This window comes from Trachinotus anak, unplaced genomic scaffold (genome assembly GCF_046630095.1).
Source record: "Trachinotus anak isolate AG129_WGS33_773 ecotype Australia unplaced genomic scaffold, CSIRO_AGI_Tana_v1 ptg000005l, whole genome shotgun sequence".
In the NCBI taxonomy this organism is placed as follows: domain Eukaryota; kingdom Metazoa; phylum Chordata; class Actinopteri; order Carangiformes; family Carangidae; genus Trachinotus; species Trachinotus anak.
In genome coordinates this window covers 20,289,938-20,546,876 of record NW_027273856.1, presented here as the reverse complement: position 1 = coordinate 20,546,876, position 256,939 = coordinate 20,289,938, and the positions used below count along the sequence as shown (strand labels likewise).

The following is a 256,939-nucleotide window of genomic DNA, read 5'->3' as shown; positions in this document are numbered from 1 at the left end:
ATCTTTATCAATGATCAGTTCAGTTCGTCGAGGATAAGAGTCACCATTGTGTTGTTTGTCTGTCTTTGTGGCATCTTTTTCAAAACCAGTGTGTTTTTGAATGAATGATTAGCTGCAGTTGTCTTTACAGGCATTTCCTGTCAACAATATCCACTATTGAGACACACAAAGGGACTTCAGGACTGGGTGGAGGGGGCCGGAGCTACAGCTCAGTAGCTGAGTCTCAGTGTCTCGGTTGTCATGGGGCCCGTTTAAACAGTGTTGTAAAAGCAGCATGTGGAGTGACATTCAGCTTCCAGCCAGTTGTAAGCTCCTCAGATTCTGTCGCACATCGCATTTCCCTCCGCCTCGGACAATGTGCTAATAATTACGGGGAGCCCGAGGCCTGTGTTTGCATTTGGAGGAGAAGTGGTGCAGTGGGAGGGATGTGTGTAGCAGCAATAATTCAGCCTCACACATGTAATTAATGGAGGCTGTACATTGAAAGTAGTGGTTTTTCACATCCTTGAGAAAAAAAACACGGTCTCAACAAAATCTTTGCTCCGTTAAATATGTAAATGAAGGCAGGTGGAGAGACCTTATGTGAGAAGCTGAATGTAGCCTACTGTAAACCTAAGGGATAATACACAGATTTCCATTTTACTTGTGTGTGAGGTCTTGCTTGTATTTAATGTTAATTTAATTTCATTGATGTGCTTGCGTTCAGTATCTTGTTGTATCATCAGGTGTGAGCTAAACTGTCTGTAAACTGTCTGTGAACTGACTTTGATACAGGAAACTAAATAAATTAACAGGGAGTTAGCACAAAGAACAATCATGAGTACGATGATTTAGTCTTTTAGCCTTGCTGCATCAGCAGATATAAACTATCTGAAATAAGTAACAGGAACCTAAATGATTTTTTATACAGAAACACCTTTCTTTTACTGATAAAGACCTAAACTGCTGGGTGAATTTTGAGTTGTGCTTTCGTTTGTGACAGGAAGTGACATATGCTGCAACCTTCCTGTGTGACACATGGCACTGCACAGCAACAGATGGGCACAAAGAGATAAAAAAACAGATTAACAGGATACTGTACTAGAGATAAGTACAATAGACTGTTTGCCAGGGCCCAAAATAAAACAGTAACGACAGGGTTAAAGTATTGTTATTCTGAAGCAAATAGGTCTGTTAAACAGTCTGAAATTACCTGGACCGATTTTCTGCTGTGAAACTGAGAAATAGTACAGAAAGGATCCTGAAACCACAACTGCTTTGAATATGAGGCCAAAAAGAGTGAAATCAACATTTACAGTAGATCTCAGTTTATTTCTCAGTTGTTTGTCCTAGTGCTCACTCCTTTAGTTCACTCCTTTAGAGCAGTGATAAAACAGTCAACGAGTCTCACTATGCCTCAACTCATTCTTTGAAAGCTGTTGTAATCAACCTTGTTGAACCTAGGTTAAAGGTCACCATTCACACATTGTGTAATTATTAATAGATCTGCTGTGGAATTCTGTCAGACTGAACAGGGAGCCAATTATTCTAAATGTCTCTCTCTCCCTCTCCCTCCTTCTCCCTCTCTCTCTCTGTCTCTCTCCCTCTCTCCCTCGGCAGCCTCCCACACAGACAAACGCAGAAATAGAATCACCACTACAACTTTCATCCCTAAATAACACACCACAACTAAATCCAAAAATAACCCACCACACACAGCCTCCCCACTAGCTCTCATTAATGACCTGTCTGACCATCTGCTTTTGTGTAAAGCACTCAGCACATGCTCACACCCGCAGCTGTGTGTGTGTGTGTGGCATATGTGCTCTGGTCATGTACATGTATGGCAGGTAGTTGGCAGGTGCTGCGTGGAGCTCAATGATTTGTTAAAGGACTCAGTGTGTCAACAGCAGTCGTCTCAGCTCACTAGTCTGTGTCTAAACCAAGCCGCAGTAGTTCCACTAAACATATAAAGATATCACTCACTGAGACAATGTTTCCTGTTTCTCTGATGATTTCTTTATTTAAGCTATAATGATTTTTCTCCATGTGAATATTGCATTTATTCAGTTCTTTTTGAAGATTGTGATGGAACATAATCAAAAATGAATTCAAACAGAAATACTAAAGTGCATTGCCCAGCCAACAGACTACAAAGGTTAATCCTGTCACAAGTTTGTTTGGTCCATTACTGACAGTGATTTGGCTGAAAAGTTCTTTCTATGAGGTCATCAGATGACTTCCTTATCTTCTGCCTGTCACATGATGTCACATCATCTTTTTCTTCTCTTGCAGAGTGATGATGTTGTAAATCAAATTGCTCATGTTTCAAAACTAGCTGCATGTGCGTGGGACTGTGTAGAGCAGCCTGTTAAAGCTATTATGTACGTTGCAAATCAAATGGGACCGTTTGTAATGCCAGTCATTTTCAATGTTTTGCAACAAACCTGCTTGTGTATGCAATTAGTCTTCCCTGTGGGGAGCCAAAATCGCTAGTAGACCCTGTTGTGTGTGAGTGCCCGTAGAGAATGGGAATATGCTGAGCCATCTGCAGCGTCATGACTGTTCCATGCAGGAGACAGCCTCCTCATCAAGTAGATGGGGTGTGATGTCTCATACGCACACAGACCCGCAGGCATGTGTGCACTCGTGCATCACATGTAGGGCAGGTGGGCCTTTTTGTCACAAGCATGGCCACATGCTCTTGCACAAGCACACAGTAATGCCTACATTCAGCGTATGAGATCATATCACAACTCCATTCATAGAGGTTTAATAACTGTTGCTACTCTGTTTGGTTTGCACTGTATGCAAAAGTCTTTTGCTTCAGCAGTCCATCTGAGCTATAACCACAAACAGGGGAGATGGGGTAGCTAAATGACAGAAATACCTTGTCTTTGTTTGCTCTTGTCTCTATGGCAACATTGACAAAGACTCTGCAGCAGATGGCTGTAGCACATCTAAGTGGTCTGAATTGACTGTCTTGACTCCCGTCTCTTCCTTACCATTCTTCTGCCAAATATCTGGTTTCATCTTTTCAGTCATCACCAGATAAATCCAGATTCTGGAGATGGATCCAGAGGCATCTTTACACCGCTGATACACCGACATTCTGGTTATAAATCATAAAAACAATCCAGACGTCACATTCACCATGAACTCTGTCCAGTGGCATGCAGTATGTGCAACAGGCTCCAAAGCAAAAAAATACCAAAGCATTAGCAGTATCATATGTGTATTATATGTGTACATGGCATATGTGTTTAAAAGGAGAGTTTTCTTATCTATTTATTTTGTCTGTTTTTAATAATGTGGAATATTCTTGTGGCTCTAAACATTTATTTTTGGTTGTTATGACATGTATATATATGTGTATATATATATTTATCATTTGAGAAGATGTAGACCATACTATCTTTGTTTATTTCAGGAAATCCACTGATATTTCAAACATGCAAGAGTAGAGTTGCTCCAAAAAGATCCTTATTTGTGTATATTCTGCACAAATATCCAACACTAAATTATCAGTGGCCGCCCCTTCTCCTATGTTTTGCTTGACTTGAAATGCAGCCTGCCAAAAGCTGCATAATGATAGCAGGGCTAATGCATTCCGCATGTGCACAATTAGGCATACAGTCTGATCTGTGATTTGCTCACCAAATATGGTTTCTAGATAACTCGTGTGATGCAACAGGGTCGTCCACCACTACACACTGTGGTTATAACAAACAGACAGGCTACAAATTCCTTTGCAATGTGGCTGCTTAGATTCCTTTTATTCATGTTGGTGACATAAATGTCAAACTAAGCTGCCATAAATGGCGATTTCATATACTGCTGACTCACTGAGCTGAACCACTGTGAAGAGTTTGCCATTATATATCATGTGAACTGTGAACACAAACACGACTGAGCAGCAACCACATGCAAAAATGTACAGTAGCAACAGCTAGCTGTGCAAGCCAACAGAGATCTTATGCTGTGATTAAGTCGTGAGAATTTGTCTGGCTGATGAGGCCGCTGTAGAACAGGGTGTCTGTCAATCAAAACTGCCATGTCCAATTTTTATTTATTTTTTTAATTACATCAGTTTCCTTCCATAATGTGACAGAGCAGATGACATCATAGATAGACAGTCTCTATATAAACAGCTTCCTTGCCTATTTGTGGCTGTGGGGTGATGTTGTGAGCAGGAAGACAGTTCATCAACAGAAGAGCCCTGTTTCAACTCTCTATAACAACAAGCATCTGTTCTGCTGTGTATCCACATGCAGGTTCATGAAACCCTCCTTTTATCCAATGGATGAAACTGTGCTATGACTTCAGAGAAAAAGCTAGAAGAGAAGTTCTCTTTTGAGGATTAATGAAGAACTATATAATCATAAATTGTTTTATATAAGATAGAGTTGCTTACCTGACATAGAACAGTATATAATAGCATATAATAATTTCTATTCTTTAAATATCTGGGTAAGTAAATAATCCCCACATCCAGTCTGGATCCTTGCCCTGCAGATTGATTTTTATGGCCATAAACTATGTAAATTAAGAGAAGCAGTGAGGATTCATTCTGTGTGATCGAGGCCAAACATATTTTCTAGTTTAATGCTGAAATTCAGCCAGACAAGTACAGGGGCAGCCAGAGAGAGAAAATAGAGAGTACAAGAGGCAGAGAAAATGGGAGGGATGGAGAGAGAGGGAGAGACAGAGAGTGAGGAGGGTGTGACCTTAATCCCAGAGTGGGAAAGAAAGAAAGTTACACTCATTCAACCATGCACGCACACACACACACACACACACACACACACAAACACGCACGCATACTGGTCCATCCAGTTTCTTCTTTGTATCGCAGAAGAAATGTATGTTGGAGGTTAAACTTGTGATACATTCAGTGAGACTTGTGCACTGCTGTATAGCCGTATGAGGTGAGTCAGCAGTCCAGCTGGTTGATTAGTTACTGTGTGACTGCAGTTGGCTGCCATTCACACAATAAGGGTGTAGTTGTCTGGTTTGGTTTATAGTCTTGCACAGTCTTGTAGTTGCAGTACTTTAGCTAATATGTGAGTGAGGGCATGGCCATTTCCATTTTGCAGTTGCAATTATATCTGTAAATTTGCACAAGCAAATGTTTGATATGACACTGACAAATCCAACATCACCGCACACTGCGGAGTCATGCAAAATTCTGCATGGTGCCCCTGCGCCTTGCCCTGCACGCAAGCCACTACACGTTACACCACCCCACCAGAACAAAAAGCAGGCTACTGTTGCAGATAAAGGCAGCCACGCCACTGAACAGATTCTGTTACTGACACCCCAGATCTGGGCTCTGTCCAGAAAGCCTGCAGCAAAGGTTTTGCTTTCTGTCTCATCAAATAGCAATGAACTGCACCTAGGATGTTGGAGGAAAATGTGACAAGTATGTGACATAGCTGTGTGTGATCCAAACTGCAGACCACAGTCCACCATGTGAGTGTTAATGGACCAATGCACAGGCAGATCTGGTGTTTACGCACACAAATTAGTATAAATATTTACACTTGACGAATTTCATATGACTGGAAAGTTGTGCCTTGCAACTGAAGTGCACTGCCCTCATGTGGTCAGCATGATGAGCTGGTGCACGCTACTCTTGTCTGCGTGCCTGAGTGTGTGTGTGTGTGTGTGTGAGAGAGAGAGAGAGAGAGAGAGAGAGAGTTGAGATGAAGTGAGGGCTTCAGCCGGCCTATATCTGTCTCCCAACTCCCACATGAAGCGCAGACAACAAGAAAAGAGGGTGTCTTGTCTGGGGCGCAATGGTGACCCACATCCTAGCTACACCACACCCCCGCAGCATCTCATTACGTCAGACTCCATAATGACCCACGAAATCAGAGCTGTATGATTTCCACACATATCATCAAACGGCCTGTTATGTGACTTTAAATGTACCAGGACGCCTCTACATGCCTGGGGACGTGGGCACTTCCTCTGAATTTCGAAATGCCTCTTTTTATTCTATCAGTGGGAGCCAGCGTCTCATCGAGGCGCTGCCCATTTCTCGTTCCACGGGAGTGTTCATGTTTAAACGCATTTGCGTATTGAATCGTGAATACGCGTTTTTCCTCATAATCGCTTGTTCAGTTTTTAATCACCCTTAAAAACCTGATAAGCACGCATGAATTCTTGTAGTGGTAATTCTGTCAACTATTTTTAGATGTGTTTGGAGCGACCACCCCTATAAAATATGGTATGCCCCACTCCCTGCCGTTAGCCGTTGTTGTATCCTTATGCTACTGAACAGATTTGTCGCGATACTAACTGGATACACACTGGCACGAAAGCCATGAAAAGATGCTCCTTCACAGGATTAAAACAATAAAACAGGCAACAAGAAGTCTGGAAAAACTTTGCCGAACTGTGCCCAAACTTTGATAGACTACAACCCAAATCACTTCCCCACAGTTTCGAGTGTGTTAGCATTGTTTTATCTCACCACTGTTGCCACTGGACGCGGTTCTTTTTTCTCCTGGAGCAGTCCAGTCTGATGAATTCACCGAAAAAAGACGGAGATGATGATGTGCCCGTTAAAGACCCGGTAAAATACGGCGAATTGGTCATTTTGGGGTAAGTCTGTTAAAACCTAAAAGCTGTGGTAAGGATGTGTAGGATGGAGAAACGCTCCAGCTGCAAATTAACGTTGAATAGCGGCACCATCAGCACAATAAACCCACAGATGACGTGTGAGTTGAGGTTTAATCCACTGCTCTGCCAAAATAAATCGCTCTCCCGTCGTTTTCCGGACAGAAAATTCAGGATAGTAACACATTCGAGCTCGTTTCCCATTTATTGTACTCTGCCGTCGTTTACCACCAGTCTGTGACTCTGTATCAGTGTTACAAACTAACTTTATGATCCAAAGGAAAGCATAATCTCTCAAAGTGTGCCACCGTATTGCTTCGGCATCACGTATGGTGCGTTTGAGGGTAAAATGTGCAAAATCTGCTATAGTCATAGTACATGAGGCTGTTGCCGATGTAGCCGCTTTTTCATCAATGGTTGTAGTGGGGGGGGGGGGGGTGCTCTGGCTGAAAATCCCAATGATGTCATACTATGCTGGATCAGTGATTGCTAAAAGTAGGGCTGAGGATGATATCATTGTCTGAAAAATGCATGCATCTTGCTCATGTTATTAAGTCAGAAAGCCTCACACGTCTGTTATTATTAATTATTAAACCGTCGCATCCAGATGACCATCCATGCCAAGGAGGGAGGAGAAGGAGGAGAAGGAGGAGGTGGAGGAGGAGGAGGAGGAGAGCCCCAGCAGCACACACGCGCACACAGTAGGCAGGATGTGCTGATGACAGCCACCAGCTTCCACAGCATTTCCTCCCCTACAGCTCCACACACTGTGCAGGGTCTGCAGAGACCAGAAATGCCACAACATACACACACATGCACACAGTCATATCCAGGCTTACACAGGCCTCCCTCTTGCCCCGCAGAGCATCCTGTGTACGCCAAAGATAACTGACCTAATGGCCTATCGCTTCCCCTCCGGCTGAACGTGGAGTGAGGAGGCTGTAGCCCGCCTGTATCAGAATACTGATTAGTTGTCCTCCTCCTCATCTGACTCTTTGAACAGAGCAGTCCTTTACAACCTCAGAGGAGAATAAGGAAATGACAATTTAATGCCAATTTTAGGTTTAAGGCCATGCAACTTACTCACCAGTGTGGTCTGCAGTTTGAGCAGTAACACTTAGTGTGTCTCTTTGAGGGTAGAAAGTGCATTTGCATTAGCTCACTTTTAAACTGTAATGATTGAGGTTTGGTTTGATCCTGCCCTGTAAAAGTGGTGGCCACAGGCTAGGGGGCTATTATAGGTATCATCTGTGTGGTTTGAACCAGCTGAGTGATATTGAAAAAAATAGATGTTGCTATAACTGAAAGACTGTCCTCTGTCATTGCTGTTATTCTATTACGTAACACGCTGTATGTTAAAATGTCACAATCTGACACAGTGATCTACTTTAATATTGATATTATCAGGCCCCTGACCCAAACATACAGCAGGTAACTTTGACAGCAGAGCCAGCATCAGAACAAGCTGTTCTTTCTACTACTTCCTGGCAGATATCATGTTTTCCTGGTCTGTTTGGTGCGAGCGTGGTTTGACTTTGCATCTGTCAGCCTTGATGATCACATGTCCCGTGTGGTCGATGTCTGCTTCACTGCGGGTCATGTGATCTTTGCAGAGGCTGCCTGCCATCGCTCATTACCTTAGTTAGCCTGGACACCATGTACAGCACTGCCCTGTCCAGGAGCCCAGCATCACTCTACCCCATAACCCACTATGTGTTCCCATCACTATGCAAACACCCTCTTGTCCTCACTGTTTATCTTTCCCACACCTTTTTATCTCACCCACAACCCCTCTTAACTCTGTCGCATTCCTCCCTCTTACACCCAGTCCCTTCCCTGCCAGCCTCCCAGTGTTTTGCTGAGTGCTCGCTTTGACAGATGCAGCCCTCCTTGGTGACTTGCCCTCAACGAAAATAAACCCTGTGTCGAGGGGCAGAAGGAGTGAATATTTCATACTGTGCTTTACGATGCGCACACATGCGTGATGTAGGCCAGAACTGCCCAGAAAATCATACCTCATGGCGCTGCTCTTCCACCAGCCTTTCCCCTCGACCCTCTGCTTTGCTTTGCATCTCTGCAAAGCATCTTTCTCCATCCCCTCTCCCTGCGCTTTGCTTCATTTTATTCATTTAGCATTAGTTTTCTGTCTCTAATAATCATGATGGCTTCTGACTGCTTTTCTGTGTCTGTTTCTGTCAAGGCGCTCGCCACCTTTTCTCTCCCTCTCTAAGCTGATTTTGTCTCCTGTGCCCACTTATCCTTGGTCCCATTTCATCTTCTACTTTTTAACCAGACCCCTCAGCGCTCTGTCCTCATGTCTTCTTTTCCTGACACAGTCCTCTTCTTGTGTGACTGGGTTCAGTTTAAAGTAACGGGCCGGGCCATGGAGGCAGCGGGTAGCACTGAGTCATCTTTTTTGGTTGGACTCCACATTTAAAAAATATCACAAGTATGTGGCCTGTTTGAAGGTTTTTCCAGGTAACATACCCAATCCTCTCACCAACACCCTGCTGACTGCCTGCCCTGCTCCAGGCTTAGGGTTGTTGCCCACATTAGATTCATTTTAGCCTTGAGATTCATTAAAAATACATAGTGTCAAGAAGCTTCCCTTGGCCACTGGCAAATATAACCACTAAAAAAAGTTTCCAGATCTTTACTAACAAAATGAACTGCTGGCACTGAAATTAATAAAATATGTGCCATGTTCATATAAGAAAGGTAAAAAACATTGTTTTTGCTGCAACAGGTCAGAAATATTGAAAACTGACTGGATTTCTATCTTGATTCTTGGCGACTTGTTTAATTGGTGTCTTATTTGTTTAGATTTTTAATTAAGAGAATTTTTAGGGCTGCAACTATTGATTATTTTCATGGTTGATTAATCTGCTTATTATTTTTCTGATTCCAAACTAACAATAGACAGCAGGTGTTATGTTGGGCTTCAGTCTAGATTTATAATAAATATTAAACAGAACAGATAAAAGAAAAAAATAGTGAACAAATGTTAACTGTTGTTTGTGAAGTTACAATATGTTGTCAATGGCCACATATTGTACTTATCCATACACGTGTTTCTTACCTCCTGTGATTGATTGTTTGGGTGAAAGGTGTCTCCTTTGTGTGCGTGTGTGTAATAGATAAACTAATTTACACTCTGTCAGACCTACAGTTGTTAAACAGTTGGCAATAGCATCACTTATGTATACAGATCAGAAACAGATTGTTATTTTCATTATCAAATAATCTGCTGGTTATTTTCATCGACTGAATGATCGATAACCATTTACTTTATAAAATGTCATTGACACTGAGTTCACATATTCAGACTGCTTGCTTTGTCTAACACAACAAACAAACATACTTTACTACCATAGAAGACGAAGCCAATTCAAACATATTTACCTTTAAAAATAAGAGGGATCCAATAAATCTTTGGTGTTTTTGCTGAAATATTCAAAATGATTATCAGAATTGTTTCTGATTAATCTTCTGTCCGTCATTGATTAATGGACTCATCATCTCAGCTGTAGTTCAGGTTAACGATTCTGCCAGTGCACTGTTCTCTATTTAGGCTGCTACTGAAGATGATTTTTATTAATCTGCAGAATCAGCATTAATCTGTTGCTTCTGTTATCAGATGATCGGACACATGTCCATACAAGTGCCCAGAGACAAGAGTAATGTCTTAAAACTGTTGATGCAGCCTGACCAGCTGGAAAAAACTGAAAGTATCTGATCTGTAATGATACACAATGAAGAAAAGATTGGACAGTTTTGCATTTGAAGAGCTATGACCAGCAGATTATTGGCATTTTCATTCTATGAATAAATTAATCAAATATAAAAGAGTTCGAGATTGATTTTCTGTTGGAAATACTCCTTGATGAACCAATCACAGTTTCAGAACTACATCATACAAACAGAGTCAAACAGGCAGCGGTTTCTTCAGCCCACACTGCGACACTGTGACACAGATCACAACAGAGCCAAACCAGATGCCCTCTGATCTGATCCAGTTTGAAGGCCAGTAAAAGCAGAGTTATTGTCCCCCCAGAGTCTCCTTGCCTGCTGGGTATCCTCTGAATGGTTTTAATAAGGACCATGCCCTTCTGATTAGTCAAAAGCCTAAAACCAGAATACTGCCTTCTCTGTGAACCCAGAGTGTGAAAATGATGTTCGACACGGCTTCAAAAAAAATTGAGGACAACGTCCGGATTCTAGTCAGCACCAACACCAGAGAGGAGTTAACATCATGTCACACAAAGTTTCATTAAAACATGAAGACATAATCTCTTCAAAAATAAAAGTGTGATAATGAATTATAAACAACTCTGGGTCAATATAAACTGCTTTCATAGGACAAAACTAGATTTTCATGACTGCTTCTCTTTAAGGAACACAAACCTTCAAACTATACTCAGAATCCTAACGAGAGCACTTAGTCAAAGTTGTACAGTTACAGGTGTTGTGTGTTGGTGTTGGGAAAATAGTCGTTTTCACTGTGAAGATCGGTTAAACAACGAGCATGCTCCTCTACTGTAGGCTTGAGCCTCAAGTACAGGCTGAGTGGAGGAGATCAAGTGGTATTTGTTTCAGTAGTTTAATGTGAATCACGAGTGGCCTGAGTGCACTGCTTTAATTCATTTCTGAAGAATCTGTGATATGCGCTGAGCGGATGAACAAAATCTATTCAGCTTGCACTTAAATTGCAGTTATGTCTACATCAGTGTCATTTTATTTTATAACTTTACTGTTCCGACAAGCAACAGATCATAAATACAGTATTCCAACAGGATTAGTGTTATTTCCCACCATTAGGCATCCTCAACAAAGCTAGATGACCAGTGTGCATACTGTCTCCAACTCTGACTTGTATTCTGTGGTGTATGACCGTGTTTCCGTGTTCTTATTTTCTCTGTGCTTGTTTTTGTTTGTCTTTCTCCAGGTACAATGGCTCTCTTCCAAGCGGAGACCGGGGGCGCAGAAAGAGCCGCTTCGCTCTGTACCGAAGGGCCAAGGCCAATGGTGTCAAGCCCAGCGCTGTGCACATCCTCAACACACCCCAGGACAGCAAGGTACGTGTGTTTGTGCATGTTTGCCTTCAGTGTGTTGTATCAGTGTGTAACATTAGTTTCCTTCCTGTGAACTCCCTGTTGTCTTCCATAAATGGGACAGAGGAAGGATGACTAAGCACCAAGACGGACGTGTGTGGTCTGTCTTTTTGTGTGTGTGTGTGTGTGTGTGTGTGTGTGTGTGTGTGTGTGTGTGTGTGTGTGTGTGCGCCTGCCTGCCTGCCTGCCCACACAGATGGTGATTGACACATGATGATGACGAAACAGAAAAATAATTGAAGATTTGTATCACCATGCGGCAAATGGTCACATGCTGCTATCACACACAATACGATGTGATTTTATTTGACAGTTATGAATGTAGATGCATTTTATTGCCTTTTAGCAACAACACGTTTTCAGTCGAGTCTCGGGATCATCAAGAAAATGAAAGGCGGCACCAGAAGATGAGCGCGTCAACTCATCTTGCTTGTTCCTGTTGTTGTTGCAGGCTGTACACAGCAGGGGGCAGCACAGCATTTCTTTCACTCTGTCCCGCAACCAGACGGTGGTGGTGGAGTACTGCCATGACAACAACACAGACATGTTCCAGGTAACACACTAATGAAATCAAGAACACAGGGTCAAGGTCTTCGAACGTCCTCCAGGTTTTATCCAGATTTGTGATCACGAGCAAATGACTCCCAAAATATGCTGTTATGTAATGTCACCAAAGGAATTTCTGCTGTCACTGGATTATTTTGGTGCAGAACCATTAAGTATTAAAAATAAAGGCTTGTGCGGAAAATCTCCAAGACCGTCTATTTTTATACCCAGAGTTTTGCTCTTATAATAGTATCGCAGATTTATTTTATTTACAAAATCACCCACAGTATTAAAAGCCACTGTCACGTCTAAAATTATAAAAGTGTGACTATGCAGTGTACACCAATATCAGCTTTGAAAATCACTTCATTAAGCATTTGTTTTGGTAATTGGTATCCAGAAAGTGTTTCACTGTGTTGTCCCCTGCAGATCGGACGCTCCACAGAAAGTCCCATTGACTTTGTGGTGACAGACACCTCCGGAGGGGGAAAGGAGGGGGAGGACCCCTCCATCGCTCCCAGCACGATCTCACGCTTTGCCTGCAGAGTGGTGTGTGAACGCAACCCACCCTACACAGCACGCATTTATGCCGCAGGCTTTGACTCCTCCAAAAATATCTTCCTAGGGGTGAGTAACCTGATAATCCAACCAACAGAGGTGTCTGATAAGAGGTTTATTTTGGAATCACTGTTGTAAGTAATTTAAAACGCTGCTTAAAGCCAATGTTTGAAACCTAATCACTTTTTTTAATGTATTGGTATTCAGCTAAAACAATGGTTTGATGTGACCATGGATGATTTATGTCCTCCTGCCTGTGTTACCTCAGGAAAAAGCAACCAAATGGAAAAACCCTGATGGTCACATGGACGGCCTGACCACCAACGGGGTGCTAGTGATGCACCCAGAGGGGTTCCCAGAGGACCCCAAGCAGGGGCTGTGGAGGGAGATCTCTGTCTGTGGTGATGTCTACGCCCTGCGTGAGACACGCTCCGGACCCAGTCGGGGCAAACTGGTGAGTCACCACTGGATTGCCCTTTGACCCCATCAAGGCTGTGAGGTTTATTTTTGGTTTGATGGTAAGTGTGTGTCTGTCTGTGCGTGAACTTTTCCAGGCAGAGGGAGAGAGCAGTGCACTGCGAGACGGTTCCCTGGTTGACCTGTGTGGTGCCACCCTGCTGTGGCGCACAGGGGAGGGGCTCATGCGTGCTCCCACCCTGCGTCACCTGGAGGCGCTTCGCCAGGAGCTTAATGCATCCCGGCCCCAGTGTCCTGTAGGCCTCAGCACGTTGGCCTTCCCCAGCCTGCCACGCAGCCACAGGTGGGGGCAACAGTCTATAGTATTTGACAGACTGGTTAGTCATTCAGCAAACAGTGTTAATATCCATCCATGTTTTATACTTAGTGACAAAACTACTGATTAAAAATAGCATCAGTACTTAAATATATGTCAGTATATGTCGATGATAAGTTGATGTGTTACTCCAGCCTTGAAGAACGTCAGCCCTGGGTCTACCTCGCTTGCGGCCATGTCCACGGACGCCACGACTGGGGCCAGAGATCTGAGGGAGAGGAGGAACCAGGAGAGGGCGAGGGCTCCACAACCCGCCGTGAATGTCCCCTGTGTAGGAGCGTGGGTCCCTACGTGCCTCTGTGGCTGGGCTGTGAACCTGCTGTGTACGTGGACGCCGGCGCTCCTACGCACGCTTTTGTGCCGTGTGGTCACGTCTGCTCAGAGAAAACAGCCAGGTACTGGGCTGAGACCCCACTGCCCCATGGGACCCACGCCTTCAGACCTGTCTGCCCCTTCTGCTCCACTGCCCTCAGCTCCCCTGGCTGGACGCGGCTCATCTTTCAGGGCCCCATCGACTAGTCGCAAACAGCACAGCAACCACTATCACAGTAACAGAAAAGATGCCCGAGCTTCATTCATGTTGCACATGGTGATCAGTATGGAAAGGTATTGATTAGGAGTGTTTGACGTCATTTTCACGTTATTAAAACAGGTGTAATCTACAGTCAGGAGAAGTCAGTATTCTATGGTTTCACTGAATGCAGCTCGGAGCTGAAGAATCCTTCCCCTTGTTTATCCTTCAATGCTTATTCATCGGTATAAGACGAGCAGAATAGGTGATTAAATCATGAGAGAATGATCAAAACTGTCATGCGAACAGTATTCACTCTATACTCCATACGGTGTCCACTTCTCTGTCATTCAAGAGTCTTCTGTTTTTCATTCCAAACCAAAGCTGATTTACCCAGCCCCCAACAACAAGGATATACACAGACGCTAAAATGATGTTCCTTGTTCCAAGTCAGTTCATTCACTCCATTGTCAAGTGGCACAGCCTTCCAGTTATTATACATCTCATATGAACTATTCACTAACACTTGTACTTGTCAGTTTCAGAAACCATGTAGGAAATGGCAGGTAGCTTTTTGCACTAGGTAGTCTCCAGGTATAGATGTGTAGTATTGCACTTTTTGGCCCGCACTTTGATATCCAACCACTTTTGCATTCATTTGCATCCTGACTTCTGTGTTTTCCTCCTGATTTTTACATTGTGTAATATCTACCCATGTTGAATGTGGGAGATTACAAGGACGCATCAAAGGCTTGTGCTTCCCTGCAACATTTAAAATTTCTAGTGTTCCTTGAAGAGGAAATGATTAACCATTGTTAAAACCAGGATATTTTTGAGTACATGCAGTTTTCATCTTTTGTATGCACATATCTTTTTAGTGTGAAATCTATGCACAGACCCCCACCCCTACAAATGAGACCCCCTGTGTACCGTTAGATTGGAATGAAAACCCGCAGACTCTTTGATTAGCACTGAAGCAACAGAGGGAACACGACATCCAGCATAAGGCCAGGTCTTATCTGGATTATCAAACAGACGGAGGATAAACAAGGGCTGGGAATATAACCGGGTAAATTCCACTTCATAACTCTCTAAAGCAATAATAGCACTCCCATAGATAAGCTATATGTTGTGCTACGTTTAGCCAAGTGTTAGATCAGTGGTCACGTGAAACAAAGGCTAAAATGGTTTCCAGGTCAAGGGCTCAACCAGAGGCGTGTTCAATTCCATGATTTGTTTTGTTTCCAGATGGGGTCTTAGACCAGGTGTGCAAGCATGTGTGATGTAACCAAAGCCCTAGAATTTAAAGATGAGCAACTGAATCTGTGACTAAATACCTGACGTTTATTGAAATACTCATTTCAAATGCATTAAGTAGCCTCTTCATGCTGGCACAAATCACCGTGTTTAGATCAGCACTGCAGCCATCACAAACACACACACAGTACTGTTACATTCATTTGAACACACTTCTGGTTACTGAATTATGCTAAACAGGGTCTACATTAGTGTGATAGAGTGTCAGAAAGGTTTGACCTTGCATAACCTCAAAAGAAAACTGTTTGTTTGTTTTAAAGAAAACTATTTTGTTAGGAAATGGGGAGGGATTTATTTGGGGCTGTGGGAGGAATTCTTTTAGATGTTCAGTGTTAAAAAAAAAAACAAAAAACTATTTTTATAACTGATAATTGGTTTTAGTTAGCTGTTGTTACTCAGTGTAAGCAAGTTCTGTATGTTTCTGAATATTCTAGTGTGGTAGATGTAGGAGAGCTTGTGAGTGAGAAAACATTGCCAACACTGTGTCCAACAAACACACTTAACACACTGCTACCATAAAACATTGCCCAGACAATGAATGTAGCCAAATACTCAGGCTATATTTAGCCTTCCCTGGTGCTCATATTGAATGGTCTATATTGTGATACTATTTTTGTAACTAAATATTATGGTGTAGCTTGGTGAATTAGCTCGAATGAGTCCGATAACTTCAATAATAGCCTCAAGTATGGAAGACGTATAATTGATAATACACACTCACATGGAAATTGTGTTTAGCTTGCATGTGCTGAACGTACACACACACACTATGTACACTACATATACAACTTTGCACGGTGCATTGCCAACCTGTTACTCATGCTGAGAGCGTTTGTCGCAGACCAAGATGTCTTCCGAGTCCTCAGCTGTTACAACTGCAGCATTTTGGGTTGTTTTTTTTTTTTGGATGAGCGCTCCAAAAAAAAAAAAAATTATAAAAATAGAAAGACAGAAAGAAAACAGAGAGCCTAAAAAAATCCTCATACTTGATAGATGCGTGATGTTTGTGAATGAGACCTATCAAATCCCACTTTGTACTACTATGCTAATGTTTTCCACCAAACCGATTCACTGCAGAAAGATGTCCACGTCAACACTTGTTTGCATTTTGTATTTAGACGAATCGTGGTACATTTCAAGCTAACGAAAGGCAGCCTGCTGTTTTCCAGAGCGCTATATTTTCCATTTCAAGTCTAAATACAAAATTTAAACTCCCATGAGTGTGGTGGATAATTGATGTAGTGTTGATAATTACTGTAGCTCAGGATTAGTGATTTCAGATTCACAGCTGGCAAGGCCTGAAGGAAGCATGATAGAAGACACTTTGAGTCAAAGGGTTTCAGAGCTGCATAACACATAAAAAGGAGAACAGGTGTGAGAATAATTATCTGATGTAATAGGGATGATACAGTAGGGCAGATCACCACAGGTCTAGGATCAGTCACATACGGGTCTTACTGTAAGGGGAACAGGCGATGAAAACATCTCGATCAGCTGCCCCTTACTAAGCACGCCAAATCTAGTGAATCCTGCTTTTGAAGTTAATATATACAATTAATGTAACACCATTGGCATGTGGATGGAAGAACCGCTGCAGCACCTTTTTTCACTTTTAGTTTATAACCTGATGTTTTGTTTTGTTTTTTTTTAAAACTTTTTTACTGTCTTTTGCTTTATTCTTTATTTAAACTCTCCTTGGGTTACAAGTGTCCATATGCAATTCCCTTTTATTTGTTTTTAGATTTAAGTATTGGTGAAAGATTCAGACACATTATCTATTTTAGTGTGGCATCAGGTTTTTTTAATACCACTATTAACATAATTAACTACTCCCTTGTTTTTTTTTTAAATGTTGCATCACTTTGCTCTATCAATTGACCGTCATTCCAGGTGGCAAAACCTCAACCGCCTCATGAACTCACCTTACTACGGGGGAGTGAGTAGCTGACACTTAACCTCACAGTTAATACTGCATTCTTTTAAATGCATCTGTATTATGTACAGCTATTTTGTATTATTTTATATCATACTCTTCTGTAATCGTCCGGTGCACAGACAATCGCTATACACATGTCAATAAACCTGTTAAAAAGTTGAATTTGCTGTGTTCTCGCTCCATCATTTATTCCTGCTTCGTTATGAAACAGATCCCGCATGAAGTCACGAATGTGCTTGTTACACAGGGTCCAGTTCAGTGTGTTTAAATGTAACACATGAGCAGGCTCCAGCAGAGGGCGCTCTCTGCCAGCTCTGAGGCTGACAGCAGGCCAAAATGCACCCAGATGGAGTTGCTTTGAGTTGCATCACCTCTTTAAAATAATCAAGCGTTTTAATGAGCAGTTTTGGCAGTAGTGCTCATCACCACACACATGTGATAAGAAGCTGCAAATGTCTGCAAAGAATCACAGAACGCCTGATTTAAAACAGCTATTTAAGAAGACGTTCGTGTCTGCGAAAGAATTCAGGATGTCTGCTGAAGGACCTGCAGAGAGTGGTGGTATTCAGAAGTTTGTTCAGAAATGATTTCACTGGGGAGGAGGCTTTTTGTCTGTCGGAGATTATGAAGCCTATTTCATGCGTATCTCAGTGACACAGTACATTTAGTCTCTTTCAAAGCATGCGAGGGAGAAAACCAAAAGCGAACTGAAAGAAGAGAAGAGGCTGTAAAAACAAAGTGAATTCTGGTACATGTTAAGATATACTATAATGTGCTGAGGAAGGTCGGTTTCTCCTGAATGTTGACAACTGGTGAAATGTTTATGATATATACTTTCTTTAAAGCCATCTGTTTTGTAGAATATTCTTCAACACACTTTACATGAGAGTAAAATGCTCTGACTGTTACAGCCTGTTTTTCACTCCATAATGTTATAATGGGAAAGGAACTCTTGACATTGTCACTGAAAAACTGTCCTAATTGCAGATATTATAGTGGCTCAAAGTTTAGATGAGAGAACAGGGTGAAAGCAGATGCAAGTCTGACTGTATGGTTAAACCCAGAAATACTGAAGTGAATGTACAATGTACACTTAATGAACACCCAGACCCCAGACTCCCACCAGGCCCCCAAAGCCCTGGGTTCAGTTAGTTTATGGTAATATAATGAGGGGGTTTTTTTGGTAAAAAACGCAGGAGGCACTACTAAAGTAATACATCACCAACTGACACGATAAGGACTTTGAGTGCAACACATAACGGCCCCATCACAGAGTGATCATATCATTCATATCATATGAAGCAATTCAGCTGCGACCCAAAGCACACACCAGATGTGTCACACAGATGTGAGAAGTAGTCAAGGTAACTGTAACTGATCCACTGGAGGGAGTAAAGGTGCTTTCTGGAGGGCTGACACCTCTGGACATTGAAATAGGACAGTGATGTGTCCTGATGAGTTGACACCTGAAGATAGAGCTGGTGACTGAGCTTCCAGGTACACTGCCTAATCTTGAGGCCTTGTCGTGAAGAGGGACCCCCGGTCAAAATCCAGTTGTAAGACTTTATAATTTCAGGTGGTATTGTGTTTAAAAGGTGCATTCTTAAATTCATTTGTGTTTAATCAAATTACCACAGAGTAAACTCGGCCCCATGCATATTCCAATCTGAGGAAGTACAAACTGCACAGAGAGGGAAGGAACAGGGCTTAATGGGGGCCCAGCAGGTCTTTCTTGCCCTAAGGCTCCCTTGCAGGTTTATCCGGCCATGCTCATGTGCACGTGTGTGCGTGTGTGTGTGTGTCTGGGGACAAAGCATAGATGCTGGAGGCAGGGTTTAGAAATACAGTTGTATTCTCACTGGAGGGATTTGTAGGTTTTGATCCCAGCTAATTAATGTGAAACCCTCAATGGGAGTAATGGGTATCTGTGACCGGGAAGTTTGAAGGGGACTCTCCTGTCCGTGTGTGAGTGGGTGTGTGTGTGTGTGTGTGTGTGTGTGTGTGTGTTTTCATGCATATGTCTCTCTCTCTCTCTCTCTCTCTCTCTGTCTCTCTCTCTGTCGCTCTCTCTTTGTGTGTGTGTGTGTGTGTGTGTGTGTGTGTGTGTTAATCAATGGCTCTGAAATCTTCGCTCTCTGTGGACCCACTCTGAAGGTAGCAGGGGGCGTTCATACCATTGTTCATCAATCCACCCATTAACTACAGACACTGGGAAACTTTAATTAATCTGGGGCCACAGACGATTAATTAACTTTAAGACTTTCACTCCTTTTTTCTTTCCTTACACACGTTTCACTAAGTCACCAAGCCAGAGAAAGTGTTAATTTAGCCACATAATTTACAAATCCAATTAAAGCCAATATTAAGGCACCACAAGCTGCTGTCCTGTGTTCTCCAGTCTTATAACATTATTCTCTTTTGTGGCTCGACTAGCAAAGGATGCCAGCACACGTAAGCCGAGCCGAATGTATTAAACAGGGGTTAAGAGTTGTAATAAGTTTGATTATTTTATGGAGTTTATTATGCTGTGTTATCCTGTTAGGGAAGTGATGTCGTGGCAGTAGGTTGGTAATCCGGACTGTCTTCTGTCTCACAAAGTATTCTCCCACTCTGCTGTCGTCACACACTTCAGGAAGGGAGGGCCCAACCTGAATGTGACTGGGTGAGAATACGACAGAATAGGAAATCTGTTTGAACAACTGCCACATACAGCTACCTCAAGTCTACAGGAATATATTTCTCACTATGGAAATCATGTGAAACCTGCTGATGATGTTACTTCAGTTTACACACCTACTCTGTCTTCTATCCAACCACTAATCCCACTCACTTTTATATATACAGTTCATTATTACAGAAATTTACATTTCATTTCATATAAAGCAGTAGTAATGCTGAGTGACGTTAAGGTCCTGTCCACCTTTTATAGACTGATTCCAGTATTTCTAGGCTCAGTATGTTTAAATGTGACTGCTTATAACCAAATATTTAAAGGATTCAGTATTTACCATAAGAATTTTATTTGGACCTTTGTGTAACAGGTAATGATTAGAAATGAAAAATCAAAATGATATAGAAACATTGAAGACATTTTTTTGGTCTGGTGCTCAAAACCTGGAAGGAGTTAAGTGTGCGTTCGGTGAACTTGACCTCATGACCTTAGTATTTCTAAATTGTTGTTTACCACTTGGATGCCTGCACCACAGATTCAATTCCATTCTTCTGCATGCAAAGTTTACTTCTCTTATAGATAAAATTATCTGCAAAGATTCTTTTTTTTTTTCAAGTGAGCTGATACATTAATTTAACATTTTTTTATGTCATGGTGTAGCAAATATATACAAAAACTATGATGCACGTGATGTGTTTTATTGAAATCTGCTTGGAATCATTCATTTGGACAGCAGGATTTAGAAAACAATCTCACCATATCATGATAGGCCACCACTGAAGGCTGATTACTAATAATGAATTCTTTGTCAGACCTAAAAGATGACAAAACAGCATTGATGTCTTGCTTTCTTGCACAGCTGTAAACAAACTGTTGTAGCTACAATAGCATCGGTTCTGCCTTATCGGTTTGGCTCCGAGCTGTAACAAGGAAATGATCCACCTTCACAAGCTGGACCTGAGCAGGAAAACAAACATACCCACTGCCAGGCAGTCGGAAGGAGGGAAACGGCAGAAATGTGGACAGAATTGATGTTGGTAAAATTGCTCAACAATCTGCAATGGACTACTACTTCTATGAAAAACCCTTTTGATTTTTTTGATCTATGGACACTTACGAACTAAAGGGATCTAAATAATCGAGGAATGGATAGACAATTGGACTTCATCACCGCTTCAAAGGTAAAGTCACCACCTTTGCCATCTTGTTGGTTTACAATGCTGGTAAATTGATTGTACTTTTGTGCTCAGTTACTGAAAATGGTTAAATTGTGGATTATGCTAACAAGCTAACACGATATAGCATGTCAATATTGACAAAGGTTTAAGCATTTATATTTTTGTGTGTGTTGCTGTACTGCTTCGCTCTAACACGGTCAGGTCACTGGCGACCCAGTTAAACATCATAAATCCTCAAATAATAATGCATACTCACAGTTTATGAGCCTGAGTCATTGTTGGGTGACATAAAATGGAAACTGCCCCATTCCTCAGAAATAATCACTGCAAAAATCCAGCGTCAGGTCTGGTTTTTGAAACAGTCCTCCTTGAAGTGTCGGGCACATAGTGTAATATTTGAAACTGAGGAGGGAACCGTGGTAGAAATGAATTCCTGTCTGTGAGTCCTCCGTAGCTCTGCCATTGGCAGAGCATACAAAGTAGCTAGCTCTCTCCAGGCAATTGAGAATTCAGTGTCTTTTCCTGGCCTTCATTTTGAGTAGTAGTGTGCTGTGCTGTGTGCCAAGCTTGTAGGGAGTGTCCAGCTTGCAGGTGATTGGCACTGAGGGAAGTTCTGACATCAATAGGTCTAGGAAGTAAGGCCTGGGCCCCCAAAGTGGATTTTGTGCATGGATGTATCATAAGATTTTGCCCTGACAGAGGTCCTCCTTTTGGCATGTACTTTTAGCCTTGGGACTTTGTATACCATTTACATGCACAAAAGCTATATAACACACCATAGGAAAGGGAAAACCACAATAGGTCCTCTTTAAACTAAAAAGTTTGACCTTGGAACAGAGGCAATATTTTAAGATAACTCCATACTCTTCCATTAGTTGTGTTTCTTAAAACAGCAAATTCTGAATGGCTAATGTGACCGACTTAATGGCTAGATTAAATGTGTTAGCTAATTCAATGAATTCGCTAGCTAATGTTGCCAAGAGGTGATACCGTTATAATGCTTGTCTTCCTACAGAGAGGATGGCTTAGCATCATGTTGCTGTTTTCCAGGCATTATTTATACCTGAAGAAATGCATTTATTTTGCATTTAGCGGTGTGTGTGTGTGTGTGTGTATAGTGGCCCTGAGAGCTCAACACACCGCTACTTGTGAAAACATGTTTGACAACACATGTGCTGCAAGTACCCACAACACAACCAAATGCAAAAATGTGCCGCCAATACTCTCAACACAAAATGGAAGTGCCTCTGGCTCACCTGCAGTGCTTACCATGAAGGTGTCCTAATCACAGTGGCCCAGGTCAATGTCATCCAATCTCTCTCCCTGACTTTCCCGCCTCTCTCTCCCTGTCACTATTGGAATAAAGGCAAAAATGCCCTAAGAATGTGTAGCTGTTGTTCTTGAAAAACAACTAATGAAGATGGTATTTCCCCTTATTACTTTGTGTCTTTTAGGGGGCAGGGCTGTCAGTGGCACCTGGTTGATGCAAACACGTGTCACTTTTATTTTACTCTCAGCTGTGTATTCACGGTTGGAAAACTCAAGTGTTCCTCATCTTCTTCCCCTCTCCTCAGCTTCTTCGGCGGTCAGGGATGAGCACTCTCCTCTTATTGCTGTATCAAGCACATGCTCAATTAGCATCTCATGGTAGGTGAGAACCGTTTTGAAAACATTTCTCATTACACCTTATCGCTGGGGCACAGAGGGGGGCAACACGAAGCAAATTAGACGGGTGAATGGGAGACGGAGAGCGAACCACAGAGGGAGGACTGGAAACATCAAAGTGTTCCTGCTCTGTTTAAATTGAGTGATCTTGTATGAAAGATCCCCACTACATAAAGATTAACCCCACCCCACCCCACACCCCCACAAATCACACACACAGCTAATATCACACACCCGCATACCCTTAAATTCATGTGTCAAGGGTTAATAACTATGAGGATGAGGACACTGGGGGTGTGTGTGTGTGTGTGTGGGGGGGGGGGGGGGGGGTTGTGTGGTGTTTCTGCAAATGAATGTGTACGTGCATATAAATGTAGGCTTGTATGCATGCAAGCAAGGATGCTTGTGTGTATAAGGGGGGGTGTGGGGTGCAGGGAGGAAGAGATCACACAGCAAGTGCAAGAGAGGCTCAGTTTCATCTCAGACCGACGGACTGACATGTTACAAATCCCACCAGCAGCAGCACTGAAGAGACCTGCCAGCACTCAGGAAAACACTGACGCGCACACACACACACACACACACACACACACACACACACACACACACACACACGTAGGGAGTCTGTGTGAGAGTTGACATGTTGCCTGTTTTCCTCCAGTTTCATCATATCCTTTAGCTAAATGCAAATTTTGGTCCTTTTCATTACGTTGTTCAATAGAAGAGCTGAGGTTGTGGTATCTATATATTTGTGTTTGAGTCTTTCATTTCCTGTTCGTCTTTCTGTCTGTTTGTGCCTGTTGTCTTTGGTATGTGTGTGCCTCCTGTGTCTTCCCCAAGTTGTCTTTCACTCTGCTTGTGTGTGTGTGTGTGTGTGTGTCTGCTCAATCCCGCCCGGTGGATTAGTGACGTTGGTGGAGCTCACCCTCTTCCTCTGATAAGGGCACGCGCTGCTGCCTCCCGCTCTCTGCTCCCCGCGCTCAATTTCAGATAGTGCTAATGGAATCTGTCCCGCGCGATTGTAATGCAAGTGAGACTCATTTTCCATGGAGCTTGGAGCTGTCAGCTTGGCAGGACTGTGGGGGGGGGGTGGCAACTAAGAGAGGGTTGATGGGAGGACGAGGAAGGAGAGGATGATGAGGAGGGTGTGTGAGTTTGTGTGTGTGAAGTCGTGTGTGTGTATGGGTGTCTGACGTGTGTTATGGTGGTCCTCCTCCCTCTTGTCAGGGAGCTGTAGTGTGGCTTCCCACATATTGCCCATCATGCTCATACACACACACACACACACACAAACACACACACACTGCATATTTCCAGGTCAGCATATAGTAACTTTATTCTTGACATTGGAAATATGACTTTGATCAGAAATTCTTATCAAAAGATCAACTTATCAACTCCTTTTTGTTTTAGCTTTTACCCACATTTGTGGCCTTCATTAGTAGAGAGAGTTTGCTCAGTTGTCATGGTTGTGGTTATATATCAATATCATTATTTGGGCGGTAAGATCCCTAATACAACAGGCCCTATTTCACATCTGAAATTTTGAACTGCCTTGGCAGAAGAAACACAGCAGCAACTAATTGTGGCTCTAATTAACGGTGTCCCAGTAAGTCATAACAACCTGCGTAATGCGCAATTTCGAAATTGTGAACTTGATAACGAGTAATGGAAATGTGAATTTTAAAAAAAAACTCTCAAAACTCTATTTGACAAAAGAATATTTCACAAAAGTGAAACACCGTTTTCACATTCAAGTTGTGGCACCTGCATATCATACCCCAGGGAGCCAGGTCCAACCTGGAGGAAGACTGCGGGAATGCTTATCACATCAGGATTTCCATGACTATTTTACACAACAATGGGGAAACCTGACAATAATTTAATGCACTGTAATAAGTGTTTCTTGAGAACAATCAAAAATTAATCTTGTTAACATGTCCCTATGATTTTTTTATGTAATACAAGACATTTCATGAGTGAAATAAACAAACACCATGACTGCACATTTCCACCTTGGAACTGCAGTGAACAAATGGCACTCTCATAAGAACAGATTCAGACAGTCAGGGATTCACATGAATCTGAACCAACCAATCCCGTCGACTTGCAGGGACGGGGGGCGGGCAAAATAAATCCGAAATCTTGTCAGTACAGAGAGTGAGCACTGCTAGTCGCAGATTTTGGTTAACAACAGACTCCTCATCTGAGTCTCTGTGATGGTTCCTCTAACACTTACCATCTTGATATGTGCTGCTGTTTCACCCGTTACCTTGTCAGTACAGAGAGCAACAGTTTGCAGTAGCACAGCCACTAACACTGTGTCAGCCACTGCCAGTTACAAGCTAACAAACAACCTAACAAATTAACTATGTTTACTGTTCTTGCGAGTCTTCTAGTTGCTAATTTTGTTGCACAGTAAATGTCTCAAAAATGTCTAGGTGTTACTGAGGCTCAAAAACATGTGGCTGAGTCTCTCCAATGTTTCCCCCACTAAACAGTTTGATACGCACTGCTGTTTTCACAGCGTTGGTGTGCAGGACATAAGGCCTGATCCAAATCTTTCAATCAGGAAGGAGGCGTAGATGTGCTTCCAGCCCCAGTTTTTGATTTAATTTTTCATGTGGGAAACTCATGTGAAATAAAATATAAATTTTTACATAGTTTTAAATGTGTCTGAAGAGGAACTGGAGAAGAACTTCAAAACTGTCACAACTAGCTTTGTTGGTCAGTGGGAAACCAGTGAGGGATTATGTCCTGCTTTTTACAATAGGAACTTCACACCCATCTTAAGTTCCTACTGTGAAAAGCAGCACATAATCTGAGGTCTTGGTACTAAAATTATAACCATTACAAAATCTAATAACTTTACATTTATATTATTTACTTTATTTTCAAAAAGTCTGTCATACTGAATATTTTTTTATCGCGTTATTGAAAAGTCAGGTTACATGACAGCAGTTATTACATCAGTGTCTACAGTGCATTGTTAGATTCATTTTGGAGGCAAAATGTATTTTGGATAAACCTCTGAAGTTTGATTCTCCTACAAACTGAATTTTCTACCCTTACTTTTTCTAATCATGTTCAATTCAGTTGAACATGATCCGTGTTTGAACCTGTGTGATTTTTGGGCATGTGAACGTTATGAACCAGTTGTGATATAAGCTGCTGTCTGCAGGTGGCAGTGTTTGCATGATAAACATTGTAAGAGCATAGCTGCTGACCACTGACCAGTTCTCCTCCCCGAACTCTCCACCTTCTCTCACTCTTGCTTCTGATCATTTCCTATCTTTTCTCCTCTTATTCATCTTTGCTATTTATGTTCATTACCTGCTTAAAATTATTTGTTCTCAGAAATCCATCCACAGCTCTTTCCACACAGCTCTGCTCTGAAGGGGCTGTGTTAAACATTATATATTTTTCTTTTTGTGAGCACCAACTCTCCAGATCCCTGAATCTAATTTCTAGGAACAATTCTTGGCATAAACCATGTTTTTGAAGACAAGTTAAATGAGAAATTCAGTCCCGTCAACCACACACAGGGCCAGGGAGTTTAGTAAGGTCAGGCTGTACATGTCACTATGTGATGCTCCGTCTCTTCCTGCTCATTCAGTGCTGTTCAGTTCAGCAAGGGGAAGGGAAGGAAATACCAATTTGGCAGCGTTACAGGGATTACAGTGGTGGTGGGCATCTTTAATCTGGAACAGACTGTGGCATTTGTCTGCACTTAAAACTGTCATCAGTCCTGCCCTGTCACCCTGTTAAAAAAAAAAAAAAAAAAACACGAAACACTGCTGGAGCTGATTAGACTCTTTAAAATAAATAAATAAAATAAATAAACAGCAACCTAAATCTCACAGCCTGGGCTTTACACAGCCTGAGCCCCCATTACTGGTACTCTACCCCCTGGGTGGAGTTTAGCGTCAAAAGACCCTCTTCCTGCAGGGGTGGAGGAGGGTCTCCATCACTGACAGTGGATGAATGTCTATACCACATCAGGGAGTGGTTTAGTATTCTGATACAAACAAATAAAGTGCACGGAAGTTCATCAAGGGTCAGACCTGCAAGTGAAGAGCAAACAACCTTTAATGGACTCAAATCCAACATTATTCGTCGTGCGTGAGCAGACATATATGCCTCTGCACACACACAAACAGCGTCACACACATGCAAAAGAGCATATGCTTAATCACCACTGGAGTTTCCCAGGAAATAAAAAAAGCCGCAGTGGATTAAATCCTTCGAGCTGAACATTAGAGAAGTGCAGAGTTCAGCTCTTGCAGAAAAAAAGGCAAATCATTATCTTCCAGAGAGAGAGAGAGACAGAGAGAGAGAGAAAGAGGAGGAATCAGAGGTTGACGGTGGCAGACTGTGATACTGAGGAAGAAAGGTGTCACGTTGCGAGGAAGACAGACTGATAAAAGACCGAAGCCATCAGCGGAGGAAGAGAGAAAGGGCCCCACAAATTGGCAAAGGGAAATCAGGGTCTCTCTGCTTAGCATTTCATTTACATGGCTGGCCATATCGACCAATCGGATTGGGAGCGGAGCCCGTGGCTTAGGAAGGCGAATAAAGACTCCAAATGCCTTCACTGCTCTCATCCCTCTCTCTCATAATACCCTGTCTGCCCTTCTTTTCTCTCGCTCCCTCTCTTTTCTCCCCTCGCTGTCATAATACCCTTTCTCTCCCCATTCTCTCCTCTCTGGCGTGGTACTATAAGTAGACCCTGTCCGATGTGATAGTGGGATGAGGAAAGGGAGAGGAGGGGGAGGAAGAGAGGTGAGGAGGAGGAGGGGTGCCACCCACTCAAACTTGGAAGAGAGTGTGTGTGTGTGTGTGTGTGTGTGTGTGTGTGTGTGTGTGTGTGTGTGTGTGTGTGTGTGTGTGTGTGTTTGTGGGTGTTTATGGGTGCATGTGCACATGTTTAGTGTTTGGTTTTTCAAATATAAACCCGACACAAACAGAAGCGCTGTCATCCGATGTTTGGTGGGATGTATGACACACACAATGTAACACCAGCAGAGGATTTTGTTAACCTGGCAAATCCACTAACACAGAGTACATACAAACATACACACCAACAGAACACATAACATATGCTAATTAATTTAGAAATGCCCTATAATTAATGGGAATAACATGAAGTGTAATTACATATTACACATAGTAGATGATAATTAACACTGATTGCTATCATGTGACATTTTTGACATAGAATTGATGGTGCATTTCATCAGTGGAATGTATTAACACACACACACACACACACACACACACACACACACACACACACACACACAATGATACACTTCCCCTTGGTTCCCTGTGAATTCATTTGAATAATAGCATGTAGACACACACATCAGAAAAACCCATGAATGACCCCAGGCATTTCTCACAGTAGACATGCAACCACTTAATGCTTAAGCACACACACACACACACACACACACACACACACACACACACACACACACACAAACAGAGCTTGAGGCTATAATTTTGTGCCATATTACCAGTCTAATAGTTTACCTTCCATCCATGCAAGAGAGGCCTCCATCTGCGAGTCAAATGAAAATTTTGGAAAAAGAGGTGGAGGATGAGGCAGGAACTTATTCCCTTCTGTCATAAATAATAACTATGTCCACCACATTAGTGCAGCATATTTAGATGTTACCTTCGTGCAGTGGTGGAACAAGTTTTGTGATCTTTTACTTTAGATGAAGCAGCAGTACCTCGATGTAAAAATACTCCGTGACAAGTAAAAATCCTGTATTCCTAATTTTACTTTAAGTATTATCAGCAACATGCATGAAGAATAAACCATGTGAGAGTGTTATATTACAGCCTGTAAGGACGAGGACGTTGTTCAAAACAACATGGAGAGACAGAGTCGTTGCAGGAACTGCAGTTTATGAAGAGTGGAGTTTATGAAGAGCCCACCCATCTGCAACCACCCACAGCACCGTGCATTCATATCCACACTGTAACGCAGTTTGTGGGTCTAGGTTGACGTCTTCATCCATGTCAAGAACCACAAACCAGACCAGGGAGATTAAGCTAATACTGCTTAATACTGTAGTTTGATCTATAATGGTGCATCATATTTTATAAACTATAAACTATATGTGTCAAATGAATGGAAGACAATGTACAAGAATTCTTTCTGGAAGCAGTTTCACATTTAAAGTCAGTGTTTCACCAATGTCCTACAGTGGACATGAGACGTCAGGGAAGGATTGGGAGCTGAGACTGCTGCTTACCTTTGTTTAGGTTGTTACTCTGAGATCTTATGAACCAGATGTTCAGGAGGTTTTTATCTGGAGCTGAATTATCCACATCTCCATAACAATAAAAGCAGCTTCACTTTAAAAATCACTTATTCACCAATGCAGTTCAGCAGACACAAGAGTTCTTGGAGCTGCTGGGACCTGAGCTGCCAAACTTTTGCTTGGCTTTTTTCTCTGATAACTTAAGATCCAGATGTCAGATGACTAAAATCCTTTATCCAGTTAAAATATATTGTTGAAAACACCCAAGGTGTAAAAATTATTTGAAAAAATCTTTAAAATGTGGCTTAAAACTTGATAAAAGCCAGCTTTGAGCTTCTGGCCGGCAAACCACAACGCCAACACATGCCCATACAGGACACTGACAGGTGACCGAGGGAAAAGGACAGTTACCAACTTTCACTAGGTTTGAAAATTCCTGGAAAGTACACAACTCAAAAAATATTTAACATAGGTCTAGTCATTTTTAGACATTTCAATGTGGAAAAGTTACATAAAACCAGTGACTTTCTAATAATAACAAGAATCTTTTTTCTATATCAATCCAGGAGGGAGAAGGAGGGAAGAATATCATCATCATCATCATCATCATCATCATCATCATCATGAACAGAGCATGACAAAGAAAATGAGTTATCTATAAGTCAGCGTCATCACTGTCCATGCTGAGGTTAATCTGTGGTAACACCTCACTTGTCATCATCTTTCATCATCGACATCATCCTCATTATCTTTTTCCCTGCTCACACACACACACACACGCAGAGAGAGAGAGAGAGGACCCCTCATTGTCGTTAATCATCTATAACAATACCTTATTTGTCAGGGAGGAATGTTTACAATAGGATGGCCCCCCCTTGGCGTGTGAGCCCCTCCCCCGACACCACAGTGTGTCAGTGTGCCACCAATTACTGAGCGCAAACTGAATGAGGTCATAACGGGATGGGGTCATTAGCAAAACAAACCCACCGACCCCGTGGGGCAAAAGGAGGCGAGGAAGAGTGGGATCTCCTCCAGGAGATCTCCACCAAACACACACACACACACTGGCACTTTCTCCACACCTTCCTCCTCGTACTCTTCATCACCATCAACAAGTGTGAGACGGTCAAACCTGGAAAATGTCCTCGAGCGCTCAGAGCTCTGTCGCTCATGTTTTGGCTGCACATCAGGATCTTGGCATCCGTTTACATCACCTTACTGTAATTTCTGTGATAGCTTTAGTTCAGTCATGTCATTCAATGTCATTTTTTTGACACTGAAGCAGTGAATTACATCATGCATACAAAAACAAATGTTACACCGATGACTACTTAATTTACATGCAAGCAACTGATGGCTACTCTCAAGCCTGTGGATGATGTTTGTGATGTTGTTTGTATCACCAGTGACTTTTTTTTCATTCATGTCCCTGCTTATATGTGAAAAATTACTCGCCAAATTTAAAAAGCTGAAGTTACACTAATACCCAACATCCTCCGTCAGCCATAAAACTACGACTTGCTTGTGCTTGAAGCAAATTTGGAAAGTAACGAATCAAGAGTTGCTTCCACTTTATGGATCAGATCAACTTTGAGTGACTTCTTGCGAGCTTTTTTCTGTTTTTGCTGCTCAGACTACAGGTAGTTTACCTTTATCATTATGTTTATTTGTTTTTCAGTGTCCTTCATTGCCTTTCTTGATTGCATTTAAAAGGGCACTTCATTTCTTTATTTTATTTAGTTGCAAGACAAATTTGAAAAAGAGACTGAGATCTCCAATACCACAGAAGATAAAGAAGTGTTTACAGGATGTGTGTTACTCCCCGTTACTGGTAAACTGACTCAACATGAGGTGAATGATATGGTCAGCTGGCAAATGTGATATTATCAATCTCTTGTGGAGAGAAAGAGAGAAAGCTTTTCAGTTACCTTTTAGTGGACCCTCTCTGTAGTTATAAAGCATGCAACCTCTAATAACACATAAGAACTGACAATAGTTGTTTGTGTTTATGTTGTCCGTGCTGTTATTGTTAGTGGTGATGTTTTGTTTTGTGGTCAGGGTCACCTTCTGGTTTCTCCGTGCTGACGTCACTGTGTTTTTATGATTTAAAAAGTAGGACAGCAGATCTGTTGTGGGTCACGGTGGAGCAGGCGTGGCAAAACACCTCCTTGGTGGCACACACACACACACACACACACACACTAGACCCACTGAAACAACAAGTGCAGTCTGTGGTGTGGTTTTTCAATAAACAGATATAAAGATTAATAAAGGTCCCTCAAAGTGCCCCACAGTCAGTCAGACCTGCAACTGCACCACCTGCAAACTAAAAGCATCCATCAACACAAACATACGCGTCATCTGCCACACCACACACTGCGTCTGAAGCCATTATTTCCCAAACTATGAAAATATTGAAGATGCTAAAAGCGATTAGCGATGAGGCTGTCCAGTGTGTGTGTCCTTTGTTGGCCAAGGGCATATTTGTGTTTGTGTATCTCCATTGTGACGCGTGTAATCCGCATGCTCTCTAATCCCAGAGCAGGTGGCCAGGCGTGTGGCGGCTGTGGGGGTGCAGAGAGGGCACACTCCTCCTGCTCACACGCACAACACACACATATGATTGATCCACAGACCCATAAACACATCCATGCTCGCTCCACACTTTGTGCTTAATGTTACCACAGGGGGAGAGGAAACACAGAGAGATGCACACCTGCACTCACTTACCCGCAAACACACACACACACACACACACACACACTGGTGGCCTGGTGCAGGACTTGTAAATGGGGGAAAATTTCCGCAGAGAAGCACGTGCCAGCATTTCCAGCCCAGCCCACCAGTCCCCGGCCACCACCTCCCTCTGCGCGTCCACAACAGACACGCTCGCCTCCAGGAGCTCACTGCTCCCCTTAACAGGTGGGCCGAGGCGAGGCGGGGCAGGGAGAGAGGCATCTGTCAACAAAACTCTGCATCCACCCTCCTCTCCTGCACTACCTCTCCATCTGCCCAGAGAGAGGCCGAGTGAGGAGGAAGGTCAGTAATGCAGTGGACATGAGGAGGCTGTCGTCACAAGGCCTCTCCTGTCTCCCAGCGGTTGTATTCTTCTCTCTGACTTGTGACCCACTTTTCTCTAATTGTACCAGAGGTGAACCCGTAAGTGCTTTCGTAAGATTTTCTACACTGTACCGTTGACTGACAAGCAATGGGAGGCCCCCTTGACCTTTGACCTTTGCATTGTAACAGCGGTACAGGAGAGGTTTGGCAGTTGAGTTCTCTGCGTGTCCACATAGCGAGCTGTCAGGACTGATGTGACCTTATTTAGAGGTGTTCTCGTAATAATCGTTTTTATAAAAGAAAAGTACCAAATTGAACTCTTTTTTGTATATTTGCTCTTTGATTTGTCAGGGGTTGTTTTTTTTGGGTTCAAGCTAGCAGAAATTGATTAACAATTAAAACAATAAATTGCTCAAAAAATGATTATAAGCACGAGCTCCATGATAACTGAGTCACATTTATTTGCTGACAAAAACTGTGAGATGCTGCTGACAGCTTCATAAAAAAGCTAGTAAGTTGACCTTGAGTTAAGATTTTCTCAGTCCGTTGAATTTGTTAATTGCCATGGATTTCAGTGATGAGACGTTTTTACAGCATATATATTCACATGTCTGTAGAAACAACTGAATTAAATCCTGCTGTGATGCATTTATTTAACGTCCATTCTTATGCTGATATTTTTGCCAAAATACGAATTAATACACGTCATCTGTTGGTGCTAATCTAGCTGTTTACATGACAAACGAAACACAACAAGGTTAAAGTGAGGTTTCGGTCACTATTTTGTTCTGATAGTTTACTAAAACTGGTTTGTTCATATCATGTAAATGATAGACATTTCTATTTGGATTGATAAGTATAAATGTCCCATGTGAACAGACTCACACCTCTGCTGTGTTACATCACATGCAGGCAGGAGTTTTCGAATTAAAGTGCAGCAGCAACATTTCAGCTTTGTTGTATTTCAGCAACAAGCAGCAGCCACACTGGAGTCAGTGTGTGAGTAGACAAATAGGCAGGAAAAAGTGCACAACCCGAATCTCCCTGAGTGCTTGTGTTAGGAGAAATATATTCAGCCTCCGATCGATCAATTTAGATCAAACTTTGCTGAATAAACTGACAACCATCCACTGTGGAGGTGTGGATTTGATGCCTGCCTCCACACCGACACTTATGTGCTCCATATAGGAGCTTCCTCGACAAAGCTCCCTTCAATCATCTGTTTGTGTCAAATGCTTTTAACTTCAGCTTATGGATGTAAATTTGGCCATTAAATGCATGTAATCTGTTCCTCTTATAAGGAGATTTATGTTTATTTTTCCTGCTAATGGTCTGTTCTCATAAGGGCAGGAGTGCTTTGTTGGCTGAATGTCCACTGTTGACATAATCCAGGGTTGTAAGGTCCTAAATGGATGTTTAAAAAAAAGAAGAAGAAAGAAACATTAACTAGGCATTAACTTTATGGAAAGCACTAATTCTCTAATGGCATTTCCTTTTTTTTTTACATATGCTGGATTTTCTTTAAACCTGTAATCAGCTTTCTGCTTTGTGTGTGTGTGTGTGTGTGTGTGTGTGTGTGTGTTTACATCATATGTGTGTTTTTACACTGCTGAATTTCATCGAATAACAATATCTCAGCATTATTAATGATTTGGCTCATGTTATATGGTGGAAACACCCAGCTCAAATCCTAGAACTGCTCAAATGTCATTTAGTCAAATATTAGTGTTTTCTCTATGAGGTTTGCATACATTCGTAACAGGCTCAGGTCTGGAAATCAGTTAATTCTACATAAACTGAGTGATCAGTGAGAGATTAATGTACAGATTATGATACAAATCAGATATATTTCTGTGATTTTAAAGGAGGCCTGTGCTCATCGTGGATTTTTTTGGAGGGTTATCTTTGCCTGCAGGATTCAATAAGATGACTAAGAGAAATCAAGCAGCATCAGGTCCATCACAAGACTCTAGGAAATTAAAAACATGCAGTGTGCCATGTTTTCAACACAAAAATAGCATCGACAGAAGGTGAAAGCGGCCATTATTATTGAAGCAGCACTCAGGAGGTCCAGCTAGCAAGCATTTTCTGCTACAATTTCCCTCCGAATTGGAAGAAAGCCAAATAAACCTTGTAATAAACATACTTCACAGCCCCACGATCCCAGTTTCTTTCACACTGGCGCCAAACTCTCTCTGAGCGCCTGACAAAATGTAGTAAAGTGAATGGCAGAATAACTCCATCAAACAATCTATTACACTATATATATCCATGATTAACAGCATTTTGACTTGCTGCACATATTATCACTCATGTTGCGTTTACTGACCGCAAAGAAATTACCTCTGTATTTAAAAATATATAATACTAATAAATAAAATGGGAATGAATAACATTTTAGGCCCAGCCAGTATTTCCATTTTCTTCCACTCGATACTTCTATACCACATTTAAAAGGGAAATATTATTTTTATTCCACCACATTTATCTGACAGCTATAGGTACTGTTTACTTTTACATTATTTATCTATTTATATTACTCATTCACATAGTTGTAAAATAGATATATGTATGAAATATCATGCTCTGTTTGAGACCCCTTTCAATGCAGCAGCATCCATCCGGAGCCCCTCGTCTTATTTCAGGTGTCTATGAGAGTTAGCCCTGCTCTTCCCATGTCGTTTTATTTAAATGATTGTCAGCGGCTCAAAGATGTAAAATTATCCAATATTTCACACAAAAGCAAATATTCAGTTTAAAGTCCCAAAAACATCTCTGTGAAGCTGAACTCTATGTAAAGACGTCAAAGTTAACAATCATCTCGACCAGTTATCACAGTCAAATGCTGCTGAAGCACTGGTGTAATATTGTTAACAATCTAATAATGTAACACATGAAGTCACAGGGGACATTTTCTGCAGAACAAGTAGTTTTACCTTTAATACTAAAAGTGCATTTTACTGATAATACTTACTGGTGTATTATTGTTCTATTGGTATGTTTATTTAGGGCCTAAGTACTTTTGCCACCACTGCTGAGCTTCTTCAACAAAAATGACAGAAACATTTAAGAAACATTTACTTTCCCACAGAGCTCTGCTTCCAGGCCTCTTCAAGAAACTATCTCAATGTCTAACAGCATTGTTTTGGTTTGGTTTTTTTTACTTTAGAGCTGAATGAGTTTTATTTGATCATTGAGCATTTACACCAGAATAAGAACATTTTAAACAAAATGAGTTCAGCCATCTACTTAAAAGTTAACCTCTTGTTGAGTGTTTGGAGCAATTAAAAGAACATTTTGCGTTGCTTTAAGTCCCAATAAAACACCACATTGCTACATTTAGTTTGTGCATCTGATAGAATTGAGTTTAATCTCATCAAATTGTGTAATCCAGGAGATGAAATCACTCTAAACACTACATGGCTTAACGCGGACAGAGAGGGTCATGAAACGTTGTTCCTCAACCGCCAGTCTGACAGGAGTACAGAAACACTATTGTTTCATTCATTTAAATGAGATTCCATGACTTGTTGTTGCAGATGAATTATGTATGTGTTGCTGTGTTGATATGTGATAGACAAGGTCTCTCTGGGAATGTAGGACACATACTTATGCATAACAATAGTCTTCAGTTATATTCTCACCAACAAATTGGCCGTTTATCTCCAATGCTCCTCTCTTCATAAAAGAAAGTCTCTTCAGTTTATCTTGTGCTTATCTTTCATGCAGCTGCTGTAGAGAAACCAGGTCCGTATCCCACTTTAGCAAATGGCAGTTATACTGTATTCAAATGTGGAGGAGTGTTGCCCTGTTGCCCCGCTACTTTCACTAATTCTTTATTCTTGAAAAAATAAAGTCGTATGCCTGTCAGTGACACAGTGCGGCTGATAATAGCATAACCTAGTTAAATTAACCCTGATAGGCTTGTTTAAATCATGAATTCTTAAATAAACATCTGCTGATGTTTTGTGTCATGCCTTTCATTTTTCCAGACATTAATTGACATATTGGTCTGTTCCCAGTGGGCCTGTTGTATTGGGCTGACTAGAAAAAACAAGCACTATTCATTAATGTTCTGGCTGCAGGATATATATATATATATTTTTTTTTTATTCTTTTTTAAAGCTCTGAAATATTTTCAGGTGGATTTTGGTGGATTCAGATGCAGAAATTGAAATTCTATTTGACAGAAATATTCAAAGGTGTAATAGTGAGTAAATAATTATAATAAATAATACTTCATAAAGCTCAGATAGATAGATAGATAGATAGATAGATAGATAGATAGATTCTATAGCATAGCCTCATTTCTTTAAATAAGTAAATTTATGTCTTTTGACTTAATCCCAGTGTGAAATTGCAGTGTTACAGCAGGCACTTGTGAAGCAAATAGATAGGAGGAATAGATTTGAAGCAAAATACAATAAATGCACAATAAACAATATCTATAATAAAAAAAACTGTAAATAATATACACTGTTGCCTACAATGATAGTGCCTTGTATAGTGCAGTATAGGCCACAGAAGGGGAATGAAGATTATAATATAGGCTATAAGAGGTCTTTGAAAAATTCTTAAGGGCGTTGAGGACTCGTTGTTGTTTGAGAGGCTGTCTGGGCCTGTTTGACCCAGAGAAAAGCTGGTTAAACACACACCAGGCCTCTTATGTAACTGGTCGTGGCTCAGCGTTATGACTTCAAAATATTGAGAGAGACACATGTTGAGGGCAGTAGGCTACGGACTATCTCTCGTTTCGTGGCTGTAACTGGACAGACAGGAGTAAGTGTTGCTGTCTCTGAGTCTCGGGTCTGTGACTGTGGAGCAGGATCGAGCCCCCCCCCCACCTCCCACCCCCCACCCCTCCCCGGATCCCCTCTCCGCCGGCGGGGAAACCTGGAAATCCCTGTCCGCGGTGAAGTGGTGCCGCTGGGGGAGAGCCCAGCCTCAAGACGACGCTCCCCGACAAAATGTGCGGTGGCCTCGGCCAAGAGGAGGCTTCCCAGGCCCTTTTTTTTTTTTATTATTATTATTGTTTAACCTCCTCAAATGCGATGAGAGGATTAATGAAGCGCGTCTGCCGGATCCATATGTCCCCTTTAGTGCCGCTTGTGCTTAATTAAAACCGAGCAGATACTCGGGGGCCCCGGGTCCTCCTGCTGCAGGACCACTGACTTACTGCTCTCTGCCGACATTTATCATTGTACCTCTATTGAAGGCTTTGGAAACGACTCTGGGATCAGGAAGATGAAAATATTTACACTGTACTGTGACAAAAAAAAAAAAAAAAAAAAAAAGCAGTTTATTTCAGTTTATTGTGGAGCTCGTTTTATTTGGCTTTGACTGTGATTTTTCATCCCAGAACTTGCCACGAATAAAATGTAAGAGCTTTAATCTTTATGGAAACGTGGTTCTGACTCAGTTGTATTAATCTACGATCACTGGATAGGACTGGAGGATTTCCCCCCATAAATTATAGCCCATCCATCGTTGCTCATATATGTAGTTTTTTGTTTTTTTTTTAAATATATTAATCATTGCGTTTGTCATCAACTGCACATCCGCTCTCCAGCAGCTTCATTGTGCTCATTTGCTTCTATTTATTCATGTGTCCTCTCATTCTTTTCTTTGTTTGAGTGGAGATTTCAGGCTGATTTAACACATTAACACCTAACACCACATCTCCTGTGGTGATTTCAGTGTCTTAGGCCTATTCAGTGTTATCCCAAAAAATAAAAGTACAGCAGGCTCAGTTTGCGCCGATGATTAATAGACTGCAGCCTTCAGACAGTAGTCAGCTGTTGGTTGCTCTGTAATTGTGTGTGTGTGTGTGTGTGTGTGATTGGTGCTAATTGGGGGTCAAGGCGCTTCCACGGCAGCACAAAGTCACGGCGGAGAGGCCTCGTGACAACTCCTGTCTCACCCTAATGAGGCCGGCAGCACGAGCCGTGGGCCTCGGGTGTGATATCAAATATCATGTGTCCCACTCAGGACTGATCGCAGGCGCCTGGGTCTGATGTACGGTCATTCAATCATGATACCTGCACTTTAATCTCTGCCAGTTTATGTTGTCTTTACCGATGTGTTTTCTGAAAATATACTGGGGTGTTTTTTTTTTTTGTTTGTTCCCCCCCCACACACACTACCGGCTGCTTCTCGAAGTGGTCACCCAGCACATGTTCCTCAGCAGATACCGTTTTTGCCTTGAAAGCCGTGTTTGCCTGCGGACTGCTGAGCAGCTGAGCAGCTGAGCTCATTTCACATTTCTCCGTGTGAACTGGCCTCCGTGTGCGCCCTGAACCGCGGAGCAGCCGTCAATAAAAATGTTGGATTATCCTCTTTATGGGCCGGGATTAACATAGCTCTCCCGTAATTCGCATTCCTGCCGGCCTGGGTAGTTGTGTCAGAAATCGTGGACTGGTGTCGTAGTGAAGAGGGGGGAATATCATGACATTTGAGTGATCATCACAAGTCAAATGATTGACCTTCTCCTGCAAAGCACCTAACTTGGCACAACAGACATTTTTAATGTAGGTCAAGAAGATTTGCTGAAGCAAAACCTGTGAAATCTAAGATGAGGCAGGCTTGTAGACATGCTGTGGTGTGTGGTGTAGGAATAAACACAGAAGATTTCCAGATGCAGCCACAGAGTTGGGTCAGGTCAAGTGGTCTTTATTGTCATTTAGTGTGTTTGTGGCCTTCTCACCGCACTTTACAGCTCAAACGGACCGCGCTTGCTGCTGGCTTGATTTACCCTGCACTCTCTATCCCATCCAACTAATATGTCCTCATAATAATTCATCATGTAACACTGGAGACATGGAAATAAAATGATCAAATTCACAGCTGGGTTCGTGGCGCATGTATATGCGCAAAGCAAAATTGCATACAGGTAGGCTAGTACAAAGAATCACAATGAGAAAAAAAAAAACTAACAGGGGAAAATTAATAATTCAAAAACACATATGGGACATTTATGAGCACACGCAAACGGACTGATTGTCTCTTATAACTAGTCTTAAACATATTTCTCATAAATTAAATAGTGCATCCAGGTTCATGTCAGAGCTGCCCTCTCTCACACACACTCTCTCTCCAACACACACACTCTCTCTACAACACACACACTCTCTCTACAACACACACTCTCTCTCCAACACACACACTCATGCACCACGCTTTGATCAAAGGGCTCCTTCAGCGTGCCAACAAAATAAAAAAAAGAAAAAGAAAAGAGAGGGGAGCCTTTAAGGAGCTTAGAAGAAAACCTGACCTATTCCTCAAACTCAACCAAGTTAGGCTTGGATCTTTTTCTCTCTTGATCCTTTTTCCTTTTGGTCAACAAATTTGTTCCGTGTCCTTGATCAAAGTTGGGGAGAAGTCAGTCTGAATGTTCAATAAGTTAACCCAACCAGTGAGACAACCGGCTGGCAGCCCTGCTCGGCTCTGCCCGAGGTACAGGTCAGGGCCTAGTCGTGGAAAAGCGCCGCACTTGCTGCTCCCAACCTCGGGCTTTTTACTCGCCTGTAAAGTCTGCAGTTTATGTAAATTGTCCCTTTAATTCTTTCCCCTCACAACACTTGAAACTTCCACGCTGCCTGGTCCTTGTAATCCAAACAGTCCGTGTTGAAACTGAGCTTCCACGATGAGGCTGTTTGGTCCTTATAGTCCAGGCAGTCTGCAGCGCCGCTGAAGCCGAGACCCGCCGCTCCGTACGCCGACGAGGAGAGGGAGGACGCGGGGCTGAGGTGGCTGGATACCCCATTGCTGCCCATGGGGCTCATGGCGGTGCCCGCGGCGGATAGCTGGTGGTGCATAGGCGAAAGGTAGGAGCCGCAGTCCATCCCGGTGAAGTAGGACGAGGAGCCCGTGTAGCCCTGGTTGTAGCCCGACGCCTGGGTGTAGGTCATCGGGTATGAGCGCTGCATGCAGGAGGAGGAGGAGGTAGACAGCGGGTCCGAGAGCGGGGAGATGGAGGCCGGGCTCCAGATAGACACCGGCGCCGCGCTGCTGCTCACAGCCGGGAGTGAGGTGCTTGAGGGCGGCGTGAACTGCCCGCTGGCTCCGCTCTCCGAGCTGGCCTCTCTGACCGGAGAGCTCTTCTTTTTCACCGGCCTGCTGACAGTTTTGTTCTGCACTCCACTTTGGGTTTGCTGGGCCTGCTGGCGGTGTTTGGCTCGTCGGTTTTTGAACCATACCTGGAACGAAAAAAATGCATTTAAACTAATGTAGCTGAGCTATAAGAGAACTAAATGTTCATTCTGCTGTTTCCATAATGAAATACAGGGGCCTACTCCACAAACCCTACAGTGTAGTCTAATGGGAAACTGAAAAAATAAACAAGTTAGGTTAGGAAATCAAAACATGAATTATAGACCTCAGAAAATTATATGCTATTTTTCCAACTATCAATTATATTCGTTGTGTTACAATTAGGCCTGTACTTACAGGCGTTTAGTCTGTAACTCTATAAATTGTAGCCTATTCTGAAAATAGAAAATTGGGTCACTTATAAAGTGAGTTCAGCCTCATAAAAAGACAACACGTCGTTTCAAGAAGTGACTGTTATTAAACACTTCCCCAACAATGAAGAGGACACTTTGCCCTGAAGTGGACCCCCTCATGGACCGTGTGGCGGAGGCTCACCTGCACTCTGGACTCCGGCAGGTTGATCTTTAAGGCCACCTCCTCTCTCATGAAGATGTCCGGGTACCGAGTCTTGGCGAACAGATTCTCCAGCACGTCGAGCTGGGCCCGAGTGAAGGTCGTCCTCTCTCTCCTCTGTTTGCGAGGGGTCCCTGATAAGAAGAAGAAGAACAAGGGGGAAATTTAAAAACTGTGATCGTGGAAATAGGAGGCGAAATAATAATTTCAAATATACTAACTTGAATCGACTTGTTCAAGTCAATTGTCAGAAATAATCTTAAATATCTGATCCTGTTTTTATAAAGGACACACTTTTTGGTAGCCCACAAATAGTCTTATAATTCGGCTGTTGATGTAATAAACCTACCTGTGTTGATCATTACAACTGGCTGAATCATTCTGGACTCCTTATTTAATACTCATAAACCACGCAGACAACCTGATTTCTGTCTTTATTCTACTGTTCCACCGGTTGCAGCCCGCGGTGAATATTACCTTGGTATCCGACTGAAGGATGCAGCAGGTCCACTCCTGAGGTAGATAAGCTCAGTCCGTTCACCGTGTACGGCGGCTGCTTCAAATAGGACATCATGCTGGCGGCCGGACGAGGGGGCAACGATGAGGAGAAGGAAGAAAAACAGGGCAGAAAATAGTGTTTTAATCCTCTTGCGTCTCCGACGGATGAATCACCTCGCCCGGAACAAGCTGGCACAAAACAGGGGGGGGAAAAAAAAGAAAGAGAAGTTTTGGATTTTCTTTTAAAGACGTGTAGCTTTATCTGTGTCCGCTGATTTTTGCGCGCAGCCTTTACGCACCGCGGCGGGTTCACAGAAGTGGGCGTCCTCGGTCTCGCAGGGCTCTTAAAGCCGAGTGGAGACCCCCAGCTGTCCCTCTGCTGGACTCAGGATGCTCTGTCTGGCTGACAGGCGTTTACGCCATCACCCCCCCTCCCACACACACACACACACACACACACTAACTGCTACTATAACCCCGCCCCTTCTTACCCCCCAACACACTCCTCTTCTCGGACCACCAAAACAAAACATTGTCGTTAAAATGCGCACACTCGCTGGGCCCCAACCGGGCTCTCAATTAGCATATCCTAGCCACAGGTTAGGCGAAGCTAAATAGACAGCTGATTGGGGGGCCATTTGCAGAGACAAAGCCCACTGTTGATGGATAAGTAATGCTGATAACAAAAGACTTTAGGGAACAAACAAAGAAGCCAATACTGCAAACTGAGCGCTCATTCAAACACAACTCAGCATCTTCATTTCTATATCTCGGGCCTATTGTTTGTTTCCACTAAAACCCTTGTACATTCAAATGTAACGACATTAAAATACGAAGGACAACTTCAGCAAATAATTAGAAACACGGAGGCATTCCCCCGAAGTGAAGGCTAATGCTGACATATTATTGACACTCCTTGGGGCCATTCCCCCTCCTTCACTAATGAATCGCTCCCGGTAATTAGATTTGGAAGGTGAGACTGTCGAGAAGTGTTGATTAGAGAGGAACACTTCATCTTAATCTAAACAAACAAGGAGATGGCCACTGAATCTGTCTCCAGGTACTGCAACAAAACAAAAAAAAAAAAAGTTTTACAGGGAAAACGTGGGTTTCAATCTCATACTTACCTGAGAATACATCCTGCTCTGTTAGTGAGACGCTTTATCTGAACCAGATGCAAGAACGTCTCATTTTTATTATTATTAGAAAAACAGCAACGATCCAAATTTTTAGACAGAAGAAGACGAAAACAGAAAAAAAAAAGGTGAAGCCTAAACAGCATTTTCAAGGATATTTAGCAATATTTTCTTTTTATAGAAATATTATAGAAATTACATCCGTAAATCTGGGGTCACTACGGTAGCTCGTGTATCCTAAATTAATAAATAGGCCTAATTTGAGACAAATGTGTAGGTTTCTATAGAAACATTATATAAATTTATAGATCATATAATATGATATTAATAAATGTGTTACAAGTACAAGTGTAGGCCTACTAGAATCATATACGCTAATATAAATACACTGAATTATTTTTCTTAAGAGGAGCCACTGTTAGAACAATAATAGGAGAAAAAAAACACACAAAAAAATATGTTTTGTTTTTTTTTTTTAAATCTTGTTTACCACTAACTCTTTTTTAAATAATAGCTAATTAGGCTTACTACCATATGCTTCTGTCTGAGGCCTCTGTAACGTTTTCCAGTGACACCTACCTGTAGAATAAAGTTCCCAGGACCCCAGGGCGCGCCCCTCTTCAGCCTGACCCCTCGTGTTTATAGAGCCAATAACGGACACTCCTATACTCAATCTGTCACTTTTTTCACCCCCGGCTACCGGTCGCTCCACGTCCGTTCAATAATAAATACCCTGCCCAGCCATTAATTATTATTGGCTACCCGAGATTTTTTTTTTCTTCTTCTTCTTTCTGTCAGAAATTAACGAGATAATCCGGACGGCACGCGTTGGCCTGATTACAGGACGCCAGCCACGACTCCGCATTCAGGCCTCCTGCATTTTCTGCGTCACGAAAATAAAACAAAGACTGGCATTGTATTTATCAGACCAGCTGACTGCCAGACAACCCCCCCCCCCCCCCCCCCCCAACCCCCTCCAACCCCAACACAACCAACCCCACAACTCACTTTCCCAAACTGACACATGTACGTTCATATGGACCCTCAAAATTATTATTATTATTATTATTATTATTATTGTTGTTGTTGTTGTTGTTGTTTGATGGCCTACTGTATGTTTGTATTGCATGTGTGGATCAAATTCATTTTTTAAAGATTTTATTCTTGAAATTTTAATCCTCAAAATTCAGCAATAAATACAAACAGACAAGCTACAAAACAAAATTTCCACTTTGAAATACTTTTCTAAAATAAAATTTATGAATAACAACATTTTCTGAGCCTTTATACTACTTTAAGATTTTATATTAAACCAATCGGTGGACCTACGACGCCCCCCCCCCCCCCCCCCCCCCCCACATGCTGAGTCTGTAGTCAAACATGCAGCAGTTAGAGTTGTATCTGAAGTTGTGCACTGCTCCTCTGTCCTGCTATTAATCGGCTGAATGCGCCTCGGCTCCGCTGTGCAGCCCACAGAGGCGAGAGGGAGAAAAGTTGGCTTTTAAACACGCCTCCCCAATTACCTCCCGGTGGGCAATCTGCATTTCCATCAACACAGCTCCCGTTGGCTTTCAGAAACAAATCTCCTCAATACAATTTACACGAAAACTGTCAGACTAATTAAACAGCGAAAGTGAAATAAGTGACTTACTTGCGTTTTAAAAAAGCTTTTTTTTTTTTTTTTCTGCCCCCCACACAATCGCCTCTGTTCGGCGGAGCGGAGAGGGTATATGAAGCGGCTTTGATTAGTTTCCTCCGGGTAAGCTTGTTGGATGCGGATAATACTAAGAGATGCTCGGTATTTATGGAGAGAGAGAGAGACCGCGATGAATTTTAACAGCCAATGGAAATGAGAGGAAATATGATGGGCAGAGGTGTGAGAGGAGGCAGCAGCTGGAGGACACATCAGCCCCAAAGCTCCAGTGGCCCCTCTGATGGCAGAGAGCTACCACATCTCTGTTTTTTAAGATAAATATCCAAGACTTTATCTTCAGCAGTAATTATCTACATTTTATTTCCATCGGCAGACCACGTCTTTTTACAGGCAGGTAGTCTGCAAGACCAAACTATTATTATTTTTATTTTTCATTATTTATTTATTTTTTTTCCACAATCAATCCAGTAGTTAGGCTTAATAATGGGCCCTGGTTTATGATAGGAAAACAGTATGAGTCAGAGGATGTTGAGCCGCAGCTACAAGGATTGTTTTTGTCAGAGAAAGCTGAGCAAGCAAATCTAAAGCAAGAGGTGAAAATAACTTGGTGGAGATCTGTCACGGTTTGATTCTGTGTAACCCTGTGAAGGAGATTTAAGAGGGGGAAAAAAGTGGCCCATGAAGCTGCACACCCCCACCCGCACCCCCACCACCACCACCACCACCACCACCACAAGAATGTGTAGTTTATCAAAATGTCTGGGTTACACCATGAACCACTTGAAAAAAAAAAAAAAAGTATTATATTATATTACTTTCATGTGGATTTATCGACCACTCACCCTTACGCCGCCTCGATTTGTGTCCAAATGGGACTCTCTCCATTTTGGGATTAAATAAAACGTCTGTGCTGGATTAGCAATAGAGCTAGTTCTGCTCTGCTCTTTCCACTGAGCCGATCCCAGTTCAGTGTGAATGTCATTTTCTAACCGGCCTCATACCGTTTTGATAAAACTCTGGCCTCCGTAGCCCTGACTGCAGGTTTTGATTGATGCTCCCAAACAAGCAGCAGGTTAGAGACCTAATTAGGAGTCTACATGCCAGATGAACAGACTGTGAGGCTGCTGGGTCGTTAGACAAGCCTGAAATCAATACCAACCATGGGCTCTATACTATGGTATTTATGTGGAGGCTGCATGTCATTTATGATTACGTGCAATTAGGCCTACATGATTTGCTTGCATGAGATGTCATTTTTTTTTGTTAATAATGGTCAGTGTGGTGGTGTAAAAGGCCAAAAAAAAAAAAAAAAACCCCAAAAAACACCCTCTCCCTCTGCAATTTCACTGTAAGTGGAGTTTTCCCATTTTCCCTGAGCGATCATACTAAAACAAACAGCCTGACAGGGCTTAAGTATCTGGTCTCCCCTTGTTGTCCCACAGCTATGTTCTTGGCTCACGCAGAGTCCTTTCATCTTCAGCTCTGATATATAATTCATCGGAAGATATCTAATAGCCCTGGGGAACATTTCAGCTAAACGGGGCCGCGGTTGTAAAAAGGTGAAGTGGCTTGTTAATGTCTGTGGCAATATGCCCTCCCCATGTCTCCGGGCCAATTGACGAAGTCACAGTTTCTCCTGCTGTTACGGAGACGAATTGAAGGCTAAGAATCGTGGGACTGATGCATTTCTCTCCCACAGGACTGGTTAGTACATTTATAGACCGAGAGTGATAACCAAGATCACAAGAATCATTTGTGGCTATGGGATTTTTTCCTCTAAATCTTTTCTTTAAAATTCACATTTGTTCGGGACATCTATCTAAACATGTTGTTGCTCAGTTTTCCTTGATCCTCATTTCTGTTCACTTCATCTGTCCACCTCAAGGTCAAATCAATGACTTGGCCCACTCAACCAACCCCATCTGTTACACACCAATACACTCACACAAACACACACAGAACTATGCTGGCCATTACGACTGCTTTTTGCCATCTGCACTGTAAACCTCACATTGATGGATTTATTGATAGGCATGGCAGAAGAAGCAATACATGTATTGATGATGCTACAAGAAACCAAAGCGAGCGTCCATGAGTATTGAATTATTGTATAAACAGAAGAGTCTATGAGCTTTGGACAGCAGGTGTTTCTGAGGAAAACAACAGACACAAAGCTTGTGGTTATTTTTTCAAGGCACCATGAAGACTCTGTCTTGAGATGAGAAAACAGCACTATAGAAATAGCTTGTGGTACAATAAGTTACAGATACACCGTTCATTAAGGAGCTATTTTTTTTTAGCTATGGCTGCATAGCCAGTGTTAGCTTCAACAGCTGTTCACTTACCAGTCTAGAGGAAATGTTGTGAGTTTACCATCAAACTTTATTCTTTTACTTGCCAAGAGCTGTCTCCAGCAATGGAAAGCAACACCAGTGTTAACTCCTACTGCTAACTGCTCACTAAACAGCTAGCCATGGCCCGTCACGTCACTTTCTGATAGCAACTCACTATTGCTTCCAGTCTGCCCTGAAGACGTACCACTGCTTAGAGGGCATATTATATGTACATATTATCTTATCATATGATCTTCTGGTTTCTTTTCCAGAAGTAGAAACCTTGTGCAAAATCCCACTGACATTTGTAACTATGCTAATAACAAGAAATCCAGCCTTTCTCAACAGTATGTTGTGGCACATGATTCATATGTCTTGATAAGGCAGAGAATGGTAGTTTTTCAAAAAAATGATCTAATATTATTTATTTGATATTTGTGTTTTTTAGCAGCCTTTAACGCACACTATTTCCTATAAGCCCTAGACCTTCATGGGTTTAACATCACAGCTCGACTAAAGAGGTGATCCCACAAGTGAGTGGAGGTTTCATGATTATTTCAGATGTTTCTATAACAACAGCTAGATGGAGAGGAGAGAGTATCGTAAAGGATTTTCAGATTACAGCTAAAGAACTGGAAGAATAGCTTTCTATGTTTTAAACAAAATCAAGTTATGATGTCATAAGGCCCCACAGTGCTGAGTGCAGTGCTTCAAGGTAGTTTTTTTTCTGTGCTCACAAAGTAATTGTTACTTAACAAACTTAAAATCACAGAAGTTTCAATAATTAGTGGCAACTCCTATGATGTTTTCAGATTTGTCTGTATGGATATGGAAAGTAAACCCCAGCATGCTTCATTTTTTCATAAAGATGAAAGAAATGCTGAGATTACATTACTGTTTTAAATGCTGGTTTGACACTGTGCTATTAAAGTAACTTCTTTGAGAATCTGTCTTTGATATCTGAGTGTCAGTGTAACGTGTTTTATAATGCACCTGCAGTATTATTACATTTTAACCGCGTGGCTTACATCATATCATATTCATGCCCTTCATTGAGATACATCCACCGCTTGTGGTTTGCCCAAGGGAGGGTTGAATGTCTTGTCCCTGCTGGTACCTCGTTAACCTCCCATGGCCTGCGGCTAGTGTTAGCCAAACTGAGAGCCCTCATACCTGGGTATTGGTCAGCAGGGACTGGCCCCAGGAGCCCTGGACCCCCCACCGGGCGAGGGGAGGGAGGCAGGCGGGACAGAGGAGGGCCAAACAAAAACACAACCTGGCATCCCCACAGCAAACAGCCCACCTACTGTCATCCAGCATCTGGGCCACAGCACACAGCCCCTCTATTCACATTCTGATGACCGCAAATAGTAAAAGCAGCACACACACAAACACAGGCACACACACACTGGTGCAACTGGCTGGGTTCATTCAGAAAGGTGAAACCTTACACACAAATTCAATAGCTGAGAACAGCTAAAAAGTATTAGAAAATTGTTACGTGGTCATTCACTGCAACACATCAATGTTTTGTGGAGAAATTACCAAAAAGTGTGATGTTACTTTATGAGGTCCATGTAAATGCTTTGACTACATTGTTTAACTATAATAAAGTGGATGTAGAGAACACAATTAGGAAATTGCAAGATAGAAAGAATGGCAGAAAGAGACTGTAGGAGAGATTGACAGAGAGAGAAAAAGAGAGAAATGGGGAGGAGGAGGAGTGTAAAGTTAATCCAGTCTGAATCGATGGGCCCGGCTGCAGGATTGACACTGAAAACAGTTTTTCTTTTCTTTCTTTTCTCTGCAAATTTGCTCTCCCCTCTCCCTCTCTCTTTGCTTCCTCCCGTGCCTCTCGCTATTTTTCTGCCTTCTTATCCTTTTTAATTAGAGGGGCTATTCTGCTGCACAGAGGACCTTAATCCCCAACTGACCAACAATGCAAAAAGCCGGCCTTTGAACAGCCGACCTGCACCCTTCTTGGCCCTCAAACCCACCACCACCACTACCAATCACTGCACTGCCCAAACCCTCCACTGCTCCCACCGCTGGGAACACCAGGCCACCTCCCGTCTCCATTTTTTCCACATCTTGGACAAAGCACTTGAGGAACCACTGCAAAGAAAAAGTGTCTGAAAGAGTATTTCAATATCCGCCATGGTTCTCAAAAAGCTTTGGTTTGTACTGGGACAAAGTCGAGGTCAAATGGCAGGTGACTCTGACTGAATCAAACTTATTAAAATGACTCTACTAAGGCAAGGAGGAATAAAAGAAAAAGTAGAGGAGTAAATGTTCCCGGGTTTGGTTTCATTGGTAATGGAAACGTAATTTGAATTGTAACAAAACTTACTTCCTTTTCCAATTAAAAAGAGACTGAATTTCTCCATCGGATTGGAGAAAATATCCTTTGTAAAAGAAGCGGTTCTTCAGCAGAAGAGCAGGTTAGAGGGCAGGTTTAAAAAGAGCAGAAGCTGCTAAGTGGATGCTACAAATTCCCCCACTGAGCCTCATTTCCATTTGTAACTCCAACATGACTATTAAAGCAAACCATTGTTCTCTTGTTAAATGATTATGTGCAGCCATTATTAGTAAGTTACCTGCAGATTGAGGTAATAAGTCGGGGTCAGTGAGGAGAACATAATGAGGGTTTGGGTAAATTACTCATCACAGGTAAAACCACAATACCTGGGTGATTATTATTCACCAATCATATGAGCCAGCGTGCAAGCCTATGGCTACCATTGACAGCATTTAATCATACTGAATTTTATTTTCCTGTGTTAATCCAGGCTGACAGTTGGTAGTCTAGACTGTTTGTCCAGGTATTTAAACCACAACGGGGCAAATGATTTGTCTCATAATGATGTCAGCGTTAATATTAACAATACACCAACTCTGCCTGAAAGCAGCTGAACTAATTTTCCTGTAATTTTGTTCAAGCGGATTTTCTGTCAACATTTCGCCAACATAGCAGTCTGACAAATTGTCACTGGAGCACAATAAAAGTCCTCACACTTTCAACCCTGCCTCGCATGTGAATGACAGAAAAATGAGTTTCCTTTCACCGCCGACGACCACAGTTTCCTATTTTTACGCCCGGCGTGCTGGCTCGACACTCCATCGTACAGAAAGGGAAAAACACAGACCAGCCAAGCCTTCTGCCTGGCTAATCACAGGCCCAATATTTCCATAGCAGGCAATTAGCATCTCGCTTTTATGTGTGAAAATGGGTGAGGCGAGAGAAGGAGCGAGTCGGGTAGAGAGGCACAGTAAAAACAGAGAGAGAATAAAAGAGCAATTAAGATGTTGGGTGAGCGGAGGACAGAGACAGGCAGTCTGCTGCCGTGTGATTTGAGGCTTGCAGGCCCAGTAATTAGCCCTTCATTGTGAGATAATGGACTTGGCTGGTCTTCCTGGTTCCCTGAGCTGCCCAGCCCGACTCGACCCATGGAAGGTCAAAGGGCACAATGTGCAGTTTGGCTCCTCTATGCTTGTGTGTCCATGTGTGTGTGTGACTGTAAATGTTGTTGACTAAACCATTTTTCAAGACTTGCATCATCTAATATTAATGTTCAAGTCAGAAAAGCAAAGAAGCACAATAAAAGAAAAGAAGTCTGTGCATTCAGGTAAATGGATAATCTGCAAAGGTTTTGGAGAAACCCTCGGTCTGCTTTAGCCCTTTTGGAGAAGAGTGTGCCAGTGAAAACAGCTTTGAGGCGTTGGAGTCATCACTCTCCTGGCCTATCACTCCTTTCTCCCACCATCTTTAGAAGAGCAGTAATCTGTGAACCCTGAATCATAAGCTTTGGGTAAATCTATGTAATACGGGTAATTCGATGAAGCAGTATTTTCCTGGTGAGAGGCAAAATCCTGTTGACTATTCAAGGATTGAATCATCCAACAGTAATGCCATTAGACCAGTGCCACGGATTCCTCGGAAAATGCTGTTTAATTGCCAGTAACCAGCCATTGTTTGGTGACGGGTAAACACTAGCCGAGAGGGAGTGGGGGGGGTGGCAAGTGAGGAAGCGTGTGAAAAAGATGGCCCCTTCGGCTTCAGCCAATCGCCATTGAGAGACGGATTTACTCAGGCTCGATGAAGCCCGCGCTGCAAAGTGGCAGAGGCACTGGCTTAACTAAAGTCTTCAAGAGTATAAATGCAGAGTAACTCTCTCCTTTTAATACAGGATTTGCTCAACAATGCGATTTAGGGGGGTGTCTTTTCAAGATAGACATTTTTTTTTTGAGTGGCGAGGTTTTTAAGGATCAAGCCTTGTTGCTCACGTTTATTAGCACGGGGACACCGCAGCTCAGGGATTGTTGGTTGTTGTAATCGTTGAGCAGTTTATCCATGTTTGTGTTTGGCTTTATGTATATACACCCTGACACTAAGTCCCATTCTTTCCACATGTATTGAAAATCTCTAAGAACAATAACCCTACCTACACACAGCCATTTATCATAAGTCAAGTGCCAGCTCTTCAACAATAAAAACTGATATTAACAATCTAAATCGACACGAACTGATATAAAACCACTTGAAGAGTGTTTTTTACTTTTACTAGCTAATCCAATTCTCGCTGCACAAGGCTTTTTCGATGAGAATTTGACCATTTGAGGTGCATTGTTGTCCCTCCCCGCGGCCTCTTGCTCTCAGGCCTGTCCTGGAGGATGCAGATTGGAAGTGAGAGGTGTGGCGGCCGAGGCTCGCCTTCATTGTGAGCCGGTGCCTGGGAGACGAGCAGCACTGGCAGACCAGACACTGATTGGGTTTGACACTGCATCCAGGAGGCGAGAAGAAGCTTTTCTTTTGCTCTTTTTTTCCCTTCCATAAGTAAAAGAGAGCCTTTTTTGTATGAAAGGCCCCTCCTCTCCTCTCTCCTCTAACTCCCCCTGGTTCTGTTGTGCTGCTCGCCCTCCTCCTTGGTTCTCTGTTTTTCACTCCTCTCTTTACGTTCCTATGTTGACTCCCTCATTTTTTCTTCTCAGATTAAAACCAGTGGACTTCTGTTTCTTTTGTCTTCCTCTTTTATTGTCCTTCTCACTTGGACATTGACCAGTAAATTTGCTCCTCTGCATTACACCATCAAAAAATTACTTTTGTCCTCTATTCCTATAAGCAACAGTAGTTGTTACAGTAATTGTAATTGCAAACACCGAGGGCAACTAAATCCATCTCCTTCAATAAGCCTGCCACATACTGAGCCTAGGACTACGTCCCTGGGTGGACACTTTGCCCCATACACACTTAATCACCATGCCTCAGGCTATGATCACACAGTGTTGAACACTTGGCTTTTACACAGGATTTATTTTTCAATTCACTTCAGCTTGTGATTCTTATTCATAGAGTGCCCAAGTACATACAAGATAAATACATTGCAGCTGGTATTTGTGCCATACAATGTAATTTTAAATGTTACAGTTAGCTTAGCTTAGCATAAAGACTGGAAGCAAGGGAAACAGATAGGCCTGCTCTATCTAAATGTAGCACTACCTCTAAAGCTCACTAATTAAATGAGTAGTTTGAGAGTCAGATGGTATTTATCGTGTGTACAGTAAATATGACGATATAGTCAGTTTAATTTAGTGTGAAGACTGGAAACAGTGCTAACCTGGCTCTGTCTGAAGGCGACAATATTCACCCACTGGCACGTGTAAAGCTTACTTATTTGTACACTAACCACGGTGTAAAATAACACGTTTGGCAGTCATGACCTTTTTGTAACCACAACACAAAATTTTTACACTTAAACAGGCAAGAGATAACGTGTTAGATAAGTAATCTTTAGGTGCAGAGTCAGGATAGCCGTTTCCATGTTTATGCTAAGCTAAGCTAACATCTCCTGGCTGTGGCTTCATATTAAGCATACAGATATGTGTGGGATCAATCTTCTCATCTAACTAGAGAAAGTGAAGAAGCATATTTCACAAATGCCTAAGTTATTCTTCTAATGAAAAACTACACATAAAAACCGAGTCTCGCAGTAGTTTAAACCCTGAGGATTATGGGTAAGTGTGCTCAAATATTGCCACACAACTTCTGTACGAGCGGTGAAATAGAAGAATGTGGGAAGTGAGTTTTGTAGGAATTGATTAATCTTCCGTGCCGATCACCAAAGGAGAGCACAACCCTCTCGATCCGCTTAATAGAGGCACTAATGACGAGCTCCATTAGTTTAATAAATGCTTTTATCGCTGTGCCCTTAGATGACTGTAGCGTTTCATTAGACATGTCTGCCTCATATCTCACTTTGCACCCAGAGGAAACTGTGAAGGGATTAATTTTATGATGGACCCCCTGCCTCCTCCTGCCTCCCTCCTCCTCATCCTCCTCCCCCTTTCTCCTTCCCTCCCTTCCCTCAACTCAGCTCCCAGCCACAGCCAGGGGACCCAGGAGGAATAGTGTCTTTGTCGTCCTGCCGTTTTTCGGAGTTGAGGAACAAGAGGAGTTTAATCCTCATTGTCCAGGAGACTGCAGAGGGTGAGGGGGGGTCCTTCGGCTGTAAAATGATCCAACTGGCCTCGGCTAATCCCCTCCTAACCCCCACTCTTGGGCCTGACCCCCCTCCCGGCCTTAATTCATGCCCCCATACTACCACAGTATCACACTATAAACACAGATCCGTGCATGCAGAGCTGGGATTGAGTGCGCACCTTAAAAACACAAAAATGGGTGAACGATGGCACAAATTATCCAGTAAATGATTTTCAGGCTTTTTCTCCATCTCACTCACAAACAGGAGAAATTCACAGGACAAATTCATTCATAGTTATGCAGTAAGTGGTTTAGGGGGGTATGTTTAAGTGGGATTTAACTTAATCACCTGCACATGAGATTAATCAACTAGTAACCCATCTTTAACTCTGGGGATCCTCCCCACCAGAAGAGGTGTCTAATCGACTGAGACACCCCCCCCCCCTTTAACACACACTGTTTTTGCTGTGTGTTGTGAATTGTGTAGAAAATGAAAACAGTAAACAGCCTAATTTTTGTACCGATCACTGACTATGGTTGACATGTGTGAATATGTGTTTGTTAGTGACAGAAAACAAACAACAAACAGCCTCATATCATCATTAGCATGATTAGCCGTGATGATGTGAGTGGATGTGTGTGTCTGTGCAAGTCTGTGTGTGTATATGTGTGTGTGAGAGAGACGTGGGATGACAAAAATAAAAACCAATAAATAGTCTGGTTCTATTGTTCTTCTCATTAGCTGAGGGATTATTTCTCGATGAGGCAGGACAGGGCTGGACATCTATTTGACGCTAAGTCTTTCTCTAACAAGACGGATGCTCTACAGTCGGCGCAAATCTTCTCCTTTGAATTTTCCTACCTTGCACATACCCCCTCCCTCCCTCTCAATCTCTCTCCCTCTCCTGTTCTGTCTTTATTTCTCTTCTGTTTCTCTCTCCCCTCCTCTCTTTCTTTTTCTGCGCACCTCCCTGAGTGACAGCTCAATACCCAGCTCTCCCAGGCTTATCTAGCCTCAGCAGATGGTTGACTTGGATCACTGTTCATACGCCACGATCTGGGCTGGTGATAAAGACTGTTACTGAGGGAATATAAACTATCTCTCTCCAGTTTGCTCTTTCTTCCTTTTACTTCTTCGCCCCTCACCTCCCATTGATCTACACTGTCGTTTTCTCCCTCTCCACCTCAACTCTTTTATTCAGCGGCTCTTTTCCGTCTCTACCTGGACCTTTCTACTCTTCTCCTTGTTGCGTCCTCCACCTTTCTCAGCAGTGCTCTTTGTCCCACCACCCACTCCCCCCACCCACCCCCCGAATCTTCCCCTCTGTTTCTCCTCATCTCCCTCCATCCCTCCATCTCTGTGCATTGAATCTGGTGCTGCGTGATTGTCTCTGCTTCCCTGCTGGGCTGGCGCCTGTCTAAAGGGCCCCAGGACCCTCACACACTGAGGGGGCTCCAGCCATGCCAGCGATGCCCTCTCTTCCTCTCTGGCTCCTATCACTTTATCTGGTCTCTCTTCATCTCCAAAGGGTGGAAGAAAAGGTCAGAAAAAGGGGTCTTTTTCTGTTCTTTTCTGCTCATAGTTACACATGTTGTCTGCATCTATACACATAGTTGACATATAAATATAAAAAGAGACTATTTTAATATGTTTTAAAACTGTAAACATGTGCCAAAAGAACAGTAAAATAAGAAGGTAACCTTCAAAGTGCTGCTGCCTCAAGCTTTTCTAGACCCACATCCACTGTTTTCATGTGTTTCATTTACGTGATCACTGCATTTAAACAACTGATGTACACTTCACAGGCGTGAATTACCCATTTTATGTATACTTCACTTGTCTGGAGCGGTCATTTGATGTGCTCCTCACACGTGGTTTTTACTTCACTCTACACAGCCAAACAACAAAGCAAAGCGAAAGGGTATAGCTGCCACTCGTAGATGAAAAAAGGGACTGAGTGCTGGGAGCGATATGAATGAGAACATACAACGCATTACCTTGTATAGCAGCGGGGAAACAGACTGGCAAAGACATCACATGCACACACCATACGTTAGATCAGCTCTGTGTGTGATGTGTGTCAGTGTAATATGGGAGGGAATGGACATGAGAGGAGGCTGTGAGTCGATTTCTTGTGGAAAAAGTAAAGGCAAAATGTTGAAATCTACTAAATAATAACAACAATGATGCCAGCATGGGCGTTCAAGGAGCTGCCATCCCATATGTGGTGGAAAACCTCCTCCCCTGTGATTCACTGGTGGCTCTCTCTCTCTCTCTCTCTCTCTCTCCAATACTCCAGACAGTTTGCAGCCATCTTAATCTGAACGGTGGAATCTGGCAACCACTCCGGAGCACCTGCATCCGTCCAGCCTGACCCGCTTTTGTTCTGGTCCGACCCCCTAACTTTAGCCCCTAATTAACCCAACAGAAACTAATTAAATACAGCTCTAGTGGACCAGACGCCAGACAAAAAAGAAAAAAAAGCGAAGACGGAGGACACAGAGAAGTGAGCAGAGTGAGGGGAGCGAGCCAACATGATAGACAGGAGAAGGAGAGAGAGAGAGGAGGGGGGGGGGTGGAGATCCAAAGCTTGGCCTCCAGCCCCTGAGACCAGTTCAGACAGACAAAAAGACAGAGAGAGAGAGAGATTCAAAGGAGGAGGGTATTCGGGTGTCAGTGTCAGCCTGGGTTGTCCTGAGCATGTTGTCACTCTCTGCTAAGCTCCATACTGACCTTAAACTTCTTTACATGCCGTCTTTTTCAAGGTATTTTGGGTTCTTCCTCATATATGGGTATGGGTGCCAACTGCTGTAATCACAAGCAAACCAGTCACATGACGCAACTGATGCCCTGGAGATATTTGGAAAAGGGTAGACGCAGGATGGGGAGAGCCACGGAGAGACAAGAGCAGTGTAGAATGAAAGGAAAGAGGGAAAAAAAAGGAGGAGGAGAAGGAGGGGAGGGGGAGAAAAGGTATGGGACAGGATTGTGCAAAAGAAGATATATAAATATGGTTTCAAACCAGCCAAGTGTCTCTGGCAAGACGCTGCTGCTCCTAGTCCCAGGCACAGCTCGCTAAGTGATAGAGAAAGTAATTAAGAGAAGGCTGTTCAAGTAGATAGGCCTGTAAAGGAGATTTGAAGAGGGGAACTGATTGTGCATGTCTGATTCCAGCTCTTCAGAGAGTTCTCAGCCCCAAGGCTTAGCTTTCAAAGGGCCGTCTCTCTCCCTGTCTATCTCTCCGTCTCTTTCTCTCTGACATATATTTACAAACAAAATATGATGCTCCTTCTGTCTATAGAAAAGTCCTCATGGTAGTTGAATGTAGGACAGAAAAGAGAAAGCAGGAGGTGTCCGCATCTCACTTACCATAGAGTTTTACAGAGCTTCTATCTATCTATCTATCTATCTATCGATGCACCTTCTTTTCCCTCAGATATTGTATGTCATGTAGAGGAAACAAGTCACTTCCTTGGACTTGAAAGTTCACACAGTGTCTTTTTTAGACAGTGGTCCGCCTCTGAGTACATGGGTCTGTTTGAGGACGTGATAGAGCAACACTGCCACCCAGGATGAACTACACCGTCTTGCAGATGGAAAGTCTGATGAGGGTTAAGTCCAGTCAAGTCTGACTTGATTTGCATGATTTACATGTCATATCCAACTGGCAAGCTCCTTTCACACTGTGGCAAATAGGCTGTTGAACAGCCACAGTTCAAATAAAAATAAGAAAATTCACCATTAATGTATTTTTTCCATTTAGAGGAAAGGTACCAACATACAACATGTAAGGACACAGACAGGCGCATCCTTGATAAATATGTTAGGTATTATTTATTTACTTTATTTTACTGTACATGACCAATACAAAAAATATCTGTGGCTGAAAACCATCTGTAGGAGCTGTGTAGAGAAGGTTTTGTTAGATTTGTAGCTACTACACAAACACAAACATTTTCTATTATTCTAATGGATGATGTAATAATAATAGCTGTATGTTATGATGAAAATATTCCCTACGTCTTACTTTGTGATTGTTGTGATTTTTATGGCAGCTGGAGACTTGAGATTGATGATGTCTTCCCACCTCAGAGCAGCTACAGCCTAAACCAGGGAGTCTCCCTCCCAGAATGCACCGCTCTCTGTTGTCCATTAACTCCATCATCCAAGGCCAAAACCACACCACACATACTGACCATGTATGTGTCTTTGGGCTGTCGAAAACTTGGATTATTGCAGTGATTTTTTCAGAAACCTTGTTAAGACTTGAGGGCAGTTGCTGTCTGCTGTCTGGAGCTCTGAAATAATGTAAACCCACTCAACGCAGAGCAGGGTTTAAATGAATTGACTGTTGTGGCCTGTGTTATACCTCAGTCAGCAAATGACCCACAGATACAGCTGTCACTAAGTATGGAGAAGGACATTGTCCCTCTGCAAAGTAGTGGATTGTTGAGTCTCACTTTCTGGATATTACTCAAGATAAACTAACCTGAAACAAACTCATACTTACTGCTAAGGAGGTAGTAGTAAACTGACAAGGAAGGAAACTAATCTACTGGCGACATCTACTGGAGAAACTGCAGTGGTGTTGTTAAAAGAGAGAAAAGAGATCTTCATATTGGCGTCCTCTGCTGGTAAGAGAGTAGATCCACAGATCTTGCGCTGCCCAGAATCACCTCTGATGTTTTCATGCACTCAAATTTCACAATTTAAAATAGTCCAACGTATAATAGGTTGTAACCCAAATTCAATATGTAGGTCCCATATTTAAGTGGTATAAAATTAAATAAAATTCTGTGAACAATGGTTGTATATGTTTCAAATACAGTAATAAGCTGACAGAAAATAAAAATTAAAGGCTTAAGACCAATGTAAAAAAATATGATCTTTATGTAATGTGTCGCGTTTCCCTCACTTTTGTTTTTCTTTCTTACTTTTTGTAATCTGTTGCATTAGTTTGAGAGATTTTACCTCCATTCTTGATGTAAGTTGAGAATGGAAGTTACTATAGAAGGAAAATGAAAATAAAAGTAGATAAAACTAAAACGACTGAGTACGGAAATAAAATAAATCCATCCAGATGTAAAGTACATGTCAGTAACTAATCGGTTCGAGCGCCTGAAAAAACGTGCATCTGTCATGCGTTACACCGCTGTCGTAAAACGTCTCTGTCTGCTGTTGCAATGGCGTTTGCTGCGACAGCACTTTGCGGCAGCAGGGAAACCGAGGAGAAAGCAGCGACAAACGTCGCCAGCGGATACGTTATCGCCTCAAAAGTCCTCGGATTTACGCAATATTCGGTGAACTAACTTGTATATTGTTTGTATATCCATTCGCCTTGTGGATGAAATTGTGTTCGACGTTTTCCAAGCGTGAATCTCCACCTTAATGCGGTGGGATGGCCACAGTGCCGCCTGGGCCTAGTAGCGCACTGCCTGCATCCCCGGCTGAAATTCCTCCTTTCCCCGGGGCTGGGAGCGCGGAGCCGGCGGGGGGAGACGAAGAGCCGGCCTGCCACAGGGAGGACTGTGTCCCCGCCGGTACAGGGAAGAAGTCTCAGCCGGTAAGCGAAGTGAAAAGGTCCGTAAAGAAGAAGCAGAAAAACATGCTAGCCCGAGCTAGCCCGGCGGCGCTGCACCTTAAAATGCAAGCGAGGGAGCAGCAGCAGCTAAACGGCTTGGTCAGCCCCTCAGAGGACGCTAACAGCCACCAACACACAGGAAACCGACCTGACAATCCCAGACCGTCCGTGGACAACTGTGACAGCAGCAGCAGCGGCAGCAGTGAAGGGGCTCCGGCCGCTAGAAACAATAGTGAGCATTGCCAACACGAAGGCCACAGCCCCTTCTCCAAAAACGGCAGTCACTCTCCCCTGGTTAACAATAGCGTGAACGGGATGCCGGGTTACACAAGAACTGAGGCGGCCCACAGCCACCCCGAGGACGAAGGGAAAGAGGAGTTTGACCACACGGAGCCGCCGAGACCGCCGAGCGACGAGCCGCCGGACGCTGCCGGGCCCGGCGGAGAGGACAGCCCCGCTGACCTGGAGCAGCAGCAGCCGCCAACCGCAGAGCTGGCCCGGCTCGACCTGAACAGCTCCCCGGGCCGAGCGGAAGAGGAAAGTCACGGCATCCGATATGTCCGCTACGAGTCGGAGCTTCAGATGCCGTGGATTATGAGATTGATCACCAAGGACTTGTCTGAGCCTTATTCAATTTATACGTACAGGTACTTCATCCACAACTGGCCGCAGCTCTGCTTTCTGGTGAGTATGACACTGAAACCCTGTCAATGTGAAGGAAATGCCCGTATTTACTGTAACTTTGTTCATCAGGTCAAAATATAGTGTGAACTACCCCCCTGTTCCGCGGACTTGTTACCTGAATCTGCATAGCATTACTGGACCTGGGTGTGACCACATGCTCATAGCTTCCCATCACCTGTCAGTGTGTCTCAAAGGCAGCCAAACATAGTGCAGCTATGTACTGAAGACAAACACACTCAGTTTAAACACACATACACACACATGTATGTAAATGTCTCACTGATAGTATGTTGGTTTGGAATTTGTCTAGTCCTAATCTATTGTGTTGACAAGGTACAACAACCGTTCTTCTGTCACGGAGCCTTGTTAGTTTTGTGGATTTTAGCCTGATGATATAGTTGTCAAATGAAGAAAAGCTCCCTTGCCCTGACAGTGTTTATCACTGATGTCAGGGTCTTTTGTCCAGACATCTGTGTACAGGAATTCAAGCAGAATCAGTGTTTTATAACCCTCACTTTTCAGTTTCAGTAGAGAGCAATGTGCTTTAGGTGGGTGTTTCCTCTTGCATCTACAGTGTCCAGTCAGGGTTTTTTACTTTGAAAAACGCTGTCCTTTCTTTGTTTATCCCCTGAGCCTCAAGGTCGTAAACTTCCCAGTTCCAGTTTGTCTGGCACGCTGCATGTGACATAAGAGGAAGTGTCATGAAATAAAGGTCAGAGGTCAGCTCAGAGAGCCGGCAGAACTGGCAGGTTGACAGGAGCTGTACAAGAATTGTTGCTAGGCTTTCAGCAGCTACCCTAGTAGACACCCAGAGGACCTAACTGATGTATGTGTTTATTTTGCTTCTGTGTGTGTGTGTGTGTGTGTGTGTGTGTGTGTGTCACAGGCAATGGTGGAACAGGAGTGTGTTGGAGCCATTGTATGTAAGCTTGACATGCATAAGAAAATGTTCCGTCGTGGCTACATCGCCATGCTGGCCGTGGACTCAAAACACAGAAGGAAAAGCATCGGTGAGTCTGTGCCCTCATCATGCAGACCGGAGACCAAGTTGCGTGGAAGCATTTTTCGTGCTTTCTTTGACAACCAAATCTCTTATGCAAATGTGACATTTAGATAAGACATACACTGTGCACTGACGTGTAACTTTATACTTTAAGCTTAAGTGACATTGTTTACCCTTTGCCTTACTTAGACCATCAGTTTTCAGGCTAGAAAAAGAAAAACCAAGTGTTATCCATCTAAGTCTTTGTGTTTAGTTTAATGGCATGCCGTCACTGACTTCAGCTCCTCTATTTCAGGTACTAATCTGGTGAAGAAGGCCATCTATGCCATGGTGGAGGGTGACTGTGACGAGGTAAGACCAATTCCCCCCTGGAGAATGGCTCAATCAATTCACTTTTTGATTAAGTCTAAAATCCTAAAACACACTTACAGTATGTGCTCATGCAGCTGTGCACGGACTTTATGACTGACATTGGCACACATTTGCAAACTGTGGGCCAGCCTCTTCAATCACAATGTTAACATATACAATAAAGGACATTCACGCATGTACTAGACCAGATTGTACAGAAAAATAAACCAAAAGTTCCTAGAAAATACAGGTAATTCATTAAATGGACACAAATTGGAAATTGATTGAAATAAACCATATCTTTACTGTTGGCATTTGGGTCTTTATTTTCCTTTTTTAGGTTTGTGTTTGCCTAACCCCAGTATATCTTTTCTTCACAGTTAGTCTCAATGCCTCAAGATCTAATGATTGATTTTCCAGGCCACCACTGGTTTATAGCTTTTTTGGTCCTCTCAAGCACCTGTAGTTATTCTGGACTACCAAATACAGAGTTTGATTTGCCAACTGCTTTGCCTGTTAAATGCATTTCAACATCTGACTCTTACAGCTCAGTCACTGGACCTGCTTTGAATGCACCAACAAAAAAGTTGCTAAACGATCCCATCTTGCAACCATTACTACATAATGACACCATATCTTTGACTGTTGTAGACTGTATTTGATGACCTTACTCCAACCATCCATTAGCTATGTCGCTTAGCCTTTGGGGTTGGCCTGGAAAAGGTCGGGTACACCCTGGACAGGTCACTCAAGGGTTTTTTTCCCGACATTGATTTAAGACTTTGTGTCCAAAAAAAAAACAACTCTATTATATTCACCATGTTTCTGTGGGTTTTTTTTTTTTGTTTTTAACAAAATCTTTTTTTTTTTTTACAGGCAGTGCATGATTTGTATGTACAAACATACTCCAAAAGTTTGGGAGGTTTTCTTATCTGCTATCTTCCTGAGTTTTATTAGGAAGATACATTTCTGTTTTGTATGTGAAATACAGCTGTTGGCCTTTGTAGTTAGCCTACTTTAGCATAAAGACTGGAAGCAGGTGGAAACAGCCAGCCCTAGCTACCTCAAAGATTACATTACAGTAACTTGAAAACTATTCTGTTTACACTTTCTGTGTGTGTGTATTTAACCCACAGGGAAAAGGAAAATTAGAAATCGTGATGTAATGAGCAGCTAGCTTATTCAATGAAGCTAGTTACTGACCAGTAACAGCTGAGTCCCCAAATTACACACAGCATCTAAGAAGTCAGGTGTCTTAAAGCTAATTTGCAGCCTCACAAACAGACCAGAATAAGCATAATTATGCAATTTGTGACAGTCCTGGAAAAAGCAGTGAATGTTACACCAGTCTGTCTTCTCACTTACGAGACAAAGCTCTGACGTGTCCATCTGTGTGTCCCCAGGTTGTACTGGAGACTGAGATCACCAACAAATCAGCCCTGAAGCTGTACGAGAACTTGGGTTTTGTCAGAGACAAGCGGCTGTTCAGATACTACCTGAACGGAGTGGACGCGCTGCGGCTTAAACTTTGGCTCCGCTAAAGAAACGAAGAGGGGACGGGGGAGGACGGGACAGCGGGTGCTGTTCACCTCCTACACTATCAGCTTGACAGCCTCAGCTCTGCCCTGGTCATTTCACTCTTATATACACAAACACACACATTCACACACATTACACACACACACACACACTCACACCTGTGTACAACCATAAGGAGTATGCACATAGGTATGCATAGACATGCAGCCACACTCTCTTTTTGTCCTTGACTTCTGAACAACTGTTGTTTAGGCAGAAACAGACTGAAATCCCACCTGATGTTTTCATGAAGGGGCCCCTGATACTTTCTGTGACGAGGAAGGGGTGAGTGAGGGTGGTCTCTGGGATGACCTTGACTGGGAACTAGATGACCTTTTGACCTTCAAGCATGGATGCCGCGAGAGGACCCAGCACCACACCAGATCCTTCTCCAGAACACAGGACAAAACAGGACTTAAAGAAAACCACGTGAAACAAGGAAGCAGGCCGGTATAAACAGACTGGGAAGAAAATATTTGTGGAGTTTATTTTTGTGTTTCTTTTTTAACCATGTAAGTTGGACGGGGGATGGAACAAGCTATAGTATGACTGCGTGTTTGTACCGCCTCATGTTTTTTTTTTTTTTTTTTTTTTTTGGTAAAGCGAGTGTTTGGCTTGTTTTTGTGTGCATGTGTATGTGGTGTGGTTGACTTCGCTGTGAGCAAGTGAACGTGTTTGCGTGACTGTGTGAGCGCATGCTTGGTTGGAATTGTGCGTAGCGTTGTGTGTTTTTTGTTTCCCATCCTGTCCAGTGGGCGCAGCAGCAGCTCCCTGCTGCTGTCTCCATCACCTGCCTCAGCCTCCAGGACTGAAGCCTGTAAAGATATGCATGCATTTATTTTAATGTGAGTGCGGGAATAAGCGTGAAGAGTGTGTGTTGATTAACCCAGTCTGAGGCTCACCCTCCAACCCCCTTCCTCTGTTTGGTGTAAGCATGTCGGTGCAGAGCAGTTGATCGAAAACAAATCACTCCATTAGCACATCAAACTTTGCCCAGCCGGTGGATCCGCCACCTTTTTCGCTTCATTGTCCTTCACTAAATCTCTCATCATCAAACCCTGACGGAGTATGGGTTTATTTTTATCTTCCTATTTTTGCAGATCAGAGCTTGTTTTCCCCAAATGCACTGCCAGCCACTGCAAAATTCCCAAAAAGGAGAAAATGGAGTCTTTGAAAGACATTTCTTGCCAACGATGGTGCAGTCAAACTTTCCTAGCCGTCTGAGTTTACTCCTTTATATTACCTGTCTGATTCTCCTCATTGCAAGTGCCACTCAATCCATCAGAGCTCTCGGCCACGACTGCAGTGATCTGCCTGCTAACAGGCGACGCACCGCAGCCTCGGCCCACTTCTGGTCTGCTCTCAGCACCAGACCGGAGGCAAAGTGTTACATATGCTGGATTCCTGTTTGAGTATGCTGTGTGTGCGTGTGTGTGTGTGTTTATCTCTTGATAAAAAGGAAAATAGTTAAGTATTCTTAGCAGATTATATTTTATTCTTTTGTTCGCCTTCAGTTTATTTAGATATACTTCTATACACCTGTATAACCTCACGCTGCCGTAAGCGGCTGAGTCCACAATGCACTTCCCAGGTGCCCTGACTCAATGCACAACCAACCTCGCTAACATTTTAAGATCTGCAGCCCAGAACACGTCACAGAGGCACCTGGACCTTTCAATCCACACTAATCATGGCAAAGAAAGTTTGCTTCAGTCGCTTTTTTTTGTCTCCTAAAAAGTAAAATGAACAAAGATCAGATGCACTTCTTTGGAAATTGCTGCAGTGTGCATGTGAACGTATGAATGTGTCCGTGCGTGTCCTGTTATTTTGACAACGGTGTGGATCTGTTCTGATAGACTTTTATTTCTCTACTTTCAGAGGCCCCTGCACAGGAAAATCAGAGCCTTTTATGGTGCTGTGTTTTGTTCCAGCCTAATGAGGACAACAGGACTTGTTAGTAATAGGAAGGAACAAAAGCGCACTTTTTTTGTTTTTGTTTTTGTTTTTGTTTTTTTGTTTTTTTTTTAGCTTTCCAGGCTTCAAGTTAGTGCTCAGTGTTATACAGAAGGCAGGAGACAGAGTAGTTCATAGTTAAGGGGAGAATAAACCCTAAATCAGCTTGGATTGTTTTCAAAGTCAAATTGGGAAACAAAATGCAGTTTCTGTTTTCCTTGTAGTGTTTCAAATTATGCAATTGGACATCTGTGTGCTTTTATCCAGCCTACAACATTCAGAGTGGAAAGCACCACCAAGACACTGCCGTGTGGCTGAAAACGACTGAAAATCTGAGTACAATCTGCTACAAATACTGACAGCACAACAAACAAGTCTCCAGCCTTGTATGATTTAATGATTTAAGGACAGATGAGCTTGTCTCTGAATGACACTACAGGATCTTGTTCATGTTTTGGGTTTATTTCCCCTTTCAGCTGAGATATTTCATCCCAGGAGCCCGGGACTGGAAGGGAGAGTAGATGTTTACAGAGTTGCCACCCACATAACAGCCTGTGTATGTAAGTTTGTGTCTGTGTGCATTTGGAACAATGGATCAGATGACCTATTTTCTTTTCTTTTTTTTTCAGATTTGTATACGAGTGTTGTTCTATTCATGGGATATATTGAGAGCATGTTTTCTTTGGTGAATCATCACTTGGGAAAGGGGGCGATTTGGGTTGATTTATCGGATTTGTGTTTTATTTTTAATTTCTGTGCTACTTTAGCCCAACCAGAGATGTGATGAGCATACGCAAACAACCTAGACCCTGAACGACAATTTTTTTTTTTTTTTTTTTTTTGCTGCTCATCTTACACCATTTAGATTTCAATAATCACCCTGTTTAAACTTCTCCTGATTTATTCTGGAGGTTTAAATCCTCTGTCTCTGTTGACACGTGTTTGCCCATTCTTCTGTGTCCTTTCACTGTACGGGCCTTTTCTTCTTTTACACTGACTACTGATGGATGAATAGACTGGATTTGTTACACCATAACAAATTATCCCATTTTGTTCTTTCAGCATGAAGAGGTGTTTTAGATTTTGAAGGAAAAGGGTCTGTAATCTTTTTGTTTTAATCCTGTGAAACTCTGGCAGTTCCAGTAGATATATGGGCATTACAGCCTGCCACAGTGAGCCAAAGGGCTCTGTTTAGATCATCACAGACTGAAGGGCTTTGTCATCAATATCAGTTTGTAGCCATGGCTTGTGGTGTTGCATAGTTTTACCCAGCTCTCTCTGACAATGACTCCTCTCCATTTGGATTAAGTTTTGATTTGACATGCCAGTTCAGTGTTCACAGATGTCAGAGGCAGTTATTTCTTTTTCCCCGTCATCCTGGACGTCAACTGTGCTATCCAGGTTGCAGTCCCAACCCCACTTCTCTATCCTCACCCAAAGCTACATCCGTCAGTTTACATTTACAATTATAAATTCCCCCAGAAACCAGTTTGTTGGTCAGATAATTAACGTTTGTATTGGTTATCATACTGCACCACAACATGCTATGGTCCCCACAACCAACCAACCAACCAACCACAGGGGCTACCTGCAGTCTTTTCAGGGCGGCCAGCACCACCTCCACCGCCATCCACAAAGTGTGCAAAGGGGAGAGTAAAAGGTTTTTTTGCATGTCGGATTTCTGTTTCCCCTGTTCCTCTTCCCTGTCCCCTCTCTTGATTTTGATCTGGAAATGTCCGATAGCTTTTATTTAATGTGGAAAAAGAACACAGAAATAAATTATTTGATTTTTTTAATGCTGTAAACTGGGTTATCTTGTCTGCTGTCTGTCTTTTTTTTTTATCAGTTCAAATCTTTTACACTTTGAGGTTATGAGAGGTATTATAAGACATAGTCAGAATCAGACATCTAAAAGATTTGTTTATTTGATCACATCATATTTTATATCTACATAAAGAGACAAAAAGTGTCACTATTTTACATCACACTTATCCTAAAACAGTATTATTGCTTATAAACAGGCAGTTATACATTAAGCATATGACATATACAGAAATATATTTTCTGGAAACAAAACACAAGACCAAGTGTTTAAATCATTGGTGTTACAAACATGGCTCAAATGACCTGTGTTCTAATATTTCTTGTATCTTTTCTGGACTACAGCAGATGAATTTTCTATTACACGATACCTTTTATTGTCCTCCAAAAAGTAAGGATTTAAAACTTAATCTGATTACATCTGATTGCATCTCAGCGACAGTGACACTGGGCTGAATGTGATGGGCAAAACGTCTCCTTTATCTGCCCTTGACTGGACCAGATAAACACACATAAAACCACTTTGGTGCAAAATGAGCTGGTTTAAAAAAAAAAAATCTTGGACTTGTCAAAATATTAACTTCTGCCTCAGTGTCTCCAGTGTTTGTGCTTTTCCAGCCAACAGAAACACTTCATTAGAAAAGTCTGTGAGGGGTCTGGTGTATGAATAGACATGCACTTAGAAATAATAAGCATTTTGCAAGTGAAAGAAGAATGAGTTCATATCAGAGTTATATTGTACATCAAAATCTGTTTTATGCTACATACTTGTAGGATGATGGCATTTTGTATGTGCTTCTCACAGGAACTTTTATGAACAAATGACTGAATAAAACATTTACATCTCCACAACATTCACATTTAAACTACGTGTTAATGCAAATGATTTGTATGTGAAGGTTTCTAAAATGTATGGAAATCTAACTCTTAGGTGTAGTTCAGCATTTTTGGGAAACACACTTATTCGCTTTCTTGCCCAGTTAGATGAGACACCACTGTCATGTCTGTTGGAAAGATATATGAAGCTAGCCAGGAGACACTTAGTTTATCTAAGCGCATCTTTAACATAGTTTAGCTCAATTTAACATTAAATCTGCAAATAGGGAACAGATGGAAGTTGCATGTTTCTTTTTAGCACTTAGCTCCTAGCCAAGACATAGCTCAGTACAAAATCCCCATAAAATGGCGAAATGTCATTTTCACACACTCTTTTTGCAGCTTAAACAATTGAGACGTAACATGTTCATTAATGATCTTAAAGGTGGTGGTAGTGAAGGTTTCTGCCAAGCTAGCAAGGCTTATGCTAAGTTGAGATAGCTAATCAGCTGTTAGCTCTAGCTGAAGGACAATAATGACAGTAGTGTCCATCTTCTAATCCAACTCTGCCAAAACAGTACATAAGTATTTGTTTTTCACAAAATGCTAAACACTTTTAGCAAGAATTAAAACTTTATTTACACTAACACGACTGACCCTAAGTCAGCTACATTTACAGTACATATATTTACATTGTTTATGTAATGTCACTCTTCTGCAGCCCTTTTATTACTTGACAGAAAACCCACCGGTCTGCACCACTTTCCCCCTCCACTCCACAAAGCCAAAATCTCTATTTCCCAGCAACACTTTCACCCAGCCAATATCTTCCCAATGTATTTTGTTTTTACGAGCAGCAGTTTTTTTTAAATGCCAGAGTGTATCACACCAGCTCTGCCAGGCCATTGAAGTCAACATCACCTAACAACATTCAGAAAAGTGCCCACACTGGTACTTTTAGAAAGGGTGGGGGGGATACAAAGCTGACCTTTGTGGAGCCTGTGCAAATTGTGCCCTATACTCAGTCACACTCTGTGGATCAGATGAGTCACAGCAAAACAGCCCAGGGTGATTGGAGATGCTTTAGTCATAGCGATAGGGATGTTCGCCAAGCCTCCGTTACAGGAGCATCGGCCATTGGTCAGCAACAAAAGGAGCCCAAAACAGTCTCATCAGAATTCATCCTCGGAGCTGTCGGCCAGCAGCATGGCCTGGTCCTGACGGCTGGTGCCGGGCTCTCGAGGTTGCTGGGGAGAAAAAAATAAACTTAATGCATTTGAGACCCACAGCAAGTGACAAAAGAACCTGTTGGATGCATTGTGACGGCAAGACTCAGTGACAAGTGAAACACAAAATAAGTGATTAATACAAGTAGGGTATTGACCTCTGGCTGTCTGACCTTCCTCCTCTGGTGTTTGAAGCTGTTCCTCCTCTTGCGGTGAATCATCCTGATGCTGTAGAGGGCGCCGACAATTAGCAGGGCCCCTGTGATGCCGATGCCCACAGGGGCCAACATCCCAGACACATAACCCGCCTGCCGACAGTAGAGACACAGAGGTGAAAGTGAAGCAGAATAATAAACATCTAATCCAGGTAAATCTATTTAATCGCTTTTACAGCTCAAATTGCAAAAACATATTGGTGATTAATTTCCATGAGGAAAATGACTTTGGCTAATTCTATATTTTTGTCATTGTCAGTACATCTCATGCAAAGAATTAGTTGGTTCGTCTCTGAATACCTTCCAATTTCCGGATCTTTTCTGTGGTATTTTTAACTATGAAGACGTAAATCTTTAAAAGATGTTACATGTACATAGTTCAATTTTTAAAAAGGCTCCCTAATTTCTTAAAATAGCTGGGCACTGTAGTTTTCAGCTATTATTATCCAAACATGAATAAATGGTTCATTCGTTATGTACTATTTTCAGGATTAATACACATTTGGTCCCCCAGTGAGTATTTATGGCAGCAGGATGGGACTGACTAAAATAAACTACAGCTCCCATGTTTATCGTACTGAAGGAACACGTCATCCATTGTAACAGTGTAGCTCACTGATGTGTCATTTGTGAGCAACAATGATGACAAATTAGTTAGATAGTAAAATCAATTAAATGTTGGTTTTGGCCTTTTCATGAGATGCGTTGAAAGTAAGAAAAACAGCTGCAGTCTAGATGCCACTTAATGACGGAATGAAGGAAACTGCAATTTTTGACGGACAGCTAGTGCTCTTCAAGGACAGCAGGTGGCAGTCTTACCTTTTCTCTTATCAGCTCTACCCAGCTCCGCACTGAAAGGAAAAAAGCCGCAGATAAAGCAAAGCAACATACGTCAAGACTCTTGTCTGTTTGACAGGTAGTAGCTTAAATATTTCTAATATTTCTGTTTTTGTGTTGTCTGGTAGTTTTTAAGATGACAACAGGTAGTTGTATAAGCATTAAAAAAATGCTTTTCTGTTCCAAAGCTGATTAAAAAGATGGTTTAGAAGCCTGTTTTCGTACTCAGGCCCTGGTTGCGTTGAACCCAGACAGGAGGAGGAGGAATGAGGCTGTATGGAGGCTGCGTTGAGGAAGTTTTAGGCGTTTCTGTCAGGTCCTCCTCGCTCTCATCTTCCACCGATTCCTCAGAGTTTTCATCATCCTCATCCTCATCAGGCTCCTCTGTGGGGAACAAAATTATCTATTCAGCAGCCGTCACATTTATGACTGAAAAAAAAAAAATCAAATGGCAATTTAAATCAAATTGTTTTGCCCTGGGTAATAAAACTCATCTTACCCTCAGACTCCATCTCCTCTAACCCTGATCTAGATTTGTGCACAGGCTGACGGGCTGCCATGGTAACCGTTGTCATAGTGTGCTGGAAGGATGAGAGGGAGGGGCCGGTGGTGGGCAAGTTTCCTTCAAGGTTTGGTGTCCTCACAGCACCTACATGTCCCAAATCAAATACCACGGGGAGAAAGCAGAGCGGTGGAGGCTTGTTGACATGTTAACATTTTCATTATGTGTAAAAGGTTGAATCCATGTACAAGGTACCTTATTAGACTCTTGGTGAACTTAGAAATACATTTGTTGTATTTCAGCGACTCAGACACAACTTAAGAAATGCCTCTAGAGGTATGCCTCTACATCAATCATGCTTACTATACCTTTAGTATACAAACCACTTTAAGGTGTTGCAATATTTTAGATTAAAACATGTGTTGTTTTTTTTCCTATGGTCTGTGCAGCCACTGGTGCCAGTTCATGTCAAAGCCCTGTGAAAATAAACTTTAATGTGATAGGTTACAATAGGTAAGCCATTACAATTTGAGAGGTGTTGTGAGCTAATGTACAATATCCTGGTGAGGTAATGATGATGAAAGCACTGGGATCATTTTAGATCTTTAAAATTCAAAAGCCAAGCAGCGCGTTATGTTGGATAAATCAAAGCAATAAGCAAACACTGACATTATGTAAAAGAGAATGTGGAAGCTGCATTAATGAGGTTACTATGCCAGAAATATCTTCCCACCACAAACTAAGAAACTTTTAAGCAAACTAAATGTTCACTGTATTAAGTTTCAAAGTCTCTACAAGTCCAGTTCAGTGCCGAAGCTGACTGGAAGGGAAATGCGTGCATCAATATGAAATTAAAAAGTGTAGTGCATGCAGTGCTGTACTTATTGGAAAAATTACTCTGTGCCAACATGATCTGTTTTGGCCACCAAAAATGGATTTTAAATGTGTATTCTCGTGCAGCCTCAGTAAACAGTGCTATTTGAAACTATGACCCCTACTGTGATATGCTATGGAAAATGTTTGGAGAACATGTGACATGTAAGAAAGGGGCAAAACTGTGCAAAGCAGCAGTATGATACATTGAGGCATGACTCCATAGAGCATCATGTTGGCTTTGAGATTCATTTGTTTATTCTGGTCCAGCTACATCACCCCTCTCACCTTTCTCAGAGCGATCTACCGGCTCAGTTCCGGCTTGCTGCTGTGAAACAGACGGAACTGAGGAGCCAATTGGTTCCAAGAGCTCGGCGCCGGATGTCTGCCAAGGTGACGTCCAGTCTGGCATCAACAGGGATGGGGCATGTGAGGGACTGTCGCTGTCTGTCTCCACGGTGACCAGCTGGTCCAGGTCCACCTCTGACAGAGGCAGTCCTCCGGTCGCCATGGCAGCAGGAGGCTGGGCGCTGCCGGGCACCAGCGTGACCACTGCTGCCGCTGCAGGTGCTGGTGCTGCTGCTGCTGCTGCTGCTGCCCCCTCTGGTGTGACGTCTTCAAACGGCTCAAAGATGAGAGGGAGGGACTCCGATGACATGGTGCCCTCTGTGGCCTCATCCTGAGACAGTGGGACCACAGTGTCCACTGCAATTTGTGTTAACACACACATAGAGGCAGAATAAAAGTCAGGATATACAGCATGGCAATTTAATTTCCAGAGGGCAGCAGTGCTTGGATCTTAAAAGTCAGTGAAATACTGCAGCCAGTTTGATGGAATCCGGTGAGTAAACTAGGGCAAATGAATGATGACAAGTTGAAGTTGCAGTTTCTTTAGACCCAACTGTGCTGACAGCCAGATTGAAAAATGTATGTTTTTTTTTTGTTGCAAAGCAGCAACTGTATTCAGCATATAGCTTCTTTAATATTTATGACAGATACAGCTTTTTGAAACAACTACCTCTTTAGACATGCGGTTTCCTCATTAAAAGCACTTGCACTCTCAGAGCTGAGTTCACAGTGCAGCTAAGACACAATGAAAGGAGGATTGGAAAACGGCTCTTTTTAGATAAGAGGCTACCACAGAGGGGGCTGTCACAGGAGAAACATTTACTGCATATCTCTCAGGCATTTCCTTTAGTCCAAAGCATTTCTAAAGTAGGCTGAAAAATGCTTATAAAGACTGCAATCCTTTTACATAATGCCATTTTGGGAATTTATTTATTTTTTTGTCAGCTTCCTTTTCTGTTGGGAAGGAAGCTTCATCAAACAGACATTCCCAATACGGACGGCAGGAACACATATTGGCTCAGACAGACTCCTTTAATCCATTTCCCTCCCCTGCCTCACTGAATAATAACCTGCTTGGTTCTTTACAATGGTCTGGATTGGGAGTGTGAAGGGTGGGAAGGAAAGGGAAGAGGTTTGGGGGTTGATAGGGAGAGGCTGAATCCTCCAAAGGCTTGTGTAACGCACCCTGCCACCAACTTTTTGCTGGCAGTTGTGTGTGTTCTCTTTTTCTTTTTTCCAGGCTCGAGTCAGGAATAGAAAGTAATTAGACTGCCACGGGTCCCAGCTGGGGTTCAAAGTGGAGCGTGGAAAAGCGGGCGCCTTCTTTGCCAATCATCAAAGGCAATCTTTGCCACTAGACATGTAGTTTTCATTTCCGCTGCACTTTTTAATGAAGCCTCATGAAACCCTGTAAATCCAGCGAGCCAGAAAATACAGCTTGTTGTGGAAGGAATTCTTACAGGGTGACAATGACTGCAGAGCTTTACCTTACACCACTTTGAAGGCATTCTGTGGCTGCTAAGTTTGCACATGTGGAATTAATGACCAATAAGGGATTAGAGAAAGTTTTGCCCCAATAAAAACCCACACATGTCCATTTTCCACCAACATTAATGATGTATTTCTAACTTTTCTGACGTACCTCCGCCGGGTCTCGCTGCCTCAGTCCACAGGCTCTCTGGTCCATCCTCTCTGGGCATCAGGTTTGGTCCGATTTCAGGTAACAAGGGGTCAGGGAGTGAGGATACTGTAGCTCCATCATGGCCCCAAATTGTCAAAGATGTGGAGGTCTGAGGGGACACGAAGACCAGAGGAGGGATGGGACTATGAGTGGTCAGTCTCTGGATCCGTTCTGAAGGGTTCGGAGGTTCTGTAAAGGATGGCGAGCTTGTTTCTGGGTCTTTCTCTTGGAAGGATTCGCCTCCACCAGGGAGCCTTGCTCTGTCCACATCACCTTCGTTGTTGTTTTGGCTGTATGAAGGCTCCGGTTGTGGTGGTGCTGTAGAGGAGGCCAGAAGTCCACCTGGAGTCAGGCTTGAAGTACTCATGTCTATGTCCAGCTGCTTTTCCCCACCTGTAGAAGTAGATTTATGCTCATCGATGGCGGGTTCGTCCTCCTTAGTACTCTCTGAGTCCACAGAGAGCACTGAAGTTGCCTCCGACTGTCTTTCAGCGTCTCCCATCTCAGATGAGCTCCCGACATTCTCTACTTTGCCCCTTTGGCTCCATGCCTCCCCACCAGCCTCACTCCGCCCAGATCTTCCATCAAGGCTGTCCCCGTTTTCTGTCTGCGTCACTGGAGCTATCCCCTCAGGTCGTCCATGTGGGCCAGCCCCTCCTCCTGCACCTACATTCAGTATCAGGCCAGTCACATGTTTGGTATTAGACGGTTTAGACTTCACATCTGTGGGGTGTGTTGACCTGACAGTTTTTACTGAGCTGGCACACTCTCCATCACAGCCGCTCTCCCGCGTGGGAGTGAAGTTTGAGAGGTGGACAGGGGCTCCATAGACACAGAGACAGGTCCCAGCCAGAAGGAGGCGATGGAGCGTTCCAGACATCAGCATCTCTTTCTCGTCTCAGTGCCTGCTGAGAGTGGACGTAAATGACAAATGCAAATAGGCTTAACTGAGCTGTGAACGGTCCCTTGCATGCAACGTCTACGCTTTGTCACCCAGCAGACATGTGGACAGAGAGACAAAGCACAGGTGGAGGTGCCTGGGAAGGAAGATAGGTGACAAAGCACATTACAAAGGTGTTCAACTGCAGATTAAAGAGCTAGAATGCCGAGTATATTTCATTTGAGAACTTCTTATAGTCCGTGATAACCACAGAGAACAGGATTAACTCTGCATTTATGCCTGCTTTTGCTTTGATGCTGTAGTTGCACCGTTCTGAATAATTTGGATGAAATTCCCTTTCATCTGAGACTCCTCTGTTCATTTTGAATAAACAGAAAGAAATGCTGGGCACCCACACCCACACACACACACACACACACACACACACAGAGGCAGCATGACAAACACAGAGAGAGAGAGAGTGGGAATCTGACACAGCAATCCTTAGCACCCCTCCGCACGCACCTATAAATAGCACCAGGTCTTCTATGCTGTAGGATCCTCTACAGACGGATCCATGAATGTCACATTTTTACATTACACAGACCTGCATCTCTCTCAAAGCAGGGCAATATTCACACAGGATATACACATGGCTAGAAAGCCTATTCGATGGGATGAAATGACATGAAACAACTCAGTGTGGCGCATTTGTTGCTTCACGTGATTTGACAGCAATAATCGACCTGATACGATCAATCTAATACGATCAATCACTGCTGGAGGAGATGAGGAGACACGTCCGGTGGTAACAGGGTGACACCCTCACATACCGCCTGAGTCAGACAAGCCGTCTGAGAGAGAAACCATCCTCCAGCGCTGCTGATGCACTGTCCAGCAATGTCACAAACAATACAACCCACTTTTCGGCTTGCCCCCCCCCCCCCCCCCCCTCCAACCCCCCCAATCAACACAGTTAAACACTCTGCTCATGCGGTCGGCTCCAGCATTTGGACTGTAAACAAATTCACACTGCGGTGATCAGCCTGATCCTGCCTGAGCTGTGTAATGCATCCCTCCCCAAAATCGCATTCACCCATCATGCGTTCATGCCCACGAGAGCGACATTTACACGGTAACAACAAAAATAAAACTGCCTTTACCTTCCGGAGTTCATGTCGGGTTTCTAGACGCAGGGCTTCTCTTTCAGTGTGCAAAAAAATAAATAAATAAAAAAATTTAAAAAAAAAAAAAAAGAAGAAGAAGAAATGCAGTTTGTATGAATAGGAATCGCAGGGAGGCTGGAGGGGAAAGCAAGCTGAAGGAGAGGCGTGTTGTTGTGCAGCTCAGCGTCACTGGCTGGAGATCTCAGCCTTCTCTACGTATGTCCGCCTGCTCCTGAAGTGCTGCCACCAAATGCTTCAAATCTGCAGCATTTATTTCTGCAAACTGACGGCTTCAGCCTCTGGTTTAGCATCACCGTGCTGCCGCCCTCCAGTAAATATGTTCCTCTGTCAGCAGGTCAGTGTTCATCCGCACTGCCCGCTTTTACAGTTTCTTTTTTATTGTCTTTTCCAAAGGGTCACTTCAGACTGCTGCTGGTGCTGAATGGAAAGTTCCTCACCCTCAAGTCTCAGGTGGCCTGCTCCTCACACAACACACCCAAGAACCTAACGTGTCTGTTTCTTCTGCTGCAATCTAAGATAATATCATGTAAAACTTTTTTTTTTTTTTAGACTGATTTAAATGTAATCACCTCAATGAATAATGTTTCAAATAAACTTAATGTATGAATTGAATTAAAACTACTACAGCTGCCATGACTTGGTAAATTAACACTGTTCACTAGCTGACCGTCACTGTTAAGTGTATCTCATATTTTTCTATCAGTAGAAAATCAGATCTGATTTTGAAGACAAATACTGAAGTCAGCTTTAACAAAAGGAGTCAACGTGGCATATATTCAAGTTGCTATGGTCTGTTTGGTGTAAAGGAGCTCTGTATCAGAAGGAGTGAGCACAGAAGGTGTCGGTGATTATGCACATGTTCTTACTGTGATTAATTATGCACTCTGCTTTTACATGCCATGATATCGTAAGAAAACATGGTATTGTGGTAAAGAATTGTTTTGTGGATTTATTTCTGACTGACTCTTTGCTCCATGCAGATATCACACTATCAGACACTGTCTCCCCAACATCTCAGTCTCTGTGGTATCAAAGATACTGAAACGTGAACTGCAAGATACTGAACTCAACTTGTCAACTGCCAAAGTACATGAATGATGAGGTAATGGTAGGACATAGGACTATAATTGTTAAAGAACTGATATAATAACATTACTTGTATTTGCATCAGAAAAAAATGACTATAGAGTGGGCAGATATATAGCTTTAAAGAGGAGCCTGCATGAACATCAGGGGAAAACGGGAAAAAACTGGGGTATGTTTCTAGTGGTGGCAGTATAATTTAAGCATTCTGAAGAAGTTCCAGTGACCCCCTGTGGTGGCACAATGAGGCTACACCATCAGCATCCATAGGTTAAACCTGTGCATTAGTTAGTCAGAGGGACAATCATTCATTCTTTAAAAAAAACCTAAATGTTTCATAAAGTGTCCCCTCTTTTTCTGACAGAAAACGTTTGAAACATCTCATTTTCCTGTTTGTAATCAATTTAATCCGTACATGTGTCCCCTGTCTCCCATAGAGTACCGAGACTGTCATTGCTTTGAGGAAAATATAGAAATATACATACACAGCACAACAATATATCTGCAACATATAGAAATTGGAAAACTACAGCTGTAAGCTGATAGAAAATGTGCTTTGACCATAGCTGACAGGTCTACAACTGTAGGCTATTTCTAAAATGTGTTTTGTTATATATATTTAAAAAGTCCGCGTTTGCTTTTTCTTTTTTTAATTATAATTTTCTATTAATCTGTACATTTTGAGCAAATTTTGATCAGGCAACCCTCCCACCTGACGTCATCGCGTCTCTGAAGACCCAACCCAACCCAACAGGAAGACAACAGATTTTTAATACGATGCAAATTTCCCTCCGTCAGCGTTAATTACTGAAGTTATTCTTGACTAAAGGCGAACAAATTAGTAAGATGCCCTTATTTGATGGGTTGGGAAGCGGAGGAGAGAAGACTGCTATCGTCATTGATTTAGGAGCAGCTTACACAAAGTGAGTATCAGTTGTTAGCACGTCCTGTTAGCGGTTAGCAGAAGAAGCTAACGTCGCTATATATTTATTTTGGCAGTTAAGCTCTAATACAGACGTTTAAGTTCACTAACACATGATTGTTGTAGTTGTCTTCATGATACTAGTAGTAAATGCTGTAGCGATGTTAGCTACATAGCCATTCAGTCAGTGCTAACTAGGCATGTCAGTGTTTAGCTAGCTGTGTCAAATTAGAGCCAAGACAAAATCCAGTTAAGACAAACAACTGTACTCAATGGCAGCAGCACCACAGTGCCAAGTCACTGTGTCTGGACATCCTACCTACCTGACCTAATTTAAAGCTAAGCTCTAAAAACATTTGACTGCTAAGCTTTAAATTAGGTTTGTATTGAGATGCGTTTTATAATATTGATGGGAAACTGAATAACATTAGATGCCCCTGGATCAACTGAATATCAAAGCTAAACTTGGTTTGATCAGACCAGACCATGCTCCTGCCAGTCGTCCATGGTGAGATGAAAACTTCCCCTTGTCATGACAGCAGCTTGAGTGAACCAAATAGTTTAATTTTAACATCCAGAAAAAGCTTTCTGATGCTAAAAGTTACTTCGCCTATAATTATACCGTACGGATCTCCTCTCTTGCATCATTTACTTACAGTGACCACTGACTGGTAAAGTCGTCTCGGACTTTTGGACATCACTGTAGTCATCTTAAAACAATTTGAGTCAAAGGGGGTTTATAGTAAAGATGAAAACCCGGCCTGAAGCAAGTCACATGAAGATCAAGAGGACAGTTGTCTTTAATAATGAAGTCTTTGTCTACAGTTGCAGTCCCACAACATTTGACACAGAGATGCACTGTTAGTTTATTTATGTGCAACTGTACTAAAATGGATTTTGCCTTCTCATAAAATGATAATGTGGCCCTTTGAGCTAAGCAGTTATCCCTCAAACATAAACTATTCATTGAAAACTATGCCATGTTGGCATGGATTATGTTTATAATTGTTTTTTTATATGTAGTTCCCAAGCATTGTTTATATTATAGTATGTAGAAGGTGATGGATTGAATTTAGTCTTGCAAGTAAATATTGGGTGTCATATAACAGCTTAGATGATAATTTTATTTCTTTGCAGATGTGGCTTTGCAGGGGAAACGGGGCCCAGGTTCATAATTCCGAGCGAGATCCGGAAACCAGGACAGCAACAGGTGAGTCACTGCTGTGCTTTACTGAGTGTGATCAATTGGAAGGATGTTTGGAAATTGCAAAACATATGTTAATGTGGTATGTGGTTTCTCACTTTTAGGCCACCAAAGTGGTCCAGTACAACATCAACACAGAAGAACTTTATGTCATACTCAAAGAGTTTATCCATATACTGTACTTCAGGTGAGACTATTGCATTAGTTATTCATTGTAAGCGAGCATTTAAAATAGTTACTAAGGTATGTGCGCAATAATTAAACAAATTAAATATGCTCAGTAGTCATTAACTGTGTGTTAATACAGAAATAAATTTGGCCTCATAAAAAAGCCAACATTTTGGAACATGCCTTATACAGAACATTTACCGCTTTTAGCTTTCATCAGATCAAAGGATGTCCTGTTTGTCTTGATCAGACACCTGCTGGTGAACCCTCGCGACAGAAGAGTGGTCATCATCGAGTCCATCCTTTGCCCGTCTCACTTCAGGGAGACTCTCACCAAGGTTTTCTTCAAACAGTTTGAGGTACCAAAGTCCGTGTTTTATGACAGCTGCAGACCATGTTTTTAAGAAGTGTTGATGTGATGCAATCTTTTAATAACTTACCATGAACTCTTATTTTAAACTGAATGATTACTACACTGCTACACAGTATTTCTTTAATTGGAATTAATTTGTATTCAGCTGATAAAAAGGTTTTTAAATATTAGCATTACATTTATGCAGGTGATAAAATGATCATTTGGATGTGACTTGTTACTCAAAGGTGCCTCTTACATTTCAACACATAAATCTGAAAGTTGTGAAGGAGTCACACACAAGTTTTTAGCACCCTTTTAACTTAACAGATATTCCTAATGATATTGTATTGTATTGTATGGTAGTGGGTGTTCTGAGGCTTTACTGTGTTTGATGGTGTTTCCAAGGTGCCCTCTGTGCTGTTTGCCCCAAGTCACCTCATGGCCATTATGACTTTGGGCATCAACTCTGCCCTGGTGATGGACTGTGGCCACACAGAGACACTGGTGCTGCCTGTATCCTTTTCCTGTTATCTTCTAATCTTTAACTTAAAGGAATAGTCCAACAGCTTGAGAAATGTAATTGTTTACTTTCTTTCTTGGACGTACATGATAAGATTGATATCAGATGAATGTATTTGTAAAAAATATAGAGAGTGGTGTCCAGGATGTGTTAAGCCTGGCGCTGCACAATGATGCCTCCTAAAATTGTCTTATTCACATCTTGTTAGGTAGCAAGATTGTCACCAATCCAAGAAACTGGATGTTTTTAATACAAAGCCAACATGAGTAATAAGAGCTTTTCTACTCACTTGATATAGGCTGGCAAGTCATTGTTAAATCACAATGTCTCACTTCCTTTTTCTACATTTGTAAATGATACAAAGTGTAATTGTTGGAAGGGACCTGCAACAGAAGTCGGTCAGCTATTTCCCCTTTATCAGCTTTACATGTCGCGGACACTCACTGTGAAGATGACCTCATCATTAAGAAGAAGCAGCTTCATCACAGGAAATGACTGACGCGCATAAATGGCTGTCTCGCTATTGATGGATTGCTGATTCCAACTTTCATTTCAATGTGATATTTCTGAATTTGTCTATGTACTGTATTGTTTATTAATTTTACTTTGGGATTCATGTCTTACCTTAACTGGTGAAATCAGGTTTATGAGTGTACTCCTATTCTGCCAGCTTGGGAGGCTCTGCCTTTGGGAGGGAAGGCCATCCATAAGTAAGTAGCTCTGACACACTGATGAGGAGAGCGAGACTCTGTATGTCATCGTACGATTTTGTGATGACCTGGCTGTAAATTGAAAATTCTGTGACTGCAAAACGTAACTTTATTTTTGCGCTTGTATTTTCTCCTATAACTGCATGTGTCTATATTTATTATAGAGAATTAGATGGACTTCTTGTGGAGCAGTGCACTGTGGACACAGACACCACCACTGGGCAGAGTGTACCAGCTGTCATTGGTAATTACAGAAAAATACCATACTTCATCTGTCTTTGTCTTTTAAATGTATAAACTTGTAACTCTGATATGTACTCTTGGTTTGTTTTACAACGCAGAGACAAAGAGAATATAACGGCTCTGTCCTATTATGAATCATTGACTATTCATAAGGGGAACTTGTTTCTGTGTGACATTTGAGTGAATCTCTTTCTCGAACTGTGAATTATACATATGCATATGGTCTATTTTAGAGTTTTCCCTCCGCACTTTTTCTTGATAGAGGAAACCGAGTGATAGTGTTGAGCTGTGAGATCTACAGCTGCATTAGAGTGAGAGAAGCTACACCTATATACATCAATAATTAAGACAGACAGCCGGCTGACTCACTAGACTGGACTGGACACATGGTTCTGAAAATGTGTTGCACAAAATCTTTCCTCCATACAGGATTTTAAAACTGTCTGAATGACATTAAGGACAAAAACACCATAAAACTCTCTTTTCCAACATTATTGAGTGTTTTTTTTCCTGAAGAGAATCATCTTGTTTTGTTTCATACTCAGTACTTTTGCAGTGTCAGCTCATTTTCCCAAATGCTGATTCAGCCTCATCATTAATCCAACTTGGAAGTAAAATGGGAGAATGGCTGATGCACACTGGAACCAAAGAAAATTAAGTTTCACTTTTACACATTTATCTTTCTTTTTTTGTGTTTTCCTCAGGGACCATCCCAGAGGAGACTGTGGAGGACATCAAGGGTGAGTTTGACGGGGGTTTTTTTTTTTTTTTCTTTTTTTTTTTCTTGAGATCTGAGCCTCTCACTTTGCACCTGTGAGGGATTGTGCTTTTATTTATTGCCAACAAAGGCAGCATTCCTGAAAGAAAACACACATAAAAAAAATCCAAACTTCTATTGAGACTAGGCTCTTTCACAATATTAGATTTTCACTACATGATTATCACAGGTAAAATAATTCATAATAATGATTTTATCATGGTATCTATAGAAAATTTGAAAAATGATAATAATGCCATCAGTCAAATTCATCTTTAACTTCATTCATTGTGTTTTGTCTCTTTTTTGGCAAATTAGATTCAGATATAAGTGTAGGGAGGTGAAGAGAGTGTGTGACCATAACTGTACGAAAGCACACAAACAGAACAATTACAGTTAATAGATAGTGAAAAAGCAACCATATGAACTGATAGAGAAAAGATTCACAAGGCCTAACATTCGCCATTATCATATGTGTATTGTTAATGATGTTGGTATTTCATTTTTTAAATATGACTGTTATTGTCTATACCGGTCTTTCATGATGCCGCTAACTGAGACTGTGGCTGCTCTCTCCTCCACTTGCTAAACTGACCTGCCACAATTTGGTAATGATATAGTAATGGTAACCACCATTATTAGGCTGCAGCCGTTTATCATGATAGAAGGATAGGTTTATGTTATGTCTTATTGAATTTATGCAGGGAACTGTGGTGTAATTATTTGAATTTTATTTGGCTGTTTCTTGAACAATGACCAGAGGATTGGGAGTTGGAGCAGCGTTTTTTATTTCTTTTCTTTTATCATTCCCTTTATTTATTGTGCTTCATTGCTTTTTTCGTCCTGTTTCCTGCAGTCAGAACATGTTTTGTCAGTGACCTGCAGAGAGGCCTCAAGATCCAAGAAGCCAAATTTAACCTGGACGGTACAGCAGAGGTGAATGAAATGTTGCTTGTAAACTGTTTACCTCAGTAATTCTTAATCTGTAAACCAATGTTTGCAGTAAGTAATGTATTGCTGTAATTTTTTTTTTTTTTTTAAAACTCCACTTTCTTTTGAATGTGTTTGTAGCGTCCGGCCCCTCCTCCAGATGTTGATTATCCTCTGGATGGAGAGAAAATCCTGCACATCAAGGGATCAATCAGGTAGTTCATCAAAATGCAAAGGCATACCTATTTCTCAAGAAATTTGCATATGATCTTGTTTTTTTATATTTTAGTGTAGGCTGCGTTTGAATTTATGAGTCATGTTTTCATTTGAAGTCCCTTTAGTCGAATGAGTGTCTGATTTTTGTCATCCCAGAATCTTTTCCCATCATTACTGTACTCTCCCTCTGAGGGAGACGTGGTTGTGATTCATGAAATCTCCTTTTTTCTAGGGACTCTGTGATGGAGATCCTGTTTGAACAGGACAATGAGGAGAAGAGCGTGGCCTCTCTGATACTTGACGCTCTGGTCAAGGTAGAGAAAAGTTATTCCTTCTGTACATCTTGCCACATGTGAGGGCAGTCGATTACTTGGTGCATTCTGGTTTTGGATGAAGTTTGGAAGGTTTAAAAACAGAAGAGCTGTACATCAAAGGTCTTTCTTTGTCAGGACAGGAGGAGCAAACCTTGATAGAAAACAAGAGTCCTCATCCTCTCAGCTACTTCCACCTTTAGAAAAATCTAAATTTCAGTTTCATCTTGAATGAGACGATTTAATATTTGTTACGACTGGAATCCTTCTTCTTTTTCACAAATATGACAAAATCTTGACACCTGAAATTTAATAGAATTCAGCATTCATTTTTATTTTCACTTGTTTCATTTGTTTTAGTGCCTGCATGTTGTGGCAATGTTGTATGTTCTTACATGATGAATTAAGCCTCATTAAATTTCCTTTTTGCTGAGTATCCGTTTGTGGTCAGACGTCCGTCTTTGGCAGGAGGAATGCAGCAACCCAGTTTCTCTCTCCATATTACACATCCGTGGAGCTGAGTAGACTGTTTGACTTAGTGTGGTTGCCATGGCGACTCTCTGCCGTGGCCATTCCATGTAACTGAGAGCAGTGTTGCTGTTTCGTGTGGAGATCAAGTCAAACTAGGGCTGCCTAATTAATCTGAAAAAGTACAACAGCAGCAGAGATTACACAGCCTCAGGGTTTGACTGCAACAGCAATGTGTTCAAACCCCTATCAGTGCCGTACTCTACACAGGTATTAACACACAGCCGCTCCCTGGAGGCAACGGTGGAGCTCTACACACAGAAGGAGGCACTGCAGTAGAGCTGTACACAGCAACTTTCATCCATCACATTTTGTTTTAGTCTGCACCTGTCCTGATAACCAGAAAGTGCAGTTCTCCTGCCTCATTTTTTTTCTCTTACACAACCAGAAAGAAGTGGCTGATGAGTGTCTCAACTGTTTTCTTTACTGATATGGAATGATGGTGTAAAATGAATAGATGAAAGAAGTAATCCGTTGCCGATGTCCCTTGACACAAAGACAGGGCTTCAGACATAAAATGTAGATTATTCATTGCAATTCTCCTCTGAAAATTAAATGTGATACCTATGCACATGATTTAATCTGCTAAATGTGTGTATGTGTTTGGTTTTAGTGCCCCATTGACACCCGTAAGGTGCTCTCAGAGAACCTGGTGGTGATCGGAGGCACGGCCATGCTGCCGGGCTTCCTGCACCGTCTGCTGGCGGAGATACGCCTCCTGGTGGAGAAACCCAAGTACAGTGACGTGCTGGCCAGCAAGAGCTTCCGTATACACGCTCCACCTGCCAAACCCAACTGCACCGCCTGGCTTGGAGGTCAGACATGAGATTCTGTTTAATTATTTATCACTACCTGCTGAACTGAAGGCTTTCAGACTGGGCAGACTTTCTCCAGCATTTTTACAAAATTTTGTTTGTGGCTTCTCTTATATTATATATTAAATGTTCATATTGTCCTTTGTGCAACAGGTGCAATCTTCGGGGCGCTTCAAGACATCCTGGGCAGCAGGTCGGTGTCACGGGACTACTACAACCAGACAGGTCGCATCCCAGACTGGTGCTGCTTGAGCTCCCCTCCTCCTGAGTCTCTGTATGAAGCAGGGAAGACCCCTCCTCCACTAATGAAGAGAGCCTTCTCCACAGAGAAGTAGAATATGCTGTAACATCATGGAAATAATGTACTCTCCTTCTACCTGATAGAACAGTTCAGTTATCTTTGATGTAACATCTCAACACACATCTTGTTCATGTGTTAACTACACAAACAGCTCTAGATGTTTTTAATGTCTAGTAGTCACACTGAAGTTTTTGTATGATGAATGATTGTGGGCTGTTTGATGATCAGCTGAGCTGGTTTTGACCTTAACAGACAGAACAGATATTGGGATTTTAGGCGGTTACATTGATAATTCTTCAAGGATTACAGTGTTAAAATATCAAATTGCTTCTCTGCTACGTGCAGACATGTCTTCTGTTGAACACTCATCGAACCTGTACGTGCTTATTCTCATTCTTATTCCAGTTTGTTCTGGATTTTGCTGAAAAAGACATATTCAGGAGAAATGTTTCAGATGATGACCAGGTTGGGTTTTAGTCATGCATTTGTCAGCAAAACTACGGAAATGGATGGTAAGCATTGGAGAGAGCTGTAATTATTTCAGTGTGATGTATGATAAAGTGTTGCACTTTCACTTTGATGGTAATACCCCATGGAGCTTTTCAAAAAAAGAAAAACTGTTTGATTTATTTATTGTTTGTACTCAGCCATGTAAAGTTGTATTAAACACATTAAAGGCCCTGCACACTCACACAGGTGTTCTCAGTTATTCACACAAATTAGCATCTATTCATTAAAATTGCAGTTAACAGAAGAACAATGGTCTGATAAGAGGCTGTGGCAGATGTCAGTCTTTATATGAACACAACCATAGAGTCCTGAAAAGAGTTCTAATCAATCTGAATAATTGAAAGCACGTGTGTGTCGACCATGGTTGTGTATGGGCTTTAAAACATTCAAAACAATGACCTCTTGCTCTGTAACCCTAAAATTCAACTATTGCAACAAATAAATATTCACAAGTGAACCAGATATGTTTTTCAGCTGTTTTCTTAATCTCAGAATGAAAATTGGGGACACAGATATTTTATAAAGAAATGCATTTACATTTACTCATATGGCAGACACTATTATCCAAAGCAACTTGCCCAAAACAATGGCAATTTTTATTTAACACAGCCCAACCCTCAGTTTTATTTGTAAAGTTTGAACTACATTTGGACAGTAGGTTAAAAAAGCACCATGACTAACAACCCAGGAAATATACCTTTATTCCCGGACTGCAAAAATCACTTTTCCGCTTGAGTCTCTGAGCTGTAAATTGGCAAACTATCACTGGGAAATATTTATATATTTATATTAATATTTTATCATGCATCACCTCATTCTCTCATTCTGAGTTTCTTAACAACATGTAGGAGGAAACTCTGGAGGTTGCCAGCATCATCTTGACAGTTAATACAGTAACACAAAGGAATGCAAATACAGGATTTCACTATAGCGAGAGTGGGCTGTAAAATGTGTCTGTGCAAGTTTGAGTTACCACAGTGTTCAGTGAAACTTGATATTTTCTCTTCAGAGCCACAGGTATGACAACAGTGAGACCAAACTGAATGACATTTTTTTTTCAGTGTTGGTTATTTCCTTGTTCAGCCCGGCCCTAAGTGCTGTTAACGTCTGTGTGTGTCCCAGAGTTGCATCTGTTTGGCCCTTTGGGTCACATTCATCGCTCAGTATTGGTCCGACTGGCTACTGTGGGCTTGGGAACCAGTAGCAAATTACCCACAATGCATCTGCAGCACAAGACTGGCAAAAAAGTCTGGGAAAATGGAAACGGTTTGGATTGTGATCACAGGCATAAAAATAGGTCTGAAAGTGGAGTGGAGGAGATTCAAAGACGTCAGTGGTTAAATTATAGATTGATAGGAGGTGTCTCCTGTCTCCTTTACTGTGGCAACAATAAACCCAGCAACCTTTGAAGTCTAAGGTCAAACAATGTCCCCACATTTTTAAACATTCATATACTTGTTGGAAAAATGTCCTCAGTACAGATAGTGATGATCTGAAGATGTTTCAAGGCTAGAGCACTGCTGTGTGGCTGAAAAGACCTTTTTCTTTGGATGCTTCTGTTTCATTCATTTCCATCTATTGAGCCTCTTTCAACTTCAGAGAGATTTTGGAAAGTAAAGTAAAACCTTTGTTTACTCAAATGAATGTTTATATTGAAGATTTTGAAGCGTGCAGGCCTCCCGCCTGTGGGTGCAGGCAGGGTTTGTCTGACTTGACGCACAAACCATGGACTTGTTCAGATTATTCTTTTCTGACCATATAATTAAAGGCAGCTATAGGCCTTGCCCACATCTGAGGATGTAGAGTTGTACAGCCCCACCTGCTGCCTCTGCTCCAGCTGAGGGAAACCCCATCCTCCCTCGATGGGGACTGGGACTGGAGCATCAGTGTGGTTCCCAGACACAGGAAGCAGCAGCTGTCTGTCTGAACTCTGGCTATCAAGACTGGGACTCTGAGCAGGAAGGGGACTCCCCGGAAAGTGGGTGAGCCATGTCTGTAAGGAGTGTTTGCCAACTGTTGTCTCTTTGGAAGACTAGGAGTTTCAAAGAAGTTCACACAGCCAAATCTGTGGTGGATTTACGGGAGTAAATTTGTTGTTGTATTTTGCATTAGATCACAGTTACATGCACCCTTTTTTTGTTCTTGAGCACAATGTTTTATCTCACACTTTTCTATAACACCAGGAATATTGCGGAATACTCAAAACAACATCAAAAAGATTTCTCCTACATGAGTGCCAAGCTGGTCCTTCGTTATAGCCTGCATGGCGTGAGAGGCATCATCCATCTTGGTTATCTCCTCCACGGAGGCTGTTTGTCAAAACACATCAGCCCAATTATCCCATAAATCATAGAGGCTGTGAAAACACATCTGAGGCCTCCTAATAAATGTAAGGGCACATCGGTGCTTGTCGTCTACGCTCAGCAGAATCAGAAAACAAGGATTAGGATTTTGCTGGTATCGCTGCACCTGGAGGTCATTTTGCAAAAGTGAACATAATCAGGAATGTAAATTGAAGAACTTTAAATTGAAAGCATGTGCAAACCACAAGAAGTCAGGAATTGTTTAATAGCGTAAATGTTTAAATTTAGTTATCAAGATGGTTGTTTATAGCATTCATACCAGACATGATAACAGATATGTCATCAGCCTTGTGCATGTGATTGAGCATAAACATGCCAGAATCAGGAATGAAGGAGGACGCCTCTGAGGTATTCTGCTTATTCCTGCAGCAGTAGTGGAACCAGAGCAGCTGTACGTTGGCAATCAGTGCGGAGGTACAGGGAGCTCCTCATATAGGGGCCTGACACTGCCAGGCCAGTATCTCTGTATCATAATCAGGCCAGGAGAAAAGAACAAGGGGACTTAAAGGACTATATCATTGTATTTGCAAGTTTTATCTCCTTAACTGCACATCATGTAAATTTAACATTTTTATCTGACCAACTGGAAATACGTGCTGTACAATTTTAGATTTTTGGATGTATCTTCCCTTTTGTTCCGGGAGTTTATTGATATCCATTCATGTCCATTCAGTGTGAAATTCACTCAGCTGACTTTTGAATGTGCAATCCATCACATCAGTCTTCAAGTCTGAGCTAGTTTTTGAAGCTCCTGTCTTCCATGGATCCACTGTTTTCATTCATTTCTCTGTTAATTGCTTCTCTGTTGCTTATGGAGTTTAAGTGCGGCTTGATTGGAAAAGTCTGCACTGTGTTGCCTCATGATAATCACGTAACTTGGACAAAAGTCAGAGTTGATGTCAACTGTCATGGATTGCACAACCACAACAAGTTTCAAGAGTTACCTAATATATTTTCAAACATTGCCGCAATGAATGGACAACTGTGGGTGCTTTGAATGGCAGAAATGTAACTTCAGAAAAAGCTAAATCAGACTTGACGTTTACTGTGGTGGCAGACACAACTCCAGCAGGTTTCAACAGTCTGCCAATAGATTCTCACATTGGATGGAAATCAATTGACTCCAATGGATGCCTGGTGAAATAACTGAAAACACCCAAAACAAATAAAAGCAGTGTATGGTCCTTTAACAAACAGTTCCACTGTATATACAGAGGTCAGTTCCTCCTGCAGTGCTAGGATCCCTTGGTTATTGTGGACAGCAGGGCGTGAAAAATAAGTTCTCAACAACTCAACATAATACAAATTAACCCGTGTAGTGATATTAATTCCTCATGTTTTGCTTTTACTTTCATTAATCATGACCACTACTAGGTTTGTGTGTGTCATGGCTGAAGCTGTGAGCATCATTCATCAACGGGCTGCACGGTTATAATTTGATTCCCTGGACAAATACCGAAGTGCGTGCGTGACAGGAGTCAGACGCACAGACGGAGGCGACCTGTGTCATCACTTCTGCCGCCGTCAGGCTTCAGTCTCTTCCCCATCGATCATCCGGCGGAGGCTATAAATCCAGCCGGGGAGGCGCGCTGTTTTCATCCCACCTCGGCTCGTCACGGATCCAAGCTCCAGCCGCTTCTCGACCATCTCTCACTCTCTGCCTCTCTCGGTTTTTTTGTTTTTCTTCACTCTTTCATTTCTGTCTGACTCACTGACTGACTGACTGGACACGACAGGAGGTAACTTCTTCCCGCCAGGATGCAAAGTTTCCTCGGAGTCTCGCTTCTTCTATTGGTTGTCGCGGTCCAGCGGGTACCTGCGCAGGTAATTCAGCCCACACCGGGACAGACTGTCGCTGGGGACGGTTTTGCCAGTTGATTGGTGAAAAATATTTAAATGTGTTAAATGACATTTCATTTTAAATGTAGTGGGTGATGTTGAAGGCAGCAAGTTTTCTTTATTTTTTATTTTTATTTTTTTTTAGAGGCCGCCTGTCTTTTCTCCTCGACTCCAAACGTGACTCCTATTAGCCACTTGACCGTGAAGCGGGGAAGCCAAGAGGAGTCACGTTTAAATGGCAGGCATCCTCAGCCTCGTGTTTCTCCCGAGCACTTGGACCCACGCTGGTTTGATTTGCTGCGCAGTCATATGTAGAGACATACAAGCAGCTGCCCTCAGACCCAGGTGAAGGCCCGGGTCCTCCAGAGACCATCTGGAGGTGCATCTGTAGTTTGGAGGAAGTTGCTGCCTTACGTGGAACAGCAGCTGTGGTTCGGAGACTATGAGTCTCCAGGTCTTGTGTCCTCGGTTGTGATGAGGGTGTAATGCTCCAAGTCTTGGTTTTGCACAGGTGCTTTCCTCTTGCTGTAATAGGATCTGACCCCATGCAAGAGACACATCCAGGCAGGGAGCTGGCTGCACAGTCAATATGCATTGCAGTGTGTGGAGGGAGGCATTAGTGAGTGGTGAGAAGATTATTAATGGGATTTGAATTGAGTAGGGAGCTGGAATCTATAAAAGTGGCTCTCATACTCACCGCGGAACAACATAATCTGTTATAAATGCATAGTGCAGTCAAAAAGCCTCTGAGTTCAGTGCAGACATGAGATCAGTTAAGAATCAAAGTTGAACGTCACCCCAAATATTGTGAAATTTATTTTTTCCTATTATCCAGAGTACATTTCATTCATACACATAGGTCCTTGTTTGTTTTATGGAGATTTGAAGCGGCACAGCAGCAGATCATGAATGGAAATCTTTGTACTTCTGGTATGCAGAGTGGCACAAAGAATGGAAATAACTTAGTGTGACGGTTCAAATGCCAATGGTTAGGTCATCATTTTTAAAAATTCGGAATAGGGCGCCCCGTGGCTTGGGGTTGAGACACTCATCATGGAGCCTGGTGTGAGTCTAGCTGGGGACCTTGGTGTTACATCGTCTGCTGTTACTGTCTAGACTAAGACTATAAATGCCACAGAAAAATGTAAAAATCCAAGATCACCACATTAGTATGTGGGAAAATGACATGCTTTATTTAAACAGGTAGTCTCACTGAGATCGGGATCTCTTCTTCAAGAGAGACCTGTGTACAAAAATAAACAGTTTATACATAGACAGACACATAAATTCACAGGCATTAAATTGGACACACACAGATAATTCACAGGCATAGATTATACATTTTCACATTAAAAGTAAGTGCAACCTTTGAAAATGTTGCAGTGAATCAAAAGAATGTAACTAGCTCATTACATTTGTGTGCAGCATAGTAAGTGAAACCAGTTTTTCCGTGCTCAGTGTTCAGCTAAGATTAAAATGTCCTGTGACCTGACATTGTAAGTGCTTATTTCAAAGTAACCAGAGATAGCTAGGCAGTTTTTTTGCAGTAGAGCCTAATAAAGTAACAACATGCTCCCTCCTATTTGTTAAGGACCATCCCACCTTTTCATATAGGATGCAATGGTGAGTGAGAAAGGTGTCACCTGTGATGTAAATGACATCACCAGTATAGTCATTTTGTGTAGTTTGTAAAATATGCAAGCGAAAGACATACGAAGTCAACGGGGAGAGGAATGTTGAGAACAACTTCTGTCTCATGTTATCTTTTTTAGTTTTGTTTAGTATGATAATAACCATTGTGCATTTCCCAGGAAGCTTTGGGTAAGTTGCAAAATTAGAGGAACAAAAGAAAAACAAGAAAAGGAACAAGAGAAGAAAAACACAGTGTCAGTTTTAGATACAGTTTCTTATGGAGCCCATCGTGTCCAACGTGAAGGCACTTCACCATCACACTGTATTGTTCATTCTGCCTTTGTTTTATGCTCGTTACAGCTGTTTTTATGCATCTGGTTCTATTATCGGATGCTGCAGTACATTTAAGGACTCTGGGTTTGTGTTGTATTTGGCAGAAGGTCAAACTCACTTACAGCAAACATAACAATCCCACAATAAAACCTGCTGTCCAAGCTATGAAGCATTGTCTTAGGATCAGAACAATATCGCTGTTGTCAGTGCGGGAGGAGCAGGAGAGAGGTGAGGAGTCAGAAAGAGATAGCTGATATTCAAAAGAAGAGGGAGCCAAGATCAACATCACGTTTGTGTTTCTGCTTGATTTGTCGTTCAAAAATCGGGAACGTTGGAGGCTGGGTTGTGAGAACTTAACAAAATTCATGCTGTGTCATGACACTCTTCAGTACAGCCTTTGTTTTAACTGTGTTTATTGTGTGTAAAACCCCCAGGAGACAAGACAGCAGCTATTCTTTGCTGTTATTCTTTGCATACTTTGAAGGTTTCTGCTTCTTGTGATAATAAATCTTCTAGTATTACAACAAATTGAGAAACAAATGTACTTTTGTGGTTGGCTGGCTCATTTTACTGCATTTTTGCTGATCTGCAAACAGCGGCACAGTGGTACACCCCTGAAACCATGCTACATCACTGTTTTTACTGGATCGTTGTGTGCGCACTACTCTTTCTCTGCCACAAGATGGCACTGTGCAGCTGTTCAATGAACCCACTGCTGCTGTAACCTCCTGTGATGCCCACATGTGTCAGTTTCCTGATTGTCTGCGGCTTTGCTATCATTGCAGACATGCTGAAATGTTGAAATTGCAGTATTGATCACTGTAGATGTTCATTTTTACATGTGCTTTACAGATTTCACCTCCTCCAGAAGAGGGTGCCCCTACAGGTAAAGACTGGGCTCTTGGTCATATCCCACTACACAGGCTTTTCCACCTCTTGCAAATGATTTAAAGACTAAAGATTCAACTTGTCCTCTAGCAATGATGTTCCAGGAGGTGTTCGCAAAGAGCATGTGTCACCCTATGGAGCAGTTGGTGGATGTGGAGCAGGAGTTACCTGGAGAAGTGGGGTACATCTACATGCCTGCTTGTGTCCCACTAAAGCGATGCTCTGGTTGCTGTGGAGATGAGAACCTGGAGTGTCATCCTACCCGTGAACGCAACATCACTTTGCAGGTGTAAAAAGATGTATAATCAGAAATGATTATTCAGAAATGCATAAAAGGAGTTATTAAAAGTGCACCGTTTGTATATGGTCCTGTATTCAGTTTTAGTTTTTCCTTTCCCCTGTTTCTCAGGTGATGAAGATCGCTCCCATGATATCTAGCCATGTGGAATCCATAACATTTGTGGAGCATCAGCAATGTGATTGCAGGTAAATTACTGACAGCCAGCTCCCTCTAATAAACATCAGATGCAAACTTAGATTTTTATTGCACCGCTAACCACCATTTGTTCTTGTTTTTTTTTTTTTGCTTCCCCTGTTTTTAGAGCTCGTCAGACACTTCTAAAAAATAAAAGGTCAGTAGAGGAACATTTTATCTATCGGACTTGAATACATGAGTAGCTTCATTGAGCTTGGCTCTTCCTCCATAGCAGCGGTGAGTCCATCAAGAATAAACCTCGCAGGAGGAAACACAAGAAGACAGCAAACGGCTGTGGCAAGTAAGAGATGGATTGCCCCCCTGTGGCGCTCACACACGCATACACACACAGTTTCATAATGTTTGGACATTTATGGCGACATTTATCACTGTTTCCCTCACTCTGTCAGACTACCAAGGGCAGATGAGATTAAACAATACCACAATATATTGTCTGCTGTGTTGCTCCTCTCTCTGGCAGACCCATAATCCACCAACCACTTATGATGAGCTTGTGCTTCTGTGTGAGGCCACAGAGCACTTGTTGCACAACAATCCAAGGCTGCAGATAGTTCTAACCAAGGACTGCCAGTATTAAGGTTTACTCAGTAAATAACAACATTCAAGGGGTTCGATATGTAAGATAAACAATTAAATCTTGTCATCATGTGTTTTTGTCACAGTCTTATCAGAGGCATCAAGTCATGTACAGTCACACAGGCACTGTGTACATAATTTTATTCACATTTAAACTATTCAGTACGAATCAAATTCAGAGTGCACAACAGAGTTAATGCATCTGGAGTATGACTTCAGCAACAACACCGGTGAACTCTGACCTTAAAATTGAATCTGACTAACTGCAGCCAAATCTAAAATGTGCACAAGTGAAAATACCTTTCTTAAGCAAGAACCCTGTGTACTTTTAAGTTCACGCAATTCAGTCCCAGAACAATATCAGACCCTTCATTTTGGAGACAGAACCAAGAGTTATTGTGTGGTGAGTTTGGTATTTTGTGGCTGTGGTCTCTTTTGACATACAGGTCTTTTGACATACAGGTCTTTTGACATACAGGTCAAAAGGGGAGTGCGTGTCACATATAATCTCTCTGTGCCCCATCCCCCTCTCAGAAATTGTTGTGTAACCAATTGTGAATTGCGGTACAGTGAAGATAGTACAGAAGAAAGTACAACTCAACCTGTGAAAGCTTTAAAATGCTTTAAAAAAAAGTTTTGTAAAGTATGAAAATGACCCTGATGATGTCACCAGGGTTATCAACAATCCTGGGTTTGAGCCTGCAAATTCATAACAGAAAGGCTGCGTTACAAACTAGAGGGATTTGAAAAAGGTAGGTCATGAACGATGTTATCCAATCGCATTATGGGAATGGTAGGATCCAGGACATTTGGAAGTTGATCCACATAGAGAGTGAACGTCAGAGTATCTCCTCCTCAGTGGTCTGCTGCATCAGTTTTTGCCATTCTCTCTTTAATGGGTAATAATGCATCCAGGAGGACCCAAACACAGACACACAGTCAGGCAGATTCAAAGGAGCAGTCGATAATCTTACAGGCAGACAGGTGAATGAGGGAGAGTAGTTCGGCTGACAGGCAAATAAGCAGGAACCAGTAACAGGAACAAACTCTGGTGACTGGCACAAAGGAAACAAAATCAGGTGGCAGATGCAGAGGAAAACCCTGAGATCAGAAGAGAGAGAGGGAACACAAGGAGTATATACACAAAGGTAACTGGGAACCGATGAAACTACAGTAAATGGAGTAGGGCAAGCAATCTCTGAGGCTAGAAAGACACGAGGGCAGGAGGTAAAACAACCAACAGACACACAAGGCAAGTAATTTCAAAATAAAACAGGAAATAACAGTCTGGGCAGAAGGTCTCACACAGGGGCAGATGATAACTGGTCTCTCTCCAAGTCCTCCAACTTTATGAAAGTGCAATGTAACTTATGAGTTATGGCTAATGAAATAGTATTTGGTCGATATTATTTCTCCTGTCCTTAATGGCTGCAAAAAATCCCCCTCTTTATTTCTCTGTATATACTGAAACACCAAGCTGACATTTTAAGATGTATACACTGGGGAATAGGGTTGAATAGGGTTTTAAAAAACTGTTTTAATCAGGACAAAGGGGTAAAACAGAGGGATAGAGATGTGTCTACAAATGTAATCGGCTTAGTGTGGACGTACACTGAAACCATTTCAGTCTCAGCGTTGAAGGACGAACTTTGAAGTCCTTGTTTTTGTGCAAAAATGGATTTAAAAGTTCAGCTAAAGCTAACATGAGGCTCCAGCAGCCTCAGTTAAACAAATCGGTTAGATATCTTCCAAAGGTGGTATTTTTAGTATGAAATCTCCCCTTTGTGTTGCCATCTCTTCACCACAACTCAGCATGGAAATGCTATCTTTGGATACGCAATGTGTTTTTGCACTGGCTGTGAATTTTGTTGCCCATCACTTTGGAACCACATTATGAAGAGACCTCTCCACTGCCACTGTATAATAGTCTTTCAACATACATATGGGCGTGGACGTAAGAATTGCTTTAAGACAGATTTGAAACCTTTAAGCATTCAATAGGGATCCCTATTATCAGTACTGGAAATGTCACTGCTGTCTCAATCATCACAGCACATAAACCTTTCCTTCTTGGGGAACAAGGAACAATGGGCAATCTGCAGTAAGTGGGATTTGCACTCTGTCTGGTGAAAACTAGGTCAACTGATTGAGGCAGTGACAATAATGTTTCACCATGTCCCCTGTTAAGAAGGAGAGTGAGGATATATCTTATCCAGCAGCCTTAACAGAGTTGGAAAGAATCCATCCTCCAAATCAGCCCTGCTAAAAGCCAGATGACGGCCTTGGTATCATCCTACGAGAAGGTTGTTTTTGATGGTGGTCTTGTAGGATTTCCCTCACAAGTGTGTTATCAACTGTGTAGCAACCTGTGTGGCAATGTAGCTCTGGCTGTGGTCTGGTCATACAATGATGCACCATCACATGCCTTGGCTCCTCTTCCTTTGTAAAACATAGCTTAGAGCCATATGCCCATTATCTTATTAAACCCCACCTCCCCCATAATTTAGTGGTCAAAGGACCACACGGTCGCAGAGTTTTTAATGTCTTCCAGCTGATTCAGAGGGCCCAAATTGTATGATGCTAAGTACTGAACATAAACTCAACTGGAGTTTAACTTCCTACATCAAACCTGAGGGATAAACTCTCCCTTTGGTGTTGACATGATGGCTTCATTCTCGTAACAACCTTGTGTGACAGTTGATGGTGAAAACACAGACAGGAATCATAGACCTGTGGGTGCTGCAGTTATGTGGCATTGACTGTTTGACTACCAGGGTGCTCCTCTAATGACAACCTTACAGTGAATGTTAAAGCCTCTACTTTGGTTTTACAGAAGGACAATTTGCATTTTCAATCTGCAATGAGAAATACCTCCTCACACAGATGCTCTGGGACTACTGACCCCATGGGCCCCTGGGCCTGTGGCCTACAGACCTGCTCTGTTATCCCTCCATAAGTGTCGAAATGATCACTTAGTAGTGCTCAGAATGCATTTTAACACATTAGTGGGTCTCGTGATCCTCAGTGTAATATAGGTGCACTATTGCCTGTTGTTAACTACTAAATCCAGGCTGAGGAGAAAAAGACTGGGATGTATTTAACGTTCAAGCTGTGTATAGATGTTCTGTAAGTGCTATAAACCGTGAAACTGTTGTTTCTCATTTGTTCACTACTTTTGAACAAGCCATTCAGATTGCCTCTTGGCTTGGTTCCACACTGAGAACAAATAATGATATTCTCATATTCAGTAGTCAGTTATTCCAGTTTGGTGTTTAAATTAGGTTTGTATACTGTACACGGTCTGGTGTCTGGTTGAATTAACACAACTCTATTAGTGGGGAGGAAATTGGCATCAATTAACAAGCTACATGGTACTGTGGCTCATGAAAAATGTTGTTAAGCAATTAATGAATCACATGCTCTGCTGCGGAGCAATTTGAATTTCTGTGACTGTTTATTTTTGTCTTTTCAGGTGCCAGTTCCCTTAGAACAAGATAAGTCTTCACTAATTCCCACATCGGTCCAAAGTTTCATTTGGAGGAGTGACTTTGGTGTGGTGAACAACAGCACATCTGTGAATTAATCACAGCTGGCCATTCATCTTCTGTCCTCCTGTTTCCTCATCCGGTGGATCCACCAGATGTCAGACTTTCCATCTTGTCCAGCACATTATTTTCTTTTTCGATTAATTGCAGTATCAAAGCAAACAAACATATCTGCAAACTCGTTTCGCTCAGACTGCTGTTTTTAATGGACAAGAATCAATGTCACTTTTGATTTTAGAAATCTAGCAGCATTTGTTTGAAGTTGAAAGTAGACATAGAGTACAACAGTAGATACAGAATAGGTATGGAGATAATGTGTGGAATGCTTTGAGATGATCAGTTGCTAGCGGAAAGGATTAAAGTGGTCACTGTTTAACTGTCAGACCAACCTGTCAGACCCTCTCCATGACTTCTTGTTCATTGTGACTTTTGCAGCAACTCATGTTATTATAATTGTTATGAAACCAATTATTTTCTGGTGCAAAACTATAGACACTGAAAAAAGACATCATCTATGTGACTTCCTGTGTGTAAAGTGTTATTTTTATAGAGGTGTCCTCTGATGAACACTGAATCAACTCTGTCTAATCATGGGGCGTGATAAGTTCATGAAATTAAATGCACTCCAAATACAAGGAGCCTCTGTGTTGTCTACATTTGCATTTGCAGACCATTAGCATCTGTTACATGTGAGGCCAGTGTGAGCTCTTTATCTGGCATCGCTCTGTAGTAAGCACATTGTTAACAAAGCACAAGGGGTTACTGTTGATTTGTATTGCATTCACAGCCTTTCAGAGACATGTGAGATGATAGAGGTGTGGTCAGATTTATAAGCAACACAAATCAGGTTGATCAGGCTCACCCAAATTACTTTCAGTCGTTATGACTTAATCACAGCCAAAAACACAACCATTCCGGTTTCTGTTTTAGATTTCACAAGTGCGGATTTGCTCGGTTTTCAATTTTCAAAACTCTCCAATCCTGCTTAGTTAAATGCATTTTCTCGCTGCCCGTTCAGTTACAGCTTTTCGAGGTTGTCCTCACACCCTGAGCATGTGTGCACACCTCAAACACAACCCTCACCACCTCGTCTCCCTCATCTTCCTCATCTTCACCATGCAGCAGCACTGCACGTGAGGACGTCTTGTTCTGGGGGCAGTGTTTTGTTTACTTCGCCAAACGTGGAGCCTTGTGCAGCTTAGGGTTAGCTGCAGGCCGACCAGGCTGTTATGTAATACACCAGAACATTACGCTCGAAACCTCGCGTCACTGGATTCCCCCGACGGTACATCTGAGATGCCTGCACTGTACAAATACACTAGACTACACCCCCTAGCTGAGCAGCGAACACAATGTCCTTAACTTGCCACACATTCAGCGACGGTCACGTTTCTCCGCTGCTGGCTGCGCCGGCCAATCAGAGGCCAGGAAATGGAGCAGGTGGGCGGGCTAAAGCTGTGACGCGTCTGGTACTCCGCACAAGGCCACGCCCCTAACTACCAAATATGGCAGAGTGACTGTAACGAATATCCTGTCCCTTTGCTTTTTTCGCCGTCCAGGAACAATCGTCGGTGGGTGAGGAGAGACCCACAGGTCGTCGGTACCCCGCTTGCCGTTTTGGTCGTCGCAGAGGACGGTTAAACTGCAGACATTAGCGGTTGTTGCCACCGTGCTCCGCATGTGACCGAGCGGACAGGGGAGGGGCGGCTTGTCTCGTGTTTAGCACCGTGGCACACCGAGTTCCCGTCAACGGAGCTGAGCGGCGGAGCAGCGACGGCCACACCAAAGAAAAGAAGTCGCCGAGACACAGGAGACTACTCGATCCGGCTGCAAGCCCCTATCCCTCGGCTTTGAGGACGGCGTCGTTGGAACAGCGCCAAGGACAACGTAAGCGTATTTCTGTTGTGTTTTTCCAACCGTCTTATCGTGTTTTTTTTTTTGTTTTTTTGGTATCTAGTTGTAACGTTAGTTTGTGTCAGTTGGCGGTCCTAACGTTAGCTTCGCTAACTATCGTGCTAATTTTGATACAGCGTCCGTCCGGTTCGCACTCTTCAAGTGTCATTGTTTAGCCACAAGATGAATTTACCTAAACTAAGTACCTTTTATGCCTTTAATTTTATATGATAATATTTTTTTGGTAGTGAAACCTGCGTTAGCCTCATACTAACAATTTCATTATATATTTTGGCTAACTAAACTAATATTTATATGGGTACTTGACAAGGGTTTCTAAAGGATAAATAACTTTTGGTGTTGTCATTAAATTACGTACAAATATCGTACATAACCAGTCGCGGGTAATAGATATGTTGTGAAAAAATATTGCCCAACATTATTAGGCTTTCGCTTTTCATATCACCTACCTGGGATTGTCTAGTAAAGTCAGAAAAACTAACTAATGTGGACTCGCCAGGAGAAGATGCGTTTTATTTAACAATTATAAAATCACACTACTATATCATGTTGTTGACATGCTGATCAGCTCTAACTGAACGTGTTAGTTAATACCATTTGTATTTTTCTTTTTTTTTTTTTTTTTTTTTTTACATATATAGATCAGGGCACAACCCCGTGTTTTGTCATTGACATGAAAAGAGCTTCTGTTTAATCTTGTTTGATTAACAAATCTAGTGTTTGATATGCTGATGTAGTTGTTGTGAGGGCTTGTCGAGCCAAGGACATTGTCAGTACAGCAGGAAAGGAGATGAGTGCCAAGAGGAAGGCAGAGAGTACTTCGAGGGCAGCAAGCAGACCATGCATCATGAAGTCTGGAGGCTCCCGGGCTGATTCAGAGAGAGACTCTGGATTCTCAGGTTCGACCTTTCTCTTGTCACAGAGTTATGTGCTTACGTTATGGGTATCACTCAACTGAACCTTAGATGCTCTCCTTCCTGACCTATAGATGCAAGCTCAGAGCATATGAGCACTATGGATACCACAGACTCTGAGGATTCACCCCGCCCTGCTGTACAGCACGGACCACAGACTTCTGGCTCAGGGCCCCAGCCCTCTCAGCTTGCTGTGGTGGGAGGCTCCTACTCCAGCCTCTCTCCCATGATCATCATGAACAATGTCCTCCTGAAGCAGGTACAAAACCTTAACTCTTAAAAGATAAAACCTCATATTGTAATATTATCTGTGTGGATGAATTATAGTTTCAAGCCTCAGTCTTTTAACGTCAGGCAGTAGTGTAATCTGGAAAGTTGTGGTTCAGTTTTATTACGCCTGTGTATGTGTCTTCACAGTCCAGCCACAGATGCCTGGAATGTGTCACCAAAAAAAGACTGACCATCCACACATAGTAAAGACTACTTGCTGATGAACAGCAGAGCCATAAACATACAGATGGCTCAAAATTGATAAAGAAAACCAAGAATGATGTAGCAGACTTAAAAAAAAAAAAAGTTTAATTAGTTAAATTCAGTGGTATTGCTGTTTTCTGGTGTGAATCTTTTTTAATTTTAAATGAAATGTAGTCCCATTAAAAGGAAATTGTAAATTGGTTTCTAATCTAATCTGTCTAATATATAAAATACAAGACATATCATGAGAGAAATAAGCAGCCAACGGCATGACTGTGAATTTCCACATTGGAACAGCAGTGAACCAATGACAGTCTCATAAAAATGGATTCAGACAGCCAGGGTTCCATATGTCATATAACCTACAGAGCCAATTCCAGCAACTTGTTGGGACAGAGTTCGCTGTAATTTTGTGATCTAACGGTGATGTGTTTGGAACCACACTTCTGACTGTTTAGTGGTGCTGAAACTATAACTGACAGTTTATCAACATAAAACTATTGGTAATTTTAGTTATTTATAAGTACAAATACCAAATGTGTGGTTTATATCACTGTAAAGTTTATGATTTATGGGTTCATGCATAAGAAATGAAATGTGTGTGGTGGACGTGCCTTTCGAAGCTCTCAATTTTGACTCTGTTGCCTTTGCAGCCTGGAGAAAATCCTCCTGCTCTGAAACCCTGGGGGTTTAGTCCCACAGTGGAGGTGGTTCAGCCTGTTGTTCAGCCCGTGGTCCAGCAGCCACAGGTGGTCTTCCTTCAGCCTGTAGTCTCTCGTCAAGCTTCCCCTGTCTCCAAAGAGGCCACCTCCAGACATAGACGCCCTAAGAAGTATCTTCCAATCCTAAAATCCTACCCCAAGATTGCTCCACATCCTGGAGACAGCTCCACTTCCTCTGGGAGAGGAACTGCTTCCTTATCTTCACACTCCTCCACATCCTCCTCCTCCTCTTCTACCTCCTCTTCTACCTCCTCTTCTTCAGGGTCAAAGAGAGGTAGCAGTCTGACCTCCAACCACCGTGACCACTGTCACAGAGAGAAACAGCCAAGAAATCAGTGTGGTAGTGCTAATAATTCTACCACAACCACCCCCAGTCTTCCTGGTACACCCAGAACCATGTCCCCTCTGCTCCAAAGCCGACTTTCTTTCTCTGCAACAGAAACCAGCACCAACAGTTGTCCTGCCAGGGAGAGGCCTTCATCAACTATCAGTGAATCAGAGTTTATCTCCTCCCTTTCTTTCACACACCCCACTGGTTGCAAAAACCAGACACCCTCTGTTTCCCAGATGGGCACCCAGGAGACGTTCTCACCAGAAGAACATGACCACATTGACAGTGATGCTGATACACGGAGGAAGCGCTTCTGCAACACCTACAACATCCTGAGCAAGTCTGGCTTGCTAGACATCACGCTTCGTACCAAGGAGCTCCTCAGGCAGAACCGACGCACCCAGAACGACCTAGACCGGCTAAAAGAACACACAGACCTCTTCTTTCAGGCTGTGCGAAGCGGTGATTCTAGCATCTGTGTCAAGCTGCAGACCAGACTTCAGGAGGAAGATGGAGAGAAAGAGAGGGAGAGAGCTGGTCAGACCAGCTTAAAGGCAGATTAGACCTAGACTAGTGCTAGACAATAAGCCTTTAGATTGAGATGAGGAAAGGAAGGCCAGGGTTGGGGGTTGGAGTGTACAGAGACAGATGGACCAAAAGTAATGTGCTCCACAATACACACCCACCCCCAGACTCTCACACAGACAGTGTGCTGTGGCCTATATTTTGGCTGTTGCCTGCCTTAGGGCCCTGACACAGCAAACCAATCTCAAACAATTGGTGCAGATAAAGACTTTTTGTGCCTCACATCTTTTGTAAAAGTTGCACTAGAACTCAATGAAAGGCTATAGCTGGTGCCAACTGGCCGCTAACATGCACGTTTATTCTGCACCTTCATTAGAGGAAACATTTTAGCAATCAGTCTGTATTTTTAATTCAGAAAACAGAAGCAAAGCAAATTATACTAGCATTTGCCAGGTTTGATCTGTTATGTGGTCAGACTATGAATTGATAATCTCCTTGATGTCTCCTTAAAAGTTGTCTGTAAACATTGCTTTGCTGTAGTGCCAACTGTCGGCTTGGTGTGTCAGGTAGCAAAGGTCCAACAAGGCCAAAACCACAGCACACCGCTCTGCCATGCTGAGCCTGACTACATCTCTTCCACGGAAACAGCCTCTCTGCTGCACAGAAATCTTTTGCTCATTGGCAATCAAGACCCAAAAGCCCTCAGAGATTTGGATCTAAGGCATGAAGGGATGAACTAATACAAAACTTTTTTACCAAATGCACAATACAGGCTCAGAATCTGAAAACTTGATTAAAACCCCTAAGATTCGCTATTTAAACTTTAGCAGAATGACAAGGTGTTTTCTTCTAAAACTGAAAAATATTAGTATACTACTAATAGTATAATAATTAGATCGATATATTTCTGTTTTGACAGTTTTGTATCATTCATAGTTTTTCTTTTAGCTGCGTTCCACTGGTACTGAATTATCGCTTAATATACACCTAGTTAAAAATCAGTAAGTGTGTACATAATCTAAATCGCTTTATGCAGCAGTTACCAGTTATGTAGAACTTATTATTTTGACAGGCTCAAGGAAATGTTCTCATGTTACATTGAATGTGTTCAGGGCATCTTGCCAGTCAGCATATTCAAACAGATAAACATGTGCCTAAAGTGTCTCTTTAATTCCTGCTGTGTTTTTAAAACTCGATGTGAAAGATTTGGCACAGCCCGATGACGGTTTCAAGTTTAGCATTCCCATCATGTTGATGGCAGCTGTAATACAGGGCAAACTGGCTGAGAGTAAAGCTCTTAATAGCCATTTAGATGCTTCCCTGATAACATCCCAGTGTAAAGGGTGTTTCGTGTAGCGCAACCATATTTATCACTGATTTTTGTATGAGTTCCTACGTGTGTGTGTGTGTGCGCGTGTTTTTTTTTTTTTTTTACATTTATATGGACGTAATTTAATTTGAAATGTATGAAATATTTGTGTGAACCTTTTTCCACTAAGACATCCATGAAGTCAGGTTTCCTGACAAAGACCAGTTATTGTGCATCAACTTTACGCCTCTTATACTCTTATGTCAATCATGTTTGGTTTTTATTCAACAAAAAGTCCAACAGTTGCAACGTCTAAATTGGGAACAGTTGCGTAGTTTTGTGATGCTTTATTATTACCTTTTGGTATGTTTCTAAATTATGGCCTTAATATCCAAACCCTGTACATGTCACAGAACTTTGCATTTGCACTAAAATAATGTAGGAGTAGCTCTGAAGCAATTTCTGTGCAGAATTACATGGCAGCTATAGTAGCTTATTTGGGGTGGACTACAAAATTTTTTTTTAAGTTACTTGAAGTGCATTGTGGGTCATCATAAGCACACCTCCTGTGTATGTATACTACTCCTATAGTACAGCAATGCATAACATTGAGATTTTTGAGATTTACTATTACTAGCAGCTTTCTCAGTATTGAACATGATTTTGCATACTGTTTATTTAACTAAAATAATATGTGATGATGATGTATTTTCTGTGCTTATGTTGACTTAGAGTGGCTCACCAGGAACATCTCAAGCAAGAGATATTTCCTAGTCTACATTTGCCATCTTAACTCATGTACATCTGAACATAAATACATTTTCTTAAAAATGCAGTGGTAAGGGTGTATTCTGTAACAATACATATGTCTGTGTGTGTTTGAAGGTCTTTGTCACACAAACAAAAACTCAGACATTTGGTCTCTTTTGTAAATGTATTGTGGCTGTTCTGAAGATACACATCACTTATGTTTTTACACCGTACACTCATCAATGTTTCAGTTTGCAGATGCTCCCACACCAGGTTGAATGTGTGTTTAGGGTCACTGTCCTGCTGGAAAAATGTGCAGTGTTTAACATTCAGCTGTTTGATAGTTTGAGGTTGCACTGAAGGAGTTTGAGGTCATCGGACATACTCCACCCATTCTCTTTTCTGCAGTGCACCTGTTCCACTGTTAGCGAAACAGTAGTGTTATATGACTGTTTAATCCACAGCAAACTTATGTTGAGCTTTTAAGTTTTTGGTTGATTTTTGGTGCAGAGGCTTTTTTCTTGCACAGTAGCTCCTCAGCTCATGGTGTTGTAAACAATCTGCAATGCTTCCACTTTGTTATAGACCAGTGCTTGTTGTCTGCCAGCACTGGGATTGCATCTGACAAAACCAACTAACATGCACCAGTCTTAAGCTTTTTCCTGACCTTCTAGTCCACTGCTCCATGTATTTTGTACTTGAGTAATATTATTTATACAGAGTAATTTGGGTTATGAGGATGTTTTGGCTCCAAGTGAAATTCCTGATATCTAAATATGTTATCTGCTTTCCCTATATCTGAAATGACCACCTTATATCTTAATATTATAATGAATGTTGGTCAAGCTAATGATTGCATTGGAACTATCTCTGTTTGCACAGACACAGATAATTTCCAGCAGCATTCAGTAATAAGAACTCAGGTAACACTTTATTTAGATGGTCTGCCTGTAGAGAGTTTATGGAGTATTTGTAAGATTTCAACAATTCAGTTGTTTGGCCAACTCTAACCACTAAATGGTTTACTAATTGTTTATTGAATATTTGTTTAACATAAATCGAACATTAGGATGGTCAACAGAGATTAGTGAAATGTTGCAAATCCAATTTCATTAAATCCAATTACCAAATCTAACAAGATGTTGAGACCCTGTCACAAAAACAAAAAACAAACAAGCAAAAAAAACATTGAATGTACTGTATAGTTTTTATCCAAGGAATGTTCAGAAGACCCACAATACATTTATGAAGGAAGCTAAATGTGTTTTTTATGTCTGTGTGCTCATGATGCATGGTTTTCAAAGCGACTGAAAAAGAAGTTTGAGCAATAACTGAAATTCTTCTTATAAACCTTACGGCCTCAGTTGTGGATGTTTTTTTTTTTTATTCTTTTTTTTTCTTCAGCTCTCAACTCAAGGTTTTAAAAAACACAGCCATAGCTCGTAGCAAAATAATTAATAATGCATGAAAAAATGGTAATCTTTTGACTGCATATGGTTGTAATATCTTTGCTTTGTCACTGTAATGGAACAGTAATTTGTTTAAATTCCATGTGTCCTTAATGAAGGCCTTATTGTGACATGCAAACCAGGACAGCTGCTGGCACTATTTTGGTCTTTTTTTTTTTTTTTTGAGAATCTACCTTTTCTTTATTTCTTGAACTAACAACACACTTCACACATTAACCTAAACCTACAGTTCTCATTTTAACTGTTGCAGACCAATTCCTCCTCAACCAGATGCACAGATGCTATATTCTTAAAACGGATGTTGATACTGTGCCCCAGTCTGTAAATCTTAAAAATGATTTCATGGCCTTCTGCTGAAATTAGATCTTGGCTGTTTTGACCCTGATTCACTGCAAGTGGAATAAATTATGGTAGTAAAATATCAAAGAGGTCAGTGAAGTTCTGGCTGAAAATAGCACAGCAATGCTGGTCATGTCCGTCTTCTGTAAGAACTTTTCTGGCCTGCTGCCATCAGCTTTTACTATAGCACATGTATTTATTAGACAGAGGTTACCACCAGTTCACTGTAATGAAAGTTTGGTTTTCTTTACATGGATCCCCACTGGTGTGGTTGCTCATGGATCTTGGTCATCTGACTATTTATTGACTGAAGTGTTTCAAACCATAAGTCTCTGATATACACTACATGCTGTGTCATGGATTGTTATCGCTGTTGTTGTTGTGACATGATCATGTTATGTGACCATAATTGTCTGTTTCAACATTCAGAACAAGATGTTAATAGGAGTGAAGTAAAGACTGTTCAGCTTGTACCATTGAACACTTGTAATTTTGTAACACTGGATTTTGACCTTTTCATCTAAATGTTGGCAGCTTTGTTTCCTCTGTGCATTTAAAATGAAAGAAGTCCACCTCCTTTCATTTTAAAAATGTTTGTGAAAAGGATTGTGATTGTTTTATGAAGATGTGTTAGTAGCGCACCAGCAGCAGTGATGGAAAAACATTAGCCCAAATAATTATATATACTTTTTAAGTGAAACAAAGAAATTGTGCTCAGAAAACATGATGCCAACTGAGTGTTGGCTCTCTGGAAATCTTTTTTTCTGTCCTAAAAATGTCAATGCAGAAAGCTGTTAAAATCCTCATGGGACTCGCCACTATGGGGGACTTACCAAAACATCTGATTCAAAACCTGAGAACACAGGACTTTTTCTAGATAATGACTCTTCAGCTGCACCAATCAAAGATGAATAAACTAAGGCTGAGAAAGGGTTTGTTGTAATGTGCTCTAGGGCTCTTTTTGTACATTTTAAGTTAGAGACTCATTGCTTGTGTAATAAACATCATTCCAAAGGAACTTTGTATCTGTTCACATTAATGGTATCGCTTCTGTGTCGTCCAAAGTCAGTTCAGACACCATTTTTAGTTGGGGAAATGGGGAGAAGGTGTTAAGTCTTGAATATGAGATAGAGAGAAACAGGAAGACTGAAATGTCTATTTTTGGAGTTTTCCACACACCTCTCTCATCACACTAGAAAACCGAGAAAGAGCAAGGACTTACACAGAAATATGTTCTAGCACAGATGGGTGGCATACACTGAACAATGTGTGGATTTTGCAGACAAAGGTTATATAGGATCCATTAAGTCTTTTATGCATTTTGTTTAAGTTTGTTTTTTTTAAATTTCTGGTTAGGACTTAATCTCTGTGTATGTTGTTAATACTCAGAAATCTAAAATATATGATTTTACTGAAAATCTTAATCTTAATTACTAATTATTGACACCTGTGGTAGAAACACAATTAGTTTTACACTGTTTTCGTGTGTTAACATACCAAGAATCAACTGTTAATGAAGCACTGATCAAAGTAATGAAAGTCAAATCATTTATGGTAAGTCCTTATTTATGTGCTTAAGAGAACCCAGTGGTTTTTAAAGACTCCCTCAGGGCAAGGCTAAAAATGAAATAAAGGGGGCACCATAACTCTAATATCCTGCTGTTGGTTGAAAACCGCACATTGCACATGAGTAAAAGCTAAGAGTCTGACTTGTCTCTAAAGTTTCCAGCTACAGCAGATTCACTCTGCACAAATGTTATACAAAATACCACAAGACATTATGCATAACATTGCAAGAAGTCATCAAATAAAACCTAGAAATGAAAAATATAACAAAAAAAAAAAAACAAAACAAAAAAACCCCCAAAACGAATCAAACTCAATGTTGGCATGTCTACTACATAAATGTTAACTACAGGATCATCAGCAAACAAACAAACAAACAACAAAACAGAGGGTAAAAGGAAATCCCTTACTTTGACTGTGCTCTTTCCTGTGTTAATGACATTCATTTTATAAAGAATCCCTGGTTTTAAGCTCCTTGGGGCCATTTGTAGTTTTGTGTTGTCTTTTTGTAGTTGTTTTTTATGTCTGTGCAGTTGTATTGTTTCTGTTTGCCCCTGGGCCCCTGGGCCCCTGGGCCTGTTTATGCGGTGTACCAGTCTCTTCTTTAAATTTTGACTTATTTGCGGAAATTATGTAATTTAACCAAAACGCAATCAGTCAGTACCTTCCGGGTCTTTAGTTAATTTCTTTACCTTAAAGTGTAGATTACAACTATGACCACTGGATGTCGCCGATGATACGACAGCCTTTTGTCGAATACGCGGAAATGTTCTAAAATTGTTCCACCAGTGTCTCCGTAGAACAAACCAGCCACTCTGTTTTGAGACAATTATTGGGCTCCCACACTGTATCTTCGTTAAGCTACTATTACAAGGTAAACTAACTAGTTTTATGTTACTGGCGATTTAATGGGGACAAATGTCTGCATATTGCATCGTCAGCGGCTTTGACGCCGGGCAGCTAACATCTGTCTTGATAGCCCCGGAAGCTAGTTTTGGTAACTGCTAACCCTGCTAGCTAAGTTAAGAAGGCAGTCTGACATTTGTCTGCTTTACCCACAGATTTTATATAAGACTGACATGGGCCTTTCGAGCTGTAGCTACATTAAGCTGCACTTTTTAACCTGTTTTGGCAGTTTTTGGCATTTAACTTGTAGTCAGTAGCTGTCAGCTAGCAAAGCCGAGACGTTTGCTTGACAGTTGACGTTTTGTCCTGTTGTTTGACCGCAGAGCTTGTGTGATGGCTGTGAATCAAAGATGACCTGCACCCTGAGCATATGATCGACAGAAAATCTTTCGCTTAGCAGGTCAAAAGTGAGGTAAGTCTTGTTTTTATTGGCCCTCAATCGTAGCAAATGCTGGTGCGTTTGATGTAACAGTGGTTATCCCATTATGTCACAGGTTCCACACAGGGTGACCCATGCTTTCTGATGAGCTTGACTCCAAACCAGAGGTAACCTTGTCATCATTTTCATGCTTCAGGAGACCGTTTTCTGACAGATAACATCGAATAAGACAAAAGCTTCATATCCTTGACACCTGTTTCCCTGTGTGTTTCTCCTCCCAGCTGCTGGTGCAGTTTGTACAGAACGCGTCCATCCCGTTGGTGCAGGGTTTGGAGGACACAGAGTCCAAACACTCCTGCCTGCCTCTGCTGTCTCCAGCTGAGAGCTCACTGTGCAGCCCACTGGAGCTCACAGGTCAGCAGCTACCCAGTGTTATGAGCTCTTTTCATGTTCTCTATTTGCTACTCATTTTTTTACTTTTTACTTTGTTATTGGCCACAAAGCTGTTGTAAAATCTGAGTACACATTTGATACTTCCACTCAAGATAGCTGAACAAACAACAGCTGGGATTTGGGGAACTTAGAATATGTTGTTCTGTAGTTTGTAGTCTAAGACAATCACTTCTGCTGCATCTGTGTAACAGATACTTTTTTAAAAACCACTAACATATCAAATAAACAAAAAAGACAGAAACTAGCAAAAGGCTGCCCTGTCAGACAGCAGAACACTTTCACAATTAAAATGTCTATAGTGAACAAAGGCTACATGTTGGCCATGTAGTTGCTCAGTCTTTCCAAACTCTAAATAATGAAGAGGAACAGTGAAAAATAAGAAAATACTGTTAAAAAAAAAAAAAAAAACATTTGTAAAGAATATCCACAATCTAGACTTTTTTAATCATCATCTTGAGCTAAACATGTATAGGTATAAACCTGAGGATACATACAAAATCTCTGTGCCTTGTGATCTGGCTCAATGTTGCATTGCTGTCAGTCCTACATTATATCAGTGAGCTTCAACAAGCTTCACCTCACTCTACTCTGCTTAAGTTGCTTCATCATCCATGGGTTTTCCATTTGACCCTGTGGATTGATAGATGCTCTAGGAATTGTCTGTGTGAGTGATTTCCTGTTAATGGATTTTAAAAATAACTATAATGGCCCTCAGTAGAGTGCGTGCCTCTGCCAAGGCCAAACAATCCTACACATGTCTGGCACATCCAGATTATTATCTGGATCTGCACCAAATTGTACAAACTCATAGATCTCATAGCTCTGTGTGTCTTGATTTATTTTTTTTTTACATCAAGATTCAAACAAAGTTTCCTGAGAAATTGCCAAAAGTGTCAAAAAATCCTTAACCGGATCGCTACCAAAATTAAATATGTTCTTCCTTGGCCCAAGTTTGGTGCAAATTGGTTGTTTGGTTTTTTTTTTTTAGGTGTACTATTTTATATTAACAGTGCCAAGTGGAGTTTCTTTTCAAGCAAACATGTTTATCGTTATTTATTCATGTCAACAGCATTTTCTTCCTCATTAAACATTTGAAAAGCAGAAACTGGCAAGAATGTGAATCATGTCATCTGTTTGTGCATCCCTGAGTGTGCTAGTGGAACACAAGATGACAAAATATTGTGCCACAGAAATATTATTGATTAGAATAACTCACAGGATATCCCACACATTTCTGAATTGTTTGCAGTTAACACGTGTTGTTCTACTCTGGTCAAAAACTAACAAACACTGATTTCCTCCTCAGATGGAGGTCTGAGCCATGAGCCTGAGAGTTCTCCCTCCCTGTCAGAGTACGGAGGTGTGTCAGAGCGGAGCCCTTTAGTGATCCAGACACACACACTCCCTAGGGCCTCCCCCAGCCCCCTGCCCATCCTCCATGACCTACAACAGTCAGATAGCACTTCCTACGTCCTGCTGAACCTCGCGAAAGGTAAAGAAACACCAATCTGCTAACATTTACAGATACCAGAGTCTGACCGTCACACCTACCGAGCACCAAGTTGCAGTATAAGGTGAATAATCATGACATCATTTGAATGTTTATGTTTTCACTCTAGCACTAAAAAAAAAGGAAAAAGAAAAAACAGTTTCCTCTTTTTACACAGTCTAATGAAAGCAGAAGCAAGGGAACAGGCAGTTTTCTTATGTCACATTTTGTAGGTCAAAGGAACAATTGAAAAAATAAATGCAAGACTAATTGATAAAGAAGATAATTAGCTGCAGCCCTAATAGAAACCGATGTGATGTGTCACTTTCTAATGAATTATAATAAAAAGTATGAGTGAGAATGTTTTACATTAAAACTTCGAATCTGATCTCGTGTCCGTACTTTGTGTCTCGCTCGGCTCCTGATTTTTCACTCACGGCTAAAAAGGAATGGGGTGACACATTGCCATGAAAAAAAAAGTGAATTATTATGGTTGGAAGAAATCATCCTTGGCAGACACATTCTCTTGGTTTATCAGCCTGTGGCAGGAGAGACAAAAAATTAAATTTGGTCTCTTGACATACACTTTTTGTGCCGTGTGCACCGAGTCTGTGACTCAGTGAGAGATGTGAAGGATGGAAAATTTTTTCAGCAGACAGAATCATTTTCTGTCTATTGTTACACTAAATTCAAATCCTGAATAAAGAGGCGATGTTTTTGTGAATATTTGTGTGTCTGTTGGCCATCATCCTGCCAGCCTTTCAGGGTAAAGCCACAACATTAAATCAGAATTGCTGAGCGTCATTAGATGCTCAGCCATGGTCACATTTGTGAATAATGAATTCAGATATCTGACCTCGAGGGGCTCATGCCATTGATGATCCTGCAGAATATTGCGTTGGCCTTGAACATCTTGTTACACAATGATTCTCACTCTGCCTGTATCTCCCTTTCAGGCATCACAGCCTCCTCAGAGTCCCTGATCTTCGCCGCAGATGGTGCCGGGGAGGATGACGATGAGGGGGTCTCATCAGGAGACTATGGGATAGATGGCAGTGCTCCCTGGTATCTGCGGGTACAGGAGCTGGCACACGACAGCCTGATTGCCGCCACGCGGGCACAGCTTGCCAGAGATGCCAAGGCCAGCCAGGATGCCAGAGCTGCAAGTGTCAGTAACGGTAAAGTCACAACCAGAAATGTTTGGAGGTCTTTCACACTGGAAACTAAAGCCAAACAGGTTCTTCATAAAACAGTATTGTGCTAGGATGCTGTTCACGTTGGAGGCAGCAATTTGTAATTTCATGTTTTAGATAAGAATTAGGAAAAAAAACTATGAAAATATCAAGAAGAAGTTTGTGTACAGGAGGAAGTGCATTTGTTCTGGTAAGATAACGCCTTACGTCAGGCGTCAAAGACAGACAGAGGAGAAATAAGGTCAGTGATGAGATGAAAATGTAGACTAATCAGCACTGACTGAAGCTGTGTTCTACACTTCTCATCTTGTTGTAATCAAAATTAATGTGTTGCTTTGTCAAGATAGATTTACAAGTCTGGTTGTAAATATCCAGTGGAGTTGTAAATACCACATTATTGTGAAGCGTCGATCATGCTTCAGTGCATAATGGTGTGCTGTGTCTGATGATTTATTGTGCATTCAGTAAAATGGCTAATGCAGACCTGAGAGACGGAGAGAGGCTACAGTTATCAGAAAGACAGACTCGGGTTAGACGGGAGGAAAGACGAGGAGCAGCAGAGCAGTAACCTAAAGACTGGACAGGGGAGAGGATAATCAGGGAACAGGGAACATGTTAGATGAAGGATGGTAGAATGGCAGATACTGAATACTTTGACGTTTTGGAAAAACATGCTTATTCACTTTCTTGGCAAAAGTTAGATAGGATGAATACCACTCTTGTTTCTGTATGCTAAATATGAAGCTACAGCCAGCAGCCGCTTAGCTTAGCTTAGCACAAGGACTGGAAACAGTGGGAAACAGTTCAGAAACAATTCTGTCCAAAAGTAACAAAACCAGCTGATAGCATTTCACATATTTTTTGTTCAATATAAACAGTGCCAGACTATTTCTTGGTTGGAATTGGTTGCTTGGCAACTGCTCAGAGTCAAGAAACAGTGAGATAGCTTTAACCAAAATACATTCAAGTAGGCTAATGGATACACATATTGATAGCTGATATAGCATTTACTTCAGGGTAGGCCTACAGCTCCTCATACCTCACATGACAATATTCAACCGTGGTTTTTTTCATACTCTCTGTCCTCTTGTGTCACTGAATGAGACACAAATCTCAGTACAACAAAATCACAGCTATCAATTTATGACCCTGTTTAAATACTGTGGTGGGACCACGTTTGATTACAGCTATCAAAATAAAGCATTTAATAAAATGAAGTGTTTGAAATTCCCCTTCAGGTTACTGAATCTGATGGGTCACTGAATACAGTGTAACACTTGCTTCTGGCTATAGCCTGACATTTAACGGACAAAAAATATTGAACTCTTCATTAAAAGCAATGCAGATGATTAATGAGCTTCCCCTGTGGCACTTAGGACACCCCTTAAAGGATGTTAAACACAGTCCAGAGTTATTTTTATATTTTCTCTGCGTTGATTGTCAGAGGCCAATTATGCCCTCTTCTTCTCTTGCCAAAATAATGTCTTGATCTCTTGCTTACTCAGTGATAGCTGCTGACACCTTCACTTTAACCCAGTCTAAGGCCTCTACTCTGATCTAAAGGTGGATATACACAGGGCGATTTTGAGATGAAAGATGACCAACTAGAAGGAAAGATGGAGATATCTTTGGTTGTGGCTCCTAAATGGTGGTCGTACGTTGCACTGTGAGAGAGGTTCAAAGATGGCTGTTGTCATGGACACCAAAGATAGCCTGGGACAAAATACTGGCAGTGTTAGAAATTTACAATGACCATCTCACAATCTGACTGCTGCTACGACCTACGTCTACTAACCAACCAATAGGAATGCAGCATGAAATTACTTTGTATGTTTTGTTTATGTATGCTAACAAATACTTATCTAAAGCTCTCTTGCAAAATTTGCATTTCTCTAGTCATGACCGGGTCCACATTCTCCTCCTCTTTGGATTTTTTTTTTAATACTCATTAGTACAACTATTGCAAGGGCTCAGTTCTTGCTTAGCTTCATTGTTTACCACTATAGTGGCACAGATGAGTGACGCATACTAATGACATTTTATTCTTGTATATTGACCTGGATCGTAGCCTATTATTCAGGTGTCAATCATCGTACTGGGTGCTTACATCAATCTTGATGTCAGACCCAAGTTTATTAGCTTTATGTTCCACACTATGGTTTACTATAAACTGAAAAGATTGCTGAAATCTCTGTGTCTGTAGCTTGAGACAGAGACTTATTAGCTGCAGAACACTGCCGTAGAAAGCTGTTGACCCACACTGGGAGTCAGAACTACATCACAGCCCGTTTAACTTCCCTCCACAGGCAAGCAGATAGATAAAGAATTTAGCCATGACATTCAAAGCACGATGTCTCCTGGCTACATCTCTGATCTTTGAACCCCTCCGAGTCGAATTGCAGCTGGAGGTCGTGGTTAAAAAGAGTGATACCTGAGTGAAATTTTCTTTCCATCTTACTTGGTCCCCAGTTTACTTCCTCTCATTCCAACCTGGTTCTGTTTCCAATGTTTCTGATTTGTTTTTTTTGTGCTATTCTTATGTTTGTCCGAAACATTTTAAATATGTAAAAAATTACGGTTTAAATCATGATAGAACAAAATTTATTTTGACACATGGTTGTGGAGGAACGGTCCTTCAGTGCTTCCTCTCCTGATGTAAAGGAGATACTGGCTATAGCTTCCCCACAATTGATGTTTATTGAAACATTATTCAAGACTCGGTGCTTCAGATCAGCCTTGTCTAATCATGTAACCTAGTTTAAGCTCAGCTGGACTATTAGACGCGTCACCTCTGTGTGATTTCTCCACATTATATCCTTGACCTCATTATCTCTCCATTAAGGTCAAGTAGGAGTCGTTAGCACAGGAAAAAGAACACATTTTTTAGACCACATGGATCCAGCCCTGGATGTCTGTGACATGATCTCTCTCTAAGCTTATTCTGAGCTAGTGGACCAGTTAACAGAGGGCTTAAAATACATTGTACATTGTCAAATTAAATGTCTGCAGCAGAGTGAAACTGGTTTCAGTGTGAGACTAAAACTTCTCTATCTGTGTCACTGTAATAGCTTCTCTCCTACTTGCATTAGATTAGAAGAGTTTCCTTCAGCAGTGGGGTGTCAGTTATAGATGCATTACTGCTGGGATGCTGCAAGCAGAATTGGACCTGTTTAAAGTGGAGAGTTGAAGCAGGTTAAAAGGAAGTGACTGCTTTCAGCTTCAGGTTGTTTTCTTTTGGCTGCGGTTGGCCGGCAGATCCAGTCAGTATTCAGTGGTTAGCTTGTATGCAGCTGGGCTCCAGAGGCCAGCCACCTGGCACTCCTGGATTGTTTTCTGCACAGCTCCGCTCACTCTCCTCTTCTGGTTGCCTAGGTGACCACACACACAGTTTGACAGCAGACGGGGACAAGCCAGAGCTGCCGTCTCGAACCAGCCGCCCCCCCATCTCCAAGCAGATCCTCCGCTGCTCATTTGAGGGTTGCTGCAGGACGTTCACCTGGCCGGCTCATCTCAAATATCACCTCAAAACACACAGGTAACACATTTACACACAGCAATGGAGGATAATGGAGTCCGGCAGCGGTCCCAACAAGATGCTGTTGCCAGAGCACCGATATTCAACCCCGTGGCTAATGTGGATACATTTTCCAAATTGAAAAAAAATGATAATCTAAGTTTGCAGACTAATAGTTTCCAACTTTTCATACAAGTCGTTACACACTGCAGCTATGTGCAGTCCAATCTGAGCTCCTGACCCCAGGCAAACAACTGTACCCAGCCCACATGGGCTTACAAGACACCACAAATTTATATAAGCTGGCGTGTGTGTGGACATTTTCAAACAAGAATACTAGAAAATGTCCTACAATTAAAATACAACATATTTTTTGTGATCTTGTGTTGTCTGTATATTTTCACTGATATTTATTGTATAATACTGGAGATATCAGAGTGAATAAATACTAATTAAATGGTTCATCTTGCCTTCTTTTTCAGGCTTTTGAAACCAAGTTATTTTAACTTTAACTTAGAGGTCTGAGGCAGTGCCTGTTTTTTTGTGGTAGAGGCATTCAAACTGGGGAAACACAGCTGAGACTTAGAAATAAGTGTGTACCTGTACAGCAGGTGTTTAGTTATCAACAGGAAATCAATTTACGGTTGCCCTGTCTGACCTTGTGGTTGGCTGTTGTAAATGAAACATGCACAGGAGACACCGTGACATGTTTATTTGGTTATCTCGGCTGGCAGGAATGACCGAATGTTCAGGTGCGGTGCGGAGGGCTGCGGGAAGAGTTTCTATGTGCTGCAGAGGCTGCAGGTTCACATGAGGACTCACAACGGCGAGAAGCCCTTCATCTGCAAGGAGAAGAACTGTGGCAAGAAGTTCACCACTGCTGGAAACTTAAAGAACCACAGACGCATACACACAGGTGGGGAGCAGGAGGATACCTGCGTATAAAAGCCCAAACACGCTGGGAGTAATAACTGACTCAGACCATTTGACTCTGCTCATTTAATGCTTCCTTGGTGCAGAGATTTGAAGAGTCAGCAGCACTGGCGCCTCCATTTTCACTGCTGCAATGAGTAACAGTGCGCTGTCATATTTTATTTAGGGTGACATTAAGATTTTTGATGGCCTGTTCCACAGTTGTCTTCTTCTCTCTAGAGACCAGTTAGCAGACCAGCTACACTCTACAGTGTTTATATTTTGCCCATATGTCTGGAAGAACAGCTAGTTATGAGCTAGAACATCTACTTAGATTACATTTTTACATTGTTCTGCATCAAAATACGTCAGCTGTCACTGCAGTCAGTTTCAGCCGATTCAGTGCAATTCTGCCATAAGTTCACTACATTGTGTGTGTGTGTGTGTGTGTGTGTGTGTGTGTGTGTGTGTGTGTGTGTGTGTGTGTGTGTGTGTGTGTGTGTGTGTGTGTGTGTGTGTGTGTGTGTGTGTGTGTGTGTGTGTGCGTGTGCGTGCGTGTGCGTGCGTGTGTGTGCGTGTGCGTGTGTGTTTTTCCAGGAGAGAAGCCTTTTCTATGTGAAGCAGATGGTTGTGGGCGATCCTTTGCAGAGTATTCCAGTCTACGAAAACACATGCTCGTACATTCTGGTAAGTGGGGGCAGAGGGTACAGCTTAACAGCTGAACACTTTTTTGTAATTAGTGTGCTACAGATATAGTATATCATCATTTGCCTTGAAGAGATGCAATATTTGTCAGTTCAGAAGGATTCACATTGTATGTGTGTGTGTGTGTGTGTGTGTGTCAGGTGAGAAGCCCCATCACTGTGGCATCTGTGGTAAGACCTTCTCTCAGTCCGGCAGCAGAAATGTCCACATGAGGAAGAGACATGGAGAGGAGGGGCTCAGCAGCGAAAGTAGAGAAACAGGTCTTTGTCTCTGAGTATCTTTTACTCGCACACACACACACACTCAGTGTGGTAGGTGGATATGTTAATCCTTGGATTATATAGCTTCAAGCAGCCCATACATTTAAAAATGTGCATAGAGATGTTGAGTCAAGTTGAGAGGTGTTGGTCTAAGTTATATTTCTTGAATTTTTTATTACTTTTATCACTTAAAAATGTATAATTAAAAATTGTATTTTTCAGGCCAGTAGCTGAATTGTTTTAGACTGCTCATATGTTTTAAAAAAAAAAAAAAAAAAAAAAGGCAGAGACAGCACAATTCTACCACAGAAACATTCCTGTTAGGTTTCTTTTGATGGGGTCAGGTTCATCTGAAAAGTACGTCATCTCCAAGTTAAAATGGCACGGTAATTCAAATTCATGTCTTCAAGCTGCTCTTGCCTTATTCAAATGTCTTTTTGCTTTCACCTTGCAAATTACTGAGATAAATGAGTGGAGACTTGAGTAAATCTCATACAGCAGCTGTGGGAAATTTACTCGAGTTCACTCCTGCCTCTATTCTTAGTATCAGTTTCAGTACCGCTTCAGATGAAGAATGTCTCTCATTGAGCTCTTTACATTCCAACATATGGTCTAATTGTATAAAATCAGCTTAAATTTGTTTTGTAGCATGAAAGAATGAGAGCAGGCAGCACGCATTTGCCTCCTTGTCACATTTCTGTAGCAGTGGGGAAGCACCGCAGCTGAATCACCACAGAAGAAACGCTGCCAAAGCTCTAATTATAAACAGCAGATTTATTCGGGTCAGTCTCCCCAAAGAGGCTGGTCTTTTGTAAAAGCAAAGCAAAGGAAGATGCAGCCTCTCAACAGAGGGGTAGTTTCTGTGTTATTTATACACAGCAGAGTTACTGGTTGAATTATTAAATCGACTGTTGGAATAACTACAGCCCTTTAAACGAAAGACTTAACAAAAGGGTCAAAAGGTAACTTAGAAAGTTAGTAATAAAGAACAGACTTCAGGTTTGAACATTGATTTCTCAGACTTGGCCTCTAAGTTGTTGGTTCCTGTAAAGGTGGAGGATCGAGTACATTGTGTGTCACTCATCTCATCTTACAGTGTGGGAAAAGCAAAAGTTTATTTGTTTGCCACCGACAGGAGAGGCTCTGACACAAAGCAGCCTCCTGGAGGCGGATGGTGAGAACGGAGATAGTATGGTCACCATGACAACAACCGTGGAACCCATGAATCTTCATCATGCTATGCTGAGATCACCAGGTAGGTGTTTGCACACGTATGACAGAGAAAAGACAACACATGCAATTTGGACAGAATAACAGAACATCTGACAACAGCCCTGCAGGAAACACACATTTAGCAAAGCTCATAATGTTCTGTTCATGTCAGAGGTGCTGAGTCAACATGTGGTGTTGCTAATGTCCCGTGAAGTGTTTTTCAATCACTGTTTGTGACACTTAGTCTAGTTCTGTGTTCTGCATTGGTTGTCTTGACTAACAACACAGTGACTGAAGTGACATGTGACTTAAACTGCCTTTGTAATTGAGATGTAGAATAGCCGCTATATTTGTGGATCAGTTGTAAACACTGTGTGACATCACCAAAAAAAAAGGGGGACCAGTGTTAAATGAACACCCTCTGACAGTGTCAACAAAAAAAACAGCTTTACTTAATTGGTATTTACTGCCAGACTACTGCAATGTAAGTTGTAAATACAAGGTCAGACTGTCCAACCACATGGGCAGCATGTGTCTACACTGTGTTCAGACCCCCCACCCCCAGCTTAGTGGGTCACTTTGTGTGTGTCTTGTTTTGCGTATGAAATATTGTAAGTATTTAATGTAGTCACTCTGTTAGACTTTGAATACTAGGCTCTGGATTACAGGGGTTTCTTTGCTTTGCCTTCAGTTTTCAGGGCTTTATTTCATCTCAGTGTATGTAGTACTGTAGATCCATATCGGTTGACTGGCAGCTTACTGTTTAGGCAGCATTCATGTCACCAGGTGGTTTTTCCTCTTTGAACTTGCCTTTGTGTTGATGTCCCCCCCCTCCAGGCTCTGCAGACTCAGTGGTAGTTCTGTCTCAGTCACATGAGCTGGTGACCATGACGACCGAAGGCCATGCATATGGAGAAGATGTGGTAGCTCTGCTGTAGTTTGCTGTGAAAAATGTCACACACTGCCTATTTCAGCAGCACTAGACTCTCAGTCAGAACTAAACATAGACATCTATCTGTAAATAGATTAATCACTGACTTTAACCCATGTAGATATTTGTAATTAGCAACCAATGATGGTTTTATTTTGACAAGTGTGAAAGGACAGAGTTTGTACAAGCAACCTTCTTCCTCAAGTTTTTGAAAACAAATACTCCCAAAGAAATACTGAGACGGGTTTTAAAAGTTTATGATTTTATAATGACCATGCATTGTTCTGTGCATTCTCATTGTAAACAGAGGTCTGAGGTTGAAATGCAGTGATTGGTCTCAAATGAACAGTCAGTGCCACTTATTTTTAACCAAAACTTCAGTGGCTAATATGATTGGCTGTCAAATTTAAATGTACCAGAAACATGTATACCCCATTATCCTTATTAGTAATAACAAAACACCTGCCACTGAAGCACAGTATATCATATTGCTGCATGTAAACACTGGTCTTGCATAGCACAACCTGCCTAACAAGCCAGGCCACCATGTTTATCACCCTGAGTAAAACACATTTTCCTAAAACAAATTGTGTATCCATAATTGTCCAAAGCTGCATTAACGGAGTGTGTTACTGGTAACATCTTTCACTCAAATGTCAACATTCACCTTTTCTTTGAGTAAGGCAACACATTGCTCATTTACAGATCAATATATTAACACTGGAGAATAATTGCTTTTTTTTTTTAAGGAGATTAAGAATTATTCATGTGGTTAGGTCTGCCCTATGAAACAAACAGCAGGTATCTGGGGCTGTTAGATAAAGGTAGTGTCCATTACTTGTTGTGTTTGTTATTGAGCACCAACTAAATTAGCAGTGTTTGTTCCTCAGTGGATCTTCAGGTTGTGGAAGTGGTCCAGTGTGGCACCCAGAGCCCAGCTTGCCTCCACGTTGTTCACTTTCTTGGTCAACTAGGAGGGGACAAAAATCCAACACCAAATCACTCAAATGCCTTTTGTATTTATTGAAATAAAAAAGTAACAGAATTTGTGTGTCAAATGTCCTTTTTTATGTCAGAGCTGGACTTGTTTTCTTTATTAAGAGCTCTTTGCAAATGACAAATGCTACTTGGAAGCTATTTTACACTTCACCATGTCTTTGAGTTGATAGATTATGATTCATACAACTGCACCACTTGAAACATGAATAGTTGATTTTTAATGCCTCGCAACCTTTCTGTCCATTTCTCCTGTCGCACCCGTATGTGCAAGGCCACAAAGCCTGTTGATTGTGTTGTATAATACTGTCTCACCTGTAGCACAGTGCTCTCCTTGAAGCCAAACCCATCCTTGAGCAGACAAGTGATGTAGGTCATGTCCATACACAAGAAAGGACTGATGGGAGGATTCTTGGTCATCTGATTACACACTGAGCAGAGGAAAGGGAAATCTGTTAGGCTGGGTAATCAGCCATCAGCATTCTGCTGAGAGGATGAGGGCAGGATTTCAGATAGCAGCGAGGACACAAGTCCAGACTATTGAGATGCACAGTGTGTCTCAAGTACAGGAAGCTGCACATCTGTCATAGTAACGATGCATTGCTTTGCCCATCTCACCCTCTTTAGCTCTCTTCTTGAAGTCTCTGACCTCCAGCATTCCTCCTTGGACCCCATCTGCAACAGGGGGTGATTGGAGTCATCTTACCCATATTTAAAATGCTACACCAATCATTACCAGAGAAGATTTACCAGCAAATTTCCATGATAACTGATAATAGAGCCTGTGCCCTTTGAGCGTGGACAGAGGATAGCAATTTCTCTAATAACTACACACCTATAGCTCATCAAATCCACTGAGACAGGTGCAGATGACTCACATTTTTCTTGGCTCTGTCTAGCATTGGAATGGGTAATAATATCTTGCTGGCTCTGCATAATTATGTATGGTGTGTACAGAGGGCGTGTGTGTGTGTGTGTGTGTGTGTGTGTGTGCGCTAACCGATAAGACCTGCATCCACAGCTCTGTCAAAGTAATAGGAGAATGCATAGAAAACATTGCTGTCTTCAAGCTCATAGGGCTGATGAATAATGCCCTTCACCACCTTAAGTACTTCTTGATAACAGAACTTGAATCCTGCATAACCTGCAGAAGAAACACAGAAAGGGACATAAATTAAGCATCTTATGTTGAAGCAACATTATGAAATGATGCGTTATTTGACTTGGTACACTTTAATGGGCTTTGCTTACATTACTACTGATGTTTTGCTGCCACCTGTGATATAACGTCATTTGCATTTTAATGTCATAACCTAGTTTTAGTTTTTTGGTTTAACCCAAATGTAAAGGAAATCAAAGGGAAACTTTGAGGGACGTTTTTCTCTACAATCGGTAGCTTTGGATTTATTCTTCTCACACCTGAAAACACTTCAACAGGATCTTACCCTCTGGGTCCCCGCTCACATGATAGGTTAGCCCTCCAAAGCTCCATTCATCCCTGAACTTCTTTGGCAGGCAGGAACTTTTAAAAACCCGCCACTCCAACCCTGCGAGAGCACAGACAGAACTCAGATCAGCACTGACAACTGTCTCTGAAGCCCTTCAGTGATTCATCTGAGGGTCTCACTTGAATTGTTTATCAGGAAGGAAGACTTGACGTAGATTCCACAAAATATGTTTCTTTTGTTACATCCCTCTCTCAGTTTTTGGAGAAACAGGCAGGAAGAACAAAAAAATAAGAGCGCACTTGGAGAACTGACTCACCGTTGTGTCTCAGTATCCTTCAGAGACACTCACAATGAACAACACTGACCCACAGCTAATGGCAACAGAACACCTTCTCCTCATGAACAGGACATTACCTTCTGCACCCAGAGCGCCCAGCGTGGCCAGTCGTGCTGCCATCAGTCCATTTCCCAGGTAACTGGACACAGTCAAAGTGTTGTTACACAGTTACAAACACAACCAGGAACAGACTGTGTACAGAACAAATCAGTCATTCTGAAAATAGGCCAAACAAATGGTGCCTGCCAATTATTCACATCCTTATGAAACAGATGACTAAACAGATAATAACAGTTCTTCTAATTAAAAACAGATCCAAGTGAAGTTACAACAAAGTCAGTGGCACTGGAACATCACAAAGTCTAAATAAATAAATAAAAAAAAGGTACCATTAAAAGAGATTAAACTAGGTATTGATATGAAGCAACCACTTTCAATTTAATGAAGACTGAATGTGTTTTATGAAACATACATTAATTATCTGTTACCTGTAAGTATACAATTCAAATGTTGAGTTGAAGATGTCAAATCTGGCAATGTAATCAGTAACAGGAACACTTTCAATGGTTTTCTAGGGTGGAATAGGGAGAACATAGTGGGTTACTAATCAACACTGCTAAATTTAATTTGAAGAGAAATCTCTCAATATGCAAACTAACAACAGACCCTCAGTTTTGGCAGGAAAGTGATCTGCGTAGATCCTCCCCCCAAATCCAATATTCCCACCGTCTTCTTGGTTTGTGTGCTGAGGTGACCTGAAAACATTTCCTACTTTAATTCAGCACCCACAACAGAGAAGAGTTAATCAGTTGTACCTCAGATGATATCTTCAAAAGGCCTATTAAGCACACACGTGCAACTCAAAGGTATAAAACCCCAACACTGAGCCTGATAAAGATCAGAGCAATCTGCCTTGGGCAAAGTAATTGTAGCTGTGTACATTTGGCCTCTACTTGTGAACGAGGATCTATAATAAGACGCTAACAATTTCAGACACCAAGTTAAATTTGGATATACAGTTTCTGAGCTTAAAAAAAATATATAAATCAGGAAAAATATTCAGTGTTATGTCACAGACAGCACTTACCTGTCAGAAAGTTCACAGATATCCAAGCCAGGATTCCTACATGTACAAAATTAGCAAACAGGCAAACCGAGAGAAGGCAAACAGTCATTTCAGGAGGAACGCACAAGTTCATTTTAGAAAAGGTGAAGACAGGTTTTTTTTTGCAGAAATGACAATGGTTACAGCATAGACAAACACATGTGCACACATGTGCCTGAGAGCTGTAACTGTAAATAGAAAAAAAAAAGGTTGAAATGCTGACAAATCAATTACACTGTGGAACAACAGACAGTGACATGTTCCACCACATAATTACAGCTTTTTAAGGTTACGACGACTTTGTGGTGAAAAGCAACTGAATTTTCTTAAGTGTCATCAAAACAGATAGCAATAATCTATGGTAGTTCAGTTAAATGTCTGCAGTAAACAAAGATTCCTTATAGACACCGAGCAGCACACTAAAAGTAGGGCAGAGGGATCACTGATGCCTCCTACAAAGTACTGCAGAAAGAACATGAGTGGTTGTGATAACTGACGGATGCACTGCTTCTCACGGCAGACGATGGGCAGACGTTACCTTCATTTGTGCCGTTCATTACGGTGACGCTGTTGTCTGGGACCAAAAAAGGAGATTCATCAAACACATGTTGAACCTGAGGAGGAAGAAGAAGAAGATGAAGAGAGAGAGAGAGAGAGAGAGAGAGAGAGAGAGAGAGAGAGAGAGAGAGAAAAGAGAGAGAGGGAGAGCGAGAGAGGAAGAATGAGAGCACGAGGGAGCCACGGAAAGCAGAAGAGAAACGGCCTTAATGTTATCTACTGTAATGGCAGCTCATCCAGAGGTGCCCTCCGCTTGAAGGGATTAATTAATTCCCTCAGGGGGATTAATAAAGTATCATTTATCTTCCAAGGTGCCCCAGGGCCATCCATTACTATCTTATCCCCTCCACAAGAGCCATCCACACTAAGCTCACAGCACTCTGATAACAATACTTTTCCTCTTGTCTCTGTGCCACCTGCCATAGCACTGAAAATGCTCTTTCTTTTTCTGCCTGCTCCTGCACTGGATAAGAGGTTGCACTTTCCATTGAAAGTGTCAGACAATGTAGCACCTAACAACTCCCTTCTCTACACTCTATATAATCTTGCTATTGTGTAAACAGTACTCTCGAGATCTCAATCATATCTCATGTCTTGGTATCAGTGCACTCTTTCACCTGGACCAGTAGAGCCTGAGCTTTCTCTGCGGGCAGCAGCCGAAGTCCAGCTGTGGCTCTGAGGAACACTGGAGTCCTCTTCCACTCCAGGCGAGGCACAGTTTTCTTGGCCACCTTCAACAGCATCCTCACTGTGTGCCCCGCCTTTCAAAACAGACAATGCTCACTTACAGAACAGCAACAACTTGGGAAAACACTTGAATCTTCACGTGTCATTTTGCTTTTCTCACTTCCTACTTGCTTTTATTACCAATGTGATTCCCTGCTGAGGGAGGGTACTGGCAGTGATTCTCAATACGATGTAGAGCCAGCAGACCTCTTCTCTTTGGCTCAATATAATTGATTAGATTTGACGACGAACTCACCATTTCGGGGAAGTCAGCATATGCTGACAAACCAGGCTTTATGGAGTGGAACATCTCATTGTCCAAAACAGGCAGCTCCTCTAAAAGATACAAGATCCACCCACATCAAATATGCAGCAGCTATTAAAAGCTTTAACAGGACTAAATCTGCTTAGCGTACATATGCAGAATATATCCTCTTATTCAAGATGAATGATGCATGTTGAGTTGAATTTGACAAAACAGGATTATCACTAAAAAAAAAAAAAAAAAAGTGAATGAACTCAATTATCACCCATGTCACCTGAAGGACAAGTTTACAGGTTAACAGAACGTAAGACGGTGTGAGGACAGAGGGAAAGCTGAGGAATGGAAAAACAGCTTGTAACCCTACTCCCCACTGTGGGCTTGTAAATTAACTGCTATTCTTAAGTGTTTCACAGGCTATTTTAATAAAGTATATGATGCCTGCGCTACAGTATATATAGCATATCTACCAGGAAGTAACAGGATTCTCACCCTGGATGTTGATATGATGAAATGAGCAAAAGAGCAGAGGGAAGCAGGTCAGAGTCCAGCTCTGGCCAGGATTACCTGAGTCGCTCTGGATAAAGGTGTAAACATGGATGCGTGTGCCTGTGCTCCCTGCATCAAACATCACTGCGTAGAAGATGCGGCTGTGGTTTGCTGGGCGGCTGAGGCTAGGAAGGATGCTCCCGATGCTGTTGGTCAAGTCCAGAAGAGAGGTCCTGACCTGGGCTTGGCTCAGACCTGCGACGGCAAGCAGGACCAGGAGCAGAAGTGGCACGGTGGGCTTCATCTTCACTCTGGAGCCAGCAAAAAAACAAGGTCTTCCTCGGGAGAGCTCTGTAACAGTATTATTTAATTACACTGCTCAACAGAGCAGCTCAAGCTGTTGCTGACTAGTGCTGGGAGATGTTAAATTACAGCAGGACAAGCAACAGAGGAGTAAGAAGCAATTAAGTTATTTACACCAGGGCATTTGGCCACACCCTGTTGGACCATCTAACCAACCACAGGGACGCATCCCAAAGTCATCCTCTCTACCTGCTGACTCAGCTCCTGGAGACAATTTAGAAAACATCACGATTTCACCATGTTGGATTTAAATTGGCGTACTTTAATCGATCAGTACAAGTCAACCCAAGCATGTCTCAACATCTCTCTACAACACTCAGACGCCTAATTTGAGGAATTTTGATCTTACAAGCCTCAGTGAAGCGCTGCTCTGTGGAAACCCCTGCGGAGACACCATGATTCAAATCTAAGTTTTAAATATGAGGCATTTAACTCGTTTAGAGCAAAAAAAACAAAACAAGTGGACACATGGCTTTACAGTTAAAGGATATTATTGCTATTTATATATTACTGAAATGTTTTAGAAACTAACTGGAAAGAAGAGTTATGATTACAGATTATTTCATTGGTCAGGGTGGTTATTATGTCTGGAAGATAATACCAAATCTCCTTAGATGTTTGGCTCAGTCATGAACTTGGCTTTAAATATTACACCCCTGCATCAATATCTACTATCAATACAAACCGGCCAATAAACTGCCAACACCTGAAACCCTAACATCAGACCGCATATAAACAATCAGCCCTAGCAGTTTTTTTTGTTTTATGAGTTTAATGAGGCTTTGGTTTGGTTTAGGACGCTTCTGCGCTGCTTCTGTCCAGAGACTGAACCAGACCACCGCAATCTCACATATATCTAAAACAAACGCTCTTTCTTTTAGTGTGGCAGCAACACAAACGAACCGGAAAATGTTAGCACAAAAATCTTCTGCTTTAGTGTTCATAAAGTTAATAATCCACTGCCATTAAAGGGGGTATGTTTTATCAAGCATGAACCGCATGAGTTCAGAGGGAATTGCTCCATAAAAGACCAGCCCGACACTGCAGTCCTGCAGCTGGTTCAACCAAACTTTTCATGAAGGGTAATTCAGCAGCCAAGGATATGAACTGCTCGCTGAGTGTCTATGGGTGCCCCTCACTTTTGTGACTAGCGTAACGATGAAGTTCATTCAACATGATGCTCAACGCTGACTGATCTGCCCACCGGTCTCCTACATACCAGAAAGTGATATTAATGCAGTGAAACTCACGGCAGCCGAGGTCATTGACCGGAGGTTTTAACTTTAGCTTCTCCATCAACCCTCGCGTCGGTGAAGTTTGACAACAAGCTAGCTGGCTAACGCTAGCTGCGGCGAGCTGCAGCGGGTTCATCGCAGAACTACGACACAGAAAATGTCAAAACCACACTAGAAACACTAAAAACACACACACACACACACACACACACTTCGCAGGTTATTTGGGTCAACCTAATGAGTCTTTTCTGGGCGCCACACACGGCCGAGGCTCAGCACGCGCACCGCCGTCACAGCTGACCCCTCATGACGTCACCGCAGTGACACAGGTTGTTGTGAGTCTCAGGACCACGTGTGGAGATCACAATGAGAGGTGCTGACTTCATCACAAGCAGGCAGCCCACGGACAACAATGCACGCGGCCCTGTCTCTCAGTGGTGTCAATGCGGGGGGGGGGGCAGTCGGTCAGTATTTCTGATGTTTACATTTCACAGCCAGTCAAAACACTGGGATGCTCTCAGAACAATTCAAGTTCAAACATTATCGCGTATTTTCCATCCGTGGAGCTCACTGCAGGCATCCTGTGGATCAACACCTTCAGTCCTCCGGCATATGTCGTCCTTAGGTGGATGAACAGCGCATAAAATTGCAACAAACCCAGACGACCATGTTCACAAAAAAATCAGAATTCAGTTGAGTCAAACTACAGTGTCTTTATTCAAACAGTTAACGACAGACTTGAATAACCTTTTTATCTCCTAATCTTCAAGACCTAAGGAGGTAAGTTTGAAGTATCTTAAATACTTTGGATGAAAAGATGTCTATGACATACTCTTCAGTCCGTTTCACCCCAGGAACTTCATAATGGGTTATTGAGAATACAATTTGGACTTCATGACATGTAAGACACTGCAATCCAGCTTCTACATCATTCATGACCAGAATAAAAATATTACTGGACAGTTTAGTATAGTAGTATAACTGTGAACCACTATTTGACACAGACTACAGACACTAATCCCACCACTGGACAGTATACAGTGGGATCTACATCTGGAGGACATGAGCAGCAACCATTATTTCAGTTTAAGTGGAGTAACAGAGTGGATGTGTCCTTGTTGTAATGTAACATTTGTTCCATTTATATCTACTTTAAGAATCTACCCAGTGCCGACACACAGAACAAGCTACAGAACCACAGAGGATACTGGAGGAAGACAGTGGCTGTCACTGCTCCGTGGCAGAATCCCTGATCATTTTGATTTCTCCTTCATGTTTTTTTTTTTTTTTTTTTTTTAAATGTAATACCAGAGCACACAAAGGATCATGAAAATGATCATAAATGAATTGACCATGATTAAATCATCGTCAACCCAGTCAGTACAGGATATAAACAGGAGAAAATGGGTACAAAAATACAACAAACCCATAAAGAGACTCACAGCACCATTAATTGCATCAGTCCATGTCCAACTCCTCCATCTCCAAATGCAGCGTCGTTTGTATTGTTGTGTGTTTGTGCAACAACAGTGTCCAGGATTTTCAAACAATCACCAACCAATAATCCCCAGTGTTATTTCTCAACAGTAAAAAGGACATGTAACCTCCCTCCCCCCACCTATTCCCTTGGGCTTAAGGCATATGAGAAGTCAGTGAATGTCATGATGGATGCACTGTCAATTTAGCTTAGCGTCCCATTGTTGGCATGGTAACAGCTGGGCTCGTCACGGTGGCGTCCTCAGCCTTCCACTGTGATGTCACCGTCTTGATCTGAGTATAAAACTGGATGCCCTGGTGATAAAGAGATAACCGCTGCGTCAGCTAGCCACCCCTGTCCAAGTCTTCATTTTGATGTGTAGTATTTTGATGATCTAGCACTTGACACAGTTTAGCTTTTGTTATTTACCTGCTTGCCATAGAAGTTGGTGTCTCCTCTAAATGAACCTCTAGAGCCAGTGAAGGAGAACATGGGGAGGGGGACGGGGATGGGCACGTTCACACCAATCTGTACAAACACACAAGTAAGAAATCATACATAAGTACTGCAGGAGTACAAATACAAGACAAATCAAAGTATGGTATTGTGAAAACTGGGAGAGGCATGTTTGGAAGCTAATATCCTGTATTTCCATCTTAACACAGACATACTAAATGGTCCTCTGCATTTCCTAGAATAGATGCAAGGTAGACATTGATAAATGATTTCCGAGTTAAAATTCATTCCACACAGGTGACTCACTGAGGACTGAAATACAGCTGACCAGTTACATCCCAGTTTCAAAACCATTCTTTCAATAGACCAAGAGCCCTTTTCTTATGCCCCTCTAGTGTCCTCCTATTCAGCCCTTTGGAAAAGCGTGTCTCACCTGGCCAACGTCCACCTCATGTGTGAATTTGCGTGCTGTGGCTCCATTGGTGGTGAAGATGGCAGTGCCGTTGCCGTAGGGGTTTCCGTTGATCAAAGAAATGGCTTCGTCGAGACTGTCAGCCTCCAGAACGACAAGCACCGGTCCAAAGATCTCCTCTCTGTAACAGGTCATGTCCGGCTGGAAAGAACAGCAGAATGATCACACCTGAGTTTCCTCCAGCATTTTACATCATCTACAGCAAAATCTCAGCGGCCACATTAACAGCACATCAAGCACAAAGTTTATGATGTTATATAAATACCTGGAAAAGACAAGGAAAAGTGTTTAATGTGCATTTAGTAACACAATGTCTCTCACTCAACACTCACAGGAAATATGAGTGGGGAAATGTCACTCTGAGAAAGGTAAATGTTATTAGGTGATAGTTTTATTAGTCAGTACTGTATAGGTGCAGAGATACTAGATGCAGTGCTAGGCTGGAAAATCAGTCTGAAATTCCCAACTCAGAATGGTTGGACTTTTAGGCTTAAAAAGTAAAGTACAAGCATTTTCAAACTTTCTTAACCTGGGAAATAACGTTCATCTCCTCAGGATATCGGAGAGCTGTGGAGCTGTCCTAACCTGGGCTCAGCAGGTGGACAACTACACGACAGAACAGCTAAGCACATTAAGTACATAGAGGAAGAACATAACGCTGACATGATTTAAGATAAGAGTGAGCTTCCGTCAAACATATTAAACATAGTTCATAGTTCCTGTGAGTTATTTTGTCTGCGATAACTATTTCAACTACAAAAAGTCCACAGAAAATAAGCCATTGCAAAGTTTTGTTCTTTTGATAAGGTAAAATGTTCTACATATCTCAGAGTTTCCTTTTAAAAAGCAAGGTCAGTTTTATTTTATTTTTCTCGTTAAAAAAAAAAAAAAAAAAAAGGAAAAGAAAAGAAAAGAAAGGAGGTTAAAATGGGGGAAAAAAAATTGGCTGTGCATTTTATTATTAAGACTTTTTAGTGATTGAAAAACATCGGCCGCCACATTGCCCCCTCTGTCTCAAACTTCAGCTCTCACTCACCGTAACATTGCCCAGGATGGTGGGTCCTACAAAGTTTCCATTTTCATAACCTTTGACGTTGACATTTCTCCCATCTAGCAGCAGCTTGGCTCCCTCTCCCACACCACTCTGGATCAAAGACTCCACCCTGGTCTTGGCTTCAGGGGAGATCAGGGGACCCACATCTGCGCCTGGCTGATCGCCTACAGGACACAAACTGTACATGTAAAATTTCCTTCCAGTGGTCAGTTTTTTTTAATGAAAATACATGAGAACTAATACTAAAATGGAAGCAATGACATTTTGGTTACTGATGAAATTACCTGCATTTACACGTAGTGACTTGGAGCGCTCCACCAGCTCCGGGAGCCATTCCCGAGACTCCCCTACGAAAATAGCAGTGGAGAGAGCCATACAACGCTGGCCAGCTGCTCCGAAGGCAGCACCCACAAGCTGGTTGATAGTGTTCTCTTTGTTGGCATCAGGCATCACCACACCATGGTTCTTGGCACCCTAAAATGCAAAATGTAGGACACAGCTCTGTACAGTTTCTCTCCAGTAGACTGTAGGACATTAAGCAGGCAGCGCAGCGCTAATCACATGTTACAAATCTCAGCAAAGCACTCAGCTGTTGTCATAGTAACAGTGATAGTAAATATTCTCCTTATGCGTCTGTCTGTAACAAAGGGGAACAATGTTTATTATGTGGGTTATCATGGAAGTAGCAAGTTCCCAGACGTAGAAGCAGTATATTTAGTGTGTAGAAGTGAGAACTGTGAGTTGTGCTGTACCATGTTGGACTGCACTCTCTTGCCATTCTTGGAGCCCCGCTCGTAGATGTACTCTCCAGCCTGGTTGGAGCCCACAAAGCTAATAGCTTTAATGGCTGGATGGTCACAGATGAAGTTCACCGCTACACAAAGACACAAACAAAGTGAATCCTCTCTTCCTCTTCTTCATCTGTGCTGCACCCGTAAGGCACGACATAAGAACACACAGGCCTCGGACACAGAGATTCAAATCCACCTTCAAACATTTGTGAATTACTTACAGATATGGGCTGCACATGTTATGGAAATATCCCATTTACATACTGCCAGTGGGTCTATGATTAATGTTTGAATCATCCTTGGACCTCTCCGCATTGTTTATCACACACGGAGATTGTGTGTTTCTGAATGAGCAGAGGGATAGACTCACTCACTCACTCACTCACTCACTCACTCACTCACTCACTCACTCACTCACTCACTCACTCACTCACTCACTCACTCACCTGCATGCTGGCCGTGGATGATGTTGATTGTACCATCTGGTGCCCCGGCATCCTGAAGCATTTTGGCCAGGAGCATGGTGCATCCTGGGACCCGCTCAGAGGGCTTCATCAGGTAGGTGTTGCCACACACCATGCCAATAGGAAACATCCACAGAGGAATCATGGCGGGGAAGTTAAAAGGGGCAATGCCAGCACACACTCCGATGGGCAGGCGGTAGGTGTAAGTGTCCATGTCCTTGGTGATGGAGGGTAAGGTTTCCCCCAGCATGAGTGATGTAATGCTGCAGGCGTGCTCAACCACCTCTGGGGTTGAAAAAAGAAAGAAAGGCTGAAGTCAACCAATAGAAAACAACGCAAAGATAAACAGATCTGAGATATGAGATGCACAGAAAAACTAATGGATATGTCTCTGAACAAGTGTAATGGAAATACAAGTTATTCAAGATGACAAGATGATTTAATGCCACCATGAAAATACATTACTCAGTTTGTACTTTGTTCTCTTATCTAATAAAAAACGAACTTAATTGATTTCTTGTCCCCGTGGAGAAAAAAAAAAAAAAAAAAAAAAAACTGTAATAGAACTTGCGAAAACTTCAAGCACCATTGGTCCCAGTACTGTGGGAAATCTGAAATGCTGGCAGCACACCTGCAGATGTAGCCTGGCTTTAAGCTGATAAGTTTAAAGCTAACATGCCAGAATAATTTGAGCATCCCCAAAACTGGGAGCTGTACCAAGCACAAAAATATTTTGGCAGCTCCATCTTGTAATAACCAAAATATATTGTCCTTTATTTGCAAGTGCACATGGCTCTTTTAATTTCTCAACTTGATTCTTGTTGATGCAAGACTGCCAAAGTGAACTACAATGTGGGAGCAGCATAATTATCTTTAAACAGCATGCAACTAAAAGCAGGGCCCGTAAAGTACTTTACAGAATAGCAATAAAATTAACAAGCTAGGCACACTTCAATATCAGGATTGAACAATGTAATGCTGCAGGAATGCTGTTACCTCAACCTTTGTTGTGTTATAACTAAAGACTGTGTGAAAAGTGTCACGAAAAGCAGGTTAAGCATCTAAGCACTTTGGTCCCATTATTAAGTTAAAAGTGAAAGTCACTTTTGCAGGGTGTATAGTTACACACAAATAATAGACCCCTGCAGCTACTTAGTATCAAACTTTAACCCTGACCTTGGTGTCAAGGGTTTCCAGAGCTAAGGACCATTCCTCAGGAGACACTGATATAAAAGACAACAAGCACTCAGTCTCATCAGGACATCAAAACCCAATAACGTAGCTAGAGATTAAGTCAATGCATTACTTACGCAGTCCTCTAAATACATCTCCTTCTGCATCAGCAAGAGTTTTGCCCTGCTCCAAGGTGATCACTTTAGCCAGTTCTTTCTGAAATAGTACGAAAAACAATTAAGGAGTAAAACATATGCAAACTTTTCCTTGTTCTCCAGTTTGTTACCCTAAAATGGAAACACTGTAGAAATATTCAGCAAACCGTCATTTGATGACAGAATCACACGAGTGAGTGACAAATGTTCTTACGATGTTGTCCTTGATGAGCTGCTGGTAGCGCAGGAAGATCTGCTGCCTGCTGAGGATGGAGGTCTCAGACCAGGACTGGAAGGCTCTGGAACAGGAGTCTGCAGCGGCCAGCATCTCCTCCTGCGTTGCTTTGGGAACACGTCCCACCACCTCATTAGTGGCCTGAGGAGCAGGAGACAGTCAATACAGGCAAGTTGACTGAGAGCAGGAAGGAGTCATTACTTGTTATTGCAGCATGTACATTAATGCATCAATAACAAAATGTTTGTTTTCTATCTCTACAGTTTTGAAATTTTATGTGATGAAAGTAGATGGCGGGCTTTGCATGCTGTAGTCACCCATCACTGCCTTGCTAGAGGCTTATACTTGACAAACTACACACCAGCGGGGCAGGCCTTTTGGAAGATTGAAAACATGTCTAACTATGTGAGACTGGGCTCAGATTTATCTCACTTTACAAATTAGGCTATAAGAAATCGGGAGATGAAGACTTATTTTCTCCTCTCTAATGTTCACAAGTTACTACTACAAAGCTCCACTGGTTATTTGCAGCAAGCTTTTAGTAGAGATCTTGTTACTGCAGCCTGTGTGAAGACTGGGTATCATTCATCTATGAATACTTACAGGGTTGTGAATGTCAATCCATTCAGATGTGTTGGACTCAACAAACTTGCCATCAATGAACAGCTTGGTGGTGGGCTAAAGGATCACAGAAGCATATGTTTATATCCCTTCCCTGCTTGATTACATCATGACCAAGTTCACTGAGGACATCTATCTAGCTCCACAACATATACAGTCACAGTCTACAGTACTCAAGTTAGATCCTTTTACTATCTGTACACTGAGCTGTGTTATTGGTTCATTTTTAAATTTTTCAATTCAAGTTTGCCTGATTAGACATTTCTAGACGAAGCCTTAATTAATCAACAATGAAAATAATTGACAGTGAAAACCCTAATATCCATACTGTTAATAAAAGAGTTAGATTTTTGAGTGTGCTGTTGATGTACACTATGTACTGTAGACAGGAAATGAAAGAGCTCCAATAAGTATTAATAATTTGTAAAAACGATTTTGTTCTCTCTTTATGGGGTTTTGGCCACGGCTTTGCAGTTTGATGTCTGATGCCAGATGTGTCACCGCATGCTGATTTCTTATACACTAACTGCAAAGCATTATACTAGGAAAGTACTACTGCGTTGAAAAGACCATGAGTTAGTGAGTAGTATGGAATTTGGACACAGGTAATGAGTCTGCATTGTAATGAGTACAAAGTGCACTGAGTGCAATGTGACATTTCTATGCAGATTCTTAATGGCGTAGAACCGGTTCCATGTTAAAATGAGTGTGGAACGCAACTAGGAACTTGAGTTTTAAAAATAAATACTCCTTTTTTAGATTTAAGCCTCAACCAAATCCTTATTCGAAGGTCTAAATGTAGTTTCTTGAGTAGGTTTTGTGAGTGGTTTGCTTCATTGAGTAATTTCCAGTCAGATACATTTTCCACAATGTATCCACAATTTTCCACAATGAATGTACATTTAAAAAAACAAAAAGAAAACAAGAACAATAATAAAATAATAATAAAATAATAATAATAATAATAATAATAAAATATTGTACATATATTGGTCACCAGGCTTTGTGTTTGTGTATTTGTTAAAAACTCAAATATTGATTAGTATCTGATTTAAGAGTACAGGCCGTAGCTTTGCGCCCCTTGTTTCTGGGCCTGACAGAGTCTGACATAACATGCATTCATCGCTGGGTTATGAAAGTGTGAGCTCTTACCACGGAGGAGGAGGAGTAACACATGCGACCCAGCTGAATGGGGGCCTGCAGAAATAAAACACCAGAGCATTAGACGACTTTAATTCGTATTGAACTCATTGTCCAAGGTCTAATGAATAACAGCCGAGCCTCAGTGCCCCACTGACCTGTCTCTGCTGTTCACATGATGCAAATAACACCTGCCCTTGCGTGGCCAACTTACAATACCGCATAAATATTAAATACTTGCAAAAAAAAAAGTAGGAGTTGACTGTGTGCAACGTGTGTGTTGGGCAACGACTTTGTTAGCTAGCAACGCAGGTTGTTAGCTATTTTGAATAGCAAAAGCGTCAAAAAAACAACTGTTCTGTAAAAGGTGAGCATGCATTTGCTTTACCTTCTTGTTCAACAGCGACCGGAGGAGAATTGCTGCCATTGTGGAGGTTCACGTTTCCCTTTCCCTGCTTCGAAGCCCTTCAACCGACCCACAAGACCCAGGAGCGCAAAGGGAACTTCAGCGAGCAGGGAACAGAGCGGCGGGATTAAACGCTGCGCTTTAATACGATCTACACAACATCCCGGTGCGCATGGCGGTGGTGAGCAGCAGCGTCGGTGATTTGTTCATCTGTGAAAGCTGCGTGGAGCGGCATTCGCTGTTTCCGCTCAGTGTGGGCGGGACCGAGCCGATTTAAAAGCCAATCACTTGGCTCAGAATGCCTGCCGCCCTAAATTACAGGAAGCTGATTGGCTGGTCCTATAAACAACGGCTTGAGTCGTCTCCAGTACTTGTTTGAGCTTTAAAAACCCTTCTTGGTGAACTTCGGTGTCAAAAGTTTGTCATTTTGCCTGAACTAACACTTCTCACCGACATAACATTGTTTGTTTAGAGTTTACGAATGGACTAAAAATTTGCGTCGGTTGGTGAGGGAAACGCTTATTTACACCCAATGGCGGGTAACAGTTACCATGGCAACATGCTTACAGGCAACATGAGTTTCCTACAGTGGACTTGTCATGATGTTGCAAGATGGATTGAGTCCTTAGGATTTCCACAATACAAAGTAGGTCAACATTCACCTGACTAAACAGGGATAACCTGAACTATAAACGCCGGATAAACGCCTGTCGGCATCTTACATAACGTTTCACTTCTCAGATCTCTGATCATAACATTCATGTCTGTCGCAGGCATGTTTCATGGACAACCTCATCACTGGAAGGAAACTTATTTATGTGAACTGTATCTACTTGCCAAGACTGGGAGTCACTGATTTTAAAGACATGCAGGTATTAAGAAGAAGCTGGAGTTTTGTATCTAACGTGTAGAAGAGATGGTGGAGGCTTGTTTACATATCAAAGCAGGAGGCTCACAGTGTTCAAGTAGCACCAAGATAAGGATGATACTGTTAAAATGATTGTACTGTATATAACCTACTCTCACCATCTGGTGCTGAAACAACTGTTTTGTTTTTTTGATGAATTTGTCTTAATTGATTCAAATTTTGATAAATGATTATCATAATTCACCAAGTAAAATTACCAAGCATCTGTAACAACTTGTGGCATGGCCACCATTGTTTATTATGACTATCCACAGGGTAAAATAATAGCTTGATTGAAACAAACAATAGGAGGACCAACCTATAGTAGAGAGAAATAAACTGTAAGTGGACTGTAAACACCAGAAAACTGGTGTACAGTCTGTGCCAGCTCAGTTGCACATCCCATTGTACACTTTTACTCTTTTCTGTTTAACGGTGGGACATCTAATTAAAGCTATGCTATACGCTCTTTACAGTTAAAGCAACAATTTTTAATCTCTCCCTGAGGTCAGAAGTAAATTAACTAAAAGCATCTTTATACTTCCAGCTCAATTTTTTGTAGAAACTTCAAAACGAACACAACAAAAAAGACTCATGGTGAGTGTTAACTGATAATGAAGGCTCCTGAGATTTGTTGAGTCAAAATTTATATTGGTTCAGGCTGTAAGTCTTTTGATACATTTGTTTTTAGGAATATAACCCTGTAACCTTTCCACCCGTGATGCCTAACTCTCAGTGAGCTCTCCTTGAAAGAATAGACACTGCCACTCTCAGTGGGACTACCTCATTAAATAAAGGTTAGATACTGTAAACATATACTTTATCAAAGGACTCAACTCTGCTGTGTGCCCTGCAGGTCATCTCTGCCTGTGTGCGCGAGCTGCTGGGAATCACAGAGACCCTGTGGAGTCGCAGCATCGCTGACCCTCGGCGGGACAGCATGGGCCTGTTCCTGGAGAAAAAGAGCCGCACAGGTGAACGGGCGGACAGCCTCACCTACCAGGAGTTCCTGGATGGCATGCGTCGGTGAGGGAGAGCCGAACCTGAATCACAGTAAAGGAGCACAGTCGAAACCAAGACATGTCAGTGTCATTTCATATCTCCAACTGTCAGCTCATGATGACTCAGATGATACACTCACAGTGGGTCACATGCTGGCCTTGACATTAACACATCCCACCAGCAACATGCTTGTATGTTGTTGTTGTGGCTGGTAATACCAGTTCTTGTACTACGGTTTTGTGCAGGTTGCCAGCATGTGTTCGGTCTGAAAATCACTTCTGAAATGAAAAACGGAAAACCTGTTGACTACTGAGTGACCTCACATAGAGAGTGAAACAACAAAGATTTCATCATACATGTATCAGTGACTTTGTGCACACAGCACAGACACACAGTATGATAAACACACATCTTGTTCTGGATAACAGTGAATGTGTAAAGCATTTAGGCCATTCCCATTGATCTCAAGTGGATGTGTTGTAACTGGATGGAGCTATTGATCTGGAATAGAAATCCTCAGGGTAATTCTCTGGATGACAAGGAACACCTATTTTCAAAGTGCCGCGGGGCTACAGGAGCAGTATAGGTCACTGTTCTTGGGAATTAAAAAAAAAAACAAAACAGAGTGTGCAAGTCCAAGAGGACTACTGCGCCACTGCACTGTAATGGACTTATGCACATACACTACTATGCCAACTTGCACAAAAGGCCATAGGATCATTGCATCAGATAGTGATGGGTGGAGTGCCAAACAGACCCACTGGGAGTCAGGGCTTTCAGTTTCAGCCAACTCAACACTTTCGTGCCAATAATCTATGAAATACATGCAGGAATATTCAGCTATAGGCTGCTATATTTGGCTTCACCCAGACCAGATGTACAGTACAGCAAAGGTTTTATCTAAAGGAATGGATGGATTTTCAATTCGAGTCTTGTTTAGGTCTATAATGACTCATTTTTCATCTCACGTCTAAATCTGATCAACATTTCTGGGATCCTTTTTTAATGCCACTTAATTTTTAGAGAACATTATAGGCCTACTGCATTTTCGTGCAGTAGAGTTCAATCTACATGAATAAATTATGATGCCTGCCTGTGAGATAGGCTGGGAGGCATTGCATCTGTCTATGCACACAAATGGTCTCTGTGCAGCTCGGAGCGCACAGATTACCATTCCGAGCACAGCACCTCTGGTCAGAAACGGAGCCGGGTCGGTGGTTGACAGTCGTCCGGGGGCAGAAGGGGGGGATATATTATGGCAGCAACCTTTCAGTCAATCTGGATTAACTCGCACTGAGCCCTGCGTCGCCAGCAAAAGCCCGTGAAAGCGATACGCACATCTGGCTGGACTCAGCGCAGCACCAGTCACTCACAGCGCTGTAGATGTTGAGGCAGCCTGTCGCTACAAAGGCGTTTTCTCTTGTGGAGGTGCACACAGGCGGATGCGCAGCAGAGGCGATCCCGCACAGCTGCAGCCTCAGAGCCACACCGGGACCCTTCAGGCTGCGTTTTCCACTGTTTCTTTTTTTTTTCCAATTTTTTTTTTTTTTTTTTTTTTTTTTTTTTTTTCCACGAACGGGGAAATCTGAGCTCCATTTCTCCGGTTTGCGGGGATCGCGGAGGAATCGTCCTTTATCTGCTGCTCATGGATTTCTTGAAGGGCACCGCTGGTTTCGCAGGCCGTCACATGTTATAGGAGACAAGACGCGTGTTTCGGGACACCTGAATTTATCTCCGAGAGACACCGTCGGTCCCATTTCAGGCAAGCCGCTCTCACTATGCCCTCAGCCCCTCCGGGAGGAAATAAGCTCCAACCCATCCTCCTTTGACTTGGCTTGATGTTTCGTGTGCAAGGTAAGTTCAATATTTTATAGGTTGCAATTGGTGTGAATCGCAGCCTCTGAACTCTTTTGGGGAACTGTCTTTCAAGAGGCGCAATATTGACTTGAAGTAGTTCTCCCAGGACCCATCTGAAAGGGCTCAGATTTTCCCCTGTGACATGCAGGGGTTGTGGCTGTAACCCACCAGCCCAGGACCTGTATACCGCAAGGTCAACAAATATCTCCTCATTTGCCAAGGAACGCCGTCAGATTGCAATTTTATTTTTAGTATCCACTTGGCTGCATTCTGTGCTGCTTTTTTTCTCCTACAGGTGAAACTGAGAATCGTGCCTAATGTGCCCATTATTCAGCCCGCTCTCGGATACGTGCGGGATGAGATTGATTTCAGATGTGAGATGTGTCTGTGTTTTATTGTGCATTTTGATCAGCACAGGGAGATAGGCTGTCTGATGGTCTATGCTGTGGTTAACCCTGGCTGATATGCAAATTACACACCGGTCATTAAGGTGTGATAAAGTCTAAATTAGCCTGAGTAACACAAGTGATAATGTTGTGTAGTGTGTGGGTAGAGGAACATGTTGCCAGATGACTGATGAAGACAGGTGAATATAGAATCCCAGTGATTTGTATAAAGGATGACTTATAATGGTCTTGTCTTATGTGGAGTGTTAGTTATCACATATCTCATTATTCATGAGTGCCCGAGGCACCATTGTAACTGCTACACCAGTGAAATCAGGCTCACGCCTCATTTTGCTGCTCCTGTGTGCTCTCACTGCTGTGTTAATGCACTCAGTGATGTAGCTCATGTGCTGCTACCTTTCACTGATAGCAGAGGAGTGATATGTGGTTCTGCAGACCAGCTCCACATCCACTGACCCACATTTTTACTCACCTCAAAATAAGATGAAGAAATGTTTTCATTAAGATCTGAAACGCTCAGATTATTTAACATCTGCTCTCTAACTCACATGAACACACACACACACACACACACACACACACACACACACACACACCTGGTCCACATGTTGTGTATGTGAGTACCAACTGTAATAGAGCTGCTTTTTGATGACACCACACAATGAGGGAAGAGATTATACATTATTTAGCTATTTTCTTGCTGTGCAAGGTAGAAAACATGAGAGTCTTTGAAAGAGGGAAAATGAGCCAATAGGTACTCTGATCATGAATTTCATTTTGGCTGTCCTTGTTTCCCTTCATTCAGACAGTAACATGAAAAGGCCCTTGTGTTAGAGGCATAGAGGCAGGGATTTTGCTTTTTCTCACACTTCCTGTACCTGAAATTGAACTTGGCAATTGGCAGATTTGAAAATCTACAGACCTTCAGGCCCATACTGTGGAGAATATTCGTTTGAAGAGGCCATATTGATATTCAGAGGTGATGTTCAAGGATTCTGCATTCATCTTTCCAGAAGAAAATCCCAGGTCATAAGCCCCGCACATCAGGGCTCGTCACCACAGTTCAAGAATTAAGATCCATAGCCAGTGATCAGCATTTAGATTTCTCTCCTGCTTCAGGAAAAGACAGCAGCCTCTAAAGGTGAAGAGTGTTTACTGTTTTTTTTTTAATTTTTGTTTGTTTGTTTGTTGTTGGACTAGCACTCCAGACATGAGATATCCAGCACAGCTCTGGATTTCTTGCGATACTGTGTGAAGGAAACACTTGGAATTACAAGGGGGAGTTGTAAATGCTGATGAACAGCACTTCTATTGATGCAGTGGTGTCTGCTTAGTATGCTATCCCCCTGGCACACATGTACACACACACACACACACACACACATGCACACACAAGCTTGTCTGAAAAATAATTTCACCAACATCAGAGTTCTTCATCAAGTCACTTAGGTTTTTATTGCGTGCAACACTGGAAAAAGGGTAATGATTCAGTCACTCCAAAGCCTGAATCCAGCACAAAATTAGCTGAGTGTACAGTCTCCTTTCTTCCCATTACTACTGTGTCATAAATGGTACAATGATTCTGCCGTGGTCCTCACCCACAACCTCGATTGTTGAGGCCCTTTCCTCTAGAGAGGTCTCTTTGTTCTTAATATTATTAGGTGATCTGAAAATGAGCCACTGATTACATCTCACCAAAAAACTGACGTTTCCTGTGTTGCCATGGCATCAAGGCTGTCACCCAAGAGCTATCGCATTCTAACATTGGCAGACTCTGTCGGAAAAGGGTGTCACAGCACATGCCCACGTTCACAAACACAGATGTGTTAGTTAGAGAGTCCATAACAGCTTCAATATTTGGTCAGGATGTTTGGGCGCGAGCTACACGAGCATTTACCTGGTGAAACAGAATTTCTACCACCTCAGTGAAAATATGATCCACTTCAGTAGATGCTGCAGCTCCATTTGGTCTCATAAAGCGGGACCTATTTCACTGCTTTGTCGATACCGTTTTACCATCATGTTGCAGCGTCAGTTTTCCTCCTTGACACAACAGAGCTTATTTTTGGCAGTAGCACACGTCCGGCTGCCTTTCTCTGAGTAACCCAGGTGAGACGCTGCCGAGATGCTGCCATGTGCCATCATGTCGACCTGCGTGGAGGCATACTGAGCAGACTTCATCTCATTAACTTCCTCGCGCAGGGCTGCTCTCGCTCATTCCCTGCCCAGACATGGATTGTAGAGGCTTTCTCACACGAGCTCCAGCATAAGTTAGACCATCTGAAAACATATTCCCCGTGACCTCACTGGCCGATTGGCATGCAGTATGCTGCATAAAGCTTTTCTTGGCAAATGCTGCCCCAGGGAGACCATAGATATCCTCTCCCTACAGTATAATGCTGCTGCTGTGCATGAATGTCTGTCTCCATAGCTGGGGGTTGTTGTGTAGTGAGCTACCTCTATTATGCACAAATCCACCCACTGGTGTGTGTGTGTGGGTGTGTGCTGTCAGTCTGTTCTGTTCTCTCAGGGTGAAAAAGACCTGCTCAGAGGTAGTAAACCAACATTTGATTGACTAAGAGGGAGATTACAGTTAATGCATCAGTAGATTATCTGTTTTCTTGTTTATTTGTGGCCCTCCCAAGTCATCTCACCATAATGAACAACCCAACCTGGAGGATAATGATTTTCTGGGGGTGTGACATTTAAAGATGAAGTACGTGATTGATGAATGCATTGATTGATTATCTACTTATTTGTTCATGTACCTGATGAGTGCAACCTGTTATGCAAATCTCCATGGAACACCCATAATTAAATGCAAATTAGGGAGTCGGCAAGAGATATTTCCTGCCCCGTCTCAGCAGCGAGGGGCTGTCCTTTTGTCCTCGCAGAACAAATTTTGTAGGGATTACCATTGCAACCATTCTCTTCACGTTTGACTGAGTTTTCAGTGGTAAAAAAAAAGCCCCATCTCCACAGAGTGAATCAATATCACGTCTTCAGCGCCATTCGAGTCTGGAAGTAGCAGGTCCTCTCTGCCTCATTGCACATCCAGAGGCCGTGCCACTCAGAGTCAGAGCAGAAGGTGCTTGGCACACCACCGTGAACCCACTTCCCTACACCTCAGCTTTTGCAAACTATCCTCTGATATGCATGCACACATACACACATGAAACTTTCCTCACAGGTACTTGGAAACCTCTACACATTGCTTTGCTGCTGATGTCATCTGCCATCTGTAAGGAATGTCATGGCAACATTCAGTAATGACCCCACAGTTCATTTCTCATGAGCTCATATCTCTGCACCGCTGCAACTCAGATTATATTCCACAGAATGAGCCTCCTCTGTGACTTGGTAACGTTGTTCCTTGTAAAAATGGGCTGAAAAAGACATTGATTCATTGCTGCATGATCAGCAGTATTCATGTAAATGTCACACCCAGCATGCTCCCAATAAAATCTTTCCTCCCATTGCTCCAGTTCCTCCCATTTTTTAAGACAACCTCTTTCTTGCCGTCTTGTTGGGCTGTGATACATTTTACCCACCTGTCCAAATGCAGCTGTTTTCAACGGATGCCACCACACTCCCTTTGCTCTCTTCACTCCCCTTCCCATGTTAGAAACATGCCCCCAAATGGCAGCATTTCAATTTGTTTGTTGGTCTTATGTTTTCTTTACTCTGATATTTTCCTCATATTCCGACTGTCAAGGTTATTACACCGTGAGTTGTGTGTCACAGCTCCCGTGCAACACAAGCTTTTGAAGCATGAAGGTCCTCAGCTGGCAGGCTCTTTGCTGAGGCAAGATTTTTATGCACTCTCCAAGACCCAGCGTCGACAATGGAGGCATTACCAGCAAACCACAGAAAGCTATAATCATAAATCAGCCATTCTCTTCAGTATTTAAAGGTTAGCCTTTGGATTTTTACTACAGTTGTGGGATTGGATATCTTGCTCTCCGTGTTTGATTGGATTGGTATTCTTTTCTGTGTGCTGTAATGGGACACCCAGAGGGCTGAATATTGCATGTTCAACCAAAATGACACTAAATTTCAGTGCTAAATATAATCATAGTTAATGTCACTCTTGCTCTGGGACATTGTGCGGTGCACCTGCAAGAGCTGTGATCTGATCTTCACTTTCTTAGTTTTATGACATGTTATATCCCTGACAAGGTCTCAGGATTCATCAAATGGATCCCTCCTTATCCCCCATCTCAGTTGTGTCATAAGTAAGAGTAGAAGCAGAGAGAGCAGAGAGAAAATCAATAGCAAGGCATAGCACATCCTCACCGAGGCACTGGGCCCAATCATCCCTTCCTATTGGCGATATGATCCTGGGAGATATCAGTCTAATTCTGATGAGGCCCTGCACTGCCAGTCTAGACTTTCATCCTTCTGTACACAAACATAAAAGGATTGGCATTATCATATCAAAAAAGTATGGGCAGGGGAGCAGGGGCTAAAAGGGAGAGCTGCCACAAAAATCATACAAGATTACTGAGGATGTTTCATTCTCAAGTCTGCAGGTGACTAATTAGTTTCATGTCTAATTGCACAGCGTTTATTGTTGGTTCAGGAATTCAGTCGCTTAGCTTCCTGCTCAGAATTTGGACTCAGTAAATCTTAGCTGTGTGCTGGCAGTAGTGGTGTTTCAAATCTAGTGGCAAAGCTTCAACATTACAGAGCAGAATCCCCCAGTTCCCTCTTTAAAGAGGGATTTTTCAGAGCATGTGTGATTATCCAGCTACAGAAATTAGAGATGATAAAGCTGATACAAATAACAGTCGCAGATGTCATGCTTTGTGTTCTTTAACTGTTTTATAAATAGTTTTCCCTTGTCTCTCTTTGCTTTGATCTTTTTTTAGGTGTATTAACTTGACTGAGAAGCCAAATGGAGTCTCTCCTGGTTTATCTGATTGTTCTCGGTGTGGCTGTGAAGGCCCACAAAGTTCAAATCTGCCCCAAACGCTGTGTCTGCCAGATGCTCAATCCCAATCTGGCGACGTTGTGCGACAAAAAGGGGCTGCTGTTCGTGCCGCCAAACATCGACAGGCACACGGTGGAGATGCGTCTTGGAGATAACTTTGTGACCAGCATCAAACGCAAAGACTTTGCTAACATGACTAAGCTGGTAGATCTGACCCTCTCTCGCAACACTATAGGCACTATCGCGCCTCATGCCTTCAAAGACCTGGAGAACCTACGAGCGCTTCACCTCGACAGCAACCGGCTAACCCGCATCACCAACGATACCTTCAGCGGCATGTCCAAGCTGCACCACCTCATCCTCAACAACAACCAGCTCACCCACATCCACATTGGGGCCTTCAATGACCTCACAGCGCTGGAAGAGCTGGACTTATCCTACAACAACTTGGAAAGTGCCCCATGGGTGGCCATTCAGAGGATGTCCAATCTCCACACCCTTAATTTGGACCACAACATGCTCAGCTACATCCCAGAGGGCACCTTCTCTGGGCTGCAGAAGCTCAAAAGACTCGATGTGACCTCTAACAAGCTCCAGAAGCTTCCTCCTGACCCTATTTTCCAAAGAGCAGGGGTCCTGGCCACCTCTGGGATAATGGGACCTTCGTCGTTCGCATTGAGCTTTGGAGGGAACCCTCTGAGGTGTAACTGTGAGCTGCTCTGGCTGCGGAGGTTGCGGAGGGAGGATGATCTGGAGACCTGTGCTTCACCGCAACACCTTGCCGGACGTTATTTCTGGACTGTTTCAGAGGAAGAGTTCCTGTGTGAGCCTCCTCTCATCACCAGGCACTCTCAGGTATAAATCCTCAATTGAAGTGTGCACTGTTAAGACATAACACTCACTACTGTTACACTCCCAGAGCCAGACATTGGATTCTGCCTCAGTTAATCCAAGATGGCACTTTGTGCTTTCTTTGACTGTCACACTAAATATTAGCTTTACAAGACAGAGGAGTCTTACAAGACTTGTGGGACTCATCTGGACCACACAGCTAACTGAGTATTGTAAAATATCTAGGACTTACTCAAAAAATGTAATCAGACTGTGGCCTGTGGAGAGTTTTTTTTAGAGAAGTTCTTTAGCAGGATTTTCAGTTATCATTTTAATAAAGCTGTTTGCAGGTTTATGATGAATCCGTGGAGAAAGTCTTATTACACAGCGAAAGTTTACAGCGATTTAGCCCTTGATTCATACCTCCAAACAAAATTATCTGATCAAATCCTTGCCAAATAATAATAGCTATATCATCTCATTTACATTCAACAGAACGTTTATGCATAATTGCAGATAAAATGATCCTGGGCTTGGACTCATACACATTAAAATGTACTGTCATATTGATAATCTTGCCTTCATAATCATGCTAACTCCACAATCACATCATCAATAAAGACATTAATATGTCAGTTATTCAGTTATATTATTCTGTCTTGGTAATGTACAAAGAATTACTGTTCAAAGTGTTTTTTCAGTTTAGGATGTAGTGCACTGTCTAATCATGTGTGTGTGTGTGTGTGTGTGTGTGTGTGTGTGTGTGTGTGTGTGTGTGTGTGTGTGTGTGTTTTTAACATATGTTGAAATCCTCCCGCTAACTGCGTTGCCTCCCTCTGCCTCAGGAGCTGCGAGCTCTGGAGGGTCAGAGTGTGACTCTGCGTTGTAAGGCCAGGGGCGACCCCGACCCCATTATCCACTGGATTGCCCCTGACGGACGCCTTATGTCCAATTCCTCCAGGGCCATGGTCCACACAGACGGCACGCTGGACATCCTCATCAGCACTGTCAAGGACTCCGGTCTGTTTACACCCCTGGTAGCTGTGAATGTGCTGTTGACTGAACAAAATTAGTTGTTTGCTTGTGTGCGCAGAGGCCTATAGAACTGAAGCATTTGTCTGCACCAGGTGATAAAGGTTAGAGTGTGCAAGAGTGCTGGCTTGCACAATGATCAAAGTCGCAAGGAAATGAAAAGTGACTTTTTCATCTTGATGACAAACCTTCATGATTTAGTGGTTAAATCGTAGTCGATGGTTATTCTTGAAAAACATCCACCTAGAAGAAACTGTATGACATTTTATAAAATACACTTATTTGCTTTCTTTTCAAAATTTAGTGATAAGAAAGTCTGTAGTTAAAATATGTAGCTGGATCCTGCTCCTCAGTTTTTGTATGAATTAAACAAATGAGCCACAGCATTGTCATAACATGGTAATTAGAGATTATTAGATGCTGGTAGGCAGAGTTTGTTACTTTTGGACAAAGTCAGCCTCACTGTTTCCCTCTCTTTCTGATCTTTATGCTAAGATAAGATAACAAATTAGTTAGAGGCATAGCAAAAACATACAAAGTCAATGGAAAGACACATTTAGACTTCTCCGAGGGTAATGTAAATTGATGCAAAGATATATCTGTGTGAGTTGAAAATGTATCTGTTTGAGTTCAAATTTGCGCTCGTCCTGGGGCTGTATGAATATGATTCAGAAAAAGGTGGGAGACTGGAGGGGAATAACAGAGAGAAGTTTCTGGTGAGTTTTGAGTTCAGTCAGAGGCTAAGGTGAACACACAAGGAGACACTTCCACGGACAGGGTTGTGTTCTTTGCTAGCTATCTTACAGCTAACAGTTGGTCCATTGCCTGTTTAGAGCAAATAAACGCAAACAACCCAGCAGTTAAATTCTGTGTTAAGTTAAAACGTCACTGTGCTCTCTGTTTGAACACACTTTTACAGTATATTAGAAAAATAATCTCAGCTAAATCTCAGTGGGAAAGCAATTAGGTATTTTCCAAAATGTGGGACTATTCCTTTAAATATGTTTGACTTTTATTGGATATATTTTTATTTTATTTTTAATGCTTGTGCATACTCACAGTAAATAGCAGGGAGAACGCTAATCTAATTAGTTTGTGCTCCAGGCTCTTTCACCTGCGTGGCCTCCAACCCGGCTGGCGAGGCCCAGCAGATGGTGGATCTGGTCATCACTAAGCTCCCGCATATCACCAACAACACAGTTTCAGAGCAGGAGCCTGACCCTGGGTCATCAGATATCGCCACAGTGACCAAGACAGGGGCAGAGGCGGGAGGGGTGCCTCTGGGGAATGCCAAGACGAGCCAGGAGAAGAAAGTAGTAATTGCTGAGGCCACGTCCACCTCAGCCCTGGTCAAGTTTAACTTCCAGAGGAGTATTCCTGGAATCCGCATGTTCCAGATCCAATATAATGGGACATATGATGATTCACTGGTGTACAGGTAAGCAGATATTACATCATCTGGATACTGGACAAATAACACAATTTAATCTAATAAACAAACTTTGAATTTGAACCTGAATGTATGCAAATAAACTTAAGATGATTTGAATCTTAATCCAATCCCATGACCCTTGTTTTACCTTCATAGTCTTCTTTGAATGCTTAAATCCCTTTGGATATTTAGTCATTAAGAACTGGACCTGGCTGTCGACAAGATTATTTGTGGTGTCTATTAATCCTATCAGGAAGACAGACTAATGCACTGTATCTGACTTCTCATTCTTCGACTCATAACCCCCTCCCCCTCGGCAGAGTGTGCCATTTACTATGTGCAAAACCTTGATAATGCTTAATCAACAAAATCAAAACAGAATGTCAGCGCTAAGCTGCAGACTGATAGGAAGATGAAAGAGTAGTCAAGCCAGTGTTTTACAAAAGAATCCGAGGCTTCACACATACCCATGATTTGAGAAGCTGACGTACACAGCGTTCTTTCATCTCTGCCCTCTTTCACTTCATATTTAGTGCTAATCACTGTGATGCAATATGATCATAGCACAGATGCCCTTTTTTCCGGATGAACTTCGAAGTCAACAACAGATTTGGCAGCGGCTACCAAATTCAGAAGACATCAGGGGGTTGAGTCTGTAATCCTGATGTTGTTAGCAAACAGAGGCATCCTGCATCCCCAGCTACTGAATGCAACCTTTTATCAGTACTAATGCTTTAAGAATAAATCAAATATTGCAGAAAGATTATGCCAAGACAGATCTTAAATAGCCCCCTGAGAGATAAATCATTGTCATGTCATTTTATCCCTACAAAACAATAAGATGGATAATCTGATTTGCTTCTGTCTCCTTTCATTTAACCCTCTCTTATCTGTGTCACAAGTCACAAAGCTTTTTTTTTTCTTTTTACAGAATGATACCACCAACCAGTAAGGCCATCCTGGTAAACAACCTGGCGGCTGGAACGCACTACGACCTTTGTGTGCTGGCCATCTATGATGACCAGGTGACCTCGCTGACTGCCACCAGGGTGATAGGCTGTGTCCACTTCACCACAGAGCCGCAGTACCTGAGATGCCATTTCATGCAGTCCCAGTTTCTTGGCGGCACCATTGTGGTTATCATTGGAGGGATTATTGTGGCCTCAGTTCTTGCTTTTATTATCTTCCTCATTGTGCGCTACCGGGTGTGTAACCAGGGAGATGCAGATAAGGTCAGTTTGACATGATTCCTTCTTTTTTGCTCTTTTCCTGTTCATTATCTTTGTTGATATTGAAGCAGAGGTTTCTAAAAGAATTGCTTTCACGCCCCTCTCTCTCTCTCTCCTCCCATGCTTGTTTAATGGCATGTTAGGCTCTGGAGATGGGGGATATTCGCTCACTGAGCAGTGATGGACAGCTACAAGGCTGTGGGATTCCCAAGTCCCTCTCCAAACAGGGTCTTCGTCAAGAAAAGAACGAAAAGGACTGCCTCAGAGTTGCCCTGCCACCCCCGGAGCCAGCCAAGCAGCGACCACCAGTTGTTGTAGCCACCACCAAACCCTCTGTTCCTGACTGCACTGTCTCTACCTCTGCTGCCAGCCACAGCTGGCACCCGGCCTCCCCAGGTGCTCCAAGGCCCAAACGTTCCAGTGCGCCACCAAAACCCTCAGAGTCTCGCCGAGCTGAAGCTCAGGCAGATGTCGAGCTCGATAACATGAACCGCAATAACTCATCAGAGGTTAAAATGGCCACCGCTGTCACTCTGGCTGTCCCTGGCCAACCCACCAAATGGACTGCTGTTCCCAGGGGTCCGCGACCCCAACAGGCCCCCCGACATTACATGACTGTGCCTGCAGGGGGAGTGAGGGTGAACCGCAGGCACTCCCTTAATGTAGACTCTTATACGGAGCGCTGCTATGTGGCCTACCCCAAAACTGGGGCCAGTCTGCGCTCCAAACGCAGCCTGTCGATGAGCGGAGAGCTGCCGCAACTCGAGAGCACAACAAACATTCACCGGGCAAGGGACAAGCTCTCCAAGTCCGAGTGGCTTCTGGAGAGCACTTTATGATTTGGAGTTAATGACCTGCATTCTCTTGTTTTCTTGGACTGGATTTGTTGTTGGGGAGACATGGATTTTATGCCTTGTTTTGAACTTTTGTGCTCTCTACTGAGGGACCTGTGAGTTTCTCTCATATATTTGGGAGCAAGGCAGGCGTACAGGGTTGTGGGAAACGTTTCACATTTGTTTTCTACCTTATAACCTATCAAAAGTCCTCTTTATAACGACGTTTGATCAAAGTTTGATGAAAGGCACAACAATGTATAAAACAACTTCATGTACAAAAATGTTTAGTTGTGTGAGATACTGTATATCTCAGCACAACCATAAGTGTTTATGTGGTATTGAATGCAGTAACCTGGACATACTGTATTATAACAAAGAAAGAAAAATGCAGGGGATAGGGTTATTATACTCGAAGTCTCATCACCTGTTAGTTAAAGTGATACAATCCCTGTAGACTTTGAACATGATTCTTGTCTCCAGCTCTACACACAGACGGTGACATGTCTTAATTACCTTGGCGGTGGTTTGGAGAGATTACGAATGTGCTTTACCTCCCAGAGGGGTTGGGACAGAATGTAGTAGACAGACAGCGCTCCATCTTCTCAGCACCTCACACTCCCAGACACAGCACAATGCAGCATATTTGTGGCACAAGTCGACTCAGCCTATACTGCCCTCTAGTTTGAATCGATACATTTTTATCACATAATTACATAAAGACTCGACTCTGATAGGATTCCTGTCATGACTGATTTGAGCGACAATTGAATCAACACCAACAGCATGACAGGTGCGGGAAGTAATCTGATATTTCGTGTGGATGAGATCCAGAGGAACGGTTCATTTCCATATTTTTTACTTACTGACGTTATCATGTCACGCTGGTGACAACCATTGTAAATTAACTTGTCGATGTAAGAGAAATGATAATCACACATATGGGAGGATGCCAGCTCTTGATTTTGCTGTTGTTTCTGTTTGATGTTTACCAGTATAAATAAACCAGTGATAAAAGGGACATACTCAGATTTATCTTATTTTCAGCTTGCCTTGTGGATTCCCCCAACTTTCTCCCACTGTCTAAAGCATCAGTAGCAGTGGACGCACTCTCTGCTCTGTGAACTTGTTTCAGAACAAAACAATTGCTGCATCCCTCAGTTCAATGTGCTCCACCAGTCAAAGTGGTAATGAATTTTTGCAGTAGTCTTGCAGCAACATAACTCCACTTTCTCTGCGTGTGGTGGACCTCTGACAGATCCCTGCCCTGAGTCCTGGTGTTTGGAAGCAGATGATGAAAAGAGGCCATGCTACTCACCGGGGATGCCTCTCGCTTGCGCATCTCCGCGCTCGCCTGCACCCTCGGACGGCAGCCACTGCAGAAACCTGCACAATCTCTGCAGTGGGAACCCATGAATGGCTAATTCTACAGTTACAGTAATGTCTCCCTGACAGCAGGACTGACATGATATACATTATCTGCTGGAAAAAGAGCTCTGATTCAGTGTTTGACTCTGTGTTTCAATGGTCAGATGCTGCCAGATTGATTTTTATATACATGCACTAGTATGCTTCTCACAGCAAGAAACCTCAGGGGATACAGCATATTGGCTAGAAATACAACATTATGCAGGGAAAACCTGTTAAGATGAGCTGCACATACAGTATGCAAGATATAAATTAATCGCTGTCACCCAAACAGGCTGGATTCGAGCACTTTTATTCATTATTTCCTGCTCATTTTGGGTGATTAAAATGCTGAGGAGCTGGTCCTGAACCTTGGTGTAGTCTTTGGCGAGAGCCAGAGGTGTATGTTAATAATAGATGCATTTCTGGAGAGAGAGAGAGAGAGAGACAGAGAATGAGGGGAGGAGAGGAGGCGAAGCAGAGAGGAGTAGATGGAAGGTTTTGTGAAACAAATACACTGAGGAGGGTGGGAGGCAGAGAGGCAGGGGTGAGGATGAAGAAATAAAGAGGGAGCGAGAGGTGCAGAGAAGAAAGCGAGACAGCTCAGAGACGAGAGAAAGAGACGAGAGGAAGAGGGCACAGAGAGCCGAGAGTAAGAGAGTAAGAGAGAATGTCGAGTGAAACAGAACGAGGAGTGCAGGAGACGCAGAAAAGAGCATCCTTTGTGAGGCAGCCAGGCAGCCTCTGGCTCTTCGGTATTCAGTGCACCTTCAGAAAGGGGTCGACAGGGGGAGGAGGGGGCAGCGGAGGGGTGAATGTGGGTGAGACTTCTGCTGGAGGTCCGGCAGCGGGCAGAGCGGAGTGAGCCCTGCGGCCAGACCAGAACCACACGCTCCCCTTCACAACGCTGCATGAGGCTGACCCGCTCTCCAAACCCACAGAATGTGTTCCCTGGCCTCTCCTCCTCCCCTCACCATTGTCTGCTCCCCCCTTCCTCCATCCTCTCTAGTCTACTGTCTTGCATCATGCTGACTCACTCCTCCCAGCTGCAAGAATCTCAGCATGCGCCCCCTCCTCCACCACCACCACCACCACCACCAACCCACTTTCCCACCTGAGAACTGGACCTGCCAGTCTTTCTGACTCTGACCTGCCCTCCACAATCAGACTGGCCACCCCCTCCTCAGTCTGGCCTGATTTGATATGCTGCTCAGATGCCACCAAAGTCAGAGTGATCGTCAGAAGCATTTTGATGAACCTTCCCCCCACTCTTCTCCTCTCAATGGTAGCGTCAATGCTCAGCTGATTAAATTCATTTTCCGCTGTCACTGCTAATGGGCTTTTCATTCCATTGTGTGAGTTTCAGTTGGTTCTGACAGGACAAGTCCCTTCACGGAGCACTTAAACCAACATGGCCTCTGATGCCACAACTGTCTGCTTTTAATGACAATCATGATGTGGGGAAAATCAAATTGGGGCGTTGATGTGTCCAATTTGTGGTCAGTTTTCTTATTTAAAGAGATCGTTGGGCCTATTTCAACAAACCAAAGAGCCTATTAGAACCGCCGTCAGATGGGAGTAATAGGAATGCTTTATCGAAGAAGACAGAGGTCCTTCAACAAGTGTGTTAGCACCTTTTGCTGTCAATGCTGCGGCTCAGTGTTTCATTATCTCCACACAGCAGGCAGTCTTAGTCAGACTCACACATGAGACATGAGACATTGTTTCCCTGGCAAGCATTATCCCTGAGAGTACATGTAGAGAGAGCCCGGGGCCAGATAGCGAATGTAACCAAAACACCACTGATATCTATCTCAGGGGGGAGCACACAGAGGGGGAGGTGGCACAGTGTAAAATATGCACAGGCAATTCCAAAGAGTATGCATTATTGAGAGGAGTAAATGGGTCCAGGATGAACATCATGGCTCATTAATAGTGAATGTGATCACTGTTTCTGGGAAAACAGCAGTCTGGGCAAGAGGGGAGATAATTGAAATGGTCAAATCCAAACTAAAGACTTCCTTGTTTACTCAGCACCAACTGTTACTGTCTAGTCAAACTCATGACTAAAGCAGATAACTAATGCTGCCAAGTGTTTTGTTGTGAAGTTAATTGGTCACACTGAAAACTACTTTACTCCCCGCTTGAGCAGTGTTTTCCTGCACCTGACTTTGCCGGTTTAAGGGGTTTGGCGAAGGATTGGAGGCATAAATTTTTTATGACCTCAGCCTTTGAGTCAACTATTCTTCAATTACCAACAGGATTCTGACAAAGCCCAGACAGAAATTGAGTGAGCATTTTTGAGATCCCATTAGGAGGCGGAGGAGGCGGCTGAGTGAAGGTCACACACCAGGGGTGCTGACTGAGTGACTTCCACTGTTTGACAAGCAGACTTACTAAGTGACACAGCATCATCCCACTGCACAGGCACCAGATTTGGTTTGACGTGAACCCAGATTATGGTGCTGCCCCCCTAAGGGGTTCCCACGCTGAACGAACAGATGCTCCCTCCTCTTCCTCTCCTCTCCTGCCGCCTCCCTTCTTTCAGTTACATATGCTCCAGGGTGATGGACGACAAAGAGGCTGGTTGCAGTTTACACCAGACACACCAGGCACCATTAGGAACCATTTTCTGCCCATTTGCCCGATGGCTGCTATCACTTACAGAAGTGATTTGCTCTCTGTCTGTGCACCGAGCGTCACCAGTGATGGATCTCTCATTGATTGGAGATCACTAAGAGAGCAGTGCAGCAGCCAAGCAGATGTGCCAGTCAGCTCCCAACTATGTATCAGCTGCTGGTGAGGGGGGGGGGGGGGGGGGGGGGGGCAGTTTAAGCCTCTTTAAGGATCCCATTCACAGTGACTTACTAAAAGTGCTTATGCTAATCTTGTTATCGCTTCAGGCCTCTGGTAGTCCTAATGGAGGATAGGAAGCTGTTGGGAGGTCGTGGGCCACATTATTTTGCTAAGTGATCGCAGAGACACCAAGTGGCCCCAAACTATTACATGTTAGTGCATGCATGCTTACATTTTGCTTGGCCATTGCTGAATATTTCCCCCATCCTCACACAGAAATCTGCTTTGTTTTATCGCTTTCATAACCAGCTCACACTCGCATGATTATGAACAGCCTCTGTTTCTGGGTGCTAATCTTATTTATTGCTCACGGTGATCTCATCTAAGTGAGCTTGTTAAGTTGAGATATCAAACCATGGTGTCACATTTAACATGAATTTCACGCTAATTGGGTATATCAAGCATACATGCTAATGCACATGGGGATATGGACAGAGAATAACATTGCAGTGGCCCAACAGCTATTGTTTGATCAGTTGTCATCCACTGCAGCTGATGGGACAGAGCCACTGCGGGTAAAACTGAGAATGTCAGGTAGCTCTTCATACACAAGGCTTTAAAGGTCTTTTGATCTAACTGGCTCTACATCGTTTGCGATGTAGGCCAATCACATCTTCGCACAGCCGTACAGTCGCTGATTTGAAATGTAGATGCAACAACTCAGGTCTTTTGAAAAGAATTCACCTTTAGTGAGCAAAGCGGGGACGTGATGAGGATCCTGAAATGAGGCATTAAGCAAATAAAGGTTAATTTGTGATTGATGTCTGGTGGCTGATAAGGGAGACACTGAGGGACAGGGGGGAGAGAGGAAACTGAGAGGAGGAGGCTGCTGTAGACGACAGTGAGAGACAGAACCACTGTACTGGCCTCACTGGCCATCTGGACCAACCGAATTACAGCAAAGAGAAAAGACCAGTGCATCAGTCTTTGGACATCTGCTACCAAAACATGAAGTAAACTCAAAGCTAATGAAACTGAAAAAGATATGATCACAACCTGGCCACTGAGACTGTGGACACAAACCTGCCAACACAGAGAAAACAGACTCACAACACTGTCAGTCAGACATCACTGAATCTCATATCCCTTATAAAAACAGAGGAACTGAGATCTTTACCAAAATAAAACTCAGCCACCAAGAACTCAACACAGCCTCTGACTTCAAAGCAGCCTCATTATCTTATAATATGTAGAAGGGCTGCAATTAATTATATTTTCATTATTGATTAATCCGATTCATGGGTGGAGGAAGTTCTCAGATCCTTTACTAAAGCAAAAGAAAAAACCCCACTCCATTACAAGTTAAAAGGCCGACACTCTAAATTAAACTTATGTGAAAGTAGATTAGTAACACCAACAAAATACACTCAAAGTATCAAAAGTAGAAGAAGGAAACACACTCATAGGTGGTTCTGACAATAAGTGACTCCAGCAAGAGGCACAGGCCAAAAAGCCACTGCTTTAGTCTTTAACAATCCTTGGTGTTTTATAAGCTTATCACATGGTGGATGGTGGAGATAGGGAGAGATCGTGAATACAGAAAAAGTACCTCAACTGTAGTTCAGTACAATACTTATAAAGTAAATGCACCAAGTTACTTTCCACTGCTGAAAACCGTTAATAATTTATTATCTGTTAGGAAATAGTCAAAAATACCCAACAACATTTAGCAAATTGTTTGTTTTTTCCAACCAAAAAACAAACTTCAAGATTTCGAAATCCCAAAGATGTTAAATTTATAATGATAAAAAACAGAGAAAAGCAGCAAATCCTCCCATGTGAGAATGTGAAACTAGTAATTTTTTTAGGCCCTTTTATGTGTTAAATGATTTTACACAACTGATTATCAACATAGATGGTGATTAGTATAATCTATAATGTACATGTATGTAGTACAGGAATGTGTTCACCCTTTTCTGTCTTTTTTTCTTAAATTTAGAATATTTATAGTTGCACTGTGAGCCAAGCTCCTTTGACAGCACTGTGTTTAATGATGGCCTTGCCAATCAAGCAAACTTGAGTTTGACAGACACAGAAAGAGGATTAGAGAGGAGACAGAGACTAAAACTGAGGTTGAGGAGAGAGAGACAGGCGGTCTATATATAGGTAGTGACAGACTCAGGGAGAAAGAGCCAATAAGGGGACCAGAGGTGAGAAAGAGGGTGCGATGAAGAAAGAGCAGAAACCTGAAAGATGTATCACAACCTGTATGTTCTGTGCTGCACTTGAGCAAATAAAGAATAAAGAAAAAATAAAACCCGTCTTGACATTTACAGCTTTCAAAGACAGTCTTCAGATGTGTAACCAGTGCTGTACACGGGTTGAAATTCTGCTGTGGTGATGCTGACACCCAGGGTGGAGCGTTGAGCTTTACGTCTGCAGCAGCAGTCCTGGTATTCACAGGGTATCTCAGCCTCTCTCTCTCTCTCGCTCTCTCTCTCTCACACTCTCACTCTCTCCTCTGTTACCTTGGCAACATATTTTCTGCATGGAAATAGCATCTCTTTCTGTGCCCACCGCGAAAAAAAAGGCACTTCAAGAGACTTAAACCTGTCTAGAAGAGATTTAAATTCAGAGGTTTGACCTACAGATTGGACTGAATTGAGTTATGCTGTTCTGCATGCCTTACCATCAAATTGGCTGTGTGACAGAGCAATGGACGGGTTAAACATATAAGTCACTGTCAGGCTTTTACTATATATAACCCACGTAGTGACTATGTAGTGGAGGGTATAGCTACAACTGTACAATTCAGTATTTGCAGAATAAAGTTAACATACATTTAACTGGTTAAAACACATATAATTTATAGAATTTTAAAACAAAATACACTAAATTAGTATTAGGAGCTTATACAATCTTGTGTTTACTCTGGTGGTTGTTTGTCTCAGGATTTATTTACATCTAACACTATGTGACTATGAAATTCTGCTCTTGACAAGCAGATCATAAGCGAGAGAAAGATCCTTGCAGGAGTGTTGTTAAGAAATGTAAAATAAATAATAAAGCACAGAGGTGATCTGTCTGGATTTCCTGATTTAGTCTCCACTCACAGATGAAGGGGTTTAGTGCTGCAACTGTGGGTATCTTCCTGCTGAGGCTGCCTGGTATGCTTCAGTGTGATAAACCTTTGTTTGCTTGCTGCCAGAGCGACACACACACACACACACACACACACACACACACACACACACACACACACACACGCACAGAAACTAATGAAAGAAAATCCAGGCGTTGAGATTGTAGGTGAGATCACTCTTGGCTGCAAATAAGCTACGACTTGGCCCAAGCGGAGAGAGAAAACGATAAAGGGAATAACATCCAGGTAAACATGCAGCAGCACAGGATTAAAAAAAGAGGGAAAAAAAACACACAAGTGCCTTGACTCCTGGGAGAGAGACGCCATAATGAAATAAGCATCTGAAAGAGAGCAGGTGTTGGAGGCTTGACAGACTTCAGCTGCATAACAAGTAGTGCATTTACTCTCCCCTGCCTTTGTCAATCAAAACAACCAATCCTGTGAATAAATGCTCCCTTAGAAAAAAGAGAGACCCCCAAGTGGGATCATGCCTGAATCAGTCTTTACATACTCTGGCTCTCTCTCTCTCACTCACACACACACACACACACACACACACACACACACACACACAGGATGGGCTCACACATCATTCCAGTCAAAGTTAGTCTCAGGTAAAGGAAAAGCGCGTCTGGTGCTGAATTTCAAGCAGCAGGACTGAGCTTTTTGGGGTCTAAAAAAGCCAATAAAACATCAAGAATCCACTTGAGCTAAATCAATTTATTTCCTGAGCAGAAACACAAAGCAACGCAGCTCCCTTTTGTTTTTCTTTTCCTCTTTGTTTTCTTCTCCTCTTTGGGTTGTTCTGCAAGGCAGACACCGAGGACAGGAGTTTCCACAAAGAAAGACTCAAGAGGAAACTCTTTCAACTGCACAATTCACACACGCAAACACACACACACACACACACACACACACACACACACACACACACACACACACACACAGAGGGTTGATAATGTTCTTGTATCCACCGCCTGGGGATCAGCACCATGGACAGCGCTGTCTCCAGATTGGGGTCATTATAGTTTGCTGGCAGTAGGGGGCAGTAGGATCTGGTCTGGATTCTGCAGCAGGATGATCAGGATCACACCAAAGAGCGGGATCTTAGCGGGATGCTGAGGTCGGCAGTTGAGCTAATCCTGCTTGGCTGAGCAGAAAAGGGACTGGATTTATGTGTAAACTCCAAAATTGCAAGTGGAGACCCAAGACGGGAAGAAAGAAATCCCAAGAGCTGAGGCAGCTTTCACACAGTCTGTCATTCTCAGTTAAATATGAACTCAGACTGACACTTGACTTGTCTTTGTGGCGGGTTACATTTGTTTTTTGAATTCCTCTAAAGAAAAAAAAACAACACATTTTTGGAAGAGTCAAAGGTTGACTTTGGTGAATTTTGTGTGTTTAACTGGATTTAATAGAAATCACATATACATTACTTCCAAAGCAAACCATCCAGATTTATAAAAATGCTTATATTTCTCAGATTCATTTGTCCATAATAGTTTGTAAATGAATCATGTGTTCTTTGTGATTTTTTTTATCTGTAAAGTATCTACTAACATTAGCTGTCAAATAAGTGTGTTTCCCTCAAAAAAATATTGTACAGGTATAAAGTACAACACAAAAAGAGGAAATACACAAGGTACAAACTGTACCTATGTATGGTACTGAAGTAAATATACGTACTTGATTTCCACCAGTGAAGACACCTTGTGAATTTCCTGCTGGGAGGTGAACTAGGTAGGGCAGGGGCCTTTGAGGAACCTCTGCCCGGGGTCCTTCAACTTATAGTCTGTCTTTGCGTGGCGCGTTCAGAGTAGTTTGAATTTCTAAGTTCTGAGTGGTGGGAGGTAGTTGACAAAGCGTTGCATTCAAAGTGTGGGAAAATAAAAGTCAAATTAAATGTATATACCGATTTTTTCTGCCCTGTTATATAATGAAATATGTTAATGTTGTTCTTCATACATGACGATTAAGCTTCTGAAACTTGCAATACTCAGTAATAATAACAGTAGGGCCGCGGCAAATGATTATCTTCATTATTGATTAATCTTCCCAATTTCCATTTTCTCAATCAATTTTCATCTCATCAAAATGTCCAGAAAAAGCTAAAATTGGAAGGTACAGTTAGCTCAAGAGGATATCATTAAAATCCTCATCTTATCGTTCAAGACAGGAAGGCATTCACTTTAGTATTATATAGGACGATTGCTGGAACAAGAGGGAGCTCTTATCTATAATACACGGTATCACTGGTCAGTCAAAAAGATACTCTTAGTAAAAACGTGTAGTGTATTTCGACAGGGTTGGAATGACCCATTTTATTGTGGGCAGTTGAGATACATGGGTGTAAATATCAACAAAGGAAGTTAATGGTTGACGTCTGTACAGTACATTCTAACAAAGAAAGTGATGGTCTCGCAGTCAATTCAACGTACGCTTCAGATACTTTAACCGAGACAGGCTGTGAGTAAGTTTATATTACTAATTCATCTGTGTAAAGACAGTTCATAGAAAATATAAAGCAACTCATGACTAAAAGTTTAATTGGTTAACACTTTAAATCACACCTCTATCTATGTCTACGTAATTTTAATACAGCCATACAATACAAGTATACAAGGTTATTTTGTGGTTAGAGAAAAATACAACCAAAGAGGGTATGGAAATGCAAACATACAGCTGTTTTTAAACTTCTCATACATGTGAAACACAAGGCTGAGGCCTTTTTGCAGGTACGATCTCATAATGCAGGAGGAAAAATAATCATAATTTTACTAAACATAGCCTGAGTCAAGTGTACAATATGCACACTTGAGGAAAATAAAAGCTATGCAAGAAAATAAAAATACTAACAGATTGCTGCTTCTCTGCTCACTCTGGTAAAAATAAGTCTCTGATGTGTCCAAAGGTTCCATCTTCTGGCAGCCGAGTGCCACTGGAGAAACAAAGGGACTGTGTTGGCCGGGGCTTTGGGGAATAGTCACTGTGTTCCTCATCCAATATGACAGCAGAAGAAAGGGGATGCAGGTAAACTAGCTGAATTTCAGTGTTTTTAAAGTCTTTTAATCTGTCAGATTTTTTTCATATAAATCAGAAAGTCTCAAGCTCTTCATTCCCTCTTCAAAAGAGGTTTCACGTGTGCAGCTAGGATGCTCTTTTTTTGTGGCTTGACGCTGGTGGACGGGATCTCATTGGTTATTTTTGGCTTTGGCGTGTGTGAGAATGTGAGACTTTAGGTTGGTCGACTGGGCAAACTTCTTATTGCAGCCGTCGAAAGGGCAGACGTAGGGTCGGTCTCCAGTGTGGATCCGCACGTGTGTGCGCAGGTTGAAGTCCAGAGAAAACCTTTTCCCGCAGCCTTCAAAGGTACACTAAAAGACATGAGAGGACCAGGGGAGTTAGTTCTCACAATGATCACACAGTGTGTGACACATGACTTCGTTAAACCTCTCTCCTAATCAGCTACTAACTACATTACATCGTTTGTGGAGGTAAAAACAGGTGTGTAGTTTCTCCCTGCTTTGTGGAAGCTGATCCTAGGCGCCATCAAAGCGTAGGCTTACATTTGCAGATCTGTCTTGCTCTGCGTCTATTCTGGAAAGTTTACACTCCAGCAACCCCAGCCAACGCTACCCAAAATAACATTATGTCTGCCAAACACATCAGTTAGTCCTCATCCAAAAAGCCTTTTTCCTCTGATGTTAAAAATGAAAACATGCTGTTTGAAAATATAAACAACAGAACTAGGGGGTTATGCTATCACAAAATATCAGTCTGATCTTACAGTTTTCCTTCTCATACCTTTAATACAAAGACTCACAGGTACTAGACTGCAATACGAGAACAATACAGCAATTCATCTTTTGCCATAAGTTGGTGAAGATGCTGACTCTTTGCCTGGGACATGTAGCTTTAGTCTCAGTCTTTTAGGATGTATGGAAGATTCTTCTGCAATATTCTCATTTTAAACTACAAGTCAGATGGGGAAATGAAAAAGTCAGCCAGGGACCGTGTTATTATTCGACTTATGGAGGCAGAGTGGGCTTAATTACCCAGCTGGGATACAGCTACTACACTCATCATTTCAGCTGCCAAAATCAACAGTTGCCTGTTAACAATGAGTAGCCTGCTTTTGTCTATCTCTTGCCTATTATTTCAAAAATGTTGATGCTAAATCTGCCACTGTTTTCACTGTAGACTGCACGTGTCAGAGCAGAAAGCTTGACAGGCACAGCAACAGTAATTAAGGGGGTGGGTCTTAATGAATGGCCAAGTGAAAAGGACTTATTTACCTGTCAAAAATACTAGCCAAAATATTTCATCTTGATTGACATATGTTGGTAATTACAGACAGAAAATTCGGGGACATGGTCTCAACTTTGAGTTCACGCAAAGTTTTGAAATGTTACAGCCAGTGATTTATTCACCAAAGACAAAGTTTAACTGCAGATTTACTACATTTAGTCCTTGGTGGGCGTTCATGTTGAACCCTACAAGTGAGCAATTACTTATTATGCCAATCGCCTTCGCTTGAATTTGACTTTAAGTGTGATGAGCTTATGTGATTAAAATGTAAAAATAGTACAAGTGCATCTGTGCGTAGGGGAGTGTGACATTAGTCCGGATGCCAACCTGGAAGGGTTTCTCCCCTGTGTGAACGAGTTGGTGACGTTTGAGTTTGGAGCTCTCGACAAAGGCCTTGCCGCACTCGGCACAGACGTGCACGCGGGGTCCGTGGGTGTGGAGATGCTTCCTCATGGCTGAGTTATCCCTGAACATCTTTGTGCAGCCCTGGGGACCAAAAAGTGAAAGTGCAGCATTAAGTTGACAAACAGCAAAGAAGAGCAAATAATGTAATGTTTGAAGCGGGGTTGTAAAGTCTGAAGTGGCCCACAGAGGGGTTTTGTTTCTGTGTACACAAATCTGAATGTCAAGTGTCTTCATTATTTTGTTATCACTTTAACCTTTAATCAAGTTTAAATCCAGAAGAGAAGTGGAGCTGCATGATTTCTTGGAAAGATACTGTTAAGAGCTTCATGCTCAAATAGCAGACAGCTCATAAAGAGAATAAAACCCTTTACATTAGCTAAACATGAGTTCAGATAAAGCCTGATTATTATTGTGAGTACATGGAAATCAATACACTCAAATGCTTTCTTTGCTTCCTAATAACCCTTTTTTTTTTTTTTTTTTTTTTTTTTTTAATTTCGATTACACAGAAAGTAACAATGTAAAACTTAACCCTTCAGGAGCAAAGTTTCATGAAAATGTTGTCAGACTCACTTTATGAGGGCAAGCTATCGTCCGGGGAGCATCGTCTTCTTTGACTTTCCTGGGCTTCATTCTGTTTGGAAAAACGGACATGGATAGTGGTTTTAACAAACAAAAAAAGACACATTGCTCAAGGCCATCCCTTTAACACAGGTGCTCATGTCATCTGCTAGTCCAGTTTTAATGTTGATTTACTGAGTTAATCAACAACTGGTATCAGAGAGAGGCTGTCTGTTACAGTAGAAATATCCCTGCTTGACATTTCACCTCCAGACGACACGTTTACAGGATTCTGCCTGGCATTCAACTGACCTGCACTTACAAGGCCACTAAATGCTGAAACAACTAGTGGATTAAATTGCAACAATTTTAATCATCGCTCCTGTCCTTTTTTCCCCCCACAGGTTACAAGGATTAATATTTGCTCTTTAAGATTTGAAGGATAAACAGCAATTTAAATAGGTCAACTAATGAGATGAATAATGAAAACAATCGAAAGTTCCCAACTGGCAAGTGTGGGCAGCACAGACACATTTTGTGATCAGTTATTTGTAACTGACCTTTTAATTTTAATCAAATATTTAAAGAGAAAAAGCAAAGACACTTAATTCTAATACATACAAAAGTACATCTTTTTTGCCTGACAGATTCTAGCAACACAATATCTGATGATTGTGCCAGGGCCATTAAAATCAACTATATTCCACCATCTGCTTAAATGGCATCATCTGTTTTGCGTTTTCATCGCTGTTGTTCACATCGTGAGTTTTTCTCGGGAAAACAAGCGGGTTAACTTCTGGGAACTGGTGATGCAGAGATCAAAAAAACACACACACTCACCTGGCAAATTCAGCCAGCTGTTTGGGGTCTGATAGGTCGATCCCCGGGATGCCACCAGGGGGCAACTTCTTCCCTGTCATGTACTCGGAGTAATCCGGAGGGGAGTTCTCCCCGACGATCTGCTCTTCCACCACTGACTCATGGTCAATGTCTTTATTGTCATCTAGAAACACATTACAGAGACTGAACCGATAACAAAGTGGTATTTCCCTAAACACAAGCCTGAGGGAGCTGAAAACATCTGCAGCTGCCTCTCCTCAGGCGACGTTTGGAGTCACATTATTGTTGCATAATTACTTAGGAATTACATGAATAAGAAGATGACCTATTTCCACACATGAACAGTGAGATATCTACTTGTCGTTGACTCCCTGATTCTGACAGTGTCTGTTTTTACTCTGCAATTTTCACCCTAATGTGTGAAAAACATTAAATCTAACGTAAATAATGCCTTGTTAATGTGTTACATGTATGCTGTTTTTTATTTAATGTAATGCTTTGTGTAAACCGCTGTAAATTGCCTTTCTTGCACACAAACAAATGCTTCACACGCAAGCTTGTCATGCCTTAACTAACATAATAAAAGAAGACACGACAAACGGGCAGCGTATAAACTACAATTAATTTTAAAAAAACATAATTAGGTCTATGACAAATTAAAAAAAAATGCAACTGGCTAACAATTTTGCACTAATGATAGACACGTATTAAAATGACCCCTACTCTCTACCAACCAGCAGAGAGCACTAAAAATAGCTATAGATCGTCGCTGTGTCCTCTCTCTCTAAACCAAATCTACTGGTATACTGCCAGCAAGGAGCAGGCCCACCAGCTTTCTCCAACTAGACGGTGAATTAAAGTATGCAACTGCAGGAAACATAAGCTCTAAGTTTCCTTGTTAAGCCCTCTTATAGTACTGATGGATTACCCCCTGCCCGGCATTACTGTGCACACAGCTCCTCTCACTGCACCGAGGCAGTAGCTAGCGTGATGCGGACGCACAGCTGTCTGCTTAACCACCACCAACAGCAGCCAAAGCTAACTGCTAAATCATTAACTGACTAAATAGACCTGACTCCAATTTTCATGGCTGTTAAACTTTCACACACTTTACACAATTATCCGGCGCCATGTGAGCTGCTGTTGAGCGGTAAGTGCGCCACAGAGTTGCGGCCTGCAGATATCCCAAACCCAGCTGTCTGACTCTCCCCCTCCAGCACCGCCGCCATCTCTGCCTGGCCGCGACTATCGCCATTTTTTCGGGGCCGCCGCCATACTTACTATTCTCGGGGAATATGGCGGCGCCCAGCAACACCTAAAACATGGCCTCCCTTCAAAACAAAAACATCTCGATGTGATAGAGTGGGGTTTTGCATCGGAAACTTGCGTTATTTGTCGCTTCTCACGGCGGTGCGACGGACCTCTCCAGGAACTAGCCTGGTGCAGCAGGACAACGCCCTGGCAACGAGGCCTCGTGCAGCGGCTAACAACGGACCGACGGACACGGCTGGGCTAACGTTACTTACCCGATGCCCACATTGTAACAGAAAACTCCCCCTCCAGTGTCTTTATTTGCACCTGCTTCTGTTCCCATTTTCTTCCACCGGCCTCCGAGCCGCTCAAGTAGCTCTTTTTGCCCGCTTTCTTTCCACCAGTGCCGCCTCCCCGTTTCACCCGACCCACTGAGCTCTTCCCGGCTACAGTCACCAAAGTCTGCTCGATATACTCGTCCTCCACCCCCGGAGCCGGTACCGGGATGAGGATCTGGTCCTCGAACCCGCCGCCGCCGTCCGTGTGCAGGTCCGAGTCATCCCCGCCGACCACCTCCTCCCGGGTCTGGACCAGGATCACCTCCTGGTGATGGTGGATCGAGCTGGGGTCGTCCGTGACCAGCGGCTGGAGCGCGATCATGGGCTGCCCGTCGTCGTCGTCGTCGTCGTCGTCGTCATCCCCGCCGACCACCGTGGTCTCGATGGTCTCCACCGGTATCGTTTCCACCTCTATCTCATGGAGCTCCACGATCTCGGCCGGCATCTCCGAGCCGTCTGTCTCAATGTACAGCGTATCTCCGGATGCCATGTTGAATTCCGCCAGCTTGCCTCTCTCATTCACGCCGTGTTGTGCTCCTTTTGGGACCTCACAAACAGACTCACACGCCCCCTGCTCTGCTCCTGCCTCTGTCTCTTCTCCCTCTTCTTCGATAACAACTCTTCGCTCCGGCCCACGCCAGTTCTCGTCGCCACTATGGGCTCTCATACAGAAATATCGCGAGACTTTGGTAAACCCAGCTATCACAGTGTTGCTGCTGGCACTGGGTGTTTGGGTGAAACTTTGCACACTTTAGGTGTAGTTAGTGTTTTGTCCTAAAAACGATTTAACGGGCAAATAACACAATAATAGTGAACATGTGTTCCAGTGGCTGTAACTATTGGTGGATACATTATGTTTGAACAATGATTTTGTAGCAAAATGTCCATCACAAGTGACCAGAGTCCAAAATTATGTAATAGAAAACCAGCAGCCCCAAAACCAGAGTATTCAACTTGCATGGGGAAAAATCTACATTTTTATTCATTGGTTTATTGATCCTGGTTGGATTTTTTTTGGATTGTCAAGCATTTACAACAACCTACTGTAAAACATTTTCCCAAAGACATTTTTCCCCCAAGTAAAACATTTTTCCCAAAGAAAAATGTTTTTTTTTTCCTTCCAATTTTTATCATTCATTATTAGTTATGTGACCTCAACATGTGACAGGTCTGTGGAGCTCCACCGGAGAGATGGGACATGTTCTTCCAAAAGATATTCCCAGTTTGTGTTTTGGTGGTGGGGAGCGCTGTCTAACTCGTCAGTCCAAAATCTCCCCTGGCTGTTCACTTGGGTTCAGATCAGGTGACAGTGAAAGCCACAGCATACAGCATGATTTACACTTTCTCATACTCATCAACCTTCTCAGTGACCCCTGATGCCCTGTATGTATTGTTCCTCCACTCATTCATTCAAGTTTTCCCATATGTTGTTTCCCGTTTGAAGGAGCATACCACTCTTTTTGTCTAAGTAAAGAGTTATTCAATGCAGACTCTCTCATAGTAGAAAATCCTGCTGCACACTGCAGCCAGTGATGCCACAGTAGTTGTTCTGCCATTGCCAGCTGATGGCAAACACCTGCTGTGACATCACTGATTAGGGCGTGGCCATAAGCGCTGAAACCAGTGCAGCAGTAGTTCTCTGCTCTGTCTCTGAGTCAGTGTGGATTCTGCTTTTAATATCACCCCGCTTTGAATTATAGGCCTACAAATATTTGTCAACAGCAACAGCAACACTGCAAATCTTATTTTCTGTTTTTCTATCAAATCAAGGCATTTCTGGGCTTTGTGTGGGCTAATACATTTTCTCAGGAGCTTGTTCTCACTGTCAGTGAAGCCTGAAGTGTTTTAGGAACATGCCGCACACCTATGGCTGATCATAAGGAAATTACAGATAACTATGACAAAGAATTTGGATTAATTAATACTCAGTAAATAAATCAACTAATGCATAGAAACTGCACTACATGAACAGATTTTTGGGGTTTATCTTTTGCATCTATTTAGCAAATACTCCTGCAGGGCAGTTTAGTAAGACAGCATCTTACACTGTGTGCCACACTTTAATAACACAATAAGGTTGCACAGAAACAGCTCAGATGTTTCACACTTCTCTGTGCTGCACTCATTGTAATTTATGGCACCTATTCAGTAAAAACAGATTTTTGTGTTAAAAAAAAAAAAAAAAAAAAACTGGGAAGAGAAATTGCAGTCAGACAAAAGCACAGACAGGCATCAAAATAGCACTAAACAAACACAAAAGAAATGAGATGGCCTCATTTATCCAAGACATTGTTCACAGTTTTATTTGAATTCATCTTAAACTTAGTGCGTTTCTTTTTCTTTTGTCAAACCAGGAAGCACTTTGTCATAAAAGAAGAGAATAAAATGAACAATACTTCACCATATCCTTGCAGCCAATAAACATTTTATTAACAACATGATCACAAATACTCTGGTGTATTATTTAATTTTTTTTTTTCTTTTTTTGTTTATACGATTGCAATATCCAAAGAAGTTTATTCCACCCTTGGTTTCAGGTCTGAACCTGTTTTTTCTGCCATGGTTCCACACATAGCTGTGTTGGCGAAAAGGATACAAAACCTTTTTTTTAAAAAAATGTTCCAAGTCAAATGATGAGACAAAAAAAAATGGATGTGTTTGCAAGTGTATCTAAAATGAAACAAAATGAAAAGAACCAATATAAAATACAAAAGGCTGACATAAAATAATGTGCAATAATAATTACCAATGTTATCGTTACTATCATACTTTCATTATCATCTCCTCATTATTACCATTGTACTCACTACACTACGACTACTCATATTAACATTACATTGACAATCATAAAAATGATAGTAATAATAATGAAAATGATAGTAATAATAATAAAAACAAAAAAACCTTTAAAAACAAACCTGTGAAAAAAGCAAAACAAATAAAATAATATGAAATTATCCATTTTCTTTTAAGGACAGAGGAGGCGAACTGGGCGAACAAACAGACGGGAAATGTTAAGAAATCTGAGTAATCAGTGCGAGAGTGTGCCCCATTCACATCTTTGTCTCCAAACAAACAAACCAAACGTTACACAGACATGTCTGAGGTGTTAGATCAACGTTGCTGCGTCGCTTCAACACCACAGCTGGACAGGATGAGTAGATGTCACAGTTTGGGCCTTCGTTCCTGACCTCTCTTCCTCCTCCTCCTCCTCCTCAGGGCCACAGCAGCTGCTGCAGGGGCAATGGATCGAAAAGGTGGTTCATGTCGGGGAGGGGCTCTGAAAGATTATGTCGTGCTAACTCGACTGAGTTCATGTCTAATGGCTGTAACGAGAGAAAACATAGGAACAAATTTAGGTTGACTGTACAGGTTCATCTGATGATGTGACAAGTTAAAGAAAATGTAAAGAACATTTAATGGCTTTGGGAATAAATGTATTTTAAAACATACAACCAGCCTATAAAGCACATTGATTGAGAATATAATAAACATTTTATTTGGCTATATAATAATTCATAATTTATAATTTATAAGTAATATAAATGTGTTATACATAAGCATAAGTATGTATAAGTATGTTATATATAACTATACATTACAGTTATATATATATACATTGTTACAGTTACTATAATATCACCTTTATCAATTATTATAGATTTTTTTGTATCTATTATAATTTTTATTACAATATTATTACATTATCCATTCATTTGTTCAAAATGTAGAACAAATGACTCTGGGTTGTCAATGTCATAAATATTCAAGTGAGTTGTTCCACATTTTTACCTAATCAGGTAATAATAATATTGACTAACAGTATAATAAGTCAAGGTATTTATATTGTTCATATCTGTGAGTGTTAATACATCATCTGTCTACCCATGTTTTTGCTGCTTGTCTGTGTGTTGCAGGCTTTGATGAAATTATAACATTCAGTTGTCTGGAATTCTAGTACAACCTAGTGGTCACAACTCCACATAACTACCCAAGTCTCCCCATCCCACTGGATGGATTTCCAATTAAACATTCATTAGTGTAGATTAGGAGAGAAATTGCTTTCTAAATGTTGATTGATCACCTCGCTTTAGTGTTTCTGGAGAAAATTAAACATACCATCAATGATTTCATCCTTTACTTTGTGCAATTCACGGAACACCTCTTCCAAGATTTCCTGGTGGAGCACAAACAAATGAATAACACATGAGTTCATAATGCAACACAAATTTCTTTATTTACTTTAAAAAAAGTACAGTATCAGTTTTTTTTCCTATGCAAATTAGCTTTAGCAAAGTGGAACATAAAAACAAGAACAGTATTTCAAGCAGTTAGTTCAGTTAGTTTTTTTTTCTTTACCTGTTTCATTCTATCGAGGTCTAATGAGTCTGTGTCACCGCCGCTCCCCACGGGTCGTACCCTGCATCATAAACAAACATTTTCCATTAGATTCACTGCTGTTGTGCTACTTCACAGACATGTCCAAGGAGCTGTGGTGCCTCCAGCTCTCACCTTGAAACCATTGACCTGTCTGCAGAGTTAGCTCGGTCCCACGGCTTCTTTGCACCATCTAGACCACAAAGGAGCACAGTTAGATGGGATTTACTGACAACCTTAGACAGAGAGAGGGACAGACTGACTACATTTAGACAGGTTGCAAAGGGGAAGCACATGTGTACGTATATGCATACATATTTACATCAGGGGTGGTTTTCATTTGTGACTCCGCTGTTGGTGTCTAATCAATAATGTGGAAGCCTGACCTGAATTATCTTAATGATAATTTCATTGCAATGTATCATGGAGGATCATCTTCACTGTATTGTTTGACTTCACTGAGACAATAGAAGACCCACACCACCTGAAGTATATTACACAAAACACTTTGCATGGTTTTAATATAGTTTACTGTCCTTAGTTTTCCCCACCTGTGGCGTTCTGTCCACCCCGGGTGCTGGGTGACGGAGAATTTGGGTCGTCCTAAAGAAAGACACAAGAATCAATAAGCATCACTGCCATCAAAATTATTATTATTATTATCATCCTCATCACGAACACTGTTATTTCAGGCATGATATTTTGCATTTATGAATCCCCCCTGCTCAAAACAGCACTGTTTTTCTCCTCGCTGCAGCAATCATTATACCTGTGTTTTTATCACTTTGCCTCTGTGTTGTTATCACTTGGCAAATAATTCAAATTAAGGTATAACAAAATAGCAGTGATCATTATCACGCTCATCTAATCACAACCAACATCATCACAGTCCCTACCTCAATCATCATCCTAATTACTGCAGTAAATCAGACAGTGAGCACTAGCCTCATGAATTGCAAACCATCACTGTTTTGCAGTCACTCACACTTTGGCTGTCCTCGGGCTTCTCTGACGCTGCTTTCCTTCTGGGGGGAAGAAGAAGCCTCAAATAAGAACAAGGCATTTCATCTAAATCCAAGATTGTCAACAGTTTTAATGAGTGTAGTAATAATAATCACAAATGACTCCTGGACCGCACATTGATTAAAGACTTTAATGACCAATGAATGTTGAATGTTGCTGCATGATGTCCATGTAAAATGGTTTTTATGGTTTTTCTCAATTCTTTGCTCTGACCTTCGTGCCAACAGAGCGTTCATCTCCTCCATCAGCCCTCCGCTCCCTCCACTCGTTCGGTTGGCATCGTTTTTGGCGGCTGAAGAGCTGTCCTCAGGCTGGGGAGAGTCCAGAGTTACTTGTTACTTTCTGATATGTACAAATAGAAAACTTTTCAAGTATGTCAGTAAGGTTTGGTAGAAATAATCCACTTATATCCTGAGTGACTTGGAGCATTTTCATCAAAACATCAAAGCCACAGAGATAAATCGGCGTCTCACTCTTTGAACGCGGCGCAGTTTGGCTCCAGCGATCATAGCGGCGAGTCCCGTGGGTGCAGGGGGCTCATCCCCGTGACTCCCTCCACCCATGGGAAGAGGTGGCGGGAGTGGAGGTTGGGGTGCACCTGCTGAAGGTGGTGGAGGTCCCGGCGGTGGTGGAGGGGGAGGAGGGCCACCCATGTTCATAGGGGGAGGTACTACTGGTGGGGCCACGGAGAGCACAGCAGGGTGGCCTTGGAAAGGAGAACCTGGAGGGAAAATGTGACGTGTGAAGAAAACCCAGTCAGGTTGGTTTATATGTCCCTGCACTCATGAGTATTTGAGTTCAGATGCACTTAGATGATGATGAAAACAGCTTTTATTGTAAATGAGAAAACAGTTTCACTATATAAATGTCAGTGGACCTGTGCTCTTCATGTGAGCACCTGAGTTGGAGGACCGTCGCTCCCGCTCCATGTGTGCCTGCATCTGCTGCTGCTGCTGCTCCATCATCTGCCTAAAGGGACAGGAAGGAAGCACAGCTGGTCACTTAACATCACAAATGTCACGTCTCATCTGTGATCCTGTCATTTTACTGGCCTAAAGGAAGAGTTCACAGTGGCAGCCAGAGAAAAGTCCTCATGAGGAAACCTCAAACATCAGCAGGCCCAAAGCAGAGTGATTTGAAAAGATTTCAAATCTAAAAATCAACTGACCAAGTGTGCACCAGCTGTGACCAAACATTGTTTTTCAAAATGTTGAAAATTGGAGAAGTCTTGCGGTCAGTTGTCCCCAAATGTCCTTTTGCAAACAACAAACCTCTTTCATGTTTAGGACACTTATACCCAGAAATGATGTGAAACTATTTCAGAAAGTTGCTTTTCAAAAGCATCTTTAGTTTCCATGGCTTCACTGTTTTGTGCAAAGTTGCATCTGAATTGTGGCAGGTGGGATGATTTTCTCTCCCTCTGTCACTGTGCTGCAGCCAGCTTTGATTTGTGTAGTTTGTTGACTTTACATGACTTGAGGTCAGTGTCTACACATTTTGGATAATGTTTTGACATTGCCGCACAGTTTCCCTTCAACCAGCACAGCATGAAGTAAACGTCTTTCTCCTCGTCTGTCCAAACACACTCTCTCCTTCATCTCCGTCCATCTCCCCTCTCCACCTCACTGCTCCCACCGAACCGTGCTCGTCTTTCCTCACATCTCCGGCTTTGATGTGAGAAACATATGTATGTCACGGCTCAGGAGAGAGAGAGAGAGAGGAGACAGCTCATGGAGAGAAAGTGGAATTTTCCAGCTGTGTGTTGAAGTGCTGAGCCAGCAACCTCCACGACGTGACAGCAGCGCACACAGCAGGAGCAGAGCTGCTGAGCAATACTGCCTGGCTACCGCTGGAGAGAGCTCAGTCAAATTAATTTGCGTCCGCTGACACACACACACACACACACAAGCACACAATGCCGAAACACACATCCATAAGCACACAATCTCCCCTCACAATCACAGCTGTAATCCTTTGTGCCAGAGGTACAGTTTAGCAGACATGGGATCAGATAGAGCCGTAACTCCCATCATATTTGTTCTCTTAAGCCCTGGCATTTGGTATTTGGATGATTCAAAGCTGCGCTGAAATAGGTTTAAAAACAGCAACAAAGACCTAGTTGTGCCTGAGTCTGTCTCTGAGGGGGAAAAAGGAATAGTGGCCACAGTGGAAGAAATGCAGGCCGCATAGTAAGCCATGGAAATTGCCTTAAGGTTCATTTTAAATACTACTCATTCATTATTTTGGATTCCTTCAGTCTGCAACGATGATTCAGAGAGAGGACCTTCTTGTGTTTGAGTTGTTCTTAAGGCTCACTGTCTTTATCTGACCCATGGGAGTTAGTCCTGTGAGGACGACAGAGGGCACTCATGGGAGGAGAGGGATGAAAAAGAACAGGAACAAAAGTCACTAAGGGCAGATGTTTGCCGACCTCACTTCACATTTTCTCCATGTGACAGGTTGTCAGACAGCACGCTCTGCCCTAATCCTAACCACACTACCCATTCAGACTGAGTGCACTTAAAGTTCAGCCGCTGGTTTGGAGATAATTCAGTAAAATATCCTGAACAAGCCACCATACCTGCACTGAAATACAAGAAGGCTCAACAGTAACCCTTTTGGGAAGCAGACATTAAATGTCAGCTCTAAATATAGCAGACAATCCTTTTATCTTTTTAGAAACGCAGTCTTTGGAGTGTCAGTCTGAATGTGCTCCTGTGCTTTGTTGCATTGCTTCCCTCCAGGACTCCTCTCTTATTCAAGGGGCCCTGAAAAGCTATTGTCTCAACCAGCTTCCTGTTATGGGTGATGAGATCTTACACGAACACAGTGAGAACAGTTTTGGCAATTTCACATCAGGCAGGTGTTGGTGGAGAATAAAATTTTGCGAAAAAGGACGATGAATATTGGACTTGCATTCTCCAGGTGGACAAAAGCAAGACTTCAAATAAATGGTGATGCTGATCCAAATCTCCTGATCCAAATGTGATAAATCAGAATCAGAATCAGAATCAGAATCAGTTTTATTTTATTTTTATTTTATTCATTTATTTTTTTAACTGTTGGCCATCATGTTCATCACATCAGTGTTGTGTTTGTGTCTGCCGCCAAGCAGGTTTAATGTTGCAAAGAAATGCTTCACATTTGACGCTAATTTTTCAAGGGCTTTAAAACCTAACCATGTCAGCAGTATGTTCTCAGTTAATAAATTTTACCTTGCTCTCTGAGCTTCTATCTCATCTGACGTCGGTCCATTCTGGACTTGGCGCTGGACAGCTGGACCTAAAGATGCAAATGAAAGCAGAGAAAGAGGAGAGGACACACAGATAAAGTGAAGCTGGCCTCAATAATCCATTATGAGCTTTATAATGTTAATTAAAATTAGTGCCAGTCAAGACAATTAACCACCAAATGACATGGAATTAAACAGCAGTTGATCATTATGTCCTCTTTCTTCTGTAATGAGTAATGTGGACTGAAAAGCATATTAATCCCTCACTCTAGGTAAATGAACGTAAATTGATTCATCCACTTTTACTGTCAAAGGCAAGCAGAATATAATCCAGTGCTACTGCACATAAAACAGAGGTTCTTAGCCCTGCTGCCACACCGCTCCTCTGTTTACTCCTGTTACCCACAATGCTCTGTTTGGGATACATGATGCTCCATTTAATTCTTAGCACTGTGTGAAACAATATACCCATCTCACACACACAGGCACACACAGCGTCGTCTGTCTATTCTGACATATTTAATTCACCTAAAGGCCAAACTGAGCACACACACACAAACAAAGATCAGCCACAGACCCTCGAGTGTTATTCAGTGATAAAAAACCACTGTCCGACACACAGCTTGTGGGTTAAGTGTCAGTTAAGTGTCAGGGAAAGTAAGAACAGAGCAGGTGAATGAAGTCTGCTGCGGTCAAAGTTCACAGGCAGAGGAGATTTTTGCTCATTTTTCCACCACAACTCTAAAAATGTTACACAGCTGTAACATTTTTTAAAAATACTAATATTGCAAAAACACATCGTCCCTCCTGATTTCACCAAAACCAGTTAAGATTATTTTGTGTTAAAAGACCTGAAGTCAGTGTATTGATGTGCAGAAATCACAGGAGGCTCATAATCAAAGAGATGTGACTCTCTCTAGTATCTCCCCCTCTTGCTTATGATGTGATATGAGCTACAAGGCATTTGTGATGCAATCTGTTTAACACCACAAGTGAGACCTGCAGATGGAGAGCCAGATAGGGAATGTAATTAATTAAAGACGCAATGAGGACAAGAGAACATGAGCTCGGGGAGTTCGATCAAATCAGAGTGAATCAGTGAACGTTTTCACTTCATTGAACTTACCTGGGACAATTTTTAATCTTCATTGTTCCTCGTGACCACAGCTTCAGAACAAGGCTCAGAATTTACACTCACATTTGTGCCTTGGTATCAACCTTTTTTGGGAACCGAAAAATGTGATGAAGTCTTAAACCTTTTTAAAGTTATGGGACCAAAGGCGAAAACTTGTAGACTTTTATTTTGCTGCTTAATGATCTTTTTGCTGCTAATTGCTGATGGTGAGTTGTTGTCACAGAGCAAAACAAAACAAAAACACTCATGTATTTCATTTTAATTGGCTTCCTCTACCCTCCTGTCTAATGAAAGGTGTCCCTTACATTACAGTTTTACAGCTCGACACAGTCAGGCCCTTTTCAGGGTCAATGCCTGATACTCTCCACTGCTCACATCTCTAATGGAAGTGACTCTCTGGCGTGCCGATGGTGCTAATGGCTGCCATTGATCAAGTAACAGAAACCCAAAAATAACACAGAACTACAAAAGACCTGACTCATGCCTACTATCAGATACCTCATCCTACACACAGACACACAATAGCACAAACACAATGTGTCACTGCAGGCATGCAAACGAATGACAACTTTGTTTCAATATAATTTTTTGTGGTACACAGAGCTGCAAATAATGATAATTTCTTACTGCATGAGACTGCATGAAGGTTTCATGTTAGTGCGTGTATTTATTACATTTTCATGTCCACTATACTGGTTACATACCTCTTTGTTTTGTTCTGTTTTTTTTGCATTAATGATAGTTTTATACACATGGGTCAGCCTCAAATGTGTCTTTTACAAAAATTTCTGGCAGTTTTTTTACGACCACTTTAAGGCCAATCAGGGCTCTGGTATCTTCTAAACAGACTTTCTTAAAACCCACAGGGCAGATAAAATGTAGTGGACGTTAGTTATTTCTGCCATCAGGTCAAACATCATCCTGTTCTGTCTGCCTGCCAAATTAGTCTGGTATCATGTTTTACTCTGTTCCCTTGCAATTCACTGTTGGCCTATGTGTTTGGCATGTATTAGCTACTTAGTTACTAAGCCAAAGATTTTAAAACAGTGTATTTTTATTGGTTGAGACCAAGAAATTAATTACTAATATAATAGACACAGGGTCAGAGAGAGCCTAGAAAATATGGAGAATGGGCATCTCAAGGTCATAAAGCTCAAGGTAACATCAAAAAGCTTATTTTGTCCAAAAACAGTAAATAAAGTAACTATTCATATTTACAGATTTTTTTAGTTAGCAATTTCCCCTTTACCTAAGCTATGGATTTGAAATCAAATCCATTTCCATTTAAATATTAAGCATTTGAAGCTTTAGAGACTGTGGAGTGACAGTATATGTGTATATGTAAACTCTGTCCTGTTAGCCTTTTGAAAGTCATAAAGATCATGTCTAATAGTTCTAAAAAGTGGTTCAGGAACTTTGGAAAAGGATTATTTTTTAGATTTACTCAAATAGATCAACAGCAGTGCTTTAAGTGGTTGTGTAGTGTAAAATAATTACACCAGCTGATGGCAGCAGTAACTGCCAAATCAGTAAGTCACACACTTGTAGGAATGGACACAAACACACACACACACACACACACACACACACACACAAACACACATAAACGTAAAAAAAAAGTAATAGTCATGCAGCGGTATACAGACACAGACACACACACACAGCTTTACTACCTACATGACATGCTGAAGAAGAGGAACCGGCTGTAGCAGACACAGAGACACTGACAGACCCACTCCCTGCTGACCATCGCTCGCCTTCAGCTGCCCTTCCTCCTCCTCCTCTTCCTCCCCCTCCATCACCTCCCTCTCTACCTCTCTCTCCTCACCTGCCTTTCTCCCCTCCTCCACCCAGCCACAGTATCATCTGTCATCTTCTTGTAATCCACACCTTCAGGCAGCAGCAGCGCAGCGAGCATCTCTGGTTAATGTTTCAAAAGGTCGGGTTTGTCTGTAGGCTGCGCAGCGTCATGCAAAGTACACACACACAATATTACAGCAAGGTGATCCACATGTATGTGGATTGTCCTTAGAGCTATCACATTAAAAATATCACTGAAAAAAATGGAGAGCCAAAGGTCGGGCACTTTAAGCTTAAACAGGGAATATGTCTGAATCAGAAGATGATTCTTATTCTCTATTAATGTGTAGATTTTTGTCTCATTCCAGGTTCAACAATAGAATTGCAGAAATTTCAACATCTGCATTTCCAAGACAACTCCCCCTGCTGCGAAGGACTGTGTGACATGTTAGAAAGCTCCAGAACCTCTACTAAATGGACCATGTGGTGACATTTATGTCAACTACTGTTTCCATCACAAATCTATCTCAATCTATTAACTGTTTCTCTGATCAATCAGTTAATCGTTTACTCAACACAAAATATAGGTCTTACTCAGCATAATCAACGGCCTCAATATCACCCAATACTTAATATGGATTAATATGAAATAGAAAACAGAAATGACATTTTTATTACATTTACTCAATTACTAACTTTAAAAAAATCATCAGACCAGGAAAGTCTTATTTTTGTCTTTATCTACTCATCATCAAATAGAAAAGAGTAGAATCTACAAGGTTGACATATTCAAAAAGGCCTTTTCATGCTTACCGGTGACACGAATTGTGTTTCTGATTAACCCAGTATGAGAACACGAGTATGATCCCAAACACTGCACTGGTGTGTGAATTTATTGCAGATTATTTCTCCCACAATCTCAGCACTGTACTGAGGATGAAAGGTCAGGTTGTGACCTCCTCACCACTAGAGGGTGTCCTGACACCTGCTTGTTAGAGAGCAAAGAAAAACACACAGTCCTGATCTTTGCTTTACAAGGTGCACATGTGTCTTATGTAATCAGTTGGAGCTGTGCTGAAACCATAGCCTTAGTCTAGGAAACCACACACCAACCAACTGTCTCTCTCACACACATGCACGAACATGAAAGCTGCTATTCATGTGTTTTCTACAGTGGGTGCGTATCACAGTGTAAATACCCCTATGTGCGTAGATTGTATCTCTTCATGCAGCTGGAGTCACTGCTGCATTGTAGCGAGCTGGTAACAGTGAGGCTATCAGCCTATCTATCTGTCAAGTGTGTGTATCCTTCTCTTGTGTATTTGTGCACTTGTGTTTGGCTGCTGTCACTCGAGCCTCTTTGTTCCCCGTCCCGTGTTATTAGGCAGATGAAAAGATCTGCTCTCTAGCACGGCACCCGGGGGAGATCTTCTCAATGACTCATTCTAATTAAGAGGCTTGAGGGGGACTGCAGGGGGAGACACACTGCTGCTGCTGCCGCTGCTGAAGTAATGACTGGCAAGCTGTGATACTCACTCCGTCTTTCCGTCTCTAATTCTGTCACTCCCCAGTTTATATTTAGTCTGTCTCTCCCTTTTTGTAACATATATATATGTGTGCACACACTCATGCACACACACACACTCAGCTCTAAGACTGCAATACCGCCATTATATAGTTACACCTGTGTTTTTGTCAAAGGTTGGTTGCAGTGCACCTTTATCAATTTTTAACTGCACTTCATGGCAGAAAATATCAGTCTAGAAAAGCTCTACTGTGGCTTCACTGTATGTGAGCATCTGCATTCAGTTATCACTTGCTGAGGAGGCTGCATCATGACTTCTCCTCCAAAGTGCCCAGTAGAGGGGACTAGGTGTCAAAATGAAGCTGATCTATATTCTAAGACTCACGAGTGTGGTTGAGAGGAGACAGTAGAGGGGTGACAGGAAATGAAGGGATGAAATGCAACAAAGATTCTCAACAAAGACGCTCCCCGCAGTCAGACCTTCATTCAAATTACAGGATTGTATTCAGATTATGTTTTCAAAAAAATCCCAGTAACTGATGTCGCATTATAAATCGGCAGGCTTGTCACATAATCCTCATCATCATCATCAGGTCTGGAGGCGTGATGTTTGAATCCTGAACACCTGCAGACTATGAGAAAACATTCTGTCTGCCTGTGGTCAGCTGCACATCACTGAAATATGTAAGTCATCGTGTCCAAACAGCAGGCAGCTCAGGTACCTCTTCTCCTGATCACTTTCAATGCCACAAACACTGTGTGTGGAAAATGTAAACCTCAGTTGCTTTAAGGTCTGAGAAAAGACTTTATCAGTGTCAGACGATTAAAAATAGATTTATTTCATAATGGCACGAGGGAGTTAGGAACTGTTAGCCACACTGTAAGACAAGATGTCTGACTGAGCACCAGCCGAGGAAATGATCATCCGTCCATTAGTGGCCTGCTGCTCTCAGAGTTTTTACTGCATTATTGATATGCTCCATATTCATATTTGGCTACATTTATAAACTGCTGCACCGACGACCATCTCTTATAGTAATTTGTTGCCATTTCTACTAGTCCTCCTGAGCCAAATAGCACTTTATCTGCTGACATGAAACTTCCCAAGCTGTTTCTGCCATGTGTCTGCTTTTTGAATTGACCGTGTGAGTGCTAGGAGCTGATCTGATACTCCTGAAGGGAGTTGAGATGGCGCTAAGGGTCAGGTAGGTAATAGCTAATAATGAGCGTGTGAGTGCCTCCTCAAATAAGGAAAGTGACCATAATTGGCTTCCTAAGAAGTTTTCCATATGTGCTCCTTGGAAATATGTGTGAAATGGCCTGAGGGAGAACACACCTCCATCCTGAGCGCTGAGGACGTTGAGGGCGAAGAGCATGGCGTTGGAGAAGGTGGTGGCCTCCTCCTTGCTGGCGAAGTTGAGGCCATAGACCTGCCTGGCGTCCCGCCACTGGTGGAAGGTCGGCGTGGCCTGGTTGTACTTGAGTCCCTTCACTATGGAGTAGTTTATTACCACCTATGGGAGAGGAAGAAGGGGAGATCAGATGAGAGGAACATTTATCTTAAACATCCATTCTTTATCTGCAGGATGACGCACTTCTACAGACGGCAGGGTGGGGGGATGAATGCAAACATGATCGCTATTCTCTGATTGTGTTACTGGGAGAGAAAGAATTAATCACTGTGTTTTTGTGTGGATTTAAAGATTTGGGTTTTGTCATAAGTCCCACTGTAAAGATGAAAAACAAAACATTTTTGTCCCAGCAATCACGGGTAGAACAGCTGGAACAGCTTTGGATTTGTCACCTGTCACAGGTTTTATGTAGCTTACTTTAAGAGCCACTATATGTAACAGTTTTTTGTTTTGTTTTTCAACAGCTTTTTGAAGCAACTGCATCCTTTTTGAGAATGTACAAAAAATATGTCAAAAATATATTTACTTTCTTTTTTTTCTGAGGACTTTATGTGTATGTTCACAAATGTGTCATTTTACTATAATTTATATACACATATTTGTTTACTATAATCAGGTCACCAAATAGTTTTTGAAAAAAAAAAAACAGAAAACAAGATCATAAGTCAACAAAGTCTTTTTATTTCACACAGGAGTCAAACTCCAGTCTACTTGGGGAGTGTCCTGACCTCCTCCCTATGAGGACTTTGTTGCTCGCCAGACTTCTTTCAGCTATAGCGGTGTTTAATAACTGGCTGACGGTGGTACATTTAGATCACTACCAGGCATATGGTGCTTATTAAATGATGCATTGCAACATTTTTTGTTTTTTAATGGTGCAAAAAAACAGGCACTAATGGAGCCACTGGTCACTCCATACAGGTGTAAATAGCTGAATATCTGCCATGTGACTATTTTCACCCTGGTGCGAACAGACACTCCATAAATTTTATGGTTGTTTGAATGTTTTTCTTTTTTTTTTCACTGTTTTCAATCATCTCTGTTGTTGGCAGTTTGATCCTGTGTGTGACTGTAATTGTGTCTGATAAACCCAATTTGACTGTGTGTCCTGTGTCTGATCTCCACACACATAAACACACGTGTAAGAGGGGACGCTGCTTTAGGACACTGACAGACGGGAAGAAAATTCCACTCAAGTCACAGCGGAGCAGGATTAGTGCTACTAAAGACCTTTAATGAAACACTAAGTTTCACTACACACACACACACACACACACACACACAGACACACAGACACTTGTTTAGCACTCACTGACATAATGCACTCCCTAGCCTCTTATGAGTCTAGGGACTCTAACCTTAGCCATCACAATTAAATGCCATGAAACCCTAAAATCAAGCCTTAAATAAGTAGTCTCCACCTGTGGGGACCTTAATTTTGTTTGTGTGTATTCAGGATGATGGCACGAGGACGGGTTCCCAATCTGCAAACCTTTTGGGATGATGTGAACAGACAGAGAGCCAGGAAGGAGAAGACATTGTTCACATGAGTGCAAGTATTGCTTTTTAAAAACAACCACCATTTCCTCCCCTTAAACTTTCTTTCAGTGATGCACTGTTTTTCATACATATTACTTCAAAAGAAAATACACAATCACTATCTAAGATAGCTGCAACGTTCTGTGTGTTGCAATCCTCCTGCAGAGCAATGAAATCGCTCCCATTAGTAACACCCTATCTTCTCTTTTCTCACACCGCAGCCTGTGTGTCACGGCTGTTACCTGCTGGTCCTGCAGTTTGACGCCCACCACTCTGAACGTGTTGTTGGCAGTGTTGTGGTAGATATTGATGCGGCTGAATCCCTGCTGTCCTGGCTTGATGGGCACCCACTTCTTACTGGTGTCGTCATAGACCATGACTGAGGCCCGCGCCTGGCAGATACTCTGCTCACTGGGAGTGAAGGAGACAGACAGAGAAGAGAGAGAGAGTTAATTATGGACGGACTGTGTGTGAAACAACTGATTTTAGGAAAATCCACCCTTGGGTATTCTTACACCGTTTGATACCATCAATTTATAATGTTCAACATGTTTCTAAAGTTACTGACTTGTCTGGTCTAGTAAGGCTCAGAGGCTATAAACCAGTAACTCTGCTTCTTCTTTTGTCTGAATTTGGGGGGGAAAGTACACCAGTCATCAGTTACCTTCAATAGAATTAGCTGAGAGCATATTAAGGGTCAACATTTCCTTTAAGAATAGAACTGGATGCCGTATATTTGTCTGAGGATTTAAGTGAGATAATTACAGTGAACAGGGCAACAACTCAGTCTTCTAATCCTATGTTACGCTAATGGTCTAATCCAAATGTAATCAAGAGCTTGTCCAGCATCTGTTTATGTTCTTAATGAGAGGCGATCGCAATGTGTGCATGTGTGTGCATGTGTGTGTGTGTGTGTGTGTGTGTGTGTGTGTGTGTGTGTGTGTAGCCTCCAGTGTTGGGTCTGCCTGCTTGTCCATCTGACTACATAATCACAGCCCATGCATCTCCTGCTCTCTCCACTTTCCCTCAGTGTAACACACACACACACACACACACACACACACACACACACTGTAAACAGCAGTCCCCATTACATTACGAGGAGTTTCGTGACCTTTATCATGTATTTTCCAGTTACATTGAGAATCTCTGCAGAGTCAAGGGGAAAATAGAAAATCAAGGTGCAAGTATATGAGAGATGAGGAGGAAAAACACAGGGGAGGAAAAGAGAAACAATTTTGACTTGCAAATGAGAACAACAAGAAGAGTCCCATCTGTGTCTTTGCCTCTATGCCAAGCTAAAATTAGTGGATCAAACCCTGAGGCCAAGTGAAAGAGCTGCGTCAGAGAAGAGGGAAAAGAGAAAGAGGGAAAAGTCCTGGCTTTTAGATGGAGCATAACGTACAGTGAGAGACAGCAGTGCTTCAAACAGAAGGATGATATTTGGAGGATACTGTGAAAGCAATAGTTTGACATTTTGAGAAATATGTTTGTTTGCTTTTTTGCCAAGACGTAAGAAGAGAGGTAGTCTACCACACTCATGTCTGTATACTAAGTGTATAGCTGGAGCCAGGATTAGCTTAGCTTAGCATAAAGAGTGAAAGAAGGGAGAAACACCTAACCTGGCTCGGTCCAAACCTAAAAACATCCACCGAGGATAAACTGATGGATGAGCTGTTATTTATCAAAAAATAGCTGCAGCACATCAAAGCCTCTAAAACTGCAAATTGTTGGTTTTGATAAAATGTTTTGACAAGATGAATGAATTGTAATAATTTTGGTGATCCCCTAATGGCGATCCCATCAGCCTTGGCTGTACTTGTTAGCAAATGTTAGCATGCTAACAACACCAAATAAAGATGGTGAACACAGTAAACATTGCATCTGCTAAAAATCAGCATGTCAGTGTTGTCTTGGTGAGCATGTTAGCATGTTGATGTTAGCATTTAGCTAAAAGAATCATTGTATCTAAGCACAGGGTGAGAGAGCTGCTCAGCTGCAGACTCATAGTCTTGCTACATTTATGTTTTTTGTACAGAAAAAACAAACATTACAACAACAAATAACAAAGTGTTAATTGGTAAGAAGTATAATTAAATAACATTATATTCTTACTTTAAATGGAGCCAATTTTTTTGTGCTTAGCTAAGCTAAGTTACGCTAATCGCCTCTAGGCTCTAGCTCCACACTATTACACAGACATGACAGCCTGTCTAACTCCCGCCAAGAAAGTGAATGAGCCAATTTTTCAAAATGACAAACTATTCTTTAAGGAGGGAAAGCGTTAAATGCACTGATATTTTGAATTTTATCATCCTGCTGTGGCAAAAATGACTCCATTCTGACATTACTTAAATGTGCCTTGGTAAGACAAAGAATAAGGTTTGTTCACTGCATGCAAGTTTGCCAGACTTGTGCACACAAAGCATGGAACAGCAACACATTTATCCTTTCTGAAGATACGTATTCACAAGGCTAACATTAGGAAAAAGAAAATAATACCAGCTTGTCTAGGAAAGCAGGGGGAAGCAGCCCAAACTTGCACGACCAGGATCCATTCAAATAATACAACAAATGCATTTTAAGCCAGAGGTATAAATAACTTTCTTTCAGGTTGTGTCATACACGTTATCCTGCATTAGTGGTTTGATGTGCACACATCTGAAATCAGCTCAAGCACCAGCAGGGCAACTCTGTTTAATTTATTTTCTTTAACTTGTCAACTCTGTTAATTTTTAAAAAGGAGTTCTTGGCAACTAGCTGAAAATGGCATCGAAGGCCCAGAAGCATGAATAAATGAGGTTCTTGTGCTAAAAGAAACTTGAGCAGGAAAAACGGAGGAGACAGGGAGAAGGAGATGGAGTAGTGGAGAGAGAGAGAGAGAGAGAGAGAGAGAGAGAGAGAGAGAGAGAGAGGGTGAGAGAGAGAGAAGCTGTGAAGGAGCTGAAGCAACAAGAAAACAAGTTTTTCTGACTGACAGTTATAGGACACACACACAGAAACACACACTCTTGCATGCACGTGTACACAAATGTAGGGAACTACAGTGGTATAAATCGGTCCACGCCACACCCGTTGAAAAATTAACAATTGCTCCGCAGTGCATGAATAAATCAGATGCTTCTGAATTTACCTTGACAGCACACACTCATGCACAGGACATATGCAAGCACAGGACACAGACACAGACTTTAAAGGCCATCCTCCTTGGTCTGCTCATGACCAGTTGGTGCTACAGTGAATTGAAGCTGACAGGGGCAGACAGAGAAATCTCGGAGGGCTGCTCAGGAATCCTCTCCTCCAGTCACTTCCACAGAAATGGGCCAATCACAGAGCAGAGTGATTGATGCTGGCAATCATATATTACGTGTAAAAGGTTCTCGCTCACTATCACAGCCCCGCCCCCCTGTTCTGACCGGGCCATGAAACTGTTATTTTTCAATCAAGGATCAAATCATCTCATCCTTCAATGACTTAGAACATCACAGCATAACCTTGACAGTGCAGACAATGATGAATACACCTATAGGCTACTGAACGCAACACAAACTCTGGCATGCGTGAGAAATGCATGGTGGGTGCAGCTCTCCTTTTCTTCAGCTGCTGACTGTGATGAACTCACTCAGAACAGAAATAATACTTTCAGCCACAAACTAACTCAAACAGCACATGATGCAGAATCTCTGAGAAACCGCACATGTATCCTAAAGTGTCCTGTACAGCCCGGCTTGTAGCTTAAATTACTTTCTAACAAAATAATATTACACAGTTGCTATCAATAGATTATGCAAAATCAAAATACACATACACAAAGGCTCATTAAGTTGTTCTCCTGTGGGTCGGAGATCATTTCAGGGTTAATGGGATGCTATTCTGCCCAAACTCCTTCTGTCATTTTTGCTTATTTCTCAGTTTACTTTCTCACACACAAAATAAAACAAAATGTTTTTTTTTCCCCAAAAGTCTCTCCCACACGGGTCAGATGCAATCATCATTTCACTGCACTTCCTTCATCACTCACAAGGATATAACAGTCCGCTCACAACTGGACCAGTCACGTTCGTTCAGTTCCCCTCTCTATTTCTGGTGCTAAACTTCCTGTCCGCCTGCACTAAAATTACTCTGCCAGCATCACTCCTCTGATCCGAGATGAACAGCACGACCACGAGCTGAGGGGCGAGGGACGTGCTATACATAAGAAACACATAGACACACGGAGGAGGGAGAAATATACACATAACAACCCCCTGAAGCGTGAAACATAATTAGTACTTTGATCCTCTCCTCTGCTGATGAATTACCAAAAAGAGACAGAGGTGGAATTTAAATTTAGCACAATAACTGCTTGGTAACGGCGTTTTGCATAATAGTATGGCTGACAACTCTCACATTTCTTTACTTTGTTGCTGTTGTGTCAACTAGTTTTCTAAATGGGACAAATAAAGTACTTATCTATTTAGAATTCAATTGAAAATGTGAGTAGATGTTCGACTTTCTGAACATTTTTCTATGTGTTTCTATTAATTAACACCAGTTCCTTCAGTTCAGTGTCAGTAGCCTTTGTGAAGTGAACATTATATATTACTGTCACTCCATTCTCTCATGTTCATTTGTGCTGCTGTCTCCGTGTGAACACACTCCTGTCAGTGTGTGTAGCTGTGAGTGTTTTCACATGTCAATCCTCGGCTGTCTCACACACTCTTACACTAATCTGTGCTGTCAGAGGGCCTTGTATACGTCTCAGTCTCCGTCCATACAGCAGGCAGGCTGCAGCTCTTACACCACCCTGCAGACATCACAACATCAAAGCTATTGTGCTGCTCCACTTTCTGGGGCCTCTGTGCTCAAGGCAGCGGTGCGCCAACAACAAAGAAGAATCTGCCCTAAATAGAAACACACACATTGCTGCACGCAAATTGGGGTACGTTCACAGTATAGATTCATATAGTTAAACTGCATTGGGTGAATGAAGAATGCACTAAACCATAGGTGGCCCAGGATCAAAACTTCTTTAGTTTGAAAAAGCAACATTATCAATCACATGATCACACATGCATGACTTCTACTGTAGCTGGTCTTGCAGTGTAGTGTGAATTCATCTCTAACCTGAAAGTCAAACCTTTGTTTCCGCAGAAATGTTTTATCTGCATAAATCTGTTCAAATTAGATTCAGCAGCAAGTACAATATATTGGCCTTGGCCGGACCTCATCTTCCTGTACAACAAAGACAACACACTCGGTGCCTGTGACGGATCTGTTTACACAGTGAACCCACAGAAACCAGCAGTGTGCGACTGATAGTGCAGTGTTTGGGCTGTTATCTCCTGGCACTGCTAATCATGTTGATGAAACAGAAACACAAATAGGAACTTTTACTGTGCACACAAACAGAAATCTGTCTTTAAAAAAAAAAACTGCATGAGGCAAGACAAGATATTATGATGTGGAGTTGTTCAAGCTGAAAATGTTTTTGGGAATTAAGGACCTCAAACAGGACTGTTAGTTGCCTTCGGAGTTCTACAACAAATCCCAAATGAAAGCTTGTGAAACTCATTTAAAGAACATGAAAAAGCACCTTCAATTTATTTTTCACATTTCTGTTTTATTGGATAGTGACAGTAGAGAGTAAGAGAGTGACAGTAGACAATGTGTGTTTTTTGGTTTAGTTTTGAAGGCAAGCTCACTCTTTCTCAGTTCACTGTCTCATATTTTAACAGCGCTGACATAAGGCACACAGTGTAAGTGTTCCTTAACAGGTTATAGACAACAGTAGCAACCAAAGAAGAGTTATGTGCTGTTGGAGTGAGTGAAGGACCAAACAAGGCTGAAATCAGGAAGAGACATAAGGATGGAAAAAGATGCTGACAGAGCATAATATTAAAACTGGTACCTTCACATGAGCAGTTTATGACGACACAGACAATATATTAGTTTTTTAAAAATGTGAATGCAAGCAGACAAAGTGACAGATGATATTTCCTCTCATTGGAAACTTGCCAGTGGACAGCAGTGACTGTCATAAGGAGATCAACTGATCTACTGGATTAGCCTGACCAGTGATGCTGCTGAATCCAGAACAAGAGGTTAATACAGCGCAAACCTCCCGATGACGCACCAAGAACAAGAGAGACGGAAACACTGAAAACAACAAGAGGCTCAAAGCAGAGCAGACGAAATGACAGGAAAAATATATTGTGATTCAAGACAGTTATAATTAAAGGAGAACGTGAGCTGACAAATGCACACTGAAAACACTGACTCTCCACATTTGACAAGACTTAGTATAGTCTGTCGTATAGTGTGAGGCTCTTTGGTGAAGTGTAGTGAAATGGCACATATGCATACTGTAATTGACTGTGCTCAGTCATCACTGAAGATGACTTTCAGTCCACTATCAGACATCGTTAAGCTTGCCACTCGAACAGAAGTGAAATATGCACGTGCATCTGTGGGATCTTTAAACGTGAGCGTTAGATCCAAGGGGGAGAAACTGGCTCACACAGAAACTTTTGTTTCATTTGCAAACTAAACATTGATTTCTCCTCTGAGATTTGTTGCTTCTCATTTACAAAAAGAGCAGTCCTCTCACACACTGCAGCAGCGACCTTGAGACCAGACGATCAGCTCCATTATATCCTGAGTGAGATTTAGTTCCAACAGTCCTGGCTAATACTACTCTGTGCGGACTGTGTGCAGTCCCCTTCAACAGTTTTTAAGGAGATGTTAGTTTATACAGTCCCTGCAGGTGAATGACAGGACAGAAAATCAATTAGGATTTAACAATATTCCCATTTTGTCCATCCCTGTTGCTGGACACATGATCACTGTGTACCTTGAGGTAATAAAGATTTTTTGTTTTTGTGGTTCAGTATTGAAAGAAGAGGAGTGCAGATCACAGAAAGTGCCTTTGTGCCCCGCAGCCAGCTGCTTAGAGAGAACAGCCAAATCCCGAGAGTTAGCTGGCAGAACAATTGTCACCACAAACTGTTTGTCTTTTTGTCTAACTCCTTTACAAAACGCTCTGTTTTCCTAGACAGAAACAAAATGATGGTGAATCCTCCAAACTGGCCAAAAACCTCTTGTATATGCATACAAGTGTGTGTGTGTGTGTGTGCATGTGTTTGTTTCTGCGCATGTGAGCATCATCTGCATGAAACATCAAAGCTGCATAAAGCAGAAAGAGCAGCTGACACCTTAAACATTTATAAGCTTCCCAGGGCAAAGCTACATTAGCAACGAGACTGAGCCTAAACCACAGCTTTCATAGAAAATGGGCTAAATTGAGCTAAATCACCACTGCAGTCCAACCACAGGGGCCAGTTGGCACGATAAGGGGCCACTTTGGTTAAATGACATTAATTTCTGCTCCCATCTGAGTTTCTAAACATTCATCCACTGTCAAACATAACTTCAGGAAAGATGCGCGATCTGTCACAGGAAGTTTGTCCCAGTCGCTGCTGCTGCAGCTTCTGTGAAACTAGAGCTTGGTGTGTTGGATGTCCGCTGTGTTTGCTCTGCAAAAATGTACAGGGAGCTTGTTCTCCTGAAACTCCGTAAAATGATCAAAAAGTTTTCACATGCAAATGAATTCTCTGTGCATGAAAGCATCTGCAAGGACAAAGAGACTCCACTAGAAGCAGCACTCAGCAGCACAGCCTTAAAATAGTTCTACAGAAAGCAGATAAGCTACAGTATTTCCTCAGATGTTTTCAGCAGAAACTTTTTATCAGTCATAACCATCATGTTATATTATCCTTAACAAACTTTAGTAAATAAATATTAACCAAAGTTGTTTCATTTGCTTAAATGTAACCTAAACGTAGCTAATGTTAGCTAATGAGCTAACTGGCTTTTAACTGATCTAACTGTCTCAGTGGACTTTTCAGTGTCTCTTTATTGAATGAAATAATGTACCAAAAGCAAAATGCCACAGAGGGAGTAGCCTAAATCACACAGCACAAGGGAACAGACAGAAACCTGGGGGTATCCTGTTAGCATTTAGCTCACCAGCTACACTCATTCACCAACCAGCCCTGCAAATAGTCAGTTAGACCTAATTCACCAACTGACTATCAAATATTTAGTGAAGACATGGATTTCGATGTGACACGTTCTGGTTGGACCAGAGTCTTAAATACAGCAAATAGTTGGTTTAGTGGTATTTTAACACTGTGCACATACAGTAACGTAAGATATGTTTTTATGTTCCCTGCACAAAGCTGTGTTACCTTCTCTTAAGACCTATGGCAAGTTATCTGATATTTGCCTATAGTGGATTACAACCATATATCTTTGAACTACTCATGCTTATTTTCACTAAATGGCTTTGGAACTTTAAGGATCTGCAGCAAATAGGAAACAAAGCCCTGGAAAATTTCAGCTTGATGAGACATCAAAATCACAACTGTGGACTGTGGAGTTAATGTGGTGTAACTGATCAGAGAACAGGAGCAGCATCATTTGTGACTGCATGACACAACTGTCACTGAAAGGTTAAAAAAAATGAAAGTAATATTAAAAATATAAGAGCATTATATGTACACTAATATATAATTAGACTAGGATTTTATATTTTAACATTTGAAAGCAACTACAGTACATCCCCTGTGGGCCAGTAACGATGATTTGTGGGCAGCTGACCACTCATTTTCTTGCACTGGGGTTAATGAAGACTGAGTTGTCAATTGGAAAAACCATCATGTCTGTAACAGAAGACAATGTATAGTGGTAAAAAGTATGTGAAATAAAAATTAAACATTTCTGATCCAGTAGTAACACCCGTGTTCAATATAGTTAATATGAACACATTAATAAGACCCTCTATCTTCAACAGAACCTGCTAATGAAATTGTAGTTTGACTCTTTCTGCCTCCAGAAAGGCTCCATTTCTTTCTGTAAGACAGGAGTCGAATATCATTATATTGTGTGTATGTGGGTGTGAGCGCATGTTTCTGTCCCGTGCTATAAATCACTGTGTTTATGTGTGGAAGCATGTTTATGCATGTATCTGTGAAAAATGGTCTAGAAGAAAGTAAACTGTTAGGCTGCTTTGCAGGCCAGTTACATAAGCAGCTTGCTTGCGTATTTGAGGTTTTGGTGGTGAACGGGGGGGAGGTGGAAAAAAAAATGAAGTGGGGAGACTAAAAAGAGACAGAAGACTCAGAAGAGAGAAAAATGGGTCTGCACTGACAGCTGACTTTCAAGCAGCCTGTCGACTTTAATGCAAACAGTTATAAAACAACCCAAATTGTTCAGCTTGCAAAGGAAAAGTCCAAAAATAACTAACCCTGGCTGAATTAGGTTACAAGTTTGTGTGGAAATCATAGTCACTTCGCTATGTGCTTGTGTAAATGTTATAGTTAAGGACGGACAATTTTGTGACCCAACAGAGAGGATGGGAAAGCTGCACCGTGACTCAGTAATAGCTTTATTGTTGAACATGACACTGCACATACGAACCAAAATAGAACAGGAGTTTTTAAACTTCATCTCTGAGGACCCAGAGTTTGAAATCATCTCTCTCTGGCCCAATTTTTGCAGGCTATTGTGCAAGCTAATCTAGCAAACTGTGCACTGTTTCAGACCACTGGCACAGTTAGGGACATTGCTTGTAAATATAATGTAGCCAGAAACATAGAACCATAGAGAAACATGCCAGTGTTTTTGCACGTTTTAGCCCATGAACCACAGATTGCATTTATTTCTGTTTTCAGCCACGTTAGAGGCAGAGCAATGTGTCCATCACTTTGGTCCAGGCAAAATATCTCAACAACAACATTTGGATGGATTGTCATGAAATGCTGTTCACACATCCAAGTCTAATGACTTTGGAGATCCCCTGATTTTTCCTCTAGTGCCACAATGAGAGAGTGAAATACCACAGCTGTTGGTCTGGCTGCCATTTAACTTGGTATTCAAGGTCCTTGGGAATAAATGCTACTCACTTTGACGACCCCCTGACATTTCCTGTAGCTCCCCTGGCAGGTCAAACTTTTCATTTTTTCAGTGAAATAGCTTGACATATGATGGATTGACACAAAACCACCACGAGAATGACTGAGGTTCGAAGTGACATGTCTCGGCAACTATTGGACAGTTTTCCATAAAATTTGGTACAAGTATTTAAGGCCCCTAGAGGATAAATTCTGCTGGCTTCTAATCTTGTGCCATCATGTGGTCAAAATATAATTTTTACAATACTTTGGTTTATTTGGTTAATTCAACACCAAAGCTTGTGAATTCAGTGCTGTTGGGCAACTAATACTGAAATCTCTGAGATCCAACAAGCAGTTCCTAGCTCTTCCATCACCGCATTCTTCCATCTATAAAGCCATGGTATTGTTGGGAAAATAAGGAAGACACATTTATGTTACCATATCTTGACTCACCATTACAAATCTAGACTTTGAAACCTTTTGCAGAAAATATATATGTAATCGTTTTCATTTCGTTATTTATTTCTGATGCTTGTGACTTGAAGTCTGCTACAATAGTCGTTCAAAACCATGCTAATCAAACAGTGTGTGTCTGAGCCTGTGTGTGTGTGTGTGTGTGTGTGTGTGTGTGCGTGTGCAATTGAATGTCCTCAACTGTATTTGAATGCACGCCAGAGCCTGGAGACCCTGCAGAGAAGACGCACACAGACACACACACACACATACAGGACATCACATGCACATGAACACACACACCTAGACTCTACTGCCGACTGCTGAGACCACGCAAGAGCACGCTAATCTGTTGGCATGACAACTGGAGTGGAATATTCGCTTGGCCTAGAAAATATGGCTGTGAAGAAAAGATGAATGAGCAGCGAGATATAAATAAAAAACAGCAACATAAGCCCTCAGACAGTCTGCTGTTTAATTACAGACCCCACTGTCTCTGCAACGGCACTACACAATGTCCCGTCTCATCGTCTGATCATCAAATATCTGTCTCATGAAGCTGCAACCATGTATTAGCACGGGTATATGAGTCCTAACCGCCATCACCTCCAAGGCAGACACTACAGATCCTGCAGACCGTAAAGCATATTTATAACTCTTTGCTGTGTCTAATGTACATGTTGGCTTGCTTTTGGGGTTTTGTTATTCTCTTTTCAAACCACTAATAAAGCCTTAAACATCTCTGACAGCCCATAGAGGTCATATGGGATGGGCACAAGGAATTAAGCCACGTTCTGGTCTCATAAAACAGGTCTGAATTTACGGGTTAACTCCAGCTGAAAGCCTGTGAAGAGTGCAAGGATGAGGTTTCTTTTACTGCTGCTCCACATGATCGCATAAAGCATTTAAGAGTTACCTCAACTCTGAGCGCTAATGCTGAGACTCTGAAAGGGCAGCACAGCGGAGGGGAAATCTTGCCGAGGAGGGCTGAATCAAGAGGTCTTAATGTGAGATCAGGTGCGCTGAACTTTTATGTTTGGCCAAAAGCTGCATGCGTTATTGAGAAGGATGGATGAGAAAAATTTTCCTCAAGATTATTGTGGTGTATTTGAAGGAGGATGTCAGTTTTTGGCTGTGGTTTTGAGCCACATGCACAACATTTAAAAACTCCTGAGGGCATGTTGTCACATCAGTGAAACGACTGGTACATAAAGGTCAAAAAGAGATTTGGCGAGCTCACTTTTAAATGTTGTTGTTAATCGTCTCGCACCCTTCTGATGTATCCTCCCATCACTAGGAGAGGACGACAGGCGGAACAATAGAAATTAAAGAGAGGACTGCCTGTGTCTGACCTCACTTGGCTTACATCAGAGGGGCAGAAGAGAGAGTGGAAAATAACTGGAGCCTCAGCAGAGGAGGATTTAGACTTGGGATGGTCCTTTATGTCTCTGCAAAGACGGTCAAATCCTCTGACATAAGATAAGCATCGGTGGAGACAACACATGGTCAATAGATCCCTGACGAGTTGCCTCCAGCATTAAACAAGTTAATCTGTGGTGAACTGAGTGCGACCTGACAAACAACTGAGATTTGATAAGGTGCATGAAGATGAGATCTGAATTCTGCAAGTGCATGGTGATCACCTTAATAGTTTGACATTTTGGGAACTAGGCTTATTCGCTCTCTTGTTGAGAGTTAGATGAGAATATCCATCCACCGGAAGCAAGGAGAAACAGCTAGCCTGTTTCTGTCCAATTATAAAACCACACCTCTGAGGCTTGTTAATTAGTGAATTTTACAGGTGCTGTTAGATGGATTATTTGTTTTACCAATGGATAGAGGCAGGCTAGCTGTTTACCCGTTTCCAGTTTTTATGCTAAGCAAAGTTAACTTGCTGTTACCTCTGGCTCCATATTAATATTTTCCAAAATGTCTAAGTATTCCTTTAAAAAACATTTAATTTCTGTTTCATGTGTGGCATTAAAGGCTTCAAGTCCAGCAAGGAGCCAGACATTCCTGTCTAGTTTGCTCTCCGTGGGAATCTTGATCTTGGCTTAATGAGCATTCACAGGAATGTTTAATACCAAGTCTAGAGCCTCAGGCCACCCTCGTCTACCTCCAACTGGAGCTGAGTGCTACTGTAAACATAACGGAGGAATCAAACTTTATTGACCTCCATCGGTGAATGTGTGTGCATGCATGTAGGGAGGTCAGTCATTCTCCAAGTCAGCCCTGACATGAGCCTGCGAATCAAACGGTTGGGCAGAGACGCTCAGACCCCATGCTGAGCGAGAGAGGCGCAAGGAAAAGAGGGAAGAACCAGGCGACAAAGTGAGGAACCGAAGAGTAAGATGAGAGAAGAGAAAAAGAAATTAAGACAGCGGAGGCACAGAGAGATACGGAAGATATGGAGCACAGCGAAGAGCGGGGACGGCTTTAAAAAATGCATGCGTCTCCATTTGGATGAGGGGAAAAAATTTCCCAGCTGAGAGAAGACAGTAGGTGAGAGCATAGCTGGAGCATTAACGCACAGACCGCCTAAAAGAAACACTTCCTCGTCCAAGGAAGAAGAAAGTGAAGGAGGAAAGAGTCGAGGGAAGGAGAAAAAGGAAGCAGTGGAGATGCCCTGAGGCTGCGCTCCCTCTCCCCCATGATGCCGTTTAACTGCTGCTACTTTGTGTGGAGCCTCACACACAGACACACACAACACTAACACACACACAACGCAGACATGTTTACATGTGATCCATTTTACAGTTGAGTGTTTGCTGAAGGCCATTAGGTTAAGTGCTCTGTATCGAGGAGGACCTGATAGTCTGCATATCTCACACTCACAAGCATCTGTAATTGGCAGACTCATCCTCCTTTGAAAAATACACAGTGCGATTGTGGACATGCAGTCATCCTGTTTGTGCCACAAATCATCAGTCAGTGGATTCAATGACCCAGAAAATTTCACAAATTTCCAGAAGTGCTTTCTTATGTTTGACATGCAAGTGCAGCGGACACCATCTCTTAATCTGTCAGACCACACGCCGCTGAGGGAATAATACAGACATTTGGTCTCCTCCGGGAATCCTGAAAAACCGAAAGCCCCTTCCATCAACCCAAGACATAATCCTCAAGCAATAACTTACATTACAGCGGCTCTTGGATTTAAGTCAAAGGCTTTCAAGGTGAATGAGATGAGTGAGCTGAAGGAAGAATCAACCAGTACAACTGAAATCCTTTTTTTTTTGTGGGGGTGGGGAGGTCAGAAAACCCAAGATATTGTGGTTTAATCAGACACTGTAAATTTGAGCAAATAAACAACCATCCAAACATCTTTTCTTCCATGAAGAACCTTACCTCCTTGTTGTTACAAATATTAAGGTAAGTTGATGCAAAATGACCTGTGACCTTCCAGCTGAGTTCTTCTGTTCTCCAAACTGAGCGAACATTTCGGCACGGGTGTAACTGAGAAACATTAACGACTGCATTCCATTCAGGCGAGTTACTTCCAGTGTCCTGGTATTGTTCTTGCTTGCTCACTAACTTACTGCTGGAGCTGGGCCACCGTTGCTTCTCCTTCGATAACAAGTCAAAATGTCTGCAGTGAAAAAGGTCCACAGTCAAGGTTTGTCACTGTCTTCCACAACTATAACAACTAATTCAAAAGTATGATTTGACACTGGTATCACCAGGGCAATTGTTTGATGCCGTTGTAATTATGTTTGTCTGTCCTTTCCAAAGCTGTTACAAAGGACCGTTACATAAATTATTAATTTGAACATTTTGTAATCTGTCAGTGCTGTGGTCAAGGTTTGGTTAGGTTTAAGCTCAAAAATACTTTGCTCATGTTAGAAAAAAATGTGGTTAGTGATTTTTTTTTAAAAAGTAAGGTTTGGAAAAGCTCATGTCAAGGTTAAATGAAACCAAATATGACTGCCAATAGGAAATGGAAAACAAAAAGCAATCTCCCTTGTCACAACTAAGTACTTTGCTGACCCAAATATCCACCCTGACCTCTAAGCAATTTTCCAGGGCTAAAACAGTATAATAATACTCATGTCTTTGCTTCTGAGGAGGGACGTCACAAGAACTGATACTTCAGTACCAAGCATAGACTCGATATAAAAATGGACGTAGACTCCAGATCTGAAAAGTGAATTCTATCTAATTACCATCAGGGGGCGACTCCACCGGTTGTACAAAGAAGTCTGATTGCAGGAGCAGCAACAGGTTCACAATGATTAGCGGGAAAAAAACGAAACACGCCAAGTCTGGTGTATGGAGATATTTTGTATTTGACACGGATCAGCAGGGACAAGTTATAGACAACCAGAAGTCAAGCTCAAAGACCGGCATCTGGATCTGTGCACAGATGAGCCGAGTGAGTTTCAGGTGACGACTTTATATTAACGACATGTCGTCAAAATGTTCATATCATGAATCGATCTCCTTTGTTTGTGAATCGCAACAGCTGACACCTGTTGTAGCAACGCTCCACTCACAATGTTCACAGAGGCTAACATTAGCTTGTTCAGCTAATAGTAGCGACGGCTTGTACCATGAGCTGGATGCTCTGGATGCACCATTACTGTTCAGTCTGTCAAAATGTGACGCTGACTTACACGTGTGTGTGCATGTGCATGCGCGTGTTGGTTGGCAGCCTCTGTTGTTTTCTGCTTTTTTTCTGTAGAATCTAATTTTCTATCGAGAATCAAGGAATTTTATTGGTATTAGAACCAACTACCAAATTTCAGGTGTCCGGACATCCTGAAAGAAACAGCTTTAGCTTTAGCTTCCTGGAATAATTATTGCTTTTTAATTAATTACTTTCTTGTGGTTGATAGTGGTTGAACTAGCCAAAATGATGCTACTTATATTAACTATTAATGTACTGAAGCTCCAGCACACGAAGAACTATGGGCTACATCAGTGTGTAGTACACGTCACACCTGAGGGGAAGAGTTGCTAACAGCTAATAGCTATAGCCACACCACTAGTGGTATTATTGCCAATGTTAGCAGTGGTTAAAATGAGCTTAAAACAACAGGAAATATGTCTTTTTAAAATAATTTGGCAGTCGGGTTCAGTAATATTCATTCCTTCTTCTCTCTGTTTGACACAGACAGGAAATGCAGCATTTGAAATATTTCAAGAATTTTTATCGTTTTAGTTTTTCCCAATAAAACTGAGACATGTGCCCAACAAAACAGGCTGCTTTCCTCACTAACAAGCAGCTGAAAAATGACCATTAAACTGAAATTATGACCTGCTTTGAAAACTTTTTTTTTTGACATAGTCACACACACACACACACACACACACACACACACACACACACACACACAGCAGAGATTACCAAGCAGGCTGGGTTTCTGCTTGTAGCTTGGGGAGGCAGTGGAGCAGAAGGCCTGTTTCTCTCTCTCTGTATGTGTTTTTGTGTGTGTGCATTTCTGTGCATACATGCACTTTACGTGTATGTGTGTTCTCATGGATAGGCCAGAGCTGGTTGTCATGGTTATCTGGCTATACTGTGGCTAAGTCTACCTCGGTCACCATGGAGCCCAGGCTGTCTCTAATATCCCAGCATCCGTCGCAAAGGTTTTTCCAAGGCGAGTGCCACACCAAAACCATGTTCAAACATATTTTATTTTTTCCACAATCACACTAGCTCCTCTTTTCTCCTCTAATTCCACATTCATCCATCGGAGTGTTTCCCTGTCACATTTACAATTCACTCTCTTTTCCTTTTGCTTAGCTTTGCTTTTCTCACCATCCCCCCTCTCTCCCCTGGTCTTTCTCTCCCTCTCATCTCATTTCTCTCCCTCTCCCTCTCACTTCCCCTAAGTCTCTCTTGGTTTCTAATTTTTCTATCTCCAATCTCTCTTCGTCTCCTTCCCTCCAACTCCAGCTCTAATAAACTCGCCTTGTTAATAATATGGATAATGCTGCCGTGTCGCTGCATCTATTTCCTGTTCATAGTGTACTTAACTAACTTTAACATTTAGGAAAAAGATGAAAAGTGATTAGTCTGCGCAGGAATAGATACAGCAGCCTGTTTGTTTATGTGTGTGCAGTAAATTCTGTCTCAGCTTGTTAAAGTGAGTATTCATTGCATAAAATCAGATTTGTGGATATTTAATATTGCTTAAGGGCTTGAATTGGTTTTGTGAAAACACATCACATTTAAAACCTCTTTAATCTCCGTGAATGCACAGGGTTTGTGTGTGTGTATATATTTGTGTGCCGCCCTTATGTGTGCCTGTAGCAGCGAAGAAGAGAAGAGCAGAGGTGTGAGGCACAGCCGGAAATGTGTGAGACTGTAGTTGTTTTTTTTGTTTGTTTTTTTTTCATTAAAGCTGCAGTCAACACACACATCAAACGCTGATATTTGCTGACATTTCCTGATCAGCATTTCCTGCTGATGCGGTAATTTCATAGAAAATCACTTAAGTGAGGTTGTAGTGGATCGAACCTCTTTAATTGTTTATTGGCCTTGAAACAAGGAAAATAAGCCTTCTGGCCAAAAACTGAAACACTAACCTGGGTTAAAGAGAGCAGGCATGACATGTATGGACCCACAATAGAGTTAAAAAGGTGACAAATGAAGTCATGCCCCAGATGAAGTGTGAAAAGTCACAGCTCTATTCCATTTTCCCCTTTTTTTGTAATACATATAGTTTAATACTAAATAAATAAATAAATGAACTGGGTTCACAGTTAGGTTAGCTGTGTTCTCTCTCTTTCCCTGGTGATGCTGCCCTGCTGTGAATGGACTCAGACTCTTGTGGCGCCACCGGGGAGCTCGGCCAGGCCGTGATAGTGACACGCTGTAGCCCCATAAAGCTGCTCCAGCCCGGAGCACCGGCCAAACTAAAAGCTGCTTAGTGTTGCAAAACTCTGACTGAGTCCCTTAAAGCTGCACTAATCAGAGCTGTTAAAGGAGGAATCGTCAAATGTATCGCACACCAGATTACAAGGAAATCTAGAGCCATGGATGCATAGATGCACGGATGCATGGTGATGGCTATAAGACATACGGCAAAAATAATAACAAGTGCTTCATTTGAGTGAAAAGACAAACATTTTCTCGTGTGGATGTCACAAAGCATCAGGTCTGACTTCTTACACGCTTGCATGCAACAGCTCCATTCTGCACAATTACACCTCAACAAGACAAAGAGGGAAGCGGGGAAGCTGTTGCATATCTGAGCATGCGTCTTTGAGTGCTCTGCAACCATGACGGCAGGCGTCGCCTGTGGATTCAACAAGCCATCCTGAGCACTTTTTGTGATTGGAGAGGAAGAGTAGCAGAAAAAGAAAGAGAAACGCAAACACAGAGAACAAAAGAGCCACAGAGGCAGCCAGCAAGAGGGCTCCAGCGCCTACAGGGCCCAGGATGGCAAATATAACACAACTGCGGCACTGTTACCCCCTCCGTCCAAACTTGGCAAGCTCCTTCATAGGCCATCAATGCCCTCTGCTTCTCCCAGGAGCCTAACACTTTTCTGCACAGCCTGCTAACACATTAGCATGCAGCCCCATCCCCCTGCAAGGGCAACCAGCCGCTCACAGCAGCACTCATCATACACAGAAACGCTTCATATGCAGCAGCAGCTGGGGATCTGTTGGACAATTATGATGCTGTAGCTACATTTTGGGTGGATCTAAAAGGCACCTGATACTGACAAAAGCAGATGGACACTTCAGACTTAGATGTCTCCACTATTCAGGAATAAGTGATGGATCTCCTACTGTACCCACGGGTGGATCCATCATAAACACCTTTCCTGCCCTTCGAACCTTACCTGACTTTGAACTCAGTGAGCTGTGGCTGTGCCCCCGGTTCAGCACAGTAGATCTGGGGGAAGTAAAATCGGTGTGACTGAAGGTTGATGTCCATGGTGTCCACACACAGCGGACACACAGGTCAGCCCTGCTCTGCGGCTAAAAAAAAAAATAATAAATTGAGCAAATGTCTTTATTTGTTGTCAGTTGCTTTTTTCCTTTGTCTTCTTCTTCGTCGCTGACACTTTCACTAAAGGTCGGAGTTCAGCGGAAGCATCCTCAGTCACCTTCTCCCCAAATGGTCGCAGGGCTACAGAGCGCTACCGCCAGGAAGGCATCCCCCTCCTCTTCGTCTCCTCCGTGCACTGAACATTCAATCACCTCTGCTGCCCGGCACTGAACAGGCACACTAACCTATTTCCCCACTAGCAGCCACAGTACACTAGCAGCTGTGAGCGCAAGAACAAAGATGACTCCAGGAAAAGATGCTGCCTCCTAAAGAATCAAGAGAAAGAAAAATAATCCTGGTTTTTCAGTCATTAATTCATCCTTTAGATAGTAGAGAAGCAAAATTAGCTAAAACTGACAAAGAAATTCAAACTGTGGGTGAAAGAGCAGGTTAAAAATGTGAGAGTATCCCTCAGCCACATACAGAGGAGACTGAATGGAGATAAGAATCCTTTGGTTTTTACGCTTCAGAGACAGAGGAAGGGGGGAAAGAGAGAGAGATGGAGATAGAGAGAGATTCCCGGTGCTGTGAGGCGTTGCCCTCACACTGCCTCTCCTCTCTGTGTCTCATTGGATTACCTCCTCCCTCTCCATCCCCCTCTCTTCCCTCCTCCTCCCTCCACCCCTCCCTTCCTCCCCTCCCAGCTGTGACAAGAGCGATGGGCCGCCAGCCCCGGAGGCTGCTGGTCCTGCCCCTCCTCCTCCATCTCCCCCGGTCTCTCTTCCTCCTCCTCTCACCCCCACCCGCTCTCCTCTCCAGGCTGCGGGATTGGCCGAGGCGAGGATGCGTAAGCCCACATGGAGAGAGGGAAGAGAGGCGAGGAGGAGGAGCAACAGATTTTAATTCATCTGATGGTTCCCGTCTTTCCTCGCATATGATTTGAGGTGACATGCCAGGCTTGGGTGGCGCTCTGGATGCAACACAGTCTCACACACACACACACACACACACACACACACACACACACACACACACTCTCTGATGTGACAGCTTATACTGGATGTTCATTAACAGAAAGGGACACAGGTGGTGAGAGAAAAGGCAACAACCTTTGGTAATGTGGTTCAATTGACTGTGAACACAATGATTGTAAACGCACAGACGGATGTGCTACAAATATCTAAAGATGCATTTACCTGTGCAAACTAAATTAAATAGTGCATCAGTGTGACACGTATCAGACAACAATAAGCAGCCAAATTTGAGTTTGTAAAACCAACATTTTCCCCTTTAATATTCCCCTGCTCCATCTATCCCGATGCATGTAGATTAAATATGATATAAGTGGTGAGTGTGGCCATAACACTAATCTTCTGGGTCAGTTCCACATCGCAGCGGCTCGCCAGTAACCAATAAATCCTTCCCATATTTACTGTACATCCTCTGACATCCCAGGAAAATATCCCACCCGTGGTCTCTTTCTAGTACAATTCACCCTGCTTACAACACCCACATCTGCCCTGCTGTGTTTTGCCAGCGGGCAATTTGATTGATTGGACTAACTATGGAACTGTTGGATGACATGGTTTGCTCTGTAATCGGTGTGGACGGCAGGGGACATGGCAATTTGACAGCAATTCAGTGCAGTTTACTTGCCTGCCGACACTGGTGTGTGGTCACAAATCTTTGTGCCAATAAAATTTCACCCTTGCTCTTCTTACATCCGTGTAATATTAGTTCACATATTTGTCAGACCCTGAAAAAACATATTTACTTCAAGTTGCTAAAGTCTGCTTGCAATAAGTTGCATCATGTAGCCCCCCCTCACAGGAATGAGGCACAGTTACAGCTCCACAGCAGTTTCTGCACAGATATAGAGGGGAACTCCAGATAATCTGCGTTGCACCTCCACAAACTTCAGGCTCAGAAAGTCCAGTTTGACAAAGAATGGTCACAATCAAAGCAGCAGAGGTGATCAAGCTCCAACAGCTATGGATGCTACATTTCCCATAATGCAACTAAAAAGCAACTAAATGCAACTAAAAGTTAGACTTTCGTTAGCTGGTAAACACCTATATCTGTTCAGCTTGGTGCCCCAGTTTATAAAAAGGCCAAAATGCCCTTAATGACATCACCACTTACTTTCTATCAGCTCCTGCAACGCCACATTTTAAACCTCTGTTTTCACAGGCTGAGTACTTCAAAATAAAACATTATTCTACTGTCAGTTTTTATTTATTTTTTTGTTGTGACTTCATGAGGCATTGGTTATCTTCCACTATGACATATTACACACAACACAATACACAACTGTTGCAGCCAACACTCATTTCAGAGCAAAAGTCTGTCAGGTCAGGACCTTACTGGGCAGATATTGTGTAGACTGATTCTGTAATTAAGCATCTAGTCTCTGAGACCCAACATTTTTATTTTCTTAATACAAGCAAAAGGAAATCTGTCAAAGCAGAGAGATGATTTAAGCAGTTTCTGATGTAAATCAACTTTGTTCAGAAATCTAAAAACAGTGGCCTGTGTGTCATTTTCTCTGCCAGCATCTGCTTTTAGAAAATTCTTGACACAATCGAAAAATTGTAGAAAGAAATGTTTTTTTGTGAGACCTACCATGTGTGTATATTGTGGGTTAGAGCTGGATTTATACACTACATGAACTATTCCAGTGGCCAGTGTGTGTCCATACAGATTGTACACAGGACAGTAAAATCAATTGATGACATGCTTTCCTAATGAAACTGCAGCAGCACAACACAGGCAGCAGCCGTTTCTCTTAAACTCTTCAGTCTTCAAAGCCTTCACTCACATTGAAACAGTTGCAGCACACTGCATTATTTCTATTGATGCAACTGCACGAATCCTTTCTCTCGATGAAAAAGACTGCTCACTCCTGTTCAAGTTTTCTTTTCAAGAACAGAAGGACTTGTTTACCATCGGGTTCTCGTTGTCAACAATAGACAATGTAGAAGTGGAAGTCTCCTTCTGAGCAGAGGAGAAACTGTGTCAGTGAGAAGAAAACAAGAGAAACTGAGAGAAGGAAAAAGCAGCAGACTGACAGATCCAGGGTCACAGATGGGGGAGAGAAGAAGGATGATTTTTACAGTAATCAGATGAGGGAGGGGGCTGAGTAAAAGAAGCAGGTGGTGAGAGGGGAAGGGGATAGAGGAGTGGACAGATGGACGGACAGGTAGAGAGAGTTAAATGCCTCTGAGTGGGATGAGATAAGCTGGATGGAGAGAGAGAAAGAGAGAGAGAGAGAGTCGGGGTGAGGGCAAGAATGTGGGGGAGGGACAAAGATGGAGAGAGAAAAGAGGGGAGGCAGAACAGGAAGGGTGAAAGGATGAAAGGACATTCAGCCTCCACTTACACTTACAGTACACCCATCCCCCATCCCCCTCTCTCTCTCCCTCTCTCTCTTTCTCACACACACACACACACACACACACACACACACACACACACACACACACACACACTAGACCTACTCTAATCCTCGAAGCAACACACCTCCGTTTCCATTCACTGTATGTGTGTGTGTGTGTGTGTGTGTGTATGTGTGTGTGAGAAAGAGAGAGAGGGAGAGAGAGAGGGCAGCAAAATGCCAGAGTATCAACGTGGCTATTAGCATACAGCAGGAGGTATGGCCTTCTGTCGGACACACAGCATGACTGAGTGAAGGTGTGTGTGTGTGTGTGTGTGTGTGTCCATATGTGAGAGAGAGATGGAGTGTGGCAGGGAGGACAAGATAAAGTGGGGGAGTGTGATCGAGCTTTGAGGTGAAAATGGGTGAAGCACCCAAAGCAAAGATGGAGAGAACAACGCTGCTGATGGGAGAGTGTAGAGAAAGTGTGCTCACATGTCACTTCAGGCTGTGGGTTTGTTTGAGTTTCAGCTCTGTTACATCGTCAGACTCAAACACATGACCTGCTGGAAACTGCTGAGGAGTCCCTTTTTATAAGCATTTATAAACACACTTTTATTTTTTTACAGCACAGTCCAGTCCAATGCAGTTCATATTTGACTTTACAGGTGATGCAACATCTAAGACAGAGCTCTCAGGCTGCAGCAGGAGAGGAGCCTTATCTAATGTTAGTAAGGTTACCTTCTCTAAAGACTGTCTTTACTTAAATCAAGTGTTATCAAATTATATTTATTATGAAGCCTAATAAGATTGTACAGATCATGTCCTGCAACATTGTGTTCAAGATTTACTCTGAGCACATCTTGAATAAGCTCATAATAGCGTTTTTATTTCCATTTAAGCAAAGCGTTACAGCTCCCATGAAAATACTACTTTGTAAATGTCAGCATTATTTGCCTCTGTCTCCCACCTCATTATTATTTTATGTGTCAGGCTACCACTTCATGTGTTTAATTCTGCCTGAGTGTGAGGATGTACAGTTGTCCAACATCTGGCATCTCTGTGATGTAAGTTTTGTGAAAGAGCGTATAATTCTGCATGCATCTGCATCTACTCCACAGTGACGGCTGAATTTCACAAAACTTCCTGCTGATACAGTTACACGTCTCTATGATTCACACACTGACACACACACCACATAGAGAATCCAATATTCACAAATACTGAGCACTAACTTTTATTTAAAATTTGACTTAAGAAATTAAGAGTCTGGATATTTACACACCTGTACTTTTATTCTGGAGGTTGTTGTTTACCTGTTGGACAGTTTGACTGCTCCTGTCTTATCCACTACACTTCACATCTTCTGTGGTTTTTCTAGGTCATTTGCAATTGCTTCTTGCTACTACACTGAGGCCCAGTTGATTAATTGATTTCAACACACATACTTTTTGCTATTGTTTCTAATTTATTTTGATATTTCAGCCTCATGGCGTTATGTTTTACTGGCACTGACACAAATGACCCGCTGACCTTGAAGCCATGATAAAATGACACACACCCACGAAGCCCAAGAAGCCAGTTGTTCAACTGGTTTGAGACTATGGATAAAAACAGTTATGATTCCTACACAGTTCACCCAGCATGGATATAAACACGGTCAAATTAAAGATGACTCCTGGCACTCTGACCTGCTTCATTTCTAATCCAATATCTCCAGTAGAGAGACAAACAAAAATGTGTTACTGTGCAAAACCATACAGATTACACTGTATGGTCTTCTAGCTTTCCAGTCACATGTACTTCTGTATAATCCAATCTGACTCCCCTTTCCCTTCATCCCCACAAACACCCACAATCCACCTGTATTGCAGTCACGCTACACGAGGTAAAGCGAGGTGGAGAAAGAAAAGGGATTAAATGAGTGTGAAAGGTGTGACAGCGAGGAGTTTAAAGATCTCTGACGTTTCCTGTCCTCTCGGTTAACTCGCACTAGCTCATCCTCTCAGGCCTGGGGATTGAATTTCAGCTGCAAACAATTGCGCTCATGCACAGACACACAGCACGCACACACCGTCTGACTCACATGAGCCGATCATTTTAATTACGCCGCACACCAATGGGAGCTGGCAGGAGATACAGAGAGGGGGAGGGGAGGCAGAGCGGGGAAAAGGAAGAGGGAGTGATTTCCCTCTCATTCACAAAGATTTGATTACCTCTCTCTCTCGCTCTTAAACACACACGCGTCTGTGTAGATCAGCCTCATCGCTCTGCCTCCTGACGCCTCATTGTGCATAATTATGACTCATAATCCACACTGTTGTCACCCAGAATGCACTGTGTTATTATACAGATTCACAACAGAGACAAGACATGTGACCTCACACCTGACACTGCATGTATCACAGTGTGCACCATTCTTCTCCATTTTGTGCTGCGTTATGGGAAATATGGCTGTTATTACTCACAGATGCGATGTGGCTGCAGCGTCACGGCACAACGTGTAAGCTACAGCTTCTGCAACATACAAATATATATGAGTCACTGGAGGTCCATTAATTTTCCCTGAGCAAACAGAGAAAATAAACAACATCTGCCTCAGCTGAACTTTCAGTGCCACAGATGTCCATTAACAAAATCTTTCTCAAGAAACTTGGTTTACAGTGTAGCTGGCAAGTGCAAAAGTGCTGACAGGCAGTAAAGGCATCATGGTTCTGTAGAAAGACTCAAGCCATGTTTATGTACTACAAAACTGGAGCCTGCCTCGCTGCCTGGTTTATGTTGGTCTCTACATTTTTTCCAGTCCAGTGCTGCACACAAATCAGAGGGAGGTGGTCGGGGCGGATGATGGGTGTGCGAAGCCAGAGGTTCACGTCAGCTTCAGAGTATTTAACCAACCTCTCTTACATTGAGGACTGTTTGACGGCAAGATAAAGTGGTGAAAAAATTCAAAATATAGCGTACACTTAAACTGATATCAGCTGCTTTCTGTGCACGTTTTTTTTTTTTTAAGTGGCTAAAATAAATTTTTGCTGCCTCAGTCCACAGCAGCACCTCACCTCGTTTTGTTGCTGCTTCTCTAAACTGGCAGCGCTCTGATCCAAATCTGCTGCAGGTAAAACACTGACTATAGATCAGTTCCTCACATAACCTCACATCAAATAACCCAAACTTTAACAGGAAGCGCTGTGAGTGGCCAAAACATGATCAAGAAAAAGTTCATCTAAAGGTATTTATAGTTATTGGCATGTAGTATCGGTATTATTTTTAGCTCTGTTCTGGTCTCCACCAACTAATGAGAAAAACATCAGGCTCTTCAGCTGCTAAACACAACACTATGTTCACCTGCTAACGTTCTGGTGCAGGTTTATCAGAGGTTTTGTGCTGGAAGCAGCTGTATTCATGCGTTTTGAAATGATGATGATGAGAGCGAAGAGTAAAGCTGCGGGCCGATGAACCAAATTAGTGTTAATAACAAAGATGCTGCAACGCTCTGTAGATCTGAGGGGGATCAGGTGATAATTATGTCTGGGTTCGACCCTTTTCACATGCGCAGTCATAAGAAAATATTAATTACAGCACCTTCAACTATTCACCAGATGGTGATAGTTATTTTTAGGATCATAACCAACCTTAAAAAACGCCGCAGTGTTTATCATGTCGAGGGAACACGAGACGACTATGCGCTCAGTAACCTGCGGTTCAGAGTTAGTCAGAGTTTCCAACATCTCTGGAACAACATGTAAAAATACCTAAACGTTAAGGTTGTAACTTTATATGAGGGTGTAATCAAGAGCACACACCTGTGCAACTTCAAAGCACACAGCTGTGCACTGAGAACAATACACCGGGAGAAATCTGACCTCCACTGCTGCTCATGACTCTGTGCTACAGCGGAACATAAACCATGATTTATTTCACGTCAGGGTCCAGATGCACTGAACACCGGTTTACAGTGTCAGCGCGCTAAGGAAGTACACATCATCCTCTCACAACAGCAACTTCTCTTCTTAAACACAGCCACAGGGGAATCACTCATTCACTATCACACTTGCATGACACTGCGTTCACTTCTGTGCGTTCGCCTTTGTCCTGCATTAACACGGCGCACACTTACTACTAATGTTGGTATTCATATGGGTCACACACATACCACCAACTGCTCCTGTCAATACACATCAGGCAACAGTGATGACGTCGGATCGATAGAGCCCGCACACCACTGTCGGAGCACGATGAAACGCTCCAGTCCTCACAAATGGAGGAGGTGGGCTGCAGGCAGGACCACACATCAATCCTGCTGTCAGACTTCATGAGTGGTGGGTCAGGCCACAAGTAAATGTGCAAAGAAATCATTTTGTTACATATATGCCACTGAACTAAGAAGGACTGTTACTTGCGGGACTGATAGACAGTTAATATAAATCCATTATGAATGATTTCTGTGGACTGTGTCAACAATGGGTCAATCTTGTGATAGAGATGCAATACAAAGTTTTAAAAGGGTATTATACCATGCCCCCCCCCCTCCCCCCTTTAAAACAGGATTATTGAGTAACAAGAGCCTTACGTCGGAAACTGAAACACAAGAAAGAAATCTACTCAGACTCATTCGACTTAAGATCTGCATATAAAGAGAAATGGTTTGTGGTCAGTTACATCAAATTAGAGTATTAAGGACTGGAATTCAGTGGGAGCAGACTGCAACTAACGATTACTTTCATGTCTTTTTTTTTCTTTGTGATTAATTGATATATATTTTTTTAGTCTGAAAAATTAATTAAACAAAAATAGTGGAAAATGCTCTTCAGAGTTTCTCCAAGTTGTGATCTATTCATTGCACAGTGATACAAAAGCGAGTAAAGCAATGAATCATGTTCACAGTGACAATGCTATCATGTTGATGTTTAGGAGGTATAATGTCAACCATGTTCACTGTGTTAGTGTACTAGCATGAGCTAATTAGCACTAAATAAGTAATGGGAATCTCATAAGTTTTGCAGGTTTTTAGTCAACAATGTAAAAATGTAGTTTGCAACCTGATGATGGCACGAGATGTAAAGATCACCTAAGTTATTTCAGTTCATCCTAAGAGGAACATTAATATTTCTACCAAATTTGATGACTATCCATCCGTCAGTTTGAGATACAGTATGTCACTGAAAACAACAAATGTCAACTTTATGGTGTTGCTGAAGGAGACGTCAGTAGCACTGATTCTCTGAGGACCATTAATATCTTTACCAGATTTAAAAGCAACGCAGCAAATAGATTTCGAGATACCGTCTGACTAACATTCCCATCCCCAGAAGTTGTATGACATGAACCATTTTGTCCAATGATCTACTTACTAGTCCATCAGTTTTAGATCTTTCACATCTTATCAGGTCTGTGTAGTCCCACTACAGTGCTGAGGTCTGCAGTTAAGTATGAGCGGCAAAGAAGTCATCGCAGAGTCTGTATCGATTACAGAAAGCAGCGAAAAAGCTAGCAGCAAGTGCATCATCATAAATCCAAGACCTGCCATCGTGTCAGACCAGAGAGTCAACATGGAAAACAGCCTGTTAATCAACAAGTTGGGGAGAGGGATAAATGGTGGAGAAGGGAACTGGGAAAATCAAATGCCCAGCCTCCACAAGAGGAATCAGACAGAGAGGCTCCAGTCCGGGATCAGTCCCTCTAAACAAATCCCTGACAAGAACCACTGACCCCGGCTTCACTGTCTCAGGATTTTCCCCCAGAGACCTACATCACCCTCCACGTCTCCACAGCTGGAGATAATTGAAACTGATTCAACTAATCTTGATAAATGAGAAACAGATACGGTAACTGTGCTGGTTTAGACTCTCTCTGAGACTGAAAAAAGAAAACCCCAAATAGGATTAGATATCAAAATCTATCAAGCATGGACGCTGGTTGATGTTACAACCAAATTCAAACTATGACATATGAAGTATGGCTGTTCATTTCCTGTTTAACAGAGCAGTCTGTTCTTCAGAGCCGCAGTGTTGCATGAGAAATTAAAACTTGATCTTCTTTCTAGAACATATAGTGGACTTTATATGATGTGATTGCATTTACATGTACCTTAAAATCTGGGTGCTTTCAAAACACTTCACAACAACTTTGTTTCCTCGATTCTTTGACTTGACACTGCAGTGTGTCTGATGTTGCGTGAATGAATGAACGCATTAATGAAGCACTAATGTATGCTTGAACAGCAGCTCACAGCACTGAGGCCAATGCTCCTTAGATCTCCTGTTTGTGTCTCACTAACGTGCATACTACATCAGGACTGCAGCAAAGACACACAAACAGCCAGATCAGCTGCTGGACACTGTCACACACACACACTCAACAGAACCAAAGCTGAGACCGATGCAGGTACAAATGTACGTAAAAAAAAAACAAAAAAACAACAGAGACACACTCAGTGGCATCCAGCTGAGCTGCAACGAACTGCAAGAGGCACTGGCTTGTTGTGGTGAGTCACAGTCTATGTTGCCACCTACAGAGCACCTCCGTAAAGCACAGAATCACTCATCGTAAATCACAGCTGTGCATTTAAGCAGCTGTCAGACAACACCTAAAATAGCACGTGTGACAGCAGACAGCTTGTCAGGGTAGTTCAGATCAAAACACAGATTCTCTTCTATGACTGGCATTGTTTTATGGATCTATATGCACTGGATCCACACAGGCATGAGCACATTCCCCTGAGTTGATAAGGTTCAGGTCCTTTAAAAATGAAGGAATAAAGCTGTGTCATAACAACATGCTACACACTGAGACTTAGCAGTTTTTGGCCAAGTGACGAAAGAATATATACTCAAAAAATCTCAGTATGCATACTAAAAATGCTCGATTATTTGGGTGTGTTGTTGATATAATCTACGATGCCACACACAAAGGAAATAGAGGAGCTGTTTAGAGCTGGAGAAAATGAAAATAGATCATAGACTGTGGCAAAACATCTCCAAGAACACCCCAGAAAAAAAGAAAACCTCTGGAAAAACATTTTGCTCTCCGTGTATGAAACGTAATTGACAGTGACATTGCAAAACTGTGGTTTGGGTGATGTGCACAGGCACAAGTTGGTTTTTTTATTAGTTACAAGAGATCAGTGCAAAAATGATCTCTTGTATATAAATGGAAAAAGTCACTGGGCATTTTGTCTGATTCACCATTTTGCATACAGCAGTGTGAACATACATGAGTATTGGAGCTTTAAGCAAAGCCACGTCCAGGCACGTAAGAGTGTGTTTGGTACCATTAGTATAAAACAGAGCTGAGGTGACAGAGAGACGGAGGCAGCGCAGAGAAAAGCAGTGAGAGACTGAGGGGGACGTCTGACTGTAAAACAGACACTGACCTATGGGCATCTGGCAAAAAACCCCGCTCTGACCTTGGGGCACACTCACTCACACACACTCTCACACACAGATTTCAGTGCCAACAGTAATTAGAGTGAGCTCTGGGTTCCTCCTGCTCATGGTGAACCTGTGCCAAACGCTGGTGCCCCACCCCCCCCCCCGGGTAGCAGCAGGCTCTCAGCTGACTGGCTGCAACGCTGGGCCCTGGCAGTATCAGCTCACCTGATAGGCTCTCACGGTCAGCCACTAAACCCAGTGCTTGCATCCCTGAGACAGCTGTGTCTGGATGCCGTAATGAACACTCGCAGCTGATTGGCCCGCAGCCGGGAAGGTGTGTGAGCGCAGAGAGGTGGGTTTAACTAATGAACGCACATGATCGCTTTTCTGTCGCAACCAAGTGCCACCATGCCGACGCTGATTAGTATAAGCAGGGTCTGGTTTCCATGACAGCACGTCCATCTCTCTGCAGACAACCTCCATGTGACACATCAGAGAGCGAGCTGGAGTCAGTACATGTGAGATGGGTTCATATCAAAGCCTGCCCTGTGTCCGTGTCTGTGTCTGTGGGGGTGTGGGCATGCTGATCTGAGGTCAGCTCCTCTTAAAGGTCGGTATTCTGTCGGCCAACAGGTGACCCGCCGGGTCCTGTGATACACCTTTTGTGCTGCGGTGACATGTCCATCACAGGCCTCTGAGTCAAACTGCGCCAGTAAAACGAACAGCATGCCTGTTAAGAGGATGCTCTGGCTTAAAACGCTTTTTTTTTATTTTTTATTTTTTATCTTTAATGTCCCAGAATAATGCGCAGCAGAATCACAGCAGCCTGCGCTTTTTGTGCAACGCATGCTTCTGCTTACCTCATCTTCCTCTCCTGTCCGGCTGAGTGAGATGAAGAATGCTTGCTGTCTGCTCAGTGATTTGCCCTTGAGTTCAGTTCGAGTATATAAAAAAAAAAAAGATCCAGATCCAACAGCGGCAGCTCTGGGTGTTTTAATAAAAAACAGCGATGCAGCCGGCTGGACGGGCAGATGTGGAGGGTGGAAAAGGCGACAGGGTGTGGAAAATGCTACACGGATGCCCACAGTTTTCAGGTCTGTCTTGTATAAAATATATAATTGTTCTTCGGTGTTTGTCAGGCGGCTGGTGGTTCGGCTGAGGCCATTTCAGAGGGCGGCACGCCGCTGTCCGGAGGACGAGAAGCCGGGCGGAGTGTCTGACAGCGGCTTCTGAGGTGCCATCTTTTCCTCCCTTCAACCACTGGGAGGCTGGATGTGGAGAGAGAGAGAGAGAGAGAGGGAGAGGGAGGTGGGGGTGGGGGGTGTGGTGTGTGTGTGTGTGTGTGTGTGTGTGTGTGTGTGTGTGTGTGTGTGTGTGTGTGTGTGTGTGTGTGGCGGGGGCCAGGCTGCTGAGATATTTCAGTCTGGACGGTTTTGCTGCACGGTGGCGCCCTCGGTGCGGTGGTGCAGCTACCGTGCAGGCAGGTGCGAAAAAACAAACGCGCACTGATTCTTTCAGAAACAAAGCTGTCAAAAATGTTTTTGTTTCCAGAAAACAACAAAAAACATACTGTTATAAGATGATCATGATTATTTTATTGCACTGCAGAAGAAACTAGTTTCACAGGAAAATCAGTGATGTGATTGGAAAGTAAAGTACCGTGATTACTACAAATACTTGAAGCCTTTAAGACCCTGCCCAGACAGAACTATGTTATTGTGTGTGTGTGTGTGTGTGTGTGTGTGTGTGTGTGTGTGTGTGTGTGTTGTATCTAATATCTGGATTAATTGAACCTGTGACTCAAAGGCAAATGTTTTGTGGCAGACACTGGTTAAGATAAGTGTCATGTTTCCGTAATATGCCAATGTACTGAGTTCAAATCATAGCTTTTTTTTTTTCATCATCTTCTGTGTCATCACTTTTTATTTTGTGTTTTCGTTTCTGTGATATCTCCCTCATAGCTCTCTGACTGATGGGTCTGACTGATCGCTAACTACTTACCACTAATAACATTAAAAAAGTCATGGAGTGATACCATGTGCAGTATAAAAATGACAGAGTGTATGTGGCACACACACCTCAGCAGGCAGGCCTGACCGGCTATAACATCTGTCTGCATCTGCGTCAGCCAGCTGCTGTTTCCTCACATGGAGGACAGACAGACAGACAGACAGTTAAAACTCCACTCAGGCTGTGCTCTCAAGTCAATCTGCTTAGTGCTGAGTGTTTAAAATCTGTTTGTATCCCAACTTTCAAAACTAACATCATGGTTTCACACTGTGATAGAATTACCTGTTTATCTCTCCATCAGTGTATATGGAGGACAGTAGGGAGAAGACTTTAAATATATGAAATTGTTATCACTTGTCACAGCTGGGAATTATTCTCCTTTTTTAGTCATTCCTCCCCTTTCTATCAACTTGTTTACATAATCTCTGGGTATTCAGCATTTTTTGCAAAAAGTGAAATACTGATTATGCACTATGATCTCGAAAATGCATCACATCACATTTAAAACTAAAAGTGCCACCTGCCAACACTCCCTGTTGATTGCATCACAGTGGGAGTCAGACTGCGGCTAAATCCTCATCAACATCATGAAAGTCTAATGTGTTGTTCTTGCACAATAGCTTGCTTCGTTAAAAGCTGGCACAAGACAAAACCACCACCAAGAATAGATTTAATATAATAAAATATACATGAACTTGTGTTTTTTTATAGTTCGTAATTATAAATGCTCTTGGTACACATCTCATGTTATGGTAATAATGGATTATCTCAAGCATTAAGCTGAACCCTGTAGCAGTTCTTTGTTCCCTCCAGCAGAGGTCCTCCTAATTTCCAAAGAGCACAAGAATTTCTGCTGCGGTTCACGTGGTGAGCGAGGACCTACTTTGAGGTCACACTGGCCACATGTTGGTGATCATGAAACAGACCAGTGCTTATTTTAAGGGAATTTTTGTTTTATTCAGGCCAGTAGATCGGGAGCCACTGGTGCATCTTTACATGATGTTACCTTTGAGTGTTTTCTGTGTCTCTGTTTGGGTCTCTGGCCTTTATCTCCACAGGAGGGCGCTGAGGCTGTGCCTACATGGAGCCTTCTCACCTCATCGTGCCTCACACAGCTTTATGAAAAGTCACACTGATAGATATGAATGTGAATATTATGAATATGTGTATTTCCAAACAAGGCTAAAACAGTTTCTACATGCCCAGAATTTATTGTTTTTCACCCCTAAAAAGGCGTATCAACAAAGCCTGCTAGAACCTGCTAGAACAATGGGAATGATGTGCTGAGTAAGCAAAAGATACCTGAATAATTTTGATGCATCTGATCATGCATTCAGCTCCTGACCCGAGTTGTATTCAGATTCTGTGGAGTTTGATTCACAGATGAAAATGTACCAGTCACAGCTTTAGCATTTCCTGCATCTTCACCTGACTGTTTATCCACCTGCAAAGGTCACGGCACACGCTCATCAAAGTGTCCAGTTGTGCCCTGAAGTCACTTTGTTAAAGACCGTTCCCACCATCAGGGCAGTGCTTCACCGTCACATTAAGGTGACTGTGGCAGGAAATCAAAGCACATAGTGCAGCATGATGGGACTTTATTCAGGTCACCTCTTCAGTTCAACAGAAACCAACTACCACGAACATACAGCCCCCCACAAACACTTCCAGGTATAATAATAAAGAAAAACCATCTCACTAGTGGTCAGAACACGTCGTTTATTGTTTTTCCTGAACTAGGCTGAGCCTCTTGGCTGATCCTGCTGCATCCTGTGTACTGGCTAAGGTGGAACATCAACTACAAAACTTGAAATATCACAGCAAACTGGCATGGAGACACACACTCAGCGACATCAAACACAGCCTCCCTCTTACATCACACAGTCAGTGCTCAAAGACGACAACAGACACACATCTGTGCTGTCAGGCCGAGTGAAGACTTGACGGAGAGCATGTTAACAGTAAACACAGGCATTCAAACAATACGCAGGTACTAGCATGTGAGAAATGGATCTACGACTACGCTGTGGTCTCCGAGGAGTCTAAAAACGCACTGAAGCTTTCATACTACCCTTAAAGTAAATAATCACGCCACAAACACTGCACGGACTAATTTAATTACTCAGACTTGTTAATGGAAATGTTTCAAAAAGCTGTAAGTGCTCGTGCTGTCTTTACGACCTACAGAGGAAAATCAGGTCATCCCTGCAGTTTAAGAAGTGCACTCGTCCCCAATTTAAAATCAACGGGAGAAAGTCTTTATTTGCAGTTTGTGTTCAACTGGTTGATTGAGGCCTTGAATAGTTTGGGTTTACTAAACTCTATCCCCTTTGCCTCAGTAACAAATCTGAAAGTACTGGCTGGGCGACTTGATGGGGCTCTTGTAGCTGGATGTGTCCTGCACTGTGTTCTGGCTGGTTGTGGTTTTCTGCAGGTTCAAGGTGAAGGTCGGGGTCGTTCTCCTCGTCTCTGGCTTGCTGCCCCCCTTCACCTGGGGGTTGTTGGGTGCGGCCGCGAGCTTGCTGTTAGCAGGCACCGCAGGCGCTGCTTTGGCGGTCTCAGAAGACCCAGTCTTTCTTGTGTGGGGGCTCAGATAGATCTGCATAGTCACTAAGTGAAGTGGTGAAATGAGGTGAGGAGGGTGAGTGAACAGACAGAGTGGAGGTCGGAGGGCAGATAGTGTGGATATTTTAAAGAGGTGGAGTAAAAAAAGAACAAAAGACAGGGGTGCAAGGGAGGAGGGAAGGCACACACGTCATGGTGAGATGTGAAAAAACGAAGGATGAACATAAAATAACAACTCAAAAACAAAGTTCTCAACTCCACATATTATAGCTTTAAAGAATAATTCACTAAAGTATTTCCCGTGTAGTCAGGGGCGAAGCCTACCTTTGCAGTGTGTCACACGTCTTGTCCCTGCAACAAAGTAACACAAAAACAGAGGTGACATTAATTTACATGTAGCAAACAAAACCACTGTCATGTCAGGCTTTTTGCTGGATCCCTTCTTATCTTTCTTTCATAAAGGCTTAGTCAGCAGCTGTTTTACTTTCCTGTTATAACGCTGAATGCTGCCAGTTACAGGAGGGAAAAGAAAGTGCTGTCTTACCTACACTCACTGCAGCCTCCTTTGACTTGCTGCTGTTGTAAAGAGAAAGAGACAGAGACAGAGACAGTGACACAGAAAGCGAGAGTCAGTGAATCTGAGAGAGATTTCAACAGAATAAACATCGTATTGTAACAGGGCTCCGCTTCACACATCAGTTTCAGGTTGACTAAACAGTTAAAGGTCCTATGACTTGAGGTGTTTTCACATACAGCAGGATGTTAGGGTTGGAAATAACCTTCATTTGATTTGAGAGATTTGATTGAAATTTGATCGGCCAGTACATACAGTACATCCTGGCCTGCAGGAAGAGTACATGGGGAAAAACACACCAGAAAGAGAAAAGGGGAGGACTTGAAGGTATGAGTGGTGAAAATGTATTCTGTTTTAGATATATATTTGGCAATATAATAACAAACAATAATATAACAGCAAGGAAAATGCAATTCTTTCAAAGGACTTTTGTATGGAGGTTTAGAAATTCAAGAACAGCCTCTTACCCTTCCTGAGGTTTTTTACACGTCGAGGCTGCAGAGGTGGGTCGGGTTCTGGCAGTCTTACATGGGCTGTCCTTCACACTACCTAGTGGGCTCTTTACACCACTGGAAGGAAAAGAACAGTTACTCTTTTTATGTTTTAAATATGCACCAAACGTAACAGTCTAAACCACAAACTAGAACTGCAACAGAACAAGGTAACCCACATCCTCTCAGTGCACAGGAAATGATAAAAGTGACCCAACCTTCAGCTACTAAGTTGAGGAGATTCAGATTTATGTTTAAGGGAGCGCATCTTGCTGATATAACAGGATTAATATTAATTGTAGTGGTTGTGGTGGCACTTTTATGTATAGTTTTTCTATGTTGCTTTAAATTTGTACTGCATTTTATGTCAGTTGAAAAAAAAAGGCAAAAAGGATTTTAATTTTGTGAGGAAGAAAAACAAACTTGAATGTCAAGTTTAATCACTTCTGAATACTCAATGTAAATCTAAACATTTCTAAATTCATAGAGTTTAAATATATTACTTTGAAAAGCAGCCATTTGAATATATATGGTTTGAATTCCTCTCTTTAAAAAGGTAGCAAACATTTTAAAGGAAAAAACATGTCTGATAAAAATTTGTGTTTAATATGCCTGGAAACATGGGGTTGGATCTTTGAAAATCCAGACAGCACATAATCCATCATCTTTGAGATCCAGTTCTTGATCACACAGACTGTGTGGAACATTTCTGTAAAATCTGAGATGCTTTTGTAATTTCTCAGTTGCAGCATTTCAGATGGAAAAATGTATTTAAACACATTGTTTATTTATTAGAATTGAGCTTGACTTGTTTCTAGAAAACCTCTGCACCTGTAATGACAGAGGTTGTGGTCAGTGGGGCTGTTAAGTGTTAAAATTCACAAGATAAATACACACACAAAACAATGAATCTCTCAACTTAAAGTTCAGAGCTAGAGAGAGAGAGAGAGGGATATATATATATATATATATATATATATATATATATATATAGAGAGAGAGAGAGAGAGAGAGAGAGAGGGAGAGAGAGAGCAGGTAAGAGGAGATTAATTAGTGAAGAGAAAAGGTGAACTAGGAGTGGAGGGAAATGAACCAGTGTTGCTAATGATGATGGTGATGATGATGACGCGTCTCTCTTCATCCTAATACTGAACAGACATTCTTAAGTGAATGGAGATTTACCTCTCTCTGTGCAATTATATCAGCATACCCAGATATAGCAGCAGCACATTAAGGTACCACAGTGAGAACCTATCATGAAGTACCCTCAGACTAATGCTGTGTAATGGCAGTGTCATTTGGAAGGTAATTGAGAGGAAGAGATGTGCAGAAAATGGTTTTCTGCTTTATTGCTTTAAAATAAAGGTGAGTGTTGGAATAATTATTGAGCATTCATGTGCAGTGTTTCCTTGGTAATGGAGGGTGTCTGCTAACTGGTTTTGCACATACAATGACGGGAAGTGAAGCTGAGATCTGAGGCTGAAGCTTCATTGTGAGCCGCCTCATTAAAACAGTTTTACATTACATTCCCCTGGATGTGATGTCAGAGATGAGAGGGGTGATTTTTTTTTCCCCCACCGATTTAAACTTTTTGCTTGACAGTACAAATGCTGATTTGAGAAACCAAAAGCCTTGAAAAGTATAGATCAACAATGAAAATGATCCATTTAAAGAAATGTTTGTGGACCTGAGACTGACTCATAAGATCATATCACTGCCTCCAAGAGTGAGCAGCAGTGTTTTACCTGCGGGGTGGTGTTGGGCTGTAGTTCCTGGCAGTGGAGCTGGAGGGCAGCGTGGAGCTCTTCTTCAGGGAGGCAGAGCCGGACATCACCATGGGCGGTCTGGAGGGCAGAGCCAGAGAGACTGGCCTGGCTGTGGACACACACACACAGGCCAGGGTGAATATGATGTATGTGTGTTTGTGTATGGGGTGTAAAGGGATATAATTATATGATTTATTCAGACCTATTTTCTTTTATTAAAAAAAAAAAAATCTAAATTGAATTGTATGCACATCTTCATGGATGTTTTATTTTTTCTCTGATATTTTTATCGACTCGAGAAAATAAAATAAAAGGCAGATTCAAAACGACTCTAAAAAGTAAACAAGCCAACAACCTTCAGACTTAGATATAAAAGAATAATGACATGGTTTATATTTAGCAAATAATACAATATAGTAACAGCCCTCTTACTATAAATCATTCCTTGTGTATTTATGTGGTGTAAATGCATCGTGCCTGTTGGCTTCGATGCACTGAAAATGTGATTTAAGTAATGTTGCATGATGTTGTCAGGGTCTGGATGCACTTACAACACTGGCTTACTGTAACACTCACTGTTACTAATGCATTAGTAAAGCTAAAAGAAATCAATGTCCTCTCCAATATCCAGTGCAGATCTACAAGATAAAAGCTGCTGTACACATCGACGTACTTTACAGCCACGTGGATAGTGACAGTTATCCACACAGAGATGTGTGAACTGTTTGTTCACCTTTAACGCCTGGAGCTCTCCTGCCAGCAGCAGCAGCTGCAGCCTGGTGCTCCTCAGAGATGTTGAGCCTCTTCAGGACGTCGGCCAGAGCCATCTTCAACAGCTGGATTTCATCTTCCTGCATCTGCATCCTCTGCTCCAGATAAGTCAGCCGGTCGGCCACATCCAGGCCGCTGGTGGCTGAGCTGCGGTCATCTGAAGGAGTAATAGAAAACAGGATGTGTCGGTTTAATAGATAGATAGATAGATAGATAAGATTGCATGCGTGACATGTTTAAACCAGAGCAATTACATTACATAACTGATGACATGTTTGAAGACAGTGCCACCCTCTAAACCATGTCTAAATATATTTCAATTTGCGGATTCCATAGAGCAAAACAAATATCACAGAGCAACAGTCAGAGAGACCTTGTTAACCAACTGATGCCTCAGAGGTTGACAGTTAGAAACATAACCACACACACAGGGGGAGGGAAAGATGCCAAGACAGAAATGAATATGCAACTGACTCATACTGAAACCACGCAGGAGTTTGGTAAGTGAAAATCTTGAGTATGAATCCTCCAGTCACAAAGTACGAAAGTGCCACTCAGCTGTTTGCTCACTAAGAAACCTGTAATGTAAGAGACGGACTGGTGAAGGAATCAAACATAACAAAATTGCTTCTGCATCTAAGCCAAATATTAGCATAAAAGTACAGCAGAGACATTATCTACTAGGTGAAACTCTGCCATAGATGCTCTTGTCATCTCTTCTGACAACAAGATACAATATTATCAGAGGAAGGAATAAGCTCCGCAGTATCCTCTGTTCGTGCCTGTATAGCAGAAATCAGGCTAATGAGGTCACAGCACAGCTGGACACAGCAGATCATCCACACTGCCATCACACAGCAGCATGTAAACAAAGGCACACATGCAAAACTCTTTCATCCCTTGTGAGCACTGTAGTTTCTCTTTCAGTCATCTTGTACACCTTGCTCATCACCAGTACAGTAATAGTTCAGAGGTGGGTACCGTGGGAGACACTGGACACTGATGAGCAGTCAGGGTGCCTCTGCTGGCTGGCTGGGCCTTCCACCACCGCCCCAGACGTCTTCCTCCTCTTCCTCTCCTCTCGTGAGCACACCCTTTCGGTCCTATTTCCTCCTCTGGCTCCACTAGGAAAGGCTGGCTCTCCCTCCATTTGATTTTGATCCACTGGCTGATGTCCACTAAGATCTCATCGCCTCTGCTCCGCTTATGTCACACACACACACACACACACACACACAGATACACACACAGATACACACACTAACAGATCAGCCTTTCTGGTGTTTAGTCTGTCTTTGTCTTCAGCGTCCAGTCATCTGCAGCAGGAGATGAGGTGTCTGATGTTCTGATCCTCTCACATTTCCCTAGTGGTGGCCTGATACACTCTGGGACACAGTGATGTGTATGACAGAGCTTAAAGCCCTTTTGCTCAGGGTGTGTGTAAGGTGGGGGTGGGGCTGATAATGCTTAAAAACTCAGCAGTCGTCCAATTCAGCCTAAATTGTCTGTGCACGTGTGTTTGCGTGTGCTTCTGTGTGTGTGTGTGGGTGTGTGTGTGTGTGTGTGGGTGTGCAGACTGCAATGATAATCCCTCAGACTGAGCCTCTTTGACCCCGCCCCCACACATAAGTCCTCTGTCACTGTGAGAGATGAGACACAGAGAGGAAACAGCAGGAATAAACCTGAAATGTGTCTTGTGATGTGCTGCCGTAAACATCTTCATCTTCACACATGCACTGTGTTACAGAGGCTACAGGTCACTGTCACTAATACGGAGAATGAGGCAGAGGCTAAATAAAAACCAGTGCATGATTTACTGCAGCAGAGTGAAAACTAAGGCTTAAAAACACACACTGAAAGAGGAATCAGATATATATGAGCATGAAAGCATGATTCTACTGCAGCTAACATTGATTATGAGCAACAGGATTCAGCTGCATAATCTGTGTCTGTATGTATGTGTGTATGTATTATTATCATTATTATTATTGTTTTGTTTTTTTAAATTTTACTAGAGGACAAATATGGATTAGGGTCTACTTCTGTAGTTGCCAGTGGGCATGTGGAAAGGCTGTGGAGCAGTTCAACTAATTAGATTAAATTCATTCAAATATATCCAGGGATGATGGCTAAATAGTCATATGGATAAACAAGGAAATAGCTAAAAATAATAGAGAAAGGGCTGAAGGAGCTAAGATAAACAGCTGACTAGTTAAGCCGGTATGAATATGTGGTTTAAATAGTTAGCTAAAAGTAATCATAGGCAGCTTAAATAAAAGTTAACTTAAAGTAATGGAAGAGTTTCAACGATCTGTTACAGTTAGCTCAAAGTCACCTCATGGATACACAGTCAAAACAGCAAAAAGCAAAACAGCTGAAATACCCAGTTGGCTGGGTTGAAATATTATCTTTAAAAAATGAAAAATGAAAAAAATTGTTGGAAAATAGCTTGAAGTAATACCTAACCATCTTTAAACTTAACTTAAAGTATGGAAAAGTTGAAATTGTTATCTTAAAGTAGCTAATGGATAAATTGTTGAAATAATACACCAAAAGTAATAAATGGTCGAAATATGATTCAAAAAGTGAATAAATGGTTGAAATAGTTAGCTATAAGTAGAGGATAAACAGCTTAAAAGTTAACTTACAGTATGTCAAAGTTGAAATTGTTATCTCAAAACAATGAAAAAATGGTTGAAACAGGTAAAAGCAAGGATATATGATTGAAATCAGTGGTTGAAATAGATAAAAAGTCATGGATAAATTGTTGAAATTACATCCAGCCCCTGCCACGCCAAGTATGAAAGTAAATTTAACTAAACTAAAATGATTGTTACATCCTTTATCCACCTTTATATCAGTAATGGTTATTTCAATATAATTCCTATAAAGCCTCAAAACCTGCTGTAAAATGCACAGCGTTAAAATACATTTTTGCCACTTCCTTCTAACTGTAAATCGTTTCAGATATGAGGGCTTCCTCCTGACAGCAGTGATCTGCTGCGGGCAAAGACTTACAGTATAATCATTCAAGCATGCAGCCAGCTGTAATCTGTCTCTCATGGAGTTGTGACTGTGAAGGCCTGTGATTTTCTGTGTCTCCTCTTGTCCTGGCCTCCTCCATACTCCCCATATGGGATTGGGATTAGAATAGCACATAATCCCAGTGCTGTAAAAGGGAATTAGCAGCCCAAAGCTCAATCTCACTAACGCACTAACTCAGCTATACAAAGAAAAGGCAGGCTCCCTGGACGCCTGTCATGCAAATGTAGACACACATACAAATACATGCGTTAAGTGTATCTCTGTGCCCGTGACTCACACACTCACATTCATGCATGTACACAAAGCAATGGCAGCGGTAATAGTCTCAAAATCCATGATGCCTATTATGCATTTTAGCAAAATGAAAATACATTGAGGCATAACTGCAACGCGGAGCAGCAGTGGAGTGTTTTAATCTCTGCTCACAGATGGTGTTTCTTGAATGAAGACACAGCATCTGTCTGCTCTTATCAGCACCCTGCATGCTGACACACACAGGCCACGTGTGTACAAGCAATCCTTCACTTATTAGTCCACTGATACTAATATCCCCGAGGGGACAGGGCATTTCCCTAAAACCTCCGCGGCCGAGGCACATTCCCTAGCGCCCACAACTTGACTGTGTGGTGTGTGACACATTGGGCAGGTATGCAGGACGAGTTTTTAATTTCACTTGCTTGTTCAAAACCAGTCTTTGCGCAGGTTAAAGTGACACCTCTAAGTGCAAGTGCTGACAATTCAGCGATAAAGACAAAAGATTTCCACTCACTGTATTTATGAGGTTATGCAACAGGTTTTAAAGGGCGTTTGTGATCCCAATTAAAACTGAATTTTCACCATTTTTAATTTTTTTTCTGTGTAAACCTTTCACAGAAGACAATGTGTTAATATAAAACACAGTCTCATGAGACGCACCTGTTGTGCCATTTGAGTCTCAGAGCCAAAGAGGTTCATTCAGCCACTTCATTTTCAACTCATTCACATTAAAATGACTTAGACTGGCTGATTTCAGCCAGTGAGTGACACATGCATTACTTCACCAGCTATTTTTCTCTTTTTCTGATGACAAAGCAGAAACAACGAGATCAAACCTGTCCAAAGCATACATGTACACACACCCAGTGTGTGATAAAAGACAGGAAGTATAAGCGGTGCATCTCTTTTTGTCGATCACAGGTTCAGATGCACTTTATTGATACAGAGTACTTTAAAGGGTCAGTTCAGTTTTATCACTTTCCCCTCGCAGTTACTTTGGGTTTTATTTACACAGGTTTTAAGATTAACATCTTTGGGAATTAAATGAACTTTTTAAATGTAATTTTTCAATGCTTTAAGCACCACACACCAAATCAAACAAAACTGTATTCACCTCCTTTGTATTGTGAGGCAGAAATTGCAAATAAAAAATCCATCTGCATGGCTACACACAGGAGCTACGAGGAATCATCACTTCGTGTTCTACCTGTCATGAAGTCAGTGTCCGGTGCCAGCAGTGAATCGCTGTGGTAGCTCTCCTTCAGTGAAGGCCTCCTCAGCAGGTCGTGGGCGGTCTCCTCCATCCCCAGACCCTGGTCCACCAGCTCCTCCATGTGTGTGTCCCCCTCTGTTGTGCCTGCTGCCATGGCCCTGACAGAGTGTGTCTGAGTGATCCTCTGTGTTCCTGCTAAGTCTCATACGCTTCACTGCTGGGCTAATTCACCTTCCCTAAAGTCCTTTCCCCTCCCTCCCTCTCACCCACTGTCCTGTAAGGAGTGTCTTCAGGGTGCTGGGCGAGGGTGATGTCACTCAGAGGACAGATTAAGGACCTGGTAAGCCATCTGAAGCTCAAGGGAGGACAAGAGTCTGTGGATGGATTATGAGAAAATAGGCCCCTGGGCACAAGCAGGTTAAAGGCCCCCCATCCCTCCTGTACAGGACCCCCAGCCTAAAAGAGACACAAAACAGCTGCAAGCAAGGGAATAATTTGTTGTTGTTTTGTGTCTCATTTTTTCGTAGTTTTGTGTGTGTTTTTGTCATTTTGTGTCCCTTTTTATTGTTTTGTGTCTCTTCATGGTCATTTTTCATCTCTCTGTGTTTTTTTTTCGCAGATCTTTGTGGTTGTTTTGTGTCTCTTTGTGACTGTTTTGCGCCTCTTAACTGAGTTCTTTCGCAATCAAACATGAAATATCAACGGTCTCCTCAGACTGAGGCTGTGGCTCAGGGGTCAGGGAGGCCTCGGAGAGGGAAACACTTTTACATTAAAGGCCTCAAAATAACTTCCTGAAAGATAAGTTGCATAACTCCTGTCTGCAAACGCGCAGCCACTGCTTCAAGGAGGAAAGCGATGAGTAACAATTACTGACCTGTGTGCTTGGAAAACACACACTTACACACAGCAGGGTGGGACCACGCCATTTGCTATTGGGTGCAAAGTTGCAGACAAGCGCACAATTACATTCCCCAAAAGAGCTTACATCAGGCTACCATCCGGTGTGGCCAGCCCTGGTGCACTGTAAGGATGATGAGATTCAGAGATTAGGGAGCAGAACTTGATTAATTACAGTCATCAAGAGGACAATAAGCCGGACGTGGTAATTAGACCAACAGAGAAAGACAACAGGAGCAGATGAAAAGCCAGTTAGGCGAGTGTGGGGGTCTCCCCCAGTGTAAGCTGGGTTTCTGTCTATTTTGCATGTGTTGGATTGATTCTCTGCCAGATGCTTCTCTTTGCTGATCTGTCCGAGCTTTCTGGTCACATAGCGGAAGTCGTCTTTTCCAAAGAATGTGAAAAAATTTGCTTTGCACGACATTTCTTTTCCTGATGTTCCACAAGATCAGACATTGAAATAAAAGATGGCAAAGCACTCTTGACCATAGCCAGTGGTCACATTTAAATGGGCCATGCTGTATAATAACTAAGGATTTACCTTTCTGTTCCTCTCATTTTCATTTCTCATGTTTTTTTCCTTCATTACCGTATTTCGCATTTCTTTTGACTTCACATACAGTCGTACTTCCTGTTATATCTGTATGCATTTCTGTAAGAGCTGTGGTGGAAATATTCAGATTCTTTACTTAAGTAAAAGTTGTAGCACCACACTGTGACAATACTCCATCACAAGTTTAAGCCCTGCACTGAAAATAAGTACTCGAACTGATGTGAGCAAGTTTTACTATTATTTATGATATTATTGGATCATAATTTCTGATGCATTAACGTGTAAGCAGCGTTTTACTGCTGTAGCTGGTCATCCCGGAGCTGATTTGAACTATTTTACATACCGTTGGTTAGTTTCATCTTTAATATTGCATTATGTTTCCTAAACTCATACATGTAAAATCTTAATCTGCAAAGCACACAGACAATGTTTGCCTCTGTATTGTAGCAGAGTACAAGTACAAAGTAGCATTAAATGCAAATATTCAAGTAAAATACAAGTACCTTAAATTTACATTTAAGTACTTGAGTAAATGAGTAAATGTACTTGGCTCCATTCAACCACTGTGTAAATGTAAGAGCAACAGAGACAGACAGACTGTCACATCATGTAATTCTGTGTATGCATTGTTGATTTTTCCAGAACTACAGTTACAGCATATTAATGTCTTGTGATGCTATACTACAATTAATTATCATAATTTTGATTGTTGTATTAATATAGCTATGATGGGACACAATATGCGATCCAATCTGGGCAGAAAATAGGGTAAAAAAATAAACATTGGTTATATAAACAACAACAGGAGAAAATGTGATGAACATAATAAGAGTGTCAGAAAATAATTCACACATAAAGGATGAGGTGAGAGTGTAAGTCTCAGTGTTAAACTTCACAACAATAACCACAACTGTGAGTTTTGCATATTATTATTATCCAAAATCGAATTAATATCTGTAGTACTTATCTGTAAATACCCTCCACATACATTCCTATGTATTACTGTACATGCCCTTGTGTCTACATGGATTTACTGTATATATAATTCTGTATATTATATATAATAATACTTTATATATATATATACTGCAAACCAGACTTGAATTAAAAATGTGCAGATATTTTACCAGGATCTACAAGGATTTACAACAGAGTCTAACCCATACCTTGGTTTTAAGCTGCTGTCTAGGTTCCTGTACACTATATATAAAGAAGGTGAGAACAATCAGCCAATAGTCTTAGAGCAGACTGGTGCAGCTGACAGGCCTCTGAGGTCAAAGTGTGCAGCTGGTTATATTAATATGAGACACTAATCATCTTCTCTGGCTGCTGTTATCCCTGTGTATACACTAAGGCTCTGTAGTATAGTGTGTGTGTGTGTGTGTGTGTGTGTGTGTGTGTGTGTGTGTTGGCCACTCCTAATGCCTTAAGGTTGAACAAGGGATAAAGGTCACAGACAGATAAGGACTCTGCTGACAGAGGAGATGAGGGGAGAAGGAAACATGGGAGAGGGTTAAAATCTGCATCCTGCTCCCTTAAAGTTAACAGATGACCAGGTAGTGTATGTCCTGGTTAGTACCTAGGTGCAGAGGTCACAGAGGGTCTGACCCTGACCTCTGTGTACAGTCTCACTACTGACCTCGTGTGGAGACTACTGCACAACTGACATCCTATTGAACGGGGAGAACAGTTTTCCTTTAATACAGTAGTATGTTATGTATAAAGACAGTTAGTATATACAGAGAAGTCTGATGCTCCTTGAGAGGAAAATTTAACCAGTTTGGGGATTTAATTAATTTAAAGAAACATTAAGGTGACCTTTGAAACCCACCTGCTGTCTGAAATGTATCCAGATATGATTTGCATATGTATTTGTTTATTTACAAGGCCCTTATTGGAAGACTGCCGTCATATCTCACTTCAATGTTAGTTTGGTCCACTGGATCACATCACACCAGGGCTGACTGACTGACTGACTGACTTACGCTTTGAAGACCTGCTTTCGGCTTCTTTGCCCCATCCTCACTACAAAACACTTTGAAAATTAATTAGTTCATCATTTTAGATTCTTAATCTTTAACCTTTTAATTTCTTTTTTTAATGGATTCTTGTTATTACATTATTTATATATTGTATTTACATGTATGTTTTAATTGATGTTCTTTTTTGGTATTTTTCAACATCACTGCAAATGAGGGCTTTACCCTCAGTGATTTTTGAGTTTGAATAAAGACATAAAAATACTTTAAATAATGCTGGAACAATCTTACAGGTCACTTTGGCTCATTAAGGCAACAAAAAAACATTTGAAATAAAAACCCACATACAGAAGTTTCACAAAGGACTTAAAATTTATAAATATTCTTTCAATGGAACATTAAATCAGTAGGGATGTTATATAATTCTTCCAAAAAAAATCCAAGAGATTTTCAGAGAGCATGACAAAGTGACAATAATCTTATAGCCTACACACATTGCTTCTCTACTCCAAAAATATCTAGACTTTTTACTGTATATCCCCGTTCTTTCCAAATATATCAAAATATATGTCGACAATAAGCATCAATACAGATCACACAGAAAGCAGAATCTCATGGGTTGGTTGGGTACTTGTGTTTTGACTCATGGAGTGAACACACTTCCTGTGTGGCATCAGTAAAGGTCACTCAGTGTTTGACATCTGCCACCGTGGGCACCATACATAAACAGGAGCTACCTTCTCCTGAGTGCTGGCCCTGCCCGGTTGTCATGGTAACGGAGGATGCAACTGTGTCCATGCAAAGCTGCTAGGAAATTAAGTTACATAAATAATAACATTCAATCTAGTCCATGCTCTTTGCAGGGCTGGCCAGCACTTGGGAGGATGACTCATGGCAACCTTCTCACTGAGCTCTCTTAACCTCCAGGAAGTTCCTGCATCTCTCTCTGCAGCCAAAAGATAACAGTGCAAGGCAAATGGACGCGGAGAGGAAACTGTTGAATAGCGCTGGGACATGGTCTTGAGACCACCCCGCACACATAGGATTCCTGCCCTCTAGGGGCCGAACACCGTCAATGCACATCTGGGAGAAAGGCGATGGTTGCCAGCTGACTAGGCTGGAGAGAGAAGCTGTTTAAGTAATCCTTAATGTGATCACACTTTAATCATATTAAAATGACTACATTTCCTCTCAGCCCACTGGAACACCACGTCTTTTAATGATTTAAATAAGGAACTGTATGAAAATTATTTGGGGTAATTAAATCCACTTTAAAAAGGCCCTTCACAGGAATATCAATTTTCTTAGGACCTTCCCTGTTTCTTCAGACTCTAAAAACCCTGCCTAAAAATAATGTACCTAAGGCAAAGATAACAAACAAATTGACTTTAGCACTGCAATTGTTTGCCTTGGAAAAAAAAAAAAATTAAATTAAATCTGGCATGAGAAAAGGCCAAAACACCCTCTTCTGCTCTCCCAAATAATATGGACTACTTTCATTGAGCTAATATTAAAAATACATAACTCTCCACCTTTTCTGATCGCCCCACCCTCCCTAGTAATTTTCATACAGTCCCTAATTCCTGTGAAAACTCTCTGCGCCTGAGGGGATCTTCTACCTGAGCTCAGAGGACGTCTTGTCCTGTCTCAGGTGTACTGTCTCTGTCTCTCCCCTAATAGGTCGAATCAATAAAAGCTCAGGTGACCATGTTGCCACGGCATTCTCCCAGATGCCACACTTAAGGTCAGTCAGGTTGGACAGGAGAGCTAGAAGTCCCACAGGTCTCAGGTCAGTCTTGACTTTTTAAGTGTCTTAAAGGGGAATCTGATCAATTGTTTGCCTGTGAGTTGTGACCACTTCTGCCCTCCTGTCTGCCAGGGTGTGATTTGGTCTGGACTCCACCCCCTGACAACTAAATGATATAAAGTAAACAACATTTACATCTCAAACACCGCCACTCAATCAATTAATCTCTAAACTCATAAGTTACAAGTAAACAGAAATCATTTCAATCCTGGAGCACAAAGAAACAGGATATAGTTAATCAATTAGACACAGTATTTCCAAATAAGTTAAATTGAAATCTTAATATATTGTATTGTTTACTCCATTTAAATATTTTTTTTTTCCTCACTTTAAATATAATTATTACAGATCTTGCAAAAATACTACACTGTGCATTGGCTTGTTTAAAGAGTGCCCGGTGCTTCCTGGATTCAGATATGTACACTTCATTAGAAATCGCCTGGAAGGGAGTTTCTCGCTGCTTATTATGAACAACCTCGGGTTAAACGATGGCATCAACTCCCCTCATTCTCCTCTTTCTTTCATTTGGTCAAGTCTCAATTAACGCTGTGATGATTTAAAACTAATTTGAAATAAAATAAAAATAATGCATATTCTTTTCTTGATTTGTTTAGTTCATTTTTTCAAAAATAGTAAGTCTAAAAATATATTGCATATGCCATCTTAGGAAATTGACATAATAAAATATTCTTAATAAGGAGAAATTGTAAAGTAGGAGAATATATATTACCTCTTTAGAGAATCTGGGTGTTAATAGAAATAAAAAAAAAAACAAAAACCCAAAGAGCAGGATCTGATTTTGTGTTCTGGGTTAGGAGTCACACTGCTCAAAGTTAAAGATGGCTTTAAGGTGTTAAAAACTTTCACGGCTTATCCAATGTTGAAGATCAGGGCGTTTGCTGTGTAGGAAAGCAATCGGGTACTCTTCATATTTTTAAAGGTACACACACTACTCGTTTTCTGAGTGACAGTAAAACACTTGCAGGTTAAAAGGCAATGAAAGAGTGTGGTTTGAACCACCACAACTCAATAAAGTATCAAACACCCTCCCACACGCATTCCCACCCACAACCCCCCCACCCCAGCCCTCCAATCTTCAAACCAAATACACATCTAACATGGTGCTATGTTTGTCTGCACAGCGAGTCAGGCCTCGTCCAGATGCCGTTTTGAAATCTAATCACGTTAACAGTGTGGATACATACATACATATATACTGTATATTTATATAAGTATGTCAGCTGATTGAAAAATCAAATGGAATAACTCTAGTAATATATATATATATATATATATATATATATATATATACATATATATATACACACACATACTGTATATATTCCATGGGATTCAACAGGTTGTGCATCAGGTAACATGACAAACACGCTGGCCGACTCCTCTACTGGTGAAAGAATAGAAATTTACAGTTTGCACTGACAAAAGCAGCAATGACATCTTCACTGTTTCCTTCTCCACGAAACACAAACACATAAATCATACACAGTATGTTCCCCCCGGGAAGATATTAGTAGCTAGAACAATGACCAAAAAAAAAAAAAGACATTTGTTGTAATTAAGGAATGGATTAGTGCAATATAATAAGGGAACCAGGGCAGAAGTGCTGAGAAGAAGTGCGAGGGAGGAGGCGGGGACTCTGGCTTGTGTGACATCCTTTGGTTTGTCTTGGGGGAGGAGGAGGAGGTGGAGGAAGAGAAATTGGTGTGGGTGTAGAATCGAAAATGGGTAGAACAGACATTTCCCAGATGGTGCGACACTTCAGGACGCGAGGTGAGCAGCTAGAGCACAGCAGGTTGACAACATGGAAAGTGCACCGTGTTTCTAACCAGTGTAGAGCTGCAACAATTACTCGATTGACAGGAAATGAATCTGTAACTATTCTGATAATCTAATTAATGTTTGAGACATTTTTAAATGCAAAAATGAAAATGAAAAAAAAAAAGATGTTTTCAGCCTTTTAGATGTGAAGATTTGATGTTTTTTCTCTATCAACATGATGAAAAAAAAAAAACCTTTGGGTTTTAAATTGTTGGTCAAAAACACTTGGAAATGTCCAGTTGGGCTGTAAAAAATTGTAACAGCCATTTGTCATTATTTTGTGACACTTTATGGACAGAACAATGAACAGATAATGAAAACAATCATTAGTTGCAGCCCTAACCAGTGCATTTTCATGTCACAGCTGTCAGTCGATCGTCAACAAAATCCTATTTCTTGGGACAACAGTAAACCCATTCTACCACTTCTTAGTTGTATGTGGTGAGACTAGCTGCCTGAAGCTCTACCTGCAAGTCATAAGGCAAGTCACAGGGAACAGCAAAGGTGAAAAAATATGACAAAAATCAAACAAAAAAAAAAACAATGGTTGTCGACCCTCCTCTTTGTGAGCCTTCACAAGGCTAAGGAGGGTCTCAACTCCTCAGCAAGGGCTCTCTCCTTTGGACCCTTAAAAGAGCCTCTCTAGAACAAGGCTTCTTCAAACAGGGACTGTGGCTGAGATGAAAAGCGAGTTTGAAGATCCACTGGGGCTTTTGTCACGTGCGTGTGTTTTCATTGATAGAATCAGTTAAGAACCATTTTTAGTGTCCTGACCCCACTTTAAAGAAGCCGTGCTCTAGAGTTGAGTTTGGTAAAGAAAGATCTTTCTCACCCCTTCAGGTACAGTATTTCAGTTTAGCGCAGAGATGAAAATGTTTCTGTCAGTGTCAGTGCGCTGTGGCACACAGGAGAGAGGACGGGGAGAGGGAGAGAGAGAGAGAGAGAGAGCCCCGCTTCCTCTAAAGCTGCTTGTTTGGTTTGATTGCCTGAAAGCCTCCTAAAAAAACCATCACATTTATCCATTTATCCACACTGACAACACTCGTTCTCCCACTCTCTCTTTCACAAACACTCACACGGACACAAACTCAAATCAGGAGAAATAAGACGACACTCTCCATTAGCTGCTCCTTCACCCTGGCTGGTTGAACAGCGTTAACACTGATCTGACAGTGCAGGCTTGTGTTCCCCGGAAGCACCTTAGCGACGGACCATCCCTGAGCCATTGGCTTACAAATGGAACAAACATGATTGTTGTGCTAAGATGCTTTGGGGGAAACGCGGTCCTGACAGTAGCCCAGTTCAGCCTGGTGTTCAGCATTCCCGGCAGGCAAAGGGGACGGACACACACACAGCCTTCCATGTGACCTCCGATTGTTGCGGAAGCCGAAAAATCCAAGCTGACGAACAAAAAGTCCCTTCCCCACTCTTCCAAACCGGGAAATATTCATGCTCTGACTGAGATGGATTAATCTATCACATTGTAACCCCTTCTGTAGTCGACTAAAGGGATCTGTGCTTCAAAATGTGTCACAAACACTTTTTGCGTCATCTGTCCCTCGCCAAAAACCCAGCCCCACCTCGTCGCCCCCCCCCCTCCCTCTGATCTTGAGGTCCCCAGCCGTAAAGACTGGGGAGTTCAGTCCTTCAGCTCCCCCGCTGAGCAGGAGGGGGAGCGTCGTGATGATTAATTCATAGATGCGGCAGCCCCCTCTACCCTCTACTGCAGGTTCTTCAGGATGCGTCCGTAGCGGAAGTCGTAGACGTGCCGGCAGAGATACACCAGCTCGGGGTCGACGTCTGTGGGCACACAGCGGTGGGAAGGGGGGGCGAAGTCGGGGCGGCAGGGCACCATGCTGGCACTGCCAGGTGCGGCGCCTTCAGCACGCCGCTTCACCAAGGCACAAAATCTAGGAAAGGAAAAAAAAAAATCAATAATCAAAAAGGTGGCACACAGCCTCAACTACCTGCTGTGAAATCAAGTATAAATCAAATATATTCATCCTACTGTGCCATTATTTGAACACTCCAAGCAACTGAACTTGAAACAGATATTTGCAAATGATGTCTAGGCAAATGTTCATGACCTAGTGTTCCCTCAAATTCATTTGCAGTTGCAGTGTAACCGATGTGTGATAAGAAAGGCTTAAAAACAGGCATCTCAGAAGCTGAGGTGTTAATTAAAAGGAAAGACAGCAAACCTTCTGAATAGACTTTCTGCTAATGATTACTGCTGTTGTCTGTTTCTCTGTGCGAGGGTGTACTTACCTACAGTACTGGGCTAGTGGGAGAACGTAGCATCTGTCTTCTATGCAGGCCACACTATTTTCATCCTGGTGCCGAGAGGCGAAAATCTCATTCTGAAACAAACAGTGGGTGTACAATGTCACATCATCACAAGTGCTTCCTATTGTGCAGGCTGAAGGCTGAAGAAATGACAACGCTTTTTGACTGTGAGCACACAGGGAACCGTGATTGTTCATGTAGAATAGGACTGTGCCTCTGTGTTTTTTTTTTTTTTTTTTTTTTTTTACCCAGTGTGCCATCACACACACGCAAACACACAGAAATCCTGCTCTGCTCAACACATGCTGCACACATCCAGCGTGAAACGTGAAACATGAAGAGAGTTTCAGCGTGTTTACTTCCGAACAGTGAAATAACGGTGAAGACTGAGGCGGCAGAGGTATCATCATCTGGCTTCGTGGTTACACTGAAGCGCTAACCAGCTATCGGCAGCTCCAGGTCTGCCGAGGGAAAGATAATGATGTCTCCAGCAGCAGTCGGTGTCAAACGTTGGTGCATAGGTGACAGTTTTGTTCAGCTCCTACCACATTATTTATATCAGGACATTATCATTTACTTATAATGAACAAATCATTGATAACTGCAACATTTCTATTATAGAACACCAATAAATGTGGAATACAAGTAATGCAAATGACAATACTTGCCCTGATTTAAGGAAATAATCTTTCCTCCCACACTCAAACACACTGTCAGCTACAATGTGAAAGCACAAGATGGTATTCCTCAAAAAGAGGCGACATAATCAACAAACTATGAAGAATTGTATGTCTTTTACAACAGTTTTAAGAATTGAACTTGGTACAACTTTAAATTGTTTCTAAATCATTATATATAAGCAGCACCAAGAGGAAATGTTACCACAGTTTTACACATGTAGAAAAGCTAACTCTTAATGAGGACACAGTGAAAGTGAAATTATTAGTGTGTCTTCATTTTCCTTATGTGTTCAGTATAATGGGACGGCCAGTATATGGATGTGTTAGATTCATCTGGGTAAAATTTTAAATGCCAATATTTTCTCTAAAAGTCCCAAAACTGTTATATTAAAGAATATGACAGCGAGTCAAGTAATCATTACCAATAAATGCAAGCAAAATATTTGATATATTATAAAACTATTCAATAATCCTAAATACTGCTGAAACTCAGCTCATTATTATGAAATTCTTTGTTCATCCTGCTTCTTTTCACAATAAGAGTTTATTGTATATTTTTACATCACTGCCTCTGTTTGTTTTGACTGACAAAGACTTCAATGGGATTATGAAATGAAATATTAATTGTGAGAAAATGGCCCTGTGAAATAAAAACACAGTATATTTTAAAATCACAACTGCTGCAACTGAGTAAAAATAACTTGCATGATAATCTGCTTTTGTGAAAGGAAGCAGGAGGAAATAACATTTCAAAATAATGAGCTGAATTTTTACAGTGTATCAATTATTCCACATTTTATATTATATATTTTGACTGTATTTATTTATGTGATTTTTCTTTCAAAATGTCTTATTTATTTATGTAATATCGTACCTCTGGGTCTCAATAAAAGTCTAGGCAGCACTAAATAAACAATTTTATGTTAACTGAATTAAGCTAATAAAACTGATCTTTTTCTTTTTGTTTTGGTTCATATGGATGTCGAGTAATCCCTCATTGCTTCATTGTACACATCCCCTGTCACATTATTTGTTTAGAGTTTAATTAATTTTATTACAATTATTTGTGTTTAAGACGACAAACACACAGTTTTTCAGTAGGCTGTTACTGTTTGCCTGCACAACTGTCATTTCACCTCTGAGAAAAATTAAATCTTTGCTCTGTTCCATTCAAACCTCACCTCACAGTGTGCGTTGGGATCTCGGCCTCCCTGGGTGTGCTCAGGTCGGTAGTACCAGAAAAGACTCATCATCAGCTCTCCTGAGGCAGCAAATTGAGACACACACACAGCACACACATCGGTACAGGTAAACAACCTTGGTAAACAACCTGGGCCATATACCCCTCTATCCATCCATCCATGCACACAATCCATGTATCTTACAATGATCTCCTCCCCCTCATCTCCTTTACCTGTTTTGGGGTCCTCCCACAGCGCTGATATCTTGGCAACATATGGGAGGGATTTCTTCCTGGGGCCCGATCGTAGCAGCACAGTGTCTCTGACATGAATCACTTCACCATCCCTCTCGACTCCTTCATAACACTGCCGCAGGGCCGTCTCATCCTCTCCCTGAGACAGACACAAACACATGCACACATACACACCGACGAGGACAGATATAATTCTCATTATGAAGACAAAAAGGAATCTGTCACACAAAGCTGTGTGGTCAAAACACAATTATCTTTTCCCCCGAGAGCTGATTTTTTTTTTCTTTCTGCCAGGCAGCTGCGTAGATGTTAAGGTTTCTTCTACCAGGTAGTGGTAAACAAGAGAGTAAGTCTGACTAGACAGACAACCAGACAAGAAGCTCTCAAATCTGTAGCTCAGCTTCACAAATAACCTACCGCGATGAAGACCTCCCTCTCTGTGGGCATTCCAACAGGCCGCCAGCCGTTGGTGGCACGTCTGCGGCTGACTTTCTTTTGTTTGGTGCTGCTGAGGCTTGGCACGGGTGACGGCTGTTTCTGGGGCAGCCGTGTGCGGCCCATTGACAGGGAGCCGTTGGAGGGCTTGGTGCTCTGTGGGCACTCCCTGGCCAGCTTTAACCTGGGCTGGGGCTGGTCTCGCCCAGACAGGGGGGTCAGCAGGTGGGGTTTAGTCTGGGTAGATGTGGGCACGCTGGATAGAGGGCAACTGGAGATGGGCAGGGAGGGGGGAACCAGAAGAGAGGGGCTATGGTCACCCTGAGGGGAGGAGTAACCCTCTGGAAAAGTAAAGAGTAAAGGTAACACTTTAAAATAATACAGCAAGAAAGCATTGAAATAAACACATCTGCACTTGGAACAAGACGCTGTAGCTGCTGAAAGATGAAATAATACAATCCATAAAACAAAATGAGTTCTGCTGCTGCAGCCTTACTGGGTCCAGTTAGCAAACTTTAGGCAAGTGTTTCTGTAGCTGCTGTTCAGCAAAGGCTACACTAACCTTAAAATGAGCAGATTGCATGGTTCCCCTGCTGATGAGCTTACAAACAACCTGCATGTCTTATCTTATTCATCAGTCCTTCTATATATAACACATAACACAGAAACCTTTACATATGAGCCTCCTTATCAACAAATAATTAAGCCAGAGCTTTAGGCTGTGGATACTTTCAAAGCTCACACCAACAAAAAAAAAAAAAAAAGACAATAAAAAAACAGAAATGTTCACACTTGCTAGGCCCCACAATTAGCTCGAGGCACAAACTGAACAACAAAGGAATCTTAAGTTCTGTAAGTAATAACTCGATCCAAGCACAACACAAGGGTTTCCTTCATAATAACAGCTATACAAAGAGGCCTTAAGATGAGTGAATCAGAGAACCCAGTAACGATGAACTTGCCATCAATGGGGCGTGTTAGCTTCAGAAACTGTTTTAATTTGAATTATGTCTTTATCTTCAATTAGAGGGTTTAAAAGTACGTACTGTACATAAATGTTTGGTAGAGCTGAAAGGTTTCAGAAGTCTCTATTTAACACTCACCTGTTTTGATGCTGTGTGTACATCCAGTGCATCCTGTGCTGAAAGAACAAGCCCTGCTGGTGACGGGAGGCATGGCTCTGTAGGTGTAGCCACTAATCCCGCAGGCATCACCATAGCAGGGCGAACCCACGGAGTTGCAGTAGGCGGGGTGAGCCAGCCCTGAGGCGTGGGACACCCGCGGGCCCAGCAGCTTGGAGCCAGTCATCCGATTAGGGCACAAACTGGAAGGGGCAAAGTTCAGAGGTCGCGAGGCCAGGGTTGGTGACGTCGTTCCAGTGTGTGTCGGGTGGGCGATGTGGACGTAGTAGCTGGAGAAGCAGTGGTCAGCAGTGCAGAGGCAGGGGTGGGGGCTGAGGGTCAGGGCTGTATGCGGGTGGGAGTGGGTCAGGGACGGTGAGGTTACGAGGCACTCGCGCTTCACGGGGGTCATGGCTGTGTTAAGAGGCTGATCGTCTGATTCTCCATAGGGCTGCTGGCCCAGGAAGAAGGCCAAGCGGTGGCAGTATTCCATGGAGCCCTCTGGGGGACAGCAGTAGTATGGGCTCAGTTCGGTCTCCAGCTGCTCCTCCTTCACTTGCTTCAGTGGGTACGCTAGCATGCTGCGTGACTGGTAGCCTGGTTTGGTCAGTCTATGGGTGCAGCTGCCGGTCTCCCACTCCACTTTGGGCTCAAAGTCTGCCTTCTTCTTGCAGGCTGTGCAGCCGCTGTGCAGGGCGGGGGCCTTTTTCCCCTTCTGCTTTTGTGATCGCCCCTTGTGTCTGAGTTTGACTCTGGAGTGCTGTTTTGGGGTTGAGACTGCAGCCGGAGCCTTGCAGTCTGATGTGACAGTGGCTGTGGGTGCAGCCTTTATTCTCTGCTTACTGGTAGCAGAGGAGCTGGTTAACTTCAGCAGGGCTGCAGCGTTGAGTCCAGCCAATCGTCTGGGGGCGGGGGCATCCAGACTCTCCTGAGTCATCCCCCTGCTCTCATCACCTCGGTTGACTTTGGCCTTCTTGACTGGCTTAGAGCTTTGGCACAGTTCAAGTCTGTGAGACGTGGAGGCTTTACTGATGTGGCCACGTGAAGCCTTCAGAGCTCCAGGGACACCACTTCTGGCTGGGTCTGCATCCGGGGAACCCCCTGCATTGGTGGGTTCTTCCTGTCTCCTGGCCTGTTTAGCTGCTGGCTGAGGGTCTGTAGCTCTTTCAAGCAGTAAACTGTTCACTGCCTCAGCATTGAGAGAGGCCAGTCGGCGCTTGCGTGGTTGTAAGACATGAATACACTCACCATGACTTGGGCTGACTGACTTTGATTTGTTTTTCGGTGGTATCTTTGTCTCTCTTCTTTCACTGCTTTTCCCTTTTTTGGGTTTGGCTTTCAGGGATAATTGTCGGCGTGCATTGTTTCCTTCCCTTTCTTCAGAACTCTCCTTTTTACGGATGCTTTCCTCCAATCGGGTGAGGAGGACGTGGCAGCTGAGCCCTTCCTCACCTGAACCTCCAGCCCTGCCTCGCAAGGGATACAACTTCCTGTCCCGTTTCTTGTCACGCCGCCGGTCATGTTTTCTGTTCTGATTGTTTTTTTCTTTTCTCCCTCTCTTGTGGGTCATCCTCTTGTCCGTATTTTTCCCTTGTTTGATGATCTCACTTATCTTCTTTGTCCTGCCGAATCGTAGCGAGCGCTCAGGCCAGGCGCCACCCATAGTGCCACCATGTGGCCAAAGAGGACAGTTGTCCCACCACTCGGCACTACTGCGGCTCTGCCTGAGGGAACCCTTCTGCCTTGCGTGAGTCATCACATGCTTCTCCACAGGACCTAAAGATAACAGACCAACAAGTGGTAAAAGCTCTAGTTTGTCCTAGTTTCACCATCTCCTCCCAATCTAGAGAACAACAACCAGTGAGCTGCACAGTTCAAGTTCAAGTTACCCACAAACAAAGCTGATGGTCAGGGCACACAGTCAGGGAGTGGCGTGAGGTATCAAGAAACAAGCAGGGACCATTAACATCATCTCAAACATTTTTTTGTTGACATGATTTATAACGAGACAAAGCTTTTTGTGTTGTGGAAAGCACTGAGGCGCAAAGAAAGTGAACAAAAAACACAAACATAACAAAGACATCGATGATCTTACATAAGCCGTGAGCTTAGATTGAAGCACAACAGCAACATCTGATTCAATACATGAAGAAGCTCACTGAGCAGTAAATTCAGCCGTGATCAATAGCTCCAGCTATTGTACACCTGTTTCCTCTCATTATAAGTGTGTGTGTGTGTGTGTGTGTGTGTGTGTGTGTGTGTTTTATGTTGCATTGAGGAAACTGATGCACTCTGTCATTCATTCACCGCGCTCCTTGCCTTATCACCTCGTGTGCACACAGCATGCAAATAACAGCTTGTTAAGGCCAATTGTTTAGTCTGAAATGTTTACTCTGAAAAGAAAATGTCAAAAAGGCTTCACTTCAACGTTAAACTCCACCGAGGAAAATAAGACAAATAAACAAGCCGACTAAATGCCTATTTAAACCTAGTGACATTTTTAGCACTTTAATTTCATGGCTTCAAATCGCTCATTGTCCACGTCACGTAGAGGGAGAGAATCTCATTCACACATCTACTGTATGTTACAACATAAATATTCCCCAAGCTCATTGTGAAATCATTTAGCAATTATGCTTACAATCAGCAGCAAACAACTAGCTTGGGAGTTTTTGTGGAAACCCATAAAAAACATTGGCAACAAAAGAATAAAAGGTAAAGCTGTGTATCTCTTTTATTCTGGAGGTCATAAAGATTTATTGTCCGCCTAATGAGATGGGTAATCTTTCAAAGACTAAGATCTGTATATACACCAGACTCTGCTCCACAAAGATAAATATAATTATACATTTTCCATCTTTCAACTTTTATTTTCGAAATCAAATTGAGGTTTTTTTTTTTTCCAAACTCACGAGCTTCTTGTCCCACCCGATTACTTTCCATAACTATCTATAATCACTAAATGAAATTCTCCCCTTAAAGTCTATTGACATGCATATTTGTGCTTTCTTATCTCTTTTTGTTTTTAACATTTTCCTCAATTGAGCTTATAATATATTATCATATTAACCTCTGAAAACAATTATCCCATGTCTTATTATAGTAAGCATTTTAATCTTTTCCCATTCGTTCTGTATGGAGTTGTACTTCAGGAGTTACAGGCCAGGGCATCTGTTCAGACTAGCGAGGCTGTGCGCGGCGCTGAGAGGCCTGATGCAGATTTCTCTGAAGTTTGAACACATTCAAGACCGGAGATTTTGGCTCAGTTGACGACTCATTTACAGCCGGAGCCCGACAAGATTTTTCAAACATGTTTGACTTTGTCTGCCCCAGTCTGACTGGGCTTGTGCAGTGTGAAGGCGGCCCAAGACCGACATGTGTGGGTGATTCTGGCAATAGCCAATACAAGTTTAGCTCTAGGGTTAATGAAAAGTGAAGCTACTTCGTATTAGTTGTGATTTCTTATTTAGCCTGATTGTGTATAAACTGGACAAATACTGACATGAGGGGCTTTTTTTTATTTTAGTTTTTATACACTCCACTTCAAAAAGCACTAAAAAGAAAATGTAAATATAACTAATAGCTTTAATATCTTGAAACAAACAAACAAAAAGAAAAACTTTCCAACTTGTTTTTGATATTGATCTGCTCAGTGATGCATGATCCCACATCTCGTCTTTGCCCTGTCGCAGGACGGCTAACTCTAGACTGTGCTTCTCAGACAAGATCTAATCAGTTTCATAGTGTGCCCCTGCCGACTGGGACTGATATTTAATACCTGATGGGAGCCAGAAATCCAGTAGTGTTTTCACTTCATATTTAACTATCAAAGTCTGTATTCGAACTTTAGTTTAAAGTAACTTTCTAACATCCAAACAGTATTTTCTACTCGAAACTGCCCCACTTCAAAAGCCTTGAAACTAAGCTGGGTCACTGCTGGGAAGTGTAGGTGGGGAAACGCTGAAAGAAATAACCTGTAAGATATTATCTCAGTGGCAGTGCTCTTGCCAAACGGCAATTTGGCTCTTTAAGAACAGTCAGGCCTGGTGATCCTCAGGAAGTAATTTCACATTTATAGGAAGATCAATGGCCCTGCGCTCCGTCTCTAATTGGTTAGAAAACAGATCATCAGTTCCTCTCAGAGCATCAAACAGCAGGCTCACCAGGATCCTTTTTTATGATAAGACTTGCAAGATTTCCCGAGACTCTGGAGAGTATGTGTGCGAAACAGCAACCCACGTGGATTTAAATAATGATTCAACAGCATCAGGACACACAACTGAAATTCAATTGTTACTTTTATCTTTTGTCTCCTCTAAAATTGCAGTTCAACTTTAGTAAGTGTCTTAGTCTAGAAACACAGAGACAACGATGTGTCACACAAAACAAAGCAGTCACTCCAAACACAAAAGTGAATGCCACACACACACACACACACACACACACACACACACACACACACACACACACAATGCAAGTCACTTTGAAAGCATTACACAAACATGTAGTCCTATTTGTGATAACAGGCCATAAGTTCAATGTATCAGCCTAGTGGTTCCCAAACTGTGGCTCGGGACCTCCCCATGAATCTCAAGATCGATCCAAAGGGGTCGATAAGAGATAAGAGAGAGCTTCTAATACTGATGCTTATCCTTACTTTACATTTAGAAGCAGTACATGAACAATTAAGGGTGTTTTCTATGACACTGTGACATTACTAAGACGCTATGATGCAGACGTGCTGCAAACAGATGTTTAAAGTGTTTATTTATGTCTTCGGTAACAACTTTAAAACCTCATATAAATCACCCATAACTTGGGTATAAACACTTAATGAATGTTTGTTCACACAGTGTAACCCAGTTGTCGGCTTATAAATATGGTCATATGTCTTCAGTAGCTTCAAATGCATTTATAAACTAACTGTGAGTGACTTTAATTTACTAGATAGTTTGACTATATTTTAGGTCCCCTTTTCAGGGTGATAAATCCTGTTTATGTGTTCATCATGAATAATAATTATATGATATCTGTATATTGGATATAACTATTTCTTCAGTGTGTTTTAAAGCATTTGTTTACACACATGTGCAGCACATTCAAAATGATTCATCCTGTAAATGTTATTTATTACAGAACACCAACAAAAGAGTTGTTAATCCTGAAAATGGGGCCGAAAGTTAAGAAAAACTATTGAATGAAATGAAATCACGGGCCAGTTTATAAATGTATTTAAAACTATTGAAGACATGTGATTATATGATTACAACTGTGTTATACAGTGAGATGAATCTTATGCTTTATTTTTATAGAGAAAAGGCGAGGGCCTCCACAGTGTCATTGATATTTTTGTTTGGACCACCCTCTCCCAGTCTCCCAAAATAATATATTCATGGCAAACACAACAAAATTGTCAAAATACTACACTATTATTCAATCTGAATAAAAGCAGCTTAAATGTTAGGCCTATAATAGCCACTGAATGAGTGAACCAGGCCCACACACCAACACTGTTGGTGAATGTAGCACTGCGGTATTTTCACCCCAGAATAAATGAAAAAAATATCACTCTGGGATGAGAAAAAGTTGAAACACCTTCTCTTGCTCTCCCATATACTGCACCTTGATCAAAAACTAAAAATACACAACCCACCCTCTTTTTATTTTAGACTCCTCTCTCCGCTCTGATAATTTTCGTACAGTCCCTAATTTGTTTCCTTTTCTTGTGAAGTACATTTCCACCTTTGTGAGCCTCTAAAAAGCCTTCAAACAAAACACATCTGAGGAGGGCAGATCGCTTTCGTGGATGCACTGTTTACAACTCAGCAACAAGGGGTCACAGAGCTTCATTTTAAGGGGTCACAAGCCGGACAGGTTCAGGAAACACTGCATTAGTCGACCAATAAGCGACATGAGAGACACCTTGCAGAATAAAGCTCAAACTCTGCTGCAGATCACATGGCAACAATGGCTGTGCATGCAACAATCACAAACGCCCCATGAGCCGAAATTACACCTGTAATTAATTTACCATCCCCTTGGTTTTTTTTGTTTTTTTTTTTTTCCCTAAATGCCTCTGCTTTCAACTTTGAGGTAGAGCCAGCACACCGGCACAGAAACACACATCAAAAACAAATAACCAGCCGGGATCAGATTGAGAGAGAGGGCTCTTCATTTACATTTTCCATGTCACAGCTGATGACAGGTTTAACACCGTGTTGAGGCTTCATCTTGAGGAGATAAAAGCCCACAAGAATTTCAAACATCAGGTCACTGTTTCATTCCTTCCTTCCTGAGACTTGCACCGCAGCCTTGGGCTTGATCTACAACACCCTCCGCACACACGCATACCTAAATGCATACATTTATACTACACACACACACACACACACACACACACACACACACACACACACACACACAGTGGCTGAGGAATACAGTAGGATGGGATACAGTGCAGCTTGACGTAGCTTGCCCATCTGAAGTAGCCAGCCAGGCTCTAAATATGGGCTGGAGAGGGGAGGGGGGGGGCTACCCGAATACACACACACACACACACACACACACACACACACACACACACCAAGCAAAATAAAGGGCAGTCACCCCTCCTGATAGCCTCACATTTTCTAAACGGATTCCTCTGTACCGACACGGCGGCTGCTCGGATCGCAGCCCTACTTGAGCCCAGGGAGGACATGGCACGTAGCAGCAGCCCTGCGAATCGCTTCTGCTGCGCGGAGCGAAAAATGGGCTCTGCGCTCCTCTGTGGAGCCGGAGCAACTTCAAACATTCAGGGCGAAAAGGCAACAAAACAAAACAAAAAAAAAAAAAAAAAAAAAAAAAAATCGAGGTGGTAACTTACGGCTCGCCGACACGCTTCCTCCTGCCAGCCGGGAACCGTCGAACAAATCTGCGGGCGAAGGGGAGGAGGAGGAGGAGGAGGAGGACGGGGAGGGGGGGGGGGGGAGCGGAGCCGGACTGGTGCGATGGCAGAGCTCCGTGACTGGGAGAGCTGGGGAGGAGTGGAGAGAGGACGGTCGGTGGCGCTGCCTGCGAGATGTGTGCTGCTCTTCCTGGTTGGGCTTCCACCGATTTGCAGAAAACTTCATCTGAACCAATTGCCATACGGACCAGCCTCGCTTGACACCCACGTCCTCCAATGACGGACAAACAGCTGTTTGTTGTGAAGTGGGGGGGGGGGGGGGGAGAAGCTGAATATTTGCAGTATCCGAGGTAACTTGGTCCCACTACATTAAAACACACGGCGGTACATCATGGGCGATGGATGTTACTGCCCCCCCCCCCACTCTCTCTCTCTCTCTCTCTCTCTCTCTCCCCACTCCACCCCCCACTACGACAGACAGACTCACTCTGTCATGTGTCGTGACCAAACCACGACCACTCAAGCAGCAGCCTGTTAAAACACGTCCAGAGAAGTGCATGTGAGGGGTGAACCGGGAGGAAGGCAGTAAAACCGATATCAACAGGGTCCCATGTGGTGCCTGTGACATATGGTTTTTAAATGCTTCAACAAAGTCCCCATGAGTTATGGGATGTAAGGGAAAGGAAACCTGCACAAAAGTCACTTTCCGTCCTACCTTTATGACTGACAACAGGCTTTAGAGGCCAAACTTTTTTTTTTTTTTTCTTACACTCTTGAAAAACATATCTGATATCCTGATTTATGTATATGGTGTCGCAGCAGTCATTACATGGAGGCCGCAACCAGCTGGAGTTGGAAACAAGATGAACCAATTAGGCTGCAGATCAAGTTCAACCACCGACATGGCCCAACAGTTGTAGTAAATACAGGCAAACTCCACAGTGCGTTGTTGGATTTTGTTGTGTAACTATAAACACACAAACAGGCAGCGACGGAGGACACACTCAGACTCTTGACATAAACACAAGGGGCAAAGTCACACTATAAAGTTACAGGTAAAAATCGTGCCTTAGACATTTTGTTTAAGTAAACATACAGGAGCGTTATCAGTAAAATATAAAACTGATCTGCACCTCATTAACATGTAAGCACCAGGTTAGTGCAGCTGGTGGAAGTGGAGCTAATTCAAAATACCTTAGGTAGCTGTAGTTGATCTGTAAGAACCAGGTTCAACGTTAGGGCAGAAGATTTAAAAATACTGAGATCATGATCCCTCCTCTTATTTTTATAGTGTATAAAACTGTAATTATAGCCTATATACTGTTCATGTTTGCTTATTCAGTTTACAGTTTTTTTTTTTAAATATAGCCGATATACAGTACTTGTAATTTTGATTTCTCTGAGCACTAAATGCTGTTTTAAAGCTTTCTCCACACTGCTAATAAAATTCTAGTGGGAATATTACCTCATTTATTTATTTGGTCAAATTAGTCAAATTTAAATACACATCTCACCCCAGCTTTCTAAAGCCTTAACCTTGAGGATCTTAGTGTCCTTAACTATAGCTACGGCACCTCCTTTAATCTTTTAAGCATCTTATTCGGCAAAGTAACTGGTAACTAAAGCTGTCAAATAAATGTGTGTATGTAAAAAGTACAATATTTCCTTCTCAAGTGTAGCGTGAAGGAGCAGAAATGGAAGTAAAGTGGAAGCACTTGAACTTAGTACGTCAGTAGAGTTACTTTCCACCACTGCTTACTGGAGAGGCGCTGCACGGATCACTCCTGGTTGTGATAATGTAACCCATCATGATACAGTGATACAGTAAACTGCCCATGGACAGTAGAATAAGAATGAGGCAGGATCTGGAGCGCACGCTTTATAATCAGACCTTTTTATTTAGGTGCAGCCAATAATGTTTTGACATCAAGCACGTCCTCACCAGAGGAAAGGAGAGGCAGTGTTAGTGCCGACTAAACTGCCTGCACCCTACAAACAGATGTCTCTCACAGAATGGAAAACTTCTGGGTGTTGCTCGTGATTCTGCTGTACAGTAATGTCCACGCTGCCGCTCCCATATCTCACCCTTTTGTTACTGCGCCTCATTAAAAATGCTCCCACTATAACCACGAACTCCAGGCTTTATCATTTCATATATGACTGTTGACAGTGTTTGGCATTGATCTGATGCATTATTTCTACGTCACCACCATCAGTTACTCACTTTCATTTTGTCTGTTTGACCACAATAATGACAGGTTTAACTTGTCATCCATCTTTCTTGCAAACAATCTTCCACTGGAGTTTCCCCTTTGCTGTAGGGAAACTGTAAAACAGCCTGACAAACACAGATAACCACACGAGCCTAGGTTTCTCTTGCTTGTCACAAGACTCTTAAATACTCTCAGTTATCACACAAAATATTAGGTTTGCCTGTTTTAATAGTACCTGGCCCGTGAGGAGCTTTGACTAGTGTTTTTTTGTCCCATCACTCAGGCTCCAGAGGCATTTTTGTCAGATATTATGTAATCTGCAAGAATCAGAACCTGCCGTCAATGTACGCATCCCCTCCGCTACCCAATCCTAACCTCAGACTTTTTTTTAATGGCAAGATGAAAAGGTGATGAAAGTCAGAAACGCTGAGAGAGCTGAATTATACAGTTACGTCAGTGAAAGAGTTGAATACGCAGTTATTATATCAATTCAGCCTCTTCAAAAGGTGCCTGTTACAGGCCGGGCCGTTCTGTGAGGTGGGAAAGTAACTCAAGTGACTGTCACATTGTGCAACGTCAAATGACCAATGGTGTTCATTTCTTAGGGAAGCTGATCCAATCACTTCTATTATTACATTAAAAACCAATCACGTTATTTGTTTTCAAAAAGAATGAACATTTTTAACTGTACGACTGTGAACGGCGAGGATCTGATCAGAGAGCACATCTCTGCCAAAAGGTGTAAACCTCAGAAATAAAATGGTTGGTATTGATCAGTACACGGGGGTGAAATACGGGATTATCAGTGGATAGTGTAAATAAAATCCCAAAATCCACATTCTGTGTAGACTTGAAAAGCTGCTGTAAAATTGTATTCATGGTGGTTACAACAGATTCTAACAGCAGAAAGAAAACATGGAGACATTCACAGAACATCCTCTGTTGTACATCCTTATGCTCAGCGCGCTCTTAAAATTAATATTCCCAGTAGCCACAGGAATTAGGTTTGTATTGAATGATTCTGCAGCACCAATATTCAGCACCAATGCGGGGAGTTGAGGTGCTGAGAGGTAAGGGTGAGGAGCTAATCTGTTCAACACATCAGACCAAATATTTATGTTGACTTTTAATGTGTCTAAAGCTGCACTAATAGAGATTTTTATGTATAGACAATGAATCAAACACAACCTGCCCAGCACCAAAAGGCAGAGAAAATTACAACAAGCTGGTGCACATAAAGGTGTATTTAAGCAGGCAGATATTTCCATTAGGAACTGATAGAGACTAAAACTAAAGCTAAAAAGACAGTAAAAGGTCAAATGGACAGAAACACAAGTTAATTAGTCTAATGCAGCTTTAACCATGATGATGACATTTCCCTAAATCACAAAAAAATTTGATTAACAGTAAACCGAGATTTCAGAGGCTGAGCTAAACTCAACATTTTGTTTGATGAAAAGGAGCCAGGAGAATAGCTGGACGCACTTTGCTTTGCAAAATGGAGCATGACTGAGAAGGAGTTTGAGGTGAACGCAAATGTAATGCCTAGCTGCTGTTAGCATGGTTTTTGTTTATAGAGGAGCTAATTGAGCGATGTGAAGAGAAAGGATGAACGGCGGAGAAGCTGTTTACACTGGAGGAGTTTCAGGATACTGTGGACGTTTGGAGACTTTGGATATGATAGAATCAGTTACAATGACTGTGAATCATCTCTGACGCAGCCTCTATTCTCTGTGGAGAAGAAAACTCCATTTTTCAAGTCTGCAGGGCCTGAATGTTTCATGCTGAAAACACTGTTTGATTGTGTGAGAAATATCACTTTAATTGATAGTTTAGAGTCTTCGTTTGCTGTTGCAGTGATTTACTGTAGAAATTCTAACAACAAGAGGCACCAAGCAGCAGCTGTTACAACAGTACTTTAAACCAGCATATGCGGCATATGTCAGAGCATTTTGAAAAAGAAATCGCTTCACAAAAACACATTGCTATCAAGTAGAAATCCTCTATAGTGATTCATTTCATCTACTGCCTAAAAACATTTTTTTTTTTTTTTTTAAACTTGCATGCAAGGTCAGTAACTGTATGAAAGTGATGATTTAGTTTAGAGTCAAATGCAAAAAGTGTATTGATTATTAACTCTCTTATTCACGGTATTGCTGAGAGAGGAGTCTGCTCACACTGTAAGAAGAGCGAGTGGTGAATATTTCTTTCTTACAGGAAAAGCAGAGAGGGTTTGTCCCACTTCTCTTTGCCATTTCAAACAGACACACACATAAAAGCATCAGTTACTGTGGACCCAGAGCATGGCAGGGCATTAAAAATTAATTCAATAATCAGGGCAGAGCTTCTATAGTTAAAGGGCCACCATGGGTTAATTATAAAATTAAACATATTGCCCTGTGAAAGGACAGTGCCACACACATTAAGATTTCACATTACTAACAAGGTCAAGTGCCAACACTCATTGTACTGTGAAATATGTAAAATAAAAGGCATTAATGTGTTAACAGTCAAGCAGATGTTATTGAGTTCACATAAGTGAGCTCATACCTGGTGTATAGGTGCCGGGTTTCCTCAGGACAATGACTGTGAATGAATATAAACAAGCCTCCAATGAAGCCAAGCAACCATGACATTAATCTGCCCTCTCATCAGAAGGCGCTCCTGTACGGAGCCGCTCGAATGACAGCCAATGTAAACACACATGGATGCGCAGAACGTTTAAGTGTTAACACCCACATGAAATTAAATTTATAGTCATTCAAACAGGTCAACAAACCGCAGAGCTTAGGCACAGATTTCAGAGACTTTAAATGGTGTTTTGCTGTGCTATCTCTGCGCCATTAGAGGTGAAGGAAAAACCAAGATAGTTTGCAGTGAATGATTAAAGTTGTACCCTAGCATTAGGTGGTGTCATTCAATACAAACCCCAAACACGATTTTACTCAGCAACGCCACACTGTATATTATACGTAAGTGGACAAATGACAGCACAGGAGGACAGATTTGTAGAAGCGCATCGTTCCTTAAAAAAACCAGTGCTGTGGTCTTTCTGTTGAACATTGCAGAAAATAAAATTAAGGCCACAGTATTGTAAGTGATTAGCAAAATCAAATGATGAGTGCTGGAATAAAATAAATAAAAAATAAGCATAAGCATAGAATAAGATGTGGATATTTATAATATCCCAACCAGCCTGCTAATGCAAAAACGTTGCCAATGGCCCATTTTTCGTTGATGATTTAAGCATTAGATTTGTGTGTTGGCAGAAGTCCATTGCTAATTTACAGTGAATTGCCTTTACGGTAATGGCTCAGTTATTGGTCCCGCGCAGCTATTTAATGACAGGTCTAGGTGTGAGTCATTAAAACATTTCTATATTAAGTTTTACGACATTTATGATGGTTTAGGTGGGGTGCGGTCTCTTGGATCAAAAAGAAAATATGGTGGAGGGAGTACTGTGTGGTGAAGTATGAGTCGGCTGAAGTAACTCCAAAAGATTAATGTTCAACTACAATAAACTAGTGTGTCAAAGAGTGGCCTGAAAAACTAGGTTTAAATGTAACTGGCTGAGGAACTTCTCCCTTAACTGAACCACCAAAATCTACACTTCCTCTGACATCAAGCTAGCCTTTTATTATTTGGTCCAGTGACTGATCAGCTACGGAGGAAGGTACTGTACCTAAGTATAGTCTGCATTGCATTTCAAGGGAAATATTTTATTTATACTCAGCTACAACTGCTGCAATTACAAGATGCTTTTCAAGTTCAGATTTTACACAAAACATGACAGGCTTACAAAATGCACTTCTTTTCAGCTTGTGATCCCTAACGAAAAAAAAAAAAAAAAAAAAAAAAATCAACATCTAGTTTGTCACGTTTCAGATGTCTATGACTTGTCAGCGGTTCTACCAACGACACCTATCCCCTCTAAACTTCACACGTGGTTTTAAACATTTAAATAGCTGTCTGAGGCCCAACAAGGTTTTATGATCCTATATTTCACATTAAGTAGACAATTCAATCCAAATAATGAACAGAAATTTGTGTGGTAAACTTTATTTTTTTCTTCCTTTCTACCTAATCATCTTACAACCCTGAGGTTCATCTTCTGACCCTTTGCAAAGACCTGACCCTGGAGCTGGTAACCAGTGGACTAAAATGTTATTAGCATTGATGCATCATATTAACTATCTGATAATGTCTTATATAATCATATATCAATCACAAGGCCTATTTTTCCATGGAACCAGCACTTTTTTTTTTTTAGTAAAGTCTGCATATTAATACTTCTTTTTACTTTTACTTAAGCAGAAATTTTAGGGCTTTTACCTCTAAAGGAGTATTTTCACGTTGTTGTATTGCTACATAAGTTAAGGATCTAAATACTTCTTCCACCACTGCTGATCAGCTATTTGAATAATGGTTTTTTGATGTACTTTCCAAATATTTAAAGGGGGTTTATATATTGTATAATCAATTTATTGAGTTCATATAAAGACTTTGGATTTAAACAATTATGCTGTTTAGCAGAGTTTTCCACAATCCAGTCGGATTAAAAATCTGTGCAAACAGCAAACTGTCATCACACAGGCATTACTAATGCAAAGCCTGATCAGCTGTGGAGGTTAATAGACTACTATGAATGAAGCACTTAAATATTTACACTGATATCATATAAACTCTTTACTCCATGTTTTACTTTAATCTGGGTTTTATATGCATGCACTCATTCTGGCAAAAGGAACTGATGGGGAAAAAAATCTCTTTTCAGCAAAGCACTTCTGCTTCTTTGACCACTTTTCCCTCACACAGTTCTCAATAGTGTAGTGTTATGTGCTGACTATCATTTACTGACAACTCCAAGCCTCAGGGGGTGGGGGTAGGGTGTGTGTGTGTGTGTGTGTGTTTGGGGGGGGGGGGGGCTTCTAAGATGTCATAATAGTATCATCCGTTATGAGCTCATTGCCTTTATGACCTAATTGGCAAACTGTGATGTGGGCTAATTGCTTTGGCATTTGTGAAGCCCGTTCATTTAGTACCTGGGCAAAGTAACTCTCTCTCTCTCTCTCTCTCTCTCTCTCTCTCTCTCTCTCTCTCTCTCTCTCTCTGAGTTTACAGCGGCTGGCCCGTTAAAGGCCCAATATGAATCACACACATAGAGCAAATCATACCCCCAAGAAATGCCACAGGCAGTCAGTGCCATGAAGTTTGTAGCCACTCATGTGTGCGCACAGACACAGCCTACACATCAACACACAGCTCTCAACCCACACACACACACACACACACACACACACACACACACACACACTGAGTGGGACTGATATCCAGGTGAACACAAAGCGCATCCATCCAGCCAATCGTAATATTAGTAAGCTCACATGCAACTGTGTCCCTATCATTGACCTTGTTTCAGTCTATTCCGCGGGCACAGCACTATTATCCCTTTGGCATTACACTTTGGTGGCTGCCGCCGGTGCTGGTGGTGGTGGAGGAGGTGGAGGAGGACTGGGGGGGGGGGGGGCTATGATAACACACATTGTACGGCCAGTCGGACAGAGTACCACTCCCTGGGAATCTCCTTCATGATCATGGCCATTATCTGCCTTTGCAACGTCCCCCAGACATGACTACAAAACACACACACACACACACAAAAGGGGAAAGCTGGCCACGCAACCCCTGCTCTGCCTGAATAAAAAAAAAAAAAAAAAAAAAGCTCAATGAGAAAAGATAATGTGGAGCAGCAGCTACTTACCGTAGCTCTCTGTGGCTGGCACTATCTCGTCTGATTTTTCAGTGGTGTGAGGAGCCAGTCGGGGCACCTCGTTTTCCCGATGGCGAGGTGAGGCAAGTCCGCCTCGTCCGGCTGCTTCACCGATGCGCCCAACTCGAGGAAATAAACGCGAACGTCGCCGCTGTTTCGCCGCTCGGCTCCAGGGAGCCCCTCTCCACACCGACGAGAGGCGAGAGCAGACGGAGCAAACAACTCTCTTCTCGCAAGAAGAGGCAGCACTCCTCTCCGACACAAGCAGGGTTTGCTCAGGCTGTTTTTTTTTTTGTTTTTTTTCCCCCCCTTCTTCTCGCCCATCCACTCTTCCGACGCCTGCACGGCTGCAAACCCCGAGTGCTGCTGCGGGAGACAGAGTCAGGATCCCGCACACACGCGTCGCTTATATCCGTCACTCGGCATTAACACTGAACGCAGCTTTCAGTTTGCACACCAGTCAGTGTGTTGCTACTGAACAACAACTAGCAGCACAACATGACTGGCTGACTGACTGACTGACTGACTGCAGCGCTGACAGACGGGAGGGCTGGGCCCCCTCCTGCCGTGCAAAGTGAAGAAATCCTCCGCGAAAGTCTCCCCGAAGCTCCCGATAAGATATAAGTGACCAATGTGTTTTACATAACTACAGCAAGAACATCCTCATCCTACTTCTGTGCCGAAGCATGTGATGGCAACATGGTGAGGCTTTTAAAGGCGTAGCCACGCGTAACTGCAGGCAGGGGTTGCCTCAGTGGACCCACCCCGTTAACTTTCTCGGTGGGATCCGCCGTGGCATTAATTGGACATGGTGATGGCTGTCAGGCAGCCGGGAAGCACCTGTGTACAAATACAGCCTGCCTCAAAGTGGGGTTTTGGCCAAGAAAACCTCTCCCGTGGTGCTTGCAGGAGCCCAGTGCCAAGGATTGCAAGTGGCAATGAGTGAAATCCACATTATGTAGACCACACTTCCAATAAACTTGAGCCCATTTAGGTCTAGTCATTTTTCTGTGTAAACATAGCCTACATTACCCCTGAAGCAAGAAGCCAGAAATGTATGGAGGCTTTTAACAAGCCATGGACATTGACTTATGTGCACTTATTGCATCATGCATTTCAAAAGTGGGTTAATACATAGCTGAGGCAAATATGAGTAGTAATATGGTAATAATCATTTATATAACATTTATATGGAATGGTTCATTCGTTGGCCAGAGGTTAGCAGGTTGGGTCCCGAAACCCGCAGATTCACTGTTTATCAAATAGATGTATATGATTCTATGAATTATTCTCATATTCCAGGAATGTGCACCATAAAAATACAAATTCAACAAAGCAGCTTCCTGGATTAATCTTATGGCCGTGTCTGTCGTCCCTGGCTGGTTGTGGGGTTGTGTTAAACATCTGTATCTAAATCTGTCATGAATCGAAGTGCCACACAGATAGTTTTTCAGCAAGGGTCTACAGATTAGTCTCTGTTTCCTAGGCTGAGCATTTTTTTCCCCGAGACCCCCCAAACACGTTAATCCAACCATGCTTGTTTGCCTCTGGATGGTGATCACATTGTTATGTCTTTGTTGACCCTCGCTGAAAACATTGCTTGTTCTATGAGTGGTCAGAGCCTCAACTTGGCCACAAAGCTGCAGCTGGCAGAGACTCAGTGATCTGCCCTAAGACATTTTAATGCAGATGCTCGCTGATGTTGGAGATTGAATCTGGGTTGTCCAGTGGTGTCAAACTGCCACCCACAGTGCTGGTGAGACTTTGAATGGACAAAGCTTTTCATATTTATCAAGTTATCTCAAATTCGGTTGTTTCCAAAGTAGGGTTTAAAAATATCACACCTGAATTGAATTTAACTTTTGAAGAAAGTCAAAGATTTTCACTTTTGAAACAAAGTTATGGCTTTGGAGCAGTGAAAATATAGAGGTCCTGAAGCAGCAAATGTAAGATAGGATGCATTTCCTATCTCCTATTGAATTTTCAAACCTGCATTTTTTTGTGTGTTTCTATAAACTCTATTTTGTCCTCTTAATTAACTCCTCAGACAAGGGATTTTTTTAACAGCTAAGACTTCACCACAAGTGTCAACCACGTTTCATTTTCATTAGCCGATAATTAAATGTAATTTTTCCACTAAGTGATGTATGTCTTGAACAGAAGCTTAACAAATTGATTGGCAAATGTAGTCCAATTGCTGCAGCTACTGCATATTAACGTTTGATGAAATTTTATGCAGCATTGTAGCGGAAGAGCCACAGCTCAAGTCCAAGTTGAGTCTTGAATCCCGTTTTTCAGATGTATGTTTAATTTATCAAGGTCATGTGCAAATTAGGTCTTTAGTCCTTGGTACACCAAGTCCAATTCTTCATTTTGAATAACACACGGAAAAAAATAGATAAAAAGAAAATGTAATAAATAAAATTTCACGGCAGACATTCTGACTTGTCACAGTAGACATAGCGTGGGTGTTTATAATAACATTAATGATGGCTGAGCAGCAATTAATTTTATTATTTACACATGTGCTGTCAAAATGTCTTCAGTGAAAAAAGACCAGATAAAGAAAAAAAACTCATTTTCCCAAAGAGATATATTTTTAACAGCTAAAATCGGTTATATTTTTACACAAGATTTCGACACCACACATTAAAAGTCCTCGTCCATATTAGAGTTATCAATGTGACACAGGAACAAAACAAACTGTGACACAACCAATCAAACCTGAAGACAGGAGCTCTGAGTGAGGACTCACTCACCCCGCGTCTGCTGCTTCTCTTGTACAAAAACACAGACCATAATGTTATTTCTGATGAAGGCCCATTTTCTTTGTCATGTTCAAGAGAAATGGAAAGAATCACAGTGGGCATCTTTCTTAGTGTCATTCTCCCTGCTTTCAGTCATCTTAGAAACAATATTTCGCAGCATATACAGGAGATATGTGAATATTTTTGGGGCTAATTTCCAAAGTAGCAATTGCTGCAACTCTTACAGGCCCTGCACACTCACATAGGCGTTGTCACTTGCTCTGATTACAGCACTGTTCAAGTTGAAGGTGGGCGGAGCTATTCTGGATTACATGAAGTCATCAGACTACGTGAGCCCTCTCACCCTATCTGGTACCCCAAAACTAATAGGAAGCACAGCATGTATATGTCCACACAGTGCTAAAAAGAGACGTTATCAACCACAATGAGTGAAAACACTGGTAATCAAAGGACAAAGTATATTTTCAGGATGGTCTAACTTTCCTCTGGCGCCACCATGAGGTTGACATATAAACGGTTTTCTGTCTCAACAAGTATTGTTGAGCAATTTTTAGCAAAGCAGCAAATAACAAAGAGTTCACATTCAAGTCCCCCTCAGTGTAAACTGTAACAGTACTTTGGCTTATGACCCAATACCTATACAACTGATGACATTCCCATCAACCTCAGCTGTACTTTGTGTTTAGTGCTAAACACACTAAACTAAGATGGTGAACAGTAAACATTATACCTGCTTCACATCAGCATGTTAGCACTGCCTTTTTGAGCATGTTTGCATGCTGACATTAAAATGCAGCCCAAAGCATTACTGCCCTCACAGAGCCACTAGCATGGCTGCAGACCTGTTCATGTGGTAATGCCTAAAATAATCTTTTTGTGGTGCCAACCAAAAGCATAAATTGGTCTTTTCAGTCAAGCAGGGTTTAAGTTTTAGTTGTTCTTGTAAAAAAAAAAAAAAAAAAAAAAAAAAAAAAACAGTTCAGTGACTGTGTATACAAAATAAGGAAGACAACACATTGTGATTTGTGGAAAACCCCAACTATAGCTCACTGTATTAGACTGAAATAACAATGTTTTTAGCATGGGGTTGAGACTACTGAGCCTGCAGCACATAGAAAACATAAGCTTGAAAGCAATCAATTTATTTCACCTTATTAGGATGAAGCAATGAAACTAGTACATGCCATTTCATCAGGTCTCTGATTGATAATTATTGGATGGTGAAAAAGGACTACAACTTCCTAAGCTGTCCAGGTCCATTACGTAATACTTAGTTTACCCGTTTACTGCCAGTGTAGGGCTTATCCTTAATTACACACACAAACACACACACACACACACACACACTGTGGGATTCACAATTAAGCTGAATCAGGATGCAGGATGGTTGAAGAGAACGTCTGCTAACTAGACGGTGCATGAAAAGAGAAAAAGAGACAAGCTGGAACATGAATTGTTCCTGTCCCTGTCAACAGCAGGGTCCACAAGCCCCTGTTCTTTGACGTCTTTTCCTCTGTTTGTCCACCACACACTCACATTCACACACACACACGCACACACTCACACACACACACACACACACAAAGACACACCCATACACATTGTTTTTCTTTTTTCAGTTCTTTACATGAAAAGGTAACTGCTTAACTTATCTGCTCTTTGTAGGAGAAACAGATTAGCTGGAAAAGCTTTATTTAAGCCTCATCGTGCCTGACTGACCACAAGTAAAATATATATACGTTTGCTCTGATCAAGCAATCTTCTAACTCAATAGTATCAAATATATATCTTTTAATTTCCTGAAACATTACTAGGCTTAACTGCTCAACAAAGGGAAATAGGGAGGATGTTAACAAAGATCCCATTAAGTTGATTTGTTGGAATGTCACAGTCGTGTGTTGTAAGCCAAAATATAGTGTGCCAATTAAACCACGAAATGATAAAAATGGGGTAGAGGACAAGCGTCAAAGCATATAAATTTGCTCTTACAGGAATTGTGTTTGTTGATGTCAGCCAATGGAAAAACATGTCACTGCTTTAAATCAGTCACAGTGCTGGTCTCAAGATGAAGCTTTGAAAAGCTCAGAGGTAAAACTTTAATGACTCCCACCCCTCAATGTTTCCAGCATCCTCTTGTTTTGCTTTCTCTATAATGAGCACAGCCAATCACCAATCAAGATTGTTGCCACCTTAGAGAACTTGATAACAAGCCTGGATAGTCAGTGATGTAGTAAATCATATCCCTCCCTACTTCTGTGACATGAACACAGAAGGGACTTTTTTGTGTGATCCAGCAAATCTTTAAAAATGGATGATCTTACTGTCAACCTGCTGGTCTTAAGAGTCCTCATCTCTTCCATAGGACTTGTTGGTAATGTATTTCTAATCCTTTCTATTATTCAGACCAAGTTCTCCCGACTGAAGTCCTTTGAGTTGTTTCTTCTGGGACTGGCGGCAGCCAACTTGGAGGAAATTCTCATCGTGAACATCTATGATATTATCATCCTCGAGACTTCCTCCGCCACCAGCGACACTTGGTTGTGTAGCACCCTTAAGTACCTGACTATGTTTGGTGAAACTACCAGCATCCTCTTCACTGTCCTCATCAGCATCTTCCGCTATCAGAAGTTGAGGGACGCCAGCAAAAGGGTCAACTTCCCAATCTGCATGGACAGCACGAGGTCAGCCTGGATGGTGAGCGGGGTTTGCGTGATGAGCTCCATGCTGTTCAGTCTCCCCATTTTTGTCATAGACCTGCAAGAGCCCCCGGAAAACGTCACAAGAAACGCAGGCGGGTGCCCTCCAGACTTCTTTCAGTGTAGTAAAAATTATTGTCCCATATTCAGCCGCTTCTACAAGTATCTGTTCATCGTGATGTGCAACTTGCTCCCTCTGATCGTCGTCACAGCCACCAGCTGCCTCATCATCACGGTGCTGCTGAGCCAGAGGAAGACGGTGACACCAGTGGTGAGCGTGAGTGGGTCGAGCCAGTCCGGCAGGAAGAGTAAAGGTCTGGGGCTTCAGCGAAGCACAGTGGCTATACTGGCTGCAATGGGGTTGTTCCAGGTAGATTGGACTATCTATCTGATCTTCCATCTGACTTTCACCCCCACTGACTTTCCTTTTTGGGCTGAAATGGAGTTCTTTATCTCAATTTCCTACACATCCATCAGTCCGTATGTGTACGGGATAGGGAATAACCTGTTTTCTCTCAAGAACTGTATAAAGAGGTAATTTAGATCTTTTCTTCAAGCCAGACGTCAGATTTTTGAAAAGAAAATGTCTTTTGAAATTGCAGTGGTGTCTTGTTTTTGGTGATGAAATATTAAGCACAAACAAGTTTTTGAGCTTATCAGTGAAAATGTTCTTTTAATGTTACTATCTGTGTTAGTTTAAGGGAGCAAAAGTCAACACTTTTTTCTGAGCTTTTTTTGGACGCGTAATCTTTATTTTTTCAGTAAAACAGATTACAGCTTTGAGTCACCGTCATTCACATCTAATATGAAATGAAAAATTCCTTTGGTGTAAACATTTTTAGTCCCAAACTTTTATATATTTTTAAATCAGCATATAGCTAATTCCCCTTTTGAATGACAAAAGCATCAAAGGACCGTCATAAGCTTAAAAACAAAATGTTTCTATGTCAAGGGAGACTCTCTTACAGCCTTTCAGTAAGGGGAGGGCAAGTGAATCTCATGTGGTGCGGTGTAACCTAAAATAAACACTGAAGACGTAACAAGTCTCTGCTCCACTCTGATAAATGCAGACTCGCACATTCCCTTTGTTTTCGAATGCAATTCTACACACAACAGCTGTATCTGTAAATGAACATTACACTCTTGTGCACAAACCAACATGACCTGTGCTGTGTTCGCGGTGCAGTACGCTGAGTGAAGAAGCAATGCTGTTCCTCACACTCTTTCATGCAAAGCACATTCATAACTTGACCCAGTCACCTTTCACTCACCTCTGCTGCTCTCTCATTGGAATGTAAATACAGTCACTTTTTTGATTGCAGAGCAGGTTTGTCCCATGACATGTCAGGCAGGGAGACCCTTGACCCTTGACTGTAACTGTAAGTTTAGGAGAAAACCTAATAGTGCTTCTGTTTTGACACGAGTCACGAACAGGATAGAGCTTGTGGTTAGGCTTTGTAACATCACTGAGAAGACTCACTGGCTCCTGTTGAAAGTGAAAATTACCATACATAGGTCACATATTAGTCATAGTGACCTACTGAGACTGCTTGTGACAAATTTAGTTAGGTTTATTTAGATCTGGATGATAGCAGGTTCATATTAAAGCTCTATTAATGTGGGGTTAAATTTGCCTCTTAAATTGTTAGTGATAAATTTAACTACATTGAATATGTGAACTTTACACTTCTCTACATACGCCACAGCAAACTCTAAAACAGCCTGTTTTGCTCCTATGCTGCCAAAATTGCAGTACATACCACAGAAAATACTGTTGAGGTCATATTGAGGTATGACTGTCTCTGATGAACTGAGGAGACCCTGGCTGCATGTGACTGTGGGTCATTATTTTTCTCTGTCTTGACATCTTAATTTGGGCCTTGAATATAATCCTGACAAAATATAGATCACTGTTAACACGTTAAACAATATGTCATGTCCACTGTCTAAATGCTTGAGCTGTTCCTTGCTGAGACTGGTTTTAAAATGGTGATGATAGATTAAATATTATGCCTGTGGTCATTTTAAACTTGGTTTGACAGTTGTGACAGAACTCACAAAGGCCATTCAAAGCCTGTCCTCTACTCATTGTCTGCGCTGCCACTGCTGATTTTGCTTCAGTGACATCACATTTTGGTTGCTGTCAGTACATACTGTATTGTTTGTTATGCGAGTAAAACAACAAAGACACACTTAATGAAGTGTTCTTGCACTGGCATCTTCAGAGAGCTGTTCAGTGCAGCTTGCACAATCTACAA

At 42.2% G+C, this 256,939-nt stretch overlaps 15 protein-coding genes across 33 annotated transcripts; 7 read left to right on the top strand and 8 right to left on the bottom strand.

The window, feature by feature from the left end:
* Positions 1-6,259: 6,259 nt before the first annotated feature.
* Positions 6,260-17,537, top strand: LOC139621895 (E3 ubiquitin-protein ligase pellino homolog 2). The gene is made up of 7 exons (XM_071478858.1): positions 6,260-6,588; positions 11,549-11,678; positions 12,166-12,267; positions 12,690-12,887; positions 13,087-13,272; positions 13,373-13,578; positions 13,746-17,537. The coding sequence occupies exons 1-7, from the start codon at positions 6,509-6,511 to the stop codon at positions 14,128-14,130; spliced, it is 1,287 nt and encodes a 428-aa protein (XP_071334959.1). The 5' UTR covers positions 6,260-6,508; the 3' UTR covers positions 14,131-17,537.
* A 21,340-nt stretch (positions 17,538-38,877) lies between these two features.
* On the bottom strand, positions 38,878-41,765 carry LOC139621893 (homeobox protein OTX2-like). 2 transcript variants are annotated; one of them, XR_011691106.1, is made up of 4 exons: positions 41,363-41,765; positions 40,868-41,019; positions 39,359-40,419; positions 38,878-39,314 (listed from the first exon to the last, which is right to left on the bottom strand). XR_011691106.1 is itself a non-coding variant. In XM_071478854.1 (3 exons), the coding sequence occupies exons 1-3, from the start codon at positions 41,457-41,459 to the stop codon at positions 39,793-39,795; spliced, it is 876 nt and encodes a 291-aa protein (XP_071334955.1). In that variant the 5' UTR covers positions 41,460-41,765; the 3' UTR covers positions 38,878-39,792. The 2 variants fall into 2 exon arrangements, 1 of the variants encoding a protein (XP_071334955.1); XM_071478854.1 differs by having other exon boundaries at positions 38,878-40,419.
* A 16,406-nt stretch (positions 41,766-58,171) lies between these two features.
* Positions 58,172-65,945, top strand: naa30 (N-alpha-acetyltransferase 30, NatC catalytic subunit). Its single transcript, XM_071478853.1, has 4 exons — positions 58,172-59,250; positions 60,137-60,260; positions 60,549-60,604; positions 62,008-65,945. The coding sequence occupies exons 1-4, from the start codon at positions 58,384-58,386 to the stop codon at positions 62,143-62,145; spliced, it is 1,185 nt and encodes a 394-aa protein (XP_071334954.1). The 5' UTR covers positions 58,172-58,383; the 3' UTR covers positions 62,146-65,945.
* Positions 65,946-66,035: 90 nt separating this feature from the next.
* Positions 66,036-74,691, bottom strand: LOC139621891 (armadillo-like helical domain-containing protein 4). 4 transcript variants are annotated; one of them, XM_071478852.1, is made up of 8 exons: positions 74,498-74,691; positions 72,416-73,362; positions 70,714-71,130; positions 69,550-69,699; positions 69,276-69,434; positions 69,033-69,064; positions 68,172-68,306; positions 66,036-68,019 (listed from the first exon to the last, which is right to left on the bottom strand). In XM_071478852.1, exons 2-8 carry the CDS (start codon positions 73,338-73,340, stop codon positions 67,945-67,947), a joined length of 1,893 nt encoding a protein of 630 aa, XP_071334953.1. In that variant the 5' UTR covers positions 73,341-73,362; positions 74,498-74,691; the 3' UTR covers positions 66,036-67,944. The 4 variants fall into 4 exon arrangements, with proteins under 4 accessions (XP_071334953.1, XP_071334950.1, XP_071334949.1 ...); XM_071478849.1 differs by having other exon boundaries at positions 68,157-68,306; positions 72,416-73,359; XM_071478848.1 differs by having other exon boundaries at positions 67,805-68,019; positions 68,157-68,306; positions 74,498-74,637.
* Positions 74,692-76,324: 1,633 nt separating this feature from the next.
* Positions 76,325-84,556, top strand: actr10 (actin related protein 10). The gene is made up of 13 exons (XM_071478847.1): positions 76,325-76,527; positions 77,664-77,736; positions 77,835-77,917; positions 78,149-78,257; positions 78,659-78,766; positions 79,416-79,483; positions 79,648-79,727; positions 80,431-80,466; positions 81,340-81,419; positions 81,555-81,628; positions 81,862-81,943; positions 83,082-83,283; positions 83,437-84,556. The coding sequence occupies exons 1-13, from the start codon at positions 76,451-76,453 to the stop codon at positions 83,616-83,618; spliced, it is 1,254 nt and encodes a 417-aa protein (XP_071334948.1). The 5' UTR covers positions 76,325-76,450; the 3' UTR covers positions 83,619-84,556.
* A 3,180-nt stretch (positions 84,557-87,736) lies between these two features.
* On the top strand, positions 87,737-97,119 carry LOC139621889 (vascular endothelial growth factor A-like). 2 transcript variants are annotated; one of them, XM_071478845.1, is made up of 7 exons: positions 87,737-88,281; positions 91,114-91,147; positions 91,240-91,436; positions 91,559-91,635; positions 91,752-91,781; positions 91,860-91,925; positions 95,694-97,119. In XM_071478845.1, the coding sequence occupies exons 1-7, from the start codon at positions 88,216-88,218 to the stop codon at positions 95,707-95,709; spliced, it is 486 nt and encodes a 161-aa protein (XP_071334946.1). In that variant the 5' UTR covers positions 87,737-88,215; the 3' UTR covers positions 95,710-97,119. The 2 variants fall into 2 exon arrangements, with proteins under 2 accessions (XP_071334946.1, XP_071334945.1); XM_071478844.1 differs by having other exon boundaries at positions 91,857-91,925.
* Positions 97,120-97,323: 204 nt separating this feature from the next.
* Positions 97,324-105,531, top strand: cipcb (CLOCK-interacting pacemaker b). The gene is made up of 4 exons (XM_071478843.1): positions 97,324-97,653; positions 98,418-98,579; positions 98,669-98,853; positions 99,722-105,531. The coding sequence occupies exons 2-4, from the start codon at positions 98,471-98,473 to the stop codon at positions 100,682-100,684; spliced, it is 1,257 nt and encodes a 418-aa protein (XP_071334944.1). The 5' UTR covers positions 97,324-97,653; positions 98,418-98,470; the 3' UTR covers positions 100,685-105,531.
* Positions 105,532-106,792: 1,261 nt separating this feature from the next.
* On the top strand, positions 106,793-119,078 carry znf410 (zinc finger protein 410). Its single transcript, XM_071478837.1, has 12 exons — positions 106,793-106,953; positions 107,309-107,397; positions 107,480-107,531; positions 107,646-107,778; positions 109,124-109,309; positions 110,263-110,484; positions 113,872-114,034; positions 114,748-114,929; positions 115,523-115,612; positions 115,771-115,890; positions 117,026-117,145; positions 117,940-119,078. The coding sequence occupies exons 3-12, from the start codon at positions 107,499-107,501 to the stop codon at positions 118,038-118,040; spliced, it is 1,350 nt and encodes a 449-aa protein (XP_071334938.1). The 5' UTR covers positions 106,793-106,953; positions 107,309-107,397; positions 107,480-107,498; the 3' UTR covers positions 118,041-119,078.
* On the bottom strand, positions 118,275-125,944 carry LOC139621887 (ectonucleoside triphosphate diphosphohydrolase 5-like). 4 transcript variants are annotated; one of them, XM_071478839.1, is made up of 15 exons: positions 125,787-125,926; positions 125,568-125,695; positions 124,033-124,265; positions 123,460-123,539; positions 123,095-123,238; positions 122,458-122,533; positions 121,902-121,937; positions 121,481-121,569; positions 121,303-121,385; positions 120,892-120,953; positions 120,475-120,576; positions 120,030-120,173; positions 119,648-119,704; positions 119,345-119,460; positions 118,275-119,003 (listed from the first exon to the last, which is right to left on the bottom strand). In XM_071478839.1, the coding sequence occupies exons 3-15, from the start codon at positions 124,256-124,258 to the stop codon at positions 118,920-118,922; spliced, it is 1,299 nt and encodes a 432-aa protein (XP_071334940.1). In that variant the 5' UTR covers positions 124,259-124,265; positions 125,568-125,695; positions 125,787-125,926; the 3' UTR covers positions 118,275-118,919. The 4 variants fall into 4 exon arrangements, with proteins under 4 accessions (XP_071334940.1, XP_071334941.1, XP_071334943.1 ...); XM_071478840.1 differs by lacking the exon at positions 125,568-125,695 and having other exon boundaries at positions 125,787-125,944; XM_071478842.1 differs by lacking the exon at positions 125,568-125,695 and having other exon boundaries at positions 125,765-125,934.
* Positions 125,945-126,250: 306 nt separating this feature from the next.
* On the bottom strand, positions 126,251-134,165 carry LOC139621885 (methylmalonate-semialdehyde/malonate-semialdehyde dehydrogenase [acylating], mitochondrial-like). The gene is made up of 12 exons (XM_071478836.1): positions 133,979-134,165; positions 133,603-133,647; positions 132,433-132,507; positions 131,809-131,970; positions 131,577-131,655; positions 130,249-130,551; positions 129,764-129,885; positions 129,296-129,485; positions 128,994-129,175; positions 127,919-128,098; positions 127,459-127,557; positions 126,251-127,343 (listed from the first exon to the last, which is right to left on the bottom strand). Exons 1-12 carry the CDS (start codon positions 134,015-134,017, stop codon positions 127,239-127,241), a joined length of 1,581 nt encoding a protein of 526 aa, XP_071334937.1. The 5' UTR covers positions 134,018-134,165; the 3' UTR covers positions 126,251-127,238.
* A 140-nt stretch (positions 134,166-134,305) lies between these two features.
* Positions 134,306-149,480, top strand: lrfn5b (leucine rich repeat and fibronectin type III domain containing 5b). Of its 2 annotated transcripts, XM_071478834.1 has the most exons (8): positions 134,306-134,642; positions 134,770-134,868; positions 135,760-135,985; positions 143,041-143,957; positions 144,779-144,953; positions 146,070-146,403; positions 147,329-147,629; positions 147,770-149,480. In XM_071478834.1, exons 4-8 carry the CDS (start codon positions 143,067-143,069, stop codon positions 148,463-148,465), a joined length of 2,397 nt encoding a protein of 798 aa, XP_071334935.1. In that variant the 5' UTR covers positions 134,306-134,642; positions 134,770-134,868; positions 135,760-135,985; positions 143,041-143,066; the 3' UTR covers positions 148,466-149,480. The 2 variants fall into 2 exon arrangements, with proteins under 2 accessions (XP_071334935.1, XP_071334936.1); XM_071478835.1 differs by lacking the exons at positions 134,306-134,642; positions 134,770-134,868; positions 135,760-135,985 and adding an exon at positions 135,996-137,759.
* An 8,615-nt stretch (positions 149,481-158,095) lies between these two features.
* On the bottom strand, positions 158,096-164,179 carry yy1b (YY1 transcription factor b). Of its 2 annotated transcripts, none has more exons than XM_071478821.1 (5): positions 163,445-164,179; positions 161,919-162,069; positions 161,091-161,151; positions 160,440-160,598; positions 158,096-159,178 (listed from the first exon to the last, which is right to left on the bottom strand). In XM_071478821.1, exons 1-5 carry the CDS (start codon positions 164,172-164,174, stop codon positions 158,996-158,998), a joined length of 1,284 nt encoding a protein of 427 aa, XP_071334922.1. In that variant the 5' UTR covers positions 164,175-164,179; the 3' UTR covers positions 158,096-158,995. The 2 variants fall into 2 exon arrangements, with proteins under 2 accessions (XP_071334922.1, XP_071334924.1); XM_071478823.1 differs by having other exon boundaries at positions 161,919-162,081; positions 163,445-164,142.
* A 1,615-nt stretch (positions 164,180-165,794) lies between these two features.
* evlb (Enah/Vasp-like b) lies at positions 165,795-209,778 on the bottom strand. 5 transcript variants are annotated; one of them, XM_071478826.1, is made up of 13 exons: positions 197,735-198,491; positions 179,793-179,961; positions 177,936-178,113; positions 172,123-172,189; positions 169,806-169,876; positions 169,381-169,628; positions 169,121-169,218; positions 168,870-168,909; positions 168,436-168,487; positions 168,020-168,077; positions 167,867-167,927; positions 167,627-167,684; positions 165,795-166,833 (listed from the first exon to the last, which is right to left on the bottom strand). In XM_071478826.1, exons 1-13 carry the CDS (start codon positions 197,827-197,829, stop codon positions 166,796-166,798), a joined length of 1,233 nt encoding a protein of 410 aa, XP_071334927.1. In that variant the 5' UTR covers positions 197,830-198,491; the 3' UTR covers positions 165,795-166,795. The 5 variants fall into 5 exon arrangements, with proteins under 5 accessions (XP_071334927.1, XP_071334928.1, XP_071334926.1 ...); XM_071478827.1 differs by lacking the exon at positions 197,735-198,491 and adding an exon at positions 209,487-209,778 and having other exon boundaries at positions 165,911-166,833; XM_071478825.1 differs by lacking the exon at positions 197,735-198,491 and adding an exon at positions 193,287-193,563 and having other exon boundaries at positions 165,911-166,833; positions 168,870-168,906.
* A 2,557-nt stretch (positions 209,779-212,335) lies between these two features.
* LOC139621883 (echinoderm microtubule-associated protein-like 1) lies at positions 212,336-221,552 on the bottom strand. Of its 4 annotated transcripts, none has more exons than XM_071478829.1 (8): positions 221,311-221,442; positions 217,785-218,006; positions 216,766-216,960; positions 216,012-216,141; positions 214,243-214,344; positions 213,746-213,777; positions 213,526-213,552; positions 212,336-213,246 (listed from the first exon to the last, which is right to left on the bottom strand). In XM_071478829.1, the coding sequence occupies exons 2-8, from the start codon at positions 217,951-217,953 to the stop codon at positions 212,972-212,974; spliced, it is 930 nt and encodes a 309-aa protein (XP_071334930.1). In that variant the 5' UTR covers positions 217,954-218,006; positions 221,311-221,442; the 3' UTR covers positions 212,336-212,971. The 4 variants fall into 4 exon arrangements, with proteins under 4 accessions (XP_071334930.1, XP_071334931.1, XP_071334932.1 ...); XM_071478830.1 differs by having other exon boundaries at positions 212,735-213,246; positions 213,746-213,774; XM_071478831.1 differs by lacking the exon at positions 217,785-218,006 and having other exon boundaries at positions 212,735-213,246; positions 221,311-221,552.
* Positions 221,553-225,098: 3,546 nt separating this feature from the next.
* LOC139621877 (bromo adjacent homology domain-containing 1 protein) lies at positions 225,099-249,906 on the bottom strand. 2 transcript variants are annotated; one of them, XM_071478812.1, is made up of 7 exons: positions 249,209-249,906; positions 234,331-236,124; positions 233,210-233,568; positions 232,772-232,931; positions 232,539-232,618; positions 230,660-230,751; positions 225,099-230,301 (listed from the first exon to the last, which is right to left on the bottom strand). In XM_071478812.1, exons 2-7 carry the CDS (start codon positions 236,102-236,104, stop codon positions 230,112-230,114), a joined length of 2,655 nt encoding a protein of 884 aa, XP_071334913.1. In that variant the 5' UTR covers positions 236,105-236,124; positions 249,209-249,906; the 3' UTR covers positions 225,099-230,111. The 2 variants fall into 2 exon arrangements, with proteins under 2 accessions (XP_071334913.1, XP_071334912.1); XM_071478811.1 differs by lacking the exon at positions 249,209-249,906 and adding an exon at positions 241,214-241,563.
* Positions 249,907-256,939: the final 7,033 nt, after the last annotated feature.

Coding starts and splice junctions, on each gene's coding strand:
- evlb (XM_071478824.1), bottom strand. CDS start 193,417: ATGCAGTCGTTAATGTTTCTCAGTTACACCCGTGCCGAAATGTTCGCT. Junction 167,928..168,019: donor GACAGGTCAATGGTTTCAAG/GTGAGAGCTGGA, acceptor TTTATGATGCAG/GGTACGACCCGTGGGGAGCG. Junction 167,685..167,866: donor ACCTCGATAGAATGAAACAG/GTAAAGAAAAAA, acceptor GTGCTCCACCAG/GAAATCTTGGAAGAGGTGTT.
- LOC139621895 (XM_071478858.1), top strand. CDS start 6,509: ATGAATTCACCGAAAAAAGACGGAGATGATGATGTGCCCGTTAAAGAC. Junction 6,589..11,548: donor GGCGAATTGGTCATTTTGGG/GTAAGTCTGTTA, acceptor GTCTTTCTCCAG/GTACAATGGCTCTCTTCCAA. Junction 12,888..13,086: donor CCAAAAATATCTTCCTAGGG/GTGAGTAACCTG, acceptor GTGTTACCTCAG/GAAAAAGCAACCAAATGGAA.
- LOC139621883 (XM_071478829.1), bottom strand. CDS start 217,953: ATGGAGGGAGAGCCAGCCTTTCCTAGTGGAGCCAGAGGAGGAAATAGG. Junction 216,961..217,784: donor AGTGTCCAGTGTCTCCCACG/GTACCCACCTCT, acceptor TTACTCCTTCAG/ATGACCGCAGCTCAGCCACC. Junction 216,142..216,765: donor GAGAGCTCCAGGCGTTAAAG/GTGAACAAACAG, acceptor GTGTGTCCACAG/CCAGGCCAGTCTCTCTGGCT.
- lrfn5b (XM_071478834.1), top strand. CDS start 143,067: ATGGAGTCTCTCCTGGTTTATCTGATTGTTCTCGGTGTGGCTGTGAAG. Junction 143,958..144,778: donor TCATCACCAGGCACTCTCAG/GTATAAATCCTC, acceptor CCTCTGCCTCAG/GAGCTGCGAGCTCTGGAGGG. Junction 144,954..146,069: donor CAGCACTGTCAAGGACTCCG/GTCTGTTTACAC, acceptor TTTGTGCTCCAG/GCTCTTTCACCTGCGTGGCC.
- LOC139621877 (XM_071478811.1), bottom strand. CDS start 241,460: ATGAAGTTTTCTGCAAATCGGTGGAAGCCCAACCAGGAAGAGCAGCAC. Junction 232,932..233,209: donor AGAGGGAGGTCTTCATCGCG/GTAGGTTATTTG, acceptor TGTCTGTCTCAG/GGAGAGGATGAGACGGCCCT. Junction 232,619..232,771: donor GTGGGAGGACCCCAAAACAG/GTAAAGGAGATG, acceptor TTGCTGCCTCAG/GAGAGCTGATGATGAGTCTT.
- LOC139621887 (XM_071478840.1), bottom strand. CDS start 124,258: ATGAAGCCCACCGTGCCACTTCTGCTCCTGGTCCTGCTTGCCGTCGCA. Junction 123,239..123,459: donor ATGCTGACTTCCCCGAAATG/GTGAGTTCGTCG, acceptor CTGTTTTGAAAG/GCGGGGCACACAGTGAGGAT. Junction 121,938..122,457: donor AATGAACGGCACAAATGAAG/GTAACGTCTGCC, acceptor TTGTACATGTAG/GAATCCTGGCTTGGATATCT.
- LOC139621889 (XM_071478844.1), top strand. CDS start 88,216: ATGCAAAGTTTCCTCGGAGTCTCGCTTCTTCTATTGGTTGTCGCGGTC. Junction 88,282..91,113: donor TCCAGCGGGTACCTGCGCAG/GTAATTCAGCCC, acceptor TGTGCTTTACAG/ATTTCACCTCCTCCAGAAGA. Junction 91,148..91,239: donor AGAAGAGGGTGCCCCTACAG/GTAAAGACTGGG, acceptor CTTGTCCTCTAG/CAATGATGTTCCAGGAGGTG.
- LOC139621893 (XM_071478854.1), bottom strand. CDS start 41,459: ATGATGTCCTATTTGAAGCAGCCGCCGTACACGGTGAACGGACTGAGC. Junction 41,020..41,362: donor TCCTTCAGTCGGATACCAAG/GTAATATTCACC, acceptor TCTTCTTATCAG/GGACCCCTCGCAAACAGAGG. Junction 40,420..40,867: donor TGCCGGAGTCCAGAGTGCAG/GTGAGCCTCCGC, acceptor TTTTCGTTCCAG/GTATGGTTCAAAAACCGACG.
- LOC139621891 (XM_071478849.1), bottom strand. CDS start 73,340: ATGCTGATGTCTGGAACGCTCCATCGCCTCCTTCTGGCTGGGACCTGT. Junction 69,065..69,275: donor TCAACGCAACCAGGGCCTGA/GTACGAAAACAG, acceptor TTTTCCTTTCAG/TGCGGAGCTGGGTAGAGCTG. Junction 68,020..68,156: donor GGAAGGTCAGACAGCCAGAG/GTCAATACCCTA, acceptor TTTTCTCCCCAG/CAACCTCGAGAGCCCGGCAC.
- yy1b (XM_071478821.1), bottom strand. CDS start 164,174: ATGAGAGCCCATAGTGGCGACGAGAACTGGCGTGGGCCGGAGCGAAGA. Junction 162,070..163,444: donor TGTTACAATGTGGGCATCGG/GTAAGTAACGTT, acceptor ATGACAATAAAG/ACATTGACCATGAGTCAGTG. Junction 161,152..161,918: donor CAGCTGGCTGAATTTGCCAG/GTGAGTGTGTGT, acceptor TTTTCCAAACAG/AATGAAGCCCAGGAAAGTCA.
- znf410 (XM_071478837.1), top strand. CDS start 107,499: ATGCTTTCTGATGAGCTTGACTCCAAACCAGAG. Junction 110,485..113,871: donor AGCTGCAAGTGTCAGTAACG/GTAAAGTCACAA, acceptor CTGGTTGCCTAG/GTGACCACACACACAGTTTG. Junction 115,613..115,770: donor ACACATGCTCGTACATTCTG/GTAAGTGGGGGC, acceptor TGTGTGTGTCAG/GTGAGAAGCCCCATCACTGT.
- actr10 (XM_071478847.1), top strand. CDS start 76,451: ATGCCCTTATTTGATGGGTTGGGAAGCGGAGGAGAGAAGACTGCTATC. Junction 77,737..77,834: donor GGAAACCAGGACAGCAACAG/GTGAGTCACTGC, acceptor TCTCACTTTTAG/GCCACCAAAGTGGTCCAGTA. Junction 78,258..78,658: donor TTTTCTTCAAACAGTTTGAG/GTACCAAAGTCC, acceptor GGTGTTTCCAAG/GTGCCCTCTGTGCTGTTTGC.
- LOC139621885 (XM_071478836.1), bottom strand. CDS start 134,017: ATGGCAGCAATTCTCCTCCGGTCGCTGTTGAACAAGAAG. Junction 133,648..133,978: donor GGTCGCTGTTGAACAAGAAG/GTAAAGCAAATG, acceptor TTATTTCTGCAG/GCCCCCATTCAGCTGGGTCG. Junction 130,552..131,576: donor AGATGTATTTAGAGGACTGC/GTAAGTAATGCA, acceptor TTTCAACCCCAG/AGGTGGTTGAGCACGCCTGC.
- cipcb (XM_071478843.1), top strand. CDS start 98,471: ATGAGTGCCAAGAGGAAGGCAGAGAGTACTTCGAGGGCAGCAAGCAGA. Junction 98,580..98,668: donor GAGAGACTCTGGATTCTCAG/GTTCGACCTTTC, acceptor CCTGACCTATAG/ATGCAAGCTCAGAGCATATG. Junction 98,854..99,721: donor ACAATGTCCTCCTGAAGCAG/GTACAAAACCTT, acceptor TTGCCTTTGCAG/CCTGGAGAAAATCCTCCTGC.
- naa30 (XM_071478853.1), top strand. CDS start 58,384: ATGGCCACAGTGCCGCCTGGGCCTAGTAGCGCACTGCCTGCATCCCCG. Junction 60,261..60,548: donor ACACAGAAGGAAAAGCATCG/GTGAGTCTGTGC, acceptor CCTCTATTTCAG/GTACTAATCTGGTGAAGAAG. Junction 60,605..62,007: donor TGGAGGGTGACTGTGACGAG/GTAAGACCAATT, acceptor GTGTGTCCCCAG/GTTGTACTGGAGACTGAGAT.